This window comes from Euwallacea similis, chromosome 10, assembly GCF_039881205.1.
Source record: "Euwallacea similis isolate ESF13 chromosome 10, ESF131.1, whole genome shotgun sequence".
NCBI lineage: Eukaryota > Metazoa > Arthropoda > Insecta > Coleoptera > Curculionidae > Euwallacea > Euwallacea similis.
The window spans coordinates 2,601,613-2,817,136 of NC_089618.1; the positions used below are offsets into that span (position 1 = coordinate 2,601,613).

Genomic DNA, 215,524 nt, shown 5'->3' on the forward strand with positions numbered 1-215,524 from the left:
CACGAAATTAGGCCCAATTCGGTATAATGTGGCTGTTCATTCCGTAGTATAATCAAATGGGTGGCTAGCTTCCTCCTTCCCGGACTGCTTTGTATTCCGCGGCTCAAACGAAGATCCTCTTTATATTCGGCGAAATCTGAAAGGCAAAAAGGTTCCGCGTTGTCACTCCGTGTTCCCCGGCTCGATTTTATTGTAGGTCCCGGCTCCCATGAAAAATAAATGAGGCCGATCGCTTTCTGATATACGGCTTCCGATATGAGTTATGGGCCTCTGGTGATTCGGGCGACGACTTGCCAAAGATCGCCCATCAAATATGCATCGGCATGTTTATGTATCGCATGCCGAACGTTGCGTTTTCGCGCCCGACGAGAATGTCAAGAGGATGTCTAGATATTCGAAACATCGCATGAGCAACGTAGTGGTAGCAATAGTGTCCCACCCAGGGCATTAGTTTTAATCAAGGGGGTTCTTGAATAATGCACGAGTCGGATATTTCTCTATCAGCCCGGATTCCTAATCCTAAAGGGAAATCCGACTAAGTGACAAGATAATGGAATGATTGTTGTAAAGCACTTCGGCGCGTCACCAATTTTAAATCACGGCTCCAAGTAATTATTTTGCTCTAACAACCCGAAATGCATGGGAGCCTCTCGTGGGGATTGCATGTCGCTGTATTGTGTGTCTGATGGCTGCATTAATGTCAAAAATCTAGGGGCTCCTGAACCAGGTAAAAAGCCCGCTAAGGGCACATCCCCGTCAATTTTTAATCGGGCTAAATTAAAAAATGAACACAAACAAACCCGGGCATAATAAGTTGGTCCATGAAACCGGATTTTTAACGAGCTTTTTCATCGCGTATCGATATTATTATTGCGCCTCGAGGTACCGTACAGTGGACCTAAACCCCAATTTGTTGCGGGTCAAAATCTATAATCACAAAATACGAAGCTAAAAAAGAAATGTGTATCATACAATGTAAAGTTATAATTTTACTCGGTTTTTCGGTTCGCGTACTTGTCCCTGTCACTGATAGAGAATTACTTTCCGATAACTTTTGACAATTAATCTTGGGTGATTTATCTCCCTTTTTATACTTTTGACTCCAATTTTTAAGCGTATTTGGCCTCAGTGGATACGGTGCGTTTGATTAGTAGCGGTCCCTGCGGCAATGTTTCTCATTAGCTCGATTTCTGTTTGACAATGGCAGATGGCGGGTGGTTCCACTGCATATTTCACCCCCGCGTAGCGCCGACATAGTTTTACGGGCGAGGTATCCAATTAGTTTAAGTTTGGTTAGGCCTAATTCTGTTTGCTCTTACTCTCGAGTACAGGATTCTAATTAGATTGTTGTTAGAACGAATCGATTTAACGGGATCACGGTTGTCGCCTCGGGGGTTGAAATTTACAATTACTCCTGAAACGCACACCAACGGCGCAGAAGCTAACCTAAGACATGTAGTCGAAGGCCTAGAATCAACCCCCCTGAGCACAATTTTCATCCCCTGAAAATAATTTACACACAGTTCAAAATTTACTTTCGCCCCTACCAGAATCATGATTTATTATTTTCCATCCTCATATATTAAAATAAGATATTATAGACACACTGGCAATAAGTGTAAGTTTTTAAGAAATTAGAAAGTCTTCGAGGTAAACTTAGTCAATATGCTCCTGGATCAACGATCTAGGATAAGTAGATGTACCATTATTAGTTACAGTTTTGTCCGTCATTTTTGTATAAATTAGATATTAATCCATGACGGTAGAAGTGACATTACCGTGACATATTACGTTTTATAAATCTGCAATCGGCGTATAATGTATACCTAGCCATCAAATGACATCATAAAGAAACTAATACATGGCGGCCTACCGTTAAAAAAGTAGGGGGGGGGGGGGGGGGGGGACTGTTAGGAAAATATAATATTACACATTTTTCACTCAGTTGTACAAGTTTCATATGTCTAGAAATTTCGGCAACATTGCATGACATTGAGTAAAAAATAAAATAAAATTGCAGCATTGCTACTTGTATGTGTGTCTTTACTTCTAGGAAATTTTCGAGTTTTTATAAAAATATCTCGAAAACAAGAAAATTTTTCAAATATTTTTTAAAACAATTAAACCGTACGCAACATAATTTCTTAAATTATGAATGCAACAAAATGGCCTTCAACAAGTTGTCACCGAGACAAAATGGCGGATGCGCGTGTATTTTTACGTCACCGTGAGACGATCGGTGATTTCCCATTCATAGTCGTGATGCCGGCGCCGCTCTATTCACCCCTTTGATAACAATTCAAAAATCCATACACCATCAAAATGCCACTAATTTGTCGGGGGCGAATGCGGCTCGGAGGGCGGGCGCCTTCGGGGGCGCCTGCGCCCCCCTAGCTCTCGCCACTCAAGTCCCGATTCCAATGGCAGCCAGACTAGTGTACATTAAACCACCCTGCCGGAAGAGGGTGCGATTCTGGACCCCCAAGAATCCGCTTGCATAGACATTTGCATTGTGTGATCTCACAAGTTGAAACTTAAGATTTTAATTATGGCGGTGACGGTTGATGAGGACTGAGGACACTTTGCTTTAGTAATACTCATCCTATAGTACCCTACGTGCTCGTTCAGACTTAAATAGGACTGAAAAGTGGAACTATATAGTCAAATGTGACCGGAAATTGGCAATAATGTTTAGAAGAAGCGTGTGAAGTTGGGGCTGAGAAAAGACTGCGGTAACATGTACTCTCCGGACAAGATGATGGGGGCCAAGGGCCCCACGGGGCTGCACGGCCCCATTACGTCGTCGGGGGCTTGTTTTGCCGGCAGGTACTCGCCCACATACAGAAACCCGGAACCCATGCCCAGGCGGTGCATGCCCAATCCGTCGGTAAGCGACTAACCCAGATTTTCACCCTCAAACATAATGAAAGATAAATCTAACTCCCATTAAGACTTACAGGGAATAATAGAAAATTTGCACAACTAACTTATTAACACCCCTATAAACTGAACTGTTCAAGACCCCTCGACATAAAGAATCATTCCGATGAGCCCATTATGCTCAGAGTTGTTTATTGGGATTAGGGCGTTAATTTGTTAGGCAGAGGGGAGACTCGAGTTATAAAGCTATCTTTAAGATTTATTCCACTTAAGACTTTGAATAAGAACTTTGAGATTTTCGATGCACATAAACAACCATCGAATTAGAACGAGCACCTACACATATGTCAGAGCCGAAATAACAAATAATTATGATGTTTGTATTTGAGGGGGTTGCCCTTATTGGCAAATATATCAATCCATGGGAAACTGGCCAAAAGTTGGGGCCCCTATGCACCGGCCCTAATCGAAAATCAATGATGGGTCGTGTATTTGCTTAAAAGGTGTCATTACGTCTAAGTACTGTTAATTTACGGTGAAAACTGGAAAGCACGGTGTCTTCGGCCTTCCAATAAAATTTCCAACTACGTTCCGACGGCCACGCCCTTTATCACAGCATTTTTAATATTAATAAGCGATCGAAAACTATAATTTTCCGGTTGTTTACAATTACATTAAGCAATATTGGTCGCTATTAAACATTTACTGCCGAAATCGTGACAGGGAATCGGAAACACGATATGAATTTTGTATGGACCGTATTACCATATACAAGACATTATGCTGATAATGTCATTATGTGCGCCTGGTTACCTAATTGGCATGTCAGTCAGAATCATAGCAATTATTCAGAAATTTGGGCTGTGTAAAAATATTAAGAAATGGGTTTAGTGTTGAGCACCGAGGGATAATAACTAGGTTGTAATAATAGGGAGTAGACGACGCTTGAGAGTATTTAAGACCAAATTTTTAAGAATCGTTAAAAAGTTCTCTAAAATGGAGATTTTTTACGATTAATACAGGTAAAATTGATCTAAATTAAAGAACAAAAAATGTTTTAATTTAGAGCTTAGAAACAGGCTGAGCAAATTCTTATCCATGCAAGCTGTATCTTTGCAGAGCTACAGCTCGTATAAATGAGAATTGATTATTTAATTAAGACACACCAAAGAATGCTTAATATTAAACATTAAAAAATACAAAATCTCTTGGCATCTTAGAATTAAATGCCTGAAATATGAATCTAAATTGGGGGAATAAAGGTTTAGTAATTTTAAGCTCAGAATCTGAAGAGGCTACAATTCGTGGATTGAACTCTGTGACTTTACAGTGCTTAATCCCAAATTTAATCCAAGTTACCAGCAGATCTCTGTAATTTTCAAAAATAATTTAGGAAAAAAAATAGTTCTAATTTCTTGAAATTTAGAAATTAAAGAAACATTTCAATGCAAATTGAGGATTTTCTGTAGCTCAGAAATATGAAGGGGTTCTATGACTTGGTATTGGAATTAGAGCACCTTCGGAAGCACTTAGTTAAAATACTTAAACAGGTACCTCAGTGGTGCATTTTTAAATTAATAGAGACAAAATCTTGCAAAATTGAGAAACTACATTAATCATTTTGAGCTCGGAAACAGACGTAGATAAAAGTATAGGATTTAACACTGGGGTTAAAGCATAACCTGGAGAACAGTCTTTTGAAATTTAAGTACCTGATCCAGAGGGTAATTTTAAAGTATTAGGATCAAATACTTGGGGTAATAAAATCATTTAGAGTTCAGAATATATATCAAAACATATATCTTTTCTGTGACATATCTGAAAATTAGCGCTGCAAGCAGAGCATATTTTGGAGTATTGTGTTTTTTTAACTTTAAATCCTTCGCATAGTAGGAAATTTTGAATTGACAGAGCCAAAATTTGGAAAAGAAAAGAATTTCATTAAAGTTACTTAGAGCTAAGAAACAAAAACACCAAGAGCAAGACTGAGATTTAGTATTGAGATTCTGATTCTAAAGCACTTTGTTTCGAGAATTTAAGTACACGGTACAATGGGCAATTGAATTATAACCACTTAAAACTTAGAAACAATAGAAACCACAAGTCTAGGACTACCATTCTTTCGTACTTCGTAAAGCTCAGCAGAATCTAATGCAGTGAGGAATCTATGGATTAAAAAAGAAAACACTGATGATCTATATTTAGGAATTCTAAATTGTAGATTTTAAGCACTTGATAATGTGGCAATTTTTTAAATGAATGAACACCAAATTCGATGAACCACAGCAGAATCACAAAGCAAATGAACCGGCCACCGTGTCTCATTATTCATTTCATGCTTCGACCATCGAACAACAGAGTGGTAAATTTTCCCACAAATCCAGATCAAAATAAATTTTGGGGGCGACGGGAATTCTCTGTTGTTTTTGGAAAGTAAAAGGGACTCAAAATGTCGTCACCGAAAGGCAAAATCAAAACGGCTCTAAGCGAAAGTCGCTCCGAAAGTAATATAAATCGCTTTCTGCGAGGAAAATTGGACCGCTAACTGGATCTAGTAAGTAATGCATGAATCGGGAACGGCGCTCAGGTGGTACATCAATGATGCAAGCCCTTCGGATGCTGCCGCCTCCGCCACCGTTGACACACGTTAGTTATAATTTCACGTACGCCACTGCCTCCGAAAAGGGCTTTCCAACATACAGTTCCGATATCAAAACTGACCACAAATGGCCACACAATTATTAATAGAGCCAAACAACCGGAACCGCCGTTATTTCGATAAACCACCGTTTGAGGTGGCGGAACCCGTATCAGGGGGGTTACCTCGTGCTTCTCGCGGAGGGCTGGAAATAATCATCCCTTAACAACACATTAATAATAGGTTGGCGACACTGAAGCACCGTGGGAACAGAGGCAAGTGTTACCAACTGATTATATGTCGTCAAAGCGTGCCGCATGGTCGGCTGTTATTAGAGTTGGTATCCGTGCACGAACATTTTGACAAGAAGTCGAAGTGGGACGGATATTTAAAGTCTTGAGCAACCCCCACTCCAAAAAGGTTTCTGTAATGTTCTCCAGGTAAAATGTTTCATAATTGAAAAAAGTATGATTAGCCGATGTTTAAAGACCTCAAAATTCATTGGTATCACCGATGGTAAAACAAAAAAATTAGAGACGCAAAACTATCGATACTAGTTCAGCAGAAAAATCTCGCAAAAGTGGATGAAAAGCTGCAGAAATGCCCCAAAGGTACTCCGCCCTGAGGGGATTGTGTTGGAATTGAGCAATATTTCCTGTTATTGTGAATTGGACAACCCTCAGAATCACTGGGAAAGCAGTGAAAGAGAGCTAACGTTGTTAACAGGAGCGAAATGGAGACAAAAAGTGTCACACGAATCTTACATAAACACTATGAACAGATGAAGTTTTAAATGACTAATGGCAAGTTATAAAGAGTTCATAATATGTGATAGATAAGATATGTGATACATTACACATTACAGATGAGAGATGACAAAAGACATATGACGTTCATGTGTCAACATATTAGGGTTAGTTCTGACCGGGAATGCATATTGTTATTTATTGTTATTAGTTCGGGTTAATTCCGGTTAGTTGGATTATTTACATTAATTCTCTATGTACCATTCATATCTATTAATCTCATTTTGGATGTTTTGGAAATATGTACCAACGTCAACCAATTCAGATGAAAGACTGAAAAATTCACAGGTTTTGAAGGCGTAGAATTTTAATGAATGAAATGTAAAGGCACCTACGGAGTTCTTTGAACCTGACGCACAATTATTAATCAAATGTACTGGACCTCATAGTTCGGATTAGTTTAGCTTAATCTAGAAACTTGACTTAATCTAAAAATTTCAAATTATCGCAATGAACCTTTTTCTAGAGGTCCTTTCCAACCTAACCAGATATGCAGGAAACATGGTTGAAAAGATAAAGTAATCGGAAAAGATCTTATTTCAGAGAGTTGAAGTAACTTTATTCGAATCTAAAAAACCAAACTCCGTTTCCTTAATGAACCTGAATTAATCAAATGACGCAAAGGATAATTGAAAAACTAGTCTAACATACATAAAAGTGTACACTGCTAAAATAACAGAACTTGAACTAAGTTCACAGAATTGATTAAAAAAAGGTTATACCAATTTCTCATAAAATGATTGCTTTCAAACCATCCAGGGCACATAACATGTACGTGACAAATCTGCAACAAGTCTGACCACCAAGAGGGATGAAAACTTTCGATTTTCACATCAAACAAGTCTCGTTTTCGTTAAGGTGGACCATGATTTATTAACATTGTCAACAGCTAGTTTCGAATGGTTTATAATGACGACCCGTTGGAGAAAGTTTTACAAGTAAATTTAAGTATAACTATTAAGGGTTCGTACATTTTTAACGCGACTTTCGACAAACTTCTTTATCAAAGGCCAAGATTTGTAGCCCAGAAAAAACAAATGTTCATATATTACAGGCATGATTCATTACTATGTGCATCCACCATTTTTGCAAGAATTGTTTGTAAATACCTTTTGTTTTCTTCAAAGCAATAATATAGGGAATATACCATTTTGCCGAGAAATATTTTTTGTGTTCCTCAAGCCTGACTGATAATAAGGCACATCTATCATTTCGGCGAGCAATTATTTTAAATTTTTATTGCAAATAAATTATGTGGTGCATCCGCCATTTTGCCTAGAACTTTGTTTTATTTGTTTTGTTATTTCTGTCGATTTGGTCTTGAGGAAACGTTGTCACGTCTATTAGTGGCCGAAAAAAACTAGGGTCCCCATTTATCGCCTATCGTTTACATTAAATATTTAAGAAACTATAATACTGCGGCCAGCGGGAGCTTTGTCCCTAATGAACGGCTATCGACACAAGTTTTGTTAAGCAATAACGTCGGAAAAAACAACTTTCCATGGACAAATGATAGCGTATTTATTCAATTTTTTCACGGTAATTTTCAATTTAAATACGTAAGAGAACTTCAAACTACCACCTTATACTTAGGGATGGACTTATACGGGTGTTATTAAGAAGTTAGTCCGCAATTAAAGCTCTCATTTCTTTTCCTCTATCAAGATAATTACTACGTACTGCCGAGGAGTTTCGAAAGGAACTTGAGGGAGTTACGTGTCCATGGCACGCAGGTGAATTTCTCTTGATAAAACTGAGCTATGGCGCAATAAATTTAGTAATGACCAATGTCCGACATACGGCGGCCGTAAATTCATTTAACAACTTTAGTGGCTCTTGCTGGCCGCAATTTATCGGGCCCCCGGGATTTTACCGGGAAATTTAGTGTCAGTGGAAGGAAAATTCGCTCCAAGTAGTTACGTAGACTCCTTCGGTTACCACTTTACATTTGCCCACTTTTTTTGGTTCTCATTTTAATACATCAAACGATACAGAAAATCGCGTGTCAACACCAATCAAAGGCCAGATTATGGCCATATGGCAATTATTGAATTAGGGCCGTTGCGAAGGGCCGAAGGCACGCGAGGAACTTGTCTCTATTTCAGGAAAAAATACTTATCTATATTCACATAACTTAAATTATACTTTAGAATAAAGCAAAAACTCTCAAAACGTTAACTATTGTTTAGTAAATGTGGGGAAAAATGCAGGATTGATGTGGGAATATCCCAAAAACCCCACACTCAATATTCCATGAACATATATGTATAATTATACTACGTCCTTCCTGTTTTAGCACATTGGCTTAGTGATTTTAGTGGTTTGTCTTTGTCCAGCTCACGGTTTGGCTATATTATACTATTATGTATGATTTCTACTGATAGGGATCTTGCTTGTCTCTGACAGAATTTCAAAAAGCATTTTAATATGGACTATTTCCAGTTTTGTGCTGTTGGCCACGTATTGGAATCATTTTAGAGCCTCAGGCAGCAGTACATTGACTATCTAGAATTTAGATTGTTTTTAAAAGAAATGCTTTTTTCCTATTGAGGTCTCTTTTACAATCTGTAACATAATTTCATTCAATAATCACAATTTGCGCTTTTTTCGGTTAACTGTTGGGTGCGGCTTGGGGTCGCTTTTAAGTGATTGCCCTATCTCTGATAAAATTTATTTGAATGACCTCAATTTGAACTCTTTTAAAACTCTTAATTGGACTGTCCTTATTGGGGTTTTCTGGGCAATTTGTCTACTTCTGACATGATTTCGTTGAACGACCAGAGGTTGGACAATTTTTAGACTTTTTTTGATTAGCTACTTTCTTCTTATTAGGGTCACTTTTAGGTAATTTATCAGTCTCTGACAAAATTTCATTGAATGACAATATAATTCGACTCTTCCTGCATATACAATTAAAGCATGCCATGTAGAAACCGATCGAAATATCAGTCACATTAATAATTATTATAATCATGAAGCTCGATCGACACGTGCACTTGTACACACACATACACACACACACACACACACAAACACACACATGTGGAAAGCTCGAACCAAGTGTTTCCCCTTTGGAAAAGGGTCGAAAAACCCCCAAAAACAAGGCGCACGTGCCGAAACCACTCAACTAATAAGTTACGAATTATTGAATCAATTTAGTGGCTTTCGAGGGCTAATTTTAGGGGTTTGAACATCGTCGAAACTTGTTGAAGGAATGGTTGAAAATCAAGTGGAAAAAATGTTGCGTAAAGTCCACATTATCTATGTACGCTAAGGATTAAACCTAATTAATTTGCTGAATCCTGAGAAAATTTCAACAACAGTTTTCGAGATTTTTTCTCATATTTTCCTATAGGATTCATATTTTTTTAGAAATTTATTCGATATAGATAATATAAAATTTCATTTAATATATTTTACATGCATAGTTTACGAAAACCAGATAAAAACGGAAACACAATGCTGTATTTTCTACAATTAGGACCGGCATATACACCTGAATATATTGCTTATAGCATCCAGTGTGCTAGACGAAGATGGACAAAGATTGATACATCATGAAAACAAGTGCTGGTGACGTGTGTTCACGGAATGTTACGTGTGCAGTTTCCATGGTTTCTTCAATAAATTGCAATATTCAATGGACCAGTCGAAATGAGGTGTCAAATTCAGGGTCTTTATGCATGGAGATCGCCTGAATTCTTCGTCAATGCTGTAAAAAATTTTTTACGCCGAAATTTTCAGATGTTGAAGCTTGACGATTCCCTTGTTTGTTCCTCCCTTGGAAAACCCCTTCGAGCCCCAATTGAGCCCATGAATTCGTAATGAATTGTCACGCCGTTTTTAACTTCATCCCGCTACCTTTTGTAGTAAAAGGACGGCTGCAAGAAAGGGTGAATATTTCCATGGGAAATTCAGAGTTTTCCAATTTTTTCGTGATTGTAAATTGGAAATTATTGTTCTCTCGTCAGGTGCAAGAAACAGCTGGCGAAACGTCACGACAGAAACAAAAACCGTTGGTCGTGGAAATCACGGAAACAGAGGAAACCGGGCTATTAAAATCGGCTGTCCCCGCCCCCGCCGTCCCTGGCCAATAGCAGACCGAGCCGTATCGATCGGACACGTCATTTCCTTCGGCCCGAGCCGACGCCATTTTACCCCCACCAGGCAAAGTTTCCACGAGAGTTTCCCGAGTTTTCCCGGCTGCATGCGGCCCCAATTGCCGAATACAACTGGCCAAAACCAATATAAAAACACGCGTAAATGCAAAAACTTATTTTTTTAAAACTAATAATCACAGTGGCGCCCCATAAAAAAATCCTTCAACTTCAACAAGAAAATTTCAGACTTAATCCTACTATACAACAATTCTCAACAAGTTCTTGTGTACTTGCCCGCCGTTCCTTGAATTCCTCAATTCCACGCCAATGACCAAGGAAAAAAACAATCAAAACATGTCCATCAACAAGCAGAGATTGAAAAAAGGCACGCGCTCCCTAATGCGTTTAAAATATCCGGATCGGCCTAATGAATAAAATATGGGGGATGAAAAATGCACCCGCCGAAGTGGAACTAGACGGGACATATGGAGGCATCACCTCGGGCTTACCAGATTTGTTTGCGTGCCCTCTTTATGTCCCCCTTGTTACGCACCTGTGCGCGTACCACTTGACTGCTTTGATTTCGGTGGTGCGTGTCCGGGGTAATCCCGCACTAAAACCATTGAATGTTTCATAGACGGTTGCGGAATATTTTCCAAAATTCGGCCCATCATACATGTGGGGAATTTGCATGTTTAATTGGCTGACGCAATTAGCTTTTAAGGGATTTGGCCCTTTTTTGCGCAGCACGCGGCTGCTTAATGGCTCTGTATTATTGAGGATTTGCCAATTGGAGAGTTGGATTTATGAGTAGGTTAAGCCATGTTATGAAATCTACTGAAAAAAATGAACTTCCATCCACTGACTCCACTAAAAAATTAAATCCAGTGATAAGTGAGGCACATCTCTGAATTTTTGCCAATCTATTTTCAACAGTGTTTCTATACCACTAGATTTGACGACACAGTGAAAGCTTCAAAAAATTTCGAACGGGATTCTCAAATTTCCTTAAAGATCAATCGAATGCTCCTTAAATTTTTCATATTTTCAAGAACCTCTAAAGTTTTATTTTTAAGAAAATAAGTCCCTTAAGTGTTTTACTCAATAAAATAATCACCCTTCACCTGTTCTCTCCTTATTGGGGTAATTTTTAGGGAATTTTCAGGTTCGTGGTTAATTACTTCTTGAACTAATTTTGGACGATCATCGAAAGTTGTTTTGTTTTTTGTACTGAACATGGGGAGTGACAACAATTCAAGTTTTTCACAGAGGTTCCTTTACCTTGGACCGCCTACCACTTAGTTTCACCTGAACTTATACTCATTCATTTTTCACCTGTACAAGGTCGCTCATAATAATCCCCCTTGCCATTTCTCAACTTTGCCTAATCCTAATCGAAATTCTCCCTTTAAAACGTCAGATTCCTTGTTAGACGCACCCCTTTACGCTTTAAGTGTCCCTCCGACACCAGCCAACATCCAGACACTAAACAAATTATGTTCATATCACTTAGTGCCACGTGCCCGCGCAATTACCGGCATCGCCGCTAATTCCCTTGCACGTGCAGAAAACCCTTATACGCTAACGTGGCACCCTGTAGAGTTGAAGTGAATTACATGTGTTTTTCTCTTGTTTCAGAGCCGAATTCTAGAAGATGCATCGATAATGTGCAACTCGTGGTCTCCGAGACACAATGTGAGTGAATTTTGATTATAGTTAAATGCCGCAGTCGAGAGGATGAGTCGAGTTAAATTAAGTTTGAAGCCGTGACTGACATTAAAGTCATTAAAGCCGCGAATTAATTTTTCAGACGCGCAATTAGAAATTAAAAGCTGGCGTCAATTTTTGAAACACCGCAATTAAACGAGCCGGTGACAAATGAAGCGCAAGATTAAGTCGCTCAAGACGTAAATAATTAACGACCTTCGGTAATTTGTTTACACCTCCGTCGGGGAGTAAGTAACAGGCGCACCCCCGGAAACAATCGGTCTTACTGCATCCAGTCTACCTTGAAACAGATGAAGAGTTATGGCAGCCATGACAAGTGATAATCGCCGTAATTCCATTGCCTGCTCGTTAGTTCCGCCGATGCAGGGGTAGCTCCGGGGTAGATTTATCACGAGTGCCCGGTTTTATTTAAAGGTTAGGTTTACAACCCTCATTTGTCTTTTCCCTTTCGCTTACTCTACTGTGAAATTAGCCGAGACCCTGCAAAACGCGGATTAATAAAGCTGAGTCCAGAAATTAACAAGAATTAATTTTTCATTTCAACATTTCATGAGTGGTTTCTAGCGTGAACACGGACACGTTTTTATCTGTCACAAATTAATTTAAAATTTCTCAAAATCGGTGATATAAAAAAACTAAATGTGGTGGAATCCAAATATGCGTTACGTACCGGCAAAATCGACACATATTCAGGGTGTCCCAAAAATAATGGTACAAACGAGTATTGAATGCTACAGGGTAAAAAATGGAGCAATTTAGCTAAAGTTGCCTTATGCTATACTCATTTGCACTACTTTTTGTGAGACACTGTGTATAAGATGTAAGGATGATCGTTCTGACGCCACCTCCTCTAATTTCGCCGTTATGGATTAGTGTGTCATTTTTCATATTGTCACTTCATACTTCGTGTGTCATTTCGTTGTTCCAGAGCTACACATGACTGGCCTGGTTAGGATCTAATTAGGACAAGTCTATGCCGATTAAGTTATATATTCCTTATTGAATCATCCAAATTATAGCCTATAGTTGTTCTAAATATATAACAAACTGGGCGCCGCCACTGGTCCGCTGACGGCGGGGAAAACACAGTGGGGCAGATGAATTATAAATGAGCAGTAAGAACTAACTCCGACCACCCCCGGGCCCTTGTTTTTGTACTTTTAGACGCACCCCATCCCCGCCGCGTTCGTCAAACAACATTTCGAAATTTTAAGCTTTATGTTTAAAACGTCTTAATTCCTCTTATACGCTTTAAAGTGCTTTATCTCCGAGAGTTTTAAATGATTTTTGATGACGATTTGCACTTTAATGCGCCTCTCTCAGAGCTCCCTCGTCCAAGAGGGTAATGAGAGAGGCAGAGAAGGAGAGGGGAAAAACTTATGTCATTTTCAAAGTAAAACATTTTTTGCGTAAAATTGTACCATTGATTTCCTCGTCTAAAAATACACGAGGGACCAAACGGGGATCTAAAAGTATTCATAAAATTGCGAAACTTTTAAACTTACGATAGGTGCCCGACGAGGCGTCAGATGTCACTCAAAACGCCACGGAATTCGCTAAAATTGCCTTTTTCAGACTTTCAGCTCTGAATCGCGCATAAAATATGCTTCAGATAATACATAAACCCTCGAAAATGCTGCACAGAAGCACTGATGATGACTTGCAAGAGTCTAAAACATAGGTCAAGACCCTTATAATACTATTAAAGATTTTAAATAATTGAAACTAAACGAAGTGACAAGAATTAAAAGATTTGAATTTATGGCCTTAAAACCAGACCTGAATTTGCAGTTAAACACTTGTTATTGTAACTTGTGATCTTTAAGGGTCGAATTTGTCGTCTGAAAAAGCTTGAACTTCTACCTAGAAATAAAAAAATTTAATTTCCCGTTAGTTATTTTTAACTAAACATCAGATTGTTAAGGTCGTAAAAAATTCAAGAGTTTCAGGTATTTTCAGGTTACAAATTTTTATCTAGAAATTCACCTTTTTAGGTACTCGCAATTTTATAAGAAATTAAGGTTTTGAAGTTCACAAATTGAGGTTTTTAAGGTTCCTTCAGGTCACAAATTTTTAACTAGAAATTCAAGTTTTCGAGTTACTTCAGAGTGGTAATTTTTTTAATGAAATACAGGTCTCTCAATTCACATAGTCGGGTCTATAAAGTTACTTTTTTTTAATTATAAATTATTCCAGGTCGTTTCAAGGTTCTGCATAGAGAAAAGTAGATACCTGAATTCTTTCAGATCGTTTCAGGGTTCTACACAGAGAAAAATAGATATCTGTTTTGAATATCTAAATTCGCAATTACTGTGGGGTTTCATTGGTCGCAATAGCGAAGTGAAATGTGTGGGAAAATCTTAATCGAAAATTCAAATAAGATACGATTGAGATAAAAATGTAGTGAAATAATATGAGTTTACCGATAAAGCCTCGATAACAAAATTAAATCGTTATGGTACTTTTTTAGTAAATAGCAACTAAATGCATTTAAATTAAAAATATAGGCCGAATCGAAAGTAATCAAAAATTTATTAGAAATAAAAGATTAATTGAAGTAGTGTCTATTTATTTAAGTATTTTCTTCCTTTAAATGCACTATGGCAGTATTTACACGACATTAGAATTTGACATTCTCAAGTCAATAAAAGAATTACCTTATGCAGGTTGAAGCTTTATGTCGATACCATATTTACTTAACAGAAATGTAGACAAACCCACAACAAAATTGATTTTTCTTCTTTTTTCTTTTTCTTCTTTCTTAATTCAAGAATACATATGCACCTAAGAATACTCAATATGATACATTAACGTTTAACTCAAGATTTCGACTCCTTAAAAGATCATTTTAGATTATAAATTCTTGATTGAAAATGAATCCGATGTATCTTTACAGCGATGTATCGCTGTAGGTTTTATTGTTTTACGCCAAAGTTCTAGCTGTACATTGATAACATCAGATGTAAATCGTGCAAGAATCCAAACATAAAACCCTGAATTTTTAGGTAAAAAATTGGATCATTAAAGACTTGAATTTGTGACCTTAACGTAATTGGATTCCTTATTCTCATGAAGCCAAATTCTTATGTTTAGTTGTATACTCATACACTACTCGTACTCGTCTAGTACTTCTTTGATCCCTACTTAAATTAATCTTTTAATTTTTAAAAAATGCTCTATTACTTTCGACTCGTCCTACGTTCTCAATTTAAATGCATTTACTCGATGTTAACAAAGACAGGCTTGCGTATTTAGATATTTAAAGCAAAAGAGTTTTTTCTTTGTAGGATAAAATTCAACAACTGACTGGAGGTGTCTACAATGATGATCTAAATTTCATAATAAAAATTTATAGTGACTTAATTAAAATTTAGAACTTGATAGTCTACCACGGAGACTAAAATCTAATATTTAAGAATGTCTCAAAGATAGCTGGATGTAGTGAGATAAGATTCTATATTTTGGAAGTCGTCAGTGGAGGCTTCGATTAGGAGTTCTTTGGAAGTTTCCATGAAGAAAAAAATTTATAGTTACTTGTTCCCTACGGAGGTTAAAATACTGGAATAAGAGATAAACCCCTGTATCCAAAGAAATCTTAAACAATTTATCCTCAGGAAAGTTGAATTTAATCATTCTATGACTTAGAGTTTTCTACAATTATTTGTCGAAGATATTTGACTGCTTTTAGTGGTGTTTTTGCGTCTATTCGACCACACCGAAACGACTGACAAACGTGCCAAACGCAGATCTCATCACACTTTCGAATCGAGTAAATTTAAACGAGGACCGTCGGAATTAAAACGTAAACGGCTGAAGTCGGCGCAAAAAATCATAAATAATTTAGGACCTTTTACCGTGTGGAGCATTACGGGACTTCATAAATTTTGCAACATGTTTATTAGACCGTCTTTCTTCAATATTTAAGCCGGTTTTTATCGGAGGTCTCTGCCTTGCTTCCGAGGAATTTCCCCTTCTAATTTGTGTCACCGTCCAAAAAATAATCTTGATTTAGACCACTTTTGCAGCTCCTCCAAAATAGACAAAGAGGTTTATAGTGACACTTAATAGGGCAACATTATTTTAAAGTCTTTGAGGTCTGCTCGAAACGAAATTTCCGTAATAAGCGCGGTAATGTTCGTAATAGGGTAAGGAACACGCGAGGGTTGTATCGATGATAATTTCCCTTCATTTGTAGATACACATGTAATAATAAGTATGATTGGACAATAATGACGATTTCTCGTTTTTCCCCAGTGTAAAGGAACACTTGATGCATTGAATGTTATGAATATTAAGAAGTTGTATGCAAACCCTTGTAAGCCTCATAAGAGAGAGTGCCGAGAGGTTCAGACAAATTGGAAGTTTAGATATAAATTTTCTTACCAATTTCTAAACCATGGAAAATCGTTCTTGGGCAGGAATTTCTGGTTTCTCTTGGCTGGGACGTCCAAGTCTGGGATTTTCAGCAGAAGCTGCAAAAAAATATAAAAAAAAAACATATTATAAAATACAAAAACATTCAAATCCAACGACGTAAAAGACCAGTAAAACACACCTACATTAAAATACAAAAAAGGATATTATGGATTAGATGGCTAGAGAGATATTGTGGACTACTATGAATATTAAGGTTTGAAAAGTGGTAAAGTTACCTAAACTTTGAATTTTCGGACTTAACAGGAATTCAGGTCCTGAAAGTTACAAATTCAGGTCTTTAAGAGTTTAATTGGAAACTCAAGACTTTAATATTTCCTCAAGGTGCTAATTTTGTATGTGAAAATTCGAACATTTGTAGCTTTAGTTGCGACATTTTTCAGCAGGAATTCAGGTCAACAAAGCCACAAATTCAGGACTCTATAAGATCGGATTAGGTCACAGATTTGTAAATGGAAATTCAGGTTTTCCAACCATGTAAAGGTATTAAATCTGTACGTGAAAATTCAGGTATTTATGATTTCTTCTGGTTTCTGAATTTATCGTAGAAATATCATTTTTTCGAGTTTAGATTTGCCAGGTTAGTTAAACGAATGAATATGTCGATTACAGAACCAACATTTTGCTATATCAGACCCTTAGAATCTTAGAACCTAAATAAATTTAGCTTTCATTCCCTCAATGGAGAGATTGGATTTAGGTTACGATCCCACATCCAATTTTTTCCCATTTAATCTAGAGCTCTTCCTAATAGGAACCAAAATATGGAGTACCAAGTTGAGACATGGGTACCGTTCTCAAGGAGATTATCTAGGTAGAAGCGAACCTCTGAAGTTTGGTAGCAGAATAGTCAAATAGTAATTAGACAGAGAAATGTGCACAGTGGCACAGAGAAGAGGAGAGTCACACGTATTGTGTAATAGAGTAGAGAGAGACACCTGAAAAATAGGGCAGGAGGAAGTACCGTGTTTTGAGAATAAGCCAAAACCATAGATATTCTTAAAGTCTTCTATTGCACTATGTAGTTGTAAAATGTATTTAAATTTTTTTTCATAAAATCAATATTGGAGAATGTACCAAATGGTCTAGAACAGTACACTATTAAAACATGTACGGGCATATTAGTGTGTAAAAGACTTATTGACACCTCAACATTGTGTGATTGGTGCCTATTAGCCATGAGGTGCGATAGGCATTCTTCAAACTTATGGCGATAAAACGCAAGCATCGTGGACAAGGCAATTTCGAAATCTAGGTAATAATTCCGTGTCCATGTAAAACCGGAGCGACTTGATTTTATATTGCCCCCGGATCGGTCGATATCGAAATGTAAACATACGCCGTTGTCAGATGAACTGCTCGATAATACAGCCGTTTTAATAGCTCTTTTTATCCATACAGGATTTTTTAAATATCCCTGCACATGCGTTTACGGCTCACTCTTTTGCAGGGAGACATCTTCTCGGGCCTCAATGACGGCCTAATCAGCCGGGCCGAGGCCCTGGCGGCCGTCGACATCAAGCACCAGGGCTCCGGGGGCCCCGGCGGCCTACCCCAGCTCAAGCACGACATGATGTACCACCACAGTATGACGGCACCACCTCCGGTTAGTAGACCGTATCATGTAAGTCAGCCCTAGCACCGCGTAATGATTCACATCCTCCCTCAAGGGCCGTTTTTCATCATTAAGGCCCGGCAATGGTGTAAAGTGGTCATTTGACGTTCTGTAACACGCGCGCGCTCCCCCGTGGGCCCCACAACGCCCCCGGGGGAAATGTCCGCGGCCCCCTTGGTGTTTGTCTAAGGCCGTTTGTCAAATGTTATGTACTGTTGCCGCACACGTATATCGTGCATTATGTGCCGCCTTTTTGAGTGTTTGCCCTTCTCTGCAGGCATTGTTTCTATTCGGGGTTAAGTTTGGATTGTTCCAGGGAGATAAATTCGGATAAGCAAATAAACAAATGATCATGGCATTGCGTGCGTCCAAGTAGCCCCTGGGGCACAGCTTTTGTTTCTTTTTTTAGGCCAGTGCCGCACTATAACAATAAGTTTTTATAACCAGGGGCGGTTTACCAACATTAGCAGGTATTAAAATTTCACCCGTAATCTAGCCAAAGCGTTTAAACATTCACGCGTAAATTTCATTGGCATTAAATATGCAATTGGTTTGTTAAAATTTCACATTTTCATTATTTATTATAATGCAACAAATCAGGTGATGACCATTTGAGTTTCTGTCATTTGTTTTTCTATATTGTTATGTCAAATTTACGGCCCCCCCGGGGATGGTTTTTAATGCGCATTTTCCCGTATTACGGCCAAATGTTCTGTATCAGGACGCCCCTTCGTTTACGGTCATAATGTATTCCCAGATATTTTATCAGGGTGACAAACCTAACAGCCGGATCATAAAATCCGGGGATTGGAGTTTAAGAGCATCCCAGATTTCGGGAAGTTTCACTACATATGGTGAGGTGATATGATGCAAAGAAGCCCAGTGTTACAACTACAAACAATTGACTCCATCGTCACTCAATACTAGGTGATCCGGATATTGGAAACAATAAGATACTTACAGCATTTACCATCATTAACTATTAAACATTTTTTTTTCTCAGACTGCACAAGTAACATATTCACCTTTAAACGGACTCTCATAGCAACGATATTTCCGTCGTTTCGCGTTTTAAAGATTCACATCGCACGCCATTTTAAAGGCAAAATTTCCATATTTTTAAAACTCCAAACAGCGCTGGGAAGCCACAAAAGGGATTTTGCAAAATTTCAGTTTAAAAAAAATTTTATTGATTAAATGTAAAATCATTTTCTACAGGTGCGCAACTGTACTTGCTTCATCAGTGCGCTCTAACAAAACTCGATTTCTAAGTCATTGGGTGGCTTTCAACGAGGCGATCAAATGAGCCGTGTATGAATTCAGTGCATATAAATCTAATATTACACTCACCCTCCCTTAATAAATTAATTCGCGAACTAATTCGTGAGTCTGCTCATATTATATTGACTTTTAGAGGTTCGTGAACTGGGACGTACAATTTCTGGTTTATGTCACTTTCATCAGTTACTATTTCTAAGCAAATGTTTTTACATTATTCGCTAGAATTCTATCTTATTTCGCACACCTTTTTTGCGCACACGCATAATAAACGAGAGATATAAAAACTAAGTAAATAAATAATGAAAAATTTTCATCATGATCTCAATATTTAGCATGTTATAATGTATTGTGAGTTAGAAACCCTGAATCCCCGGAAAAATTGACGGAACGTGCTTTAATTCGTCAATAACGTTGCAAATATCTTCGTGAATTAATTCACTGCAAAAATGTTATTGTCAAAGGGGTTTTACATACGTGATTTAATTCATGAAGCGACTTTGCGAATAAATTCCTGAATAAATTGTCAGTGTAACACTTGCTTCAGGCATCGAGTCCTGATCGCATAATACCAGTAATGCTGCAAAAGAGACAGCACATTGATGGGAAATACTCTTATTGTCATCTTTGTGAACCTAATTGTATAGCGGAATCGATAAAAAAGATCTATTGCGGGATTGGTGATCTTAAAGCCGCTAAGAAAGAAAAATACACTCCATACAAAGTGTCTAAAACGAGTTCCTCTTAATAAAACCCATCCTGCACTTTATTAGCGTTTACATTTCGGAAATTCGCAATAACGCGCCATTTCTATCATCATAAAGGCCGAGCTAGTGCATTTTGCAATATTTTCCATGCAAATGAGACATAAAATTTCGCGAGGGCACTGAATGCGGCCCCCGAATGAGGCCCATAAAATAAAATTCCCGTTTACTGCGCCATTTTTACGGCCCCGTGTCATGATTGCATCATAATTTTCGAAACGCACACATACGCGGGAAAACATGCAATGGAAACTACGAATGTGGAAAAAATACGTTTACTTTTTTTTCGTTTGTTTTAGCCATGTTTGTGTGAGAGAAAACTAATTATTATTGACATCAATTATACACCGAAAAACGCCAGAACTGACTTCAAATTGATCTAGGCAAAGCAATATTCCCATGTCAATTGACAACATCATCAAACATACGTCATTCTGACGTCAAGATGACGTTAAAGATGGAACTTGGAAAAATGTCACTCTAACGTCATTGCCGGGGGACAGTGTCCTTATTCTTAAGTTTAATTACATTCTGATTTCTTTGTTTTTTTTTCAGATGGGCCACATGGACGGCCTAGAAATGCTGGACCCCATTTCGTCCTCCTCCATGACGACATTGACACCCATGTCCGAAACTCCTTCGCATATGCACTCGGCCTACGGCACCAATCACTTCATGAACCACCACCACCATGGAGGTCCGCTGTCTGGCCATGGAGCACCAGGTAGTGAAGTTATACACTATTTTTCTATCCTATACGTTTACTATCAATTCATTACAGGACACCACCCAGGACACGGTGGACACCCAGGAGCACACCATACATCAGCGATGGCTGCGGCGGCGGCAGCTGCCGCTGTCGCTGGCCTTCATCCAGATGCAGACACCGATCCCAGGGAATTGGAGGCTTTTGCCGAGAGGTAATTTCTCGGGAAATTCGGCAATATGCGCAAGATTTCCATATAAATAAGGGTTATTACACGGGGATGATTAATATTTAAGCGACCCGTTTATTATTCAGGTCAGTCAATTTATTTGCAATAAATGCGTTTAATAATTCGTAATGAAAAATCGATTTATTGCCTGCAAGTGTATTTCATGACGAATAATAAAGGCTATAATTGCATAATGAGGTTTAATGGAGCGGTCGTACGGGGTTCCACCTGCCGGCTTCCGTTTATCGAAAACGACATATTCGTACATAGAATGAGACGTAAAAAATTGCAGTTTTAAAAACTCTCAAGAATCCCTTTACATCTCATAAAGATTTCTAGATTTCTCAAAGCAACAGTATTATTTAATTATCAAAAATTTCTTGGAGACTTCCTTCACGGAGAATATATTTTGATTTCAATATGCATGCGGCTAATAAATAGGGACAATATTTACCCGACGTTTCACTGACTACTGCAGCTGGCATCTTCAGACTTTGCAGGAACCTCTGTTCACTTCATTAATTTTGTAACCTGAAGTTGTTAATTCCAGTGGTCGAAACGTCCTGCTTTCAAGCGCCCACTCCCACGAAATATACCTTTCAGTTTTGTTTGCAGATTCAAACAGCGTCGCATCAAACTGGGAGTTACCCAGGCGGACGTGGGCAAAGCCCTCGCCAACCTCAAACTCCCGGGGGTAGGTGCCCTCTCTCAATCGACGATCTGCAGATTCGAATCCCTCACCCTCTCCCACAACAACATGATTGCCCTGAAACCAATCCTGCAGGCGTGGCTGGAGGAAGCCGAGGCGCAGGCCAAAAACAAGCGAAGAGACCCAGATGCGCCCAGTGTCCTCCCTGCTGGCGAGAAGAAGAGAAAGAGGACCTCCATAGCCGCTCCGGAAAAGAGGAGCCTGGAGGCATATTTTGCGGTTCAGCCGCGGCCCAGTGGCGAAAAGATCGCCGCTATAGCAGAAAAGTTGGATTTGAAGAAGAACGTGGTGCGCGTGTGGTTCTGCAATCAGAGGCAGAAGCAGAAGAGGATGAAGTTCGCGGCGCAGCACTGACCAGAGGTCAGCTTCGGATTTTAAGTGCGGTTGGGAAGGTGGCAATGGGGCAGATTTCCAAAGAAACGGAACGTGCAATACTGTTTTGTGCTGTGATATATTGGCCAAAGCTGCTCTTGTAAAATTTTACTCATGCTGCTGACGGGATTCTTCTTTAGGCCCCTAGGGGCTTCGCCTCCTGACGCCGAGGCGAGGCAATGTAGCTAATGTATAGGTTAATAAGTAGTACAATTTTTTTATACGACAAACTGAGGTTTCATGGAAACGAATTTGCGAATACGAATCGTCGTATGTGATGTATATATAGGTACTAGGGCTGCGCCCCTGATGCGCGCTCAGTAGAACCCTACATCAGTATTATGAAAATATTCAGTATTCATAGCTCACTTTACTTCTTTATCATGATACTGATTAGTGCAATATTCCGAAACTCCTACCTTGTGTAAAAAATGTAAATACTTCTATAAGGTAGTTTCTTTGTAATAACGACTATTAGAAGCAATACTCGAGGTAAATTTATCTACATAGATAGAGAGTAAAACTTTGCCCTTAAATTGAACGCTCACGATTCTTCTACAGGGTAACCGAAACATATCACTTATCTAGCCAATTAGGGAAATTTTGCCACGTCTTGGCAACGCCGCCTCATAGCGGCAACATGGCAAAATTCCAATAAGGCCCACTTTTCTGTACATATACTTAGGTCTTTTTAACAGAAACGTATTGTAAATAAATACTCATTAAAATGCCCTTCGTTAGGGATTAATTTGCTTATAGCAAACCTCTGTGTTCTAGTCATTTATTATTTAGTTTTAAATTATTTATTGATTTTGTTTAATTTGTTTAAGGCTATTGTAACATATGTTTCATTGACGACCGTACTAAATAAAGTCCAGTTTAATTCCACCATGACTTGTTATTTAAATCCCTCTAAAAATGTGGTAATCATGAAGCTCTTATGGAACGAAAAACATGCAACGCTGCTGAACTTTTTAGGTGTAAATGCCATTTTTTATGTAGAAAAACAATAGTTATTTCTGATGGCCATTTCATAAATCAATCAGAGACACACCAAAACTTGTGGATGTCAAGAAGATGTGGAAATCAAGAAAATTGGTAAATCTGGAAAGTAGTAAAAGTGCAGAAAAGAAAAACATTAATTCAACAGAGGCGTAGTAGAAGTATTCCCTGAATGACACAACATAGAAATGCGAACTCGTATTACAAACAAGCATATATTAAAAAAAAATCATTACTGAAATAAGAATATTAAGGACCTTCCAGGCTATTTCAAATAAGATCAATATCAACCCCTGGTTCAACAAAAATTGAACCTTGATTTTTTACTCTTAAAGGAAACTAGAATAGAAGTGTAAAACGCCAATGAATTTTTTTACGGTCAAATTGAAAATTAAAAACAGATTTTTCTTATAAACACATCAGAGGCGCACGTGGAAGGTTAAAATAATTTTTATGTGGTGAAAACTTGGTGAAGCCTTTTAAAAATTAAGGGGGGTGCTTAACATTTTTAGATGGTGAACAACCCCAATTTGATGGGTGAGTTATGAAATTCCTATGAAAACTTAGTAACATGCTCTATACTACTGTCCTACATACTGTGAAGCACAAGGTAAACGACAACAACAACAATTGCGCAATTTCAGTGGCGTATGTGGCGATGGAACCTTTCAAAAATTCAATAACGTGCTTTGCAATAAAGTTCAGAAAAGCTGGGAAAGGGCGTCTCAGCGACGTCAAAACAAACCGTCTCATTGAAATCAAACGATCCGTAGGACCGACACAATGGTCCTTTCAAAGCCGACGACCTACGTAATCAGCATCAGCAGTCCATATTTGTATATAATTTGTCCGTATAAAGGCGCTCCCCACGGTATCACCCTCTCAATGCGACAGAAGGGAGGCGAGAAACAACTCTCGGCAAAGATACACACGTCGCGGAGTACAATAACAACTCTCCAGAAGTTTCAACTTTCCGTCTGTTTGTACAACCATATGTATATCGTACGCATGAATACTTTTAAAAGGGTCACTTATCTTTACATTCCGCGAGAGAGGGAGAGAAAGACAGAGTTACGCTTCATTCATTACCCTTCAAAATGATGCTGCAGATTTTCACTTACAGTGGCGTGGGACCCCCTTGAAAGAGGGGGGGGGGGGTGCATGTATAACCTCTGTAATCTTTTAGAAGAGTGACCAAAGCAAAAGTGTTCCCATCCGAATAGGGACATGTTAATCTGGTTAAACGGAATGTGGTACCACCCGCTTTCTTTCCTTAAAGAAGGAAGCTTACCTCATTTACAGTTCATAGTCCTATAGAACTGGGGAAGCTATTGCATTTTAAAATTTAAATCTGGGTAAATTTTCGGAATTCAACAAACACCTACCAAAGCCTTTCGTGGCTTCTTTTAAAGGGCTCCTAAGGGCACTAAACGGGCTACGCCACTGATCGCATTCTGAGCGGGCGATTTATCTCGTCCTCGGTCGAAAATTAAACAATACGGAAGGATCAAAGTCGCGTTATGAAAGCAAATTTGCCGGGAGCCCTTTAATGGTATACGAGGGCGTCCCGCGGAGACTGGTCTAATGTGTATTTGTCCGGATTATAAACTTTTAAAAGGGCCGTTAAAGTCCACCTTTACGAGGGAATCGAACGTCGTCTTTTGTTGTTTTATAAATATAGGATTGCTTACCACATAATATAGGTCATCCATAGCCAAATGGAGCGAAATTGACGCGGCAAATCACTCCATTATAATGGTTTCAGGAACACCTCTATTCAGGTTTCAACCGTACAGGAATAAATAACAAATCGGGTATACATTAGCTATTTATGCAACCAGTTAGATAATGCATAGTTTTGTGTAACGAGTAAGGTTTAACGGGACGAGCGAAGCGAAGCAACGTGAGTTACCCTAAAGAGTTTCATAAATTATTTTATTTTTTTTACACTGTTGTAACCCCTTTTTGATTCACCTTACAAGGAATATTCTTTGGGCTCTACTCGAAAATGGACGGAGGCGGAAAAGGTTAGATTTCCTGTCTAGTAATATTCAGTCATATGTATGATATTTGCTTTATTAACAAAACCTATAAATACTGAGGAACCATTGCAGTTAGCCAATAAATGGAATCAATACATAGTGTTCGAATTAATTGACGAAGCAAATAGTGAACCCGCATTGAATGGTTGATAAAGGTGCATAACAGAGCTGTAATTTGATCGATTCTCCTGAGGGCCGGTGTCCTCTGGCCAAATCCAAATAATCATAAGGGGATCCTCGGACTTTCCGGCCCCATTTCCTGACCGGAAGCACAGGTGTCCCCCGCCTTATGCCAAACAACACGAAAACCAGGGTTTTGCCCGTGCACGCGGCTTTTGACAAACACACTTTCCGGGGCGGTTTTCATGTCCCCGCTGCTTGAGCAAAACCTCCAATTTTTACAGATAAAATAAGGGAAAAAGAGAAAGGTTTGAAAAGCCAAACCCAGACGGAACGCGTCAGTGTCATGCCGGGGAACAATTTCGGCGAAACGGGAGCATCGAAAAACCATTTCGCAACCATGTTTGCTCATTTGGCCCATCATTCGTCCCTTGCAGCATGTTAGGATCTGCTTTTAAAATCAATTATTTAAGGGTTCGTACCTTCGGTCCGACATAAAAGGTCTTGCCGCTGTTCCGAATTCAAACGGGGACTTTATTATTTGAAGGCAAACGTTGCAACTCAACATAAACCCGGAATTTACTGCACAATTAACGGGGGAATTAAAAAAGTGAAGGGGCGGTGAAAAAATTAATTTTGGGAAGAGAGTCTTAAATCCACCGTTAGCGACACTTAAACTGCTGCTGATGTCTTTGGGCGGAGTGCCTTTAAATTTCGTGAGGGGGGGTAATTAAAAAAGTTGCTTTGTGGCGCTTCGGGGACGCATTTGGGCAGCCTTTGTTGCGTAAATCACGTATCAAATGCGAAATTCCACCCTCCCCGAACAGGTCGCTTTCAGAGAGTATCACAATACAACCCCCGGTTCGAACTCCATTGAAAACAGATTAACGGCGAACGCAGGGGCGGAGGGCGGTAATTTGATAATGCACTCTCCCTCCCAGGGGGCGCCGGCCGCCTCTCTCGGGATGAGGGTTTGCCCTTTGATTTACACTAATTTTAAACATAACATCTGATCTAACCTTATTAAAAATTAATCTACGAATAGTGACAAAGGGCCGGGTCACTTGAGGATTAACCCCTTTTTCGAGCTGATGGGTAAAGTGTCGCTTATAACTTTGGCGGGTGATCGATACCTGTGGCCTAAGACTTAATAACGCAATTGCTGCTATACAGGTAACTTGCAATTAGCCCCCTTAAGTCGACCTTTCCATCGCTTTAAACCGCCCTTCACGGAGGGCAGTAATTTGGCTTTTTAGAAGTGGCATCCAATTACGCTGCAACTGATTGATATAATCAACTTCTAAATATTTGATCAACACTCCATCAGATCCAATTCTCAATAGATTAATCGAAGTTGTTTCTCCATTTTATAGTATGCATAACACCCTATTATAATTAGGCGAACAACGCCTTAGGGATCTATTTAAGACAAAGGCAGCATTAGTGTTTACACGGTTATGCAATAGCTGCGCCACCCTCAGGAGGGCTGAACGGGCGAACGCTTTGTATCCTGTCATGACCAATGCCATTCGGGAATTCTCGAATTGGTTTTGAGGGCCGGAGATTTGACTCTTTTTGGGTTTTGTCTGGAGAAATAAAAACACATACATCTTTAGGTTAGGCATACAATGGAGTGTACAAGTGGTTGCGTCGATCCAGGCGAAGTCGATACTCCTTCGTTTAAATTTCTCCTGAACTGACTTTTTATTCCGAGTTATTAGAAAAGAAATCCAATTCGAAGATAAAAATTGTTCACCGGGCTACTGAGGAAACAGCTGACATACTATCCATTGAACTCTAAACAAGGTGTTTCAGAATAGTGTGTCATAAATTTAAGGGGTGATTCTAGGAGTGATTTTGAGAAAAAAAGTTTATATGAACCTAGGTCCGTTTTTGCTTTCTGTCTGAAATACAGGGTCTTAAAGTTTGCTATATTTTTTGTTTTTTTTTTAATAAGGCCGGACCTGCATTAAATATTTTTATCAAACTTGGTGGGCGTAAGTTAGGTGTAGAAACACATCTTTTAAGAGACAAACAAATTTTTTAATTTAAACAATGGCGCCTCCAAGGCCATGGCCCTGATTATTTTTTGTGAAAAATATGTTACGCCGCTGCTTTTTCAAAAAACAAAAATCGTTTTCTTAATTCTAGTTCTTTTTGTTAAAAAAATGGTCTCTTGAATTTTTTTCGTAACATCGAGCGTTTTCAAACAACAAACGGATTAGTTAACACTGTATGTTATAATAACGATTAAATTAGTTATAATAATACTTAATTTTTAGCAATTTATAACGACCATTCAGATAAAAAAAATTAAATAAGTTGCTGAAAATGTCCTCCGCCTGCAATAACACATGCCTCAGCCCTTATTCTCATATTATCGCGCACTTTTTGAAAAATTCCCGGAATATTTCTAATAGTGTTACAAGAAGCTATCATGCGATTTTTTTTCATGGTTTTGAGGGCGCCACTATTTAAATTTAAAAATTCTTTTTTCTCTCAAAAGATATGTTTCTACACCTAATTTAGGCCCACCAAGTTTGATAAAAATATCAAATGCAGGTCCGGACTTATTAAAAAAAAATATATATATATATAGCAAAGTTTAACACCCCGTATTTCAATCAAAAAGCGAAAATGGACCTAGGTTCATATAAACTTTTTTATCAAAATCACTCCTAGAATCACCCCTTAAATTTATGACATATTATTCTGAAACACCCTGTATAATTCTTCATTAAAGCAAGAAACTTTATTTCAGGCTGTTACGAAAACAGAACCTCTTCCCCTTCGGGGAAATGATCAGTAGATTACTAGGAAACAAAAGGCCTTAAAAAAAGAGGGTATTTTACCAAACTACAGGGGAAAAGTTCCTCAAAATAGAGGGGGGGGCTGCAATAAAGCTGTAATAAGGGGTCTCAGTAACTCCTCTAAGAGGAGAATTTTATTTCATGCTGTGGCAAAAGCAAAAGTCCCTTCACTACGGAGATCATCAGCAGATTATAGGAGGGAATTTTACGAACTTATGAAGAAATAATCCCTCTCGAGGAAAGAGAGTTTGTATCATGCATTAGAAAAAAGTATCCCTAGCTCGATGGGGGTGGCTAGCAGAGTACTGAGCAAAGTTCAGCCCTCGCATAAGGGTACTGTTCATCAGCCATTGGAGTGATGACCTTCTTCAAAAGGTTCTACGGTATAGGAGAAACAATACCTCTTTGAAATAGGGGATATTTAGCTGGTAGTTAGGAGAAAAGTACTTCCTTGTACTAAGTTATACAGGAGAAACTCAAAGCGCGAATAGATGGACTAACTGATATTGTTTGATATATTTCCGAGTAAAAGCTTTGACCAACTTTAGATTTCCGATATCAAAAACGATTTAGTAACGCTGTTTGGAGTAAATTAAAAGTCCTGAAAAATGGCAACCTTTTTCCGATATAACCAATTTTGCAACTTTTACCGCTTCGAAGATATCAATAGTAAGCACATCTTAAAAAGACACCCTACGTATTCCATAAAAATATTTATATCTCAGAAACAGAGGTATAATCTTGAGGAAAACTCATCAGATTTATGTCCTAAAAATAACCTTTTCATATTAGTTTATTATATCTATAGGTTAGATTAATAAGTGCGACCGAACATTATATTAATTTGCTCTACCGGTTTTTGAGACATTTTCAAAGGATATTTGGCAAAATAATTCTTACTTCCTTTTTTCCCCAAGACGCAGAACCCGATGGTACGTCATTTTTCAGTTCTGACATCGACTCTCTTTCCCGCTTTTTTTCCTTATTTTCTAATCTGGCAAATTGCGGCCGGAGAAGCGCCTAGCAATATCCAGGAGTGTAGCGGTCATTTTGAGAAAATATGCCCTTTCAACTGACCAGACCGGCGGGTAATGAGGTAATTTGAAATGCAGATGTACGGCCGGCGATTCGCGTAAGATGTGTACAGATGGCCGAACCTTCATGATTTGTTGGACCGCTAACGGAGTCCCGGAGGCCCCGCGGCCGTTACATCGTCCGGAATAACCCCCGGGCCCCTTTTCTCATCATTATTAAAACGGCCATGAATAAGTACTGAGCGAAATTAACCGGCAAAATAACCCTTTCGCACTTGTGTAGAACGCTTTATTAAAATTCGGTTTTGGGTCGAGTTCGAGCGTTTATTAGTTTTTCTTTTGGGAAAATGTGCTTTCGCCGATGTGAGATTAGGCATAGACCTATGTAACTTCCTTTGATGGCTTTGGGTAATCCCAACTTCAAAGACATTCGGTTTTCTTTGAGGTAATTAAAACCGAGTAAATGGGGACGATAAATAAAAGCCCGGGGAGTACATAAATCCCCCCGAATAACAAGAGAACGAAGCCGTCGCGACGCACTCGCAGGCCTAAATCAGCAATCGGGGTTGCGAATCGGCCGCCCTTGCAGCAACTCCCATCGCCGTCCCCGCACCCCTCTCGTTCCCCCGCGTCCTTCATGAATAATAGATGGGGCGGGTTCTAACAATGACGTAACTACAATCGCGCCACTTCTAAGCACAGATTGGTACAAATTCCCGTCCTGCCGCTGCGAAGGGCTTTTCTGCACTCGAAGGGACGGCCATCGGCATGGTGTCTTCATCAGCCTCTCTCGCAGTTCGGGGATTCTTGCAATATTGATGAGCCCTTAAATGTGTGTCCGCAGTTAGAAAGGAACTGGGGCCTTAAAGTGTAAATTGGAACCCATTGAAAAACCTCATTCGGCGTGGGCAGATTCTGCTTTAGAATCGATCTGAGGCCGAGAAAATTGAGCGCAATTTAGTTAAACTTCGAGCCGGGGATTGGGGGGATGGTGGGTGATAACAAACCCATTTCCAGAAACTGCAAATACTATAGTAGTTCTGCGGAACAAGGTGGATCGGGAGCGTATTGTGGAGCGCAGAAAAAACCTCCAGGGAAATCAATTTTCGGCCCTACCCCCGGTTTGCCATATTCGCGGAAATCTTGCCGAAATTAAAGGAAAAAGCTTCGGAAAATTAAAGTTTTGGGGCTAATAAAACACCCGGCCGTTACATCTCTATATACAAAGCAACTGTCACGAATTTGCCTATATATACGTTGTCAACTAAATAATTCCTCTAGCTTCGATTGAACCTCCAATTGCGGCGAAAAAAGGACGACTTACCTTTCCAGGACTTCATTTGTTTCCAGACAGAGTCGGAGAGAGGTAAGATTTGTGTGCCAGTCAAGTGTGCTGACGGCAGGGTCGAACTGCTGAATTATCCAACGCTCCTACATACTTGATGAACATCCTAAACGACCTGGGTTAAACTTCACGACTTCTGTGTCCGACCATCGATTCGGGTTACACCAACTCCATCTATATAAAAAAAGAAAAAAATCCACTTACCCTGATGTAATCTAATAGAGCCAAGTTATAGTAAGCTCGAAATAGAAATAACACTGATCCAAAAACGGTTACAGATGCCAAAAATGAACAACCGGGACCCCCCGATATGCGGGCCCTCTCCCGGGGGACTCCGTAGTACAAGGGAGTGTCTGATGCGAGAGTATATGGCTATGATCATACAAGAGTTCGCCTGTCAACCGTAAAATCTGGATCTCTCAAGATTATCCGTGTTTAGGGGCGCAAAAGCTCGTTTGGGCTTAAGGACTGTTCATCATGTCAAAATCGATTATAGAGCATCCATATCGTTCTGCCTGATGCAGCATTACTTTTTATTTATAACTATATGTGAGTTCTGGTGTTATCGTCTCCATTCTTAATTTATTTCCATCAAGGTATCTTCAGATTTTCATGTCACTCACTAGCACTCTGAAGAAGTTGTTGTAACCCTTCCATATAAATTTAATTTCGACTAATATAATTCCATTTATAACTTCAACTCAACAATTTCAAGATTCTCCAGTAATTTCTTCATAGTTTTAGTCATATTCCCCGGATCAAACGTCTCTCAGCACCCTTTTCTTGAAATATAGTATCTACACTATACTATATCAGCTCGATACTTATAGAATTTTTCCAGATCTCACAATTTTAATCTATTTTTATCTTACAGTCTCACTACAATCTCACATTTTTTTAGAGCTACATTTTCTTCTATATCTTTTGAGAAATTGAGTCATAGAAAACTAAGAAAATGCAGACAAGCATGTTCTCAAACACTTTCCCCACGGACACTCATATAACCCCACTCACTAGTTCCATTTTGCAAAACTAAGAAAACTGCACATATCTGTGATTATCTTTCTTGAGCCTGAAACAGTTTATAGTTATCTTATGCAAAAAGCGATATACAGAACTAGTCTATATCATGCATATCAGATTGGTAAATGCATTTCTCTCTGCAGCAGCAAGTTAAACAACGAAGCCTACATGTCCCATTAAACTAGTTTCAGTTTACATCTTGCTGAGACTGGGAAAAGTAGCAGATGAGTTTATTAAATTCACGTTACAATAGCACGTTAATTAAAAAAGAGACAGTTTAAACTACATGAAAACTGAGGAATAGCATGTATCCCCAGAACTGCAAGTTAAATCAAAATATTCTTATTAAAGACCGGTTCTTCGATACCCAGCTAGGGATAGAGTTGTTATGTTGTAAAATTCAAGTTACTATAAATGCAAGTTAATCTGCACCTTATCGAGGTACTAAAATCCAACCAAATGAAGTTTACATCTCGCTAAAAGTAAGAAAACCACAAATAAATAGATACCATTAACTTCTCTTTAAGCAACTGCAAGTAAAATGACGACGACTTTATAGCCCCATTAAGCCTGAAGCAGTTTATTACATGCGCAAAGTGGCATCCAGGTATAGTTTATATCATGCGAAAAGTGAGAAAGCTGCAGATGAGTTTGCATGTTTCGATAGACCTGCAAGTTTCATTAAGACAACTACGTGACCCTATTACAAGTGACTACGTGACCCTATTAATGCAATTTAAATTTTGCCAAAACTGAGAAAACTTCTGACGAATATATTCGTCTCACTTTATAACTGATAGTTAAATAAGGACGCCGACATGCCGGAAGCTTCTTATATCACACTCTTTACAGGGTCAGGTTAAAGACGGACACTTAGACGACCCTATTAAACCTGGAGCAGTTTATAACTATCGAAAACTGAGAAAAGTACAGATTATCAAGAAAGATGCGAGTATATTGATCAGTCTTTACAACTACAAGTTAAAGGATGTACGTGACCCCACTTAACCAGACAATAGATTTCTGGAAATTGGTATTTTAGGGCCGGTTGAAATATTTTCTTGACAAAATATCGGAGGAGAGTTTTGTTTTTCGTCTTACTCTTCCATACGTCTACAAGAGACTATTTTAAAACATTTTGCCGGGAATCAAAATCAATAAATCGATTCAGAACGGACACAGGTTTATTTAATGTCGACCATAATTACCGAGGGGGAAGAGAACTCTTAAACAATTACGAAGACCTTTCGTTTCGATGCGTTTTCGTGAACCCCCAGGGAAAACGTCAATGTCCTCTTTGCTTGTCCGGAAGTTTCCCTGATTGTTTCTTGCCGGGAAACGTCAGAGCCTTTTTAATTTTAAATGCGAGTTTTATTGTCTATTAAATGTCGTTTTAGTTTAAGTCTAAAGCAAAGCTGCCTTCGAGTGCATAAAGCTTAGCGACCTTTTAGGGTTTTTCTGAAAGGGACAAATGGACGTTGCTCATATGCGCTGCATTGGCTATATTTAGTCCTTAAGGTTCTTTTTTTTGTTGATTCGCCCCCTCGTTATACACGCAAAAACAAACATCACTAATTACACACGTCCAACGCACAAACATATTAATCAACCTCTTAAAAACCATGAAAAATTACCCCATTGCCGATGCTGTCAAGTTGAGGGCCAGTAATTAGCGGTTTATTGTTCCAATGACTGGTATATGTGTGTTTATTTGCCAACAGTTTTCCATTTTTTTATGCCCAAGAAATGACTAGTTAATGGCGGAAGCCCCCCAAAACCCTCACGAAGAGTGAAAAATTAATTGAGTTTGAAACACGTACTTGAGGCAACAATTTGCCAAGTCATACTTCTTCTCTTATTTTAAATTCACGACCGCTCTGTTAGCAACTTAAGCACTAAATTAGAAAATTAACCGTTTCCCACTTGTACCGTTTTTGCGTTTCCGTTTTACTTATTTAGGACCTTCACTCGGTTTACGTCTCTTCTTTGGGGTTTTATTAGGCTAAAGCCAATTTAAGTCACTTTCTTTGTACTGTTATAGTCCTGTGTAAGTTTGTAACATAAAATCACTGCGAGAAAACCAGAAAAATGCTAGAAAACTCAGGTTACAAATCTGTAAATCTAACGCTGGAAAGTTGGCAGGTCTCGACTAAATTTCTCCGGTGGAGAATTTTGGCCTAACCCGGACCTATCAAAGGGAACTTTGTATTAAACCAAAGGTACCCGAATGAAGAAAATAATCATTAATTTTTTACTAGCTTACGCTACTGAATGGGAAATTTATAACTAATCTGATGGAATTACCTTGGACAATGAGGGATTTTAGTTGCTAAGCCGAATTTTCAACATGGTGAATTTGGAACATGATTGGCTAATTTACTGAAAAATACTTATAAAGACTTAAAAAGAATATTTAACTAGATGGAAATTTTCGACATTTTTTACTAATTTGCCTAAACTTAAAAAGATAAAAATTAACTAAGCATCATTATCTCTCAAAAGTTTTTTCCTAACCTGACTACCTTGCCAATTTTTAAACTCCCAACTAACTTCTATGGCTGGAAAATAATAGTCCAACATTTCCAAAATTGACGTCTAATAAGTCACATTAAGGAATTTGTATTAACCGCATTAACTAAAAATATAACCTCTATTGTAACATTATTTAGGGATTCTTGGCAATATATCAAATGCTTAACAGTACTTCGCTCAACAGAAAGTATATCTGGAACTCGTTTGATTTAAAAAAAAATGCTAAAAAGGGTTGCTGTATACAAAGTGCCACAAAATCTCGTGGAGAAAGGGAACGGTTTAAATACAAAAGTTATAAGATGAAAGCAGAGACTGAACGGAGGCAGTGGTATAGACTGAATCCAATTTTAAACTTACAGATTTACCCAAAAATGCAATAAGATTTTTTTTTTTTTACTTTAAATAGAACTCCCGGTATATTCCTGATTGCGATTTCCAGAAAGCGGGACAGCCTACTTTCAACAAAATAATCTTAAATATTTACACGAAATCCAAAATATGCTATGAAATTTTTTTTCAAAAAAATGAAAGCTCATTTCGTTTCAATAATTATAGAAAAAATTAACTTTTAGAATCTTTTTTCTTCCTGGAAATCGACTGAGACATTTCCGAAATGAGAGCTCTCAAAAACGAATGAAAAAGCGGCATTTCCATTATTTTTGTGGGTGGTTTACTTTGAGAGAAGAATCAATGGCAATGGTGTTCATATAATTTGTATGTCAATTAATGGCCGATTTGATTAGTACGAAAATATCAAAAACTAATAACATTAAAACCGCCTCCATTCCTTTGTACAATTTCAAGAGAAGGAATGTCAATATGGTCAACGCACCTCGCTCTCAAAACTCCCAAAACTCAGTGCAAACCAAACGGTGTTGCCCTGAAGGCAACAAAATGGCGGCCCGTAATTCACAATTATTAGAGCAACTCGAATCATCCGCATAATAGGTAATTTCTTGCATTAATTACTCGATTAAATATTCACGGTAGCAATCATAACGTAGGGTTAAAACAACCCTTCCGACAGGGACTATAGATTACACGGCGCCCCTAATAATAACTGGAAATTTCGGCGGTCGCCCTCTGGAAGGCGTTCTCCATAGACGTACCAGAGTTTCACCTTAAAAATTGGAGTTGCAGCTGAAGCTGTAGCTGCTGATGGCCAGAACAAAGAGGTTCTGTGCAACGTCAGCTACGGGGAGTAATTAAAGGGAGATCACGGTTGCTGCCAGCGCGCAGCTAAGCTTACCGGCTTACGTTATACGTGCAGTACAAAGCTTAATGTACTTAGGTTAGAGTTTCTGTGTTCTATGCTAGTTGGTGCTTCTCTAATTGAAATTTTCTCGAATGTTCCACAAGCTTAGCAGACAATCACGAAAAATCGCGTGATTGTCAGATTGCTTTCTGAGAAGTCAACCTTTGCTTTGCCGCTCTATTCGAAAATCAAATTATTCCTACTCATATATCAATAACATGCAATGTTAGTAAACTTATGATGGGAAAATGACGGAGTCCCGGACTTTTCGGCCGGCGGGATTTGTTCGGGCGGACCAGGAATTATTCCCGCTGAATGCAAATAAGCAATTTCGTACCGAATCTGCTATTCATACAGTTAATCATCGTCCAGTTCGCTGATTATCATCGTAAATTAGTCTCTGTCCCGCTTCGTAGCTTGTCAGCAGGAAATTTATTGCGTTAGCCAAGGTTCGGGCTCTCCGGTTTTAACGGCCGGATTAATCCTGCGGAACCGCAGGGGAAACGCGGTTTTGCATATGCCGAAAATTTTCATTATGAAACGTCATTGCTTGGCTGTTACGTATGGAAACTAAGTGGGTGTTATGTGGGTCAATTTAGGTCTCGCTTACCGAGAAGACATGGGAAATTTTCGAAAAATTACTATAGATCACTTTACAATCAATATGCAATTTTTGAAAATATTAGCAAAGTGGGGTCTTTATCGCCACTTACTATTAGCTAATCCAGTCCGGCTCTGTCTACAAAAAAAAACTTGACCACCTGGCATTGACGATTCGACAGCATCAATTTATGTGCCATCTCTGTCGCACTCACCTGGCAGCGGGCCAGCCATGATATTTTGACAAATGAATATCGCCATGTTGCCGTTTATGATTCTTTTTATTTATTTTCTGAAGACAACGAGTCGTCAAAGCTAACCAAACTTTATGTTGTCGTTGGAAAAACCACCCCCTCATAAACTATTCAAAGACTTTTGAACTTTAATTCGCATATTCGAGTACATATGTTTTGACACGATAGCGTGCATACATAAATGGCTATTCGAGAGGTTGGGGCTGCTTAGTATTCCCCGAACCTGATGCGACTAAAAGAAAAGAGGGGAGTCCCATGTAAAGTTTATTATCGAGATAAAAACCCACTCGACATGAAGACAAATTGTCCCGAAGAAAAAGAGATGGCCCCTGTATTTCACAATTCCAGCATTTTAACCATAGTTTATAATACCCGGTGTAAAGTCTTGGGGTGATGTAGCACAGTAGTTACATCAATATTCGAGTGGATGCGCTGCTCTTGGCAAAGGGCATCAAATTTATGAGACCATGTTTATAGGCTCGTGGGACAAGTATAGCCTGGCCGTTCCTTTCTTTAATTCCGCCTGGTCTGACTTTATGGGTTTCCCGGACGTGCAAAAGATATACAACAAACGCCTTTCGGCTAGCTCCCGTTCTATCCGCCCTTTTCTCCTTTAAATACCTTTAGACACCATAACTAGGCCACAATAATACTTAAGCCCGCTAACTGGAATCGATCGCCATTAAGGGTCTACTCCGAAAGATTTGCGGTAAAAGCTCGTTTTCCGAAACGAGCCCAGGAGCTATCGAAAGACACATTAAAGGGGCCCCATTTACCGAATATCTAAACATAAGGCTGCTATTTCACTTAAAACCAATTAGGGGTGGGACGCCAGATAAAAGCGGCTGATATTATTTGCTGGTAACGACACACTATTATATCCCTTCGCTTTAGCCCGGGATCTAGTGTTGCACCAATGCTAATGCTTCAGGCGTAAGTTACCGGCCCCCGCACTACTCCAAAAATCATCCCTTGTAATACAAACATAATGGATCCTTTATAGTTTTCACAAAAGGAATCCTGAGTGCTTTATCCAGCTTAGCGCTATTGTGCTTATATTAAACACTTCAAATTTGCGTGTCGTTTCTCTCCAAAGCCGTCGGATTATCAGGGATGGTTTTTTAGTGGAGTGAGTGGAGGGCCTGTCACTTTGTCAAAACCCTTCCGCGAAAGGGATTAAGCTTTATCGCCCGGAAAATTAGAAACGTGTTTAGTAAGGCAGAGGCTCCTATGTCACAAATTTGAAAACGATGAAAACAAAACAAAAACCCCCTGACTATCTCCGTCCTTGTCCCACTTTCAATTGTCAACATGACCGGTCTTTTATTAATATTGGTCTGTGCACGACAGGTAAAAAGTAAACAAACAGGAATAAAACATAACCTCAATAACCGAAATTTGCAATTTTCTACCTATACCTCATTCAAAACAAGGCAATAACAAACCAAAATCGACGGTAGAACCCCAAAAAGACATTAACAATGGATCCACCTCTCTCAACAACTCAAGAATCTTATATAAGACCCATAAATAAAGACACAGTGCACCGAATATGTTCAGGCCAAGTAGTGCTGAGCCTTGCAGTTGCAATGAAAGAACTGGTGGAGAATGCCATAGACGCAGGAGCCTCCTCCATAGATATCCAGCTTCGTGAATATGGCGCTGAAGCCTTGGAGGTGTCAGACAATGGCTCTGGAGTACACTCAGACAGTTTCCAAGCATTGACATTGAAGAATTACACCTCCAAGATACAAGACTATGAAGATTTAGCAAATATTGGGACGTTGGGTTTCAGGGGCGAAGCCCTCAGCTCTTTATGTGCGCTGGCTGATGTGCAGATTACCACTAGACATGTGTCAGCTGAATTGGCTACTCGGCTAAAGTATGATTATGGAGGCAACATAATCAGCCAGGAAAATGCTGCTAGGCAACAAGGAACTACAGTAACTCTTAAAAATTTATTCTCGACTTTGCCAGTAAGGAAAAAAGAGTTTGAGAAGAACTTAAAGAAAGAGTTTACCAAGATGTGTAATCTGTTATATGCTTATTGTTTACTGCCAAGTGGAGTTAGGTACTCATGCACCAACACAACTAAAGGAGTCACAAGCACTGTTGTAAGCACTCAAGGGCTTAAAACTGTGAGAGAGAACATTATTAGTGTATTCAGCATTAAACAACTGGCCTCTTTAGTGGAAGTGATAGCTGTGACACCTGACGAGCAAATTTGTCAAGAATATGGACTTGATTTAGTCCCTGCCCAAGAACTTTCCTTTGAAATAAACTGCCTGATTTCAAGTGCAATTCATGGCAATGGCCGGAGCTCTACTGACAGACAATTTTTTTACATCAACAACCGTCCCTGTGAGCCCTATAAAGTAATTAAACTTGTAAACAAAATCTATAAAGAATTCAACACCAAACAATATCCTTTCATATATCTCAATATCATTGCAAAGTGCCTAGTTGATGTAAATATAACCCCAGACAAAAGACAAGTCTTCATCGAACAGGAAAAGTTACTTTTGGCCACCATCAAAGCCTCTCTAATAGAAGCCTTCAAAGAATGCCCTTCAACTTTTAAAGTTACAACAAATAAAGGAGTAAAACGTCACTTCTCTGATGGAGTAATTGCCAGCAAAAATATCTTTGAGACCTTCAATAAGAAGTCTAAATCTCTTACCTCTTATGGGTTTAATCAAGCCTCCTGTGAGGATTTAGCCAACAGTGAGGCTGAGGCTGACAAGAATCTTAAGGAGCTTGTGAAAATTGCCTGTGAACTTACTAAAGATAAGGAGGATAATGATCAAACAAATGAGGAATTTAAAGTCTCTATTGAAAGCCCTCAAAAGAGCTCTCAAAGAAAAGAGGTGTCCCTTCAGTTTAATGTTAAGTCTACTGCAACCAACACATCATCAAATCATCACAACAATATTGTGAAATTCCGGTCCAACATTACTCCAGAAAGTAATGCTACTGCAGAAGAAGAGCTCAACAGGCACATTAAGAAAACTCAGTTCAAAGAAATGGAAATAATCGGGCAGTTCAATTCAGGTTTCATAATAACCAAACTTGACAATGATCTCTTTATTATCGACCAACATGCCACTGATGAAAAATATAACTTTGAAAAACTTCAACAGAGCACTGTTTTGGAGACACAAAAACTTGTAACCCCCAAATTGCTGGAGTTGACTGCAGCAGCTAGAAGCACCTTACTGGAACATGAACAAGTCTTCAACCAAAGCGGCTTTAGTTTCAAAAAAGATCCCTCAGAAACTTTAATTTCTCTCACCTCGGTGCCAATAAGTGAAAGAATGGTTTTTGGAAAAGGGGACATAGATGAAATGATTTTTATGCTGCAAGAAGATTCAAGCTGCAGCCAGAGCTGCAAACCTTCGCGAGTTAAAGCCATGCTGGCCTCCAGGGCTTGCAGGAAGAGTGTAATGATAGGAAAGACTTTGTCAATTAGGGAGATGCGCAGGATTGTGGACCACATGGGAGAGATTGAGCAGCCCTGGAATTGCCCTCATGGGCGACCTACTATGAGGCATCTGCTAAATTTGAGTTTGCTCACTGATAAGATTGATAGCAAGTAATTTTTTATGGCGTGAGGGTACTTACGACACTTTTAATTTAACCGTCTTATGGGGACTTACCTTAATTATGCAAATTGAGGCCTCTCTCTTGGATCAACAGGTACAAATTGGCAATGGAGTCACTTTGGTCCCCCCACTGCTTAGGTACATATTTGAATTAAACTGCTTGAAACTTTGTATGAATTGCAAAGCTGGATATTTATTTTATGTCATTTAGTGGTTTTTACGTTGAAAAACTATAATTTTTAAGAAATATAAGTCGTTTTGAGTGAACAGTTATTTAGATAGTTTTAACAGTTTCCACCATTTTGTTGATTTTGAGTTATTAAGGTTCAATTGTTTATTTGTATTTTTATGATTTTTTTATTTGTCCGATATTATTTATAGTTGTTGAAATTATTTATTTTTAGTTATTATTAAGAGTAGTTTTCTTATGTTTTAAAATTATTCATTTTGATTATGACGAATTTAAAATAACTTGAAATATATTTTCAAATCTAGTGATCCAGGGCAACCACTACGCACCTACCGATGGCATCGTTAATCAGAGTTGAACTTATGATTATAAAGCTTAAGAGTAAACCACACAGATGGCGCCACTCTACATTAACCAATATTGTTTCATAATACCTACCCCAAAAGGATAAATTCATAATGATCACCAAAATGAGTTAATTAATATTTAGTTAAACCCACTATTCATTAATAATTTATATCTTATCTTTACTTATTATGGGGAGATAATATTTGAAGGAGAAATTTGGTCAATATGAATGAATTCAGTTTTTTTTTGCTTATTGAAAAAATGTATTTTTCAATTAAGGTATAAAGTCCACCATATTTAGGTCAACGTTGCTATAAAAATAAACTTACTCTAATGATCCCCAACAGGGCAAAGCTGCACAACGCACATTGTGGCTGTGCAACTCTCAAAATTAAACCCGTTATTAACAAGTCAACATAATTTGATAGAAAGCACATTGATCGCCGATTTATTCAGTCTCAGTGACTTCCTGATTCTTTGATTTTTTCTTCTTCTTTTTCTCCTTCTTCGCCGGCTACGCAACATATAATAACTCATTAAACAACATTTAAAAACTTCATAAACTCACCTCTCCTTCAGTAGTGCTTTCTTCTAATTGACTTGCACTGGTTTGTTCTGAGATTTCAGAGTCCCTCTTGTGCTTTTTTTTCTTGTGTTTTTTAGGACTTTCTTCTGCAGGTTCACCCTCAGTTTGACTTGTGTCCTCAGACTCCTGTTTGTGCTTTTTTTTCTTATGTTTTGCTTTCAAGGAAGTGTCTGCTTCTGTTTCTATGGCATCTTGAGAAGTATCAACAACTGAACTGCTGAGCTTTCGCTAAATAAACATAAAAAAAATAATAAGAAAAAATAAAAATAGCCTGAAGGGCTCACCTTCTTGCATTCATCGCCCACTGTCTGGCTATCGACGGCTTCTGTTTTTATGTTTGCAGGTTTACTAGAAGAAAACCCATAAAAACCGTCAAGCCATTTTTGATTTTAAACATTTAAAAATCCAACAATAAATAAATACTTAAAACTTACGCTGCAAGATCAACGTAACTGTGCAGCCAATCCTTGGGTGTATTTTCATTGGGACGTCCATATTTATCCAGTTGTCCTTTAGCAATAAGGATTTTTTTTTGACTGGCCCTTTGCCCCAGGCCCCATTTCCGTGGATAAGTGTCTCTCTCCATAATAACCCTTTTAATTTTTGCCACCACTCCATGATCACATGAAGCAATTGTGGCTGTAGTCATTTGGGCTAAAGCCAGAGCTATGGCTTCACCTTTTGTGGTTACAATGACTATTTCCTCATTCAATTCTATGTTGTCATCATACCTCAAAATACCCGGAAGTAGGATTTTGGCCCCATAACAGACAGCATTTACCTGATTAATAAAACCAAAAAATAAAATATTTTGTTGGTCATTTTATGACAAAGATTACTTACTGAGCTGTCCTTCATGATGATTCTTTTATGCCTAATTAAGAGTCCCTCTAGAGGCTTGATAACCCTTCTTAAATATGTCTCATCTTTATGGTTATCATACAGCCACTGAGCATCTAAAATATCATGTAAAGTGGCTGGATCATCTAATTCATTCATAATCCCTGAGCGAACACGTCTAAGCTCCAACATTTGCCCACCTAAACAACCCAATTTTCACCTAAGGCAGACTGACTTTCAAAAAAACTTACCAACTCCCAACACCAATCCTAAATGCACACACATGGTACGAATATAAGAGCCTGCTTCACATTTCACCCAAAACACACCTAAAATAGCAACCAATATAATTCTGTTTTCAAATCCAAAATTGACAGAGTGACCTAAATTCCTACTCTCATCATAATCACACAACAAACTATCATAAACAGTTCTAACTCGCAGCTGACGCTTCACAGCAGATATTAAAGGGGGGCGCTGAAATAAGGCTCCTTTAAGTTTCTCCAAGCCCTGTTTGATTTTTTTCACACCCCCCTCAATGGGGGAGTGTAGCTTAAACACTGTCACATACTCCTTTCCTGTGAGACAAACATTTTAAATTTACTTCAAAAATGAGTAAAGAAATTACCAGCAGCTTGCTGAGATTTAACCAGCCGAGTGGCCCTTTCTATGCACACAATAAGACACCCAGTTGTTTTTGGGTCAAGAGTACCAGAATGACCTGTTTTCTCCACTCTCAAAATGCGTTTGATCCAGGCAACTACTTCATGGGAGCTGGGATTGCTTGGTTTATCTAAATTTATATACCCAGATTTAATGTATTCGGATAATTCGCGTTTTAAGGGGCTGGCGCCAGCAGGTATTGGAGTATAGTGGTTAGTGCGCACATTCATACGATCAAAGTTCTAAAATTCAAGTAAGTTATATGAATGAACGTGAAAATTTGGTAACAGTTTACCCTACCTTGAGCAATAAAGGCCATTGGGATGTGTCTAGTTGGGCCACTTTGTCCGAACTTTTCAGTTGAAAGTCCTGCGTCCTCTGAATGTCAGCTAATTTTTCTGTTTTGGTTTTCTTCTTTTTCTTATCGGAATCTGCGAACAAATTGGAAAAATAGATTAAAAAAGGACCGGTAAAAAGTCTTAAAGGCAACTTTGAGTTAAATTAAGAGAATTTACCTGTAATTTCCATTTTTTAACGTTGCACGTGTACACGATAAGTGAAGTAAACACGCCGCCGAAATCTGAGGTTAGAAAACTCCTATTAAGTGTTATGCGCATAAGTCAGTCCAGGATTCAAGAGAGAGGTACTTTTCATTGGTAAAAGTAAAAATAGAAATCCATTGATTGATCTACAATACTCTCTATGCATTGAAAAGAGGGTGCACTATACTGAATTACACGCATATAATAAGGATCGATATAACAATGATTATTTAGATCAACTTTACAAATTAGCAAACTTTTGACATTAGAACAGCCACAGTCGCCATTTTTGTTTTTATTTTGTATATAAAACTTACAATCGTCCCTTTAATTTATTGTCGATGAACAATAGAGTTTTTAACGAGTTTCCAACATTATTTTCTATGTGAAGATATCAGCAAAGTGAGCCTCTAATGCCATAGATTAGATATTGAACCATGCAAGATAAAGAGGACGCGGAGAAGCTCCAAGAAATTATCAACAAATACAAAGTTGAGGTTAGAATTTCGTTTCCTGCTTTTGCATAGTGATTGTTTTTTTAATTAATTTCCGGGTTCCCTTTCAGGAACAGGAGGCCGAGGATTCTGAGTACGATGAAGCTGATTATGCAGACCTCGACTACAATCCCAATGATGAAGATCCCTTTGAGGTAAATATCCTAAAATTGATTATGTCAAACTTTCTTTTTGTCCTAAATATAGCCCTTAAACTTTACTCTTACCCATCCAATTAATTAGGTAGACGATCAAGATTTTCCCCAATACTCAAGAACAGATGTAACAAAGCTAAACACTTATGCTCCCTCAGAATATCTCACCCCTAGTGAGAAGGCTGTGATAGAGTCTTGTGAGAATGAACAACTCAAACAGCTGCTTATTCTCAATAGGTCTAAAAATGTGCAACTTATGCAAATGTATAAGAGAGTAAAAGACTTGTTAATAGAGTGTTTATCTGACATAACCAAGCAGGAGGAGTATTGCAGAGCCATAGCCACCTGCAACAAAAAGGTTCATTTGACCATTAACATGTTTTTGAAGGTACAAGAGCTTTTTTTTGTAGTACCATCCAAAAGTTTGGAGGTTGGGTATTCCATATTTTAAAACTACAGACAATTTTCCTTGCCCTCCAAATGCTGACACATTGCGCAAAGTCAAGAAAGGAGAAGTATTGTTTTATGACATGAACCTTTCAAATAAGTGGGTGCATAAGGATGTTCTTCGGCTAAAAAAAGGTTATATGTCTAGTTTTTGTACTGATGCTTATTATTGTACCTGTTTTGCTATTAGGTGTTGCTTTTCATTATAAAATGGTGCTAACTACTGATATTAATAAGCAAATTAATAGTATAATGGCCAAGGATGAGGAAAATATTACTGAAGAGGATAAAGCAAAGGTTGAAGCTTTAGAAGTAAGGCTAAAACATTTGGGGGAGTCGTCATATCCTGCATTAGGGAATGAGAGTGTTATTGATTGGGAAAGAATATCTAAAAATTTGTTCAAGGAAAGGTAAAATATTTTCTTTAGATTTCAGTTTTAGAATTTTAGAAATTATTGAATTCTGCAACCATATAGGTATGTCTCAGATGACTGTAAAATTTACTGGCGCACTTATGTCCACCCTAACATAAATAAATCCTCATGGACTGCAGAGGAAAGTGAGAGGCTCAAACAATTGGTTCAGGAATACAACTTTCAAAACTGGGATCAAATTGCTTCAGCTTTAGGTACCAATCGTTCAGGTTTCATTGTGTGCAGTTACTATTTCAAGAAATTACATCCTCCAATACTGCCAGGGAAATTCACTCCTGAGGAAAACCGAAAATTGAGTGCTTTAGTTGAAAAATATAGAGAAGGTCCGTTTGTGTTTGTGTTTTTTTGTTGGTACTAATTTGGGATTTTCCTGAAGGTGATTACATTCCTTGGACTCAAATAACGCACCATTTTAAGGGTAGAGTACGCTCTCAAGTCTTCCACCGCTATAAGTATTATTTGAGCATAGAGAATGACGATATTCATAAGAATAGGTTTACTGAGGCAGAGGACGTTTTGCTGATGGTATTAGTTGAGCGGTATGTTTTGTTTGGTTCTGCAATAAAAATTCCCCACTAAAGTCTGTTGTTGAGCAATTCAGGTTTGGGAGTAGATTCACAAAAATCAAGAAACACTTCCCTAATCGGTCAGTGCCACAGCTGAAAGCGCGCTACAACTCCAATCTCAGGAACGTTGTGAAAAAGGGTATTGAGTAATTGATAATCTTCAATGAAGGTAGTTGTAAAGGCATTTCTAAGGTTCTTTTACACTGAAAGAGGACCAAATTATCCTGTCTTTTGTGGAAAAACATGGCTTGAAGAGTTGGAACCAATTGGTGCCAGAGTTAAACAGATCCAGCTCTCAGATCAGACAGAGATACAACACCCTTATGAAATTTCAAGCGACGAATCCAAGTGGTCATTTGGAGAACGCTCCACGTAGACGATTTGCTGGCCTGGCGGGCCAAAAAGAATTCGATTATTTACGGTAAGTTAGAAATTTCTGCGAAGAATTTTTTAAATATTTAAGTCAGGTACATGGTGGAGAAATTCAAAGATTGCGAAGTGATTCCGACCCTCCCTGATATTGAACGAATGCTAGAAGTGAGTCCGAAACCCAAAGCGGAACCTCTTCAACGGAAGTCAACTGTTAACGAGCGATTGACTAGGGGTGTAAAAAGATCTCCAGAAGAAGCAATTCAGTGTGATAGTGACAGTGATGTTTCAGTGATGCCCAGCATAGCTATAGACGATCTCATCACTGATTATTTCAGCGGGTCTATGAAAATAAAGTTCGAGGAGGCTGATAGTTTAGCTGACTACGTAGAAACAGCCTCAGGTATTTTACAGAACTTGATACATTTTTTGGTAGGTTAAAGAGATTTTTTAGATGCGATCGGGAGTCTATTAACAACTTTTCAAGCGGAGCTCCACATTCCTGTGAAATTCCAGGAGGACCAGCGCCTGGACGGGATCGACGTAGGTATTTTAAGTGCCCTGGTCAGGAACACATCAGCGGCCAAAGACGAATATGTGATTGGAGGGAAGGAGGAGGCTGTGCATAGGCTAGTGCCCCCCAATCTCAACACGGTGGTGGGAATGCGCAGTTTATTAATTAAAAATCAGATCTACAAGAATAACTGCGTTAAAAGAGAGAAGCAATCAGATGATTTTAGGCGAGTATGTGAATGGATTTTGGGGGTGAAATAACTGTGTTTCTCTGCAGGAAGGACGAAATGGAGCGGCAGGTTTTATGGTGCATAAATAATCACATGGCGAGTCTTCCTGCAGAGCAGCAGCAGCAGTTACTTGAAGAACGAACTCTCTTCTCCAGGAGATTCTTCGCTATGTTCAAATTACCAGCTATGCTCTCATTAGTAACACCAGCGCCAGCTCTTCTTGATCACTTGACAACTCGGCCAAAGGTAGTAAATAAACAATCAGTCCATTTCAAGCTTGAAGAACAACAATTTTTATGCAGGAACTACGGACGTATCAAAAGAAGCCCAGAATAGACACAAATGATTGCAAACCGTCAATCAGCGAGTTGGCAACTGCAGTCAGCGACGTTGACAATAACGTTAAACCAAAACTAACGATAGCTGAAGAGCTTAAGCGCAGAATCAACCAGACTTTAGAAGATTTGAAACACTTTAAGCCAGTTAAGAGGCCAATCGGAACATCCTGTGAACTAACCACGCAGAAAAGTGTCATTTGCAATGTCGAAATAAAAAAGCGTGAAAACTCTACAGTTGATTTAACGAAAAGTAGCAGCAAACTCAGGGCTTTCCGTCGACGGAAGAGAAGTAAAGTCAACGAGCCATCCCACTTAACATCTAACAATTCCACAGTGAATAAACCCGCAGTGGTGCTTCTAAAAAAAAAAATCGTTGAAGAGAAACCAGTGGATTTTCCCATTAAAAAAGAGCCAAAAATGACGCATCAAAAAAAGAAGGTGTCTGCCAAGAGGACGGATATTAACATGACAAATATCAACTTGTCAAATAGCGATAATTATGTTAAAAACTCCACTTTATCGCCTAAAAAGATTAGGAAACAAAGCAACTTTGACATGGCAAAAGGAGAGCTGGTGCTGGGCAACGATGGCTGTGATAGCTCGGTAATGGCCACAGAGGATGACGTCAAAGACCTGAACATGCTGAATGCCGTCTTGAAGCAACGTTCCCTCAAAGAGGAGGAGGAGAATTTCGAATTCTAAGTTTTAGGGGACTTATTTATTTTATTTATATGTGACTTTGTAGCAAATGATACCTTAGCGAAAATACATATTTTTGTTATTAAGAAACCGAGTTTTTATGCATCTATTCTGTTGGTTAACTGTCTGTCATCGCTGCCAAATTGTCTTGGATTTCGCTTGATTTTGATGAAAACAAGTCATAAAACCATAACTTTTTGATTTCATGTTTAATTCATATTTTTGACTGTGAGATGACATACAATGATTACTTACAAAACTATTATTTCCTCCTAATTAGATATACGCACTTGAACGGTTTCTTTACACACACTATCTTCAAAACCTAATACACATTTCTACGACACACAGATAACACAAGTAACGAGAATATTCTTATTATTATTTCAATAACATAATTTGTGCTCAAAACTATAGCTTCTTAGCTCGCAGACTGAGTGACTCAAATAACGAGAAATTGATGTTAAATAGTCGAGATATGTATAAGTTTGAGACACTCTTTTATTAGAGTCTGCAAATCTAATAATTGAGATTCTATAGAAAAGTAACATAGAAAAAAATCAGTCCCAAAGCGACAATTAGATCATAATCTTGTGTAAAATTAATTAACGGGCCCGCGCGCAAATCGGTTCTATGGCCTCTATAATATGTATATTCGAAAAAAATTATAAAGTGTAAATATAAATTAGTTAAAAGTTTCAGTTCATCCATTGCAATACCTTCAGAAATGAAACACAATGGAAAAATCATCAATGCATTTAAAGCAATGTCGAAGACATGTCTTAAATGCGGCTAAATGCTATAATGATGGTGAGTGCAGCCGCCAGCAACGTCCAAAAAAGGATAGACCCTTCAAGTTGACTCCCACCGAGTCTCATTTTGTCCATAGCCTTTTTCCACAGATCAGGTTCTACCTCCTGTTTTCTAGAAGGAAGTAAATTCCTCGCTCTTAAGTAATCCTCTAAGGCTGGGGAGTCTTTAGAGTAGGGAGGGAAGTATTCCGTCACCCTCTCGCGTACCCACCATCCTGGCTGCGATCTTGATAAAACGCACAAAGTTATTTTTTTATTACCGGCAATCTCTGAACTTACCTATGCCCCCAAGAAGAGAATTTGTACTTATACAAAACTCCCCTGATGTACTTCGGGGGTTTAGAACTGAAGGGTGAGTGCCTCTGATCAATTAAACTCAACGCTTCAGGCCTGGAGGTCAACAACCGATGAGTGAGTGACAACAGCCAAGGTTGTTTGTCATACGTGCTTTGCGCAGCCCAATAGAACTGCCAATCCAATCTCGGAGAGTATGGAGCTAGGCGGAAACGTTAAATTATCTCAAAACAACACTGCAAAACACTTACCAACAAAGGCCAGGGAATGATTAACATTTCCCGGCTTATAAAGGAAATTGTACTCTTTCCATGGGCCTTCTAGACTGTCCGAGCCTTCTAGGAGAATTTCTGGGCGTCCCTCCACACCTGTGATCTTCGGAAACAGGTTGTATTGGTTAACGATACGCGCTTTGTGCAGACGGTTAAAGGTGACTTGTTGGAAAGGGTGTACTGAAGAATTGGTTTTTGGGTGCATGGACAATAATGTTGTCTAAATATTATTTAGGTGAAAAATAGTTCTCATTATCCTATGAAAGACTCACAGAACCGCCAAAGAAAATAAGTACCGCAAACATTGTGTAGACACCTGTAACTAAGAGCCCAATTGTGATGCTTCCAGTGTAGTTGTTGTTATACAAAATTTGCCTTAGGCACAGCAAAATGGTGATCCCCAATGTGATAAGGAGAAACAAGGCAACCCAAGGCAGGGCGCTTTCAACCAATAAGCTTAACTGAGTTTTTGTGAAGGCTACAATAACAACCAGCCTACATATAATTATCCCATTTCCTATGCAGACACTTACAAATCTGTGTTTCTAATATTCCTCCATTATAGTTCAACCCATACAGCTTAATGAGACCAAAAGTCACCAATGCCCAGATCCCTACATTTACAGTATTGTCCAAAATGTCCCACTTAGACATGGGCTTTTTCCTCTCATAGAAAAACTGGTCATCTAATAGGGACAGCAGTAAAGTAACTATCAGGATATTTGAGAAGCCGAAATTTCCAGTGGCAACAATGCAGGTTTGAAGTAAGATCTGAAAAACAAAGACACTTTAGTGATTTCAGTGTTACCTTCAGACACATTACCTCCAAATGGAATGCAGTAATCCGAGCCGACCTCACAGGCAAAAAGAACAAAAATGGAACAACCAGCTCACATAAATTCGCATAAACAGTGCTTAATCTCAAGATCCATGTGGGCAAGTTTTGGGCATAAAATGATAAGGGATTAGGCAATGGCATAGTCTCAAAATAATGATTTAGAGCTGGAAAAAACACCTCTCTCTCAATTCCTTCAATTAAAAGTATTTAAAATGCCAACCTGACAGGGTCCACCACTTGGGACAGCCACTTAGCAGCTTTCCCAGACCTGAGGTGAATAACACCCTAAACAGGAGAAAGCGGCAAAGCCAAATTCCTATCAGCTCTGTGGAAGGAACTTTAGTCTTCCTGCGTCCTGGCAACAAAGGCGCTAGGAATATGACAATGAAGCCTGCTTCAAGGAGGAGTTCATCACTAAAAATTGGAACGTTTAGTACATGCTGAAATTGAGTGGAGAAAAATTCATGGAAGGACAAAGATGGAAAAATTGGATAACAGGACAAAGGAAGAATCAAGAAGCAGATTTCTGAGGTATTTTGGTGCACATGCTGGGGACTTGAGGTTCAAAAATTGAAATCCCTTGGGAAAAACTTACAAATTGTTTGACACAAAGGTCTGCCCAACTTGATACAAAGAGAAGTATAAAGACCACAAAGCTGTAAACACTGGGACTATACAGAACTTCTGTGAGACAGTCCTGAAATCAGTATAAGTTTAATTGCCAGGTTTTCAATATGATTAGCAGTTTTACCCTGTGAAGGCCAATAACATACCAAATAGAGCCAATATGTCTATAGCATCACTAGTGCTGAAACCCACATAGGGGGCCAGCCACAACAAAGTGGGCTGATAATGAATTTTAGCTGATAATGTTTTGTGTTTGCTGTTCTCCAGCACTGACCTGGCAGGTAAAATTCCATTATCGCCATATAGCCCTGGAAAGAAGCTTTGTAACATGAACTGTTTATGGTAATAAATAGCATCATTATTAAAAATAAATACCCACTAATCTCTATATAAATTTTGATATGAAATTGTCTATTTTAAAAGCATTCAAATTACATAAACTCTTATAAATAGATTTTTCTCAATTTGTTATTTGCTGACCAAATCGGATGATTATGGCTTGATGATCAGGTACCAGCAAATAACGGTACCACCATGTATGATTTGTTTACGCTTACCTGGAGCCTGAATATACCATGATAAAAAGGCTGAAAGATATACTATGCAAATAGCCCTGAGGAGTAGATTCCTAGTATATCGGACCGAGATAATTTCATTCATTTTCTTCTTAGGAAAACACCAAATTTCACGTTTTTAAATAATGAATTACCAATTTTAAATGAAAAATAAGGACCAAGAAATATGTAATACGAAGCACGCTTCGCTGCTATAAGATTTAACCTTGACAGGAACAATAGTAGGGGGGAATTTTATAATTGAGGTTGATTGTTATCCTTTTCTATGACATGTGAATGAAACGAAAGAAGCGCTACTCTTCTATAGTAGTGCCACCTTCAAAATCAAAAGCAGGAATAAACTATAGTCATTGGTTCTTCTTCCATCTACCAATGCCAATTGTAAGGTTATGTTTATTTATATTGTTTACAATCGTCGAAATTGCTTATAAAGGCGGCAACTTAAGTATTAAAAATAAAAGTGCCTCAAATACCCATGTCAGTATCAAAATATGACCAACAAAACTTCCCTAGCACTCTTAACTGAGTACGGTGGAGACTCCTCTGAGGATGAAGTCCCAGGGCCTCGAGTCTCCACCAAACGCACCTTTAGAGAGGACCCAGAGAGTGACAGCCGTCCTCAAAGGTACTATAAAGGCTTTTATTAATTCCTCACTTCAGAGAGTAAATTTCCAGACTGCCTGTGCCTGCACACTTCATCACAAAAAATGAAGATGAGCCTAAAGATGATCCAGTTCTGCATGAGGGAAGATTGAGATCTTTTGCTCATGAGCGGGGCAATTGGGCTACATTTGTATATATTTCATGTGAGTCTGAATGAATTACCACAAATAATATGGGTTTCTTACCTCTTTAAATTATACTTAGTTGAAGCCAAACCTAGCATCTTAGAGTTGTGCTCTTATATTAAGGAAATCATGCCTTCTCACTTGGAAGTGAAAATCTCGGAAGATTTTCATATAAGTCTCACTAAAACTGTGGTTTTAAAGTACCACTGGATTACTCCTTTCATACAAAGCTTGAAGGAGCATTTAGGTGTTTTTAGAAAGTATTTCATCACAGACAGGCCAAATTCTGTATTTAAAAATGTTTGTTGCAGATTTATCATCTTATTAAAAGGCATTAAAGTTTATTGTAATGAGGAGCGCACTAGAACTTTCATAGGAGTACGAATAAAGAGTGGTTATGACACTTTATTAAGTCTGGTAAATGTCTTAGATCAGTGCCTCAATGAGTTCCATTTGCCTTGCTTCTATAAGGTAAATTTTTATTACTGAACCACTAAATTTTTCAATATATATTTTTTGCTTTTAAGGATCCTTCATTTCACATCAGTATAGCTTGGTTTGTTGGAGACATGCAGAGAGAACTTGAAGCTTATGTGGCCCAACTGAATGACAAATTTACAGAGCTTATGGACATGCATTCAGAGGACAATTTTTATATTTTAGCTGAAAGTGTCTTGTGTAAATCAGGAAATAAATATTTTCAGTTTGTTTTAAGTTAATAAAAAATTTAATAAAAACAAGTAAAACATTTATTTATCCTTTTCAAACTTAAACCTGCAACAAAAGCTTTTCAATAACACTATCCAGAGTTCTGACTACGGGTGATTCAGGTACCTCCTCAAAGAAATTCTTTCCCTCATCACAGCATTTGGCCACTTTAGGGTCCAAGGGAAGACTGCCCAGAAAAGGCACATCTAATTCCTCACACATTTTTCTGGCCCCTCCAGTAGTGGCTTTAAAAATGTTTGAAGATTTCTGCAATAAATTGAAATAATTTCTTTTGCAATAAAGTGAGTCTTATAGGGTAAAGCACCTGACAGCAAGGACAAACAAATTCGGCCATATTCTCCACAACTCCTAAGACTTTAATATTGGTTTTCCTGCAAAAATCAATCTCTTTTCTCACATCCAACAAAGCTACCTCTTGAGGTGTGGTAACAATCACAGCTCCAGTTAGATTGGCTTGAGATAAGTAAGTCACAGCTGATAAATGCTCATCAGAGGTACCTAATGACCCAAAACCTATAGTGGTAATTCACACATTAAGCTGTTAGTAATACCTGGAGGGGTGTCCATTAATAAATAATCAAGCTGGCCCCAATCAACTTCACTTAAAAACTGTCTGATCATGCCATTTTTCTTGGGCCCACGCCAAATTATTGCATCATCTGCTGATGACAATAAAAAGCCTATGGACATTACTGAGAGATTGTCATCTATATAAACTGGAGACCAGCCAGAGCCTGACTGGTGCACTTGCTCATCTTGGACGCCTAGGACATAGGGCTGAGAAGGGCCACAAATGTCTATGTCTAAGACTGCAACCTAAAAGTCATTAGTTTATTTTGTGGACATATATTTATTAAACACCCAGTATTATTAATATTAACTTAAAAAATCAATATATTCTGTTGCAGTCAAAATATTTAGGTCAACTACCCCGATACAACCTGACACTAGGTTGTGAATTGAACCCTGGCTGTTGCATTATTTCAGTTCCCCTTATAAGACAGTAAGAATGATATTTGGGCACGAAAAAGAACGTAGAAGCCGCTATAACAGGGTAAGTCTGAGGCTATGATACTCACATTTCTCTCCACATCTCTGGCAGCCAAAGCTCTACTAAGCAAAGCAGTTACAGTGCTTTTCCCTACTCCTCCCTTTCCAGAGAGGATTAGGATTTTATGTTTAACACTCTCCAACCTTAAAATTTGAAAATCAATCAAGTCCAAGCCAGCCTGACATGCAAGAGGCAGCTGTAGTACCTTTCTTTCACTAAAGCTATGCCAGGATCAGGTCCTTTAGGCCCTGACGCACATATTTGTTGATTGGGGCATCCCCCACAAGCTGCAGCCTTGCCTGCCTCCTCACTTTGTGTTCCTGGGCAGTCTATGGAATTAAAATGGGGCCCAGTTCAATGTGATTTTCAGACAGGGGTTTTGCATTAAAGTTGAAATGTTATGGGTAGTACTTACGTTCGGGAGCTGATTGGGGCTTCTCCACAACACTAGACATTTAGAACGTGACTTTTTAAGATTTCTTGACGATTAAAGAAAAATGAAAGGATTACTACAACTTTGTAAATTCGGAAAATGTGAGGTTATGTTAATTGTCTTTGTCGAAGAAGTGATTGCAACGTTTCCAAATAGATAATTCGGTTTGTTTTTTTTATAGTTTTAGATAGTTTTTAACGTATTTTTATAATAGGAATAAATTGAGGAATATTAATATACGTAAAGAAAAGCTGTATGTTAGTCCGAATGTCCATTTTATATTATAAAAAAAGTATCCTTTAAAGTCACTCCGGAAGTGATAACAGCGCGCTACATTAGCGAACAGTCATCATTGCCAGGTCACCTATAATTTAATTTAATCTTTGAGACATTTGGCAACACGCTTCACCTGGCACTTCCACCATAAAATTGTAATTTTTCTAAAAAATCCATTTCAATCCACACCAACCAGAGACAGTCCCGTACTCACTAAAACTTCCCCATATTTTAACTGAGGGTTCTGTATTGAAGCAACTGCAGCCATGGAGCACCATGATGGCTACCCCTTGTATGGAGCAAGTAGCGGGCCCCCCAATGCCAGCCAGGATTGGGCAGTACTATGAAACACCGCGCCCCCATCCTTGGAGGCCCACCCTGGGATATGGAACTGTACCCTTGTAATGATTAATTACATTTAAAAAATCTTTGTGTGATAATTTCTTGCATTAAGGCCTAGCCAACATGTTACGAATTGCATTATCGACCCATGCTACACGCCTTACGGTATGGCTACTGAGCCCTTGAAATTCCCAAATTTAGTGACTGGGTTTGAGAGGAACCCTGCGCACACTACTAGAGCTGCCCTATACACTCGTTATACCCCTTTGGAGTGGACCCAAAGCAACTTGAAGAACTACAGCGTTGCTGATACCAACCGAAATTACTCGGAGAGGCTTAGGGGAGATTTTATTAGAGTTATGAGGTGGTCATTTTGGGGTGGTTTGGATAAACTTTTTATTCGATGTCTTTATAGGGAAACTGATGAGAAGACTGCACAGGGCCAAAGGGAGTCTGGACGTAGACTTGGGGAGCGGATAACTGATACAACTTTCTGGCGCAATGAAGTGAGGACTGAATTAGAGAGACTTCTCACTGAGACCAGTCTGCTGCAAGACGCTAAAAGAGCCATTGATAAGGCTATAAATGATATCGAGGCTCCGCTGCATATTGCGCAGGAATGCCTTTATCACAGAGAGAGGAGAAACGGAATTGAGCTAGTCCATGACAGTCCTGAGCAGTCTCTTTTGAGTGAAATCGAAATTTACCGCAATGCGCAGGCAAAACTCAAGTGTCTGGCCTCTAAAGTAGGAGATCAACTGCGTAATAATAGAGCTGCGCAGCATGAGCTTGAAACGGACATCACTAGTAAAGAGGGAGCTTTGGGTATCGACAACATTTGCCACCAATTGAATGACTTTTCCAAGGGGATTAACTACTATGGGGGCATTGAAAAGTTCGATCCCACGTAAGTGTTATGGTTTCGCTTAAATTTGGAATTCATTAAAATTGAATCAGGGTGAGCACCATTCAAACTTGGGCAGAGCACAGCAATCGAATAGTGCAGAAATCTCAATCGGAGAGGGGGCATTCGGCTCAAATGAGGTCAGACGTAGACAATCTTATCAACACGTGCTCTCAGGAGATTTGGGATGCTTGGAGCAACACCAACAATTCTCTAGCTAGACGAGCAGCTGAAGAATTGGAGGCCAAGAGCAAGCTGCAGAACCACCTCCATAAGGTCCAGCAGGAGATTTTCGATCTTGAAAAGAATATTGAACTGCTGAAAAAGGGCATTTTGGATAAGAGCGCCCCCATGAAAGTAGCTCAAACGAGGCTGGAGTCGCGCACCCACAGGAAGAGTATTGAGCTGTGCAGAGACAATGCTCAGGATCGGTCAGACTTAACGACACCTATAATAAACGTTTTTGTATTGTATTTTCGTTTTTAGGCTAGTGAATGAAGTGCGTGATCTACAGGACAGCATCGAGTACTTGCACAAAAAGCTGCAAGAAGCAGAGGCTCAGCACCAGCAGTTGCTGAAGAGCAGGGCGATCCTTGAAGAAGACTTACACAACAAGTGTAATTCCCTATTCATCGATAGAGAAAAGTGTATGGGATTACGCCGCTCCTTTCCTATCACTGCCACTATCAAATATTGATCAAGTTTTCTTATTTGATTCAAGTTATATGTAATGCTTGTTAGTAAATAAAACTAATTGTTGCTAGGATAATTTAATGAAAATAATTTGGGCGAGGCCCCATAGATAACAATAATGATATAAGAAAATAACTAAAAATTAATTAACAAAAACGAAGAGTCAAATAAAAAGGCTCCCAAAATAAGCTTTTATTTGTTCCGCGCAAATCATTCACTATTATACACAGAGACTTTGGTGATTAAGATCACATATTCTTTGAACTGAAACTAAACCGCTGATGAAATTGCACCCTCAAGCGCACCCCCTTTGTGCAATGAAATCTGTGTCGAGACCAGTTTTGACTGTTTTAATGGCATCCCCTTACCACAGCTTGTTATGGTAAAACTTCAAGTCAAAGTAGCCTTGATCTGTGAGCCCCGGAGTGCTCCTTCCGGGAGTGACAATGCCCGCCGCCTCCGTTCTGGGGCTCATGAGGCCTTTAAGCGTGGCACTCTCGGGTGCACTTTCAACGTTTCGAATCTCTTCTTCCACAGCATCAAGGCTGTCTGCGTCTTCTTCGTTACTGGGTACGTCCAAAGCTTCCTCTCTTTCTTCTTCTAGCAACTCTTGCTTTACGTCTTCAACAGCAAATGGTTCTTCGGCGGCATCAATATTGAGCGAGTTCGGCCGATCTGCCTTTGGTTCTTGCGGGCTGGAACATTATTTACAAAGGGGGAGGTAAAAGTGCGGGTGTTGACGACAGTTGTGGGGGAGGTTTATTGCGAAACTATTTCGGCCCTGCAAATGAAAAAGAAACGAAACGAACTGAAAAATAAATAATAGAAACATAGCGAAAAAATAAAAATGTTAAAAGAAGCAAAGCTGCCCAAGTAAAGATGGTTTTACTTACCGCATTAAATCGCATTGGGAAAAACCGACTTAAAGACGGAGATTTTAAGGGTGGGACCTTTTAGAAATTAATTCCTACTTATATTGGGAAGCCTGGCAACTACCAGGGTCTGACTAAAAATGGGAGGGAAATAGAAGTATTATTCCATGTTAGGGGATCTAAGAGCTTACTAGAGCTACGGAGAGTAGCATTTGGACGGACCTTAAACCGGTCTTAAAATGAACCTTAAAAGGTTATACCGGCTTGAAACCTAATGCTGGAAATGATGAAATATTGTTAATTAAATTCAATGTAGGTCACACTTCATATTCTGTTTTTATTTCGAAACTTTGGAAAAAATATGAACTTAAACATTTTCGACAAAAAGGTGAACGAAGTTTATTCAACATCAAACACAGTCATACGATAAATCCTCGAGAGCCTGTTTGCTGAGCATTGCAATAGGGCCCATTGGGCCTATTACAATGCGTGGCTTGCCTTGGGGGTAACTATTAACGAACATTCACGCTTACACATACGCTGGCCGAAGCTAAAATACTTACCAGTAATAGAGAGTATTATTTTGCCTTTCTAAGTGGGTCATAGATTCGTATTTAACACTAAAGCATGCAATTTTGTATAGGGTCCCATGAAATGTTAGTTTCAATAGCCCCAATGAACTTACCCCGACGCTTTCTGGTTGGATTTTATGACAGCGGAGTCGTTATGGATGATCTGGAATATTGTTTATTGTGTTAAGGTGAAATCAAAGAATGTTGTGTTAGTACCTGTCCCATACTGCAAGGCGGCCTGGGGGCGCCGTACCGCCCGAAGGGGCGCCCCTGTTGCAGGCCGTTGGCCGATTGTTTCTTCGCCGAAACGTTACTGTTAGGATCAAGTTAGCGAAAATGAATGAGTTAGTTTTGTGAGTGTCTCACCTGATACTGTTGTCGTCTTCTACCGGCATTCGAATAGGTTCAGCAGCTTTTGGAAAAAAGCCGTCAAACACAACATAATTATTCATTTGCTTAACAGGAGTGCTGAGCCCGTAATGCTTCTGCAAAAAGCCGAGGAATTTTTCGCTGGGCCTATCGATCGCCATTCGCATCGGCTCAATCTGCTCCTTCTACATGAGGAAAAACCTTCGAAACATTTTTTCAAACTTGCTCAATAACTTACATGAAGCATGTGTTCAAAAAGTTGTCTACCGAAGCCTGACCGCTGCCTGGACTCATGGATATAGAAGTCCAGAACGCAAGGGGGTGAAACTTGGTAGTGCTGACCCTCGCGATCGAAAACGTAAAGGCTTTTTTCTCCAGTTTTCAGCATACCTGTGACTGCACCTTTACCACTGAAATTCAAGATTTTAGGAGCTCAGCAAAGTATTTTCATGTCACTCATGCGCCTTTAGTAGGTACCGGTCTTAGGGCCAAATTATTAAAGCGCTGATACGTTTAGCGCGGAGTATATAGCTTCCGTGAAAATGAAGGAAGTCGAAGCCTGAATAATTTGGCTCTTAATAAGTCATTATAGCATAAAAAGCACATTACTGAGGAAACAATAAAAACCTCTTTTAAGTTCGTTAAGCCCCGGATGCACTTAATTGAAGTTACTGCATATTCCAAGTGATGTATGCATGCAAATCTTTCTATATGCAACTGGAAAATTGGGTACCCATGTCGGATTTAAATGACTGAAACCATCTGCTTTTTCTGTAACGGGTTCCTGCTCGTGGCAATAAACTTTGGCCTTAATTCTATGCATCGTTAGTAAAATATTTGCACTATAATGTGGGTGTTTGGACTAAAATGGAGCTGGTCATTTTATCGCTTCCAGTGGGTCTATGAGGGCGAGAAGACCCGCTGTTTTTTTTTGCAATTAAGTAGGCGCAGATGTAGAAGCCACTTGACTTGGTTGAAGAAGGATTGAGGGCCATGAGCTCAAAAAGACGTTCTCGAATGACGTAGGACTCAAACGACTCTGTCTACTAAAATAACGTTAACTGCCCAAAAGAGCCTCAAAAATGATGGTTGAATCGTCGGAATTTTCAAATTTGTCGACGACAATTTTCCAAGAGGAACGTGAGCCACCAGGCAATGAAACCATGGCAGAAAAGAGTCGATTTCACTCTACAACCTGCAGGCTTATTCAGAGCGTGCTATTATTATTAATATTATTGCTGCAATCATCATTGCAGGAACTACGTATTTAAGTTTAAGTAGAAAGTAGATTTGCGGCAATTAAACCTCAAGTTTACCGCTCTGTGACTAATAAATCAAAGCAATTTGTGCGGCTAAATCTTCGTTTTCGCAAGTAATCTTCAGGGCTATTAATGGAAAAAAATCATTAGAACAGTGACACTTACTTATTGGCGTTTTGGTCAATGAGAAGATACAATCGGTGTTCGGAATTTCTGAGCCGGTCTGCGGTGGTGATGGGTTTCGTTAGGCTCTGGGCATGGGCTGAGGCCTCGCCCATCGCATTGACGATTTGAGTCACCTTCGATTGAGTATCCCTGCAAAAACAAATCTATTTTTTATGACGGTGCTTTGTAAGTTTTTAATTATTATGGATTTGCAGTGGATCGATTGGGGCAAACCAATTTGCTTTAACAAAAGCAGCTATTATGTGGTGTCAAGGCTGGGCAACGTGTACCCCAATTATTGGCTGGAAGTCGCAAAGATGATACAAGGCACGTATATGTACGTTACAACAAATTAAATTAATTAAGCATCTTCTTGGCCTTGTAAGACGCAATACGCGTCCTCCTGGTATTACATACATATTAATAGCACGCGCTCGATTTACCGGTACGGGACATGTAATATGTTTTCGATGGTACCTGAATGTTTTTGTTTTGCTCCCAAATGACCCATTTATATTCATGAACTAAAACACCCTGTCGTGCGAAAATATGAACCACAAAAAAGTCACTTCTTCGCGTGAGAGGGCTGAAATTAATTCCAGTACATGCAACGACCCTTAAGTTTAGTGAAAGTTGGTCGTAAAATGAGAGGTTTGTGGCTCTCGTAAAAACCTCCAGTGGTTGTGTAAATATACGAAGGAATCAATGCAAATGGGGATATTTGCATGCCCTCCAGACTAGTCCAGACATTGGATCAAACATTTCATGGTCGCAAATCTGGGCGTTTTATTGGTCAAAAACGTACAATATGTGGTCGAAATTATTGCAGACATGCATGTGAAATTATCGACTTTGGGAGGTGGAATCTGCAAAACGCCCTCAAAAATTAGGTTAATGGAGTATATCAGCGAAAATATCCGCTTTTAAACCCCCATGTACGCATTGATCAAATAGACGTGCCGAAAAACAAGGACGAGCATTAAATTGGGTCAATAAGACCCCCCTATGAGGGTTGTTTTTCGACATTAATGTTGCAGCAAATATTGTCTAGATTTAAACGAAATTTATGAAGAATGTACAGGGGGTTCGTAAGAGGAATATCTTTCAAGTTCTAAGTACGTTGTAGTGGATCTTAGACACCTGAATGATAATCATGAAATTGTTCTTGTTATGGATCTGTTCTCCCTATAACAGGGGCGTTATAAGAAAAACTTGTACTATTGAATTAAGAAATAAATATATTTATTGAGAATATTAGATCATGTTGTTCAAGTACTTTTACTAAATGTCTACAGGACAAGTATTTTTGAGACTTTTCAGCTCTTCCTGACAAAACAATTTTTGGGTAAAATGGAGGGGCTTAAGGGGATGTTCCTTGGGCGAAAATTAAAAGTTCTTATAAACACATGTCCAGAATCGCTCCATTTTAGAAATAAAGGGTGCGAGAGTTTAGGCAAATAGTCGTTTTCGGAAACACCCTATATAATAGCATCCCTTGGCAACTGGTCCTTGCCAACCTATTACATGTTGCTCTTCCTTCCTCATCTTTTATCCACGTTCTTAGTCATACATCGAATATCAAACAGGTACTTCGCCCCCTCCTTAGGTGCGCTTTCCATGACTCACCATAGGGCCCGCTTATCACCGCTAAATCCAGGAGGAACCAATGTGTTCCCCACCTCCACAATGGGGTGCTTGAAGATCTCGTTCAAGTTGAATCGGAACTCCATAGCCGGCGGCTCCAAAAAGCTGTTTTCCTCCAAATTTGTATCCGACAAGGCCGCCGCTCCTCCTTACAGCCTCACACAGCACCGACACACTGGAAAATCGATAAAACGAGCTCGAGGTGCTTATGACAGGTGCATCTAATTTGACACAAGAATGTCAGTGATGATACTTGATTTTTGTTTTTTCAGAGCCGACGAGATGATTTCGTCCGTAGGACGATCGTGTCAAAGCAGCGCGTAGCGTATGTTTTCTGATTCAATGAAAGGAAGCGGTGGTCGAGGTTGGTTGGGTTCGTTTGAGGACATAGGCGGCCCATTGGGGCTTCACGCTTCTTCCCGATTAACGCTACTCCCGGCAGATCACAAGGGTCAAAATTATGGATATAAGCGTTGAATACCGAGGAAACAACCATTCAAAGGCACTAACATTAATTTTTGATAAGTAACGGAAATCTTAAATCAGGATGCGCCACTGATGAAAACGTAGATCGATCCTTCTCATGCGAGACACACAATCTGGCTTTGCGCACTGCGAAGAATTACACATGGTCAGGTATGTACGCGATGGATTAATCACACCTTAAAGAAACTAAGTCCCACGCACTTTTCTTTTTGTCTGTGTGCTCTAACTTCTACGTTTAAAATTTCCCGCTCGGCTAATAAGGCACTTGATTAATACTCATTAACATACTTTTCGCATTGAAAACCTGCTGTTCTTCAATTTTTAATTAGTTCCCCCCAGATAGCGATTGTTCTTGACGTAAAATAGGTTGATTCGTAATTTGCCTTATTTGGGAATTTTGTTGATTATGATTTCTATTAATTGTGACGCATTAATTTGACCTCAGAAGATGTTGTAGTTGATACAGTAGAAATTTGATGGAAGGGATAAGTACTAAAATTTGTTGGTTGAACTTCTATTCACCATCACGTCAAGAAGCAGTCAAGCTACTTTTGTGTAAGAGGATGTTCAAGGAGACATTACATACTCATGTGACTAAAAATTATGCGAAACGTGTTAAATAAAATTATAAATAATAATTGCGGACTTTTATTTCAACAGACGCGCTAACACATCATATGATATAAAAAAAAAAAAACGTTTTTAGATATCTTCCTATATTTAACTATCGCCTTTCTCGAAGCAATGAAACCTGAAAAAATTCATTTAATAGTTTGAACTTGTTTTGCCATCTGTTAGAGGATAGCGAAATTACGCATTGAGAAATCACAGTTTTCCTACTGGATTTCAAATATTGATTTATTCCCTCGTTTGTGAAAATTTAAATTGAAAGGACATCAACTTTTCAAATGAGATTCAAGTGGGCGTAGTTCGCCTTGGAAAGTTTTGGATGCAATGGGACCCTAAAAAACTGCTCTATAAATGTAAACAGATTTGTTTTCTGCACAATAGTATGGCTATAAAAAAGCACTAACCAAAGTATAAATAGTTGCATTCCAGACCACATCAACCATAATCTTTGATTACTTACCAGTCCAAGTATGCAATCAACTTACAATGTTAAAATACGCAAGTACTCTTCACTACATCGTCTAGAACTTAATTTAAACCATTTCTGTTTTGCGTGTTAGTTAATAGCTTTCCTCGCCCTCGTGGCTGTCGCTTTTGCCACCCCCAACCTTGAGGCCAGTCCAGTGCCAGTCCCTAAACCCAGCCCTCAAGTGTTCACCTATGGTGCTGGAGTGTATGGTTACCCCGCCTACGGTTTCTCCGCCCCTGCCGTGGTAGCTGCAGGAGTGCTTGCGGCCTACGCTTATTACTGATAGAAAACCCTTTAAATTGGACCTTTTTCTGAATAGCAGTCATGCATGCAGTGAATGTAATTTCAATGTGTTTAAAACGAAAAAAAAAGTAATAAAGTTTCTTTGTGTTTTGTATTAGGGAATGATTGTTTTATGGTATGTTGCTGCAGGAAGAGGAGGGAAAACTATATGAAATAAAATAATTTTGTTACACAATATTCATTCACCATCGTGTCAAGCAAAGACGTTTACGTTCTTGCTAGAATGGTGTATATAAATTATTTTATAAAAACGTATTCGTGCATGAATGCATTATACATATACTATAATAGAGAAGGGAAAAGTATGTTTGATGCTTTTTACATAATTACTATTCATTTTTCTCCTTATCCTCATGTCTTGATCAACAATACTTTCCTATTTACACCCATAACATCTTTTATTGCAAATACGTACACATCATTGATCGAATTATCGTAAATCATCTTGAGGGCATGGAGATTCATCTGATAATGATAGAGATTCTAATTCCTCAAAGAAGTTGAGCGTCTTCTAAGGAAATCTGTGAGCCACCTAAACAAAGATCTATTTTAGCATAATTGGAAACTCAAACCAGTGGCGTAGCGTCCGAAGATATTGAGCGATTAGCTTTGGCAAAGTTAAAAAATGCCATGTTTATAGCCCTTGCCAAACATAACATCCTTTCTGTCTATGTTTATGAAGCTTCTAACTAGGTGCCCTTATTGTTGTTAAATAAATAAGATATTACACAACGGGGATTTGGATGGTCTCGGTTTTTCCTGATTATATCCTTACTAATATCAATTTTAACAAACTGAAAATTACAAGGTATGAGTCAAGGTTATTTTTAAGTATATATTTATGTTTAATTGTATATGCTACTTGGTTATTGTTTGAGGTATCAGTGTGATAAGGAGGTGGTTATATGCGACAATGCGGTTCAATTGAACCTGAGTAATTTGCATAAAAATTGTAATTGCAATGTAATATCGGAGGCATGACCATATGGTGTAATTAGGGTTTTAAGAATTTATTCTAACTCCAAGAAATGTGCTCCGCTACTAATCGAATTTACTACTGAAAACTTTGTTTTAGATTTTTGCTTTTGCGTAATAGCAATTTGCTCCGCCGCTGGTTGGGGCGCGAAGAGTTACTCATACTTCGCTTTATACATATATACGTAAATTCGTAATTTGATAGCTCAAAACCCAGAGGCGTTCCAACTCGATTTGCAAAATATTGAATTTTGATTCTACTACTATGACCACGTTTTTATCGTTTTTTTTGCATTTGAAAGAAATCCGTTCCGCCGCACGTTAATGTATGAATAACCAACCACATCCCTTGTAGTTTTGTTGCTCAAAAACCAGAGGCGTACCAACCCGTTTTACAAGACACGGGAAGAAATGAATTTTGGATTTTTTCAATGCTCGATGAAGATCTGCTCCGCTACTGTTTAATGCATGGAGTATTTATGTTGGGCCACTGTTACATATAAAGAAAATGTAATTTTCATTAGGCCAAAACTAGAGATCATCAGGCTGATATTTTAAGGAAAATATTCTAAAAATACTTATGGATATTTTGACTACGATTTTCAGAATTTTTTGCCATTGATAGGAACGTGTTACGTCGCTGTTAAAGCCATCGAATACCAGTACTAGGTCTCTGATACGTCCATGAAAATTCGTATCTTCATAGCCTAAAGAGCAGAGGTGTACCACGTAGGCATTTCAATGGATACATTTAAGAGATTTTAGAGTTACCTACCCTGAATAGAATTTTCAGAATTTTTACTCTTGATAGAAACCTGCTCCGCCCCTGTTTGAGAACTTAAATATTAGTATTTCCTAAGGTAGAAATCGGAAGCGGGCGCAGGCTGTTGCTTCAAAGCAAGAGGTATTTACAGTTACTTCGAAAGGAATTTCCAGAATTTGTTTGTACATGATAGGGATGTGCTACGCTACTGTATTGGTATTAAATCTCTCCATGAAAATTCCTGTCTTTTTTTCTAAAAACCAAAAGCGGCCCTACGTCGATAATAATGAGGAACATATACATACCGGCAGGATCGGCTTTAGCAAACTTGGCGCCTTGGGCGAAATTTTTAAATTACCGCCTCCTACCCCCAAGAAAAACCGCCGTCCAAAAAAGTCCGCTGCCCTTCTGGATTTGCCGCCTGGGCCGTCGCCCATCCTTGGTCTCATAAGGCCAGTACTGTATACAGGGCGTCATGCTTAAAGATCGCAATGTACGACAGCAAAATTCTTTCAATTTCCCCACATTTTCCTCATACGTTTTTATGTACTTTTCCTCCAAATTACCTACGGCATTGATACAACAAACGAATTATGCAAAAATCTAACAGTAGCCAAGAATGCAGTCATACCTGGCATTCCTGCCAATGCAAATGGCAGTTACTGGATTCCTCTGATAACCCACTGGGTATAAATAATACCGGAGCCATGGGTGGACATCACAACAAGATCGAAGATGAACCAAAAGGCGGCATATTCGGTTTTGTTCTGCGCCCTTTTGGCCAGCACCTTCGTCCATGGTAAGTTTCGACTCCTTGAAAGTGTATTTTCGTTATTTCAACAAATTTCCAGAGCTGCAAGCTAAGGGCGTGGCGCCAGTTAGCTCCCGGCATCATCACAAGGAGCTGCTCTCAAGGGCGTCGTCTTCTCAGACTTGTGAACTGGTAAGTGCACCTCCTCCTTTCTGTATGTGTGCGACTATTATGTGGTGTTTTAGACATGCACATGGACTCAGAACGTGAGCGGATTGAACATTACCGTAGAAGTGATCAACAACCTCCTTGTTGTGGCCAACTATTCGGCTAATGCGGCTCTTGTATTAGATGCTGCTGCGCAGATCGTTCTGGTCTTAAACGGTATTAAATGAGGTAAAATCTTAGAGCAGATGAAGAAAGAAATTTTCAGGAACCAGCGGAGCTGGTGTTGCCATTAATATATCCAAGCAGATTGGAGTGTCCTTCACCAGCGGATTGTGGGTGGGTGGCAGCGCCGAATTGAACACCTTCATCACCGGGTCGCTCTCCGCAGGCCTCGGGGCTCTATGGAACCTCTCAGGAGGTACTAGATACACTTTGTGACATTCCCAGGTTAACAAGATCGAATTTCAGCCGTGAGCTTCAAAGTAGCCAACATCACCAACGCTCAACTGACCATAATTGCCCGAATTATATCTTCGCTAATTGCCAACGTAGCCACCCAAGTAAACGCAAGTCTTAAAGTTGCTTTGGAGTTGCTCTTGAGCATTGCCACCCAGCTTATCGCGGTGATCACCGGAAAGCTCAGCGGAATTCTTACCGTAAGTCTTCCATTTTACTTTTGAAGGAAAAGCATCAGAAAACTAGGAATATTTACAGTCATGGCTGAGTTACGATTCGGCATTTTCCGGAAATACAGGGGTGTATCAAATGGGGTTAAAGATTTTCCAGCTCGGTGTTTCAGGAATTTTACGCCTTGAAACTTTTGACCGAAGTACGCTGCTGCGTTCAATCAATTTCACAGATTTCTGTTTTTTCTTTTTTTAATTTAATACTCAAAATTGATGTGTTCTGCAAACACGTAGGGGTGTAGTCATTTTCTCTGGAGACACACTTTTTTCAGCTCAATGGCTGCTCATGTTCTTTCGGTATTACACATTTTCTGGATGGCACGCCCCTGCTTTCAAAAACGCAGAGACATGCAACACCTTTTTCTGAAAATGCAATTTTTTTACTTCAAACCTTTCGCTATCGGGATTTGGTCCTATGCACCTCTACCTTTCATGCGATCACATTATCAGAAAGACAGAGACGTACAATTTCTTTCTCAAACCATCTACTTCCTTTTTGTTATTGCCCCAATTTCATTTCCAGCACACCCCTAAACTCCATGTCATACTATTCCCCATTTTGCTTAGACCATGAACAGGTTTTCTCAAAAACTCAGGAACATCCAATTTTTTAGAACATTTTCTGAATTGACCTATTTACTTGCCAGCACGCCTCTGTGTTCAATACTATCAAACTATGGATTTTTGAGCTAAAACGTAGAACCAGCACTTCTCAATAGCACACAGGCGTGCAATCTCTTTCTTCTGGTAATTTTAACCGAACCAATTTCAGCTCATAGCTGTCGCCAAAATCAAACTTCTTACGGACCTTAGCGGCTTGCTTTTGGCGCTGCTGACTCTCCAGCAGCTTGTAGTAGCTGCAGCTGGTAATTCTCAAGTCTCCTTTAAGCCTTAAAATCAAAAAATCAAAACTAATTCCTTTTGAAGGTACCTTGTCGGGACTGCTCGCCTTAGGAGTTGCCTTGAAGTTAGAGGCAATTCTCGGTGCTAGAAATGGTATTTTAGCCTTTGCCAATGTCCTTCTTCAATTGGGTGCGGTGGCTTCAGTAGCCGCCTCCCTCGGAGCCTTCTTGAGCAGCGCCACAACTCTTTTGATCATCCTGCGAGGTCTCGGAGGCGGACTCTCTGCAGGAGTCAATGGAATAATAGCTGTAGGTGACATTCTGTAGCTGAAAGTGATGGTTGATCATTTTGGCTTTGTGTGAACAGGTTGCAGCATCTGTCGCAGAGTTGGCAAATAATACAGGCAGCCTTGAACTGGTAATCACCAAAGTGATCCAAGTCAGCATCGGAAATTCCATTGAAGCCAGCTTATCTGAGGAGTTCAAAGCTTCCATCTCGGCGGTTTTGAGCGCAGTGAATCAAATATCAGCCAGCTCTTCTCTATCGGTAGTGGTCCAAGTGATCACCAAGTTGCAATCAAACAGTTTGACCATTGGTAAGAACCTTGTGGAGTTTCAAAGATCTGAACTACACACACAAATCTGCTTTAGGTGGAGTGAATCTTTCAGCCATCATCACTGGATTGCTAGCAATCTACGTTGGGGCTTCAGTAACTCTCATTTCGTCGATAGTGGCCGTTGTCATGCTGCTCAAGGCCATCAAGTCCGAATACCTGTTGGGAGTCTACCTCATTTTAGTACTCTTCGCGAAACTGTCTATCCAGGCCGGAGTAAGTAATCCAAAGGTCGTGTGGAGGTTAATCGAACTGATGAGAGCTAATAGGCTCGAAACCGGCTCCAGACACACACAAATATTAAAATGTCTCGATCTAATGTTTCTTAGATTCAAGAGCTGATAGCCCTTGGCATTGCAATAAGTCTCTCCTTCAATCTGCTCAGCGTCCTAAGTGCTTCGCTGACTGTGATCTGGTCATTGATTACCGGACAAATTTTAGCTGCCTTGCAGGCCATTAGCGGCATTGGTGTTGTGGTAAACAGTATTGTTAGCGCCTGGGCAGGTGGAGCGGCCGCCTTCGCTTCCCTTCTTATTCAAGGCAGATCTTTGATAGTCGGTAATGATTGATACCTTTGTCCTATTGCCTTTCTTTAAGTATACTGCCTATTGCAGCCTGGTTCCAACTCACCAGTGGAGTGGGTCTAGGGGCTTCTTCGTCAGCCCTCGCCTCAGTAACCAGCATTACTCAAATTGCCACCAATGTGACTCACTACACTTCTCTCAGTTACACAGCCAGTGTTTCCGTTTCAGGCGGAGTGTCTATTGGTTAGATGGTGAGTTATAAGGTTCCAAATTGATGCCTCGAGGTTTAATGGGTGTTTTCCCCTTACAGAAACTGCATGCGAAACCCATCAAGTTCATGGGACTTATTAGATATAAGTGGTGATTGTGAGAACAAAAAATAAATGGTATGCACACAAGACACTGTGTTTAACTGTCTCCTTCGGTAACTTTTAATCTAACCCCAGATCACCACTGATTGAAGTTATTCGGTGATACTTAAAGCTTACTATTTAAGCCTATGCGTACGCCCCTGGGCTCAATTAGATCCACTCATGAATTTACGTTCTACCCCTAAAGAGCTAGAAATAGTATTTCCTAAAAACACATAGGCGTGCAACCTCTCTTTTCGGACATACATAATTTTAAATAATTGTCATTGACGCCATATTTTTGCCAGCATGCCCCTGGTTTCTACATCATTGAATTGTGAATGTTTGAACTTATCACCGCAAGCACACCCAGCTTGCTCTTCAGGTTCAGAACAAATTTTCCAACAACACATTGGCGTGCGGCATGTTCTTTTCAATGTAGGATTTTTAAAATAATTCGTAAATATAACTATTAAATGTTCTACACTTTCTGACCCTGGATGCACTGGCATTGGATTTGAAGCAGTTTCATCTGGAAGGTCTTTTGAGCAGTCCAGACGTGCAGAAAAATTTTTCGTAAGAAATCCATTGGCGTGCCTGCTATTTTTCCTTGCTTCAACATATCAGCTTAAATGAAATTCCTAAGGGAAATCGGGTCGAAACTAAATAAAACTGCTTCAACATACTTTCACCAACATTAAGATCTATTCAACATGACAAAATGGGCTACATTTAGACCATGTATATCAAAATAAATAAATACATTTAGACCTCTCAATAATTGCACTAGCCGAAGAGACATAGAAACACCTATAGAGTTAATAGACTACTGAGAAGTTGCAGCAAAGGGCCAAAGGGAGGATTAGAGGGAAAAAATAATACAAAAAAATCAGTCTTAAAACGTAGGTATTTTAGCAAGCGCTCAAATGGAGAACATCATGAATTTGCTACATATAAAACCCTGAATTCCATCACATAAAAGACGCACCTTCAGGCATTCTCTCTCACTCAATTCCCCAGATATGACTCAGTTTGTCCCTTCAAGAAGTCCAAATATTTACAACTACTTTTCTTTAACACAATGGGGGACACCTCCTCAGCGCCTCCTTTAGAGAATCGTGTTATCCTCCATGTGCCTCTCAGTCCTCTCATTCTTCACTGAAGTTACTGTCACTTGAATAGTCCCCCCTCCCGCGCTGTTCTGCAGTCTCGACCTGTAATGGAACCCCGACTTCTCGAACCTGCTCCTGCGAGACTTACAGAACACCCGAACGAGGGCCAAACGCATGCGATGGGTTCCATCCTGTTGCAGATTTGTCCTATAAAACTGAATAGTAACTCAATGTAGGGGCCCAACCTTAATCTCCCGCATTCGTATGCTGTAGATGATTGGATTAGCCAGCATCTTGGAGATGATCAAGATGTTCTCGACAAGGCGCAGCCCTATCACAAAGTAGAGGTGGTTGCAGTTGAGATTGGCCAGGTCTTCGCCGGAATTGAAGCAGCCGTACTTGCAATTGAGCGTGTAGATCAAAATAGCCGGGGTCCAGCCTAAGAAGCATGAGCCCAGAATCAGAAGGGTCGTGTAGATGGCCTTGACGTTACCCTCAAGTTGCTTCCTCTCTCTGCTCATTTTGTGTGCGACTTTGCCTTTTAAAGTTACTCCGATGGTTTATTAGCCGTTATGCTGTAGTTCGAGCGTACCTTTGATGCGGATACTGCCCACTCTGGAAAGATTGTCCCATCGAGTCTGCTGCTTCTTGACCACGAAGACTATGTGGCTGTAGCAGACCATCATGACGAAGACGGGCAAGAAGAACAGCATTGAGTAGGACATTCTGAAGGAGAAGGTCATCATAAATCTGCAATTTTCCTTGCTAAAGGACACTTCTACGTTTTCTCTTTGAGACGTACTGAGGATATATATCAGAGTTGGTGAGAAAATTGTCCTTTAAAGTCCCATCGGAGTCGAACCAGGCGCACATGCCGGTCACAATGAGAAATGGGGCCAGCCACAGCAGCCATATGGCTCTGGAGACCTGCAGGCTCAATGTTTCAATTGAGCCTAAATTGAGCTCGGGGCTTACCTTTTTATTCGTGACTATGGAATTGTAGTGAAGAGGCTTCAAAATCCCGATGTAGTGGTTCAGGCTAAGGGCCAGCAGATGGGCCACTGTAATAACTGCCGAGAAATGGGGATTTTAGAAGAAATCCAGTTATGTGAAATTGTCCGTACTCGATTGATTTTTATCGGAAAATTACATTTTTCCCCACATAAAGCGTCGCCACGCGTGTGAACTTCAGCTTTGCATATGAAAAAGGATCCTTTGTCCGGTGTATATTAGGAGATACGAAAGCGAGAATATTGAAATAGGCTGGCTTCGTGAGGAAACAATGCTCTAATTATAAGATTCTGACATGAAATTCGATTGAAATCGGGGAGATTTTGGTGCAAGAAAAGGGAATATGAAGCTTAGAAGTAAAACAAATGGCACTTTCTTAAAGAGGCTTAGAGGGAGTGAATCTACCTGAAGAATGCGACTTCATATGCTAAGAGTCTGCCATTTCCATGCTAATAATGGCTCTATACTTGATTAAATGATTGCTGCCTCTGAAAGTAATTAAAACCAGTTAAATCAATAAATATTCAGAAATATATCCAAGAAGTCAAAATCTTCTTGACATAATGATGGAGAGAGATATTAATTGATATTATATCTACGCGTACAATACATAATACTACGTACATAGGTATAAGATACTACGCATACTTGAACTTAGGTATGCGTAAGTATACTGTGCATGCTTGAGCTTCGTTTTTCAGCTCTTAGCTCAGATTGCCTGTCTTCGCCGAAAGATGTAAATCCGTAGAGAGCCTCTACAAAAACCCTGAAATTTTAACCAAGGCAATGCCTTAAGTACATAAAAAGCAGAATAATTACACCTTTATTCTTCGATTTTTGGTTGATATTAGTTTATTTAACTTTTGCCCTTCTTGAAGGACGGAAATCTAGAACTGCTACAAGGACCTTCAATTCTCATAAATTGACATGTTTTTATGAGACTTGAGTTGTCCTCGATAGTAGGTAAATTGCCTTAGATAATTAATCTCCACAGAGGACGTGACATTTTGAAACAGTCAGCAGTTTTCTGTGCCAGGAGCTAATTGCTCCCACTTAAACCGACCCTTTACAGGCACTTTTCTTCCATTAGGCGTTGTCGTCGTGGAAGGACCAATATCTTAATAATCCCTTTCCCCATAAATTGCACCGTCAATTTCGGATATATCTCCCTTTAAACCCGCCTTCTTCACGGCGCCTGATAAATCAGCCAATGGAAGGGCGATTAATTATAAATTCCATTAGGCCCCTAATATGGGTAGACAGACGTCCACAAACGAGGTACCAAATGAAATTAGCCGGCAATACATCGAGACCTTAATTAATCCCGAACTTACCGATTCCGCTCAACCTCAAAATCTCCAGTAAACAGGCCAAGACTCCCACTTTGAACTCATAGTCTTCAATGAGGAACACCAATCCACCCATGCTCGAACTCGCGGCATCAGCAGTCGCCAAGCTCAGGCTGATTTTCAGGTTTGGAGTGAGGCTGCATCTGATCCATCTGGCGCTGGCGATGACCACCACATTGACCATCATGGCGATAAAGCTGGCGATGAGAAGAATGGGAAGCATAATGTAGTACTGCTCAATTTTGGAAGCCGAGTTGGGGTCGCAAGAGCTGTTGGAAGTGTCGTTCATGGCGTCTGCAAAGTAAGAGCTGCACGGGTTGGGGGGATGGGGGTGCGGGTCTTACCTGTTATTAATAAGGGGTAGATGGTGGTGGAGTCGGTTTTAAGGTTCATTTTGGGGCTACTCAGCTGAAACAATTTAAATTGCTTACACTCAGAAAATATTTGGAATTTCCGGAACACAACAAGACGCGAAATTTCGATAAAATGCAACTGATTATTATTCGCTAGGCGAAAGAAAATCAAATGAACTGTTTCAACTTATTCCCAAACTTTCAACTACTTTTGTTTCTGTATTGTTCATATTATTTGACACTTTCAAAGTAATTCCAAACCTAAACGAAGATAACCAGGGCAATTCCAGCGTCACGGCGAACAAATTCCATTTCCGTTCATTGGGGAATCCGGGCACGTACCCGGTTTATAAGGCGGTAGAAAAGGACTGCTAAATACACGCCAGGGACGAGAAAAGCCTGAGGTTTTCATTAAGTTTCGTCAAGATTAGGTTTGATCAAAATTGAAAAAACTCGCCATATTGACAAGAAAACGATCTATTTTCTAAAATAGTAATATTGGATTTCCATCCCCTAAAGATAATCCCTAAACAGCTGTAATAAGGCGTTTTCAAATTAAAAACTGTATTATATAAACTAGAAGAATAATAGAATACCAAATATACAGCTCTAGTTAGTTCGATTAGTCCTCCCCTTATCGCTCTGTGCTTACCCCTCCTAGTTGATTGTTTTGCATATACTTCGTAAGCTGAGATCGTTTGTTTTCTTCTAAATTTAGAAGCTTTTTACTCAAAGAGCAATTCATTCTCCTGGATTATAAGGAGAGATTGAATTTAAGAGCATGGAAAGTGCTTTTTCCATGTCAGAGATGTTTTTCGGTATTATGGAGTAGTGATTCTATTCGATTGACTGATAATTCCTTGTGGAAATAACTAAAATTTACTTAAGCTGAAATTAATTAAAAATAATAGCAAAGCGTCCAAAATATTCTTGACAGAATGGCGGAGACAAATCATGTTGATTGCATTATTTCTTACATGATGATGAAGCAGATTCTTTGGTTATTAGTTCGGATTATTTTTGCCTTCTTTAAGAGATTGAAATCTAAATAGGTATATTTAGACCTCCATCTATCTATATATAAAGATATTTAATATTTACCCCATCATACTCTATTTAATGTCATTGGTTTTGGAGATATGCTCGTATAGATTTTAACTTTCCCTTGGTAAAATTACAGGAGAATATCGAATTAAAAAACTGCCATTAGGAAGTATTTATTGCATATGTTTATATACAATACATATCAATTATATTTGAACAAGAAGTCAATATCTTCTTGACATAATGGTGGAGAAAACTGCATGCTTCTCTGGAGTTTGTTATTATATTTATGTAATTCACGAATACATTTACATATTACAAGTGTACTGCATTAGCCCACCCAGGAAAAATTCTCATGGCAGCTTCCTAACACTTGCAACGCGTATTTTCCTTTCAAAGACGTTGTGGACGCCATTTTTAATGATCAGTTAGTTGGGTGTCTGCATCTCGTTCCTTTACATTATAAATCACGTACACGTATTTCCATTACAGATATTTGAGGTCCTAAATATGCTTATTGGCTGCTCCTTTGTTGCCAAGAGGATACCTTTTTCCTGCGGGTTCCTTGCATAAATTTATTCAGTGGCCAACGCAATGTAGAAAGATGCAGCTTTCGGTCTGAAAAGGATCGTTAAGTCGACTCAAAGATGCGATTATGGCATCGGTGCGGAATTTCTTTTGAAAATCAAATGAGGGGAATTCAAAGTGGTCAAATAGGGCTTTGGAGAATCCACTTTGTGTTATTCAACGCTTTTGGGCTGATACTTTTGGGAAAGTCCAAAGAATATATTCTATAGAGGCAGGTGGATCCACTTTTAACTTCGCAATATGAGAAGCCACATTTAAGATTTTAAAGTTTTAAGCTAAATAATGGTTGTATTTTAAAGTTTTATAGTCGCAGAACAAGGAGTTTGACCATCTAAAATTTGAATAAAGTACCTTAAAACTCATCTCGTATATCATATAAAATATCACTCATTTTCTTCCACATTCTAAAAGGATGGCGATTAAATCATAAGTCCTTTACTCCGCCATTATATCAAGAAAATGCCTTTAATTGACGTTAGATTAAATTATTGCATGTCTAGTACGTCCCGGGCGATAAGAACCTCCAACGAAGTATAGCCATTACTCCATAACATCATCCAGGTTAATTCAGGCTCGGTGGCGAGAACTGTTTCACATAATCCGGCTGCTGCCGAAAGGTGGAAGGGACATACCGAGAGCAGGGAGGCGAAGATAGCAGGGAAGCGAAAATGGCAGGGAGCAGATGATCGCCGAATGAGAGAACCGATTGCAGGCTTATAGTGGCTGGGCCCAAACATGATGAAGAGAGGATGAGGAGTTTTTATTGAGGTTTGCACAAGATCGCCCCAGTCCAGTCCCGCATACCCAGATCACATTACATCACCCCACCCCTGATCTAGAATGCCTCAATGCATTTTTATCTTTCTCGTTACAAAAGAAAGGATAATTCAGGTTGGTTTCAGTGAAAAACCACTATCCAGGGTTTTTAAATTCAGCTTAGAGAGAGAAAATTAATCTTTGGATTTCGGTCAAATCCGAACTGACCTAAGGACAGTTCAAATTATAGTCCGAGAATCGGATACCATTTTGTTAATAAATATACAGGAGCTTTTCAGGCGAATTGTCTGCATCAAAGCACATCAGCCTAAAAAACATTTTTTTTATATCACAAAGCCGGACAGATCTATAAAAAGGACTTTTAATTTCAAACATATCGGAACCATTCAACACATGGAAATATTTTCATTACACCGGCAACAAATACGATCGATGGTTTTGATAAATTGTCAAAATGTGAGGATTTTTTATACATTTAAAGAAAAATAGTTCTGTTGAAGTTTTTGCAGTTTGATATTTTAACATTCTATTGAGGAGTGATTTTAAGCAGAAGTAACTGCCCGAAATAACTTACACTCTACTATTAAATGAAAGCAGGGTCGTATTTGACCGCAACAGTGCACATTTGAAATGTAATACTCCTTGAAACTTCACGAATCAGTGATGCAGTTGAGGGGTCTCATTAAATTTTCTATTCCCATGAAGATTGCAATTCTAATCAATTTTCCCTTGAAACCCTCTGATCTGGTTTCTCCCGCCTCGTTTGCATCTTCTTGGATAATTAATTCGTTGCATTCTTGATGCTGTTTCTAGTGCTGAATCAAATTTATAACACCCCAAAGTGACTCACTTCCTTTTGATTACCTGGTATTGCTGAGGGACTGCAGCACAGTAACAGAAAATCCCTTCAACTGTGAAATTTTTCGCGTAAATTTCTCATAAGTGTTCAGAAAAGCGAGAATTAAAGTGGGTCTTAGAGTTGGATGGAAACACTTCTGGATGTCGTAAACCGCTGTCATATTGAATCGCTGAAGTCAAATGGATTATAAAATTAATTGAGTTGAAGACTATGTTAGAGGCATGTGGTGAGGGGTGAACTTCTATTCAGGAAATTGCTAGTGATTGGTAAAGACTTTTAACCTATTTTGATCGAGGAGTTTTCTTCAATCAGTTTTTCATTTTGCCCTTCGAACTGCTGGGATTCAGGAAGTCCAGATTGAGGGCCTACATGTTTCAATTTCAATTACTTCACAAGTTGAAACGAGCTTCTGCTGAAGGATATACAGGTTGTCTCAAATTAGGGAGCACTGATATTTCTAAAACTATAACTGATCGTAGAGCTACATTTTTCTCATGTTTGACATTTACATTGCTCCAGTTTGAGCCTATCAAACAGCTGCAACATGGCCCAGGCAAGTGGATATTTACATAAAATATCAATTAATGTATGAAGAATATACAGGGTGCCTCGAAATCAGTACACCCAATAGTAATAATTCGGAACAAGTTAGAATAGCCGGTTAGTCTATCAATTTTCCCTCTCTCGGCTTCGTTTACGCATTTTTCGAGTTTAGTTTAGTGAGTTTCCACGCTGGCCATTGATTTCCCGCGAACCGGGCCATTTTACTGGACATTTCGGGCCTTTAGGGCGCCTACAGTTAATATTTTCATTGAACATCAACAAACAAATCTCTCATCTACGTGTTGTTGGAATAGCTCTAAAACTCTCGGATTTATCCGAGTATTTGTGTTTTTTGGTTATTTTTATTGCGTATAAAAATTGGTTTATTATGCGAGAAAAGCGATAAACAGCATCCGAGTGGTAAGAAATTTTATGCCCGAAATTCAAATTGAATTATGTATCTAATATATAATATATAATATATATGTAATATCGCAATATATGTATAAGTTTCTAGACCGATTTGTAGATACGTAAACGAATGTCTGCAGCTTTGTTAGCTGCGGCTTATCAACCATGACGTACGTGGATGGAAATAAATTCTTGGAGAAAGCAGCAACTAGCTGAAAAGCTCTAAATTCAAACTGCAGGCACAACAGGCTATAAGAGATATAGTTAAGGGCTCCTTTCTTCCAGTTTTCTAACTGATTAGGCCGCATCTCGCGAAATATAGCGTTAATTGCAATTACTGTGTTGCGTTACATTCGGTCGATTGGGTGCATCTCTAATGCGAATGACGGCGAGATTGATCTTGCACATCCAATAAATACAAAAGAAAAACTTTAGGGTATTTGAAGCTGTAGACTGCATCGAGGGACTTACCAAACCTACGAGTTACAAAGGCATTGTAGTCGAATACATCACAGGCGGCTGAGAAAAAAAATTGAATATCGCAGCCGGAGCGCTGCCGTAGGCGCCATTTTTCTTTTGTTGTCAAAAGACCGCGCTCTTTTCCATGAAAATCTTTCGGATTTTCACGAGTTTTCATGAAAAATTCCCTTGCGGAATTCAGAAAATGGTTGCAAAGTGTAAGGGTGTATTTAGTGCGTAACTATGGATAGTTTAAGAGGGGCGGGGGCAAGTCGCTTTTCTCACTAAGAGGTATGAAAAGTATTTCGTTTTTTAATCAAACTTTTCCGTAACAGTTTGATTTTCGTACCAGTTTACTAGCAAACTGCGCAGGGCAAATTCATAAATTTAAGAATATTTTTATGGAATTTAACCATGGAAACTATGGTTGTCAATTTCGGAAAAAAGCAGCAGGTGGTTATGAAAAAAAATGAATATCGTGGGTGACGCTGCTGCTCTGCTGACGTCAGTTTAATTTAGTTGTCAAGTGAAACGGTGCGCTGCATTAATTCGCTTTGCACCGAAGCCCACTTACACATAGATTCGTCACGGAAATCAAGATAAAGATTAGACCCCCTAAGAGCAATTTGGTGGATGCTGAAGTAGTGCTCCAGGGAATTCAGTTCACTTACTTTAAATGTGGTAAAATACGTCACAGATTTCTGGACTACTTCCAAAATATATTGGAAATAATGTTTGTTGAGATAGAGGAGCAGGTCGATGCCATTTTGAAAATTGAAGAGCCAAACCCCGAGTTGAGGACAGGTAAGGACAATAATTTTTTTCATTTCACACTCTAATCCTATGGAGTATTTGGTGGCCTCGATAAATGTTCCCGAGTTGAACAGAAAAACAAGTGAATTTACGCGTTAACTGAAAAATAATAATTGAAATAGACATTTAATTTCCCAAGTTCAATATTCGGTATTTGCCATCATTATCCCTCCAAATTATGCACATATTGTGCGTACCTGCAATTGGCCCTATAATTACGTTTAAGCATAGGGCAATTAATATTCATGTAAAGCAACAATACATAAGCTCCCCTACGGGGTTGTTGTGTATTATTGACAACCTCCTTTATCGAAGAAATTTCCATTGAAACTCGAGCACTTATGAGAAAGTGCGCAAATGAATTCAACAAACAAGAATGCGTCAAAGGACTAAAGAAATTTCCTTATTTCTCTTACACCCAAAGAGCACATTAAACACTGACTGAGCAGTCCTCATTGTAATTCAAGCTTTCATCAAGGGATGGTAAAAGAGTTTTATAACATTTGGAAGGGTGAAAATAGCACTAAGTACACTCCAGTGCCCCACCAAATCCCTAAGGAGTTTTATTTGCTCGTAAACAAAATTCCATAGAGAGGCAATATTGGGATATTGGATAAAGTGGCCGGACAAGGGCAGAGATATGAAAGTAAAGAGAGGCGGTAATATTGAGGGGAAACGTGGCATTATTGAGGTCATACTGAGGCAGTGAGCCAGAAATCTTAGGGTTCGTGGCAGTCACGAGACCAAAGATAAGCCAGTGAGATGATATGTTTCCAATTCGGAACGGTTAGAGCTCCTTTACCGCACTGCTGTCAATTTCCATATGAGCTAACTTATCCGTATGATATCAGAAACACATCGTCGATCGGCGTCGAACGAGCATCCTTGTATTATTTTATTGGGGAAAAGAAAAAAACTTCTTTCACTTTCATCCTGCCAAACCAACAGCGAATGGCGGCGAACGCGCACGAACAAAAAATAACTGCGTTAAAAACTTCCTCCCTATACCGCTTTTTTACTCTATTTTCTGAGCATTTCGAGAGAGGATCCTTCCAGACGATAATGTAGCTTTTACGTACTGTTACCAAAACGAATCGCTCTTAATAGTTCGTTGAAACCCTTTAAAAGCAGATTTACGTCGTACAGCGGCATCAAGAGTCGTAAACATCATCTTACTGCGTATAATGAATATTAAATATTATTTTAACGGGTTAATTAAATTTTCCTTTTCCTTGTAAAAGGTAGATTTGCATTCAAGGAAGGAAAATGCCTTCTAACTACTTTCTTGTGTTGGAATTGCGGTTCGAGATGCGCAAAAATGGCGCCAATCTCTGCATAAGAGCTAAAGCTTTTCTGTCTTGTGTTGGCAATCAGGCCCTGGATTTCTCTTCTAAATTTGACACGTGCATGGCAAACATACAATTTCCTGGCAAGGTAACCTGAATCGCCATAAAAACTTGCCTCATCTCGAATATTTTTCTAGGAATTTAACCTGACTTCAGTCCCGTGGCATATTTAGGAGACTGTTTTTTTCGTGGCAAAAATGTAAACTTAATTGCCCTCATCGTTTTCTAATTAATGACTTCAATGAAGAATAACGTACACACCAATCAATCATGCCTATAAATACATTTCTCTGCGGTTTCGGCTGGCTCCAAACCTGAATTTTGATTGTTTTTGAAACGATTCCGTGGCTATGTCAGTTGTTTTGAAGTTTTGAGACGCGATTTGTTCCCGACGATTAAGGAGGAAAAGAGGGTGCCCTCTCTGGAAAATCCTAACTTTGATTTAAAATTCATAACCAATCCAGAGGTTTTCGGTTTCATTATTATGCGATTGAATCCAGAGAGCAGGATCTGCATATTTTTTGGGGAGAAAAATACCGAATTGAATTGCTACGAACGCGGACGAACAACACGAATGTGCATCTGTATATGGTGCAAATTTGATGTATTTGGAAAAGCAGTGGCGCGACTGCAATTTTGTAGCGTAAACAAAATCAGATGCTTCTAAGTTTTTGTCTGTCTTGAAATTCGGTACGCCAATGATTTTTAATCTAACGAATTTCATGTTTCCTCGTACTTTTGCACCCAGGTTCTGGTACGTCAATATGCTTTGATACATATTCCTGTAAAATTAGGTAATTATAATGCAAACCTGCGGTTAGTAATTTGGGGCAAAGTCAGTAGCGCAGCTAAGTTCCTAATTATTGTTTTAATTTAAACACTTGTCAGTGATATTTTTTGCTTCTCGGTACTTTTTCAAAACCGGATCCTGATGGGTCAATGGTAGAAGTAAAATTATGACGATTGTCCAGGGCACTTGTCGCTCTGGTCATATGAGAAAGTCGGTGACTCTGCTTCGTTTTTAAAGCAGTTGCAATTTATTTAAATTGCTCTTTTTGCTAAAGATTTATCAATATCCTCCGAAACCTCGTCCCGACACTGATTTTTTTGTTAAAAACAATCTTGCCAACTCCGCCCTTTCTAAAAGAAACATCTGACTAAGGATTGAGCGAAAGGCAGTGGCGTAGCTGCATTTATGAATTGCACGAATAGATCGTCTACTTTATTCGAAAAATTCTTCAAATTAGATACTTACCGACCTACCTGGCGTTATTTATGGGGTTAAACTTCAGAGATGAAGGGCTAAACTTCAGACATGAAGGAAAATAAACCGGGTATTTATGTATTTTTGTGCCTTTATGAGGCTGCAAGTTTGAAAGCGGAAATACATAGGTGGCCCGTAAAAGCCAAAGTAAAATATCGTTCAACAAAGTTAGCCGTATCTGGTGAGAAGGAAGAAGAGATATCCTACAACGAAAATGCATATTGATAGCTAATTTTATATATCTTTTCTGAGGAATCCCTATTTCATGTCTTCTTTATTCGACTGTCTGCCAAGGAATTACCGATGTTATTGTACACGAATATAAATTTCTACAGAGACACGATAAAACGGTAAATGACGCAATAGACGGGACCTGACGTGCAAATGGACCTCTCGTAAATAATAATAATAATTTCAGATATTGGAACATATGTTTGTAGCATGCCGGTATAAATCGGGAAAGTTGTTTATACTCATGTAAATGCTTTTGGAAACTGACAGCATACGGTCCATTGAGATGTATAAATTCACTGCACCTTAGGAGGCCTGAAAAATGTATACAAGTCAAGCTTTGACGTCTCATATATTACACGTTTTGCTGGGTATGTTGGTGCAAACTTTCTAAAAAGAATCCAATTTGGTTTAGTTAATTTCTATTCCGGAAAACCGCCAGCGGGACCCGCTAAAATAGGAGTCTCAGTTCTTTGACTGCTTTTAGTTAATTCCTCTAGATAACATTTAAATTACCGCTTAATTAAGAACTGACACCATTGTTAATTTGTCAAGGATCAGAACCAGTTAAGTGGGAAAAAAGCATTTTTGAAACAAAAAAAATTATCTACACAAATTTGTAGCATCATGCTGGAAATATCAATAGACCTGCAGAGAGGAAATGTATCTTCATCGACAAAGGTGAATAACTGAAGAAAGAACGCAAAAACGAGGATGCAAAGACGGTAAGGTTGCAGAAATTCCTCCAATTAGCGACGATGAAATACATATCGATTTACTTTGTTAGGAAAAACTTTAGGGAAACTGTTTCATAAAACCCAGATAAACGCAATCTGGCTAGGAGAGGGCCTTTAAAGACGTACCTCATTGACCAAAAATTCCATTTGAAAAATACCAAAACATTTTACGGAATGTTCAAGCGCCACCATTGAAAAAAAGGGAATGAGGTTTTTTACCGAATGAGCGAAATTGCTGAAATAGAGAGAACTTTTTTTCAGTGAACGCAACACTAAAGAAGAAATGGGAAAAAACAGAAACTAAAATTTCTCGACAGCGAAGTTCTTCGTCATCCAACAGAGCCTGAAATTGTTTGTATGAAAAGTGGAAGGAAAACTGGAACTTCCGACCTGCTCACGAGAAAGGAAGTTCCTCGAGGACTTCAAAGAAACGAAATATTCTAGAGAAGGAAATTCGGTATTTGAAATAAGCATGAAAGTCTGCCTGATGGACAGAGAATAGAAGGATAACGAGGAGGATTCTAGTGAGAAAACCAACATTTCCGGTCATACACAAGACATATGCGGTTACTCAAGGATTTAAAAGAAACGAAATAAGTTAAAACATCAAACCCTTCATCATCAGAAAGATCATGAAATTTCCATAAAATTCGACCTTGCTGATGAAAATCGGTTTAGTGGGATGTGCCTTTTTTGTGTGGAAACTATGAGAAAAACTATAGCCACTTATACACCTATACTCCAGAACTCGATCTATATAAAATGGATTCCGCAAATTCGTGAAACCCCCACACAACTATAGGTTTCGCTGCATGTACTTCCCTGGAACAGTCTTTTTGTCCTTGTTTGTGCCTGAAACCAATTTGGATGTGTGGTTTGAGGAACCGAAACACGTACACAATATACAAGAATTACTGGTATACGGGGTATTTTGTCAAGGAATTTGGCTAATTTAGAACGTAATTTTCCAAAATGGCAGATTTTCACTGCTTGCACAAAAACGGCGGTAACCACCATGAGAATCCCAACCCTTCAGGGGGTTAATCCTACATATAGTTATTTTTAATTGAGAGGGGAGGGAGAGCACAAGCGCTATTAATGTGTGAGATATTCCTGGACAGATTTCGCAATCCTGCCACAATTCCCGGGAAACGAGAAAGCGTTCTCCTGTCTCATTGTCTCTAATTAAACACCCTCGAGCATTCGTTGTTTTCAATCCTACAACAGCAAACGGTGCATACCCAAATACGTAGGTATATCGATGGTGAACAAACAAACACCCGATTTTTTTCTAATTTTTCTCGATAAGAAACATTCATCTGGCTCCAATACGTCGTATTATAATAAGCTGTTAATTAATTGGGGCGTGTTTTTCGATTAGATTAGACCTCGTTTGGCACGACACCACTCCAGAAAGCTAAATTAATATTTCATTAAAACGACGTGCCTCATTTTAATTAATAAATGCATACAGACCACCCAGTATAAACGTTAATATTATTAAACGCCTGCCTTGGAAAAATCAAATCGATCATGTTCATGAGTCATAATACCAACCATCAAAACCAGTCAAACGGGAGAGCAAGAGAACGGTGGGTATGGGAGCGACACGTTTTTCCTCTGGTTTGACATTTTTGTTTTTCTGCAATATGGAGAAAATTATGTTCTCCTGTTCCGTGTAATTCAAAGCAAGTTTGTGCGTGTTTTAGTGCAGCTTATTACTCACTTCTTGATTGCTTGTTCGTGTTCTTCTGAGTTGTTTATGTTCAGCTATTTGGAGGAGTTTTAGATACAATGACCTTGACCTATCCACTTTTACCTGTTTTAATTAAGTCTCAGATTTCGGAAAGAAAGAAAATTACACTTAAACATTTTCAAATTTGATACGCCTCTAGTTGTCAAGGATTTAAATTGTACCTTTCTGAGGACTCAACTGCAACTTAAACTAAGTCAGCTAGATGACGCTATTAAACCAAAGGCAGTTTATATCTCGGCCAAACTGAGGCAACTGTGCAAACTATTACATAGCCATCTAGCTTTACAACTGTTAACCAAATAAGGAAGCGTACATGAGATCGAAGCAGTTTAATTCATGAAAAAACTGCAGAACTATATTCATTTCTTCTTATGATTTCAAGTTAAACAAAAATATTTACATGACCTCCTAAAACCAAATACAGTTTAAATCGCACTAAAGCTGAAAAAACTGCGAATTAGCATGTTTGCCTCTCTTAAAAACTGTAGCTTAAATTTATATGCCTGCATGACCCCATTAACTTAGAAGCAGTAACTATAAATAAAAATTCAGATATCGTATTAATCTTATATGTTAATTTAATGTGTAAGCCAGTAAAAGGAAAAGTCTACACAGTGTAACAAATTATCATAAAGATATTTCAAGGAGTAATAGTGCTCTGTAAAATAATTTAAAAAAATGCTAATATATCCATAGTTAAAAATACCCCTATTTTCGATGTACAAAGTGGCAAATTTTTGCATCTCTTAAAGGACATTTTTAGCAGTTTTAATAATTTTATTTTCTATTAGATTTATTTTTATTTTCAAAAATTTGATTAAATGTTACGAATTGCTTCAGGTAGTTAATAACCGAGCCGGATGATTTTTTCCGACTTCCTTTACATTCTTAATTTACATCGATAAATATTTTTCCAAACTCCACGAAAATGGTGAAAGATACGAGAACACTGCTAGAGACCAAAAACCTGAAGAATTGAAGAAAAAAATATTAATTTGGTATTAGAATTCGTACATGGTATTCCAAAAAAGACACAAAACATAAAATGGTACATGACCCAAAAAAACATAACACCCTGTATATGGTTACCGACAATTTTAATATCTTGTTGTAAAGGGTCTTAAAGAAAATAAGTGTACGAAATTTCAAAAATTTAACTCGAGACATACATGAGAAAAATGCAAAATATGAGAAACGATGTGAAAGTTTGCCACCCTGTACATCGAAAATTGTGTTTTTAACAATGAGTCTATTAGCATTTTTTAATTATTTTGTGGAGTACTGTCTCCCCTTAAATATTTTCATTATGATATATTATACTACATCCTGTATATTATATTGAAATACCTTCATAAAGTTAATAAACATCAAACGAGGTAGTTTAACTTATTGCTCCGCATGAAACTTATTATAGTTTTAAGGACCCATGCTAGTGCATTAAGCTAAATTTAGACGAACCGTTATATGATAGATCAATTTATCATTTAAATTGAATTCTATTATAGCAAAATGCAAAAGAAACTCTGTATACGAAAACGAAGTTACTTCTATTCCACTTTCGTACCCGATGAATGTTGATTTACATTCAACTGGACGGCACTTTACTCTAAGATACCTCAACGCAAGGGCTTTTACTATTTTTGAGGCAATTAAACTTGGCAATTAATGACTCTCTGAGGAAAGCTTTCATGGCACAAACCATTTGAAGGATTCTCCATTCTATAGAAACAAATGGACGTCGCGAAGTTCCCTCGAAGGAAGTTTTCACTCTTTCCAATGCAAATTCGGTTTACCTCTAGGTCCGTGACACTTTAATTTTAGAAAGGGCGGATTTATTTATACGAACTGCCCTTGACTTTCGATAAACTTTAAATTGTCACGAATAACGATTTATTAGAAAACTCCCATTCCTCGTAAGTCTAGTAATTTACTGAACAACGCACGGGCTAAGAAATTCGTTTAACATTGTCATATCTTCAGTTGTTTGAAGTCTTTGCTTCCAGTTTCTGCAAACATAAGATAAAAGGGCCGATACTGGTGTTTAGTTATACTGCTCTAGGCCAAAAGTCTTAATTAAATTGGCTTAAAAACTTGCATAATTAGCTCGAATCGTTTCATCTCCAGAGTTAATTAAATCTGAGGCTAATGGGGGAGAAGTTTACTAAAATTGACCAAACAGGAGCTTAGAATTGGAGAAAAGCGCAGGAAAATTATGACCGAGCAGAGAGAATTCGAGACTTATAATAATTAATTCCGAAATATCCAAGCAAAGAGGGATCCGGCCCTTTGTCTGCAGCTTGTATCATTAAGCCGACACAAGCCTCCTTTGCTTGCTTTGATACCTTTTCGAGCCTCTCTAAGTCCATTAGAGATAAATAGTGTCTCTCCGAAGTATCTGTGTTACCTTCTTTATCGAACACAGTTGATATTGCTTATGTCAGATCACATTCAAAGTTAGGAAGATTATGTTATTTTCCAAGACCGGTAAATACACGTACAGCTGAAACTACCCGAAGAACATTGTGAAATCATGAGACCCCCTTCCGTGTTCCTACTTTCCTCAACTCCCTTAAAATTGCCCAAATCTGGTCTAGACCAGCCCTGTAACTAATTACGTAAAAAAATCACTTTCAATCATTTTCCGAAACGAAATTTTAATCCTCCGAAAATCGTCAAATTTGGGGTCGAAAAACCAGCGTTTTAAAGGTTAAGGCTTTATAACTCGGCTATAAAAATTGATAAAAATACAGAATAAAATATATATAGAACATGCCTCGAAAGTTAACTTAAATTGCAATACAGCAGAGACCTACAGATACCTCTAAGTTGCAAGACTAAGCTATCCAATCTCACGTTTGTTTGTCTCTCCCCGTTCGATGGCTTTCCCTTTCCATTAAAGGCATTAATTTTAATTCCTACTTTTTTCACGATTTCGGGAGCTTATTAGCGAGACAAATCTCCCGAAATTTGAGGCTTAAAGCAATGAAAAGTGATTATCTCTTAGCACTTCTATCCGTTATTTGCCTCGTGCCGGTCTTTCCCGGCGAAAATTGAACGCTACTAGAGGTGAGTTTCTTCGTTCTTAACGCTTACGGTCTGTTTACGAAACAAACCGATACTCAAATACATTTGCGTCTACGTGACATGGATTTAATGCGAAATTATATATTACCGAAGGCAATTCGTCTCGACTTCTAAACACGGTGACGAATTAACTCGTAGTTTGTCAGCTATTAGTTGAGGACGGTTAAGATAGTATTAGTTATTGATGAGAGTAGTTCTGGCTAGATTTTTAAGCCTTAAATTTACAGAAACCTTTGGCATAATTTGAAATTTTTTTAACTAGTCTTAAGATTACCACTTCCATTCGATTCCTTGTGGTCGACTTTTAAGAAATGAGGTGCAACAACCCCCATTTACTACCAAAGATAACGGAGTGAAGCATGATTTTCTCACAAAATAATCTAACCTCACAATTCCAAAAAAACAATATTGGGTACTTTAAACGGTTGTCAAACAAATTCATCGCATTGAGCCGGGGAACGTTCGTCACACGTACTTGATAAATCAGAACACCTGAAATACACTATTGGCATCTGGCGCTGACGCGAATCTCCCAAAAACCAAAAACCGAGCCATTAAAACTTCGTAATGAAGTTTTGAATCTAAATTTATCCTCATGATTAAAGAGTATCTCATACAAAGTTTTGATTCGAAAGCCTTGTCAGACTTAACCTTAAAAATCTCAAACGTGATGGGTGTTGGAACTGCCGGCGGCACTTAATCACATTAATACAATTCGGAAACGATGAAATAAAGGTTAGAAAATTTTGCCTACAACTCGGTTTTGAAAGTTTTGAAAAACTTGAAAGTCGACCGTAAGGAATTGAATGGAAATCAGTAAATTTAAGTTATAAAATTTAGATTAAAAATTCGCCTGTAACTTTGTTAACGTTGGAAAAAAATGGGAGTTGTGACACCTCATTTCTTAAAATTCGACCATAGGGAATCGAATGAAAAGTAGCAAATTGATGTTAGAAAATTCTAATAGAACTTCGCCTATAATTTTTTTACCCTTCGAGAAAAGTGAAGGTTGTGACACCTCAGTTCTTGAAAGTCGACCATAAAGAAACGAATGGTTGTGAATTTCAAGCAACTTTTTTCCAGGGGAGTTTTCGAATAGTATTTTATAAAGATCGTGCACTTTATAATCTATTTCTTAACACGTTTAAACTCAACATCAGTTTCAAATTCCCTTCTTGGGTTCAAAAGAAATACCTGAGAAACTGTGCAAACAGTGTGGTAATTGCTCGCACTGAGTAAAAAAAACACGTATCTTTTTTTTTATGAAAAAAATTTTTACGTCACAATTGAGTGCCTCAAAATATATATTACAAGCGCGCTGAGGTCTTCTTCACTCTTAAGGAGGCACGTCCAGGAACTCATGAAAATATTTCTGCAAGTACCTATCACTTTTACAATTTCTTTCTCTATACACTTTCAATTCCAACAATCAACTCACCCTTTTATTTACTCCTTAATGGTGAAAATTCCTTATGAAAGATATAAAAACCATTCTCAAAGTTTCACTTAACTTTGAAGTTTCGCGAAACATACGTACGCGAAACGCGCTTTCCTCTCAGTAGAACAGATTGGTGCGCACTGACTAACCGACGCTCATTCAGCGTCAGGGCGCTTATCAGACGCATACCGACTCTGAATTGGCGCTTATTCACATGAAGCAGTCCTGACCATTAGAGGAAGTTAATATCAGATTGAATTGCTGTTCAACATTATGTTGTTCAAACCGCTGATCTCGGGATTCGAGGATCTACAGCTCGTTTCTTTGGAGTTTCCATTGAAGCTTCGGTATTGTCTAGAGAAAGACAACGACGACTACGAGTTCTTTGTTTTGGGGCTACAACATAATATTACGAAACCTGGTGAAAGTTGCATACAGCGAACGAAACAATTTCACCAATAAAACGACTTAACTGTTTCGAATTTATAACAAGCTTCTGATGAGGACAATTTGAAAGAAAAGCTTAGGATTTAAAAATAATTTCACTGAAAAAATGGGGAGAAAATTAAAATAACATCGAAATTTCTTTTTCTTTAGCCGTCCATGATTTGACAACTGTCCATAGCTTGCCAGTACCAATTTCGTGAAAATTCGCGCGTAACTTACAGCTCCTAAAAGATAACCACATACTGTTGCACCTCACTTCTCAATAGTCCTGATTTGTCACTAGAACGAAGACATTTAATTTAACTTTAAACGACATGTATATGTCATTAATTACAGCTTTAAACCCTATCAGACTGTTACACGAAAAAATTTAAAAAAATATTTGCTCGTACAAGTAGACTTCAAGGTTAAAACAGGCATAAATGGTACAATAAAAATAAATAAACGACCGAGGTTGTGTTATATATTGATACAAATCGATATTGTTACGAAGGCCGGATTGTCTGTTTGAGATTTCCCTAAACCAGGGAAAGGCTAGTGGTGAACACATATACAATTTCTTAAAATTTAGGGAAAACTTGCACATCCTGGCAAAGTCACATAGGAAGGTGTCCCAAATTCACACTCTTCTAGGCATTTAAACAGCGGAAATACGTCGGAGTAAATATTTAATAGGTTCAAGTAAAATGTTCTAATTAGTTCAAAGCGTTGCTTAAGTAGTTCGCATGTTATTAATTGCGATATTTGTGTTTAAATAAAGTTCGTTGAGGCTCATAAAGTTGCAGAAGGAGTCGCACTAATCGTCGAACCTGCGAGAAGTGTAACTATATCAACAAATCAACATGATTATTGCGTTGTACATACGTCATGCCACAGATCAGCCGGGATTACTAGAGCTTAATAACAGTGTTGGATCAATTTTTTTCATATGAAAGTCGTATTTACATTTGTTGCGCATCTGGAAAACTCCAGAGACAAATTTCCTCATAAAAATGCCCATAAGCGGTAATCTTACGGCTGCCCTTGGGAAGCAGAAAGGGCAGATTTGCGCTAATTTGGCACGTCAACCTTTAATATGAGATGGGGTGTTTCGTGCAGGTCTCCTCAATTTTCGATAAACGGATGTTCAAAATTCCTGTTAAATGTAATTTAACGGTGGCGAACTTCTAGCTGCAATTTCGGCATAAATTCCTGCGGTAATTAGTCGAAATTTTCATTCTCAAGACGAAAGTTGAGACCAACTTGTCGCACCCGACAAGAATAATTAAATCTGGGTAAATGTCTCAAAGGGAAGATATGCACTTCCTAAATTATTGAAAAGTGAGGTTGAATTAGATTTTCGGTTAGTTAACTCGGCCATGTGCATGTAGTTATAACAAAATGACGTTAGTTACTACTAGAACTTCGTCTTTCTTACGTAGGCTTCAAGTTTGGGTCCAATCTCCCCACGAGTCAATCGAAATTTAAAGACCTTGAGGAGAGATGAGTCTGCAAGAAATGAAAAAATCAAAAAAGCACTCACGTCCTGTTTGAAATTTTCTGGTGTTGAGTATTCACCCCTTCACCCTTGGCGCGAATTCGATCTGGATCGACAGCTGATCACATGCATTTTTATTTGCAAGAAGAGCATTCATGCAATCGTAAGCTGGAAAATTGGAAATGTCACTCTAGATTTGCCTACTGAAACCAAAAGCAAGAGATGAACGCAATTTCTATGCCCTTCAAGATGTTTGAGTTATTTTTTATCAATCTCTCATATTCTATATTGAATTATTTAATAAATAACTTTTCTCTAAAGCGCTAAACTTCCGTTTTGCTTTTTTTAGGTGTCCGGATATTTCCCTGCAAACTTTCAAACAAAGAACTTGTTGAAATTGAAGCGAGCAAAGTCCGACTTTGCGAATATTAGAGATCAAAAAGTTCCAAGTGTTCTGAATAAGAATCGACTCTTGTAGAATCCACTTGGGGGATGGAGGTCCAAGTGGCCTTTTTCTTTGCACTCAATGTTTGTCAGGGATTTGCATAATTTACATTGACTTCACTCTGTGCATAGCAAAATGTCGACTTATCGATAAAACTTTTTTTATCGATAGGTTAATGTCCTTGGCCGACCACGCCTGGACTGTCCCTTTTTCATTCGATTGTAACCTTCTGTAATCGGTGTTATGCATGTTCTCACTTCTACTACAATGGGAAAATGGATTGAAACAGCAAGGTTTCCCCATTATATTAAAATACTGCTTGCCGTATCATTAGCCATGTCGTACTGAGGTTGTGTGGGAGCGAGTCCAATAATCGAATATTCAAAATGAGATATTACTTCGTTTGATTTATAACCGATCTGATTTAGCTGTCACGTAACATCGCCTACAGCAATGATAAATGCAAGTAAACAATGATTGTCTACATTTTCAGCATACATAGATAAACCAGAGCACGTGGTGATGAGCTTCTGGAAAGATCTACACGCGTGTCAAATTGGGAAATCTTCGGTAGATTCCTCTGGAATATGCTTATTTTAAAGCAGATTCTGCTTGAAAGTCCCTGATCGGAGCTTCGTTCGGAAATTCTGAAGCTGCCGAGTTAAGGGTCGAAAAGAGGACAGAATTTTCTGGATTTTTGGACGCTTTTCCAAGTTTATTTCGGTCAATTTATACATCTAAGTTTCTGCTTTAAATGGCTTTGTCAGAGGTTTATTCGGTAATTTAAGATAATGAAGTTATAGACGGCTAAAGAGAGAAAGAGAGAGATGTCCCAATGTTTTATAATTTTTGGTTTATTGGTTTATGGCAGTGTTTAGTTTACCGTAAGCAAGTTTTTTCACGTGTCTCTACGTCGTTTTGTAGTCCCAAGTTTTTATACCAAATTACCTCATCAAGCTTTTAATGGAAAATTTTAAAAAGTCTAATTATGGACGATTTAAACAACAGTTACGTCGTGAGGTTGATTCGCATAATGCCAGCGATATCTCGAAAAACGCTGCAGGCGGACATAAGACAATTCATCGATGAAGTCTTCGATTCGAGTAGAATAATCCATAAGAAATATTCTCCGAATGAAACCGATAATAAGCACCGCAAATAAACTGCGAGCAACGCTGCACACCCTCAAGCCTTAATTTCGTTCGGTTTCCATAGAAAAGATACATCAACGTAAAATGTTTCCACATTCATTTCATAATCCAAAGGAACCTAAAGGGGTCCCTTAGAGTGTTTCTATAATACTGGAAACCGCAAATAACATTAGACTTTGACAAGTGAGTCTGAAGTTCAAGTTTACGTGCATCATGGTTGGATGGAGACCGCGATGGATGCTCAAGCAAAAAAGGCATTTTAACCTGAGCTGGTCAAAAGCCGACTAATTAAAAATCAAACTGGCCTTTTCGCAAATATAAATCCACAGAATTAATATGGAAGAATTTTTGCTGGACTTCCAAACAAAAGATCCCTTGATAATCGTGGTTCTCTTCCAAACTAATACTACACAGTGATCTTTCTATTGGCTCGTGCCCTGCGACTAATCTGAATTAATGACTACTCAAAGACGATTTTCCAGGCCCTCTTAAAGATCTCCTCTCATTAATGTATTTTTCTTTCTGTGTCCAAAAACACCCGATTTCAGCTTTAAAAACACGTATTATCTTTCCACCTCAAAGCTAACTGAGAACAATTTTAACCAACAACCCCAACTACCAACACGAAGCAATTTGATGCTCCAACAATAATAAAAATACAATTTTTACAGATACTGTCTACGGTTAAGTTGATAGATAAAACTTTGCATCTTTTCTATAATTTTCAGCGAGAAACTCCATATTTTTTCGAATGGAGTTTGTTTACGACCCTCTAGCTCCGGGAACTTCCGTCCAATTGTGTCTCGAATATGGGACGAATAGATGATGACGGACGTCAGCTTTCGAGTTATTGCGCCGTTAAAGCACGCTTACTCGGATTCATAATGGAGTTCTTTAACGGCCCTCAATGGACCCGAGTTTCCCAAAAATATGGGACAATTTTTCATTAGAGCTTTTCTGGGAACCCGGCCGGTAAGTCTAAGAAGCGCTTATTTCTACGACCTTTTCCCAACTCCCTTATTTTCCACCTTATTGCGAGACGGGAAAATATCTTCCTCCGGGGACAACAACTCCCCTCGTAAAAATAATACAAAGGACATCGGTTCACGATCATAACGCCCAGCGTTTTAGTGCCCAAACAGGCCGTTTTTGCAATCAAAAACCAATATTAGTAAGTCAAACATAATCCAATTTAGGGCTCCTGAGACGACCCCTTGGATCTGTCAAAGGGCAAGCACGAACGGATCTCCTTAATAGATTACCGGGGCTGAGATTTAGTGTAAATCTCGTTAGATCGTGTTTATTAACACGGCTTGGGGGATGGTTTTGAGCGGTCTGTGTCCATACTGTCCGGTTTTATGCCTCTATAGCAAATAAACCTTCTCATTCGTATGCAGGTTCGGAGAAGTTGAGGTCCTTCTCCCGCTTTTAACCGGGATTGAATTGCAGACAAACGGCCAGGAAAAGAAGTCCCTTTATCTAATCCCGTTTCTCTTCTTTTGGTTTTATTACTCGCTGAAAGGTGCCGCAGATGCTAGAAGCAAAAGGAGCGACGGCAATAATTTTCAGATTTAATTTAATCAAAAATGCAAATGACTCAGTATTATTTATCTGTTGGGTGTAGCTAGCAAAGCCGGCCGTGATGAGTTACGAGTCACTTAGTTATAAAGGTACCGCAGTCTCTCGTATCTAATAATGATTTTTAAGAAAATTATCTAAACTCCAAGAGTTGCACTGAGTTTATATTGATAAATCCTTAATAAGGACGTTACTGTACTTATCAGAGATACCAGTTTTATTAAGCTTTCCAAATTTTCTAAATTTATAGAGAATGAGTTCAGAGGTTTCGAAACTTATGAGGGACGAGTTCTATTGGTTTATAAGTTTTCTAATATGATAGAGAATAAATACGACATTTCTGAATCAATAGTTAAGAGTCAAGTGTCCTGAACTTCCTGGATTTTAAGTCTCTTTAACACGAAAGTGACTGAGGACAAACCTCATGAGAGATACGACAATTTTATAGTATTTTAATTTTTATAAACTCGCAGAGGCTGCGTTACCAAATTTCTAAACTCATGAAATTTGACTTGCACTGACCTTTCTAAATCTGATAACTGTGTTGATAAGGAATTGAATCTCGAGACGGATCAACTGTATCGTGTTTTTAAACTCGTAAAGCAACGAATTGGATTGAGCTTGCCACATTTTCTATCTTTAATGAGGCGTGCGGCAAAGTAGCTAAACAAATATTTTTTAAACCTCTCCTTAGGAAAGTACAGGGCGTTTCGTTCGAAAAAATAGCAATATGCAGAAAACCGCTAGAGATGGATGGAGAGCTATGTATATATTGATAACTGCTTTTTTGAGAACAGGAGATTTTAGAGTCAAAATAAAATACAGGTCGTTTCATTAAGAGCGATAACTAAATTTTGAACTTAACGTGTGTAAACTTAGAAATACCTAAAAAATCGCTAGAGATCGAAACGAAGACTAGGAGTGAAAAATTGTAGAAGCAGCAACTTTCTTTTATTAAAATAAGAAATTTTGTAAGGAATCAAATAATTTTTATAGAAATAGAAGGGCACATTTACCTAGAAATCTTACTATTCTGAGCATTGACAAGATCACCTTATTATGTCTCAAGTTTCATTTTGAGCCCTGAAACCAAATTTTCGGGCCCTTCTATTTTCCTTCAAATTTAATTAAGCTTACATGGTACCACCCCCTTAAAGCGCCGGAATACTAATGCCAATAGTAACTTGTTTCTCCGCCGAGATGCGGGCCGTTATAATTTGCTTGAGCCGATTAGCCTGCTTAAGTCCTCAAATTTACCCGTATCAAGAGGGTGAAATCACTGCCTTTCCAGAATGTCAGCTATGTCCATTTCCTTTACGTTAACAAGTAACTCTGCAGATAAAGGCACTTGAGGCTAATTGGAAACAAATATATCTTATCACACCTTGCAAAGGTGATTAGATCCTGTTGTACCGAGTCTGACGAAAACCCTGGCGTTTACGTAGGTCCGTAGAAGGCACTTTATTTCTATATTTGACAACAATTTTTACACAAGACTGCCTCGCATCTTTCTTATTAAGCTTCCACAAATCTCTCCATGAAATCTTTTAAACTCTCCAGACCTTTCAGAGACAAATTTCTTACCCTTACCCGGTATCCTTTCCATTCTCACCTACTTGAGACCAAACGAAGCGCATTCAGTCTTCAGTCGCACTTTCTCTGGGGTGATGCATGCCAAAAATGCCCCGTAGATATCTCCAAGTTACACAACACCACCAGAATGATACCAACCACTGCAAACATAACAGGAGAGGGTACTACGCCAGTGACGAAAAGTTCTTCTGGGTACTCATATCCTTGTTCTTGGTAGTACCCATAATCATCTTGCTGTTGAAGATACGACGCAAACGTAAGTTGGGTGATAGCGTTCATTGAAATCTCTGTTTTTTGTTCAGTTTCAGGGCGTTGCAAATCTCACCAAGAAAGGAGATGTAGGCGCGATATCATGGGAACTCCTCTAGGTATGAGATATAATTATCACGTCGCATTCTTAAGATGTGGGTTCTAGAGTTGCGCCTCAGCGATTCTGCAAGCGTCTACACCATCACGAAGCAGGACTATGTGAATCTCGCCCCACCCAGGTATTCAGTTATATCACAGAATCCGGTGCCTACCACCTATGAAATACCACCCCCTTATTCGCCTGTCCCTGGGTGATAAAGCAGATACCGGGATAAGTGAATGCAGCTCAAAGTGTTTGTTCCTTTCTATAGTTAAGTCTAGGGATTAAAGAAGTTTTACTGGTCATAGAATTATTGCTGGCTGCTTGTTGCTACCTTCTAGTAAGAATATACCAAATTTTCATAGATCTCTTTAACAGATGGAAGAGGATAAGTGAGGATTATTTCTACGATTCTTTGGGTTACGAAGGGATTGATGCTGAAGGGCTTGAAAATATGCTCTTGCTCTCTGCATTGGATATGTAAAGTGATTATTTTCAAAGATACGTCGAATTATCATGTTCCATCCTCCAGGTCGTTGCGTTATTACGAAACAGTTTTTGCACTTTATGAAGGCTAAAGGTTTTTTAATCATATGCCGAATATGAAAATATACCTTACACGCTCTGATAAATTTGAGACCTTTTCAGTGGCATAACCACCAGTGATTATTTTCAAGGATATGCCAAGTTTTCAAGATTTGTTTTAAGTTTTGTTTAAGAGTCGATCGGTTTCTATACACAATGGTACCAGTATAACCCATTGCAAAGGTCTTTAAAAAGATACTGAATATGCATAAAAATAAAATTATGTCGAATGTGAAAATATATCGTCTATAGGGTTATTATCGAGTGACCTTCCAGTCTATGTTAATTTCTCCTCAGCAATCCAATGAAATTGGCCATTTAAATATCACTAACACCTGCTACGGGAAGTCAGGTTTTCGCTTCGTTCCAAAGCCCCCAAAAATCATCTTGAGGCTTACAAGTGTCGAGTTTTCAGAGCAGAACCAACCGCCCCAGGTTTGCAATAAATCAAAAGGGAATTTAATTTGTGGCTATAACGTGTGTCAAAATATTTCGCGCCAACGGGAGCGATCCACCTCCGCAAATGTTTCGCATTAATGATTGATTTTACAAAACTGCATTGTTGTGACTATCAAATTGTGTATATTTAAAGGGGAGAAAGCCACGTGCGACAACCAGCTGTTGGAAATTCAGTGCCTGTATTTTTAAAATTCCCTTAAACGTAAATTGAAGTTCGTCTGCGGAAACGGGAACAAATCGGAAAAGGGTAATTTCCGTCTATTAATAAAAGGTTTTAATACATATTTTTCTGTCCAGTACAGAACGATCCAATCAGCCATTTACTAATACGGCGGTTGTAGGTTGCAGCATACATTTTATTAATTGAAAAAGCAATTAATTCTACTACATTACATTTTAGGCAAATGGCTTCCTCCTGGTGAACCTGTAGAGTAGATCATAGCCCCATTTGGGCTGGTCCCTGGGTACCATATGGCCAGCATCTCGGACCATTAGCTCCACCAAATTGCCCCCTGTCCTCACATAGCCGGCAACTTCATCGTTCACGTTCCAGATCTCCCTGGTGGAGTTGAAGAACTCGTCCGCACCAGTGAAATTCAAAGTCTTCAGATAATCGAGAACCATGGGATAGCCGCAGATGATGTCTACTTGACCAGTATAAACCAGCACTGGGTAGTTTTCTAACAGTTCTTCAACCCATGAAACGATAGTCTTAGGAATGTCCTCCCCAAGGGCTTCCCCAGCCCCTTTATCCCCATAGAGGGTGGAGCCCACATGGATGGCGGCTCGGTACTCTGTAGTGGTTAGCAATTCAGCCCATTCATCCGAGTCATTATAGTTTTCAATATAGTTGTAGATGTTGATCTTGGATACCTCATCAACGAGGGAGTAGATAGTGTTGATGTGCTCCTGCGCCTCGCTCCATTGGGCTGCAGAAGGAAAAGGGTGGAAAGATAAAAATACAGCAACAAATCTTTATTAAGCATGTGGTTATAAGGAAAAGGCTGGTTTCTGGTGAATCTACAGAGAAAATCATAGTCTTATTTAGACTCGTTCCTAGGAACCATATGACCAGCATTTCTAACCAGCAGCTCAATTAATTCCCCCTAATCGCGATAAATCTTGCCAATTCCTCAGTTACCATCCAAGCCTTCCTTAGGGATTCTTTTTAATGCTGGGTTCACATGCCTTATCCTGTTCATGTCTTCAGTGCTCAGTAAATCGACCCACATATCTGGGTCATTGTATTTCTCAAAGTAGTCGTAAACATTGACCAAAGTGTTGTGCAGAATCAAATCCATTTGATCTCTAGACTGCACATTTGCAGTCTCCTAATCACCGGCCAGAAGTTGCCACCTTTATCCTGAAAAGCAAAAATCTTCACTTACCCTCCTCAATAGCTGCAATAGCCAAATCCCTTTGTTCATCAATTTGGGCTTTGATCGCAGCACTGATTAATCCAGTGTTGTACAAGAACGGGCCATAATCCACCTGGTGTTCTGGATCAGTCCAACCGTCCCCAATAAGAATTCCTGTTATATTAACAGTAATCATCTAAACTAATTTTTAAAATCTAAGCTTACCCTGAAGGTTCAGTTTAAGGTCAGCCTCAGGATTTTTCTTGAAAATCGTGTATCCAATGGCAGGAAGATACTTCCCAGCATAAGACTCCCCACTAATGTAAAAGGGGTTCTTTTGCAGATCTGGGAACAGTTGGAAGAATTGTGTTAACGCAGAGTACATGTCATCTCCCACTTTCGTCTCATTTCTAGCCAGACCTCCGTTGGTGAAGCTGAAACCAGTTCCTGCAGGTTGGTCGATAAAGATCACCTTAAGGAATTAAATTATCTTGCTGGTCTTGAAAAACCTATATCGAATCTTACTGAATGGTTCAAGTGCCAAGAATATTCCCTGAAGCTCACAGAACTATCCTCATTGACGATAAAGGGGCCGTTTTCGATGAAGAGACCATTAAGACTGGAGGCACCAGGACCTCCATTGAGCCACAGAACTACCGGGTCCTCGCCAACGTTATCTGGAAAGTTAAGAATGAAACTTAAGGATTTTTTTGGGTTTATGAGTGATAATTGGCTAAAACTAAGATGCCCTTCGATGGGGTTGTCTCAAGCGATACTGGAGTTGTGAGGCAGTAGCCCCTTGGAATACTATTACCTTCACTGTATCCGCTGAAGGTTCAAGTTTGACGTCAACTGCATGATCCTGTTTCTTTTTCTTGCTAAAATATCAAAATTAACTATTCCGGATGTAAATGCTTAAATTTCGATACAATAATCTATGCACATGCCACTTCAGGTCCATTAAATTTAAAAGAATGTCAGAGGTTTAAATTGCTTGCTGTAGCCCTCCACTTCAGGTGAGTTCATTATCTCTAGATATTTAACTTCCTGTGAGAAAATGTGTACAAAATCTGTGCGAGGATCTATAGCCTGAACGTAAATTTGATATACTATAAAAATAATCCCTAGTAAGACAAACAATTTTCAATTAATTCGATCCAGAGAGTCTAGTACAAGACATATTTTCCTGCAGTTGCAGCTTAAATTTAAAATTTCCCTTCCAAGGCTGTAAGTATCACAGTACTCACCAGCTGAAGGGAAGAACCAGAACCAAATATTAGAGTCATACACGGCATCTACGGTGAAATACCCAGCATAACTCTCAATGTTCCCGAAACTGGAATGTTCCACCTTGGCCGCCTTTTGCGCCTCCTCAATCTTGCCCTCCTCAAGATAAGGGGTGAGAATCAGAGGTTCCCCTACATCGTCACCTACAGGAGCACTCAGAAGTCTTCCGGTGTCTTTATACAGGTTTCTGAAAAACTTGGCATCGGCTTGAGAGACCAGAAAGAGGGCTGTTAAGAGCACAAACAGCCTCATGGTCTTTTGTTGAAAAGAAGGTACTTTCTCGGCGACTGCATTAATTAATAAAATTGAAGTGACTACTTTTAAGCTTGTTGTTATCTTGTATAATTGGTACTTGAAAAGTGCATTGTTCCAGGTACTTATTATCTAACGATAGGGGCAATAACCAGACGCTGTTGATGTCGATAAGAAAATTGAAGAGAGGATTATAGGGCAATTTACGCGTTCGAGGTTAAGAAAGAGACAACTGGGAAGTTTTTCTGAAATATGTCCTTATTAAATAGGAGACATTAACCGAACATTCTTTACTCATGCTCTTTCTGGGCTATGAGAGCTATAAATCTTGGCTCGGTGAACCACAAGTGGCCAGCTGAATTAATATTGCCTTATCAAATAGGGAGTGAGGTGTTTGGAGCCATTTGAATGGCAGTAATGGCTGTGAATAGATTTATTTCTTTTGTTTACTTATGCGGCGCTTCAAAGATTGTTAGGAAACAAAAACACACTTAAAAATCGTTGATAAGAATATATTATAATACAAAATACTGCGCAATCTACCTAAAAAACGTACAAGTCTGCGTTTGTATAGACGCGCATGGATTCAGACTAGACGAGAAGAAAAAAGGGCAAATTTAAACACACTTAAGACTATAACGGAAGGGTTTCGGTCTACGCATACATAAATAATCACTATAGGTAAAGGTACAATCACAAATATGTTGTATATTAGGATAGTATTGTATATATACAGGGCGGTTCTTCGTGTCCACCCTGTATGTGTCTAAAAACTATAGGTCGGTATAAAGGGGTATCTAAAAAGTTATATATACAAATCATCCATACATGACCAGAATTGAACATTACACGATTGCAAAGCGATCAAACTTTCTAAAACAACTACAAAATGCATTATGTAAATACGTGTAAAATTGTAAAGCCTTTTTCGAAAAGATATATGTTTTTGTTGCTATGCAATTTGGGGGCGGTTTATGCCAGGCAGGGCAGCCGCGGGTGGTCAACAAAAATCTCGTATACTATAACGTATTGTGTTTTTATCACAACTACAGCTCCTAACCCAGTGGGTGATTCATGTATATTTTCTGCACATTTGCTGATGTTTTTAACATACTAGCGCCTATACATCCCAAAATATGGTTACTGTTTTAGACTTTATTTTAAGATATTTCGATGCATTTAGAGTCTTCTCATTTTCAGTTTAATTCACCTAAAGAAGATTACGTAAGGGTTCAAGTTTTGCCGACAGAATCGTTGAAGTAATGACCGCTCTACAGTTAAGTTAAAATTTTTTGACTACTTAGGCAAGCCCAAAGCTATGAACAATAGAGGTATTTTATTGGGACAATACAAAATTGTTACGGCGGGTTTCAATTTTAAAGAACTTGCTGTAGTCCATCTACAATGAAAGTGCAAGGCTATTAACTGACAATCTAATGGGCATGAACGTTTCTGCTACAGCCAGGATGAAATAATCCCAATGATTAGCATTGAAATGCGATTTTTTACAGACCTACAGCTACAGAGAAACTTCTCTCAAAAAAATAGAATGAAAATCTTTGACACGTGGCGAACGTACCTTTCTACAGCAACATAGAGACGTAACAGGATATTTTTAAGGGCCCATAAAAAACTAGCATCTTTTCGAGATTTTAGAGAACACTATAGACAAAAGACTATTTAGAAAAGTCTGTAGGGGGTTTGAAACACACGTAACTGGCTTATTTGAGGAAAATTATCTAGAAATCAATGAAGACCCAAGAGGACGGGGTATGGCCCAGAATTAAGGTGGGAAAAGCAAATTAATTTCAAGCTGCAGACTGTATAGCATATCCTAAAAACCTCCATAACGACATCAAGTTTTTAGCTCTAATTCATAGCTGTAGCAAAGTTCAAAATGTCAGACTATATTTGAAGCTGTAGAAGAGACACCATACGTTAAATAGCAGGCCTACTTTCCCCCTTCTTAGGCTGTAGTCAATAATACTATTTCTTCCATCATTAATTAAAACACAATCATGGCTTTCTCTTTAAACATGACCATCCTATATAATGAAATACCAACCCCTCGCAATAATTGACCACTGGTCACCTGCAATACGCGAACCTCCAGGCAGTGTGGAAATTTGGAAAGGCGCATTAATTAGTACGTAAATCAGTCAAACTGTCGTCGTTGAACCCTGTATGTGCACATTACGTTGAAACCAATCTCACAATAGCTAAAGCCCCGCCGCCGGGGAAAAAACTGCCCAATTAACTACCTCCTGCCGATCTTTTGTGACCCGTTCAAGTCCTGTAGGTAGCAGTACAGAATACCCGCTTGCGCCATCACGTCCACTGTGCCGGTGGCTAAACTCTCACGTGATTTTTGGCCATCCTTTTTGGTGTTGTCCACCCTGGACGTGGCTGGACGCAGCAGCGTGGGCCCGAACACCGTTGCCAGGTTGTGCAGGGACATTTTGTTGTCGTCCTCATACGCGTGCACCCTATTTCCAAAAAATTTGAATCCCTCTTCTACCAATTAAAGAAAACTCACCTCATTAGATGCTCCAAAATATACTTAATGCTTTCTTTATTGGGCACAGGTAACTTGTCGAAGCACTCTTTGAGCAGCTCTGTGCGCCTCTTAAGGTTGCCATTGCTCTGATTGAAAGCTTCGAGCAGCTGCGGATACAGGAGGTCTGTGAATAAAGCCTCAGGCAGCTCTCGCAGATAGAGTTTCAGTATACCAGTGACGGAATGAACGTCGACTTCTTTGAGTAACTGCTCCGCCTCGTAAGAATCTACGAATTTACCGTGATTTAAGGAATTAATATAAGTGTAATACTCACTAGTTTCGAAGGATTTTTTCAGTTTTGTGATGTCAGTTTGCGAGCCGGACACCCTGTAGACGCCCACCTCGTACATGCCCCTGCGTTCAACTTCGCGGATACATGCGGTGATGATAAATGGAATGTTTCGTTTCTGTCTCCTAAAACCAGAAACTTGAACTCACCAATCTGAGGGTGAAAGACCCTCAACTTACTTGCAAACCACTTGGATTTTCTCTCCGAACAGAGGCCCCACTTTGCCCGCGGGCACTCTACGAAGACTGACCTCGCAAGGCACGTAGCGCAGCCCCATTCTCAAACTGCAACCGCCAATCTATTAGATAGCATTACCGCTTCAAATAAGTAAAAACTATAGACGTGAAATAATCATACAGTGTATTGCCTATCGACGATTTGCTGTTCGTTAAGCCACTTGCGGCTTAATTTTATGGTGTGCTTGCCGAAAAGCGCATCCTGCGGAGTCCCTTCTCGATACACCAAAATGCGTAAATTCTCGCAACCCTCCAAATCGATCACGAAGTTCTCGTTCCAGTGCGGGTTTTGCGTGTTTTTCGCTGTTTTGGTCTTGGCTTTTTGGAAAAAGTGCCCGTAGAAGTCCACTTCCACGCAGACATACATATCTGACGAATGATAAGAAAGTCGATAAGATGATATGGGAAATGGATTGCATAGAACTAACGATAGAAACACAAGCTTGAACTGACGCAAAAAAGCACTTTTATGACTAAATTTCAATATGATTTAGGGGACGAAGACATTAGATATACATATATATGTATAGTAGTGGCAGTTTTGTGCCTCCTTCCATTCAGAAGGTCTCCCAAAGAGGAAGGAATTTGCTCTGAACAGTCCTCAGAAATGATTATATCGGATTTTTAACCGTAACACGTAACTAACAATACACGTATCTGGAAGAAATTTTCAAGGTCTTTAACTCTCAAACTTTCCCTAATTCTCACATAAGCTGACTGAATGAGATGAAAATGGTTGTGAAACCTCTACAGATACCTCAAAATATGTAAAATGAAAGATTGAGGTCATGGAAATTGCATGAAAATACTCATAAAAATAACCCCCAAAAAAATTAACCATACGACCGCTGCAATGCTGACGTGTCCGAATAAACATCCTAGGCGGTCGGGGAAAACTTTAATATGAGAGCCGCATCGCTGCTGCGATTGGCTGTTGGTGACGACTCCAGTTCAGCTTAGTAGACAAAGAGCGCGCTACTACTTACCAAGCCGGTTCGAATTTTCGAGGTTTTTCGTGAAAAATTCCCTTCGAAATGAGGAATTCCAATGTAACGTGTGCGGGAATGTCTAGAGTATTACTAAGGATAGTTTAATGAGGTTTAAAGGTAAGTTTTTCGCTAAAAACTGAGCAGGCTTTGGGAGTTTATTGCTTGGTAAAAGACTGCATGTCTCTGTCGTTATCAGAGAAAATGTTTTCAAAAATATCCAACTACAGGTTAATTTGATACTAATATCATTGGTCATTTGAGGCAAGATCATAAATTTAAATACGTTTGAGTCCAATATAACCATGAAAACAAATACGATGTGTCATTTGCGGAAAAAAAACTCGCAGATAACAATGCTACTAGCGCCATTTTGATTTAGTTGAAAAACGGCGCGATGCTTCCCAGAAGCTGCTTTGAGTTTCAGTGATTTTTCGTGAAAAATCCCCTTCCGGAAGGTGGAAATCGGTTGTAAAGTGTTCGAAAGTGTTTAGTGCGTAACCAGAGACAGTTCAATAAGGTGTAAAGACGTTTTTCTCGCGGAAAAGTGGGGGGCTTTGGAGAGGTTATCATTCGGTAAGTGATTGCATGCGTATGATACTTTGGAAGAAAATTTCTTCAACATATCTCGCAACCAGTTGATTTTTGTGCCAATTTACTAGAGGACTGCGCAGAGCAAATTTATAAGTTTAAGAATATTTCTGTAAAGCCTAATAATCGAAACTAGTCGTTGCCATTTTTGACAAAAAAACATCGCAGGTTGCGCGAAATATGCTAAATAATGGAGATGGCGTGCGTTGACCTGTAGGCGCCAATTTAGCTATCAAGTCAAAGTGAGCTTTGCTTCCCAGAAAATACTTTTAATATGTATGATTTCCTGAAAAGCCCCCTTTGAAGGGGCGTAAGTCTGTTATAAAGTGTACATTAGTGTTTAGTGCGTAATTAGGCACAGTTTAATGAGACTCAAAGGTGATTTTTTACACTAGAAATTGAGTAGGTTTTGGAGAGGTTATCGTTCGGTAAGTGATGTCTCTGAGAAAATTGCTTCAACCCCTTCCCACCATCATTTGATTTTCATGTTAATTTACTAGAAAACATTGATAACCTGTGCTGCTTAAGGCAAAATTATATATTTAAGCATCAGTTTATAAAATTTAATCATAGAAATTGATGTGTTGCTCGTTTTAACCATATAAAATGTCTTTCGTAGCATTTCACGGGCCATTTGTTTCTCAATATAAGAACCTCGTGTTCAATTTAGGAACGCTTTTATCTCTTGCATCTTTTCCGTGTCACCGTTTTCTAGGTAATGAAGCTAATACCAAATGCCTTAGAAATTTCACAATTTAATACTCTAATAAACTCGAAATGAACAAACACGGATTTGTTTTGACTCAATTCAGACTTTCTCATGAACTCACCACATGAAAACTCCAATCCGCTCATGTCGTAAACGTACAAATGCAAATCACCCACCAGCAGACTCTCGTCCTTCCCACTTCGAAGCAAATAAGATCCCATGTTGGTCTTCAGATATTGTCTGCAGGCAGTGATCCACGTCTGCAGCTCAAACATGCTAAAGTGCGCCACCTGATTAGGGTGTTTACCTTCTGTAGTCTGAAATAAAATAATTTTTTGTGATTTCATCTTTACATGATAATGCCGGACGAAATACCTGCAGCGTATTAATCGCCTCAACCCATTGAGTGCATTCGAAATCGCTGGATAAAAAGAACGTGTATGTGCGTCCAGCATTGCGATGCTTAATTCTGAACACTAAATTGGGCGACACCAGTACCAGCTGGCTCTCTAGCTCGATCAGTCTTTTTCGAAATTTGTCCGAGCTGCTCGACTTTTGTCGGTGCTGTAAACCGCGGTTTAAAAGCTTTCACTGAAAAAATATTGAACACCAATACCTTCTCCTCATTCAGCTTTTCTTCCTGCCTCAATTGGTCCCTCACATTGCTTGCTTGCGACTTAAGGGACACAATATTCGACTGGGAGATTTCGTGTAAGTTCGCGGTACGCTCCTCCAGAATAACAACGTCCTCTACAGGAATGAACCATTTTAATTCAAAAGTGTACTTTTCGTTACGGCCCGAAGACTGCAATTTTTATATTTTTTCACATCCACAAGAATTAGTCTCAACCACAATACCTTGTATTTAGCGCACGCGATTACATCATTAAACAAAAAAAGATGCCTCAATTTCCGATGATTATCGACGTATTCGACGATAAAAGAGTTCTTGACCAAACGTCTTTGAGCCCTATCAGTCGACGGAAACATGGATTTCGTCTGGATCATGTTAAACTGATCCAGAAAGTTTTGAGTAAGTTTCAAAGCCTCTGATAGGCTGTGAAAGTCAGGGTTGTTCTGATTGACATGCCTTAGCAAGTCATGCAACACCAGAGCATTTTGTTGTACCCTAAAATCCCACTCTCAACCCACAAAATCAACTCTTAAACCGTATTATACCTCGCCACTGGTTTATGCAAAAGCTCCTCCAAACTAATGCCTTGTTCAGATAAGGGTTTGCAAATAATATTTTTAGCAATTTGGCCAAATTGTGAGTTATTAGCACTGCATTTTCGGACCATGTCTAAAGCCAAGCCGTAGTTACTCAAAAACGCCCCATAAAGAGTCAGATTTGTAGCCTAGGAAAACCGCATAATTGAAAATATCTCCTATTTTTATGTCAAATACCATTAATTTAAAGGTGTCTCCAATTCGAGTTTCCCACTTCAAAGAGTGCTTTTTAAGCTCCTCCAGAAAATTTGAATGCAAGCGGTGCAGCTCCGGTATTTTGTAGAAAATCGTGCTAAACTCTGTCTCGTTTATTATCGGTTGCGAGGTACCGATAGTTGATTGAATACCCTTCATATACTGAGAAAGGAAGTGTGTTAATGCAGTTTAAATTTATTATGACAAACGCACCTTTAAGAGAACATTTAGCCACTCAACATAATGAGTTTCACTGTCTATAATATTGCGCACAATACTGCGATACATCTTATCCGTGTCTCCATCCTGCAACCACATTATGATTCTCAATAGAAATTTCACAAAAAATCCCAAAACTCACGTGACTAAACTTCCTTCTGGTATTAGGGGTCGAAGACTCTAAAGAACTAGAACTAGCATAGGAACTGGCGTCGTTAGTAGGCCTTCTCAACACTGGAACCTCCTCCTGTTCATCCTCACTGCTACTGTGATCCTCATCCCCCTTTTTCGAAGACCTTCAATATCAACTTCTTTACAATAATATTCTCACAAACTAAAATTACAAACCCCTTACCCAATAAAATACTCAATATTGACATAATTGGATGTGCCAGGGCTTTGTGGCTCAACTGATTGTTGCGTTTTCAAGTCAAGTGGTAAAGTACTGGCAGAACCAAAGACATTTTCAGTACTGGAATGATCACTTCTTGTCAAGTCCTCCTCAGGAGCCACCATATCATAATAGGGCTCTTCTAAGTTGTTTAAAATTTCTGAACTGGAGGATACAGAGTCACTGTTGCTGCGCTGAGTGTCGAAGTTGTGGTTTTTGAGGGAATCAGGCCGTGTTGGCACTCTGAAATTTGTTGGGTGTAAAGTACAAATTGTATATAAGATGTTTCAACATTCCTTGACCAAATGTCAGAGAGCCCACCATCACCAGCAAAAAAAGAGTCTTGATTAAATGCTCAAAATATAGTATGACAAATTGTATTGGCTGTTTTACATTTATGTCCCACTATTAGAATCCACCGTAAGGAATTATGACAGGTTCTTTTGACAAATTTATGAACCCCAACAATGAACAAAAATTGAATTAAGTACTCAATACTAAAGTTGCAATTTACAAACCCCTTAAAGAGGTATTTGCTCTTACTTGGGGGGACGTTTTGCAATCACAGGGGAGTCAGTTTCCTTTTTGTTCAAGCCATTCACTTCAATAACAGTGACAAAGGAGGTTTCATGCTCCAACTTGGACTCATTGTCAAAATCACAGGACTCTATGGAGGGTTTCCGGAGCTTGGAAATTTCGTTAACACACATGTGTGCAGAAAAAGATTCGTTGGTTGAGTCTTGGGACAGGATTGAAGCATCTGCAGGCAAATCCTGTGAAGATTAGAAAGCATTGTTAAACTGATATGCCTCATTAACTTATGCACAATCATTAGTTAAACAAACAGTGTTCTTTAAGGTGAAACTGAGTTTCTCCTATTTCCGCCCACGAAAAAGCAATATAAATATTTACCTTTGATAAGGCATCCTCCCCACCTATTCCTGAGTCAACACCCAGTGTTTCATCACTTATGGCCTTTTCTTTGGCCAATTTTTGCTTGTGCTGTTCCACATCAGAGAGCAGCCTTTCCAGATACTCCACGTAAAACTGCTCCTTCTCCAGTTCCTCCTTAAGGAGGGCCACTTTTTGCTTGTGTTTGTGGAGGTTTGCCCTGACATCCTCTTCCCAGGCACCTGGAAGCGGGCTGTCCGGAAACCTTTGCAGCCACACCTGTTGGAAATCCCCGAAGACACTCATCTTGTCGCGATGTCGGGCATTCTTTCATTAAACAGGAAATTGTTTTTAAGGGAAATCACTACATATTATAGTTTAATTTGGATAGAAACAACACAAAAGGCTTTCGTTCTAATCAGACAACACAGGACAACAATTTTTATTTTTGAGTGACACCGACACTGACGGGACAGATGTTGATGGCAACTCTACTTACGCAATTCGACAACAGATGTCGTTCGTTTTGGCTGGAATTTAGTTGTGGAACAAGTAAAGTAAAAGTAATTTCATGTTTGTAGAGTTATTCAATTACAGAAGGATTTCTGAATTAATTACGAGTTTTTCAGTAAATCTCTTCTAAATATAGAATAGATCCTTGTTTCGTTTTAAGTAATTTAAAGTAAATTCTTTAGGATTGCAGTGGTAGGATGTAGGGTATGATAATTTGACATGTTGCCATATGTCACTTGTGACGTTTATCGTATTAATTAATAATGGATAGTAGTTTTTACTTACATTTTATTTATTAATTATTTTATATTATAATTATCAAAAAAAGGAATCTTCGTTGAACAATGAATATTCTACCCAAGAAACGGTAAGTTTTTCTTCTGCTTTAATTCAGTTTTCTATTCAACTTAAACATATTCCTTTGTTTTTGATCAATTTACCTGCCTTTAAGTGAATTCTAACGATAATTGACTTCTTTTTACAACACATCATCTTGTATACTTATACAAAACTAATCCAACAAATCTAGCAGCAAATTGATTCGCAAATCCTCAGTTTTTGCCAAAAAATTCTTAATTTGAAGACATTGTTCTGTCTAGTAACAATGTTAAAATTCAAGGTGGCATGTACGGACCAGAGAAAACGTTGCAAGAGTGCGTAGAGACGAGACTAAGGCCAAAGAAGAGGAACAGGCCCTAAAGGAACGAACCCAACTAGCTGTAAGTTCAGTCTCCAGGCTGAAATCTTACTATATTCCTTTCACCCCATAAGGAGCGTGAAGCAAGGAGGCAGTTGCTTCTGCAGAAATCCCGCTCTAAATTCTCAACTCAAGACTTTTTGTCATTGGATGCAAATACTACAAGCACCACCTCCTCTGCAGCTACAACAACCTTGTCAGAGCATGTCAATATATTCAAGGAGCTTGAGGAAGGAGTGGCAGAGTTGAAACAAACCAATAAGGAACATGACAAAGAAGCTAAAGAGGAGAAAGAGAAGTATGAAAAACAGATTGGATATTTAACTTATTTGGGACAGGACACAAATGAGGCTTTAGGAAAAAAGAGTTGGTATGAAGAGGCACCTGTCAGAGACGGGAAAGGAGAGGTAAATTTGAAAAGTAAGAAAAGGGAAGACCCTTTAATGTTGATCAAGATACTTAGTGAGCAGCATGAGAAGGCAAGGGAGAAATGCAAATCCAGTGAGAAATATAAGGAGTATCGAAGTGTTTTAGTTGGTCATAATGAGGGTAAAAAAAGAAAGAGACATGACAATGAGAAGCCTAAAAAGAAGAAACAAAAAAAAAGTGAAAAAAAATCTGAAAGTGAAGATGATGATGATGAAAGGATGAGGCAAGCAGAAAAAAAGAGACAGTTACAGGTGCTTAGGGCTGAAAGACTACAAAGAGAGAGGCAGGAACAATTGAAGACTGAGCAGTTGCTGGCCAAAATTAGTGGCACTGCTAGTGAAAGCAAGAAAGATTTAACTGCCTCAAATAACCGGAAATACAACTCTCAGTTTAACCCAGAATTGGCCAAACAAAATTACTCAAAATATTAGTATTAAAAGATAGTTCGAAATAGTTTTTACTGTAGGAACAAAAACAAAAAATTATTCTGTGCAAAAATAGCTCTAATTCCACTTGATCACAATTAATATTTAGTTAATCAAATACAATAATAATAGCAATTAATTAAGTTACAAAAAATATTCTTTGCTGTTAATAAATATCTAGTAAGCTACACAGAACACTTTTGGCACTTCTCCAGCATTTTACCCTAAAATCAAAGCTCATTAAACTTCCTTAAAACCTCTTCTAACTTGGTCTCCAGCTGCTCCACTTTGTTTTTCAAACTCTTCAAGTCCTGATTACTCTCCTGCTCAACCACGTTTCTTCTACTACGAGCATTCAGTCGGCTAATAGTGTTCAGCTGACCAGTATATCTTTAGTAGAACAAAAATCAGCATTCTTTCAAGATCTCTCCAATGATTTGCTTCAACTTACCGGCAGTCCGAACAGCATTCGCTCCATAACTTGAGGTCAACATGGGGAATTTCCTCACAGCTACGAAGTCCTCCCTGCAACTCCGGCAGTAAGAACACATCTCCAGTAATGCGGGTGATATTATCTCCATTATCGCATAGCACACGAGCCAAAGAGTATTGCTTGATTTGTACGAGTTGCTCGGGCTTGAATACTGACGGATTTTCATACCAGAAACGGTCGCCATCTCGCAGTCGTCGGAATTGTTCTAATAAAAGACACCTGAATAAAGGCCCCACTCGGCCCCCCTGAACGGGGTCCTCTAGGACCCCCCCCACGAATACGTCAATATTAGCCGGATGGCCGTATAGTTTTTTTAGTTTTCCAATTACTTCTGTGTCAGTTATTTGTTGGTATAAATCCGCGAAGTCTGTCACTTTTGGCAGGTTACAGAAATCCCTAAATGCGATATAGCCTGGCAGAGCATGGTCTCTTGATCTAAGATAGAGGAATTAGTTAGTGTCACTTATTGAGGCATGACAAATCACCTATGAATATTCATAGCGGCTAGATCGAGGGCTACTGCATGAGCAGTTTGAAATAACCTCTCGGTAAGATCAGTATTGAGATTTTCTCTGGATAATTTCTTTTTCGCCGGGACTACATACATGCCCCTCAATAAAGGGTCGATTCCACCTTCCTCAACTATTCTCCAAGGCGAAAAGAAGGCGCTGTGCAGGGGTAGATGCCCTTCTCTGATTTCTGAGAAGTTCCAGTCGAGGCTAAAAGGGTTTTTGTATAGTATGTGATTTGAGGGGGTTGAAAATACTGACCGCTGCAAGACAGGGTTGATGAGGGTGTGTCCAAATCTCAATGCTGCAGTGGCAAACACATTGGAAACACTCGGATTCAGCAGAGGGTCGTATTCTTTGTATTCTCCAAGCTGACGCATGCCCTCGGGGCCTACAACGAATTGCAACCACTGCTTGTAGGTGATGTGTTGAATTGCTGCCCCCAAGATTTTACGGGCCTCATAGTAGAGCATGTCGCTATCCCAGTGAGGATTCAAAATCCTTGAATTGATTCGAATTTTACCAAAAATTTTACGTGATGTTATATAAATCAACCTTAGTTCTTTGGCAAGTCTATTGTGTTCCCTCATCCATATAGTGTGCATGGCGGTCAATCCTGATTGCTCATTAGCCCTGATATCCCCTGCCAAGAAGCAGTTAACATCACTCTCCGATAAATTTCTTCTACAGTCCATGCCTTGACCTCCTGCATAAGGCAACAAAGGCTTGCGATCCAAGAATATTGGACCCTCCTTAAGGCGCCCCAAGGGGGCGTCCAAATCCCTTATTTCTCTCGCCAATTCCTCAGAATAACCATAAACCATGGAGCCGTCGATATAAGAAGTGAGTTGGTTGATTTGTTCTCTGTGCTGAACGGTATCGAAGAAGATAGAAGTCATTCCAGAGCCACATATGGCGCTGGTGCGCACGAAGTCTATGCATCTTCTATTGGAGATTCTTGGGTCGTCGTCAGGGACGTCCATAGGGTAGCAAGGCGCGGCGTATGCACACGACTTCTTACAGTCAATTCCATCCCAACTTTCTGAGCTGACGCTGGGCAATGCATGGTCCAAGTCGTGGTCTAGAAACTGGCCCCATTGCATTACCATGTGAGTAATCTCTTCGTCGGGGGTGATGGTTTTGGTGGAAATCAACGCTGTAGATACCTACATACGATAGTTTTTAGTTAAAAAATAATTATTCAGATGGTTTATTTACCTTTCTGGAAGCTGGCTTTCGATATCCATTGTAAAGTCTCTCCTTCTCCCAGCCTATGGGTTTCCCGAAGCCGTCTTCGTAGATGGGTTTAAGTACCCTTCGGAAGGCAGTCAAACTGGAGCCCCAAGTGGGGTGTTGCAGATTGTTGCACCGCCCATCGATGCTGCGATACTTCGAATGAAAACACATGTCAGTGCAGTTTATGGTCTTCCTATGGGCGGTGCAACCTGCAATGTTCTTGTTGTGATTGAAATAAAAGTTTACATAAATGATGTGATAAAGAGTTAAGGCAGAGTATAGGGTGTCCTAAATTCAAGGCCCAGCATTGTGATCTCACAAATCGTAAGTTAATTAAAAGTGAAGCCAGAAAAGAATAAATTCGAAAATCCAAATTTTGTAATGTCATATGAAGAATGTGGCACTCTGGCGTTTAAACCAGTATCGACAATACATTATATCGTAAGAAATACTCTCTTACGATTTGCGATAACAATGATGTGCAGTACCTGACAGACGAGCCACTAAATCAAGCTTTTCTGGTGATAAAATCTCATGGTAATCGAACTCTTTAGTGTTATTCATGCTGAGCCGAATTTTGCCAATGTGCTTTCTTATATTGACCAACGTTCTCTCGTAAACTTCAGCGGCCCTGGCCAGTTCTCGGGCAGGAGCATTTGGGTACCTAATAATTCTAAATAGCTCCGAAGCACTCGGGTTTTTGTTATGCAGAAAATTCTCAATGGTGTTATTTATGGCCTTATCAATCTCCCTGGAGGCTTCGGCAAAGGCAATTTTGATGAATTTATCTCCGGTGTTGGCGATTCCTCCCGTGGGTAGAGTCGGATCTGCCCTTACTGTTACATAGCCAGAGGCCGACACTCTACCATACTCATTGTTGGCCAGGCACTCGTATCTGCCCTGATCCTCTGCAGAAACCTGCAGTCACCATTCGAATAAATAACAGTCACTCAAGAGGATTTTATTAGTTACTTTGTAGATGTACAAATTCCCAGTTAGACCCACTTTGAATCTTCCCGTGCGCTGCATACGTGCCCCATCCTTCTGCCACGTAATCCCCGGATTGGGATCTCCAGAAGCCTTGCAAGGTAACTCTATGGTGCTTCCCACCAAGGCCTCAATATTATAAGGCTTGTACACTAATTTAGGCGGCCGGGAGTCAAATTTTGACACCTTAACTTTGACACTGACCTCACGGGAACCCAACTCATTTCGGGCTTCACAGATGTACAGGCCTGAATCGAGTTCCTCTGAGTTTTTCACTTCCAACAAGCTACGGTCACTGTTGTAGAATACCCGCTCATCGTTAGAAAGAACCTAAAATAAGCTTCATCATTAAATTTCTGGATGTACAGAACTTCAAGTAACCTCCAAGTCATCCTTGAACCATGTAATCACAGGTTGTGGGGTACCGGAAACAACGCATTGAAGTTTTATACTGGCACCGGCGACTATGTCCACACTCTCGGGCTGCACAGTGAAAACTGGAGCTACTTTAATGAGGATATCGGCTTCAGCATAAACTCTTTCATTGTGGTTAGAGGCTTCGCATCTGTAGGTGCCATGATCCGAACCCTCCACGTTCAGTATCCGTAAGGAACCATTAGGAAGGAACTGATGTTTTGCAGATGCAGCCAGTTGTCTTCCGTTATGGGACCATATGATAGTAGGGGCTGGGTACCCTACAGCCCGACATTCTAGCAGTACTTCTTGGGTGCCTGGGGTTACCGATTGAGTGTGGGGGGATGTAGCCAGTCTTAGAGTATCTGATGAGGTTTATTTATTATTTTACTGTTTCAGAGATTGTTTGGTTCTTGATAATGTAGGATCTTGAGGGTGTATAAATAATTCTACAAAACATTTATTATACTCATATCCCACTCAAGAACCAAACAGGTTTAATTTCATTGATTGTGAGTACCATAATAGCCTCTGTCTTCGTTTTGGAAGATAGGATAAACCACCATCCTGGCAGGTCTTGAACGAACCTCTCCCTCAGGGTTCTTAGCTAGACACTCATAGTACCCCCCGTCAGCTTCCTCAGTATTCTGCACCATTAACGTCCCATTTTCCATGAGCTTATATTTCTTATTATCAGGCACCAGCTCTCTATCCTCCTTCATCCACACTATTGAAGGCTCTTCGTCACTCTGCACTGAACACTTAAAGGTGGCAGTACCTCCAATTGTAATCTGGACATCTTCGGGGTTTTCCACAATTTTCGGAGGTTCTAAAAATCCCTATTTATTAAAACAAAAAAAGAAGGAAATGCTTGAAAAGTGATACCGCAATGGAAATGGAAAGGTTCCATGTTGACTATACTCATGCCGTTCATTTCGGTGGGGAGGGCGCAACTCGCAGAGGCTTGCAAAGCAGCATGGTTGTTACTGAGCATGCGCGATAGCCAGGCTATTTTACAATCGCATACCAGCGCGTTGTGGTCAAGACGCAGTCTACGCAGCCTGGGAAGGTTGTGGAAGGCCCCGTGCGGAATTTGTTTGATACGATTGTTGTAGAGATACCTAAAATAGATTATTAAGTAGAGAAATGTTTACTGTATAAAAATAGAGTAAACTTACAAATGGTCTAGAGAAGGAAGGTCTGAGAAGGTAGGCGCCTCGATTTGGTGCAGCTCATTGCCTTGGAGGTACCTACAAGATTGGTGTATATGAGTTTTCATTGCTCATTAGGAATATACGAATAATAACAAATAAGGCAGCATTTTTGTACCTCAAAGTAGGACAAAGTAGGTGTGAAATGTGGGTACCTCGAGTGAATTTAATCAGCAAAACGTGCAGAAATGCAAGTTTTTTTAAATTTAGCGAGAAATTCAAACATTTGTTTGAATCTCTGAAGGCTCATGTGGTCAAAATGCGATAATAAACCATATTCCCACCAGATGTGCAGTGTTTATTGCACTACTTCCCCGACAGCTGCAACTTTTATCACCTACGTTTATTTGTCCGTCGGTCGTGATTTCTTTAAAGCAAACATCACGAGGTATGCGAGATCATGGAAACTAACACAAGACACAAACATACTCACAGCCTCTCGAGTCGTTTCATGTGTCTGAAAGTGCCGTTCTCAATGCTCGAAATCCTGTTCTTGTACAGGTACAAGTTGAGCATGTTGAAGAGGCCCGCGAAAGAGTCATTTTTAAGGGTGGTGAGGAAGTTGTTGTTAAGAAGCAGAGTGGCCATGGCTTGGTTCGTCTTGAAAAGCTTTCTGGGAAAGTCTTTGATTTTATTGAACCTCAAGTCCCTGAAAAAATATGTTCTAAGAATCATATGCGTCATTAGCTCTTATTATATTATTTGTCACGCAATATTGATCTAATAGAATTGGTACTAAGGGCGGGCCCTTCTCACATTTGGGACGCGTGATTGGGTTCCGATAGGTGTGGCGCTGCTGTTTAAGGCTTAATAGGACCATTGTTTAGTGATTGGATTCGTTATGGCCCTCAGTTGAATTTAGTGAAGATAAAGTGCGATGAACGTAGTTTCATGGATTTTTGTTCAGACACGAGATATAAAGCTTGGTTTAATGGGTACTTCGTGAGAACGGGATTAAGTCCGTTTTGGGTTCTTAAGGAGGTTCAATTCTTTGAGGAATTTGATGGGCAGCCGAATTAAAAAAATATTACAAGCAATTCACACAATTTATAGAAAGAGTGAACAGATTTTTATGCATTTAAATATGTGTGCATTTAAAAATTCTTGAAAGTTGCGTTAAACATAAAACATCCGTTAAGAGAGACAAATCCTACTAAATTTTAAGAGCAAAACAGACTTGATCTACCTACAAATTTCAGCGTGTTATTGGTTTTTCAAAAAGCAGTGATGTAAAAGGTTTGCGCTTGATACCATTAGAATATTATCTCAACCTTAAAAAAAAGGCAATTTTTCAGGTCTTTTTTTATACATTTTGAGGGCTACTTTGCCGACTACTATTGAATAAGTCAATAATAATTCTTAAATAATCGGTAAATGCAAATAAACAACAAACAATGAGAAGGGCCGCGTTTCAATGCAATGCCCAACAAAAGGTCAGCATTGACAAGCAAATTGATGTCGTTAATCATCAGAAGTAATTTATTTTCATTTGCCAACTGATTTAGGACTTTCATTGTGATTGAATTCGAACTCAAATAAACAATACAAAAATCCAATCTCGACGATTTACTTATGTGAAAATGTTAAAGTTGGCTTACATCAATTCTTAAAAACATGATGGTTATTGCGTAAACACATTATTTTTAGATACTGAAATGGGCCGAGTGTTATACTTTAAAGATAAAAAAACTAATGCCAGTTTCATAACAACAAATTGTTATAGAGTGTGTTGTTTTTAGAGTTCCCAAATGAGGGAACCAGAGGCGTAGCCCGGCTCTTTATCCCTGGCCGGATGTTACGCTTCGTAAACTCCAAATCGATTAATAGGTAAAGAGCGTCTATAATAGTAATTTATTAATAAGCGAATTAGCTCATTCTTTCCCACTGATACCACCAAAAACTTCGAAAAGACTTACAAAGTGACAGTCCTTTCGGACACTTGAGGAATTTTTTCTAAGTCCAATTTCATGCACCTGACAGTTTTTTTGAAACAGTAACACTCCTTTGGGCACTTCAAAGGGGAATAATTCCTGGTATGGCTTCGCACCCCCGACGCGATACAGCACAGGGAAAGTGCGGCGAGTACCACCGCTACTCGCATGGTGATAGTACCCACCCTAAATTTGCATGTTAATCTCCTACCGAAAACGGGTACTGTCTTCGCACGCGTGTGTGTTCTTAAGGCTTAGAGTCTAGACTCGCATATGCGGTACTGAGGCTGAGGCCAATCTGAGACTGTCCGAACTTGGAAAGTGAAATCGAGTTAAGCGCCGCGGATTGAGAGAAGAGATAGGAAGGAGTAAGGCTTCGACGGTATTTATAGCCGACAGGGGCGTGCGCCTACTTCAAGGCGTGCGGGAAAACTGAGATTTTGTTTGTAGAATCAGTGGCAGCCCATTGCAGTGTTTTTAATGACAATGGTGAATGCGTTACAAATTATAAGTCAGTTAGAATTATGGTGAGAAGCGTCGATCAATACTGTATGTACCAAATAATTCTAGACATAATGGCGGTTGTCGATACATTTTGAATTAAAATTTATGATTAATCGGTTTAAATATTTATGATATGAAGTAATTTAAGTGTCTTCAGAATAAAATTAATTATTTACTTCAGGAGAATTTAAAAGTAATTGGTTCAAAAAGAATTGTTTATTACTTGATAATGGCGAGTGTGCCATCTGCTTCAACAAATATTGATCAAATTTATGGGGAAATCGGAGCAAAATAAGTTCTTATGTGTTGTCAGTGGTGGATGCGTCCTTTGTTTAAACTTTAGTATTGATTGACTCATTCAAATTTATAAGCATTTACCAAAAAAAAAACAATTTATGGAAAATACTTTATTTAGATAATTGAAAAAGATATAACGTACAAAACACTGAATAATACATAACAACGAAGTAGAGTACAATTGTTATTATTAAAAACGGTGGTAAAATCTTAAGTGTTTAGTAGTAGAAAAAGCAATATACACGGTGTGGTTGCCGTTATCTTACAAAACGTTAGAGGGCGCAACTGTTGAAATATTCCGTCTCCGGAAATTTTAGACCTATTTGATTTATACTGTGTCGCGCCCCGGTCTCACCGATCAATGTCACGTGTGTGTTTGTGATGAGAAAAAGACTAGAAGCAAGACAGTCATTATCTTAAAGGCACCATTTTCAATGTTATTTCAATATGTACACACGCGGCAGGATATAATAATAGGAAATATCTTCACTAAAAAAACTCAAAACTAACTCAAAGAACACAATATTACTTTATCTCTTAATCACAGTTTTAAACTCTAAAATCTAAACATTTTAAATTAAAAAAATAATTATCACAACAAACAGTTTAGTGATTGTTAAGGCTGTGTTGCCGCTCCGGCAAGGTGTGTCAACACTGCATTGCAGAAACATAACATGTCAATAAGTACAAAATTCCGATGGTAAAATCGCTACGTAAAATGGCAGTTTTCGGATAACCTAAAAAGGCATCAGCCTTTGGGCAGAAACCAGACGTCCACTAAGACATGTTATCGGTCAAAACAGCCCCTTTTCCTTCTTGAGGGATGTCTTTTTCCACGCCGGAAGGTTCTCAAATTCATCTTTGGACATGTGTAGGAGGTTCTGGAAATCTGAGTCGGAGAGGTATATTTCCAGTTGAGTAGGGTCCACGCCTTCGGGGAGAGGGCGCTGCAAGATTTCCGCCAAAGGATATGTGGTCCGGGATAGTAAAGCCAGTTCTCTTTGAAGAAGTAATTTGGAATTGTCCCTTTTGCCGTCCTAATCAAAAACATTAATATTTGTTAAAGAAATTCTACAAGCATTGCAAACCTGTAAATTGAGTTCCCGGACATCTGGTCTCACCTCCCACCTAGGGAAGAGGTTTCTGAATTCCAGAGGTTCCAAGCCGGCCCACACCAAATAAGCCACCACTTCTGAGTCTTCTTCATGGGCTTTGCGCCAGTAGTTGACAGCGGTTTGCATTGCCGCTCTGCGTTGAGCCTGCCACCTAATAAATTCCACACAAAACACGTTTATTTTCAAATGGCAAATGACCAGAAATACCAACCTAATAGCTCCAGATCCTGTCTGGTCAACACTCAGTTCGCTTTCCTCGTCCTTTTCCGGCCACCAACCCTGCCATAACCACAATTCGTGTCGATTATCGAAAAGGACCAGACCTGAAACCATTTTTTACGCTTAGATATTAAATATTTCTAGATTGCATTTTTGTTGACGACGCTGTGAAAAATAAATATGTTAGTTTGAACCATGAGGTAAGGACTCTGGATATTTTGTACGTTTTAGCAACAGTTAGATTAATAAAAATGCATTTCGTTCGGAGCCTGACATACCATCTTTAAAACAAAGGCGAAACGGTGTGTTGCTAGTTCAAAGTTTATTGGTATAACTTACCTGGTTGTCTCGTCTTGTAAAGCACCGATTGTACGAAGGCATATGGACTAGAATGTTGGCTTCTATGAGGACATAACACCTCCTCTGCGATGAAATTCCCAGTGGCGCTCGACATTTGATACATCCTTGGGGTAAAATCGAAATCTACCTTACTCTTCAATAGAGAGTGGTAGTTCCCCCTGTCTGACCCCAACAAATCTAGAAACTCGCCCTCCTCTCCTTCTTCAATCTCTTCCACTTCAACTTCATCACCACTCTCCATAGCGAACAACTCTTCCGGTCTTTTCTCCAATATTTTACCCAAAAGATCATTGGTTACTTTCCTCTTCTGCTCGCTGGATTTACACCCATGCCATATGATCACTTTTGCCTTGTCCACGTCCACCAAAAGAAACGAGGTACGGCTGCGTAAACTGGCAATCTCCAGAGGCACTTCCATCAAGTAGGCTTCTTCTTCTAGTTCACCTCTAACGATGAACAATTTGGGACCGTTTTGCCTGTCTTCACCGCGTTTTCCATGATGGATAACCATGCTGCCGTTAAAGAGGCGCAAAAAGGCGGCCGGTTCGAAACCTTGAGTCACCCGTATTTGGGGAGCGTTTTCTTTATCCAATTCCACGGTTAAAAAGGCCGCCGTGCATTTTTCATTGATGGAAGAGTAGTTGCCGTGCCAACAGAAAAAGACACACATATCGCGTCCGACTTGGAGGTGTTTTGAGGGGTTCCCGTCCAGTTCGCGCCCTTTGACTGTCTGCCGAAACCTCCAGGAGTAGATGTAGCTGTCTTCATCGTAAAATTGTCCTATAGGGACAAAGGTGTGTAAATTAGAGAAGGATCGTTCAAAAGACTACATTGAAAAACAATCTGCATTTCAGTAGGTATTAAAAATAAGACCATGGGGTGTTTATGAAGAAATATTTTTCAAAATTTGAGCTTATTATACTTTTATTAGTTTTCCTCTATCTAGTCTGGATAATTGATTTTCCTGGCAAAACAGTTTAAATCTCAACACTCTTGGAATGTGCTTACCTTTGGATTTCTCCCCCAATTCCTCGTGAGTGTTCTCCGTTATCCTCCAGGCTTTAATTTCCTCGGTGTCGTAACTGAAAAGGCGGCGAGTTTCTTCATCAAAGTACGTGTCTCCTCGTCCCAAATGGGTATTTTGCACAAGAAGATTTGGATTTTGGCATTTGTCTTTCAGCATTTCATCCACGTTACAGGGTCTGATTTCAATGGAGCCTTTACCGCGTTTCAGACCTAAACAACACATTAAAAAAACCCTTCTATTTTTATTAATTTCACTGTACCTTCATCTTTCCCTCCTTTGGCCCGAATAACTCTTGAGAAATCAGGCCAATCGAGGAACTTCTCCCTGAATAAAATTGTTTCTCGATGCTGCGTGATCTTCGCAAACAACGCCCACGAAGGTCTTTTGTCCGCCTGCAGGGGTATTTCTTTGACCTCCCTCTCCCCAAGGGCTTCGGCTACACTCAGAGGGTTAACCCTGCAATCACTGTAGTTGTACCCATCCTCCCACATCTCTTTGGCCAATTTCAAGGCCATCTTCTTCTTTTCCAAGGCGGCGTTTTTGCCGCTCCATACGTACATCTCCGAACCAAAATCAAATACTATCACTGCAGTTTCCTTGAGCATTTCGTACTTGGGAATAGCGCCCCAGTAGATGTCATTAGGCACCAATTCTTGCCTTTCCAACGTGTAGATCATGTTGGCTTGAAGAATATTAGCCTCGTAAATCTCGTCCTCGTTTACATGTCCGGTTTTAGCAGTAACAGGAATTTCATCCACGCCTAAAAGTTTCCAAAAATCCTGCAGCTGTCTCTGGACCACATCACTGGTAGAAACATTGATCACTTTGGACACTTTGCAGCCTAAATCTCCTGTTTTTTCTATGTGATTGGCCAGGTCAGAGGCTCTGCTCCGCTCGATAACGTTAGAGAAAGTTCCAGTATAGTTATACAAAGCAGTTGAGGTGACTAGCAAGTAACAATCTCCTTCGTTGATGCTGGAAGCAGCCGGCTGCACCAGTCGAGTTTGAACGTGACGTCTGCCCTTAATTTGCAGCAGCATCAGGCCCTTCCAGGGTAGGAGGGTCGTGGGACCTGTGCCCTTTTTCAGCGCCACGCGTTTGAAGTCTTCGTTGCTGGCTAGGCCAGCCAAAGCGTCCAGGGACTTGTTAGAGTTTTGGGACACTGCAATTTAAGATTATTTTATAAGTGATCAATTATATGTATTAAATATAATGATATTTGACCTATACTTGGCTGAAGCATATACAATAATCTCAACTTACACTTTTCAATAATCAGTCTTCTTTTCTCTCTCTCGGCCACCCCCGTAATGACCTCGGTATATTGGCTAGAGATGTCCGTCCGATCGACTAGAGCTTTGATCGGGTTCCTGGAGGTTCCCTTACGACGTGGTACCTACTCAGAATTCCTTATAAGGGATCTGCAAGTTTCAACGATGAAATGTTGTTTACCTGTACATTTTTCTTAAAAGATAATAAGGGCTGCCTGTCAAGAGCATCAAAGTCCTCAAGGTTGATATCCGCCCTCTCGTTTGTGATTTCAGAGCGTTGCACGCTTTCAAAGAACGCGGTAAAAGTGAAGTCGTCAGGTTTTGTGATGGGAACTATACGGTTCTGAGATTTGTCCTCCGCAAATAGAGTGTCTATGATGTTGGTAGAATACTGAATGCTCCAAATTAATTAGTGGTATCACTTACCCGAAGGCTGATTAGGCGCTATCGGGGATAAGGCCGATTTGCTTCGGGAGAGATCAAAATGAATATTTTTCTCTGGGGAAGAGGGAGTCGAGGATGCATCTGAAAGAAATAATTACATGAGAATTCAGTATCAAAAATAAGCAACCTACTTGGTTGCATTATTACATAAACAATGCTTAGCGATGCTAATCACAGAGCGTGTTTTATCTGTCATGAATCCACCAGTATTAAACTGATTAAATTAGATATGTATGAATCATTTATTTTCCTTGATATTAGCCTCAAAAAGTATGTACTTTAACTAATATAAACAGCTATTTTGATAAGAGAGTATTCATTTGATTAGTATAAGCTTAATACCTTCTTTTCCTTTGTATCGTTTCGCTTGCGGGGTTCTCTTGATATTATCCGTCGAAGGCAAGTTGATGGTAGGTGGCGCTTCCTTGGCCTTTTCCCCAATTTTTCCTGCCACGGAGAACTTTTCAGCATCGCTCTTTTCCACGCGACTTTTCCATTGCTGAGAGGCAGCATCTAGCTCGTCTTTTTTCGCTGCTAGTAATGACTTCTCCGAGAGCTCATCCTAAGAAAAAATCACTTGAAATTTCCCCTAAAACCAAACAATCTATTCCACTCACTTCTGGTTTTGCTAACCAATACCAACCAAGAAAAATGACAACCAGTACCAAGTACCACATTTCAATTGCGCACCGAATCGATTAGAAACTCTTTACATTTGAATGGGCGATTGATTTGTTTAGTTTGCCACATGTACGAATGTACGGGGACGGGCGAGTATGTATTGATAAAATTGCGTGCATTTGTGGGTAATTGAAGTGGGATTTTCAAGGTTTCAATAAATGGATTAAGAGCTAAAGTAAGCGAATAACTCATTCAATGAACGTGGTGATGAAAACTTAATTCGAAAATTATCTTTGCACGAAAGAAAGAAAAATCTAGCTTATAGTTGAAAAGGAAATCTTAGCAATTAATTAATTCAAATTAATTTTTTTAATTTTCGTCCGTTTTACGATATTTCTGATACACTTAATTCAGTTCCAATTTTAGGGAAATCTATCAAGGTTCGGCAACCTGGTACTAACTGTTTGACAGCAATAATACTGTCAATGTCTATCATATTTATGGAACAGCTGAATAACACAACACATTACTTCTATAAATACCAGTCGCCTGGTTACAATTTACTGTGATTTCTCCAAACTGAATTTTGAAAATGTTCGCCCTTTTTGCAAAATTTCAGAAAAAATACGAATTGATTTTCATAGCTAACTATGATAGTTTTGCAACCTAGCATTGACATATTGCAGCGCCCATATAACAACATCTCTGTGTTATTAAATCAAATATGGACAATTTTATACTTTAAGATGTTGTTCTTGTTTAGAATCCGAGCTAATTCAAGTTTCAGGAAGCCGAGAACCTGAAAGTCTCATTCAAAGACAAATATTATCAAAGTCACTGTCTGTATTCGACCCAACAAACAAACGGAAGTGAACCATTAACCTTTCTATTCAACCGATAATACCAATAACAAAGAAGAAATCGCCGTTTTTGGGACGTCAGTCATGACTTTACCTTATATAAATCAGCGGTGTATGGAATAAAAAATACGAATTGACTTACATTGTAGCGGTTCTTCTCCTTCAGGGATTTTAGCTCATCAAAACTGTTGTTGTTCAGGGCCACCCTCTTCATCCACTCCTTCTCGCCACTCTCCTGCAATTTCGCTCTTAAATCCGCAATGGAACGAGGCATGGCACCAGCTGTATGCGTGTGAGACCTAAAAACAAGAAAATAATGCACAAAGTGGCAACATCATAATGTGGCTGTTATAAATTTGCTATTGGGGGATTATCAAAGATCCAAACAAATCGACACAATTGATAGCAACATAAACAATAGCTCATTTTGTATAGTGCCAATTCCATGTCTGTAAGGCCTGAATTTCTCAGAAAGTATCCCGAGGTATTGAGTAAGAAAACGTTTATCTTGTTGTTTATCTCAATTATTGAGTTTAGGGGCAGACCTGGTACGCCACTGGCTTCATCTTTTTTTCATAAAACAAAAAAATTAAAAGCTTTCTTCTGTAGAAATTCAGTGGGATACATGTAGTGTGTTATTTAGAATTCAATGATTTGGCCAGTCAATGACAATATGTTGTAACATGTAAATATATGAGGGTTTGGCACGCCATTACCTTATTCTCTACGACACTTCAGTTTTTTTTCATAACAAAGAAACGTTGCGGATTTTTTTCTGTAACAATACAGTGGCGCCACAAAATCTTCATTTTGAGCATACACAACTTAATAACATTAAGATTTATTTTTAACCTTATCAGGGAAATTATCAGATATTAAAAATCTACACAATTGTTTTCCGTAATAGGTAAACAAAGGCGCATTTTCAGTTACTGTACATGCATGTAAGGCCCGAATTTCCTAGAAGACCTCAGGGGCAATAACACAACCAAGACGCACGAGTTACAGGCGTATAACGTTACTTTTTTTATTGCCGAAATTTGTGATTTGCACTGCAAGAAATAACACACTGTTAGAAACCGCGAGACAGAATATAAATTGAAATTAAATATCTCAAGGTTTGGCAACCTAGCATTCGTTAAATTTCAACGCCCATTATGGACCGCATCTCTTTCGCGCTCATATGACATTAACATCAACATGGCTCATATTGGCCATGTTGATTCAACAAATAACAAACATGCTGTTGCCATTTACTCAAACTATGCTTACCTTCTGAGCCCGCTGCCTGACTTGTAAGGCTCCTCGACCTCTTCCAACTCCTTTTGGTCTTCCAAACTGCCAGCTGCGGCCTCACATGATTTGACTACAGGACGCAGAAACGAAGAGCTCTTGCTTTTGGCTAGACACCCTTCCAACTGCAGCCTGCCATTTGAAATATCTCAAAAACTGTCACTTAATGAGGCTCATTATTAAAGGCGCAATTAAACGAGTTAAGTAGGGTTAATATAGGCGCAATTACCATGCTTAATGGTGCCACTGCAGTGCTAAATTCCGTCTAAACAAACGTCGGCCTTGCATTTGTATTCAATTGGGAAATACGGTACTGTCAATGCCAAAAAGCAGTACTAGTTAAATAAATCGATCGAACGTTGACTGCATTCCTATTGGCATAAATTTAAATAATTCTGTCCATCTAGGGCAAAGAAGTGCACAACTAATAATTTGCTAACGGCCGAAACTGGTTTCTAAACGCCACTTGTGTCGTAATGGAATGAGAGAGCGATGTCTTGTATTGTAAATAGAAAACCTCAAGCAAAGCTAAGCAAGTAAACCTAATTCCCCTAGACCAGGCTCTTCATCTGCATTCATTGTTCACCTCTCGCTTGCACCCTCCCTTCAAGGCCCATTGTTACCCCATTGTCGCCAGACGACGTCTGGCCCTTTTACGGGGATTTATCGATCGTGGCCCTTTTCGGGGGTTAAAGCACCCGCTTTTTATTTACAGCCGTTTCAAGTTCCCAACAAAATGTCACGATGACCTCCATTATACGTTCGACGTCACCGAAATGTAGGAAATGGCTCCTCTCTCCATTTATCTTTGACATTTAACACGTCCCGGTTTGGAGTATTTTTAGATCGTGGCCGGGGTGGGTTTAAGTCACTTCCTGCTTGCCCTAAATTTAAACAAAATAGATATTTCCGTTCTTCAATGCCGTAGCAAAAACGTTTTGAAAATCCTACAAAAGACGGATCTGGAAGACCGAGTTGACCACACATTCTCACTTTCAACGAGAGTGTTTAAACAGGTGTATATAGGTACGAACTTATAAGGTTGCAGCAGTCTAATACTTTGTATGGAAGCCCACGAGAACAATGAGATAGGATTAGGTTGAGGTGTGCGAAATTTAAGAACTTGAATAATTGAAATAGAATTGAACTGGGGTGTTACTTGAGACTGAAGAGAGAAGGTAAATTGTTTATGTTGCCTTAATTTTACTTAATATATCGCTATGATGTGCATATGGATCCCAATGCTCGTAAAACTTCGAAAACACTCCAATATGTCTTTAAAAACCGACGGCGAAGCAGCGTCTTTGCCCCTCATTGCCTTTTTTAAATAAAAAACTGAACATTTTTTAGAAAAAACTTTGATATAGTTTTAACTCAGGTATTCATCCCAAAATTGTAAGACTACATCCCAAAACTAGTGTTTTTCATTAAATAAAAATTAGTGGTGTTGCATTCCCATTTAGAATTTCAAGGGCCAAATGCGTATTTTCCTACATTTCACGCGGTTTCATTTTTTCTACGTCAGGGATTTACTTCTAAGCCCCTTGTGTTACATGAGAAAAAGGTAGAGGATGAAGCCCATCACGCCTTTCGTAGGCTTCAGTGCGCTTTTCATCTGTTGTTCACAGACGAAGGGTCATTTCATTTAGACCTCGTTTTCCAGTAAATCCAAAGTATGTCGAAGAAAATAGAAAACTCTCTCTCTGGGTGCGCCAATGAATGCGAAAAGAAAATCATCGCCTATCGATTAATGTGGTACGCAAAAGGTCAGTTTATTGTGAACACACACTGATGACCCTCGACGATGCGCATTTACATCGAACCTCCATAATCTTGTTACCAAAGAGCCTGAACCAAAGTGTACCAAGACTTTGAAACGCGTAACACCCACTCAAGCAGGAAAAAATCAAATCACATTTCGCGCTTTCGCAGTGACCAGAATAAACTCATTTAGGGCAAGCTTTACTATGTCATAATGTGGGCTTTCTTTTGGGGTCCTTGACATGTTTCCGCATCAACATTTCAATAAATTAGTACAGAACTATTTACCTCACAATTGACGCAAAATAACCCACATGACTTCTCACTTGGAAAAAACGATTCGAACTTCTATTTCCCGCCGCTTTTCCAGTGCTATAGATTATCCACCAAAACAAAACTTGCAATGCGAGCGTAGTGACGTACCCGGAAACGTCACGCGAAACCGACTTCTCGACAGTCTATGGCCAACTGACTGATGATGGCTATAGGTTTACTTGTAACAAACGAAAATCGAAACCGGCGGCCAGGGGCGGCTCAAGGGGGACTGCATTGAATTCTAAAGGAGGCAATTATGGAAAATACCTTCATTACCCGACCACTTAACCATTAACCTACGCAATTCCAGGCACGAGCTATATTTCAGATGGTATCTTTGCGGTACCGCCGCGAGGTACTCAGTAATAAGTAAAAAAAATACGTTCTCCCGGAGCAGGCCGTGCACTGATGAAGATCGGTGACGTAACACCGGTGAGAAGAAGAGAAGAGATATTTGTGATTATAAGGTGTGATTCATCCTTGAGATTAGTCACTTTCTTGTTAGAACTGTTCATGGAGGTTTCTATAATACCAAGTAACCATTATGTAAAAGGGAATATTTGTAACCTGCCTCTGGTCAAAGACTCGCTCGCAAATATCTATTCTGCGTTAATGGCTCTGGGTACCACCTGCGGCACACGCATTAGTACTTTTTCCAGGTGTATACGCTCTCAATAAATTAACAAGGTACTTAGGCCGATCGAAACGGACCCCGACGGCGGCACAAAAAGACGCCTTAACATGCTCACGGGAGCGTAAAATTGCATCGCTTCTTTATCTGCTCCTCTTGCAGGTTGTGGTCAAGCCCAGAGGGTCACTGACTCTATTTTATGTGACAGTGTACACCAAAAACCGCTAATTTGATCATCATTTAATAACAGAAAAATCCCTCATTTTCCAATGAGAGAAAATCAGAAAACGAATTGGTTTTCGGCTTTGAGAACATAAGCAGTGACGGAAACTGAAGACGTATTAAATTTCAAAAAGATTAAAAATTCTATATGTATAGATCTCTTCACTTTCAGCCATGTTTACATGACCAAGATGCAGGATACCCCACTGATTTTCAATGGCCTATCTGACAATTTTAATCAGTTCCTCCTTTGGATCTTACTTTCATCATCAAGACCATGTGAGGGAAGTTGGTGAAAATTGTAGCTCATTTTAAGACCATTTGTTATTAGAAAATTTAATCACACCCGGCACTGGAATTTAGAGAGGAATATGTCCAAAAACTGAGGCATACTAAGGCGAAGAAAAATATAATTGCAACATTCTGCCTCCTTGTAAGGCTATTTTTTTATTAGAAAATTTAATTCGTCCCGCTTTTGTAATTAACAGCTAAAGAATGCAAAAACCAGAGCCATACCAATAAAAACAAGAAAAAACTTACTTGAAATTCAAATTCAGCTTACTCTCCTTCTTGAAAATGCTTTTGACCTCCCTCCCTCCCGAGCTCTCGCCCTCCGAGGTGGTCTCATCCGCACCGCCGCTTTTGATCTTCAATTTTGCTATTTTAACTTCCTCCGTGTCGGATTCGGAACCCGATTCATTACTCGAAATACCTTCGTCGTCCTTATCCGCGCACATTTCGTTTTTCTCCGGTTTTACTCGGCGAAACGCGGATTCGTGACGTGGGCCGCCTTTAAGCAGGCTGCGCGGAGACGCGAACGATTGACTGCGTCGCGGCGTCGCAGTTTCTGATTGGGCAGGCTTCAAAATCCCCTTTCTTTCAACTAGAGCTATATCTAGAAGATTTTCAGGCTTAAGAAGTTTGATTGTCAAAGGTATTAAACGTACCTTTTTCCATGCGTTTCTTCTTGGCCTCTTCCGCAAGGCTCCTCATCTGACTGGCCAAGGAGGACATCTCTGATTGGTGGATGTTGATATTCAAATCTTCAGTCTCGTCTTGAGGTTCTTCAAGTTCGAGGCCGTCGCCCAGAGACTGGAAGGCCGAATCTGAGGAGGTTTTCTGACAAGTAGACCCTTCGGGTGAAGCGTCGAAGCCTGCTGCGGTAGATGAGTGCAGGAAGTAGATTAAACCAGCGCCATCTTCCAGAGAGGAGGCAAAGTCTAAAGAGCGGGAGGAGTCCGTGAGGCTGGCAAACGTGTGATATGTCAGGTTCGAAGGGCGAATAGGTGGGTCTTCTTGGCGTAGCAGGTTGCGGCTGAAACGCGTGTGATTGTGTAAAATATAAAGAGTTTTTTTGGGGGTAAAAAAAGAAGAGTAGACGCGTGTTTGTATGTGCAGTTCACGGCGGAGCGTTAACCACTGAGGCGTCGCGATTGGCTAAAATTAGAAGCCTAGGGAACTGTGCCAAGAAAAAATTGTATTTTGAGGAAATTTTGTTACGAAGTGGCGGATGTGTAGGTGCTTGATGGAGCAGCCGCCTGGTGAAAACATGTTTCGAATTTAAATGTGACATATAACATATAACGGAATTTTGATTACAGGAGAAGCAATTCCTCAATCTTAACAAGGAAATTTCTACGCCACAGAGCGTAAAATTACAAAAATATTTGTATTAATATCAACGAATTTTCATGAAACATTATTACCGGCCAAATGAAACGTATCACTTCAAAGAAAAGGTGTATAAGATAATAAATTATGGCATTGTTATTTGCTTTTTTGGAAGTAATTAGCCAAAAATTAGTTAAATGTCGAAAGGTTTCGACAACCGACAAGTAATTTTAGCTCCGCAACCTTCAAGTACATACGTTTGAAAATAATCACTAAACACAAAGTTGCCACTTACTCCAAGCAAACTACATGGAATCCCTTACCTTTCTTGCAGCTCATCTGACGTCACGGGTTGCGTCCTATATCGCTCGTTGTTTCTCTTCTGCCCGCTCTTCTTCGGAATAGCACCAGTACTTTCATCGGCACCTCCACTTTCTCCTTCAGTGATCAATTGTTTCTCAAATGATCGAACTAACTCCAACACCGACAGAGGTCGCGCTTTTCTCAAATCCCTGTCCTCCTCTTTATCTCGAGTAATGGCGTTTGATTGGACGTTAAAATCGGAACAAATCGTGTATGACCGGCGTGAGCTGCGTCTACGCCTCTCTTCAGTGTTGTCAACCTCTGGGGCAGCGTCGCCGCAGAATGAGAGTCGTGGACGGGGCGAATCTGCGCGAAGAGAGCCTGATTTCAGAATCGGTCTCATTTCACCTAAAAAAAATTTACTTATACGTCACTTTAATTTTTTGAATATCTCAGTTTTTTAATCTATTAAAAAATAAATAATTACCACCATCTTCACCACTTGAAAACCGAGAATACCGCCCCTCCTGGCCAGTATCTAAGACTTCCCTTGCCCCCGCTTTAGGAAGCTTCAGAATAGGTCTCATGGGCTTACTGTCTTCACCCTCATCGGTGTCGGTACTAGACTTTTTCTTAAGGATGGGTTTTGGCCCATCAGAGGAAGTAGTTTCACTTTAAAAATACCATGGTCCATTGAAATCTTCAATGCAATGAAACAGAAACTCACCTATACGAATACTCATCAGAGAAGCTTTTCTTTTTCAATATTGGCTTTACTGAATCCTGACTGACTTCTGGCTCCAGGATCATTTCGGCACCGCCTGCGGCGGCCAGTATCACTGCTGTGGTGATGGAAACGTGGGGGGTACTGCTAGTACTACCTGAAATTCGAGTTTTGTCGTGGCTGATATGGCAACAAGATTAAAAACAATACCTGCACTACTCGCTCCGGATCTGCGCTTGAGAATGCCGTGAGGAGAGTTAAGCGAAACGTCGTCATCTTCGTGTTTTGAGGGCTTACGCTTTAGAATGCCATGGATGTGGACTTCCGGCGACTGCGTGCGCCGCAGCTCTTCCAAAGAAGATCTTCTTTGACTCTTAAGTATTGACCTAGAATGTTCAATCCTGCAGAATGCATGCGAACTTAAAATACAAATAGATTTACCTAGAATCAGAAGCCTTGTTGGCGACATCCGGGCTGCAACTCCTGTGACGCATTACCGTAGATTCATCCAAGCTGCGCCGCTTCTTCAATATCCCCTGTTTCTTCTTGCTGGAAGCAGGTTCTACTACGCTGGGCGAAAACGTCACTGGAGGTGTGTGAGTCGAATGCGCCTCAGTCTTATCATCTTGAGCGCCTTTTCGTTTCAGAATCGAGACCGGCACTGCGTGAGCAGCACTAGGAGCTTCATTGACAACCACAACGGCCTCCTTTTCCTCTTTAGATTTTCTTTTGAGTATTGATGAAGGCCTTGTAATAAATCTCTCGCCCTTGGTTAAATTTTTTGGGGACTCTCGTGTTCGATTGGCTAACCGCTCCACGCGAGCTAAAGTTTCCCGAGTAAAAGCGGTCAGTTCCTCCATCCTCCTGGCAATATTTCGGTTAGTTTCAGTGTCGGAGACAGAGCTCGGAGATGGGCGCTTAACGGCACCAGTTGTAGTTTTCTATTCGAATAATTTAATATAAAAAAAAAAACAAAACAGAAAACAGATGTTTGCAAAAATCGAATACATGGTGTTCTATTAATACGATAAACACCACGAGATATAATGCTTATGCTACTTTTTAATTTGGGCTATTTCAGAGGTTAAAAAAATTAATTTTTGTCGTTATTGTTGCTGATCCATTCACTAACTTACTTGCAATACACGATACATACCTCTCTGTCGGAATAGCTATGATGACGCGTCATCCCACTGGGACTAGTTTTAGGGCTGGAGATTTGAGACTTTCGCACAGCAAAGGGTTTATACTTGTGCGATTCTGAAGTGGTAACGCTTTTTCTGGCATTCTCCATGTGAATGGACAATTCAGAGCGTCTAAAATTTTAAAGCTACTTTAATTTGAAAATGAAGATGTGGGGAAGTACCTAGGTGCGACTCTCGACACAGTAGAGCTGTGAGTGATGGAGCAAGGGCTTGTGGGTATCGCCACATTAGGGGAAGTTGGGGCAGTGAATAGTAACGGAGAAGGCAGACTTGTAGACGTGGTCGGAGAGGCAGTGTTAGTGGCTGACGGCCTCGGCGCTTGGTCCAATACCTCTGGAGGGAAAAATCGGCGTCGGCGTCGGGCGGTTTTCGGATCATCTAGTAATTTTTTTTTTCATTTCCTTTGAAACCCATATTGGAAACTTACCATAAAGGCTGTTCGGGGGAGCCACTTCAGAGGTGAGAGATCTATTGAGGTTCGACTTTCTCTTACTGCTCTTGTCGCGCTCGATGGTGGGCTTTGTTGCGGGCGAATCTGACAGTGGCGACGTAATTTTCTAAGCATGTTTAAAACCACTAAAGTATCGAAATTGAAAATCTTCAATGCATATAGAATTTTTTTTTCAACACAGGCAAAATTACTTTTGTTTACTATTCAATATCTCGGAGTTTGATTATCGCCACACTGTAGGTATGTAACAGATTTTTAGAGCCTCCTCGAACTACAAATTAAACAGTCGGCTGATAGTTTCGTTGCATTCGAAATTCATCACATTCCGTGCATATATTTGCCTTTCGATTTAGAGCCGGTGAACGTGAGCACACACGTATCTCTTAACATCAAGATTTATAGAAAATATCAACATGAGCAGAAATTTTAGACTTTTTTCATTTCTTCTTTTTCTTTTCAACAGCAGATGCTATTAGAATCAAACACAAGTGTTGCTCGTTGCCTGAGCCATAAAAGATGCGCAATTTTGATAGAGACCCTCACTGGGGTGCTTGTGTTTTTTTCAATGACATACGGTGGCCTTATTTTCATCGCTATTTTAAGTTTCAACATAATGTGGTCTTGCTTAAACAACAAACTTACCATCAATGAAGCCTCAACTATTTAGCAAATATTTACGTGGCTCGTTGCCCAACACGTTTATCACTCAACATACAATTTTGGCAACAATGCTGAATTCATGGAGAATTATGCGATCCTAATTTTACACTTACCTCAGTCTTGGGCGAATTGAGGTTTTTCTCCTGGGCCTGGGCTCTCAGCCTGGAAGCCCTCGTGGTCCTGGGGCCCTCAGATCCGCTTGAGGAAGCCGCTGCATTGGCAAATTGCTCGGCCAGCTGCTTGCGCCGCTCCTCCTTGTAGCGCGCGATGCCACTTGCTCGCGTTTCCTACCAACAAAACCGTAAAACTTTCAACTTGGCAACAATGCATTAGTTACCTTAGACGTTTCGGACATGGCGGCTTCATCGGGGCAGGAAACGGGGCGTAACCATCTGATGGGCAGTCTCGACCGTTTTTTAGAATATTTACCTGGAAAAGAGGATGACAGAGGTTTTAGAGCAGTTTTAGCAGTTTTGCCCTGAGGGTTATAACAGATCAGATGGTACCACATCGCAACGGGTGCTTCCGCGATCACAGTAGAGTACTAACTGGACTGAATGGCTGACCGGGTAATTCATCAAACCATACCCTGATTTAAATTAAGTGGCGTGTTAGGTTTAATGATGTAGTACGCGGGATTGCTGTAATTCTTTCGAACTGACACACTCATTAAAGGGGTTATAATTGTTTTTGATATTTAAAGAAATTCACTTAAACATCTAAAAATACGATGTAAATAATGAAATTGGGAGCGGTCCAATGCATCTGCTGTAGGAGAAATCTCTATGAAAACGTTCATAGACCGAAATCTCATGTATTTTCCTGATTCCTGATTGCCTAATCGGTGATAAATCTCTGCATAAGTACTAATTATTGTTAGTCGTGTTTCTGATTGATTAAGCAAAGTGTTTATAGCACCGAGTGAAAGTCGATTGATCATTAAATAATTGATATGGGTTAAAGTGGTGAAAATCTTCTCTTTGAAAGATGAGAGGCAATTAAATAAAATCTAAACGAGGTATCTCAGGCACTTTAGGCCAACTGGTGCGCTTTCCTTTAACTCTCCATATACAGGAAAATATCGTCACGGTTCGTTGACATTCCCAGATAAACAATGCTGCAACTTCCCTTCGAAGATAATGTTCGGGTAACCCCAATTCACAGCTGCCAGCAGGAATTCCAACGGTACTTTCGAGCGGTAGAAGGAAGTACGCTGCAGTACCACTATCCTTGAGGTTCGTCCTTCGGCATTTGCATGCAAGAAGTTCGTTTCGGTCACGTGTGGTCTCCGCCCACGGGCTGCGGGTTACAAGAAGTCGGACTTTTGCATTAAATCGGTGATTTAATCCCCAGAGGAAATCGCCCCGACCCACGCCGAACCCACAGAAATAATCGATTTTAAGTATTGTTTTCCTGCTGGGAACTGGTTAATTGCAATTGGCTTTTTTGAAGAAATTGTTATAAGATTCGACACCACTGTATATGTATTTTAGGGAATAGTTTATTATGACGTAAAAAATAAATTAGAAAATCCACTTCAGAAAAATCTAAAAATAAAATTCCTAAAATGTTATCTCAAACGTTAATCGACATACTTTCAATATTTACACTATTTGCACTCGGCGTCTAATACACAATCAGTTTTGAGTTCAATTTTTGGAAACTTACTTCACGAATGCACACTAAATCCTGCTACACTTTAAGGCACAATTAACAGGGCTAAAAAATCTTGTGAAATTTGTCGAATGCTCCCGCGAAAGACACGAAAACTTGAATGAAAAAGTACCGCATATACGCGTAAGGTCGGCGGGATCAACCTGTGGCTTTCAGCAGGAGGCACAGACCTTGATCGCAACACAGTGGGGGATTGAATTATCTTAAGTCAGTGATATTTACTTCAGGTTTTGTCCAGCGGATTTGGACATTTCAACCCAGCGTATGGACGGCACACCGACTGGGACTGGAGGTTTCGCGGTTTCACAACGAAATAAGTTTATCGTCTTTTGTGAAATCATGCGCTGGTCCGCGATGTGTCATCGACATGTAGTCGGGCTTTGTTTTGCTTTTCAACTCATATACTAAACAACAAAAACAAAACCGGCTCTAGCGACACCATTGATAAGGTGATAATCGCCCTTGGTGCACATATTATATCTGCCAACTATCGACTTTTGATTGAGGAGGAAGAAAAACGTAATTCATTTTAATCGAGAAGTAAAATCAACCACACCAATTAATTGAAAAAAAAAATGAATAAGGCAAATACAAATCGATAGTAATCTATAAAGAGAGATGCTGCCATCTATTACGCTGTAATCTAAGTTCGATTTGAAGCGAACTTAAAATACCCAAGTTACCTACCTCCATCTAGAGATGGAAATTGGAAACTTTCAACGTTGAGTTGTAAATAACAAAGGTTCAAGAAAAATTATGGAATTGAAAGGTAAAGGAACAGATTTAAAATATGAATACATAAAGAATTAATTTCAAGCGGATTTTAATGTCTGCTACAAGTCCATTTACGGCCATCTTAACGTGAATCGTATATGGAAATAAGTAATTAAAATTAGCATATTGCCCGCGGAGATCGATGATCTATAAGGTGAGAGTGAGTAATGGGAATGACTCAGAAATTGCTGACAGAAATATCGCTTGTTTGTTTAAATTAATGGAGAAACTGGCCTTAGCCAAGCAAGCAGGCAATGAAGCAAGAAAAATGTCTGCGCCATATCGTCAAGAAAGTAGTGTCTGTTAAAAATTTATAAGATTTATGTATTTTGTTTGTAAAAATTTCATTTATCACCTCTTTTACACTAAAAATCGAGCATTTCATTGTTATCTATTGAACTATAGTAACAGACACTGACAATAACTTATTGCGATAAAATATCTGTGTAAAAATGTCTACGAAATAAAAAAAAACTTAAATAATTGATAAATATCGATGCATTTATTATACGTGAAAAGAAATGTTGAAACTTGTCAAAAATTATTGAAGGACAAGATAATTTGTTTGTCATATTATTAAGGAACTAAAATAGTTTTTTCCCGTAAGAATGACATCAAACGTATTTCGTTGAAAATCCCTCTTTAGGTCACATGATTAAGTCTATTACAATCTAAAAGACGTGCTAGGCAATATTGCAAACGACACTGTAGAAGGAAATAATTGATAAGAACTGATATAAATGAATATTTAGAGTCTCCTTTAACGGCATAAATTTAAGCAAACGGCCTATGGAACTCAACGCAGTGGCGGCTTTAAGTAATTTTTTGTTGGATAAATTTGCGATTTAATTCGGTAAAAACCAAAAGCGTATAAATAATTATTTACGACAGCTTCGTGGGCAAGTGAATTATGACTAAAGTATTTTATTTTCTTTATTAAGTAACAAAGTTATGGCTAAAAAATCCTTCTTGTACGCCAAGATATATTTACCTTACAAGTTCTTTCAATGTCCGAATTATTTTATGTTCCGACACCAATTAAGTAAGTGGAAATAAGGAACGAACTTTGAAAACAAAATAAACAAGAAAAAGTATAGAAAAATACATACATTTCCTCCTTAATAACATTATTTTATTTGTGATAATAATTAATAATTAACGTGTACTAAAAGCTTAAAAACCGCGTCATCTTAATAATAATAATAACTAGCTTTGAGTTCCCTAAAGTCGCCTTAAATATTTAATTAGCACTACTATACAAACACACGCTTGGAAACATCAAAAACGATACTAACAATCACACCTCTAAACGCGCACTTTAAAGCTTTAAGCGGACGACACAAACATCGTTTCAGATCCGGGTGGTTGCACCAACAACACAGTGGGAGGGAGCTACACGTTAGTCAACCTACAAAAGAAAACACAAGAGGTCACTACTAAGGAAAAACTGCGTTCTTCGTTTAGTTAAAGGAAGAACGCAGCTTTGGGGCTACTATAATAGTAGAACTGTATGACAATAATACGTACTATGGCTGATGCGAGACAAGATGCAGTAACTGGCAAGATGCACACAACACAAAAGTGGATGACCATTGGTGGAGGTGAGGGTGTTAGGGAGCTGTACAGGATGATTTTGACGGTTTACGCAGATGATTAAGCTTGTTCTGACCATTCAAAAAATACGTAACTTATCCGGGGAGAATAACAGATATTGATTATAAGAATAAAACAAAATAGTTGTATAGTTCCGGCTTCGTATCTATTACACAAGAAAATTACACATTATTAACAGACACAAATAAGTTTGTGGCATAAAATGCGTGCCATGATTATTATTATGGTTAATAAAACGCATGCTCAGAATCGTGTGGGTATTAATTACGTACTGCTACAAAAACAAGGCAACAATGAATGACATAACAGCAAACAACAGGCTCAGCACTGCCACTAAATCTAAGGAAGCCAGCTGATGGGCGCATGCAAGGCCATAAGAGCAGGCCACCGCCACTTTGGCGGGGTCCCGGTACCAAGCGGGGTTCTTCGGGTCGTAGTGCTCTGAGCTACAGGAGCCCCTACTCGCTTCTAGTACCATATTGGAGCTCTTGGGCATGGCACCCGAACATCTGCGCGAGGTTTCTAATACTAACTTCGGGCTCTTAAGGCTCTCTAACGAGTCCAGACGCAGGCTTTCGTCCGAAGAGCAGCTGGGGTTAGTGTTAGGCTCAGGCACACTGCAGACGGGCTCACCTTCAAGGTTATCGTAGATCGAGTCAGTTTTCTTGCTGGTTTTCACGTCGTTCAGCTCTTGAAATGACGCTATCAGCTCGTCGCGATGCTCTCTGAAAGGGGATTGACCTTTTTTCATCTCCTCTCTTTGTACCTCCTCCTCCATCTTCTCTACATCGATCTTCCCATCATCCGAGTCGATAGTCTCATAGTCGTGCTCAATCTCCACCTTGTGACACTCCTCTGAACTATCCTTGAAGCAAGATTGCACAATATTGGCACTCTCCGCAGGAAGAGAGTGTACTCTCAACTCGCGCACTTCTTCTAAATCAACTAGGTGATTACTATCTATCACAGCCTTCAAAAGCTTCTGGCAAGGCTTCAACGGTTCAGGACTTGTCCTCTTGTTCTCCAACTCTTTGAGCTCCTGCGTGATCCTCTCAGTGGTGACTTTGGCCTCTTCTGCTAGAGCATTTAACAAATCGTCCAAAGAGGAATTGTTTGAGGCCTTGGTTTCCGCACTAAGATCGCTAAGAAACTTGAGGCGACTCTCTTTAAATGCATCTCCATTCGCCCTCTTCACTTCAGAATCACTCATAAAAGCCTTTCGGGTCTCGGTAATATCCTTGCCCTTCTCTCTTAAAACCCTACGGGCAATTTCCATGGCGTCAGCTATGTCTGTTAAAGTCCTACTTTTGCCCTCCTCATCACTATCTTTGATGTCTTTCCCTAGGATGTTCCCAATATTTGCAGACAGAGACCTCACAGCTCTCCTCTTCTTCAAATAATTCAAATCTAGCTTTTTAGGGTAGGCAGGAAGAACTGGTTCCTTATTAGAGTCCTTCCGTAGGTTTCGGAAAGCTAAGTCATCTTTCACTACATCCGGGAGTTTCTTAGGTATGTGGCTGTATATGACTCCAGGAATTGCATGGAGGTAGTCACTAGGTGGGGCAGGGGAGACTGGTCCCAATGGAATTCCAAATGGGGGTTGCAAATCTACAGTTTTGGGGCTCGCATTGGCGCGCTTTACGCTGCGATAACCCAAATCATCGAAAGTCACATCAGGTTCTTTGGTAGGTTTCATGATTTTCCTCATCTCCCCTTCACTGTCATATGCCTGACTCATTGGAGATCCCAGCAAGTAGCTCATCTTCGATAAAGCGGCTTGAGGATCACTAATAGTTGCGGATTTCTCCTTGACTAGTTTCCTATTGTACATATCATCCTCTTTCGTGTCAGGAATTCTGCCTCTCTTGCCAATCCTTCTCTTCTTGGGCGAATCTCCCCTTTTTTTCAAATCCTCAGCCCTCTGAACCAACTCATTTTCCCTTTGCTCAGCCCTTTCCAATAAATTTTCATCTCCAAGACGAAGGCTGTTGTAAATTGCTTCTAATTCATCCAAAGCCTCCTCCAAATTTGCAGACTTTCTCAGAGGATCATCTTTGGGAACTCGACTTAAAGATTCTACTAATCTATGGTTAACCTCATTAACAGTGGGGGAGACTGGTTTAAAAGGACTTGGAGTCCTTGGAGGAAGAAAAACTTGCGATTGCACATGCGTATGACTAGTAAACATCTGAGGAGCAATCTTCTGTTGTTTATTTACACTTTCCTCAATTTGCTTCCAGAAATCCAAAGCTTTCTGCGTAGGAAATTCCTTCCTAGGCTCGACTTTATTGCTTTGGATAACTATTGGCTTCCTGCTTCTGGGCTTCTTATCCGCCAAGTAATTGTATCCATCAACTGTGTGTCTTTCACTCCTGCTTCTGCTAACATATTTAGGCTCTGGAGTGGTAGATGCAGGCCTCACAGCTTGGGGTACTTGATTAGGTATATGAACTTCAGACGTTGATCTCGATCCAGACCTCAATTGACTATAATTAAAAGATTTGGACCTCGGCTCAAAATGCACAGTTGTAGGTCTACCGTTCTCAAAATAATGTGCATGCACGGTCCTATTTGGATCTCTAGGAGGGGGCTGTGGGGGTTGTCTAGTGCACACTTGAGGTCGTAAAATCGGAAAATTCACGTGAATCACTCCATTTTCTTTGTCTTTATGAATATTGGCGTCATAAGAGGTGCTACGCTTGGAGTTGTTGTAGTCATTCATGGATTGGGGGGGCTTGTATGAGGGGTTGCTGGTAGAATTGCTCACAAGGTACTTATGCACCCCATGGTTGGGAGGTATGGTGTTGATTTGAGGGGATTTAAGTGAAGGCAGAGGGCTGCGACTAGGAGATCTATCTATGTCAGACTTGGAAAGTCTCAAATAGTTATGAGGGTTTTCTCCGTCTTTTGAATGCCTTTTGAGGTATCTTTCAGTCCTAGCAGCTCTGGATCTTTTACTATGATTGGCCAGACTTTCATCGCTCCTTACTTTTAAAGAAGAATTCGATCTCAGTGAGGAATCTTCATCAGAGCTACTATCATGTCCTAAGTTGGTCCTGCGAGCAGCAGCTCTAGCCTTCACCAATTCTTTAACTTTTTTCTTGGAAATGCTGTCCCCAGACCCAATAGAAGTCGCTTTTTGATTAGAAGAGGAAAGAGGGAGTGATCTTCCAATGTAGTTCGAAAACCCCCCGGAAGGGTCTGATAAAATTCCAGTATCCTCATGATGATGATACCCATTGAAGTTTTGCTGAGGTTTGTGAGGAAGCACTATATGATCAAAACCTCCCACAGTTTTGGGCTTACGTCTCTTGGATTCCCCCTTTTTTCGGCGGCGTCCCAAGAATCCCCTTTTCTGCTCCTCCTCACTACTGCTCTCGCTCTCCTCTTTCTTCTTCCTACGGAACAAACTACCCAGGAACCATTTCTTCTCCTTTTTGGCCGACTTCTCAGGATAGTCATAGCTCAAGGTGGATCTCTTAGAGAAGGTGGGGGAAAGGTAAAAGTCCTGAGCGGTCTTATAGGAGGTGATCTCTTCGGTGCTGTTCATGGTGATGAGGGGTGCATGAGCATCGTGGTGATGGCGGACGTTTGTTTGGGATGACCATAGGCGTGGTCGGTTGCTCACGGTCTGGAAAATTGAAAACAGATTGTTTTTATGCACTGTTTTATATATATCGCTAAATATTGTTCAGAAAATTTCACGGCAGATTTCAACAGACTGTTACTTAAGAAATGAATATGGTCATTTTCCACAGGTCCATAAGATATTTGGGATAAGTACCATCAGTAGGGATGTAAAACAATTAAATATGTACACGTTAAACTCTAGGAGCCGTAGGGAAAGGATCCATATTCGTTTTCATAATTTAACAATCTGTATCTGTGCGTTTAGGGACCTATATTTCCAGGCTTATTTTCGTATTTTTAGATGTAAAACCCGCCCTAGAATTCTCTAAACAACATTTTCCCACACCATTCCCAAACATACGGTGCAAATTTAAGAAAAATATTCCTTGATTTTAAATTACCGAAACGTTTGTATAAAGATATATCCACAATTGCTTTATTTTCGAAATACGTAGGGATAAAATTTAGGGAAAAAATCACTTTATATATTACAACGCTTTGAACGCTTTAAAAATCCGTAAAAATGGTTTACATAAAAACTTTTTTCTTGTTTTAACGCAAAAAATATCCTCATAAGTTTGCACTATATGTTTAGAAAAACTGCACAAGGAGAATATGCGGATCTTGCAAATCACCGGATATACAGGTTTGCTTAAACGGGTAAAAACTTTTACAAAGTGGAATGAGAATCGGTTCTCTACTTTTTCTGTAGCTATCTCCTGCCAATTTTAAGATCCCCATAGTCCCCCATATTGTCAGAGATGCGTTTCGATCGACATTGGCTGTTTTGCGAATAAATGAACACAATCATTGATGTTCTCTATTTTTAGCAGGTAGAAACAATGAAAAATGATCCTCTGGCAACATTGCCTTGGGACTAAATTTCACTTTCGTTGAAGCGTGAGTGTGTGTTCCCACATGATTACAACACAATATTCCATTAATCTAGTTTTGGGATTGATGGTACTACGTTATGGCAACATTGTAATGGGCAGGTACCTTCAAGAAAAATCCGAAGCAACCTTGAACTTCTGCTTAACATATGAAATCCTATAGGAAAACGGTGGTTAGGCCAAGTGCCAACTGAATATACGAAGTTGACGTTAATATAACAATGTGACGACAATTCATAGTTATCATTAGTATTCAAATTGATTATGGCACGTCCTACGACATAGCTTTAAACTATGATTTCCTGTTTTAAAAAATTGGACAGATGCTGACGGTGATGGGTACTTACTTCGTGGGCTTGCAAGCAATAGCAACAAACCATTGTGTGGTCTGCAATGGTAAAGCGCGACTGACCATCACTTTAGTTTTGGTCTAACCGTAGGCTGATGTGACATGAAATCATGGTAGTAACCCAAACATGGAGCTCCAAACAAACCTATTGTGGTGTGACTTATTTACGTATTATTGAGCCAAAGTCTCATCATTTACACATTGATTGAGACATGCTAATGAGCGAAAGTCAAAACTCATTTTAAGACATTGTGTTGTAGAGAAGAATTCTTATTTATGCATTGAACTGTTGATACATATAAGACTTTTGGGCCTCAACAGTACGATGAGTGAAAGTGAGAGATGCCCGAAGCTTGGCATTTAGGTCAGTTAAATAATTCTTGCCACATATCAGTGTTCAGAGTTAATTGCACTAATTATACCATGCAGTGAACAACCTTTGCCGGTGAAAAAACCACGTGTTTTATTGGCAGTAACCCCGTTAGATTGGCAAAGTTATGAAACGTAACACTTTTGTAGCCTCCGGGGCAACGATTATAGAATTACACGTGAAAAGAACAATGGGGAACGCTACAATAAGCCTCTAGAATGCGAGTCATTAAAGGCGTTTCACGCACGCCGCTCTGTTTAAGACACTTACGGTGAATTCGAGTGCTTATTAGCAAAGTAACAGGTTTAAACAACGAATTGTTTTCGTCCAAAGCGAATGCGCGCATACGTGATGACGTAGGCAATGTCTATAGTTTTCTTGGAACTGTCACATTTTCCGGCGAGTGTGTTATTGGGAACCCCAAAAATTAATGCGACGTCTGATGGGTAAAATGCGAAACAAAAAGGCGGGTTTTAAAGTTGCATTTTGTTCCTCGATTTTGAAGTGCCCCCATTGTCAGTTTCGCTTCCCTGCCGACGCATATTCTGAGGGAAAATTTGAGCAAACAGTCAAATTAAAGCGCAGCCACAAACTACGTCATTAAAGACTCTATTAATTGTCCCATAGATAGTTCCCTCTTGCAGTCATGTTTTCGATTTATTAATAAATTTCGACACATTAATCTTAAACGGTTTATGTTTCTGGACGGTTTATGAGGCCACATCCGGTGTCTGACTGGCAAATTTCGTGTTTTTGGCATGCATCAAAAGCGAAATCGTTCATGTAAGCAAACACTGGTCTTAACCTCAATACCGTGGGGCTCAAGAATCGAATTTAGGGGCCTACCTATAACAGATTCACTACAACTTAGCATCCGTTACGAAACGAATATACTCGATATTCGGGTCAACGATTAAATTAGCATTAATTTATTGCCGTTGATTGGTTCAAATCACCTTTGCTTTATTGAGACCTACTTTAAGGCTTCTACAGGCCGATGGGGACTGAAACATGCATGAATGCATTTTAAACAACAAAACGATGGGTTTATGAGAAGTTTTTAATTCCCATAGTTTGATTGATAGATTCTTGGCTATTACGACAAACAAAAGCTACTAGGCGGTACTGAATTCTGGTGATGATAAGTTACGATGGGAATTCAATTGTTTTTTTGATAATGACCGCATAAGACTTTCTTTTCCTTTTCTTCTCTTGTTTAGTAGTATTGTTTTAACGAGATCAGTCATGTTTTCTTATTGGTTAATCCTCTGTTCGGTGGAAAAATAATGGCGCGTTCCGCGCAACTCGACGAGTGGGCAAATAAGACCATTGTTTGATTTACATGACGGATAATTACTGTGCTTACTTACCGATTCAAGAGGTGACTGTTCTTTTAGCAAAAACAGTCAAGGTGAAGCCGAGCAAACGAGCGGGATTTTGAATTTGAAACACCGATTTTACAGTAAAGATGGCGATTTATGGTGTTTCAAATTAAGGCAAATATCATTTTGAGTCATACGGCCTTATTGTTGACTAAGACAATTCTTTGAAAGAAAACAGGAGTGTCTCCCCCCTCGAAAATCCTGTGATGCGCAAGGACGTATTTCGGCCACTAAAAATAGCCTGCTATAAAAATAAAATTTTCGATTTTGTTTTCGGCCCAGTCATAACCTAATTTTAGCTACTCTATAGAAACGAAAAACCGCTGTTCTCCTTCGTGGAAGTTCTGCGGGTTGAACGAACCTCTATTAAATCCCGAAGGATCAAGGTTTGACCTTGCGAGTCAATCATAGTCAAAATTGACTGTCAGACTGGGTAGCTAAGCTGAGAGCCTAATAAGGAATTTTGGGCAGTACCTACTATATACCACCTCTCAAGAGATTTTATGTAATTTAGCCTTTCACTTAACATAAACAAAACATTTCCTGTTTTAAAGTCAAAGTGATTTTATTTCCATGTTTGGCACATACTTGTATATGTAAACGTTATTTACGTAAGCTGCGCACGTACTTTTTAAATAAATTCAATTGAATTAACAATCAATCAATTCACTTACACTGATGCATATTGAACTCAAAGGCATCTCCCTCAAAAGTTAAAAATTCTCAACATCCTCAAAACAAGACACCTAACAAAACAAACAAGAACCGGTTTTGCCTTGTTCTTCACTTTCAATTGTTTCAATTCCGCGCCACCTGTTGGAGGGCCGTTAAACGCACACTCCAACCTACAAGAAGTGCTAACAATGACTAATCTCCGGCACTGCTTCTTGGTTCCATTGGCGTATAAACCACCTTTCGGTATTCGTCGTGAGCGTGTCGGCAAAGTTGCAGCGTTGTCACGTTTAAACTTCCCCCTAGTTGTTTAATCCTGGGAGACTACAACGTGGCAACACCCCCAAAAACCGCCCCTATTCACGGAATAGTTTTGTAAACATCCATGGAGAATAGTGGAGAATTTTGCCCCATTAAAAAATGAGTCCGAGGAGGGATCAATGACAGAGGCGCGAAATGGGGCAGTGACATTAGGGGTTAAAGGGGTGCCGCAAATGTCGACAGCGTGGCAACGTCCCATTTCGAGAAACAATTGCCAAAGGCATTCTTATGCGAGTCAGGTGAACTGAATGTATAAACATAAAACATTCCTTCAGGTACCTCACCCATCAGGATGATGGGCTCTAAAGATGGGTGGGTCGTAGAAATAGATGCGTTTGTTATTGGACAAGGAAGCAGGCCAAATTTGTTCGTTATCGCTTTTCGATGTTGCAAGTTGCAATAGTAATTATGCGTTTTTTGTTGCATTGTAATGATAATAAACAATCTGAAGATAGTACGTAACGTTGCAGCATTAACGGTTGTATGTATAGGGGAATGTACATGTTGCAATATCACGCTTTGCAGTTGTTTTAAACGAATAACAGCTTTTTTTAACAATTTTTTAATTAAAGATTATTTTCCATTTTTTAACATATTGTAGTGTTTTTAAATAAAAGAACAAAGCGCTGTTGCCATTTAGAACGGAATTCAAAAAACTTTATCACCACTAGAATACATTTCAAAACGCACCAAAAAAGCTTAAAAACCTCCAAAACATTAGTTAAGATTTCCGTTAAAAACGTCACAACAATATGAGTTTTTCCTCTTCGAAGTGATGTGAATGTGGCAAGAATATATGATCATTGCAATGTTTCATTAAATGACAGATAACGGATGACATTCTTCTCATCCTTTTGGCACTAGTTGCGATTTAGTCCTGTGCCTCTTTTGCCTTGTTGCCATCTTGCATTTAATAACATATGATTATTAACAACCTTTTTATCTTTTGACATGCTATCATGCTTTTTGCCAAAAAAGGGCCGCCCGGTTGCCATTCAGATTAAAATTCGAAAATCTTTACAGCCCTAATATCCTTATGAGTATCTTTCAAAATACTGTAAAACTGACCTAAAAACTTCGACAAAATTCCAAGACCGAGTCATATCCAAATCATACTTTTAGGCACAAAATATGTGACTATTGCAACGTTGCATTTGCTAGATGACAGCTAACATTTTTGCCACATTTTACAGTTTATAAGATAATTCCCCATATTATCGGTTCGACACTAAGTAACCTCTTTATTAATCTATTGTTTCATTCACTTGCAGATTTGATGATTCCAGGAGAGTTTTATACATGTTTGTGCGTCAGATAATTGGTAAGTAAGTCCCACATATTTATAATTTTTATCAGGGTTTTTTTAAAGAAACTTTTCATATATCAAAAAATTAGGAAAACATGTCTTTTGAATGCTGATTATCCAGGTAAGTTCTTGTCAATAATTCTCATCCAGATTTATCTCGATGAGACGTTTCTCAGCTGGGTTTCCAACCACTTGGAGCTTGAATCATACTCCCAAGAGAGAAAAAAACTAAAAGAGAGCTAAAGAAAGGCAACATTACGTTTGTAAATGTTTTAATGGTCCATGAATTTGAAAATTTAATGATTTCAGGAAAGTTTTATGCGTACTGCTTCTGGTTACTCATGAGAATCCCCATATACGTATTTATCGCTATAATCAGTACTGGTTATTCGTGAATCTTCCCTCTGTAGATAAAAATGTCTTTATTGTCATCAGTTTCGGTTCAGATCTTGAGTCTTCTGCATGTAGTTGTTAATGATTTTGTGTCGCTGAATTTTTTCAACGTCAAAATTTCAAGTAAGTTTCAAGACGTATTTTTAGTAGCTCAACCTGGTTTGCAACATGGCGTTATAATAGTACACTTTAATCTCCACTCACTGGTGGGAAAAAGTATGAATTTCTGCTCTCTTAGGGGAACGTGCATGTTCAAACGTCAGGTTTTGCAATTATTTAGCAAGTGGACCATTTAATTTTACAATTTATCCTGATTAAGGATATTTTACCACGAGAGTTGTCAACTCCTCTGGCTCTAATATTTTCCTATTTAGACTTATTCCGAACTAATGTAATGGTTCTCTGCATATCAATTAGACTCTATCGATCCGTGTCTTTGTAAATTTAATGCATTAAAAACAAAGAAATTCGCAAATTTCGTGGTTTTTGGAACATATTATATGTGGTTTTGTGTATGACTTTGGCTAATCTTCTAAGTGGGACTGAGACTCCCCAAATTTTATTTTTTTAAATCAATCTCGTGGAGATTAGGGGAATCTTCAACGTTTTACTTAAAGGTAGTCACAATTTCGTCATTCAGAAAGTGCGCAAAAACTTTTCCACTTTTAATGCCGATTTTACAGGTAGGATCTAATCAATCTCAAGATTCTTATTCTTTAGTTCATGAACAAAAAAAGGGGTATTTTCCACACTAGTCGGATAAACAACTATAGTGCCGTCTTGATAGGCTTAATTTCAACTCGAATTTAAAGCCTCAAGTAAACATTCACAAGACCCATCATCTGTGACGTAACAACATCCTCTTCCCACCCCCCATGCTCACATAAGCGTGTAAAGGCCAATGTCACCGTAGAGCCCTTATTACACAATATTAATGAGGTGCTATTATTAGGCCATACTTCCACAGCCTTGAACACACCATGAACACTTTAACTGCGTTTAGTTTAAAGTAATTTAAGTGACTCCAATTATGCAACTTACTTGTTCTCCTGCGTCAGGGGGATATCCAGTACAATTGATGTACAGTTAATCCAGGAAGTATTAGGCACTAATGGGCCCCGGTGCAGGCACGCACTGGCTGAAAACTAAGGTTATTTTCGAACGCGGGCGATAAATTACAAAGTCTAAACTAATAACACACAGAACTACTTGGAGCCGATTAAAACTGTTTTAAAATTATTTTTGCCGCGGAAGGGAGGGGCGCATGCACCGAGATATGTTCAAGGGAACGAGTTCGGATCGACTAATAGCGGATGGTCTGGATTATTTTCGCCTGGATGGACGGGGATCATCGCCGGGAATTGTTTCATTAGGAAACACACATGAGGAGCACAGCGACACACCCACATAAATTGATTCTAATTAACTAAATGCATCCATTAAACTGTTACAACCACCAACTGAAGAGCTTACCAAATTATTGTTAGATTTCTACTTAGTAGTTTTAGTGTCAAAATGGTGGTTGTAAAAAATGAAGTTTTGGGATATGGGATCACTTTAATATAAAATTTACTTTGAACAAGCCTCTAAAATGATTAAAAGATTTAATTTTCAAGAGTTCAGATTCCAAAATGAAGTTTCCAAGAGTCATAAAGAACCCAAATTAGTTGATTTAAATTAAATAAAGCACAGCACCATGTCAATGAAAACTCGACTCCCATGTATTTGGTCTTTAAGTTTAGAAATAACTCCTTCACTCAATGCTACAAAATAAACCTTACTTACTGAGGTACTCAAAGGAATTAATATGTTGTTTGTTAGAGTTAATTTTGTTTGGGGTTCATTGCTATCTTCAATTAAGGTAACAATGAACAATCTGCCTAGAAAGCAACTTGATAGGAGCAACTTCAATAAATTCCAAAAGGTCTCATTAGTTTTACGCTATTGGTGACATTTGGGGACCCATGTTTACCTATAGGGTGCCCCATAATTAAATGATACACAAATGAACAACACATATGTACCTTACATACCTAATTTACCCATAACTAACCAAAGATGATAAAAAGTGAAACTATTTATCAGGAAATGAAAGGAAATGGATGTTAGTGTCTGAGAGCCTGCAAAAAACGTCCAATTTGGCCTATCCTTCACGTCAAGCAAGGTAGGATGGTGGAGCATCTTTTTAACATACACCAATATCCACATCAGAGTAAAAAATCAACTGATCTGGTACTAAATAAATTCATTGGGAAAATCTTGCAAGCTGAGCAGCCCATAGAGAGAATCAGGAAGGGCATTTTTGAATGCTCTTCTTTATTTGCTTTAGAGGACATTGCATGCTAGAGAGATGACTAATCCTGGTGTAGATTCCTCACCACAGCAGTTTGTAAGGCAACAAACTGCATTTGATTGTGACACAATTAGGCTGACAAACAACACTGAATATAAACTGTACATGACATTAGTCCATAGTACTTTACAAATTTTTGGTGAGTGATTTTTGACTTGTGGATTTTTTTTGTCCATGTTATTTGCTCTGTTTTACTAGGTTTCATAACATTCAGGGTTAATTGTAAATGCCAATCGAAACCCCTCAGTTACAAGCTTGATCAAAAAATTCATGAGACTACTTACCACCTTTGCTTCTTCCGAGCTTCTCAGGTTTTAATGATTTCTTAAGGCTGACACAAAACTGTTAATGCACTAGAACTCACACACTGGTTAGACACGAACGATAAATCGTAAAACTACGATCTATATAAAAAATCAACTGAAACCCTTGTAAGAAATTGGGGTGAGGGCCTGGCCTGAAGGGTTCAGACCCTCATGCACGTATTGGAAGCGAAACTTGAATTGGACTTACCCTGTTGTGGATGTTAGACAATAGTTATGTAAAAACACTAAACACTAGGTGCAAAACTGCGATAAATCGCGTAATAAACACTATTTTGAATTAGTTACGAAATTCTGGGAATAAGGAGCTCTAACCTAAATATAAAAAATTGACAATTAAAATAATTTTCAAATATGTAACCAATCATTATCTATGTCCCTTCATCTAAGCCAATATGTTAAACAAGGACGCAGAGTGACATTTACGTTCAAATCAGCCGTCGTCATTAGCATATATTGACAGAAGAGGCAAGACAAGCCATTTAAAAGCCATCATGGCGACTTAAGTAGTCTACAACTAGTATCAACTAAAACTTTATTATTAGGAAGTGTATGTCTCAAAATGTATTATATGTAGCTAATATATATAACTCATAGTTCTAAGAGACGCATTTCCTATTCAATATTAGTTTATATTTGGTAAACAACGGCTATTTTTGATAAATGAATGATTTTATTGAGGGAGGCATTATTTCTGAGGAAATTTAGGCAACATTGCCAAGTTTGATGATTTTACAGTAAATTCGTTAATTTCCCATGGACTTTTTTCAGATTGTCAGTATTTTTTCTCTTTTTTTTAAATTTCGGAGCACTCGATCTTTATTTTTTGGAATCAAGGCAGTAACGAGGTTTCCACTTGGTATTGTCTTAAAGCGCCCTTGTATTATTTCAGTAAAACACATATAGGAACTTTTTCCTATATGTGTTCCACTATTTAGTTTTAACACATGGCAACAGCGCTAATAATTCTACTTTACGCTGTTCATGGTACACGCACGTTTTCGGTCTGAATGCATCCGTAATCCGTACTTCTTCGTTGCTGTTACGGCAGATCTCCTCAGAGCAAATACGCCAAAAAAAAAGTGTAGATTTTGTGTAACGGAAAAGATTCAACTAATTAAGAATTTTCTGGAGAAACATGTTATATAATCTACGGATTATAATTTATTTACTCGCTGTCAGTAAGGTATTTTCGCAGAACCATTGGGGTGAGTATTACAGAAAATTTGAGCGCCATTCGATTTAAAATCAGCGTCACGTAGGCCCTGATGCGATTTTCCATAATTTCTTAATTTCAATTGATAGGGCTTTGGTTGATCTCGTATTTTTGGCATTGGATGAAAAACTAACCTTATTTATGATTGTGTATTTATTATTTAAGCACGTAGGTAACTTTTAAATAAAAAAATAAATTAAACAAGTGGATTTTGCAGAACAAAAAAAAAAAAAATTCCTTATTTTCACATTTCGTTTTTCTAATAAGTTGTACTATTAATCAAATTTTTCTTTCCGACAATCAACAATATTTAAAAATGCGAATTTCTCAAGCGATTTACCTCTCGTGAAGCTATGTTTATGACTAAAATAACTGTCAGCAATAGGGGGTGATCATTAAAAAAAAACCTCAAATAGCCCTTGAAACATCAGTCTCTGGTCTCGAATAAATTCTTCAGCTGTTATGCTGCTTACGGTTCGTCGCCCACTGAGAGTTTTTTAAACGATCATCTATTGTAATAATTAACACTGCATTATATTCATTAATAACTAGAATAACTAAGAATACAATAATAATCCTCTTTGCTCACTGGCCTTGTAATACATGCTTAAAGAGCAAAACATGGTGATAAATGCATTTTTTCCACTGTTTATTATAGTACCCGGTTAGTTTCATGTTATAGTCAACAATCAGTTAAAGTAAAAAAAGGTTTAGGTGAATTGAATGATTATTGAAATTTAAATTAATTCTTAAGTATGGAGTCTGATTGCTTGACCTTTTAATTGAATAGCCTTGCTACGTAACAACATATCAAAAAAATTGTTTTCGGATATAGCTGCAATTCCATCCTGCACTCACGGTCAATATGCTAATGCAGCTGTAGTTAATAAACAGATTAAATATAATACTCACTAATTATACAGGATATCATTTTGAGCAAAAAAGCGAGTAGGAACCAGCAGATGATTCCTTAACGTTATTATCCAAATATAAAGTGTTAAAGGTGTTTTTATTTTTATCAAAGTAGCACCCTGTAAAGCTACATAAAGCTTTAATTAATCCAACCTTGTATGCTTTGAAGAGGGAGGAACCTATAGTAAAAATTTTAAGTACTAAATGACTACTTGATTTTTGTCATTTGCAGCTGGGACATAATGAATTTTGATATACCTAAGGTGACACTGATAAAAATATATTGAATAAAGTCACATTGCTTTGACCGAGACTTAATTGCTCTAATCTACATCTAAAGCAAAAAAAGAGATACATATTCTTGTAAAATGTGCGCGTGCTGTTATCGTTAGTCTGCCTTACAAGTATACACTTAGGAAACTGATGCAGCATCGCGACCTAAATCTAATGCGTCACATAGTAGTTTTAACTTCTAGAGGTCTTAAGAACCACTAAATCATTCTACCGGTAATTTTACCTGAAAGATAATTTCCATGGAAACCACGAAATTGTCGAGTAATATTTCTTTCTTTCGGTGCTTTTATGGATTCCACTCAATTAGGAAAATTAATCATCGCAAAGTCAGTTATGCTGTTAGGAGGTTTGTGGAAATCCGATGCTCAAATTTGTATTCTTCCGGGTTTCTGAAATCTTTCACCAGGTAAACATTTAGCTAAGCAGTTTCTTCATCCTCCATGCATAATCTACATTCAGCGTTGTCGATCAGTCCAATCTACTATGATGTCCTTCCTTGCATTTTTCTGGATATTCCAAAGGCCAGCAAAGGCGATCGCCGCCTCTTTCGCAAGAGAGTCGGCGGTTTTATTGCTCCCAAGCTTCTGTGACCAAGAATTCATATCAGGGTCAGGGTCATTCTGTTGCTTTCCCCGATTGGTTAAGTGTGTGTCGGATTTGATACTTCCTATACACTTCTTGTTTCATGAGAAATTGCATTTGTCAAGTGCTTTGAGCGCTGGTTGACTATCCGATCAAATCTTCTATTCTTGTTCGCCTTGTCTCATTCTGCAATCTCTCTGACTCAAACTGGTCGTATAATCGATTTGATCTTTTGATTTTGCATGTAGAAATGTAAATTTAAGACTTGGACTTGACCCCGGCTTGTGGACTTCCGGAGAATAAGGCGGTTAGTATTTGATTTTTTTTTCATATTCATTTTCAGTGTTTGCATATCGTCTTCTTTTTTTTTGTAGACGCCTCGCCTATGCTGGGAAGTAAAATATAAAACATCATAATTTTATTCATTTTTATTGCTGAGAATTTACATATGAAAACCACATTAACAAGTGTGGTAGCACTTGTGTCTTCGAATATATCTGTAAAATCGAATAAGCCACATTTATCGTTAATGATATCCTTGTCCTTAGTGCGTATATGCCCTTCCGATTGTACTGATTTGTTCGATGAATAATTACTGTAATTCCTCAAATGTTTTTACCACATATGTAAATATGCAGTTTATCTGCAACCGGGCTTATGATTTCCAAAATCATCAAGTCAAATTTGGGATATTATGTATTGAAAATAACATATTTTGTTACACGTGTTTGTACTCACATTCTTGAGGTTTGAGTACCTCTATCGCACACTTTCAAAAGCACACTTTGATAAAGTTCACTTTTATTCATAATTTGAAGGTCGGTGTTTGCACATGTGCCAATTTAAATTCAATTTTATTGCAAGTCTTATAGAAAGGGAGAACTACTTCTGCTCCTACGAAACGTAATTTTTATTTTATCCTCCCTGTATTAGTACAGAGAAAATATATCTTCCGCGAGATATTTTGTTTAGCCAAACATTATATGCGGTTTTTGAAGCGTCAAATTTAAAATTATACAAGATGCAACGATGAATCTTATCTCAATATAACTGAGTGTGTTTTTATAAAATCTTTCATTAAGCACTCAATTATTAGATGCTATATTAATATCGTGTTGTGAAATTTACGATAAGCATTTAAGTTGCATAATGACGAATTTACGTGAGCCAGTAGGAGGAAACTGATATAAGTAGACGACGTCACTTTTGGCACGTGGTGCACGCAACTTTTTCTCATTGACGAGTCATTTTTTTATTTTTAGGCCACCACCTGGGGCCAAATTCTCTAATTTGTGAAGTAGAACATTCCATAAGAAATTATGCCAAAATGGCTCCTCAAAACAGGCCCTGCATACGCAATGCTAACAAATACACGTCACTTTAACGTCATTATCAGAAAATATCATTTTACCCACTAAATTTTAATTATTGAATCTGAGGTGTACAACTGGGAATTATGTCAAAATGGTTCGGTCAACACTGTGCAGCTATGTAGAATATCATTAAATACAGTTCATCTTTACTGCATCTTTGGGAGTGCTCTATTTCCCAGATTTAAAAATCTAGGTCCTGATGTGTCGACCAACTAGTTTCTTGTGTTCTGAATCACCTATTAAGTGTTTGATTTGTGCGACTATCGTAGCAGTGTCCTATTACAGATGGAACCTACCAAGTCAGCGCCATTATTTTATAATTGACCATCTTTTAACGAGCAAAAAACTGCCTACTAAGCCCAAATCTTTGAGGTCTACGTGACTTCGGTCATGTCACTGACTTTGGCAATAACGGACCCATATTGTGATTGATTATCAAGTTAAATCAACCTTCGCATTTTTTTTTCAATCAGTTTACCACTACTAGCAAGTAGAAAAATGATAGACTTTCTTAAGGTGGTACTGGCAATTAAGCCAAGGTAACGGCATGGTACTTTCTCTCTTTGATTTCTTACTTACGTGTGTGGCAAATTAGGAGCCTTGGATAAAATTTAAAATTAGATATAATATATAAACTTCATCATAACAATTACTATTGTTCTAATTATGCAAAATTGAACTCAATGTATTATTTATTGCTTCCGTCACAGTTTGTATTAATGAGAATGTTAAATAGTAGCAAACTTCGTTATTTTAAGTATTTTCCTTTTAATACGCTTTTAGTTACGTCCCTGATTATTATTCATGGATATATGGCGCAATTTAATTAACTTAAAAGATGTGCTCATAGGGGGCGCCACAAAGAATAAATACTTTTTTAGTTTGTTGTAGCATATACTAGAGGGCACTGTTTGAAATATGCAGTGGCGCAGCAAGATATCTATCCAGACATTCCAAAAAATATCCAAAATTAAATGTTTGATTAAAAATAGCAAATACTACGGATTGTCGTCGCTCGACAACCTTTACACTCGAGTGTATTTACGATTACTAATTACTTTTAAATTAGTAATTATCTTAGGCGATAATAGTGCTAAGCCACAATCAAACGCATATGTGTTTTGGAGTGGCTTGTATAATGAGAAGACCCTTCTATACGTTTTACAAAACATTCTTATCAAGACTTCCCATCTTTGTTCTTATATATACATAAATAATTATATTTAACTAGAAAACAGGCTCCATCAATAAAAATTGTTGCTGTTATTTGGCTACCATTCTACTATCCAAATTAAAACACTGCCTTAAATCTCAAGAATAAATTTTACATGAAAGGTTATCGTTATTAATACAATGATACAATCGCAAAATTCAAATTGCCTTAAAAATTGCAGAAATTGCGGTTGCCGTCAAAGACCAAATCGAGTTGTTGTGGCACAATGGATCCTTGCTCTGCGCCACCGTAAAGAAATTCACCGATTTGAAAGCTTTGACTTTTGACAATCTAAGGGAAGAATTCGTAGTCAGTGACAGAGACATGCAAAATGACAGCATCATCCGGGTTCACGTTGCCAAGGAAACTGAGGTGACAGAAACTAAAACCATCCCCATCATTGGCGGCCTTGCGGATGACATACAGGGTTTGGCTCTGGATCCTTTCGAAGATATATTGTACTGGACCAATTTCAATGACAGAACGATTAAATATTTAAGACTAAATCGTTCAGAGGAAGAGCAACCGAATAAGCTTTTTGAGTTCAATCCTGATGTACATCCGAGGGGGATTGCCATTGATATTTGTAGCAGGTAAGAAGAGAAGTACAATGATAATAGCGAGGGCAGTATATATTCCGCAAAAGCTTACCCCTTGCCATTTCCCCCCTTTATTAATTAATTCTGGTTAGTTCGCATTACTTCAAAATTGAGGAAACAATAATCGAGTTGAAACAGAAAATCTTGAATGTTCCACAATTTGGTTCAGGTTATTCTGATACTCAGATTCCTGTAGAACCATCTGATCCATGCATTCTAAATAACACATGTCCATTTAACGTTACTTCCTGTTCCTTGACATTGCATAATCGCAAATCCTTCCTTTGCCTATAAATCTTTTCTGAACCTTTCCGCGTCTTTCTAGATACATTTACTGGACCAATCGTAACATGTTCCATCCAACAATAGAGAGAGCCCTCCTCAGCGGATTGAACCGCACGACTCTAATCGAATCCGATCTTAAACAGCCCACCGGCATTGTAGTAGATTATAGATTGAGTCGCCTCTACTGGGCAGATTTGAGGGAGGGCATCTATTTCCGCATCGAGAGCTCCAACTTGGATGGCAAAGAACGCGAAATTGTCTGCGAAGATACTCACACCAAACCGTTTGGAATAGCCGTTGACGAGTCATTCATTTACTGGACTGACAACAGCAACCATGCCATTTGGAGGTTTGTGTTCTTTTTGGAAGTCGCGTGGGGTACGAGAGTCACGCTTTTAGGTTATCGAAGACTCACAAAGGCGTACCTGCGAGGATCAAGGAGTTCGAGGATACTCCTTGGGGGATTATTGGTAAACCGGTGCAAATTCGGGACTATTCTGATTGCGAACATTTGAAGAATTCGATTAAGAACAGCGTGGAGAAGTTCAAGGAGATGGAGACGGTGGCGATTGAGCACGATAGTACTTTTGTTGAGTGTCTGAATGGAGGAACTTTGGCAGGTACATTCATTTTTTATTATTGGCAAAATCTTTTTGCAGTAAAATGGGTAAATTTTTATAATCTCATGGGAAATTGGGGCATCCAAAAATGCACATAAAATGCAACAAATGACCAGCTTTTTCTAATAACTCACATAGCTTTAGGCGGGCACGTTATTGCACTTGATTCACGCTTTTTGTATGCCCAAACTCCTCAAACGAAAACTGTCTCAGTGCTAAAACAAGAAAACTTTTTATAGGAAACATATGTATCTGCAAGCCGGGTTATGCGGGACAGTATTGCCAGGTTGAAGATTGTCGTAACTACTGCGTGCACGGCACTTGTCACTTATCTCGTAAGGGCTTCGCACAGTGTCACTGTCCCTCAGGATTTAGTGGCGATCGCTGTGAGGTCGACTCCTGTCTAAGTTACTGCCTCAACGGGGGCAGCTGTATATTCATTTCTGGACAACCCCGGTGTACTTGCAACCCTAATTATACCGGAGACAGATGTGAAACCGGCTTAGGATTCAAATTTCAATGTCGCTTGTTCTGTCAAGATCATTCTCACGCCATTGACCAGAACTATTTGCTCTCTAAAGACGAGGAGTGCCGATGTCTTGAGGAGGGTTCTTTCACAATTACCGAAAACAATCTCACTATTCCATCCCTGTACTCTGAGGCGTCTCCATTTTATGGCAGGAGCTTCCTGGAGAAAGTTTCCTTGGACAGCAGTTACATGGCTTTGGTGATCATGGTGGCAGTGCTGGTGACGATTAACGTGATCTTTGTAGTATATCATTTCACGTCCAAGCGCAAGCGCCCTAGGGTCACCAAGAGGATGGTAGTGACGCGAAGTGTCACTCCCAAAAACGTCACTCCATTGACGTACAGGCCGCAGCCCACCACTGAGCAGTGCGAGGTCACCATTGAGAATTGCTGTAATATGAACGTGTGCGAGACGGTATGTTTGGCAATTTTATATATTAAAATTTCCTTATAATTTTCCTTAACAAATTTTTATCAATTTTGTCATCGTTAAAAAGTGATTTTGTCTGAGTATTAATTGTTGCAGCCCTGCTTTGAGCCTCCCTCGTTCCTTACCAAGAACGGAGAAGACAAGAAAGTCCTCCTTTCGGAGATGGAGAGCGGCGAGGAGTCATACTGATGACGACCAATCTCTCTTTTAGTAGCGGGCTGTGAAACAAGTATTACGTCTTCGTCGGGTGTGCCCCGGCGACCACACCCTCACGGGTATTGTAACTTATTTCGCTTCAATTTTTCAATGATATTGGAAGGCACTAGTAACGTAAAAAATGCGGTAATTTCGGCCCATAGAACAACCCCAAAAGCTTATTTGAGGACTTAATTTTTACGTTTCCACGGCGCATTTGGTTCGGTTTTGATATTGAAAATTTCATGAAAACTTAAATTGAGTTTCAAGGTCGATTCTCCATGGCAACGTGATTACAATCCTCCAGAAACTCATTTGTGGAAGTGATGTCAATATCACGTAGTAGAACGAGTATACGACATGGTAGATCGCCATAAAAATAGTCATTCTGACGTTACTTTAATATCATAAAAATTTCCTGAATTTCCTGCTTATCGATGAAAAATATTATCCATCGATAGAGTAAACATAACTAGGAAATTCTAATTACGAATTCAACTGGAAACATTTATCTTTCGAGTTTGAGGCACATTTCTTCCTGAAATACTCGAGAAGTGGTCAAAGAGCCACAATTTCCATAAAATGCCCTTCCTTTGAAACAGGGCGATAATCTTGAAATTTTTAAATGAAATATAGTTGATACTTTAACCCAGAGTAAAATTTACGTGGCAATCACTGACAAATTTTCAACGTGACGTATTGAGATGTTTAATGAAATGATAGTTTAATTGAAATTGTTCTGGCACATTTATAAAATAATGGAGGGTGTGAAACTTTTTTATCGAGTACCTTTCGTGCTTGAGTTAATATCAGGAAATTTTTCCAAAAAAAATTCAAGAAATAATTCATTCACTTGGGATATAAGTGAAAGCGTTAAAAAAACTATCAGTACGATTAAAGAAATTTTTTAAAATTAATCTCTTCCCCTCTACAACACAAGCTTATTATTATCCCATTATAACATTTTGCGTTCACGATATCATTACTAAGTCTCTTTTTTAAATGCGGACTTGGCGTTTTTATTTCATATTTCAAAACAGCTTTTTATTCCTGAAATATCGACTTATTATTTACGTACTTTTTTGTTGGCCACCGTGTCCTTTCGATACGCCAATGGATTTTTCGAATCGACAAATTGCGATTTTTGATTCCAAGTGAATTAATCTCGCAAGCGTTCATTTAAACTGTTAATGAAATCACAATATCCTACTGAAGACTGTCATTGATTTATGTATTCTGTCAGTCTCATTTCAGTCCATGGCAAAACACAAAATTTAATTAATCCTGCAAATATGTACAGTTGTTTGCCTAAAAAACGATTTAATACATTGTAAAGTTATAAGTCTTTTCGATTAGGTTCACTCTTGTTTAGATCGAAATAGTCTACTAAAATCTTAGACACACGTGGCCCCATCTTAGAAAATTGATGCCATTGTGTTTCGTCTTGTCATAAATCCGTACTTATCTAATTGTTCAAATTCACTTATCCATCAGTTCAAACCTTTGTACATACTTGTCCTGTGGTTTCATTTCAGAGCTAAGGTCTAAGAAATCAGCATTGATCATGAGGTCGTAGGTTTTCATCTCAATGAACATATGCGATCAAAATGAATGTCAAGTGAGATGTCACGTCATGGTCTAATCTGGTTTTCTAGACTCTAAATGCAGCGAACTGAAAATGTTTGTATATCTATATTTGTACAGTAAAAATGTTCACTGTGCTCAGAAGTTATTCTATATTATGTCTATTGTCGTCATCTCCAAATGTAGTTCTTATGATTGCCCACTCAAACACTACTAATAAACACAAGGGGGCATTTAATTTTCTAAAATATGAGTATAAGGATACTTCAAGTTGTAATATAAGGAACAATTTAGATAAACGCTGTACAAATATGTATCATGGGAACTTCAGCCGGCCTCAGAGGTTTGTTCTGAACAAGTCGAAATGCAATCCCGACAGAAGCCACAGAGACCTGTATTCACAATTCCCACGTTTATAAGTAAATAAAGTTGCTCTTTTTCAGTTAATGCGCGAAGTAACAGTTAGGCGCAGTCAACTTATCAAAGACGCATTTAGGCATTGACATAATTTTCTATGTTTTGTGATGGATAAGCTGTCTGTCTCGACATTCACAAATAATTGTCTTTTGTCAAATTTCACATTCACCGGTTATCAAGGTGGACCTAACTTGAATCAGTAGTGATCTGCTGATTGTTACACCTCAGTCCATGGTAGCTATGTTTAAATTGATAAAGGCACAGTTTTTAAATTCCCCGTAACTTTGCTAGCAAGATTATTTCTATGGAAATGGAGAAACCAATGTTTCGCGTCGTTTCTATAGAAATTATCTTGCCGATAAAGTTACCAGGAAAAACACGGGTGTAAATAAAATGCCACTGAAAGCATCTAATAACCGGTGGTCGTATTAAATTTATTTAATTTCTCTCTTCTGTTCTCCAATACCGCAATTTAAATCAACCAAAGAGTGCCTTACTAATTTATCTTCGCATCGGAGAAATAAGTTACGATACAGGGTGCCCCAAAGAACTAGCATAACAATGAAGAGTATTTTGATTTGTCGGATATAACGCTGTTGCAATTTTTAGATTGAAATTGGGAAACTGAAACATTCCTACTTGATGAATCGTTACTATAAAAATAATTAATGCTGGTGTTATTTGCTTTGTTGAAGAAATTCCAAAATGTCGAAGAAAGTTTTTCCCCAAAGCTGGGGAGTTTGCAGCGCATCCTTCTACCCAAGTATTTACCGACATCAGCCATAAGAAAATGCACTTAATTTGCTACCACAACCTTAAGCTTGAAGTGCGTTTTTATAGTTCCTGTTAACTTTTAGGTAACCGAAAGAAAAAGACCAAATGCCAACTGTTAAATGTTTTAACAATCATTTTGTTTTAAAACAGTGGATATTTTAAATTGACCAGTTTTATGGTTAAAGACGGTGGCTAAGCCGAGCTCTATTTTTTTGCCATTTGCAATAATTCCGGTGATTAGAAATGGGTACTTAAAGTTATCCTCTGTGCCTTTATTTACAGATTTTTTAAAAAGGTTTTTAGTTGAATTTTTCCATCAGTCTAGAAGCTTATTTCTTGCGTATTTTGAGGCTGTTTTTATTTTCAAAATAACTATAGTATAAAGGCTTCTGGAGTGATATTTGGGCTCTATTAGGTATTTACGTCGAAACGTTAGTTTTAGGCCCTAATTTATTTGAGTGACTTTTGTGGGTTTTCTTTAGCGATCGTTCCCTTTTAGCTAGGTAGATTAGTTATGTAAAAATTTGTGGCGCTATTATGTTAAGGTCGCCTCTCGAATTTCCTCTATCGAATATAACCAAGACTCTTTCTATGTGTGAGATTTAAGGGGCAACCTTCTGAAATATCCACGTGAGAAATGTGATATTATCAGACTTAATAATAGTTTTATAAATTGGTAAAATAAATAAAATATTCCTATTAAAAGGTATATGTTTTCCCCCTCTTAAACATCCGTAAAAGGGAAATTTCCTTCCCGAAACGAGGTTAACAACCCGCCATTGTGTTGATTTTCCATCTCCAAGCAACCAGCAGGTTCGATCAAATTGCAATGAATTTCCCGCAGTTGCCTCAATAACACTGCCACAGCAGGAAAACTGGGAGGTGGGCAAAAAGTACTATAGAGTTTTAGTGAATCAGAGAGAACACAGAGGGTACGTACTTTTATTTAATAATTTTTTTAAATTTATGTTTCATTGGCCCCAAACCCAAAACAACACTTTCTTCAGGAAGGAAAACCTTGCTTTGCCCCTATCATCCATTATGTAACCCATACAAAACATGCAGGCTAGACACCAATATACATAGATGTAAATTACCCTTATGCATGAAGTGAAGGATGCGGCCTATAAACCTGTTTTTTTGTTACATAAAAATTTCAACTTAAAGCATTCAAACTTGGTCCTGCTGACGACGTCAGTGATTTACATTTTAGGGCAAACTACTATTAACCCACAACAATGCTATATTTATTCAAATTTCGCCCCTTTGGCACGCAATATTTTCGAAGAGATTTTGTCGTGTTTCACAATAAATGAGGTCACTGTCTAGCAAAATTATATATGGATGATTTATAACATTTCAAATCGATATGGTAATTAAATTACCGAGAACTATACAGGTTTTGTATAGTAGTGTTTCTTGTACAATGCCTCATCGGAGATGACAGCTCCCTCCTGCTACAGTTCCATGTCCTTGGTGGAGAGAAAAAGGCAGCAGTGGGCCAGAGAGAGAGGTGAGTCTATATTATTCATGGTGATTTCCGTGAACACTCACACACCTGCTGCATTATAATCGATATAAGAAAACGGTTTTATAACAGAAGAGCTGCAAAAGCTGGGAATTCCCTTCAGCAAAAATTCGCCTCAATATCATATCAACTTCGACAAATCCTCTGAGCGGTAAGTCGGAAGTAATTGAAGCCTCAAGTGTTAAACCACTAATAATGGCAGCTACCGCTATTCCTCCAAGCCTTCCCTAGTGGATTATCCCTCTTCCCACAAACAGCGAAGAAGCAGCCTTCCTCCCCTCTACCAGAACCAATTCAACTCCAACCACAACCACCATGACAGAGGAGGCGAAACTTCCGGCTATGGAAGCGACAGTTTTCCCACCCCCGAGTACAACCGCGCCCCTGCTGGTCAGTCCGGGTACGAGTCCTGCTCTAGCCAGAGGGATGATCGGTATCAAAGTCCAAAAACCCTCCGTTCGGCCCTATAAAGTGATAATTCCAGGGCTAAATGGGGCGACAATAATAAAGGGGTAGTGGTGAGCGACCCTCCTAATTGGGTCAGAAGGGGGCTAGAAGCGGACGGAGCTATCGTTGTGGCCAATTCATCGTCCCCCTCAGTTTCTCCGGAGCAACGAGGAGAGGACAATGATAGGCCTTGTACTGGTTCAAGTGTCTCACAGCCAAGGTACAGGTGTTTAAAATTTAATTTCCAACATGAAGATTTAAAAAATGACCGACTATCTCTTGGGCCTACCAAGATCTTTATGTTTGAAGTTAAATTTGGGATACCTAATATCTTCATTTGACTAGATCTGAGCACATATTTATCATAAAAAAATTCCTTTAGCCAAACGCTCGAATACGTCCTTGAGAACTAAATTATCTCTACTCGCAGTTCCAGCGTTTTGCCTCGCGTACTTATTCGAAGCAGCAAAATAACTATTGACTTCAGCGTGCGAAAATAAGGGATGGAATTATTTAATAGATGGCTCTCCCTTAGATTCAAGTTCTGAGGCTCACTGATCTTTCTATGATAAATATATGTATAATAGGTATTTACTTGCCTCAGAAATCACTTCAACTCATCAATGAAATTTCAGATCGTATATTCGAGGTCAAAATGTCTTGATCGACGCTTCAGAACTGGCAGAAAGGGAGCGTAGACGCCAGTTGGCGTTGGCACACCAAGAGGCCATAAGACAGCAGCTAGAGGAGAGAGAGAAGAGGCGGCAAGAGGAAAGAGCCAGACTAATAATGGAAGAGAGGGAGGAGGAGCTGAGGATTGAAAGAGAACAGGAACATGAACGGCAGCGTAAGCTTGAAGAAGAAAGAGTCTTGCAAGAGAAAAAAGAGCGCGAGCGCAAGAGAAAGGAGGCGCTGCAGGAGGCCATGGAAATTGCAGAACGTGAGGCCAAATTGGAGAAAGTACGCGCTAAGATGATGAAGCAGCAAAATCTGGAAAATTGCAATAATATAACCGAAAATGTCGTAGAAAAGGAGAAGGTCTTAAATTCCCCTAAACAACAAACTGAACTGAATAACACTAAAGAATTGTCTCCCAGACGTGTGAGTATTAGTAAGGAAATTAACAACAACCTCAGCAACTCGACAACCTCAGAAAGAAGTTTAACTCCAGTGCACAATCCTGCAGAAAACATGAGAGGAGAACACAATAACCATCAATTCACCTACTTTTTCCATCAGCCTTCCCTAGAATCTATTCAAAACCTCCAATATGCCTTGCTAATCCCCACCACCTCAATTTCCCAATACTCCTTCGCAATGCCTCTTTCCCTGCCCCAACCGGACTCCTCCAGAACTGAAAACCGAGTACTTACTCCCACTAGATACCGCAATAATGCTCAAAAATGCGACAGCAGCACTCAAACTGACTCCTCCTTCCTGCAATCACCAGGAACAACCTCAGAATCTACATTGAGGGAAAAAATGTCCAATTTGGAGTTGAGTTACGAGAATAAGCGAACTAGGAGGAGTCGCAGCGAGAGCATGGAAGAGAGGCCCAAATGGGGAGTTAACAGACCTCCCACCCGTTATTTGAAGCAAAGCGAGAAGGATTTATTGTACCAAAGAAGGAAATTGAGGCAGAAAGGAGGTAGAACCAATAAAAGCTATGATGAAAAGAATTCTAGTGATGATAGTCAAGGAGGGACTCCTGTGAGGTATAAAATGGACAAGAGACACTCTAGGACACGATGGAGGGCTGAGGAGAGAAGGATGTTTAGTGGAAATAAAATGTATCAGAGCGAGATAGTGCCTTTGGAGAGCGACAAAGATCAACTCTACATGAAGTGCTGTTGTGGCTGCAGATGCAGCAGACACCAGGAATGTTCCGTGGACATATTAAAAATCGAGGACAGTGACCATAATAGCAGTGCCATCAAGGGGGATGTTTTAAGCAAACTATCAACTTTGCAAAATGGCTTGCTACTGGAGCAAGGCAAATGGGAGACAAGCCCTAGAACCCCCTCCTAAACCCAACCAGTTGCCAAACATTTTTGTGTTTTGTTAAAGGATAAATGGCGAATGTGGACGATTTGCTATCGAAAAAAAAGGAAGTGGCTCCCATATTGGACCTCTCCAGGGCCACCTGTAACTCTAAGGAGGAGATGCGACGTCTCTTGGAGAAAATCCCTGACTTCAAGATCAAACCCGAGAAAGTAAATCCGGAAGGTGTTAAAATTCGGGACAAGGGGTTCAAGTTTAAATCGGGAAAAAAGGACTTGAAAAACATGAGGGAACCTTATCAATTTATGGACCCTCTTCCCATGGAGATGCAAAGTTTAAGTATTGACGATTTGGCCGGGGTCTCTATTGATTGGAAGATGTTGACCACTTTGCGGCCCAAGAGCAAAGTAGAGGAGAGTTACTTTTCCAGGTAAGGAAAGTAAAGGTGAAAAGAGAAGTTATACTATATTATTCTAACTATTGGTATCGCCACTTCAAATTTGCAGTGACATTCATTTTTTTTCGATAACATTCTGATAAACCGAGAATTTTTAATACCATATTTGCGCAGATTAGTAGAGCTGGGGAAGTTGCGCAATAAAAGCCGCGCAAGTGAAAAGCGCCAATCGCAGATGGACCCTCAAGTGCGCAGAATCAAGAACAAATCTGGAGTGGTGGAGATGCGCGTGGTCAGCTGCGCAGAGTGCGGAGAGGATTTTTGCAATGGTAACTGTTTCCAAAACCGAAATGTTTTAGCAAAAATGATTTTCTAGGTAAAGTGTGTGGGTTGTTTGGGTACGATGCATTTGCTCGCCAACTAGAATTACCAACTATAAGTCAGAAGGTGCTGTCCCCTAATACTGCAGAGAAAACAAAAAAAAAGGTAAAGAGGAAGTCACGGTCTAAGAGCAGAGGGAAGAGGAAGGGTACTACTACCAAGTCCAAGAGCCCCAAGAAGCGGAGCCCTTCCAAACCCAAGGGCAAAGTTGCGTAACTTTGATTATTATATTCTTCATTAAATGTGTTTAAAATTATTTCCATGGAATAATTGAGAATCTATAATGTTTGCCTGAACGATAAGATCCTTTTCCTGCATTTTCCCGTTTCGGATAATTGCCAACTATAACAACTACACTGGCGGAATAACCTAAAGATAAACAAATGTTTCGTGCAAAAACCAGAATGCTATTGTTTGCTTTGCAAATTGATTGTAAATAGTTGCCCAACTACCTTTACAGAGTGTTTCAATTTCGTGCTTCCATATCTCAGAATTCTATAAATGTGTATCAAGGAATTTTGATTTTCTTAACGTGAATTTTCTAATATTACGCACAGAAAAATGGTTGAGATTTTAAGAAAGACCGCAACATGTCAATACCAATAAGATGTTACAGAGTGATGTTTGGATTCAAAATCGCATTTCAGAGAGCATTTTTCGATCAACCAAAACGGCTGTTTAAACATTTTTTTATTTAATTAATTTTAATTGTAATTTAATTGTGTTACTAATGATGGCTCCTTCATAATTTATAATTTTTTATAAATAAATGAGAATGATTTACGCAACTGCAAAATTTCCTGGGTAATACTCTATGTTATCAAGCCACACTGTAGGTGCATACAAATCGACAGCATAATTTACTTTTACGATTTTTGCTTACATTCCATCACTGAGTTTTGTGATGCGAAACTAATCTCTCATAACAATAAGCTGCGTTTATTTGAATAAATAATATTTTTATGGTTTCCATTTTAGCCAAATAAAGACAGGTAAAACTCATATGAACGATATGCAATATCCGTGGCCATAAATACTTAATTACTATTTGTGAGTCGTGGTTGTCAATCAGGATGGTGCGGAGGTGAGAAAAAAACTAAATTAAACAATAAATTTAATAGAGTGATAGTTTTAGTACTAAAGAAGTGCAGCATCCGCTCTGGAAAGTGTGGAAAAGACGTCGCTATGTAGTTTCAGCCATGGGATTTTGTGGCTTCTTCAATGCCTACGTCCTCAGAGTAAATCTCAGTATTGCCATAGTAGCCATGACTGAAAGTACGAACATCATCCTTGAAAATGGCACTACAATCATCCAAGTACAATTCACACACCCAACAAAAAATTCTTGAACTAATTGAAATCACAGCACCCAGATTTCGACTGGAGCCAAGAGCTGCAAGGTCATATCATCAGCGCCTTCTTCTACGGATATATTTCCACTCAGATTGTAGGAGGGGTTTTAGCCACTAGAATAGGGGGCAAAGTCCTGTTTGGTTTAGGAGTGGCGGTCACTGCCGCCCTCACTTTAATCACCCCTTTAGTGGTGGTGACCAATGTCTATTGGTTCATTGCCATAAGGGTGTTTGAAGGAATTTGTGAGGGAGTGACGTACCCCTGCATTCATGCGATATGGTCTAAGTGGGCGCCTCCATTGGAAAGATCTCGTCTGGCAACCATAGCTTTTTCAGGATGCTTCGTTGGGACTGTAGTGGGAATGCCGGCTTCAGCCTATTTGGCTAGTTCGTTGGGATGGGAATCAGTCTTCTACATTTGCGGTTAGTTTATTCAGTTAATGTTATTTTTCACTTATATTGGAACTACATAGGAGCTTCTGGAGTGATTTGGTTTGTAATTTGGACCATATTCATCAGTGGTTCTCCAGAGGACGACCCCAGGATTTCTTTAGGGGAGCTAAAATACATCCAGGAATCAATAAAAAAAGTCTCAGATGATCACATTTACAGCTCGAAAGTCCCGTGGAAAGCAATTTCTACGTCTATGCCAGTTTGGGCCATAATAATGTCGCACTTTAGCGAAAACTGGGGCTTCTATACGCTATTAACGCAGCTGCCTAAATACCTAAAACAAGTCTATGACTATGAGTTGGAGAAGTCCGGGTTCCTCTCTGCTTTACCCTATTTACTCATGTCCATTCTGATCCAATTCTCTGGACAATGGGCCGATTGGTTATTGGTCAAGCGCTATTTGACAACAGTACAAGTGCGGAAAATCTTCAATTGCGCGGGTTTCTTGTCTCAGACCATATTTATGGTAATCGCAGCTCTTTGGTCTGATCCCATCGGATCTGTGGGGTGTCTTACCTTCGCTGTGGGACTCGGAGCTCTGGCTTGGCCAGGATTTAGGTATCCAAACAATTTTAGTCATGATATTATAGATGAGTAATAATTATTGTATGCAGTGTGAACCATCTGGATTTGGCCCCACAGCACGCGAGCATCCTCATGGGAATCAGCAACACTTTCGCCACAATCCCAGGCATTATTAGTCCCACTATTACAGGGTATATAGTTAAATCTCCAGTGGTAAGTCAGTGATAAACGAAAGGAAAAAGCCTGAGGGGGTAATTTTTTATTAAAGACCAACCAGCAATGGCAGACTGTTTTCTTCATTGCTGCAGCCATTTATCTATTCGGGGCGATTTTCTATGGGACTTTCGCAGCTGGAGAACTGCAGCCCTGGGCGGTGATGCAGGACTCTCTTAAGAACACTTCTGACAATAAAGATCAGAGAAGGGACAATATTGGATATATTGAAGAGCGAGCGGGAAAAGATCAACGTCAAGGTATCAGTGAGTCTTCAATTAAATGAAAAGTTTTAGTTTTTTTTTTCTCGTTTTATTTATCCACTAATGCTTATTAATCGTATGGCTTTGCATGGCTTTAACCTTTATTAGATAAGCTCGAGTACAATAAAATAAATCACGATAATTTTAAGTACTTATATTGTATAAATCTGAAGAGTATCAAGAAATGTACTCGGTGTCTCAAATTTGTCCCCATGTCTTGGAGAAGACAAGAGAGGACGAGAAAATATTGGATATAGTAATTTACACATATCCAAAAAATAACAATAATCGTATTACAGGGTGTCAAAGTTTCAAATAATTTTAGCAATTTTTAATGTAATTCTTGAAGCAAACAGACTTTTTGCACAAAACTTAATCTCCCAGGGTTTTTTCGAATGAAGAATTCAAATATTTTCGAATTCCTTCGAAATTTTAATTTATAATAAAATAGTAGGGGATGTTTATCCTATAAATTAATTCAACCTGTGAATATTCAGGTTTTTACCTAACTAGCTTTATCCTCGTTTCTCTATATCTCTCTTAGGACTGACTCTATTCATTACTTCACTAGTCTGTCACTAAGTCAGTGGTTAAAAATGACAGTGAAATAAATCCGGCAGCGCTATTGGTTAAAATCAAATATGACGGTTTTCTGACCAATGAGAACTGGCTTGAATATACTAGTCCATAAAATTGCAATTCTATAGTGTCATGGCGGTAATTCGTTTTTCTTCGTCCGTAAAATAGGTTAAATTTTCCTTTTACTTCATAAAGGTACTTTTTCTTGAATTTTCATTCCTTAACTTAACCCTTGGCATATAAAATGTCCATTCTAGGAATGATCGGCAAAAGACACACGCAGATAGCAACCCAATGGTAAGTGATTCAATATAAAATACATAAATTGGTTATGCAACACATCGTTAAAGGACCCTTTTTCCCCAACGCCCAAAATCCTCTATTTTAAATCTCCTAAGACAAAAAGCAACCCCATTACATCCAGTCCTTACCGAAAAATCTGGAAACGCTATTGTTACAGGTTAGGCAGTGCTGCGATGTATGGAGCTACTGCTGGAGCTCTTGTTGTCTACTTAACTGATTGGAGGGTCGTCACTGACTACTTGCCCTTTTATAACGGAAAATACGTTAAGGACGAATGAAAGGGTTCTTTTTTCGCTGTTAAATTTTTAAGCTGCATAGTAGTAGATAAATGTTTGAAAAATAAAGACACCCCCTTTTAAAAAAGCATTATATTTAATCTTGGAAAGTCAACACAAGCTTTATTCAAATTACATAACAAGGCTGGTAATAGTTCTGTTATAAATATAAAACAATTAATTATCATTATTAACATAACCTAGATTCTGCTGCTCGTGAAGTGATAAATATTATTTGGTCTCGGGACAAACAAACCATCATTTTCCAGGGAAAATCACATACTAAACTGGTCGAACCAAAGACAGTTTATGCCAATATATAATAATGTCAAAACTAGGTGGAGAGCAACTTGTGTATTGATTCTGTTGCTTCAGGTCCTAAGGAGTTCACCATATGTGCAAACTCTTGGCTGAAATCCCTGTTCAAAGTTCTGATAAAATCCTTTAAAATTTGTAGGGTTTCTGCAACGAGACAAATGAAATTGTTATCAAAATATACAGAGAAAGTTTACCATCATTTGGAGTTTGTTCTTTGTAATACACATGCACAACCACCTTGACAACGTCCCCTAAATGCTGCTTCAACACGGGATTACCCTGCTGGTATAACGCGGCAAAGCACTTGATCACAGCCTCGTTTTCTTGGATATCATCCCGGAGGGGTAGTTTCAGCAAAAATGCTGGGAAGACCTGGACAAAAAAAAATCAAAATGCCATTGACAAATTTTGATAGTTTTGTTTACTTGATCCAAAGGCAAACCTCCAGGGTTGACAAAAATCATTTTGGCCAAAGCTCCGCAAATGTTATCCAAAGTCCCTGTATGAGTCTCTTTGCTCACTGCTTGAGACAAGGCGTGCAGAATATCATTGTAGTAGCTGTTGTGATTCCATTTTAAACAAAGAACGGCCAGCGAAGGTAATTCTTACTTGAAAACTCGATCTTTGCCGTGCAAGACCATCTCTCCCAAGCCAAAAATAGCATTATTCCGCACTTCTTCTGCCGAATCTTTCGCCCCAGTCAACCACATTTTCAGTAAATCCGGCACGAAACGTTCCACGTAGACGTCCAAGGCCTTCATGCATTCTGCCAAAGTCCCGTAAGCAAAGGAACGTTGACTCACACTATTTTGCTTCACCTAATTAAACATTATTTTCTCTTGTCTAAATTTACAACAAAAAACTCACAGTTTTCCCAGAGAGGAGTTTCAAAATGTTGGGGAAATAACAGGCGAAATCATCGGGGGAAATGGCAGCTGCATACTTGGGGATAACATCCCCGGCCGACTCCAGTAGTAACTCGTCCTGCTCCGCCTCAGTGTCGTCGTCATTGGCCTCGCTTTGTCCCTGCCCCAAATCTGTGTCTTGGCACATAGTCTTCATTGTCAACACATCCACCACGCAGTTCATTATCGCCTCCCGATGACCATCCCCCACGAACACTTCTCCCTTGATTTCGTCTAACAGGACTGCGTAAGCGTCAAGGCAATTCATCACCACTGATCTTTCTTCGTCCGTTCTAATCAACTCGGAGCATTTCGGAACGAACATCTGAAGGGCTTTGTAAAGAACTTGTTTGGACTCGCTGGTGTTTACCTAAAGTTGAAGCTTTAGAGGATTTGTGGAGGGATTATAGAGACTTATACTTTGTAGAGAGAAATGCAAAATTGCTGCAAGGCTTCCACTGAAGCCCTTCGAATGTCGTCTTGGGGGTAATTTACTAGTTTGAATATTTCGTCGAAACTCTGCTCGATGTAGGGCAAGAACGCTGGCCTAGGAAATTGATAATACTAATATGTTAAGCGCATATTGCAATTATCAATATTAAAATGTTAATTTAAATTATTGATACAGCCCTAGCCTATGTTGGATAATAAAATTCTGGAAATTCTACCGGTTGAATGGCAATGAAAGAAAAATAAAACAGCTTATTTGTCAACAAATAATGAAATTTTCACAGAAAATTTAGTGAAAAGTGTAATTTAGCTTTAATGCATAAAAACCATTAATAAGTTAATAAAACCCATTCTCACCCAGTGTTTGAGCAAATCTCTCTCAAAGCCTGACAAGCCAGCTCCTTCTCCTCATTATAGGAATTCTCTACGGAGTACCGACACTGAGTGGAATCTTCACTAGCAGTGGAACTACCCTCAATATCCTCCTCGCCATTTCCCTCCTCATCAGACAAATCTCCATACACGTCAACCTCCTCTTTCTGCTCTTCATCATAGTGAGTGACAATTCCTTCGCTGCTCTGAATGCTCTCGATCATCTCCTGTACTATTTTGGGCAACACTGGGCTCAAATCTTCCTTCATGACAATGGCAAGTGCAGCAAAAAGCGCATAGATACTCTTTTTTACGTCAGGGTCTTGAGTTTGGTCCAATATTCTCATGCCTAGATGAAGAGTGTCTGTGGCCAAAGGTTTAAAATTTTCTACCCCCACAAACTGGGCCACTACAGCTAAAGTTTCAATGGCGTAACACTGGATTTGATGTATTTCAGAATTGGGGTCTGAGTTGATGTAAAAATTTAGCACTTGAATTATTTTTTGGAAATAGGGCATGATGCCTCCTTTAACAGCGGTGGCGGCAGCCCCGAGAGCGCTTAACGCCACTCGTTTTAGCTGAATAGATGAACACTGTGGATGTAGAGCTACAAACAATCTTTCCATCAATGTGGGCAAATAGGGCATTAGCTCGTCTTCCAAATTTTCACAAAATGTTTCTAGCGCATAGAATAATCTCTCTAAACTAGGGGGATCCTTCTTCTCCACTTCAATTTGCTTCAGCATTTGTCCTAAGTATTCAAAGAGCACTGGCAACAAGTCCGATGCGTATTGACTTATCTCTGGCTAAGGTCTTCTTTCAGAATTAATTTTACAGATAATTAAACACTCACCTGCAAATGTTCTGCAAACTGCCCCAAAGCAAAGAAAACAGCGTTTCGGACTACACTATTGGGGTTGTGAATAGCTGAACAAACACATTTCAGAAACTCATTTAAGTATTTCGTTCTAATTCGCTCAGCGCAGCCTTCGGCCAAAACTGCGAGGGATAAATATGCCGCTTTTTGAGCGTAAATGTCCCCTCCTTGGGAGAAAATAAAACTTAAAAATCGCCCAGATAGTGACTAAAGAAACAGACCCTGTATCGCTGGTTCAACTTTAGTCAGCAAATAAGGCACCACTTTATCAGCAGGTATGTGTAAGGCGATTAAATCCAATGTTTGAGTAGCCACAGTTATAGAGGTGAATTGGTCAGGGTCCCCCAGAAAATACTCTTCTTTGCCATCATCATCTGGCTGTTGTGCCATTAACCGTATAAGAACATCAATAATGGGTTCAATTAGTTTGTTTTTTTGAACCACCTTGCCTTTAGCCCGTATTAACCAACCTGAAATTTTGGTACTTTGGTACCTAAATTACTTAAATGGAAAGTGAGGCCAAAATAACTTTTCTGTAATTTTTTTAAGGCTGATTGTGATTGAAATAAACATAGCCAATATGTATTAAATAACTCGTGATTATAGACAATCTACAATACACAAACAAAACTGATTTTAGGTGATAACAATAATGGCCATGTTTATTTTGGAGCTTTACTAAGTGGAGATACTAAGTACCTATAACGCTGATTGCCTTAATTTGCACTACCATAGGAATACCAGTATTGCTGCCAATGTGAAGACACATCTCAATAATAAGCTTCACATGGGGAGCTACAACAGCTATGGCATACTCAATAAGCTCTTCAACTATTTCAAAAGTGTCACAAGCTTTTTTCTCATCTTCTGTCACAAAGCTGTTGATGATTTCAAGGATTCGAGGCAATAGTTGATGATAAACATTAACCATCTGAACATATAATATTTGTTAATTACCCTATTAAAAGACCTAAAAATTGATTAAATTACCTGTTGATGTCCGCTGATAATAGGGACTAAATTCTTCATTGTCACTACTGTATAGAAAGCTAAATTAGTGTTGGGATGAGAAAGCCCATTGAGAATGGTTGTAAAAAGTATTGCAAATGATTCTGCATGGACTATATAGGAGCTATGAGACATCTCTGTCATTATTGAGAGAGTGTACATTCCCATCTGGTTTATAGAAGAACTTATGAGTATCAAATCTTAACCCTAAGCGTACATTTACCTCTTTATCAACACTATTATCACTGCTGCATAAGGTATGTATAAATTGTAAAACTTCAGGCCAACTATTGTCTGGAAACTCATGCTTTCCAATTACACCTATAAATTGGGCTATAGCATTCTTTACAAGCTTCTCCCGCTCATTCATCAAGGCCTGTAGCATTCCTTGTTTGATCCTGCACACACACAAATCCTCCCTAAAGAGGGTGAAACCGAGAAACCTCACATATACCTAATCCTGACTTCCGCATTCAGCTTGTTCCACTGCCTGCGTTTGCCAAGTTTTCTCCTAAGCAGCACTGATGCTGATTGCCGGATTTGGGGATTTGAAGAAGTGACAACCACCTCACATAAAGCTGGAATGGCTTCGGGCTTTTTGAATGCCTCTTTTAATTCTTTTGTGCCCTGAAACCAATTTTTGGGGGTGAAATCCGGCTTTGCACGTGGAAAGTGAGGTTGGAATAGCGATATGTTCCGGCCTTTTAAAGTGGCTTACCTGAAGGATCGTGTTGCTATTTGGCACTAATAGTTTGGCTAATATTTGCTCCATCTTGGGAAGTTTGTTTCAGCTTGAAATATCTTTAAATCTCAAAGTTTTTGATGCAATTTTTCCAGTTTATGGTAAAGACAACTTCTGTTCGTATTCGCCGATATTGAGATGACAGGGTGGCGAGGTAATAGGCGATTAATGAATTGTCAAAATTTTAGTAATTGATATCAATGTCATCCATAAATGACAACTAATTTCTACATATCCTAGAACATATATTTCCTTTTTGACTTTAATGAGAACAAAGAGGATAGCGGATAAACTAATTTTTTCAGCTATAGCGCCCTCTTGGAAGATTAGAAATGCAAGCTTAACATAATTTCAAAATAAATGTCAAAAACAGCTGATCGCTTTCAATTATTTGTTTATATATTTAAAAATTACCCCCAAAAACAACTTTACATTACAAATTTTCCCAATCAAGCCTCTAGAGGTAATGGCAGGCATTCCTGGCCCTCCGAACAAGCGCTACAGAATCGGAGATGAGGAACAAAAATCTGACTCTGAAAACGACAATTACGTGCCTTACGTACCAGTAAAGGAAAGAAAGAAGCAGCAATTGCTGAAAATTGGTCGCCTGGGGCTACTTAAAGAGTTGGATCCCAGCAAGTCAAAGCCTCTTAGTGAGAGTGAACTAGGAGCAGATGAAGAGGAAGACGATCAGATATGGGGTCGAAAGAATAATATTCCTCTGTTGGACCAACATAATGAACTACGAAAGCTTGCTGAGGCAAAAAAGGTCAGTGCAGTGGAGAGACAGTTGAAGAAAGAAGAAGAAATCTTGGAAATTGTAGCAGAAAAAAAGGCTTTGATGGGTGTGAGTGAATTAGCAAAAGGAATTCAATATAGTGACCCTATAAAAACCAGTTGGAAGCCCCCCAGATTTGTGCTGGCACTGCCTCAGTCCCGACATGACAATATAAGGCACCAACTGAGAATCCTAGTAGAAGGCAAGGAAATTCCTCCACCATTAAAAAGCTTCAGAGATATGAAACTCCATGAAGGTATCATTGACGGACTCAAAGAAAAAAATATAAAAAAACCTACCCCAATTCAAGTTCAAGGCATCCCTACGGTTCTGTCAGGCAGAGACATGATTGGCATAGCTTTTACAGGCTCAGGCAAAACTTTAGTTTTTGTCCTACCATTAATAATGTTCTGTCTAGAACAAGAAGTAAAAATGCCTTTTATCAAAAATGAGGGCCCTTATGGGCTAATAATCTGTCCCTCACGAGAACTTGCAAAGCAAACTTTCGATATTATTCAATTCTTCTGTGAACACCTAAGGAAAAAATCCATGCCAGCAATTCGAACTTGCCTCTGCATTGGAGGAGTGCCCGTTAATGAGGCCATTGAAACCATCCAGAAAGGAGTGCATATAATGGTGGCTACCCCTGGAAGGTTAATGGACATGCTGGAAAAGAAAATTGTAAAACTCTCAGTGTGCAGATATTTGTGCATGGATGAAGCTGATAGGATGATAGATTTAGGGTTTGAAGAAGACGTTAGGACCATTTTTTCATACTTCAATGGACAAAGGCAGACGCTCCTGTTCTCAGCCACAATGCCCAAAAAAATCCAGAACTTTGCTCGCTCAGCTTTAGTAAAACCCATCACCATTAATGTAGGAAGAGCTGGAGCTGCCTCAATGAATGTAACTCAGGAAGTGGAGTATGTCAAACAAGAGGCTAAGATTGTGTATCTGCTAGAGTGTTTACAAAAAACTCAACCTCCTGTATTGATATTTGCAGAGAAGAAACAGGATGTTGATGCAATTCATGAGTATTTGTTATTAAAAGGAGTGGAAGCTGTGGCTATTCACGGGGGTAAAGACCAGGAAGAGCGCTCAAAGTCAGTGGAGGCTTTCAGAAACCATGAAAAAGACGTGCTTGTAGCCACAGATGTTGCCTCAAAAGGACTGGATTTCCCGGATATTCAGCACGTAATAAACTACGATATGCCGGATGATGTTGAGAATTACGTTCATAGAATTGGACGTACTGGACGATCAGCAAATAAAGGATTAGCCACTACTTTTATCAACAAATCAAACGATGAGATGGTGCTGCTGGATCTCAAGCACTTGCTCATAGAGGCCAAGCAAAAAGTACCGGCGTTCCTCATTGAAATTTGCCCTGATACTGAGAAGTACCTGGAGGTGGGCGACGAGAGGGGCTGCAGCTATTGCGGAGGATTGGGACATAGGATTACGGATTGTCCCAAGTTAGAAGCGCAGCAGAACAAACAGGCTTCAAATATCGGCAGAAGGGACTATTTGTCTAATACTGCAGCTGATTATTAGGTTTAAGTAAAGTTGTTATAAATAAAGAATTTGCGATCATATACGATAAGCAATGTTTTGTGTATTGTTTTTAAACCCTGACACTTGAGATTGAAATGATGATATATGTACAATTGGACAGCTTAAGGATTAGTGGAACAGCCAATAATCCCGCTTTGGTTTGGGATTTAATATGAGATTTGTTCAATTTTGGACAGTCGTTCAATTTCGTCGGGTCGCATAGTTACACTGCTTTATTATGAACGTATCAAACATAGAAAATACAGAAACTTTATCTATAAAGTGTTTTAAATCTACATAATTTTCATTTGAAGTGATTTTCTGAGTAGTTCACGTTGTTGATTAGGGAGGTACGTGCATTAAATAAGTGAAAGAGTTTCATTTTTGAGCTTCATAACAAAAAAAGCGAAAACTAACAATTAAACGTAAATAGTTTTTAAAGTATTCGACTTAATTAGATCGGATTTCCTAAATTTGGACACCAATCTGATTGCTTGTTGTCGATAAAGCGCCGATACGTTAAAAGCTTATTTTATCGGAAAAAAATATCAAAACATGATAAAAGGATTAAAATGTGAAATTACTCATATGATTGGCAATAAAATTATTTACGAAAGCTATACTATTCTCTTAACTATGAGTGTAAAATCCATTAAAAGATAACAACACCACTCAAAGATCTTGCATAATTCCAATGGATATTACGTTAGAAGTCATTTTACACCCTATTGCCAGTACTAATTACTAATGGTTTTATTACTGTATAGGGCCAGCTGCAATGTTCGAAGCAAGACAGATATCGAAGACTTCAATCAGCCTCATAAGCGATGAAGACGACGAACTCTTCGAACCGAACGAAGAGGAATTTGAGGCCTACGAGGAGAAAAAGTGGTCGAGGAGCCATTTACGGGTGAGCTTTTTTTAAGGATTCTTAGTCTAAAATGACCATTATCGCTGAAAAATCGAATTACTCGGCTAAAATGAATAATCATTATACTATTAGACCCGATAAACGTAAGCCCCAATAAATATAAATTGGTGGGAATTGACTAAGGAAAATTCCTTATTTAAACAGTTTTTCATTTACCGGCGACAAGTGATGCCTACGATTTCATATCGCGAATAAACCTGCCTGGAAATTCCAGCTTAATAAGTAATCAGGATGTAGTTTTGCCAAGTTAGTGAATAAATAAAGTGTTATGATAATAATGTTCTATCGAGGCAGCTGGAAACTGCGAAAGGTTATTTAGATTAAATAAAATTTTCAGATGAATCACGATTAACATTATTTCCAGACAAAATTTCAATCCCTGGAGCTTCACAACCTCTTCAGAAAGTACACTGATAAAATCAACTTCGGATACTTCTCCCTCTTCCTCATACTCACTTTCCTCCTCTTCTTTACACACCTGGTGCTCCTACTCATCGAGAACATCGATAGTAAGGTAACAGCTTCTCCTCTTTAAAACACTCCAAGTTCTACTAATTACGTTTTAGGAGGAGATTGTAGCAGTGTTGCCAGACCTGATTGTTTACTCCTTAGTGATCCTCCTGGCACTCACAGGCTTCATCCTCCTCGAAGTAATCAATCGCCAGCAGCAAAAATGGACCTACACCTGCCTCACATCCTTCATAATCATTTTCGTGGCTAATTTCGGGTTACCATTGTATCACGACCTCAGGAAAACCGCAGACTTGTACACGTACATGCCAGCCTATACATTCCTGCTTGTAATCAGTTGCTACATGTTCTTTGGGGTGGAAAAGAACTGGGTTGCCTGCTCCCTGGGCGTTGCGGTGTCTTGTGTACACGTGTTGATTCTAGCTCTGAACACTTACAAGCGATCTGATAAATTAGTGGAAAGAGTAAGTAAACGTTTATGATTTCGATTCGATCAGAAACATAATTCGTGTTGCATAAGTTTCTATGGGTAATTTTGTGTTTAAGTAGTTTTAACTTTTGCGCTCTGCGAGTTTAAATTTGGTGCCTACTTTAGTAACATTTTCTTTGCAAGTGAACTATTATTGTCTTACTTATGGAAGCAGAGAGATAGATTTATCGGAGGAAGTGTGGGATTAGTTCAAGGAACTTGTCAACGTTTGAATAAAGTGCATTTTAAGGCTCAATTCAGTGTTCAATTGCAAGATATGAGAAATTTTGTTGAAGCGCTTTAAATGAAATTTCATCCACCATTGTGTCGAGAAGAAATGCTTTGGAACTAAAAAATGCTATATATATATATATAATTAATACAATTTATTCACAAATTAAATTAAATAATATTCGATGTGATTATATCTCTTTATTTCCGTTAACCTGCATTAAACTCCCCATAAGGCTTATGCAAAACTCATCATCACAAAACACACCTGAAAGGAGTCTTAAATTTCTTCTCCGCTCGCATGACGTTACTTTTCAGGTTTTTTCAGATATAATTTTTCTAACATGTTTCAACGGCCTCGGTCTATACATCCGCTATTTAAACGAAATCGTCCAGAGGAAGAGTTTCCTGGACAGACGCGACTGCATTGAGAGCACCTTTCAGCTTCGCAACGAGAAAAAACAAGAAGTACTTTGCAATTTTTTTTTGTACTTTGTACTTTTTTTCTGTTAAGTTTCATCTAAGCAAGGTTTTCAGGAACAACTTATGGCCAGCATCATTCCTGCGCCTCTAATCAACAAAGTGCGCCAGAACTATTTGAGAAGCCAGGAGAACTTTCAGAAGTTTGGCAGAATTGGCCAATTTGAAAAGCCGTAAGTCTCCCTTTGGTATTGAAGTTTATGTAGAAATTTGCGTCTTTTTTAAGGGAGGATCTCTTAGAAACCCACGAGGGAGTCACTATTCTGTTTGCTGATATTGTGAACTATACTTACATAACCAACCAGCTGAATGTGCATGATTTGCTGGAGACTCTAAACGAGTTATTTGGGAGGTTTGATGATGCTTCAGATGTAAGTTTCAAAGGTATTTTAATAAGCACTTTTGTGGAGTTTTTTTTAGAGGTTGAAAGTTATTCGAATTAAATTTCTTGGGGATTGTTATTATTGCGTATCGGGGCTTCCCCCAGATGCTCCTAGTAATCCTGCGGAAGCATGCGTAGATCTCGGACTGGCCATGATCAAAATCATTGCTGATGTTAGGTCTGTTTTTAAGTATTTTTAAGGAAAAAAAACTTACTCCTTTTCCACCCAGGGAAAAGAATAATTTGGATATAGATATGAGAATTGGTATCCATACTGGGCGGACAATAAGCGGCATCATCGGTAAAGTCAAATATCAGTTCGACATTTGGTCTAAAGACGTTGATATTGCTAATAAAATGGAAAGCGAGGGGTCCGCCGGGTAAGGGTTAACTCATTTACATTTAGGAATTCTTTTAGTGGTTTTTTAGCAAGGTGCATATAACGAGCGCCACTAAAGCGCTACTACAGAAAAATTACAACATCGTAGAGACCGAAAAGGGAGAAACTGTGCCTCAGTTTAAGCAGCACAATCTGAAAACATTTTTGGTCTCTCCGTTTCAAAATGAAGAGGAAGTTTTATTGGCAGGCTCAGAACCAGCATCTTCAGCTTTGCGAACGTCGTTATTCCGCAAAAACGGCTCCCTTTCTTTGTTGAACCACCTTCCTGTGTCGGCCCCTATCGCCGAGGGACCAAGGGATACTCTCACTCTGATAGAGAGCAATAACATTGATCAAGATCTCCGCAGGTACAATAGGAAGCAGTGTAAAGCTTTGATGTATTTTCGACGTTTTAGGCGGTCTCCTTATGTCAGTGCAGATCCCAAGCGTAGTATGGTTTTTCAGAGGAGGGCGAGTCAGAGGTTTCGGGCGACCGAGGATAGGAGGCTGACAGGGGAAGTTAAAAGAAGGACGGCGTTTATGAGTTCCAATTTTAAGAGATACATGGAGAGAACGGAAGAAGTAGCCACGGAGATGGAGAAGACTATTGATGATATGTCGTTTTCGAAGAGGGAGTGAGTTGTCTGATTTTGTATGTGTCTATGGGGATTCATGGCTTGAGTATTTAACTTGATTGAATCAGATTGATTTGACACAAATGAGGTCAAAATCCTGCATACATTTTTGTTGTTATACAGGGGATAATATTAGTGTTATAGGAAGGTGCGGGTAAGTTTTTCAGGCTTACATATGGCCTGACATGGCAATGAAGATTTTACGGCATTTTTTTACTTTTAAGCCTAAAAATGAAGGTCAAACTTCTTTTCTAATATTTTTGGTCCCCAAGTGAGATCAATAATTATTGGTACCAAGCGAAACAATTGATACTCCTTAATTTTTAATCAATTCCTTATTTGTGTCGGTTCAGTAGCGGTTAACTTTCAAATAGTTACAACATTTGTTGGGTTAAAAAAACGAGCCGCTAACGCCCTGTAAAGTATTCGATTGTCGCTGATTTTCCTCGCTTTTCATTAGTCAATACGTTGCGAAAGGGACCGAGATAAACAGCCTACTTATTTTCAAAGATAAGAAGAACGAGCTGCAGTACGTTAAGATGAAGGATCCCATGTTCAAGTACTACGTCTCGAGTCAAGTGGTGTTGATACTTTGCGTCTACCTGATTCAGAATTTGACGTTAGACAGGTGCGTATTTGAGAACCAATAATATACAGGGTGGTCCTTCGGGAATTATGGAAAAATTATGTAATGCGGAAAAATGTTAACGTTTGGCTCATTACGAAAATTGGCAACTTTTAGGAAAAAACGTAAAAATTAACAATTTTCAATTAAAGAGAGCTCTGAGAGCAAATGAAGGAAATTGGGCCACTAACAATATTGGGGTTTAGAAGCTGAAGATTCGTCAACAAAACCTCGAGACTTATGCTTCCTTGAAACTTTTCCATAATTGACCGAGGCGGTTTCAGGATGTTCCTCTAGTACATATATCGAAGATATACTGATAATCTTGTCAAGCAAACAATTTCTATAAAAGTAGGTACATTTTGTTATAAATTTCCATGGAAAATCATTTTGGTAAAATCAACAAATACTCGGAAATAATAGGCTTAAGGATTAGTATTAGATCTTTATCTGGAGGATACTTCTCAAATAAACTCTACAACCTATTTTATCGTTTCCGCGCGCATTATCCTCTTGCCAAATTCCATTTTTCGCACAAAATCTTGAAATGATTTGTATTGCACCTTATTTAGTCGTGCCTGGCTGCGTTACGAATTTATAATCTCCCAGCTGATTTTGATGTTGATTCTGCTGCCCAGCACGTGGACTTATTACTTGTACCTACGGTTCTACACTCAATTCGTGGACACACCTCCGCAAAACCCGGTTGTGCGCTTCTTTTACAACACTTCTAAGTATATAACATATAATTTCTGGGCAAGACTGATCATCTACACGCTGGTATGGATGCTGTGCCTGTCCTGTGTCTTTCTGGAAGTGGTAAGTCTGTTTAAACTAAACATAAGAGGTGAAAACTGAACATGGCAAATTTCATTAGTGGTCTTGTCATAACGAGAGCATGAAGGAATCGAATCCAGCCAATTATGAGCATTGCATTACGCCTTGGGTAAAACTCTTACTTAAGTCCATTCAGTCCATTTCATAATAAATTAAATTCCTTACAGCATATGACAGAATCTTGCGCATTGGCCCTTATAATGACCTTCCTGTTTCTCAAGATTTTCCTGTGGATTAAATTCTTCTACGCACTATTAACCACAGTGGCTTACAGCTACTGTGTTTTATACTTCGTCACCCCCATTTATTACAAGGTATTTTCCATGACTTTTTCCTGTTGAGGGAGACTAATCGCAACCTTCAGAACAGCGAAACATTTAACCCGCACTTGTCACCGCAAGTGTCCCACGTCCTCAGCGTGGTCTTCCTGATGTTAACCCTTCATCTAATCGACAGACAGACTGATTACATGAACCGATTGGATTTTCTATGGACTTCGAAACTGCTCGAGGAAAAGCGTAAGGCGAACGAGCAGCAGGCGGTCAACACGAATATGCTAATTAATATCTTGCCCAAACATGTCGGTAAAGGTTGATTTTGAAGGTAAAATTTTCGTTTCTTTCACGAGGATTTCAGCCAAGATTTACCTGGACGTGAATAAGGAGATGAACGATTTGTACTTTGAGACTCATCATAATGCGGCAGTCATGTTCGCTTCGATGATCTTCGACGAGGTTTACACCGAGAACGAAATGAGCTTTCTGACAGTGATGAACCAGTATATCACCATTATTGACACGGTAAGTGCATTGTTCAACGCTATGTATCGCTGTGTTCAGTGCCTTAAACAAATTATAGACATTGAGAAATTCATTTCAATTTGTATCTCTTTTAAAACTATCGTAACACAACTCCAAATGAAGTTAAGGAGGGTTGTAACTGACAGGTTTTGTAGGTAGCTTAAAGCGGTCAATTCTATAACCCTTCTCCTAATCCTGCTGGTTTGTTTAGTCAGTTGCCGAGCTTTTCCAGGTCATTCTAAAAGTTCCACTGACCTTTCTCTTTCAGTTGATAAACCGCAAAGAGTTCTCCAAAGTGGAGAAGATTAAGATCGCCAAATGGACCTACATGGCCGCTTGCGGCCTTACCATTCCCGGAGAGAACGAGCAGGAGACTCATCACACCAATAGTACCCTGGAGGTGCTCCTGAACTTCGCTTCTACTATGTTCAAACAGTTCCATGAGCACAACAACTTATTCGTTCAGTTTAATTTGAGAATCGGTAGGAATTTTGAGGTTGCCACATCCAAAGAAAAAACGGCAGTAGGGTTATTGCAATAATAGGACTTGTTGGATTTTATTAATTTTTCTAGGGATTTGCCATGGTCCTATAGTGGCAGGCGTGGTGGGTTCTAAGAAGCCTCTGTACGACATTTGGGGGAACGCTGTCAATATGGCCTCCAGGATGGACAGTACTGGAAGTGCTGGTACATACTGACTTTATTATTATTTATTTACGTATTTTTTGGGGGTTTTGGTGTAGGTCATATACAGGTTCTGGAGGAGACCGCTATTGAGGTGGAAAAATTGGGTTATAAGTGTGTGCCCCGTGGGATGAGAACGGTGAAAGGAGTGGGGGAGATGCCTACGTTCTTCGTGGAACTCGATAGAGAATTCAATTTGGTCAGGAAGCCGCCGGAGGTCTCGTGATTGTACCTAATATTTTCTATTAATTTATTTCTTTCTTTGTGATTTCGTGCTAGGTTTAAGTTTAATAATAAATAGTTAAAGAGATATTTCAGCTCTTAAACATAACTCCAGCCGTCCAACCTAAGTCCGACTCAAGACCTGTTCAGTCCTTCTTCCGAGTCCGCGAACCGAACTAACGTAATGGCGAAAGTTCTCTATTTATTAATCCCTATCTCCCTCATTCCATCATATCAGATGATGGTGTGTTCTTCACTCCCAAATGGTGCTAATACCGTGGATTTTGTCTTTTAAATTACAGAGAACCCTAGCTCTCAGCCATTGATGGATCTAAGGGGCAAGTGGGTACAGCACCGAAAAACTTCCCGTCTGGATATTCTTCATTGCAAGGTTGCCAAGCTGTGTACCTGAAATTCGGCTGCAGTTCCAGTGTTTCTGTCACTAATCATTAGTGAGATCAACGTTGCCGAGTCCACGAACATTCATTTTACTTCGAGTAAGTTCCATTTTAAATATTTCAAGGGAAAAGCTCCGAAACGTATCGCATAGAAGGCAAAATCCATTTTTTCGTGCCCCGGTAATAACATTTTAGCACGCGTCAAACAGTTATCACCGCTTTATTTACCGATTTGCGCCTTTGATCGCCCAATTGTTTATCGAAACCGAGATTAAGAGGTTTACGCGAGCGAGCGTTTAGCGGCGCTCTATTTACACGATTCCCGAAAATGTGTTTAAATTTAGAGGTCCCGATCGGAAAATAATTAGTGCATCCCGAAGCGCTGTTTTAAATAAAATGGTAATCAGGAATTTCCAAGGATCTTCTTTCACCTCTACACGGCCGCTGTGTCCAATGATTTGTTTTGACGTTTACATTCATGATGGCGGCCTAACGTTTACCGTAACACGAGTAGTTTTGACGTTTCTATTCAAAATGGCGCATTCAATCTCAAAACAAAACAGCAAAGCATTGTTGCCGATTAATGTCGACGCGAAGTCCTTGGAATATTTTCTGTCTCCAAATACAATTCAATAGTCAATTTTTTTGTCCGAATTGAAGATTTATAGCACCAACTAATGGGGGTACCTATAAATAAGTCCACCGCTCGTTATTGGAGAGGCAAGGGGGGCCGCACAAAAAAGCTTTTCATTCGGACAAGTTATATGGACTGTTAACGTGTGCACTTAAAGGCGGGTGACGACAGGTCCGAGTACTGGCCGTTTAGTACGAAATTTACAGGATGATTTTTGGTTCGGTCGACGGTTATTTTCGTTGTTTTTACCTATAAAAGTCATAGAGTTTAACTGCAGTCTTACGGGGTTTCTGATAGTTTTCGGCTCCAGACGCATGATGATGAGGGCATGAGTAATCAGTAAATCCGGGCGTACGTGACTTTTTCAGGCTTCGCGGCCTTGCAATATCGTTTTTGCGGTTTGCAGTTCCACCTAAGTGTGGGATCCCGAGGGTCTGGAACGTCATGCCTCTTGCCAGACGACTTCTCACTGGTGAGAACGAACATTTACGAGACTACGAAATCCATCTAGTTTCGCGTTTTTCATCCAAAAACGGTTGAACAACAAAAGCAATAACGTGAAATTGATTTCCGTGTTATCAAGCCCTCTTCCAAAATTTAAGAAATCTTTTCCAAATTTTCGAAATTCCAGGGCTATAAATAACTACATCTATTCGTCTTTCTCTTTAGTCCAGTAATTTCAAAATTTGGCAAATTCTTTGTAGTAATTTGTTTTAACAATAGCCATGTCAAATTAAATGCAGTGTTGCCAAATTTCTGCATTAAAACAATTTTTACACGCTTCAAATAAGTTACACCGAATCCTTTATTGCATTCCTCTGTTGAATTTTTCCCTGTGAAAATTCTGATGATAAGTACAATATAAGAGAGTCTCAGTGTTTAAGTAAAGTAATGTTTCTTAATATTTGTCAAATTGAATAAGGTAAATATGGCGTTTTGTGTGTGTTGAATTTGCTGGAAAATTGAAAAACTGTGGCATTGCCGCTTTGTCGCTCAAGAAATTTGGCATCGCCGCTGTAGTTACTTACTTTGAGAACATCCAACTCCAGTATCTTGAAATTGCCGAATTATATACAGACTTTACACCTCACATTTTTACTTTGGGGTTAGTGACACTGATGTTTGGGATAATTTTGCTCTATCTCAAGCTCAATCTTAATCTTTTTCATTAATAAATTTGGAAAGAATTTCCAAAAATAGGAACGTGGCATCAATGCTTTACTCATTTGTTTTGAAAATAGTGCTATAGTTGCATGTTAAATCAGAAACATTATTGCCACACCTCGACCTACAAGTCTCTGTATATTTTCACAGAAAATGAGAGTGTGAAAATTGAAACTATAGGAGAGAGAATAACGAAGTCACATTGGTGTTACATAATACTTTTATTCATTTTATAAATAATAATATCCCATATAATCACTGATAATAATAATTACTATACTTAAAAAAAAAAAACGCTCTATACAGTACCCAAAACGAACCTCAGAAACGAACTTACACCGCTAAAGACCTGAACTATGTACAATCCTTTGGCATCTGACAGCTGTATGAATAATCACTTAATTAAGCTAAATCGATAATAACGTAATAATTACAATAAAAGCTTCGTTGTAGTCCACACGTTACTGGAACCAGTAACGTTTCAAATAAATTAAGTCAAAAAATGAAAAAAAAATTGACGTACGAGACTAATAACGGTACCGATTTTCTGTTTTTGTTTTTGACAGATGCTAATACGTGACATTTACATGCCATATTTGACGGGAGTCTCGTAGAAAGAGTGCGGGGTATTGGAAGTGGGAGGCGAAGGCAAAGATGGCGGCAGAGTAGTCGAATGCGGCGATGCCACGTAGGGTTTTCTATCGCACTGTTGCATGCCATTGCTAGCCGGCCTCATCACTGAAATTCAAAAAAAATGGCACCGATTAGTCTTTGTTGCGACTGTTTACGCGAGTCAGTATATCATGCTGGGTTAGAGATTGTTCGCAAGTGGTACTCGTGGAATAAACACAATCCGAAAATTGTGTAAATAATTCAAGATTTGTGTATTATTTTGAGGCGGCAACATGTGCCTCGACACGGCCAAAATCGCTTTGGATGGTAAAACAAAAACGCAACACCGGATCGAGTTTCTTTTCATTCATAAAGCTCCCGAAACTACTATACTACACTAATAGTAGCGATCATCTATTTTTCTTGTACGGGGCGCCCCCCGGGGCCTTCTGTGTTTGCTTTAGCGGCGCTTACTGCGATCGGGCGCGTTGACAAGGTAATCCGAGATGGCAACTAACATGACAGTTGACAGGTCGACTGACGCGCGGTAATGCGTTTCGGCTACTTTGTGGGTGGCCGGGGGCAAAACAGTTGATTAATGGCACGGAAAATGCTGATACAAATCGGCAATGTTGTTAAGCAGAATGGCATTACATCTGACGTGTTGAATTTAATGTTTGTCATAGTTGTCAGTCAAATTGAATTGATGACTTTTGTAGATGTCCAGTCACAGTACTCTCATTGGCTATATTGAACTTTTTTTTTTATCATTCTATATGGCTGCTGCCTTACGAACTATAATCCCAAAATTTGTCGTTACTGAGGCTTATGTCTCATTATTATGTAATTTAATTCTGAAAGTTCAAGATTTAACACCATACACAGGACGTCCCTTCAAAAAAGGGTTTTATTGTTTTATGGGCTGGAATTTTGAATTTTTATGGTGGCTCTAAGGGTGGTTGTTAACACCATCTGGTGCTGAATTGTAGGATATAAAAATCGCTCAATCTGGGATTTTGAGACATAAGCAAGTTTTAATAGTCAGTAACATAGATGAACAGGTAATTCTCGCAACAAAGTAATGTATATTGTAATGTATCCCTTCCAGCATTGCCACATTAAGCAGAGTAACACAAACAGTGAGGGCAACTAGTTTAAATATCGTATTATTTCTTAATAGTTAATATTTTTTTTCATAGTTTTTTTAAAAAACAGAAGTAATAAAAAAATTGTGAGAATGATAAATATTTAGCAACGTGGCTTTAGTTTTTCACTAACAATAATGTCAATCAGATTACAGCGTTGTCGGGTTGCTGTAGAAGAGCAATTAATCTAAATCAACCTTAGCAGAGTTAATAGCTGTTAGACCAATTCCTGTGTATGCTACTGTTAATTGTTTGCCAATAAATACCAAGAGACCCTACAGAATTAAGGACTTTAAAAGCTTGCTAGCACTCCCTGCATTAGTGACACGTCTCAAAAATGTCAATGTTTAACTGACTGTCGCCAAATTTTGACATTTAATGATCGATTACACACATTGAGAAAAGTCCCTTATAGGTCATTTTGAAACAGTGGCGTGGTCAAGCGAAAACTACCAAGAACTCCAAGAATTTATTATTTTTTCGATTTTTTTATAATCTTGAAAGTTTGGAAACTGCAGTATAAATGTTATATATGTACATATAAGTAAATAATGTCAATAAGTTGCCATTTACTGCAGAAGTAGACACTTGAAGCTGTCACATTAAAGGCAGTCTACTCTGAAAATTCTAATTTTTTTTTTTATCGAGAAATTTTGACTTTGGCACCTAATTCATTTGTTTTGAAAACTCCATAGATCGTTTATAAATTAGAAAGATGACTCATAGAAGTGACGTGTCGAGGAATTAGTTGCGAGACAAGAGAAAAACGCCACGTTGCCAATTGTAATTACAATGAGTAAATATTTACTTAACTGTTGCTTAATTAATACCCAATTTCTTCGACTTCTTGATCCTTAAATATTATTAATAACAGCATCGCTGGCTGCATTCGTTTTCTAAATTGTTTTTCAGGTTAGTTCGGTTTGCTAAATTTGGCAACGCCAGTTGTGGGCTTTTGTCATTGTTTTTGAGATGATACAGGGTGAAGATCCAAATTGTATATACAATGAGCTCAAAAAGGTCGGAATAAATTGACTTAAAATTCAAACATTGTTTTTCCGTCGTATTAGTACACTACTCACTAAAATAAGTCAGCGAAAGTTGATTGAAACGGAGATTCAAATGTCGGGAATTGGGCGAAGTTTGGTTTCATTTCGATAATGTTCAGGTTAGCGCTCATTTATTGCCAAATGGTGGGCATGAAAATTTTGCAAAAAAAAACAGTGGCGTGTCCTTACATGATTTGAAACAGGAGCACATATAACAAAGATGTGTTACTTACAATTCTCCGTTACAGACGTAGAAATAACCCCGTACTGATAGTAGTTATCTACGGGCGGCGGTGGTGTGTCCTGGTTCTCCTGCACTGGACTGAGGGGTGCTTTTAGATAGCTACTGGAAATAGCGGTCCCGTCCGCATAGGGCGAAGTTAACAGGCTCGCGTTCGTCCCCCAATCGCGCTCGCACTGTTGCTGATACACCGCAGGGTACTCATAGTTCCCGTAATGTCCCCCGGACACTGACGTCACCTGGGGCGAGGGAGCGTTATAGGAGCATGTGGAGTAATCCTGCGTTTGCACCAGCCCTTGGTGTTCGTATCCCGTGGCCTGATTCACCATCGAAGGCATGTTGTTGGCGAAAAAGGTTCCTGGATGGTATTGAGGCTTCATAGCCTGACACTTGCGCCTGAACCCGCGAGGACGCCGTCGGAAGGAACCTTCTTCGAACATATATTCGCTGGCGGGGTCTATTGTCCAGTAGTGACCCTTTCCAGGCCGCCCTAGTCCTTTGGGGAGCTTGATGAAGCACTCGTTGAGGGAGAGATTGTGCCTCACCGAGTTTTTCCATCCCTGGTAGCTGCCCCTGAAGAAAGGGAAGCGCTGCTGGAGAAACGAGTAGATTTCACTTAAAGTGAGTCTTTTGGCCGGTGAATGTTGGATTGCCATAACTATGAGGGCGATATAAGAATAGGGGGGCTTCTCCTGCCTTCGAATGCCGCTCTTTTTATCCGATGAACTGGGTTTTTGGTCCTCAGTCGAGGCCGCGCTTTCGGGGGAAACATTGCTATGCTGCTGCTGCTGCTGCTGCTGCTGCTGGACGGATGTGGCCGCCTCGTTCAGTGATATGACGCTGGGATGGTGCAACTGTAGCTGACCGAGATGTTGCTGGATGCTAACACCGCCGCCGACCTCGACCAACTGCTGTTCCTTCATCATTCTTCAAAACATTTACATCGAAATCATATAAACTATAAACAATCCGATCTTTATTTGATACACAAGCACTGTATATACACAATATAGTGTATATTTACGGGGCCATATACAAACACTGGCCGGGAATCGTACACAATTTACACTAGGGTTTTGTGTATACAAATGTCTCGCGTACGCTCTTGTGAGCGGGAATGATATTAAATTCGCTAGGCACTGGGTCTGGAGCGCGGACGGGCCTACCGGGAACCGAGCGCGAGCGAGAGCGAGATAGGCACGTCGTACCGTTCCAGCTCAGGGATTTTCAGGCGGTGCTTCACTTGGATTCCGGGGAGAGATGTGTGACCCCCACTACTATTCGGGCCTATTTCGGCGAATGGCGCGGGTCCGGATTAAGGCTGATGGTCGGGATCTTCCAGGATTAAGTACGACACCCAACAAACTAAGCCATTGCGACCAGCAATCACTTTTAATAAAATTTCTCGGTCTTTGCGGTTTATCTGCCTTTGGACTGATAAGAGCGCTGATAAGACTCTCGAGTTGGAATGCGCTGACGACTGCCTTTTTTGCGATTTTAGTGCCAGTTAAACGGCAAAAATCAATATTTTCCCTGTAAAATCACTTAGAAAGTTAGTTTTCTTCTGTGATTGTAAAAGAGCACAAATTTGACATCGTGGCTCGTTCTTTTGTTTTAAAAATGCCGCTGTAATTGTATACCAAACCAACAACTGAGTTGCCACATTACTCTTAAAATACTCATTTTTCCCGCCTGAAAAGTATCTTGAGAGAGAAATTGTTCAAAATACAATTAGTTAAGGAACCCTGTACAAATTCAAACATGCCCTATAATATTTAAATATTGTAGCTTTAATACTAGTTTCCATTAAACTGCTTTACTATGTACATATATCAGATATTTGGCATCATAGCTTTAGGCATTTGTTTTGTAAACCACATTTTAACTGTCAATTATTACAGTCAAAACAATGCTGCCAAATTTAATCCATATTTGACAGCTTAAATAGAATTGTTAGAGCTATGATATACTGCCCTGAATATCGGTTTTTGCAAAGATAAAGTTTTAAGCAGACGATTGTCTGAAATATGGCATCATAGGTTTAGTCCTTGGTTTCAAAAACGACACTGCCGTCAAACTTAAGTCGACGTTATCAAATTTAAAGCCGAATTCGCCTAGGGAAAATAATTATAAAACGTAGTGATTATTGTCAAAAATGCGACTTCACTAGTCTCCAACATTACGCATCGTTCAATTGTTAAATTTATTTGGCCGCACTTCCAAACTTAAAATTCCATTAATTCTTGTTTTAAAGGGTAAAAATCTCCAAAAAACCTTGAAACACTGAATATTTTCTTTGACTTTGGGGGGTGGCTTGAAGCGTCTATTTTTTAAGAGACGTGTCAAATTAAAGCAATGTTGCCATACACTTGCATTTAGGCAGTTAAAATGAAAATCGTTGCATTGGGATTAAGAAACCTACATTGTCTTTAGAATGATTTCAAAATCCATTAAGGATTTGTGCAGAGACACTTTTTAAATTTAACATTGATTTGGTCAATTGTTTCTGCTAATTTTTTATCATCAAAATTAAAACGCGACGTTGCCAAACTCACGCACCATTTTCCATAACGAAGCCTGGATTGTGCTAGCTGTTTGTATTTTAATGGTGTTACTTTGCTCAAAAGCCAGACGATACGCCACTGCTCGGAAAGATGAACGTGTACACCCCAAAGCCCGCCTTCCAACCGGCCCCGGCCGCCCACCGTTTACGACATTTCAACGCCGCGAACGAGTTTCACATGTTTTTCGTCTTAACGACAAACTTAAAACCGATTAATTGGCATTTTTCGTTGTGAACGCGCGCACCCTGAAATCGGGCCAAAAAACTGTTATTTTGCGGCTCGTTATTTCGATTTTGATTTAGAATTTATTGCGAATCTTTCAAATTGGAATTTATGACCTCAAGTCAATCCACAGGGCGTATCTATGATGCCTAAATAAAAAACCGCTGAAATAATTAATTATAAAAAATATATATTTCATTAATACACGATATGAACCAACTTTGATGACGCTACAGTCCTCAGGCCTGTCTGCATCAGCGGCGTTGGATTCAGTGCGGCTGTTGACACATGTGTCAAAATTATTTGGCCAATCAGAATTTGGCGAGCTAAAGGAGAACAAGAGAACTCGTGCCTGCTTTTGTGACATGTGAAAGAGTGAGGCGGAAATATTTCAGCTCCACTTTATTCCTCCGGTGCAGTTAATGCGTCTCTTGTAATCCACTTGACAGTTCTGTTTAATTGTTATTTATGTAAGAAAAGGGTTGACGGTAATTTATCGGCTTTTTGAAAGTTTTGAGCATTATTGGGGTCCTCGAACGATCAATTATGTATTTAGCGTTGGAATTAGGGCCGTCAAGATGATTTCCGAAGGCTCAAAAACTGGTGAGAAGCTGAGAAAGAAACCTCTTCTGCAGTGAGACTTTGGGGTAAGGTCAGATTAAAGTGGATAAATTTAATTTATGAGTTTCTGCTCGATTCGATATCTTTAGTTTCAGTCCAACTGGGCCTCTCCGTGCAGGTTATTTCAATAATTTTTGCAAATTTAGGGAATTTGAGTTTTTGAGATTCTTAAGGCGTGTATCATTCGTCACAGTTTCGAAACTGAAAAAAGGCTCAAATGCCTTTTAAAGAGAAACATTCTCCTTCCTGATGAGATGAGATATTTATAAAAATTCTCAGTTAGGGGGGCATAAAGCATTGGCGTGCCAAAATAAACAAAAACTGTATAATAGCACCCAGGCAACGTTGCTTTTCTAAATGTCCTTTCTTGTCCAATGCTGAATGTGTAAGTCCCGTACATGTGTCAAGCCCATTTGGACATTATTCTCACAGGTGAGTGTCAGTCCTTATTTTAAGCAATATGACACCGCCGTGCAGCCATTAAGCAATCTATGCTTGAACTTTTGCCATTCGAATCGATGACAAATGACTAAATTTAAACTTATTTTTACGACCATCTAAAAGCAATTTTCTCATTATCGTCATTTCCCCCATTTACGGTGTTGTCAACAATTAATGTAAACGCCATTATACCGACGTCACAGGTCCTCATTGGCCACAGGTAAGTACCTACCTGAGCCGACCAACCAATGGTCATTACCACACCTTGAAAATGGCGACCAAAAGTCGCTTCTTGCTTGGGAATTGGAGACTTGTATTGCCATTCTAAACTGAATTGCGAGAGATTAAAGTGGCCCGGGCGCCACCAAACCGTATCGATGACTCAATTTGCTGGTTTGTTGTAAGGGCATGTCAAAACAGTGGCGACCTTTCAAGTAGCCCTCCGGGGTTTTCGCCGTGGGTGGCCCCATAACAAATCGCCATTCAGGTTGAACAGAGTTTTAAAAGCAAATACAGTTGCCTGAAGTGGTGAATTAAACTTGGGAAATATTGAGATGTGTCCTTTTCTGGTACATCTGGCAGCAGCGTCTTTGTTGAAGATTTTGACAGATTATGTCTATAGTGGCAACAAAAGAAGAAAACAGCGTTGTCACTTGTAGTTGTAGAAATTTCTCTGTTTATGATTTTTTTATGCCCAACTAAGTTAGTACACTACTGCATGCTTTCTGTTTCATCGATAGCATATTCGTCTAGCATTTCTCTTTTCATCCGAGAAATGTAACATTTACTGACAATATATGAATCTCTCATATTGCTCATCCATTTCCTCCAATATTCATCAGTTTTTAACTAACTTTCAAAGATAGTTGTTGAACTTGTAAGTTTGGCAACATCGCTTTTAAGAGTGTACTCAAACAAAAAAACTTTGCGACTGCGATTTATTCTCTTTTTGTACCTGGAAATATAAACATTTGCTGACAACTTATGGATCTCTCATATCGCAGTGTTGTTGTCCTTAAGGTCCATTGTAGTGTGTGTCTAAATTTGCATGGGTATTTGAACCTAATTTCCTCTAGTTTTTATCCTCAGTCCTAAATTTGGCTGCTCTGGAGAGGTCAGTTTTGACGATAGTTCGCAACAAAAGGAAATTATATGGTGTTGAGTCTTGTGCTTTTTACTGCAATATTTCCTCTACGACGACTGTAACTCGCCTTAAATTCTACAAAAATTGATAACATTCCTTGTAGTTTGACAGTTCGAATAGACCTGTCATTTGTGAAACAAAAGATCAGCGCTCTGTTGCCATTTTTTAAAATTTTCAATGTTGTTAAGCAATTTGTGGCAATTTAAGTTTCCAATTCGCATTAAATAGAACAGACAATGATTTAACGCCATTTTTGCTTTTTCATAGTTTGAGAATAAAACGTCCTGTAGATGGCCGTTTAATGAACTTTTAACTGTCGAGATGGCGTCAGCAATAAAACGGTTTAGTTGGCATAAACGCCAGTCGGAAGCGGCTCAAAAAGGGTCATAACTGACCGTTTCGAGTGTCAATGACGAGGGCTTGATTGATTTGAACGGCTGTTCATCAGCTTTGCCTTTTAAAGATTGTATTCGAGTAGTTTGACCCCTTTTAAGCAGTTTTCTTGTCTCCTTTTCTCCGGTTGAGGCATACTGTTGTGTCTCAAATAGACCTGTAAACAAAAACGCCTGGAAATAGGCTCCGCGTGGCGGCGCTCTTTGCGGCTTCAAAAAGCCCCTTTAATCTCGCGCTTTTAAACAAAAACGACCACAATTACACGTATTTGGACCACCCAAATGCAGCGGCGGATCATCTGATCTGACCCGGGTCTTTAGTTTGAATAATAAACAATCCATGCCGCGTTTCCTTCGCGTTAAAAGGCAGCGTCGCGCCTGCCCTTTTGGCGTCCCTTTGCATGCGCGTTTGGGATATCGACACCTTGCTCCTGGTAACTGTTCTAATATAACGTGACAGACATAAACAAATTCTCGGTTTTAAAGGATTCACAGTTTCCTGTGCTATTTTATGTCCCGTTCAGAGGCGGCGCAGAGACTGGATAAAAAAAAAATCGTGCGTGATAAACCCGTGAAACCCCCAAAGCTCGAGGGCTATCAGCCAATTCTTGCACATCTCATAAAGAGTCGATGAAAGCATTTTTTGGTAATTCAGCGCATTTTTGTCCGACCCCGTCACTGGTTTAAAGAGCAGCAGCAATTTCTTATTTTAATCGCGATCATCTATCACGGATCGGTTTATTTTCGTTGCGAAGCCGACACACGTAAAGATGTACTGGATCTGGATTGCGTTCGCTCATCGGCTTGATAGATTCCGATTTTCTGGATGAAAGTTTTTTCACATTCGAAAAAGTACTAGAAATAGAAGAAACTGAACGGGAAGTAGCAGATGCAATATGGCGGGGCTATAAGCCATAAAACGCAATGTGTGGCATCTCATGCACAACGTGGACGATCGTCTCCATTGTTTGTTTATCCTGGGCCTGCAACAGAACCGCTCGGTATCCATAAAATTACCCTTTAAAACACATTGCGCTCGAAGTTTATGCTCGACATACAGGCGACTGCGTTCCGCAGTTGTTGCTTATTTTTCTTGCGTATAGGAATTTCTCATGTCCTTTTAGGCCACACTCAAGTGGCTCACCAACCATAACCGAGATAATTCCACGCATAGTGGCACTTTGTTCTGGATTTATTAGGAGTCCTTGTACCTTTCTAAGGTCACAATATTGACAGACCTTAACAGTTCTACCTAAACCATTTTCTTTGCCCAAAACCCATAAAAAGCCGAAACCACGCTTTTTTAAGTCGGCCTTATCTGCACCTCCGCTCCACGGCTGATAGCTGTTGTAGAGAATAACGATGTTTTAACAGACAAAAACCAGATAATCTTCAATCCCCAGTGGCAGGTAATGGGAGCACTTCCTTCGCCGCGTTTCTTATAGCAGCTCTTAAAGCTCATAATGTGGCCCCGCCACTGACTAAAAATGTTTTCCAATTATACGGAAAATTAGCGCGTCACTCATCCATCGTAAGAGAAAGAGACGGAGATAGGAGTTACACCCAACTTACATACACACGAGACCTCGGGCTGCCGAGCATATTCCCGTAAGATAAACAAAGAGATGAGAAGTGGGTGACAGATATTCCCTGGGCGAATTGAGGGGATCCATACTGTAAACTGTCAGTGAATTTATTATAAACAAATTAGGCAGCGTTAATTTATTAGTGTCTTTATTGTTTTCGACTTTTTTGAAGTTGAGACGGCCAATAACGGGGCATCGGAGACATGTGTTTGTTCTCAACGAGACCCAATGAATAAAACTATCTACTCAATTTAATTTCGTTAAATGCGTACTTTTTCCCCTATTCTCAATCTTTGAATTTGTCACATTCCTGGTAATTCTCTTTACTAAGCATAAAAAATATCTCGACAGAATTAATTATTTCAAATGTCAAGAAAAAAATTAATTTCAAATGAAATTATTTAATAAAACAACAGAGAGTTAAATTAAATTTTTGTAAACCATGCCTGAAATGTTCTTGGAAAATTTCTAATTGAAAAACATTAAAAAATTTTCTCTGGCTCCATCTATCCGCCGGCAGTTTACTTTCCGTCCCCTTTTCATAGCAGGTCTCTGTAACGTACAGGTTTCTATGATACCGTCAGGTTTCTTCATCTATGCAACTTACTACTTGTTTTCATAGATGTCTCTCCCGGTCAAAATTAGTCATCTCAAAAAAATGTATCAACTAATGAATAACTAATTTGCTTATTTCTCTTTTTTACGGATACTTCAACTTCGGTACTGGTGTTATGGAGTAGCGTGGTTGGGCGACAAACTAGGAAAGGCGGCGGTTTTTTTGGGAGTAATGGAACGGTAAATAAAAATTTTACCCTAGGCGCCTCATTTGTTAAGGCCGGCTGTTCAGTCTGATAAGATATTATAAATGAGAATAAATCTATATTTCGTTTTAGTTTTGTAATAGAAGTATATCTGATTTTAAGTAAAAGTATATTTAATTATTTGAAAGCGGTCTAAAAAATCTTGACAGTTAGATTTCAATTATGTAAAGAACTCTTCATCAACAGATGCGTCATTTCTTGATAATTCGGTGAATGCATTTTGCGTAGCAACGAAACTATTAATCAAATTATTTTACACAATAATTGCAATGAAGTGGCGAAGGCGCCGGAATATGTAATGATTTCTTTTTGGTCACCGAGAGTAAAAATTATAAACCTCAAAAGCTTTACTACTTCTCTTTTTATATTTTATTTGAAACAACAGTTCTTGAATTCATCAAGTATCAAGAAAGTGGTGAAACTTCGAAAAAAATGTTTATTCATCATCGTCAAGAAAAGTACATTTTGCATACTTAACAATATTTATTTACTCATAACTTATTAATTATGGATTACATATGAGTACGTGCTTAGTAAATAATATTACGTAATAATTTATCTACTAATTATCAATAAAACTCAAATTGTACTGTTTAAACATGTTTATTACTTTATATAAATAGGAAGGCTTATTACAGCTGACAGTGATGGAGCTAAAGGGTTACAGTAGAGATTATAAGGGATAAAAAAAGAGCCTCAGTACTATTCACACAGAATGCACTAAGGTTTCAGCTTTTCTACTTTGAAAGCCTCGCAGCAGTTATTTTTGGTGAAGGCGAAAGATTATCCGGCATAAAGTCTCGAAATTAACTTACCTATTGCGGCCAAGAAATCCCGCAGGAGTTTTCAAGTTACAAAGTTTCACGAGCTTACGCAGCCACCTACTTAGGAAGAACCAAATTAGCATTTCTAATGGGAAACTTTCCCAAGAACTTTGCGTTAAAGTTTCTCCCTGTTTTCATCCTACGGAAAATTATTAAATTTGTTCATTATTTTCAGGTGTTTCGGCGTAAGGCTTAAAAACATTGATTTTTAGTGGCATTCGGTGTATAAATAAAATGATGCCACCTAATCTGGGGATGGTGCTAGAAATCGAACATGTGTGCTATAACTCGTCAAAACGTGCCTTTTCTGGTATATCAAGTCTATTGTGAAAGGCTCTCATCTGAGACCGAAAACAATTAACTAGGAATTTTTCTGCATTTCTAGGAAATGACCATTTTTCATGGGCGTTTTAAGGAAATTTGAGAAGATTGTTTGTGTGTTCCCAAGCTACGGAAGTGTTGTGTCGGAAGGATAGGAGGAGCAGTTATGGTGGTCAAGATCCCAGATGACGACGACTCAAATATCATCATAAAAGAAGGCATGGAAAGATGCACGAGCTGCAAATTTCTGCTTCAAAGGCGAGCCGAACGAGATTAAGCGATTTTTAATGTTCCGCCGGTCCCATTTAGGTCGTACATATTAATTTGTCAGCAGCAGATTAAATAAGGTCATAATTAATACGTTTTTCCTAGGGCATTGCCAGACATCCTGGAGCCATTAGAAGCCGGATCTTTTGATTATTCAACGAGGGAAGACCTGGCTTGTATCCTGAAATAATAACGTCGAATATTTCCTGTGTTTTCTTAGCCTTTAGGTCAGCGCCCGTTTTTTATTGAAGACGCTAAGACGGTCCTCTGCTTTGGCTCTGTTGGGCAAATCTGCACCATTAATAGATGCGAATTTTGAAACGTTTTCTTGCAAACAAGTCAATTTGGATATGCCAAATGGTGTTCGAGAGAGATCTGCCTTACGTTACGTGTGAGACATTAATAGGCAAATTAGATTATATCAAACTTGAAGTCCGAATCAATTAACAGTAACCCAAAGTTTTAACGACCCCGATTTCCATAAATTAATCGGGCCGATTCCATTTGTTTTCCCCGATAATTATTGTTATTTAATTGGGCGCGATATTGCATCACCGCTCATCCGAAAATTAATGTAAATAAATCAACACTCATTTAAAAATTCACACTTAATCGTTATACTATTTATTGAAAATGATCGGCATTTTTTGTACAATGGCAGCACTGATTCAAAATCACCACAAGTGGTTAGACATGCTTCTTATCTTTTTCGGCCTTTTTCGAGTTGGAGTCCCTTCCCTGTCTAGTCAACGATCCCGAGAATAAATTTAAACCCAAGGGGGGAATGCTCGTGGTCTGGATCGGTGCGGCGATTCCGTAACTTACGCCGAAACTACCGGTAGTTCCACCGGAGGTGGTGAATGCGGCATCAGATTCGGGTTTGCTTTGAAATCCGGTGAAATCAACGGAGCCCGAGGAAACCGAAGTTCCGGTTGAGACTTGAGCACCGGCTAAGGCAGCGGATAAATCGAGAGAACCCAATGAGACCGATCCGGATTTGGCTTGGATATCGGCGACTTTCCGAGCGAAATCCGAATCGACGGAAACCGAAGAAACCGACCCTGAGAGAGTACCAGTGGTGGAACCAGTAACTAAACTTGCTAAACCGTCTTTAACGGTGATGGAAGATGGATGGATAGATGCCACTCCTACATCACTGGCGACTACATTAGTTCCTAAGAAAGATCCAACAGAGGATACAACACCGGATGGGATGGTGGAGAGCGTAGGCAGGTACGTAGAACGTAGACCAATGTCGGATGCTACTACCGAGACTGCGGGTTGTTGGGCGACTACCACAGAAGATGGCTGGTGTAGTGAGTAACTCTGGATTATCTGAGGCTGCACCGGCACTGGCACCTGACGTTCCACGGCGACGACTCGCTCAATTGGTACCGGGACCTGCACTTGACGTTCGACGTGGACGGGGTATGGGCGGTCTACGGGAACTGGGACGTGCTTCTCCACGGGCACGGGCACTGGACGGTCCACGTGTACTGCATAGGGAACCTTCTTTTCCACAGTGTACGGCACTGGTTTCTCAACAATTACCTGCGAAAAGAATTATTTTTAAAAATTCAATGAGCGAAAACTGGGTGAAAACAAGAAGACTGGGGGCCATATTATTTCACCACAGAAAAATGTACACTTACCGGTACTCGCTTCTCCACTGTAACTGGTACTGGCCTGTCCACGTGGTACGGGACTGGGACCTTATAGGGCACGGCCACCTGCTTTTCGACGGGAACGGCGTAAGGTTTGTTGATGTACACGGGGTAGGGAATCTTCTTTTCGACGTGGACAGGGTAAGGCTTGTCTACAGGAACCTCAACTTTGTAGGGAACTGCGACTGGTACCTGACGTTCCACAGTAACGACAACCGGGCGGTCGACTGCGTAGGGGACTTTCTTCTCCACGTGTACAGGGTAGGGCTGAGGCACGGGAACTTGTACGGGAACTGGACGGTCCACGGCTACGGGAACCTGCTTTTCCACGGTTACTGGGTAGGGCCGGTCCACGGGCACTGGTACCGAAACTTTCTTTTCAATGTGCACTGGATAAGGCCTGTCGACGGGATATGGGACTGGGCGATCTACTGCGAACGGGACGCTTTTCTCCACGGTCACGGGTACTGGACGGTCAACGGCGACGGGTACCGGCACGTGCTTTTCTACAGGGACTGCGTAGGGCTGTGCTACTGGCACCGGCACGTGCTTCTCTACAGGAACCGCGTAAGGCTGTGGTACTGGTACTTGCACAGTCTTGGTATGCACCAATTGCGCTACTTGGGGTTGTTGCACCGCCACCACAGAAGGATTGGAGGCGACAACGTTGGTAGAATAGACCGAGGGGTTGGCCAAGCCGTAGTTGGTAGCATAGTTGATGCCGGTGGCGGCAGGGATGTAGGTGGATACTGCGGGGGTGGCAGCATGGTAGGTGGTGATGGCAGGGGAGCCAGTGCCGTAAGTGGAGATTGCAGGAGCTACGCCGTATGTGGCGGTGGCCGGGACGGCGTTGCTGTAAAGGGAAGTGCCTCCGTGGTAGGCCGTGCCGAAGAGGTAAGCATTAGAGAGGCCGTATTGGGCTTCACCGAAGACGCTGCGTTTGTTTCCCTTGTGGTCCGGTTTTTTTGGGGATTTGGCGTGGTCGGCGCCCAAAGCGGCTGAGAGCCCGATGACTAGAATCAACTAGAACGGAAAAGTCAAATAATAGTTCAGTAGGAAGGATGATTGAAAGAAAATTGAAAATGCGTATGCAGGCTTATTCAAATCCTCTGCTCGCCATTGGGATCTCGAAAACCGTAAGAGATTCCAAACCAAAACTTGAATATTTTTATGTCGAAGAAAAACTGACATTCGCTCAGATTCTTTTTATCTTCTTCTCAGCTTATTTGAAGATGTTATCAACAAATAATGTCACTTGCGCATTGATACTGTCCTCTGCAAGGCAGAGGTATGGGACTTTTAATACGACGTTTCGGATTGTCGAGCATCATCGACGACTTTTTTTCTAAAAGGCTGAAAGAAGAATATTGCGTCCCCGGCCGAAGTTTATTCGCTCAAGAATGTAATCCTGATTTCTACCCTTGACATACACAGCGTTTTACGCCAAATGATATATTTATAACATTTTATCTATTTAGCAAATTATCTCTACAGGGTGCATACGAAATGGCGCCCAGATTCTGGAGTACGGCACGATGTTCAGTGCCATCATACGGGGTGATTCATTAATAATAATAATTGCGATTTCCGCGTTGCTAATAGAGAGCACCACTTACGGTCATTTGTACTGGATTGTTAATTAACAACTTTTTACTCTGTATGACTAACATGCAATCTGGTTCAAAATCTGATAGAGCAATTGCAAAAGAGCAAAAACGTTTTTCCATTAATTATGTATTCTCGTTTAATTTCGATATCTCGATCCGTTGTCGACAAAAATCTATTAAACGAGCACTATGTTTAAATTTAGTAATACGAGGAATTAAAAGCGAAACAAACCGAGTGTATTTTCATTTGCTAGAACACATAATTCATCGCCTAAAAAAAACATAACTTTACAAACTTTCAAGTGTCTAACCTGGACATTTTGAAAATAACGGCAAAAAATGAATTAAAATTTTAACTTTCAACTCCCTGTATACGGGGGGTTTCAAAACATGTGTCAAAAAATGTAGGGTGTGATCATTTGGCTCATTTTAAGAAGAAAAATTTCTATTAACATGGGTCCGTAAATGCACCGTTTTCGAGATATAGGGCATTAAGAAACAATTTTTAAAAAAAATTTTTTACGATATCTAAGGAATCGTTTGAAATACTGAAGTCACATATTGTACATTTATTATCATTAATATTAGTTACGTTTTGAGTACTTCTTCAATTTTTTTCCATGTGTCAGAGGCGGAGATTTTAGGGTTGCGTGAGATTTTCATGTTTATTCATGCTGCTAATTTTTTACATGTTTTTCATCACAAAATATCATTTTCCTCGACAATGGTTCGCGGTTAGAGTATCTGATCATGAGCACCTTTTTCGCGTAGAACACATTCGCGATATAAAACGTGCCTTTAAAATTCTAATTTTCCCAGTGACGTAAAAATTGGGGGCAAAAAAATATTGTTGCAATCCGTAACACAATGTAGCCCTGCGAGTTAGTGGGGGAAGTCTCGAATAGCGCGCGTAGCTCCGCTACAACAAATTACATAGAAAATCGTCTTTAGACCTGAAATCCAGGCTTCCACATCTGGATAACATAATACAGAGAAAAATTCACACTTTCTGCCATACTTCTGTGTATAAACTGTGCGTTTAAAAATACCACTGGCACAATACCCTCGTAATTTTCAAGAAATTACCAACAACGAGTCATCGAGCCTATTAAGTAGACCGCAATATTACTTAGGCCTCGTAAATGCCACCCGAATTTCGCCGCCAAAAATTCGAACGGAAATTAACACTTAATTAAATGAATCCAGATCACAATTTTTCCACTTACCAGAGCCTTCATCGTTGTACCGTCAAATTCACAGACTCAACACCAACTGATAACCCATCTCGCGACCTTATCGCATTTATATAGTCTCATCGGTCACGGGGGAAACTGGTTCTATCAGCTTTGGGAAAAGAATAAGTCGAAATTAAAAACATAAATTACAACTAAATCAGACCGGTCTTGGAGATCTATATGGGTGTCTAATCTAAAGGAATTTTGGTAATGGGCTTCGCTGCGAGATGCTGGAACCAGCGATGGGTTCGGTAGGAATGGGGAAAGTTATCGATCTGAGATTTTGTTGAAACGAAGACGAAATGGCCTGTTTCGTGTCATTTAACTGAAGGAAACCTGGCCTAGTTGCTCGGTCAGAAATTCAAAAGGGACACAATTATTGCAGACGGGTTTTAGCAAAGCTAATTCTTTCCGAATATCCCAGCCAAGTTCCCTTCAAGCTTTCTAATCCTCGGAAAAAATGTTTTCAGTTTTTGAGTCACGGCCAGGTTTTCTAGGGTGAAGTTTTCTTCGCACTCAAAAACCATAAAAAAAATGCTGAAAAAAATTAAGTTTTCTGCTCAAAAGGCGCTTTCGCTGACTTTAAATTATTATTAAACTTTAAGAAATCGCAAAGGTCTCGCAAGAATCGACTTTGGATCGAAACTCAAACTTCTTTGTCCTCAAATTTGAAAAGGAAAACTTCTATTTAATTTTAAAAAATCGGCCAAATAGCAACTTAACGAGTCTCGTTTCAGCCAGATTTTGCTTATTAACGCCTCTTCAATCTTTCAACCGGTTGACTGACCATTATTTTGAATTTCCGAAAATCTTCTTAAAGTAAATAATCAAAACCGTGAAAAACCTCGAGAAATCTCAGATAATTTTATTGCAGAAAAGAGTTAGCTGGGAAAATCCTTCACCGTCTTAACGTGCCAAATTTACCAACAGCAAGCACCACCCGCAGGTGGTTCTGGCTCAGAAAGAAGTACCTACACGTTGAAAATGACATCGATGACATCACCAAGTTGAGTGAAGTCGCAATTAGCTAAAGAATCAACGGACGCCGAAAAGATTTCTAATGTGAGGACACGGTCTTTCAAACTCGCATTGACCAATGCTCCGCTCTGATTTCGTCGTTTCTGTAGAATTTTTTTCCTGGCGAAGGTAACTAGAGGTCGAAAAACATGGCCTAACCCGAACTAAGTAAACTGTCCTAAATGTTTATTTAAAAAAGTTGAAGCGACCTGCTGTGGGAATTTTTTTAAAATTAATTTTCTTGAAATATCTAGGAAGAGGATGTTCTCTTGGTAAATGGCGTCACAATGTTTTTCTTCCTTGAAAAATCGAATAAAGTAGTAAATTTGTGATCCGTTAAAGTGATTATAAAAAAATACTGTTTGTTAGCCGATAAAAATAACACCTTATTAATATGTTTGTGTCGACAATTTTAAAGGTCGCGCAATATATTAATTTTTATGGGAAATCAATGAAAAACAATCGATTTAAATGAAATTTCCTCTTAATCGAAAGCTGCACTCTCTCAGACACCTCTTCTCCCAGTTATCGTCCGATTTTCCCCCTTTTTGGGGCGCAATTCGGGTTGGATATGGAAACTACACTTCTAGGTTTTTAGTGACAACGTTTTAACAATCTTAAAATAGGACTTTTGCATAATCAGAATTTTTAATTAATTGTGAATTTGGCAACAAACTTGGTAATATAGATTAGCGCTCAAGGTCCTTCAGACATCCTCCTAAGCGAACCATTAGCATAAGATATAAAAATTGTAATTTTTTTGGCTTTAATAAGATACGGACGAAAGGATTTATGCGAGTCTGAAACCGAAACCTTTACGTAATTGATTGGCCTCATAAATATGGGCTCGAAGTATCGATCCTTATCGATAGTCTCTTTTATCGTTGACTTCCCTGAAACGCCGATGAGGGCGCTGCGCGACGACATGGAGGGACTTAACACAGACATAACCTTACAAAACCGCTGCATAATCTCGAACTGATACACTATCTTCCAAGCTCTTTGCCGTTTTTAGAACAAACATGCTGCTTTTAATACATCATAAAGAAATGGCAGCTAAGAATTTTAATTTAGTACAGCTCTGGGATCACTGAGAGCGAAGACCAACGCTGGAGGTACTGGCAGACAGCTTGGCACCGTTCAGGAACAGGAAGTGACTCGCCCCGGGTGTTCCGCCCCCCGTCAACCCTCGTTTGCCCGACGACATAAAACAAAAATAGCCATCCATTAAATCTTTCGTTTGGCTTCGGTAATTAGGCACATTTTAGTGTGCCCGTCTGACGCTTCTTTGGCAGGTACCATCTAAAGCCCGGAGGGATCGTATTACGCTTCTTCGGCCTCTACGAGGGATCGTCAAAAAATTTTCTTAAAAACTCCCGGGAGACAAACTAGAAGCTAAAATTGAAGGCGTCATGGTGTCATCAGAGCCGTGTGACACGCACGAAATAGGGTCAAAGTTGAGAGGAGATTCATCAAAATTTTAAAAATAAAGCCGCTCAAAACATCCCACAGGAATGCGGCTAATAATTCGGAACAGCGATGCCTATTTGTGTTCAACACGGGAAAAAAATGTTGCAGCGGCTGGAAATAGATCGTCTGATTGACTGGGCTTAAGCGGTATACCAAAGGCATCAGGGACGTATTTCGATCTGGAAGAGCTCACAAACTACACCCTCGGTGCATACATGCCACCTGACGCATGCTCAACGCTTAGATTCTCAGTTGCGTCATCTGCAAATGGCAAGCGTTTGTTCAAAAATGGCGGATAAATATTGCAAGATGGCCACCATCAAAGTCCGGAATCATGTGCGGAAATCCGAATAAGGGGTGTGATAATTGGCTTGAACAGGTCCGTCCCTGGATGCGGATGCACGTCTTGTTCCTGTCTTGCGACAGGGCGCAAAAGAGCGAACCAAGACCGAGTTCAGCTCATTAGGAGCATCAATCACGTATCGAGGACGCGTTTTTATTATTTCGAGCACCTTCTGCTCGGCTGCAGCTTCCCCAAGAAGAGCGGCAGACAGTTTGGCTTGGAGCCTGAACAGTGTTAATGAATTTCAAGTGCGATGACCCCCCAGATTTTTTTCTTCTTGTCGAGCTCTACTCAAACGTCTTGACTCTATATTCCCGATGCATCCCGATTCTGGGTAATTAAAACTTTCCCGAATCTCAGCGTGATTGTTTGGCGACGAAAATGTGCCCGCACATGTGAGTCGTAAATCATGTAAATGATAATCTAAATATTTTTAATATCCCCGCGAATCTTCAGTCTATTCTTCGACGTCCCGCTGGGATTTATTAGCTGTCCATAACTTAAATGCGGTGTTTACCCGAGTGATGGAGAAATGCATTTGGCCCTTTTCAGCGACCTAATTCACCATCATGCGATGTTATTCCTCCAGGTTCGAAAACACAATAAAAGCGATTAAGGACCTCGACAATGGCGAAGAAAAGAGCTACTGTTCCTAAGAAAAAAATAAAAAATGAAAACGTCGATCAGGAGACTTAAATCTGGCGGATAATGGGGGCCCAAGCACGCTCTGTTTTTCCACGTGATGCGGACTCTGCACAGGACCGTTTCGTGGCTTACATGTGACACCTGGCGAGCTTGCACTTGCCGGGCTAAAGCCGAATATTTTGTTTATGAATTTTGTATATAAATGTATATAAATTGTCGTGGTGGAAGCCCCAAGAAGACATCGGTTGCGGGCCACACAACGAGAAAACTCGGCATTGACTTATCTAAACAAGACGTAAAACTATCGTCGGGAACCCAAACATGTGATAAACTCTGCCTTTTTCACGAGGATGCCAGTGTTGGATTAATATAAAGCCTCAGATGGGCCAACAACGGGAAACCGTTGTTAATCATTGTACGCTCGTTAAGTCTGTATTTGCTTAAAATAATTTTCCATGAACGAAATCATGGAAAAACTCGGAACATGTCTACTTCTGACAAATCATACGTTGGCCATGTCAGAAACAAAAGATATTGAATAATCCTTTTTAACCAGACCGTCTAATGGTGTGACAGTAAAAATCAAATTGTAGGCGTAATTAATTAAACCTTTTATTTCTTATTATCAACGATCGTTATATATACCCGACAGGCGATAGACTGACTCTAGATTTTTTAACTACTCTTATCGCTAAGCCAGAGAAGGAAGAGAAACACTAACCTAAGCAATAATCATATTTAGGCCGGTCGTTCTTTGAGGCATTGATAACATTGCGTCATATATCTATGAATAGGAATGCGCTTTATTCGTTGTTTTGGACTGGATATTCCAACAAAAGACACGTCCAAAATCAGAGGCGCCCCTAGGCCAAGGGGCTTTACTCACGGTAATGATGTAATTAGATCAAGGATTCATGCGATTCAATTAAAATGACGTGATCTCTTGAGTTAATCGGATTGATACGCCACTGGAGACCTGGATTTCGTACAGAAAAATCGCCCGAAAATATCAACGCCCAGATTTATTTAAAAAGGCGAAAATCAGGGACGTCTCTGAAAGACTTCATAAATTGGAAAAAACCGCGAACGTTTAAAAAATATCTCGATTTTGAGCGATTTTCGACTTTCTGATACGCCACTATAGAGCCGAATGTTATGCTGAAAGCAATTTGGTAGTGTTGGCAAATGCTGGCAAATGGATATAGAAGAGTTCATGTCTTTGTAACGACGCCACTTGTTACGTTGTTCCAGGTGTTATGGCTTGAAAAAATTCTTGATGCGCCATTGAGTTCCTAAATTTTATGCTGAACAATCACTTGAAGGTGTCGAAACGCAACTTTATTCAATATAAAAAAAAGACTCTCCAAAAGGTTTTAAAAATTGCCTAGAGACAAATTTTAAAATTCTAAAAATTACGGAGTTCTCAGTAGAAAACAAAATTTCGGATTTTTAGAAACCAGATGGCTCATGTAAACTTCTCCAGGAAATCCCGGGGATGTTGAAGCTAGCAATCAATTGATATAGGTGAAAATTACCTCCGAATTGGAGAAGAGAAAGAAAAACTCTATGTTGCCATTTCTCTGTGTAACAAACGAAACCGCAGATATAATTAGTGGAAAATCACGAATTTCTGCCTTCATCTGGCAACGCTGTGGTGTTGACGGGAAATATGGCGAACAAATGGTAAATTTTTGATGTTTCAAAACGTCATCACAATATGGCCGCCGTAATGGAGAACGGACCACCGGATATTGTCCCGTGTGGGTAGTTGGACAATGGTTCAGATTACTGTACAAAAACATGTTTTCGAAGTAACTAACGTGAGCTTGTGGAACTGCCTTTCATAACTTAAAATCAAACGTTAATTGTGTTTATTAAGGGTTTAAGAAACAGCGATGGTATCCAATGGCAATAGCACCACCCTGTAAATCCACCTATTCTGTCTACCGCTATCATTCCCCAATTGTGTGCGATTTTAAAATCGAATCGACGTCATAAAAGATGATTTATTCGTGGTTTAAGTTTGATGGAGAAACGTCGACCTCTTCGATACTCTCACTATGTCACTAAATTCAAAATGGTCGCCATCCGACCTACTACAGTGGTCATGGTACACTTAACAGGGCGTTACACCGACGATTTTGCAAGTCCATCCCTGGCCAAATGATGGCACTCTCACAGTCATCGGGTGACAATAGGTCCTTCAGTGACTTTCCGTTTTAATTCCCAGCCTTCATTCATTATCACGTAGGAACGTCCGTTGTTGGGCCCAGGGCGACAGGTACCTGCCCATCATCATCTCATCATTTCTCGAACCTTTTGTGTCGAGATCGCCTGAGAACTGCTGCTGCAAATCAAACAGCCGATTGTCCGGGATCCCGGGTGGACTTGGTGATGACTACTTTGTTCTGGTACGACAGGCACCAGACCGGACCACAAACAGTCAACTCCGAGACGATGCTTGCGGAACGTGGCCAAGCATAATACGGCCGTGTGTCGTTGCAACGGCAAGAGCATTTTGTTAAACAAGCAAACACCATCGGCCGTCGCCGTGACCTACCCCGATAATGGCCAAGGCCGTCACGGTGTACCATCAATTGTCTTCGGCGTCGTCACCTGTCTTTGCTGCGCAAACAAACGGCCAATTAGCTTATTTTGCTGATTACGGCAGCAATATGTGAAACAGAGGAAGTGGCCAGATGGCGCGGCGATACCGCGACATATCCGCCTTCGCTTTGACGCGATTTTAGCACCTCGGCTGCGTTCAACTGTTTCGCGCCACATCAAAGGCGGCCCCCTTATCAAAACAAACGCGGCCCCTTTGATTTCCGGACGGAGGGGGGGCCGTCTCATTTGCTTTGCATGCTATTTTTTTTTCGGTATTGCGCAACCGATACAATCGCAACTTCGGCCCATTCCGGCGCAGATCAAAGACGACGAAATCTTCGAAAAGCGGACATATCAATTTCGCTCTTTTATCGATCCGATAAATTCCTGACACTGCAAGGACAGATAAAGCGAGTTTCAACCATTGAAATAACCGCAAACCCTTTAATCCCCCGGCAACCGTGCCATCAAACGATAATATGCAAATAATACCCCCAAAGAAGATGGTCTTTTGTGCGGGTTTACCGCACCGTGGCGCGCAACAATCTGTCTGCGGGCATTATCGTGCGCTCGAAATAACCGCCCTTAAGGGATAAGAATTACGCCGAAATGCAATCGGGGGCTTATCGGGCCCCTCGCAGAAAAGCGCCCTTTTGTGGGGCCGACGCCTGTGAAATTGATTCTGAATAAGATGCACTGTATCTTTTATTCGGCTCAATTAAACGGTAGTTTACGGGCCTCGAGGTCCAATTTTGTGCGGTCCTTTGTGCAGATGATGGATCTCTTAGTTGCTTTAAAATTTTACCTCAAAACCGTCAAGTAACGTCAAGAGAGAGAATCGATTGACTGTACATTTTCTAAACTATTTGTCCGACCATGCTGGCCACAATGTTAATGACTGCACGAAAGAACATGACAGAAATATGACATTTGATCGCCATATGAGGAAATGTCAATTGTCAGTGTCATTAGTTATCAACAGCAATCTGACAGAACTGGAGGTAGCGGACAATTGTCAGCATTACCAGATTCATGTCATGTACGCTTCTGGTTTGGTTCAAATGACACTGCCAATTTTAAAACTTATAGAGGAGCAAACCGTTTTTTTTTATCATAAAGTGATCGTAAAACTGAAAAACAACTTAAATCGCCATTTTTTCATTCTGTTAATTATTTGACCAGCATTTTTAGACGACAGACGGGAATTTCAATTTTTCTGACATCTAGCAAAATTAGGAACAGGGAATTTCGAGGGTTCAAAAAATTTATTATAAAGAGAAATATGATTCCTACATATAAACATCAATACTCGCTGTTTTGACCCGCAAATTGCTTCATGTGTTGACGTAAAAACTGCAATTAAATTTCCATTTAGCGGCTGTATTTTTTCCCTACATCGAGCCAATGGCGCAAAATATTGTTCCACCCCCTGTGTTTTCCCCCGAATGGAGTGCAATATTTGGATTCTATATACGTTTGACGTTTGCTAAAAACAATAATTAATCGCTGCGTGCGGTAAAACAACACAAAAAGCGACTTTTCATTCTATGGCGGAAAAAAATGCGCAAATGCATCCATTAATCAATACGTCGCTGATGAAGACAGAATAATGGACAGGGCCCACGCACGTAAAAGCATAATGCGATCATTTAGGTTCAAGGGGCCCAATGTCGGTTGAAAGGCTCGTTCAGAGCATAATGGTCCCTCTTTACTCACTTCATGACTTGATCATTCAATCAATCCTCTCACCTACATTCTTAAGGGCCTCGTCCATTGGCGCGACAATTAAATCCGTTCGATTTACGCGCTTTAAGGCCCGGTTTACGCCATCCCTGACGCGTTGTTTGCGTTACGGCAATAACTAAAATTTATTTGATAATACTTAAGGTAGATTTACGTCCCGCTTGTCGCTCGTTAAGTTGATTTGAGGCGATCCCGTCGATTGGGGATTTTTGTGTGCCTACCGCACTTAAAATTCCCGAATCTCTTTGACCTCTTAAACACATCACAGGGTGTTTACGTTTCATACAAATTTATCTATAATTAAAAGGGCCGTTAAGCTGATTTATCGGTGTCGTAACGTTACCGCGATCTATCGCCCATTAAGCATATTTTTAAATATTGCTGCTCCTCCGGGAACTCCTATCAATCATTCGAACAAACGGCCTTAATCACTCACAGGCACAAGTGTCCTTCTTAATCACTCTTAAAAGTCGTTTTGTCCAGTCACGCTCGGCTAAATAAGTCACTACAATAAGGATCAGCGGCGTCTCCAAACACTCCCAATATCAACTTTGTTCAGCATTGACAGTGACATTTTCCGGAATTTCGCTCAGATCTCAACTGTCAACGGTGAAGTCGGCGCATGCGAATTGTCGATATGGTTGTCACATAGGCTACAAAAAACAAGAGAATGAGCCTTGCCGAGTCGCCTCTGGCCGAGTAATAACCCAGCAAAGTAGGTCCAAAAACCACAGGGAACAATGAGACAGTTTAACAGGTATTTTCGAATATAATCCCTTTATGGTGGTGTCAAGGCGTAAAATGGGTGTCAATCAGCGAAGGCTGCGTGTGGGATCTGCAGATTTCGTCGCCTTTTGGTGTGGTCTTGTTATTTTTTTATTAGCGAACAATGGTCCCGATGGCAGGTTGATAAATATCGAGAAAAACGGTCGAAATCCCGTGTTCGGGGGGCATCAATTTTTCGTCCGCGAATATCGATAAGTTCCAAATAGATTATTTTTTCAGTATCAGTCTTAACAAGACGCGACGGGGCGTCTATTTACATTCAGGCCCGATACAATACCCTAATGCTCAAAATATTGGGATTTACGCAAATAAATAGACCAAAATTTGTGTTTGTTTTCTGTTAAAACAAGCCGGAAACGCTCAACGTAGGTAGTAATAATCACCAAAAACCGAAAACAAATACTCACTTAAGCGGCCCTGCGCCCCCATGTGGTGTGGCACCTGATAGCATCTTGGAAAAAAATTCTGAGTTTACTATTACTCTTAACGATACGAGTACTATGCAAAATTTCCTTTACAGGTCTTTAAGCGAGCGTGGCGAAGCAGGTAGGCATGACATAAACTTTTCAAATCATATTTATTTCACATCTGTGCAACAATAAACAAATAAAACAAAAGCAAAACTAAAAGGAACAAAGCGAATTTCCTTGCCTACCTGCGCCGCCATATTAACCCTTACGAAACGTTCGTGACAGTTTGATGGAGTTAATGTATACATTTTGGACGTTGGAATTATGGAAATATAGACAGAAATGGCAATTAATGGACAACATTCCTACAACTGCATATGTCATGAAATTGATTCTCTATACGCCACTGGCTCAAATGCTATGAAGTTACGAATTCAGCATTTATTCAAAATTATTGGAGGAATATTTATACCGAAATTAATTTGCGTAGTTAAAACACACTACTGAAACATCCAGAGTTTGCCTGTGTTGCACGAAATGGAATCTACGTCACTATGCGATCAAGTTGCGAATTTTAACGTTTTTTGTAACTATTAATGAACCACGTACTCGACATTTCATTGGCGTAGAAAGTCCATTTGCCAAATTCAAGTTATTTGGAGTAAAATAAATCCCTTCACGCCCCTGGTTCATAATCAATGAAGTTGTACAATTATTCCTAAGTGTTACATAATTATCTGTTTTCAAGAATTTGTGATAAACTCGATAGATTATAGGTAAATTTTTAATTTTTTTTGACACAAGATTAGAAATAAAATATGACATTATGAATCTAAAATATAGTTTGACAGATGTCACACGTTTTCAAAACGTCAATCTTTCCCATACGTCAAAATAAAAGAACAACATGATGTTACCGTTTTTGAATGTCACTCTAGTTCCGTTTTTTTGACAAATATCTCGTTGTTCGTGCAGCTCACAAGTGGACCATCAAGAGTACGTTTTGATGAAATAATTTTTGTATTAACCACTTAGATGAAGGCAATTCTGGAATTGGTGTGTAAGAGAATCTGGTCTTCGAGAAAGATGTTCTCAAGAATTTTTGTCAAACTTGAATTAACCTTACTAATAAATTTTTTAGTTTCTGACACATCAGATTTAGTTCCTGTCAAAATGGCGAACGTCACCGGAATGCAGCCGAGTCAGCTGTGTACATTTGAAACCATATTGCTTGAGCCGGCCATTGTTGTTTGTAGAACGAGACCAAGAAATTGACATAAAAATTTAATTTCACCGCAAGGCAGTCGTAACAGTAACATCGCGGATCGTAAATCCGGGATACATATCCCGCGGGATTTAATAAACAGCACTAAAAGAACGGTGTGTCTTGGCTTGTTTATGGAATTTTATGATTTGTTTTAGATCGGTAAGTATGGGGAACCTCACACGACGTTGTTGCTGCAACTTGCAGCTTGGTCCTCGCCATTTGTTGATACTTACTGCACCAAAAATTGACCGATAAACTCAGGCTCTCAAAGCCGAAATTGTGTGTTTCTTGGCGCCGGTCCGGTGTTATCATTTACCGAACGATTCTCATTTGCTGTCATTTGCACCTCGCAAATCTGCCGGCTAGGTTAAACCTGTCATCACTCGGGCATAAATCTGGCCGGTAAGGCAAACAAATCCAACTTTTTCAGGTTTAATTGAAATTTTCTTCTTGGCTGTTGTTGTCGAGATGTTGTGATGCCGTGCACATCCGGCGACCACATGTTTTCTTCATTAGACTCACTTTATCAATGAGCAAATATTTGTCGAAGCCCTTTGACCGCAATCTATGATCAGACGACGTCCCAAAATGACTAACCCCCGGGGGTAAGAAAAGGCCCACCTGGGTGGTCTATATTTTGACCGCAATAGTTAGGGGATTTAGCGAATTCCTCGGGGGCATTGTGCAATTCTTCAATGGACCCAATTCCCCGGAAAAAACATCTCATTGTTCCATGTCAATCCGAACAACGGAGATTTGTGAGGTGCAAATAAACGAATGGTTCGGTAAATTCTGGAATCGGGTCTCTCGGACAAATTTAGACGATTAAGATGTCTCGTGAGGAAAATTGAAATTTCAAGTTTGGTGTCGCCAACGGGACATAACGCTGTCGGCGCGAACATAAAATTAAGCGTAACCGCTGCGAGGGGCTTTTTCCCCGGTTATATTGTAAACTTTCAACCGCGTTTTGTTTGGGAATTGGACCCCGAAATAGACCCAAGTTGAAGGCTTCGTCCCTTGTCACTGAACCAGCATTACCAGACTTACTGGATGTGTCACGACTAGAAATGAAATTTGGCAACGTGGGTCTAAGTAGAGTTTGACAGTCTTCACGTGACATTTCCGCCGCACTTTGAAATAAAAGAACAGCACTATGTTGCCGTTTTTGGATTTTACTTAGTTATATTTAGTTTTTGTTTAATTTTAGAGTTAGAAAAGGGCTTGAGTTTGAAGTTGATGGGGGTATGGTCCAGAGTCTGTTTGTAATCGGCATATATATACATAGGAGTATTTATAGGAGTATTTTAGATGCATATTTCCATTTTAACTATGTTCCAGAAAGAATCGCTTTCTTTATTTAGGAACCCAGTTTTAATTCATTTCAAACACTTTATTAAGCCGTATTATTCCAATGTTATTATCGAAGTTTGGCAACATAGCTCTATCGCTTTATAGCATTAGTGTTTGACAGCTTTCAGATCTGACACATTCGTCATATTGGTGACAGCTTAAAATTAAAAAAACAGCGCAATGTTGCCATTTCGCAAATTTTGCTATGCTTGATAAAAAACAATTTCCTTTGCTTCGAATATGTTGCTACATGAGAACATCTTACTTTTAATTCTTCCCAAAACGAATTTCGGGTGGAGTTAGTATAATATTAATAAGGATGACGCGTTATCTAAGTGATTCAAGTAGTGTGTATATAGACCACCCCGGCAAGTGTGACTTAAACCCCTTGTGTTTGTTGTTGTTTATGTTTGTCGCGTTTTATAGGGCCCCGGGATGATGGAAACGCCTTTGGGGGTCCCGCTCACTCAAAAATTATTAATAAAATGTCCCGCACATGTGCTCTCACTCTTTCTCTTGGTGTTCAGGGCTTTCCCACCGTATCGACCGACATTATTCTATATGGTATATACGACACATTTCGCCGATTATAAACAAGTGATACATAAATTTGTATCCGCGTGTAAATTTTTTATGTCGACATTGTTATGAAAATAAGTTAAATATAGACCCTGTGATGTGCATCAGTGTACGGGCGCTTTCCTCGAACGAGGCGCTCTTGTAAACTAAGTGCGAAAAGATGTGACCGCTCGGGATGTAAACAAGCCTTTAGATGATCTGGTTAGGATCTTCGACGGCGGTTGTTGCCGCCACTGTACACCGATATTTTTTCCCGCGGTTCACGCGAATTCCTTTGGTCTTGTTGTTTATCCGTTGCACTCACTCAAAACTTCAAACGACCGCTCAAATTGATTAATCGCTCGCACGATGACACGTGCCCCCGATTCAATTCCCCGATGCCACTGCAGTGCAAACCAAAAACCGAAACATACCCCCTATATTCTGAAGCCCTGCCTACATATGTCGCCATATTGCTAGTCAGTGACTCGAATTTTTTGTCAGGAATTTTTTAATGATGGCCTACTTGTGACGCCATATTGGTTTTCTCGTTTGTTGATTTCAAATGAGAAATTGAAGTGGCGGGAAGTTTGAATGTTACGATAAACCCGCGTTACCAAACTTAAAAAATAATTGTGAGTGCATGAACGTCGAATAGAGCGGTTTTGTGCAAACATTTAACTAGGACTATTTGAATTCGCCAGTACTTAGACTGGACTCGGGAACCTAAAGCGCGAATGGATCAAAGTTCTGGCAACTTTACCATGAGGATAATATTGGAAAAGTTGAAACGTTGAAACGTTCAAATAAAGACTTTTTTGTTTTGGTTCGACTGATTGGTCAATTTGATGATTTCCACTTAAACCTTAAGGTTACCAGCTAAATTTTAACCTTAAGGGAATTTCCTGATTTTTCTATTAACTCGATCTTACCTTAGAGGAATAGACTGAGGAGCAGGTCAAATCCCCAACTGCACTGCGCTGTAACGAAAAAAAAATAGCCGAACAAAACCCTTAGATCGGACTTAAAGCTGTTTTCGGAAGGACAAAGCCTGGGACGGAGCCCTTAATTAACGGCGCTCGGTGTTTTCTCTGAAAATACCAGTGAAAAGCGGGCAGAGGCGCCGACCAGGGGCCGGGAAAAACGCAATCCGAATGCAGGAAAGCGCCTACTAACTCCCTGTTTTGGGGCGCATCTGCTAAAAGGGGCTCTGTCATCACAAATTATAATTAAATTGCCTCCCTTTGTCACCTCGCACCGAACCGTTATATTAGAGGGAGGGCTGTTCCCCCTCACTTGCCCAGTGGCGCAGTTCTTAATTAAAACCACTCCAACCACATCTCTTGTACAGCGAAAGCTTATGTCCGTACGTCTATGTCTAATTTACCCTGGATGGCACTCCACCCCAAGGCGGCCCCTGGGGGTTTTCCCAGCGTCATCAGGCGTCAGTGTTGATGTTAGGGTGCGACCCCGCAAGTGTTCCGCAAATATATGCATTCCGCATTAACTTGTGCAATGTAAACCGCGCCTATATCGGTTGGCTTATGCAGCATGGCGGACTAAATAGGGTTAAAGGTAGGAGGGGGGATGCCGTAAATTACCTCCAAAATAGGTATGAAGGTGAGGAGATGGCAACAGTGTACATATTTGCTTTCGGACAACAACTGTCAAAATTTAAACAAACGGGCTACATTGCCAAATCTTGCGGACCATTGAAATATATCAATAGTGATATGAATAGGTAAAAATTCCCTCATTTTCCTTCTTATGGCATTGAGTGATGCAGAAGAAAAGAAAATTTAAATATAACGACTTGCAATTGTCTCAAACTAAGGAAAATGCAGCCATGTGATATGTGACAATTTGGTTTTGTACTCAAGTATTTCGAGGAACAGCGCAACTGTGAGCGACTTGTAACGAAAAAATTAGTAATACAATATGCTTAGACAGGATTATTGCAGCTGGTGTAATTAGTGGGTTACTGAAATTTCCAACCCATCGACTTTATTATACCGTCTCATAAAGGAAACGGCAACATGGCGTTCTACAATTGTTTCCCTAAGCTGTCAAATTCTGACAAAGCCTGCAGCACCGCAAATAGTCGCATTTCAGCGATATTTTTCTATTTTGAAACAGGTATAATGTGAGACGAAACCAATTTCTCCTGGCTAGCGTCAACCTGTGGCAGGCACCAAAAGTGACGTAAACATAGTAAATTTTTTCTTTGTACGCATCAACGATCTTTTTGATGTTGAACAGCCATTTTTTTTATTTACAAACTGCACGTAGACTTTGCCACATCAAAGGGAAATCGCTTCTGGAATCGCCTTTAACGCTTTAAGATTGCCGCATTTACGACAGTCGATGTTGAAAACCTCGAATGAGTCTTAAGGTTAATGGCTCTCTCTCTATAGTGAGCCGAAGTATGACGTTGACAGTAGTACCATATGTCATTATGAAAAAAAAAACAAAAGGGAACTGGGGCGTTGTCATATATCTGGGAATCGAATTAAATCTTTTTTTCGAGAGAGATTGAATTGTGACAGTTTACGCAAGCCCCGTATCTAAACAACGGCCTTTAATGCGTTCCATTATCGCGCGTTTCCAATAATAACACTAAATATATTCACTGCAAATAATAGTAATAATAATAATATTGTTTATGTGTTTGCTTTTAAACGTGGATATAAATTTAGCGGACTAATACAAAAAGCTGCGCTTGAGTGGCCATCGATGCGCGTTAAAAAAATATTGAAATTGTCCAGATTATTCGCAGGTTTTATTCAGTTATTAGCCTGCCATTTAATAAATTTCATCGTTGAGTAATGACGTTTCAAACAAATAGTCGATAAGAAAACAGTGGCGTAACCAACAAC

At 39.3% G+C, this 215,524-nt stretch overlaps 25 protein-coding genes and 2 long non-coding RNA genes across 33 annotated transcripts; 14 read left to right on the top strand and 13 right to left on the bottom strand.

The window, feature by feature from the left end:
* The first annotated feature begins 2,457 nt into the window (after positions 1-2,457).
* On the top strand, positions 2,458-23,147 carry acj6 (abnormal chemosensory protein 6). Of its 3 annotated transcripts, none has more exons than XM_066394554.1 (6): positions 2,458-2,887; positions 12,063-12,119; positions 18,037-18,210; positions 20,799-20,970; positions 21,025-21,163; positions 21,794-23,147. In XM_066394554.1, the coding sequence occupies exons 1-6, from the start codon at positions 2,738-2,740 to the stop codon at positions 22,239-22,241; spliced, it is 1,140 nt and encodes a 379-aa protein (XP_066250651.1). In that variant the 5' UTR covers positions 2,458-2,737; the 3' UTR covers positions 22,242-23,147. The 3 variants fall into 3 exon arrangements, with proteins under 3 accessions (XP_066250651.1, XP_066250652.1, XP_066250650.1); XM_066394555.1 differs by having other exon boundaries at positions 20,799-20,967; XM_066394553.1 differs by having other exon boundaries at positions 18,037-18,192; positions 20,799-21,163.
* A 14,554-nt stretch (positions 23,148-37,701) lies between these two features.
* On the top strand, positions 37,702-40,051 carry Pms2 (mismatch repair endonuclease PMS2). Its single transcript, XM_066394373.1, has one exon. It carries the CDS (start codon positions 37,758-37,760, stop codon positions 39,870-39,872), a length of 2,115 nt encoding a protein of 704 aa, XP_066250470.1. The 5' UTR covers positions 37,702-37,757; the 3' UTR covers positions 39,873-40,051.
* Positions 40,052-40,655: 604 nt separating this feature from the next.
* Nop60B (dyskerin pseudouridine synthase 1 Nop60B) lies at positions 40,656-43,136 on the bottom strand. The gene is made up of 10 exons (XM_066394217.1): positions 43,021-43,136; positions 42,806-42,936; positions 42,471-42,747; positions 42,226-42,420; positions 42,094-42,171; positions 41,846-42,042; positions 41,437-41,783; positions 41,287-41,350; positions 40,985-41,230; positions 40,656-40,930 (listed from the first exon to the last, which is right to left on the bottom strand). The coding sequence occupies exons 1-10, from the start codon at positions 43,031-43,033 to the stop codon at positions 40,865-40,867; spliced, it is 1,614 nt and encodes a 537-aa protein (XP_066250314.1). The 5' UTR covers positions 43,034-43,136; the 3' UTR covers positions 40,656-40,864.
* A 240-nt stretch (positions 43,137-43,376) lies between these two features.
* LOC136411640 (uncharacterized) lies at positions 43,377-52,250 on the top strand. Its single transcript, XM_066394285.1, has 17 exons — positions 43,377-43,544; positions 43,613-43,696; positions 43,785-44,054; positions 44,107-44,278; positions 44,334-44,553; positions 44,620-44,900; positions 44,954-45,116; positions 45,179-45,282; positions 45,336-45,564; positions 45,611-45,915; positions 45,967-46,256; positions 46,307-46,501; positions 46,558-47,292; positions 51,172-51,335; positions 51,386-51,516; positions 51,578-51,969; positions 52,026-52,250. The coding sequence occupies exons 1-17, from the start codon at positions 43,485-43,487 to the stop codon at positions 52,215-52,217; spliced, it is 3,987 nt and encodes a 1,328-aa protein (XP_066250382.1). The 5' UTR covers positions 43,377-43,484; the 3' UTR covers positions 52,218-52,250.
* On the bottom strand, positions 47,488-50,891 carry LOC136411824 (lipase maturation factor 2-like). The gene is made up of 10 exons (XM_066394571.1): positions 50,693-50,891; positions 50,260-50,443; positions 50,104-50,205; positions 49,729-49,922; positions 49,494-49,672; positions 49,204-49,441; positions 48,943-49,148; positions 48,650-48,890; positions 48,384-48,600; positions 47,488-48,330 (listed from the first exon to the last, which is right to left on the bottom strand). Exons 1-10 carry the CDS (start codon positions 50,793-50,795, stop codon positions 48,075-48,077), a joined length of 1,920 nt encoding a protein of 639 aa, XP_066250668.1. The 5' UTR covers positions 50,796-50,891; the 3' UTR covers positions 47,488-48,074.
* On the bottom strand, positions 52,234-53,852 carry Nubp1 (NUBP iron-sulfur cluster assembly factor 1). Its single transcript, XM_066394576.1, has 6 exons — positions 53,694-53,852; positions 53,484-53,607; positions 53,307-53,421; positions 52,779-53,043; positions 52,532-52,725; positions 52,234-52,473 (listed from the first exon to the last, which is right to left on the bottom strand). The coding sequence occupies exons 1-6, from the start codon at positions 53,731-53,733 to the stop codon at positions 52,267-52,269; spliced, it is 945 nt and encodes a 314-aa protein (XP_066250673.1). The 5' UTR covers positions 53,734-53,852; the 3' UTR covers positions 52,234-52,266.
* On the top strand, positions 53,054-56,002 carry LOC136411826 (tektin-3-like). The gene is made up of 6 exons (XM_066394572.1): positions 53,054-53,281; positions 54,243-54,388; positions 54,442-54,693; positions 54,745-55,236; positions 55,287-55,664; positions 55,720-56,002. The coding sequence occupies exons 1-6, from the start codon at positions 53,237-53,239 to the stop codon at positions 55,928-55,930; spliced, it is 1,524 nt and encodes a 507-aa protein (XP_066250669.1). The 5' UTR covers positions 53,054-53,236; the 3' UTR covers positions 55,931-56,002.
* LOC136411827 (alpha-tubulin N-acetyltransferase-like) lies at positions 55,988-61,107 on the bottom strand. 2 transcript variants are annotated; one of them, XM_066394573.1, is made up of 7 exons: positions 60,790-61,107; positions 59,164-59,313; positions 57,978-58,149; positions 57,737-57,924; positions 57,587-57,683; positions 57,484-57,533; positions 55,988-56,621 (listed from the first exon to the last, which is right to left on the bottom strand). In XM_066394573.1, the coding sequence occupies exons 1-7, from the start codon at positions 60,891-60,893 to the stop codon at positions 56,291-56,293; spliced, it is 1,092 nt and encodes a 363-aa protein (XP_066250670.1). In that variant the 5' UTR covers positions 60,894-61,107; the 3' UTR covers positions 55,988-56,290. The 2 variants fall into 2 exon arrangements, with proteins under 2 accessions (XP_066250670.1, XP_066250671.1); XM_066394574.1 differs by lacking the exons at positions 57,484-57,533; positions 57,587-57,683.
* A 4,001-nt stretch (positions 61,108-65,108) lies between these two features.
* On the top strand, positions 65,109-68,412 carry LOC136411479 (streptococcal hemagglutinin-like). Its single transcript, XM_066394062.1, has 12 exons — positions 65,109-65,232; positions 65,285-65,376; positions 65,430-65,568; positions 65,618-65,770; positions 65,821-66,008; positions 66,811-66,904; positions 66,966-67,189; positions 67,248-67,476; positions 67,532-67,710; positions 67,824-68,052; positions 68,109-68,269; positions 68,329-68,412. Exons 1-11 carry the CDS (start codon positions 65,169-65,171, stop codon positions 68,264-68,266), a joined length of 1,749 nt encoding a protein of 582 aa, XP_066250159.1. The 5' UTR covers positions 65,109-65,168; the 3' UTR covers positions 68,267-68,269; positions 68,329-68,412.
* A 641-nt stretch (positions 68,413-69,053) lies between these two features.
* Positions 69,054-87,673, bottom strand: LOC136411488 (adenosine receptor A1-like). The gene is made up of 8 exons (XM_066394075.1): positions 87,544-87,673; positions 72,185-72,248; positions 71,826-72,134; positions 70,456-70,550; positions 70,283-70,407; positions 70,073-70,230; positions 69,726-70,018; positions 69,054-69,671 (listed from the first exon to the last, which is right to left on the bottom strand). The coding sequence occupies exons 2-8, from the start codon at positions 72,231-72,233 to the stop codon at positions 69,477-69,479; spliced, it is 1,224 nt and encodes a 407-aa protein (XP_066250172.1). The 5' UTR covers positions 72,234-72,248; positions 87,544-87,673; the 3' UTR covers positions 69,054-69,476.
* A 6,647-nt stretch (positions 87,674-94,320) lies between these two features.
* LOC136411847 (uncharacterized) lies at positions 94,321-94,867 on the top strand. The gene is made up of 3 exons (XM_066394607.1): positions 94,321-94,490; positions 94,537-94,602; positions 94,650-94,867. Exons 1-3 carry the CDS (start codon positions 94,322-94,324, stop codon positions 94,796-94,798), a joined length of 384 nt encoding a protein of 127 aa, XP_066250704.1. The 5' UTR covers position 94,321; the 3' UTR covers positions 94,799-94,867.
* A 1,095-nt stretch (positions 94,868-95,962) lies between these two features.
* On the bottom strand, positions 95,963-98,571 carry LOC136411692 (vitellogenic carboxypeptidase-like). The gene is made up of 5 exons (XM_066394349.1): positions 98,233-98,571; positions 97,511-97,662; positions 97,211-97,457; positions 97,016-97,159; positions 95,963-96,556 (listed from the first exon to the last, which is right to left on the bottom strand). The coding sequence occupies exons 1-5, from the start codon at positions 98,522-98,524 to the stop codon at positions 96,024-96,026; spliced, it is 1,368 nt and encodes a 455-aa protein (XP_066250446.1). The 5' UTR covers positions 98,525-98,571; the 3' UTR covers positions 95,963-96,023.
* A 444-nt stretch (positions 98,572-99,015) lies between these two features.
* Positions 99,016-107,261, bottom strand: LOC136411555 (active breakpoint cluster region-related protein). Its single transcript, XM_066394165.1, has 16 exons — positions 106,840-107,261; positions 106,471-106,700; positions 105,892-106,170; positions 105,679-105,832; positions 105,531-105,623; positions 105,300-105,479; positions 105,072-105,250; positions 104,751-105,021; positions 104,509-104,697; positions 104,268-104,456; positions 104,014-104,209; positions 101,728-101,975; positions 101,550-101,668; positions 101,356-101,495; positions 101,061-101,307; positions 99,016-101,010 (listed from the first exon to the last, which is right to left on the bottom strand). The coding sequence occupies exons 1-16, from the start codon at positions 107,122-107,124 to the stop codon at positions 100,782-100,784; spliced, it is 3,228 nt and encodes a 1,075-aa protein (XP_066250262.1). The 5' UTR covers positions 107,125-107,261; the 3' UTR covers positions 99,016-100,781.
* A 318-nt stretch (positions 107,262-107,579) lies between these two features.
* Positions 107,580-110,455, top strand: LOC136411862 (leukocyte receptor cluster member 1). The gene is made up of 3 exons (XM_066394634.1): positions 107,580-107,698; positions 107,951-108,050; positions 108,103-110,455. Exons 1-3 carry the CDS (start codon positions 107,676-107,678, stop codon positions 108,886-108,888), a joined length of 909 nt encoding a protein of 302 aa, XP_066250731.1. The 5' UTR covers positions 107,580-107,675; the 3' UTR covers positions 108,889-110,455.
* On the bottom strand, positions 108,943-115,976 carry Pxn (Peroxidasin). Its single transcript, XM_066394633.1, has 14 exons — positions 115,649-115,976; positions 114,166-114,381; positions 113,700-113,771; positions 113,407-113,642; positions 113,042-113,350; positions 112,489-112,886; positions 112,093-112,437; positions 111,609-112,038; positions 111,103-111,329; positions 110,440-111,050; positions 110,146-110,385; positions 109,861-110,094; positions 109,334-109,810; positions 108,943-109,272 (listed from the first exon to the last, which is right to left on the bottom strand). The coding sequence occupies exons 1-14, from the start codon at positions 115,831-115,833 to the stop codon at positions 109,113-109,115; spliced, it is 4,140 nt and encodes a 1,379-aa protein (XP_066250730.1). The 5' UTR covers positions 115,834-115,976; the 3' UTR covers positions 108,943-109,112.
* A 583-nt stretch (positions 115,977-116,559) lies between these two features.
* LOC136411554 (supervillin-like) lies at positions 116,560-140,572 on the bottom strand. The gene is made up of 26 exons (XM_066394164.1): positions 140,490-140,572; positions 136,253-139,250; positions 131,895-131,986; positions 131,671-131,844; positions 130,874-131,003; positions 130,608-130,824; positions 130,398-130,557; positions 129,683-130,182; positions 129,452-129,627; positions 129,245-129,398; positions 129,005-129,189; positions 128,538-128,925; positions 127,551-127,918; positions 127,144-127,498; positions 123,654-123,806; positions 122,524-122,680; positions 121,243-121,462; positions 120,883-120,981; positions 120,638-120,828; positions 120,449-120,581; positions 119,445-120,347; positions 119,167-119,394; positions 118,138-118,938; positions 117,791-117,902; positions 117,553-117,730; positions 116,560-117,501 (listed from the first exon to the last, which is right to left on the bottom strand). The coding sequence occupies exons 1-26, from the start codon at positions 140,520-140,522 to the stop codon at positions 117,259-117,261; spliced, it is 9,348 nt and encodes a 3,115-aa protein (XP_066250261.1). The 5' UTR covers positions 140,523-140,572; the 3' UTR covers positions 116,560-117,258.
* An 8,093-nt stretch (positions 140,573-148,665) lies between these two features.
* Positions 148,666-159,338, top strand: cue (Protein cueball). Its single transcript, XM_066394170.1, has 6 exons — positions 148,666-148,819; positions 153,383-153,794; positions 154,126-154,434; positions 154,485-154,705; positions 154,945-155,648; positions 155,760-159,338. Exons 1-6 carry the CDS (start codon positions 148,750-148,752, stop codon positions 155,850-155,852), a joined length of 1,809 nt encoding a protein of 602 aa, XP_066250267.1. The 5' UTR covers positions 148,666-148,749; the 3' UTR covers positions 155,853-159,338.
* Positions 159,339-159,459: 121 nt separating this feature from the next.
* LOC136411556 (coiled-coil domain-containing protein 66-like) lies at positions 159,460-162,636 on the top strand. Of its 3 annotated transcripts, none has more exons than XM_066394166.1 (6): positions 159,460-159,565; positions 159,847-160,146; positions 160,216-160,312; positions 160,364-160,594; positions 160,646-160,828; positions 161,244-162,636. In XM_066394166.1, the coding sequence occupies exons 2-6, from the start codon at positions 160,074-160,076 to the stop codon at positions 162,634-162,636; spliced, it is 1,977 nt and encodes a 658-aa protein (XP_066250263.1). In that variant the 5' UTR covers positions 159,460-159,565; positions 159,847-160,073. The 3 variants fall into 3 exon arrangements, with proteins under 3 accessions (XP_066250263.1, XP_066250264.1, XP_066250266.1); XM_066394167.1 differs by having other exon boundaries at positions 160,044-160,146; XM_066394169.1 differs by lacking the exon at positions 159,460-159,565 and having other exon boundaries at positions 159,805-160,146; positions 160,234-160,312.
* A 44-nt stretch (positions 162,637-162,680) lies between these two features.
* LOC136411558 (uncharacterized) lies at positions 162,681-163,641 on the top strand. Its single transcript, XM_066394171.1, has 3 exons — positions 162,681-163,039; positions 163,181-163,335; positions 163,383-163,641. The coding sequence occupies exons 1-3, from the start codon at positions 162,681-162,683 to the stop codon at positions 163,601-163,603; spliced, it is 735 nt and encodes a 244-aa protein (XP_066250268.1). The 3' UTR covers positions 163,604-163,641.
* Positions 163,642-164,358: 717 nt separating this feature from the next.
* On the top strand, positions 164,359-166,702 carry LOC136411650 (sialin-like). Its single transcript, XM_066394303.1, has 8 exons — positions 164,359-164,471; positions 164,523-164,703; positions 164,754-165,162; positions 165,213-165,750; positions 165,807-165,930; positions 165,986-166,196; positions 166,343-166,449; positions 166,691-166,702. Exons 1-8 carry the CDS (start codon positions 164,461-164,463, stop codon positions 166,700-166,702), a joined length of 1,593 nt encoding a protein of 530 aa, XP_066250400.1. The 5' UTR covers positions 164,359-164,460.
* A 70-nt stretch (positions 166,703-166,772) lies between these two features.
* LOC136411397 (uncharacterized) lies at positions 166,773-167,867 on the top strand. The gene is made up of 2 exons (XR_010752325.1): positions 166,773-167,069; positions 167,233-167,867. It is a non-coding gene; the product is annotated as an uncharacterized lncRNA (long non-coding RNA).
* On the bottom strand, positions 167,664-172,169 carry LOC136411387 (importin-4-like). Its single transcript, XM_066393929.1, has 14 exons — positions 171,999-172,169; positions 171,735-171,907; positions 171,504-171,678; positions 171,263-171,448; positions 170,972-171,203; positions 170,494-170,742; positions 170,249-170,439; positions 169,381-170,201; positions 168,994-169,120; positions 168,536-168,943; positions 168,278-168,486; positions 168,094-168,226; positions 167,863-168,040; positions 167,664-167,812 (listed from the first exon to the last, which is right to left on the bottom strand). Exons 1-14 carry the CDS (start codon positions 172,050-172,052, stop codon positions 167,685-167,687), a joined length of 3,264 nt encoding a protein of 1,087 aa, XP_066250026.1. The 5' UTR covers positions 172,053-172,169; the 3' UTR covers positions 167,664-167,684.
* Positions 172,170-172,473: 304 nt separating this feature from the next.
* Positions 172,474-174,401, top strand: abs (ATP-dependent RNA helicase abstrakt). The gene has a single exon (XM_066394716.1). It carries the CDS (start codon positions 172,489-172,491, stop codon positions 174,352-174,354), a length of 1,866 nt encoding a protein of 621 aa, XP_066250813.1. The 5' UTR covers positions 172,474-172,488; the 3' UTR covers positions 174,355-174,401.
* A 14-nt stretch (positions 174,402-174,415) lies between these two features.
* On the top strand, positions 174,416-181,580 carry LOC136411906 (adenylate cyclase type 2-like). Of its 2 annotated transcripts, XM_066394715.1 has the most exons (20): positions 174,416-174,704; positions 175,122-175,264; positions 175,650-175,799; positions 175,852-176,220; positions 176,775-176,924; positions 176,994-177,109; positions 177,163-177,307; positions 177,357-177,496; positions 177,549-177,698; positions 177,748-178,065; positions 178,114-178,332; positions 178,793-178,960; positions 179,530-179,776; positions 179,835-179,903; positions 179,962-180,108; positions 180,159-180,378; positions 180,431-180,594; positions 180,863-181,076; positions 181,168-181,281; positions 181,338-181,580. In XM_066394715.1, the coding sequence occupies exons 2-20, from the start codon at positions 175,133-175,135 to the stop codon at positions 181,502-181,504; spliced, it is 3,399 nt and encodes a 1,132-aa protein (XP_066250812.1). In that variant the 5' UTR covers positions 174,416-174,704; positions 175,122-175,132; the 3' UTR covers positions 181,505-181,580. The 2 variants fall into 2 exon arrangements, with proteins under 2 accessions (XP_066250812.1, XP_066250810.1); XM_066394713.1 differs by lacking the exon at positions 174,416-174,704 and having other exon boundaries at positions 175,069-175,264.
* A 2,327-nt stretch (positions 181,581-183,907) lies between these two features.
* LOC136411698 (forkhead box protein F1-like) lies at positions 183,908-188,212 on the bottom strand. Its single transcript, XM_066394357.1, has 2 exons — positions 186,736-188,212; positions 183,908-184,434 (listed from the first exon to the last, which is right to left on the bottom strand). The coding sequence occupies exons 1-2, from the start codon at positions 187,667-187,669 to the stop codon at positions 184,280-184,282; spliced, it is 1,089 nt and encodes a 362-aa protein (XP_066250454.1). The 5' UTR covers positions 187,670-188,212; the 3' UTR covers positions 183,908-184,279.
* An 8,421-nt stretch (positions 188,213-196,633) lies between these two features.
* Positions 196,634-198,324, bottom strand: LOC136411651 (MAGE-like protein 2; the record flags this gene model as incomplete). Its single annotated transcript, XM_066394304.1, has 2 exons — positions 196,634-197,497; positions 197,599-198,324. Coding segments are annotated over 2 exons (1,590 nt in total), but the record flags the coding sequence as incomplete, so codon positions are not given.
* Positions 198,325-198,462: 138 nt separating this feature from the next.
* Positions 198,463-203,133, bottom strand: LOC136411908 (uncharacterized). The gene is made up of 3 exons (XR_010752365.1): positions 203,093-203,133; positions 200,444-200,561; positions 198,463-198,633 (listed from the first exon to the last, which is right to left on the bottom strand). It is a non-coding gene; the product is annotated as an uncharacterized lncRNA (long non-coding RNA).
* Between the last annotated feature and the right edge of the window lie 12,391 nt (positions 203,134-215,524).

What these genes read in the sequence shown, in the direction of transcription:
- acj6 (XM_066394553.1), top strand. Translation starts at nt 2,738, where the DNA reads ATGTACTCTCCGGACAAGATGATGGGGGCCAAGGGCCCCACGGGGCTG. An exon ending in CGTGGTCTCCGAGACACAAT is followed by an intron (nt 12,120 to 18,036) that starts GTGAGTGAATTT and finishes ACTCTTTTGCAG; the next exon opens with GGAGACATCTTCTCGGGCCT. An exon ending in TTGGAGGCTTTTGCCGAGAG is followed by an intron (nt 21,164 to 21,793) that starts GTAATTTCTCGG and finishes TTTTGTTTGCAG; the next exon opens with ATTCAAACAGCGTCGCATCA.
- Pms2 (XM_066394373.1), top strand. Translation starts at nt 37,758, where the DNA reads ATGGATCCACCTCTCTCAACAACTCAAGAATCTTATATAAGACCCATA.
- Nop60B (XM_066394217.1), bottom strand. An exon ending in TCATCATGAAGGACAGCTCA is followed by an intron (nt 41,784 to 41,845) that starts GTAAGTAATCTT and finishes TTTATTAATCAG; the next exon opens with GTAAATGCTGTCTGTTATGG. An exon ending in TGGGCGATGAATGCAAGAAG is followed by an intron (nt 41,231 to 41,286) that starts GTGAGCCCTTCA and finishes ATGTTTATTTAG; the next exon opens with CGAAAGCTCAGCAGTTCAGT.
- LOC136411640 (XM_066394285.1), top strand. Translation starts at nt 43,485, where the DNA reads ATGCAAGATAAAGAGGACGCGGAGAAGCTCCAAGAAATTATCAACAAA. An exon ending in TCAACAAATACAAAGTTGAG is followed by an intron (nt 43,545 to 43,612) that starts GTTAGAATTTCG and finishes GTTCCCTTTCAG; the next exon opens with GAACAGGAGGCCGAGGATTC. An exon ending in ACTTGACAACTCGGCCAAAG is followed by an intron (nt 46,502 to 46,557) that starts GTAGTAAATAAA and finishes ATTTTTATGCAG; the next exon opens with GAACTACGGACGTATCAAAA.
- LOC136411824 (XM_066394571.1), bottom strand. Translation starts at nt 50,795, where the DNA reads ATGAATGAAATTATCTCGGTCCGATATACTAGGAATCTACTCCTCAGG. An exon ending in TTACTGCATTCCATTTGGAG is followed by an intron (nt 49,442 to 49,493) that starts GTAATGTGTCTG and finishes TTTGTTTTTCAG; the next exon opens with ATCTTACTTCAAACCTGCAT. An exon ending in AATATTAGAAACACAGATTT is followed by an intron (nt 49,149 to 49,203) that starts GTAAGTGTCTGC and finishes TTGTTATTGTAG; the next exon opens with CCTTCACAAAAACTCAGTTA.
- LOC136411826 (XM_066394572.1), top strand. Translation starts at nt 53,237, where the DNA reads ATGATATTTGGGCACGAAAAAGAACGTAGAAGCCGCTATAACAGG. An exon ending in GATTTTATTAGAGTTATGAG is followed by an intron (nt 54,694 to 54,744) that starts GTGGTCATTTTG and finishes ATGTCTTTATAG; the next exon opens with GGAAACTGATGAGAAGACTG. An exon ending in ATTGAAAAGTTCGATCCCAC is followed by an intron (nt 55,237 to 55,286) that starts GTAAGTGTTATG and finishes AAATTGAATCAG; the next exon opens with GGTGAGCACCATTCAAACTT.
- Nubp1 (XM_066394576.1), bottom strand. Translation starts at nt 53,733, where the DNA reads ATGTCTAGTGTTGTGGAGAAGCCCCAATCAGCTCCCGAAC. An exon ending in ATTAATGGACACCCCTCCAG is followed by an intron (nt 52,726 to 52,778) that starts GTATTACTAACA and finishes TTGGGTCATTAG; the next exon opens with GTACCTCTGATGAGCATTTA. An exon ending in TTGTTTGTCCTTGCTGTCAG is followed by an intron (nt 52,474 to 52,531) that starts GTGCTTTACCCT and finishes AATTTATTGCAG; the next exon opens with AAATCTTCAAACATTTTTAA.
- LOC136411827 (XM_066394573.1), bottom strand. Translation starts at nt 60,893, where the DNA reads ATGGAGTTCCGATTCAACTTGAACGAGATCTTCAAGCACCCCATTGTG. An exon ending in GGTGATAAGCGGGCCCTATG is followed by an intron (nt 59,314 to 60,789) that starts GTGAGTCATGGA and finishes TTGTTTTTGCAG; the next exon opens with GGATACTCAATCGAAGGTGA. An exon ending in CGCCTTGCAGTATGGGACAG is followed by an intron (nt 57,534 to 57,586) that starts GTACTAACACAA and finishes ACAATATTCCAG; the next exon opens with ATCATCCATAACGACTCCGC.
- LOC136411479 (XM_066394062.1), top strand. Translation starts at nt 65,169, where the DNA reads ATGAACCAAAAGGCGGCATATTCGGTTTTGTTCTGCGCCCTTTTGGCC. An exon ending in ATCAAACAGTTTGACCATTG is followed by an intron (nt 67,477 to 67,531) that starts GTAAGAACCTTG and finishes AATCTGCTTTAG; the next exon opens with GTGGAGTGAATCTTTCAGCC. An exon ending in AACTGTCTATCCAGGCCGGA is followed by an intron (nt 67,711 to 67,823) that starts GTAAGTAATCCA and finishes AATGTTTCTTAG; the next exon opens with ATTCAAGAGCTGATAGCCCT.
- LOC136411488 (XM_066394075.1), bottom strand. Translation starts at nt 72,233, where the DNA reads ATGAACCTTAAAACCGACTCCACCACCATCTACCCCTTATTAATAACA. An exon ending in CCATAGTCACGAATAAAAAG is followed by an intron (nt 70,408 to 70,455) that starts GTAAGCCCCGAG and finishes TTGAGCCTGCAG; the next exon opens with GTCTCCAGAGCCATATGGCT. An exon ending in AACTCTGATATATATCCTCA is followed by an intron (nt 70,231 to 70,282) that starts GTACGTCTCAAA and finishes GGAAAATTGCAG; the next exon opens with ATTTATGATGACCTTCTCCT.
- LOC136411847 (XM_066394607.1), top strand. Translation starts at nt 94,322, where the DNA reads ATGCCCCGTAGATATCTCCAAGTTACACAACACCACCAGAATGATACC. An exon ending in GTTGAAGATACGACGCAAAC is followed by an intron (nt 94,491 to 94,536) that starts GTAAGTTGGGTG and finishes TTTTTTGTTCAG; the next exon opens with TTTCAGGGCGTTGCAAATCT. An exon ending in TATCATGGGAACTCCTCTAG is followed by an intron (nt 94,603 to 94,649) that starts GTATGAGATATA and finishes TGTGGGTTCTAG; the next exon opens with AGTTGCGCCTCAGCGATTCT.
- LOC136411692 (XM_066394349.1), bottom strand. Translation starts at nt 98,524, where the DNA reads ATGAGGCTGTTTGTGCTCTTAACAGCCCTCTTTCTGGTCTCTCAAGCC. An exon ending in CTTGGCACTTGAACCATTCA is followed by an intron (nt 97,458 to 97,510) that starts GTAAGATTCGAT and finishes TAATTCCTTAAG; the next exon opens with GTGATCTTTATCGACCAACC. An exon ending in CCTTAAACTGAACCTTCAGG is followed by an intron (nt 97,160 to 97,210) that starts GTAAGCTTAGAT and finishes TTAATATAACAG; the next exon opens with GAATTCTTATTGGGGACGGT.
- LOC136411555 (XM_066394165.1), bottom strand. Translation starts at nt 107,124, where the DNA reads ATGAGTGTCTTCGGGGATTTCCAACAGGTGTGGCTGCAAAGGTTTCCG. An exon ending in GGGAGGATGCCTTATCAAAG is followed by an intron (nt 106,701 to 106,839) that starts GTAAATATTTAT and finishes TAATCTTCACAG; the next exon opens with GATTTGCCTGCAGATGCTTC. An exon ending in CGGATTGGAGTTTTCATGTG is followed by an intron (nt 101,976 to 104,013) that starts GTGAGTTCATGA and finishes ATCATTCGTCAG; the next exon opens with ATATGTATGTCTGCGTGGAA.
- LOC136411862 (XM_066394634.1), top strand. Translation starts at nt 107,676, where the DNA reads ATGAATATTCTACCCAAGAAACG. An exon ending in AATATTCTACCCAAGAAACG is followed by an intron (nt 107,699 to 107,950) that starts GTAAGTTTTTCT and finishes TTAAAATTCAAG; the next exon opens with GTGGCATGTACGGACCAGAG. An exon ending in AGGAACGAACCCAACTAGCT is followed by an intron (nt 108,051 to 108,102) that starts GTAAGTTCAGTC and finishes TCACCCCATAAG; the next exon opens with GAGCGTGAAGCAAGGAGGCA.
- Pxn (XM_066394633.1), bottom strand. Translation starts at nt 115,833, where the DNA reads ATGCGAGTAGCGGTGGTACTCGCCGCACTTTCCCTGTGCTGTATCGCG. An exon ending in ACCTTTCCATTTCCATTGCG is followed by an intron (nt 113,351 to 113,406) that starts GTATCACTTTTC and finishes AGGGATTTTTAG; the next exon opens with AACCTCCGAAAATTGTGGAA. An exon ending in GCCGCTATGAATATTCATAG is followed by an intron (nt 109,811 to 109,860) that starts GTGATTTGTCAT and finishes CCTCTATCTTAG; the next exon opens with ATCAAGAGACCATGCTCTGC.
- LOC136411554 (XM_066394164.1), bottom strand. Translation starts at nt 140,522, where the DNA reads ATGGTTTGTTGCTATTGCTTGCAAGCCCACGAA. An exon ending in ATCCGGAGCGAGTAGTGCAG is followed by an intron (nt 129,399 to 129,451) that starts GTATTGTTTTTA and finishes CTCGAATTTCAG; the next exon opens with GTAGTACTAGCAGTACCCCC. An exon ending in AGCGCCTAATCAGCCTTCGG is followed by an intron (nt 120,829 to 120,882) that starts GTAAGTGATACC and finishes CCAACATCATAG; the next exon opens with ACACTCTATTTGCGGAGGAC.
- cue (XM_066394170.1), top strand. Translation starts at nt 148,750, where the DNA reads ATGTTATATAATCTACGGATTATAATTTATTTACTCGCTGTCAGTAAG. An exon ending in GCCATTGATATTTGTAGCAG is followed by an intron (nt 153,795 to 154,125) that starts GTAAGAAGAGAA and finishes GCGTCTTTCTAG; the next exon opens with ATACATTTACTGGACCAATC. An exon ending in GAATGGAGGAACTTTGGCAG is followed by an intron (nt 154,706 to 154,944) that starts GTACATTCATTT and finishes AACTTTTTATAG; the next exon opens with GAAACATATGTATCTGCAAG.
- LOC136411556 (XM_066394166.1), top strand. Translation starts at nt 160,074, where the DNA reads ATGACAGCTCCCTCCTGCTACAGTTCCATGTCCTTGGTGGAGAGAAAA. An exon ending in GCAGTGGGCCAGAGAGAGAG is followed by an intron (nt 160,147 to 160,215) that starts GTGAGTCTATAT and finishes AATCGATATAAG; the next exon opens with AAAACGGTTTTATAACAGAA. An exon ending in TCTAGCCAGAGGGATGATCG is followed by an intron (nt 160,595 to 160,645) that starts GTATCAAAGTCC and finishes TGATAATTCCAG; the next exon opens with GGCTAAATGGGGCGACAATA.
- LOC136411558 (XM_066394171.1), top strand. Translation starts at nt 162,681, where the DNA reads ATGGCGAATGTGGACGATTTGCTATCGAAAAAAAAGGAAGTGGCTCCC. An exon ending in GAGGAGAGTTACTTTTCCAG is followed by an intron (nt 163,040 to 163,180) that starts GTAAGGAAAGTA and finishes ATATTTGCGCAG; the next exon opens with ATTAGTAGAGCTGGGGAAGT. An exon ending in CGGAGAGGATTTTTGCAATG is followed by an intron (nt 163,336 to 163,382) that starts GTAACTGTTTCC and finishes ATGATTTTCTAG; the next exon opens with GTAAAGTGTGTGGGTTGTTT.
- LOC136411650 (XM_066394303.1), top strand. An exon ending in ATATAGTTAAATCTCCAGTG is followed by an intron (nt 165,931 to 165,985) that starts GTAAGTCAGTGA and finishes TTTTTATTAAAG; the next exon opens with ACCAACCAGCAATGGCAGAC. An exon ending in AGATCAACGTCAAGGTATCA is followed by an intron (nt 166,197 to 166,342) that starts GTGAGTCTTCAA and finishes GATAATTTTAAG; the next exon opens with TACTTATATTGTATAAATCT.
- LOC136411387 (XM_066393929.1), bottom strand. Translation starts at nt 172,052, where the DNA reads ATGGAGCAAATATTAGCCAAACTATTAGTGCCAAATAGCAACACGATC. An exon ending in ATAGCAACACGATCCTTCAG is followed by an intron (nt 171,908 to 171,998) that starts GTAAGCCACTTT and finishes AATTGGTTTCAG; the next exon opens with GGCACAAAAGAATTAAAAGA. An exon ending in TTTGCATTTCTCTCTACAAA is followed by an intron (nt 168,944 to 168,993) that starts GTATAAGTCTCT and finishes CTTCAACTTTAG; the next exon opens with GTAAACACCAGCGAGTCCAA.
- abs (XM_066394716.1), top strand. Translation starts at nt 172,489, where the DNA reads ATGGCAGGCATTCCTGGCCCTCCGAACAAGCGCTACAGAATCGGAGAT.
- LOC136411906 (XM_066394715.1), top strand. Translation starts at nt 175,133, where the DNA reads ATGTTCGAAGCAAGACAGATATCGAAGACTTCAATCAGCCTCATAAGC. An exon ending in TCGAGAACATCGATAGTAAG is followed by an intron (nt 175,800 to 175,851) that starts GTAACAGCTTCT and finishes ATTACGTTTTAG; the next exon opens with GAGGAGATTGTAGCAGTGTT. An exon ending in GCAACGAGAAAAAACAAGAA is followed by an intron (nt 176,925 to 176,993) that starts GTACTTTGCAAT and finishes CAAGGTTTTCAG; the next exon opens with GAACAACTTATGGCCAGCAT.
- LOC136411698 (XM_066394357.1), bottom strand. Translation starts at nt 187,669, where the DNA reads ATGATGAAGGAACAGCAGTTGGTCGAGGTCGGCGGCGGTGTTAGCATC. An exon ending in TACGTCTGTAACGGAGAATT is followed by an intron (nt 184,435 to 186,735) that starts GTAAGTAACACA and finishes TTTGAATTTCAG; the next exon opens with TGATGAGGCCGGCTAGCAAT.